This window comes from Bubalus kerabau, chromosome 15 (assembly GCF_029407905.1).
Source record: "Bubalus kerabau isolate K-KA32 ecotype Philippines breed swamp buffalo chromosome 15, PCC_UOA_SB_1v2, whole genome shotgun sequence".
NCBI lineage: Eukaryota > Metazoa > Chordata > Mammalia > Artiodactyla > Bovidae > Bubalus > Bubalus kerabau.
The window spans coordinates 82361699-82644715 of record NC_073638.1 but is presented as its reverse complement, the minus strand read 5'-3'; the positions used below and the strand labels follow the sequence as shown (position 1 = coordinate 82644715).

The following is a 283017-nucleotide window of genomic DNA, read 5'->3' as shown; positions in this document are numbered from 1 at the left end:
GCCATCTGCCACCCTCTCCTCTACCACAGCATCATGTCCAGCGTTGTGTGTCCAGCTGGTGGGGCTCACCTGTGCTGTGGGGGTATTCATCTCAGCAGTGCAGACAGGGAATGTCTTCAGCTTGCCCTACTGTGGTCCAAACGTCATTGACCATTACCTCTGTGACATCCCCCCTGTGCTCCAACTGGCCTGCTCAGACACCACTGTGGCCAGCGTCATCTTGCTCATCTTTTCCGCCTTGATCACTGTCCTCACAGTCTCAGTCATCTTGGTCTCTTATGCCTACATCCTGGTCACCATCTGTGGGATGAGGTCCCTGGAGGCCCAGCGCAAGGCCTTCTCCACCCGCGCCTCCCACCTCACTGCCCTCTGCCTTTTCTATGGGTCTGTGTTCCTTGTGTATGTGCAACCCAACCCAGAAAGTGTGTCAGCCTACAACAAGATCCTCTCTGTGTTCTACACCATCGTGATCCCCATGCTGAACCCGCCGGTCTACAGCCTAAGGAATAAAGATGTCAAGGCTGCTGTACTACTTAGGGTCCTTAACCTAAGCAGAAAGCGAATGTGTTAGAGAGGCCTCCAGAAGACCATAGCATAGAAGAGAAGCCTAGAGAACCCAGCCGGGACAAAAACCAAGAGCAGCAAGACGCAGCTAAGCCCCTGCCACAGGGTGGTCTGTGTAGGATGCCACATAAGGAGCTTCACCTCTGTGCATTCTCCAGGGCTGCGGCTGGCATTACTGCCCTGAGCTTTCAGCACCACTCAGCGCTGGACAGAGCTACCTGCTCTAGCCACCACACCACCCTCTACAGCACCCAACCGCATGTCATCTCCTGCTGATCCTAGACCTCTCATCACTTCCTCAAGGCTCAGATCCTAAGCAGGAGCATTCACCTGTCTGGCAGCATAGCTATTCTATATCTCTTTTTTGAAGGTTCTTAACATTTGTTTCTTAAAAGTTAATATGTGCATAATAGGAAAGCAAAAAGCACAGAAGCAAAACACAGTCGTTCATAATCACAAGCAGTTGACCATCTGACACGCCCTGCTAGGTGTCATCTGTGCATTTTCTCCACTAAGTACCACATTCACGTTATTAAGATCACGCGGTCCCGTATCGTGCTGTCATACACACCATGAATATTAACCGTCTCAAAGCCCCACAGCTCTAAGTATTCTGGTAACCAAGAATAATACACTACACCAACTCAATCTGGAAGGAAAAAAAAAATGCAATCCTGCCTTTCTTGGCCTATTCTATATCTCCTGATGTATTAACCACATTCAGCATAGATAGCACACAGATGCTCATCTCCTCCATCCGTACTTCTATCTTACAGGCCCCCGGGAGGTAGAAGGCGGAGCTAGACTCTATCTGCTTCCTGTTTTGAGAGTTCTCAAACATAGAAAGGTTCATTGAATGCCAAAGCGACCTTCCCCGTAAGGCTCTACAAGGTATGTTGCCCTTCTGAATAAACGCTACTGAAGAAATAATCCACGTGGTGTTCAACTACGGAAGGAAGAGAGTAGTCACTCGACATTGCAGCAGAGAAGGGAGGCCCCAGTACAGAAACCTCTAATTAGCCTTGGACTAAAACCTGCTCTAAAGCAGTAGTGAGCTATCGTTTCTATGTAAATGACCAATGAAGCAATATTACAGACCGAAAGACCATATAACTTTTTTCAATTAGAATACAGTTATGTAAAGTTTAAAAATAAAATAAAATTTTAAAAAATAAAAAAATTTTAAAAAAAATTTAAAAAAAAAAAGAGAAAAAGCCAAATTTTATTTTTAAAAAAAGTATCTGATGCATGGATTCTTATATGAGTCAATACGTACTGTTAATAAATAAAATTAAAATGATCTGTCTTTAAAAAAAAAAAAGAAAGAAACTATCTGTATGTTTTTAGATAAAACCCTTCTTTTATTGAAACAGACATCAGTCTTACTGATTTAAGAGAAGGAAAAAGAGGTGCAATTTACTGTGAAACCCAGATGTCAGCTGATGCTCCGTATCTTTGGAGGATTCAAATGAAATTAGCTTGAACCCCAGTCCAGTGTGGAGGTGTCCCCACACTCCTGAGAACATTCCTGGTGCCTTGGAAGCGGCAGGAAAGGGCTGTGAACGTGTGTTGTGCTTTGCCGGCTCACCTCAGTCCGAGTTCCTTAATCCACTGAATGATTTCAGTTTATGACTCATTCAGGGACAGGGGGAAAAGCATGGGATCAGGAATGTGGATGATATAAATGAGGAAATGGGGGAAAACAACCTCTGACCATTTTCGGTTCTGATAGGGAGGGGAAAAGGGCAAACTTAGGCAGGTTGCATCTCGGGCCACAGCACTGGGCTTCAGCCCTGTGAAGAAGCCGAAGACATTGCACCTCTCCCAGACAACGTTCACCTGTAAGTTCACAGATGCCAAAGTGGAATGTTTTCCTAAAAAGCTCGTTAATCCACAGGTGAACCTACTGATCAATGCCTAGTAATCATGTTGGAATCATCTCCTGGCTTTATGTACAGGCTTGAGATCATTTTTCTTAACATACTGTATAGGCTTCTCCAGAGAAGCAGAACCAACTGGATATATACAGAGACATAAAAATGGAGATTTATTATAAGAGTTGGCTCATGCAATTATGAAAGCTGAGATCCACAATCTGCCATCTGCAAGGTGGAGAAGTAGGAGAAGACAGTGCTGTAATTCAGTCTGAATCCAAAAGCCTAAAAGCCAAGGCCCACCGATGAAAGCCATGGTGGGAATCTGAAGGCTCAGGAACCAGGAAAAGCAATGTCTGAGAGCAGAACTTCCAGCTCCAACCAAAACAGCCGAGTCCCCCTTCTTGGCCCTTTTGATCTAATCAGGCCCTCAAATGACTGGCTGATGCCCACCCACGCTGGTGAGGGTCATATTCTTTACTCAGTCCCCAATTATAATGCTGATCTCTTCCAGAAACCCTTCACAGATGCCCAGAAACATTTTATGAGCTCTCGAGCATTCTTTCGCTTGGCCAAATTGACACATAAAATTAACCATCACATAAACTAAGAAGAGAGCAAGCTCCAGCCAGTCTCCTACCATCTCAGACTCAGGAGGTTGGGGGCTGCAATCGTTCCATGAAAATAAGCCATTCGCTTAACGAGAAAGCTTTCTTTGAATGATAATTTCCCTTTGAGCAAGGACGCACAGGGGACCAGGGAAGCGAGAGAGGGGTGCCAGCCCCTCCCCACTGCCCTGTAATCCCAGACTCTGCCTCCTAACTTCACCAGTTGCTGAGCGAAGGTTGCCTCAAAGCCCTAGGCAACCAGGTCACAGGCTAAGAAGTAAACAGGTTCCCCAGAAATTTGACTGGTGAGAATCGGAAGAAGCACGGGGGAAAGACAGGCAGAGGGCTGAGTGCAGGAGCAGCTGACAACACAGCAATGTCGGCCAGGGAGACCAGGCATCCAGCTCCTACAGTCCCAAACTCCTTGCCCTCTGCAAACACAGCCCAGCTCTCCCCTCTGCCTTCACCTAAGACCATCTGGACACGACACTGCAAAATCTGCTGGAAGACTGGAAATTCAGTCAAAGTGTTACCTCTCTCAAGAGCATTTGAATTGAATTTTTCTTTACACGTCTTCAGAGCACCCAGAGCCCACCAAGTACCTGAAGATCTAGAACTTTCCACTGGGTGGAAGTGAAGCTAAAGTTAGGGGCCGATCAAGCCATAAATGCTGAAATGAAGACCAGTTTGTGGTCCTGACCAGGTAGCCAAAGCACTGGGCTACAGTGGATCAAGGTCCCTGCCAACGGTCAGTGTTGAATGAGTGGTTACTGTTACCGATGACCGCTTCTGTCATCTGAGAAAAGTTGGCCTTCCAGGACCTCAGGTCTAGTCTATGCGGAACAAAGATGATCTCTAAAGTCTCTTGTTTACAGATGGAAAGGGGATAAATCACTTTGAATCTCCTAGACGTTCATCGTGTTCTCAAGAGTCTCAAATTCATTTAAACTAACTTCATGGGAAATATATGGGGAAACAGTGGAAACAGTGTCAGACTTTATTTTTTTGAGCTCCAAAATCACTGCAGATGGTGATTGCAGCCATGAAATTCAAAGACGCTTACTCCTTGGAAGGAAAGTTATGACCAACCTAGATAGCATATTCAAAAACAGAGACATAACTTTGCCAATAAAGGTCCGTCTAGTCAAGGCTATGGTTTTTCCAGTGGTCATGTATGGATGTGAGAGTTGGACTGTGAAGAAAGCTGAGTGCCAAAGAATGGATGCTTTTGAACTGTGGTGTTGGAGAAGACTCTTGAGAGTCCCTTGGACTGCAAGGAGATCCAACCAGTCCATCCTAAAGGAGATCAGTCCTGGGTGTTCATTGGAAGGACTGATGCTGAAGCAGAAACTCCAGTACTTTGGCCACCTCATGCGAAGAGTTGACTCATTGGAAAAGACTCTGATGCTAGGAGGGATTGGGAGCAGGAGGAGAAGGGGACAACAGAGGATGAGATGGCTGGATGGCATCACTGACTCAATGGACGTGAGTTTGAGTGAACTCCGGGAGTTGGTGATGGACAGGGAGGCCTGGTGTGCTTCGATTCATGGGGTCACAAAGAGTCGGACACGACTGACTGACTGAACTGAACTGAACTGAACTGACTGAACCCTGAAGGACTTCCTGGGCTTCTAGGTGACTCGGGACAAAGAATCCGACTGCCAATGCCAGAGATATGGGTTCGGTCCCTGGATCAGGAAGATCTCCTGAAGAAGGAAATGGAAACTCACTCCAGCATTCTTTTCTGGGAAATCCCAAGGACAGAGGAGCCTGGCGGGCTACAGTCCATGGGGTTGCAAAGAGTCGGACATGACTCAGACTAAACAGCAGCAGCAAAGGTCTTCGAGGGAGGAACACTGCAGTGAGATGGGGAGTCGGCCTGGCACTGGGGCCTTCAGTGGGAAACCCAACCTCTCCAGTGGCTGACAGCCTTCACTCACCGGGTGTGATGCTCTCAAGACACCACCCCAAGGGACAACCTGGGGCAAGATGGAAGGAGCCAAAATGAGGTAAATGAGGGACCTTCCCTTGAAGAAAGAATTCAGGACAGGCTGAGGGTATTTCCAGCTGGAGCTGCTCAGAGACTGCCAGCAACACAAGGAGAGCAGACGGTTAGATCCCCTCCGGAAGATTCATGGATCCCACTAGGGCGTGGCCATCCTGCCTTCTCCACAGGATACTGAACACTGGCCACACCCACACCCTGTTTCATCCCTTCCCTCTCTGGAACCTCAGAGAAACCGGCCAGTCCCAAGGAGCTGAGTTAGATGGAAAGCAAGCCTGACTCATTGGAGCCAACTCATTGGAAAAGAGCCCAATGATGGGAAATACCGAAGGCAAAGGAGAAGGCGGTGGCAGAGGATGAGATGTTTGGACAGTATCACTGACTCAATGGACCTGAATCTGAGCAAACTCCAGGACAGAGGAGCCTAGCAGGCTACAGCCCGTGAGGTCCCAAAGAGTCAGACGTGACTTAGCAACCAAACAGCAACACCAAAAGCCTGACTCACAGTCAGGGTGTGGATAAGCCCTATAAAGCTGAATTTGCTCCATGGAGGGGGACCGGTCAACCTCAGACCCCGTTCTTCTACTCTGAGATGCATGTTAAATATGATGTTTGATAATTTGAGAGACAGGTTTCAAGGCCAGCCCTCCAGAATCAGTATCACCCAGAAAGCCCTATGCCCCATAAACACTGCGTTTGAAGCAGGACCTCAGAGCTTGAACAGTGTGGCTTCCCTCGGGGGTTACTATTGAATGCAGCAGAGTGTGCTGTTCTACTCACAGCGTTTCAGAGCTCAAAACTGCCACTCTTTGTAAAAATGACCCAATCACGGAATTTACAAAGCCGTCGGTAAAACAAATGATGTGAGCAAGACCGGCAGGCTCTCAAGTCGTGCTCAAGGAAGACCAGAGACAGACTTGAGGGCTGGCTGGTGGGATAGGATCCTTCAGATTTCTCATCAGTCCCCTCCGACACCTCTGTCTTCATGCCTCTCTCCACCTTCTGACTCCCAGCACAGGAGCTGGGCTCAGACATTCGCCCCCAGGGTGGGAGGCCGCCCTGGCCGCTCCGTCCCCGGGTGCCCACGGCGGGACTCCTGGGGAAGCCAGAGCAGTCACTCAATGTGACCAGCGCAACCCACGGCTAAATCCAACTCAACATGAGCTCACGGTTGTGCATCTGCCCAAGATCAGTGGCTCCGGCTCATTGATCGCCCATCTGCCGTGGGGCTGACAGCCTCTCACAGATGTGACAAGGGCCAGAGCATCCCTCCAGAACGCAGTCGAGCTGGTCCGCACTCTTTCTCAGGCTCCAGAGGTGCCTGCATTTTACGGAGCCTGGAGATTCCTCCCTCTTATCCGAAGCTCAGGTGGGAGGGACCCTGCTAGTGCTTTTCCTCAAAGGCCCAATTTCTCAGCCGACAGTTCTGTAACCCAATATTTGCTTCACGGTAAGCTCTGCCATTTTCCCTTTACGTTTCTCCTGGGGACCCATCCTCTGCGCAACACGAAGCTCCGAACACAAGGCTGGGAAAGTAACAAAGCCGTGCAAATATTCCCTGACGTGGGGGGATTTTCTAACGTACTTGCATCGCACGTGTGTGTTGTGTCTGGGGCAAACCTGAGGAGAGAGCCAGGCCCACTGGCCACCCCACCAGCACAAGGACAGTGTTAGAGACAGCACTGGAGGGACTTCCCTGAAGGTCCAGGGGTTAAAAATCCGCCTTCCCATCCAGGGGACACAGGTTAGATCCCTGGTAGGGGGACTAAGATCCCACACGCCAAGGCAACTGAGCACCATCCAGCTGCTGCAGTGCCCACCCAGCACGGCCAAAGAGAAAAACTAAATGAAAAAACTGTGCTTAACTTGGGTGCGATCCTCCAAGAGACGGTGAAGGGTGGAAGCAGGGGCCCCTTTGGCCCCTCATCTCTGACCCCGTAGGACTGAAACGTTACCCAGAGCTTCACTTAAAATCCTGCCTTAATTACAGCGGACATTTATCAAACACCTTCTGTCTACGAGGCACTGTGTCTCCATTTCCTCACAAAATTCTACCAGCAACGTTCATGAGGCACAAACTCCGGATAGCCCCATTCTTAGGATAAGAGAACTGAGTCACAGAAGGGTAAAATAACTTGCCTGGGGTCACACATTGAAAAGCAGCAGAATCGAGATTGAAACAGATCCGGGAATGTCCAACCGCTACATTGTCTGCACTATTTAGGAACTATTTTGTGGACACATAAAGCGAAGAGTCTCCAAGGATGGAGACTGTTAGCTCCCTCCTTCTCTGAAAGTCCGGGCCCTCCTCCCATCAAGCCTGGGGTCAGGGGAGGTCTGCGTCCCATGGAATCTGCTCTAGTCTTATGACTAGGATTGCCAGATTTAGCAGATAAAAATACAGATGCCCACTTAAAATTGAATTTTGGATAAACAATGAAGAGTTTTTCAGATTAAGTGTATCTCAATATTGCATGAGACACAAGTCAAAACTGATTGCTTATCTGAAATTAAAGTTTAGCTGGGCACCAGGTGTGGAATGTTGTATTTTTTGGCGACACCATGAGGCAGGAAGGATCTTAGTTCCCTGACTGAGGATCAAACCCGTGCCACCTGCCTTGGAAGCGCAGAGTACTCCAGGGACGTCCCAGCAGCATGTTTTACTGACAGCTCCTCGCGTGCCTTGTTTGACCAATAACAAACCACAGGGGTGACCGTGGGCCAGTCCCAAGCCCCAAGAGGGCGGCTGGTTTCCAGCTCCTCGTCTCAGAAGCCCACCCTGCCGCCACCGTGCTGTGGGCCAGCCCAGCCAGCCTCAGGGAAGTGCCCCATGCGAAGCTCTGAGCCCCCGACACTGGGTCAGGCCGCGGCCTGGCAGGACAGCCCAGCTGCCAGCTTCGTGCCGCTGAGGCAGGGACCTCCATCTGTACCAGGAGAAGGGGAAGAGCGATGTGCCCCAAGCCTCTAACCCCAGAACTGTGAGAAAGAGCAGACCATCATGTTTGTAAGATACGACATGCTAGGGAGCTTTCTTATATAGCAAGAGATAACCAAAATAACCCTTAAGGGATCATCCTTGAATTATTCTGCCTTGAGTCCCCAGACACTGTGGTCCCCGGCAGTGGCTCCATCAGGCATGGTCCCTACGAGCCTGTGCCATCTGATCCAGTCTCACTCTGACTGTTCCTTAGGGAGGCGGTGTCTTCTTGAGGTTCAGAGGACGGACTTTGAAGACAGCCATACCCAGGACTGGATCCCAGCTCTGTCACACAAAGCTCTATGACCTTGGTCTCTTGGCCTGAAAAATGAGTCTGTCAATATTAACTACCTTGGGAGGTGGCCTGTGAGGATGAAAGGAGATTTAACATCTATAAAGCGCTCAGAACAGCACCAAGCCCTTAATTAGCATTAGGCACATATTAGCTGTTATTAGTCATCCTCACACTGAATAATTTCTCTGTGTTATTCTATAATTTTACCTTCCTTATTATTTCTATTCAGGGGAGAAAGTTTAATGAAGTCACAAAACACATTATAACAAAGGTGGCAGGGACCACCACCACAGAACCACAGCTCTCCACGAGAAGAGACTCCCGGCCTGGGAAACACTGACGGGTCCAGCCTGTCCAAGCCCCTCACTCTACCACGCCAGACTGTTTCCCGGGCCCAGCTGTCCCTGAGAAATCACAGGCGATCTAGACCTACCTAGACCAGGTCACTAGAGTGACCTAGTCACTCTCCCAAATTTCTGTCTTTCTCTTTCCCCCTGAACCAGACATGCTGAGACAGAAGACTGTAGATCTGGGAGAGCATACGATGACACAGAAGATACAGGGGTTATGGAATTAACATAGGACCGGCGTCCAAGTCTGGTTTTGCCACATACAATCCAGCATAATCTGTAAACAAGACAGTTGTGTAAAGATTAAATACATGGCAGAAAGCTTTGCAGATAGCGTGGTTTATCGTAGATGATGCCTGGAGACCAGTGTCCCCACTTCTTCTAGGATTATGCACTCTGGGCATTAAAAGGGCATGGGCTGCTGGCACCAAGAGGCGGTCGTGCAAGATGACCTCTTCCTTTCACCCTTCTGTGGGCCCAGAGTCGTTAATCAGCACGTCTGTGGCCTCTGGCTCTCTGCCCAACCCCAGCTCACCTGTGTCGACATTGCCAGGCTGAGACCGTCCTCTTCCTTTGCTTGCGTCATTATCACCATCATCCTAGTCACGTTCAGAAGGATGCATTCCCTGAAAGCCCAAAGCAAAACTCAAGTCTCAAGACAGTAGGTTAAACCCTCTAGCAGGACAGAGCCAGGACAAGTAACCAGAACCTGGAGAGCAGAGGAACCCTAACCAAGGATGAGCCAAGGGCCAAATACCAGGAGAAGAAGGATAAGATTTTTCAAAACCCAGGGCAAGTGAAGAAAGGCAGCATCGTGAGTGAAATCAGAGTCAGACATGAACTTAGACCAATAGGTACTGCCCTTGGGGTCAAGACGTAGGTCAGATTTCTTATTCTTAAGGCCTCTGGAAGTCAAAGCTAGCTTGTGAGGAGCCAGACTCAGAGTAAAGAGGTATTTCAGATCCCTCCAGACTCCTGCTTATGTACAAAACGTGTTTGGAGTTAAGCTTCTTTGAGGGATTCCCAAATGATAAAGAACTCACTTGCCAATTCAGGAGACACAAGAGATGCATGTCTGACCCCTGGGTGAGGAAGATCCCCTGGGGGAGGGCATGGCAACCCAGTCCAGTATTCTTGCCTGGAGGACCCCGTGGACGGAGGAGCCTGGTGGGTGACAGTCCGTGGGGTCACAAAGAGTCGGACACGACTGAAGAACTTAGCTCGCACGCGAGCAAGCCTCTTTGAAAGACCTGGCCTGTCATATTTTGGCACCCGACCTTGACCTATCCTCCACATCTCTCCTGCCCCCAATTAAAGGCAGTGGCCAAAGACAACACTTCAGAGGCTGCATGACGTGTACTCTGATTCAACACCAGTTTCCTCCCCAGCCCCTGTTTGTTCACGAGCTCTCCACTCCCAGGACAGCAGACAGATGTGAGCATATTTGTCCCTGGGACAGAGCTGAATGATTCCCATGAAGTTACATTCCTACACACTCCGCTCACCGTCGTTATCTGGCTATGTCTCTGGCTTCCCCAAATAAACCGCAGGCTCTCTGAAGAAGGAAGCAACGCTCATATTTCATCTCATGCACCACTGAACCTAGCACAGTGCAAGGTACTTAATGGGAGAATATTAATTAAGGTTTATGGATTCATATATATTTCACCTCTCCCTCTTTGGATCTGCAACTTGTAGACAGCAGAAGATAAAAAGACCAGTTGTTACTACTCTGTAGGGCTCAGGACTTTCATGAAACACTCCTGCTGCCTGAAGAAGGCATTTGCCCAATAATGAAATTAATAGCTAATATTTATTGAATGTATATTATGGTGCCAAGCATTCTGGGAGGCACCTGGAACACATTATTTCATTTAAGCCTCAAAACAATTCCATGAGTAAGCTAGACCTATTAATATATGAGAAAACCGAGAGTCCAAGAAATCTAAGGTCAAATATTGTTCATAAAGGCAGACCCAAGTTCAGCTGATTCCAAAGTCTATGCTCTACTGTTAGGCCTAAAATTCCTTGGGTTTTTGCAGAAAATTATACAAATTTACATTTCTACTGCTTCCAAAAATATATCCAAAGAGCTTCTCGCATATTTCCCTCAGGACCCAGCTTTTCTAATCATCCCATACAGTCTTGACTCCTACCAGGAGCTTTCAGTTCCTACAGCCCACCTGAAGAGCTGCTTGGAAGAGGAAAAAAAATGGGAAAGAAGGGGCAGGAAGAATGAGGCAAGGAAGGCCCTTGGTGCCACTGCTTTGACCCCATTCCTTTGCCATGAAAGAAAACTCGTCTCCTAAGTCATTTACCGCTCCACCATCATCCCCTTTCTGTGTTTCATCTTAATGTCAGCATAGAGTTTCTTTGTGAGTCATAGCAAACAATCTTTTTCTTCCAAGGCAAGTCCAGGCTGGTTTCAAGAATGGACAAGTAGTGATTCATCGATAGGATCAAAACCAGGGGCTTGGAAGCTCATACAACTCAATACCAGAAAAACAAAGAACCCAATCAAAACGTGGGCAGGAGACCTAAGCAGACAATTCTCCAAAGAAGACATACAGTTGGCTAATAAACACATGAAAAGATGCTCGATATTACTAGTTATTAGAGAAATGCAAATCGAAACCACAATGAGTTATCACCTCACACCGGTCAGAATGAAAGTGAAAGTGAAAGTCACTCAGTCATGTCTGACTTTTTGTGACCCCATGGGCTATGCAGGCCAGAATACTGGAGTGGGAAGCCTTTCCCTTCTCCAGGGGATCTTCCCAACCCAGGGATCAAATCCAGGTCTCCCGCATTGCAGGTGTATTCTTAACCATCTGAGCCACAAGAGAAACCCAAGAAAACTGGAGTAGGTAGCCTATCCCTTCTCCAGGGGATCTTCCAACCCAGTAATTGAACTGGGGTCTCCTGCATTGCAGGCGGATTCTTTACCAATTGAACTATCAGGGAAGCCCACCAATCAGAATGGCCATTTTCAAAAAGTCTACAAGCAATAAATGCTGGAGAGGGTGTGGAGGAAAGGGAATCCTCTGGCATTGTTGGTGCAAATGTAAACTGATACAGCCACTAAGGAAGGCAGTATGAAGATTCCTTAAAAAGCTGGGAAAGAACTACCATACGGTCCAACCATCCCACTACTGGCACATACCCTGAGAAAACTATAATTGAAAAAGACACATGTACCCCAGCATTCATTATAGCACTATTTACAGTAACTAGGACACAGACGCAACCTAGATGTCCATCAACAGATGGATGGATAAAGAAGTTGTGGTACATATATACAAAGGAATAGTACTCAGCCATAAAAATGGGTGCATTTCAGCCAGTTCTAAAGAGGTGGATGAACCTAGAGCCGACTACACAGAGTGAAGTCAGTCAGAAAGAGAAAAACACATACTGCGCATTCACACACATATATGGAATCTGGAAAGATGGAACTGATGAACCTATTTGCATGCAGACACGGAGAGCAGGCTTGTAGACACAGGTGGGGAGGAGACGGTGGGGTGCATGCAGAGAGGAGCATGGAAACATACACATCAAAAAATGCATTACAGCTAGCCAGTGGGAATGTGCTGTGTGCTGCAGGGAGTCCAAACCCAGCACTCTGTGACAACGTAGAGAGGTGGGATGGGAGGTGGGGGAGGTTCAAGAGGGAGGGGACATATGTATACCCATGGCTGACTTATGTTGACGTCTGGCAGAGACCAACACAATATTGTAAATCAATGATCCTTCAATTAAAAAAATTAAATTTTTTAAGTAAATAATTTTTTTTAACCCTCGTGCAAGGTAAGGAGCAGCGGCTGTGCTTTGCTGGAGCATCCGTGAAGAGATACTCCAGGTCCAAGGAAAGAGAAACCCAAGTAAGACGGTAGGTGTTGCAAGAGGGCATCAGAGGGCACACACACTGAAACCATACTCACAGAAAACTAGTCAATCTAATCACACTAGGACCACAGCCTTGTCTAACTCAATGAAACTAAGCCATGCCCGTGGGGCAACCCAAGACGGGCGGGTCATGGTGGAGAGGTCTGACAGAATGTGGTCCACTGGAGAAGGGAATGGCAAACCACTTCAGTATTCCTGCCTTGAGAACCCCATGAACAGTATGAAAAGGCAAAATGATAGGATACTGAAAGAGGAACTCCCCAGGTCAGTAGGTGACCAATATGCTACTGGAGAAGTAACTCCAGAAAGAATGAAGGGATGGAGCCAAAGCAAAAAGAATACCCAGCTGTGGAGGTGACTGGTGATAGAAGCAAGGTCCAATGCTGGAAGAGCAATATTGCATAGGATCCTGGAATGTCAGGTCCATGAATCAAGGCAAATTGGAAGTGCTCAAACAAGAGATGGCAAGAGTGAATGTTGACATTCTAGGAATCAGCGAACTAAAATGGACTGGAATGGGTGAATTTAATTCAGATGACCATTATATCTACTACTCAGGGCAGGAATCCCTTAGAAAAAATGGAGTAGCCATCATAGTCAACAAAAGAGTCCAAAATGCAGTACTTGGATGCAATCTCAAAAACGACAGAATGATTTCTGTTCATTTCCAAGGCAAACCATTCAATATCACAGTAATCCAAGTCTATGCCCCAACCAGTAATGCTGAAGAAGCTGAAGTTGAACGGTTCTATGAAGACCTACAAGACCTTTTAGAACTAACACCCAAAAAAGATGTCCTTTTCATTATAGGGGACTGGAATGCAAAAGTAGGAAGTCAAGGAACACCTGGAGTAACAGGCAAATTTGGCCTTGGAATACGGAATGAAGCAGGGCAAAGACTAACAGAGTTTTGCCAAGAAAATGCACTGGTCATAGCAAACACCCTCTTCCAACAACACAAGAGAAGGCTCTACACATGGACATCACCAGATGATCAACACCGAAATCAGATTGATTATATTCTTTGCAGCCAAAGATGGAGAAGCTCTATACAGTCAGCAAAAACAAGACCAGGAGCTGACTGTGGCTCAGACCATGAACTCCTTATTGCCAAATTCAGACTGAAATTTAAGAAAGTAGGGAAAACCACTAGACCATTCAGGTATGACCTAAATCAAATCCCTTATGATTATACAGTGGAAGTGAGAAATAGATTTAAGGGACTAGATCTGATAAATAGAGTACCTGATGATCTATGGACTGAGGTTCGTGACATTGTACAGGAGACAGGGATCAAGATCACCCCCATGGAAAAGAAATGCAAAAAAGCAAAATGGCTGTCTGGGGAGGCCTTACAAATAGCTGTGAAAAGAAGCAAAAAGCAAAGGAGAAAAGGAAAGATATAAGCATCTGAATGCAGAGTTCCAAAGAAGAGCAAGAGGAGATAAGAAAGCCTTCTTCAGCAATCAATGCAAAGAAATAGAGGAAAACAACAGAATGGGAAAGACTAGAGATCTCTTCAAGAAAATTAGAGATACCAAGGGAACATTTCATGCAAAGATGGGCTTGATAAAAGGACAGAAATGGTATGGACCTAACAGAAGCAGAAGAGATGGCAAGAATACACAGAAGAACTGTACAGAAAAGATCTTCACGACCCAGATAATCATGATGGTGTGATCACTGACCTAGAGCCAGACATCCTGGAATGTGAAGTCAAGTGGGCCTTAGAAAGCATCACTACGAACAAAGCTAGTGGAGGTGATGGAATTCCAGTTGAGCTATTTCAAATCCTGAAAGATGATGCTGTGAAAGTGCTGCACTCAATATGCCAGCAAATTTGGAAAACTCAGCAGTGGCCACAGGACTGGACAAGGTCAGTTTTCATTCCAATCCCAAAGAAAGGCAATGCCAAAGAATACTCAAACTACCGCACAATTGCACTCATCTCACACGCTAGTAAAGTAATGCTCAAAATTCTCCAAGCCAGGCTTCAGCAATTTGTGAACTGTGAACTTCCTGATGTTCAAGCTGGTTTTAGAAAAGGCAGAGGAACCAGAGATCAAATTGCCAACATCCGCTGGATCATGGAAAAAGCAAGAGAGTTCCAGAAAAACATCTACTTCTGCTTTCTTGACTATGCCAAAGCCTTTGACTGTGTGGATCACAATCAACTGCAGAAAATTCTGAAAGAGATGGAAATACCAGACCACCTGACCTGCCTCTTGAGAAACCTCTATGCAGGTCAGGAAGCAACAGTTAGAACTGGATATGGAACAACAGACTGGTTCCAAATAGGAAAAGGAGTACATCAAGGCTGTATATTGTCACCCTGTTTATTTAACTTATATGCAGAGTACATCATGCGAAACGCTGGGCTGGAAGAAGCACAAGCTGGAATCAAGATTGCCGGGAGAAATATCAATAACCTCAGATATGCAGATGACACCACCCTTATGGCAGAAAAAAAGCCTCTTGATGAAAGTGAAAGTGGAGAGTGAAAAAGTTGGCTTAAAGCTCAACATTCAGAAAACAAAGATCATGGCATCCGGTCCCAGCACTTCATGGGAAAGAGAAGAGGAAACAGTGGAAACAGTGTCAGACTTTATTTTGGGGGGCTCCAAAATCACTGCAGATGGTGACTGCAGCCATGAAATTAAAAGACGCTTACTCCTTGGAAGGAAAGTTATGACCAACCTAGATAGCATATTCAAAAGCAGAGACATTACTTTGCCAACAAAGTTTCATCTAGTCAAGGCTATGGTTTTTCCTGTGGTCATGTATGGATGTGAGAGTTGGAATGTGAAGAAGGCTGAGCACCGAAGAATTGATGCTTTTGAACTGTGGTGCTGGAGAAGACTCTTGAGAGTCCCTTGGACTGCAAGGAGATCCAACCAGTCCATTCTGAAGGAGATCAGCCCTGGGATTTCTTTGGAGGGAATGATGCTAAAGCTGAAACTCCAGTACTTTGGCCACCTCAAGCGAAGAGTTGACTCATTGGAAAAGACTCTGATGCTGGGAGGGATTGGGGGCAGGAGGAGAAGTGGGCGACAGAGGATGAGATGGCTGGATGGCATCACTGACTGGATGGACGTGAGTCTGAGTGAACTCCGGGAGTTGGTGATGGACAGGGAGGCCTGGCGTGCTGCGATTCATGGGGTTGCAAAGAGTCGGACACGACTGAGTGACTGAACTGAACTGAGAGAAGGAGTGACATTGCTTAAAGAAGCCAACTTGAGAATCTCTCCCCCAAGTAAGAGATGGTTTTATTTTCCCAGAACCTCAATAGCTCTAGTGTGAAAGTGAAAGTTGCTCAGTTGTGTTCGACACTTTGCATCCCCATGGACCATGCAAATCTGGGTAGCCTTTCCCTTCTCCAGGGGATCTTCCTAACCCAGGGACTGAACCCAGGTCTCCCGCATTGCAGACGGTTCTTTATCAGCTGAGCCACCAGGGAAGCCCTTGTGCAAAAGGAGGAATTAAAGAACATGATCCATGTAAGGTTGCTTCCAGTCCTGACATTCACATGAAATCTTAACCCTCTTGGCAGGAGCAATGAACCTATATCCTCATAAAACTGATGGAGCAAACTCCCTTATGTGTAATGTAACTCTGCTTGTCTTCCCAGTTATCAGATGGCCAAAACAGGAACCAAAATGGCCCCAAGTAACCCTGGGTAAAGAGCAGATTGTCAGTTGATAACCCTTTGAAAGACGACCAGAAAACCTGTTCCTCAACCAAAGTTAAGTTTATTAAACCTACTGTAGTAAGAGAGAATACAGAATCTTAGTAGTTCTCAATGTTGTTGTTGTTCAGCCACTAATTTGCGTCCAGCTCTTTGTGACCCACGGACTACAGTACACGGGCTCCCCTGTCCTTCACCATCTCCTGGAGTTTGCTCAGATACACATCCATTGAGTCAGTGATGCTATTTAATCATCTCACCCTCTGTCGTCCCCTTCTCCTCCTGCCCTAATTCTTCTCCAGCACTGTGGTCTTTTCCAAAGAGTCAGCTCTTGGCATCAGGTGGCCAGAGTATTGGAGCTTCAGCATCAGTCCTTCCAATGAATATTCAGTTTTTATTTCCTTTAGGTTTGATTGGTTTGATCTCCTTGCTGCCCAAGAGACACTCAAGAATCTTCTTCATCGCCATAATTTGAAAGCATCTTTCTTTGACACTCAGCCTTCTTTATGGTCCAACTCTCACATCCATACATGATTAGTGGGAAAACCATGACTTTGACTATATGGACCTTTGTCAGTAAAGTGATGTATCTGTTTTTTAATATGTTGTCTAGGTTTGTCATAACTTTCCTTCCAAGGAAGGTAATTTCATGGCTACGGTCACAGTCTGCAGTGACTTTGAAGCCCAAGAAAAGAAATTTTGTCACTCCTTCCACTTTTCTCCCTTCTATTTGCCATGAAGTTATGGAACCAGATGCCATGATCTTTGTTTTTTGAATGTTGAGTTTTAAGCCATTTTTTTCACTCTCTTCTTTCACCCTCATCAAGAGGCTCTTTAGTTCCTCTTCACTTTCTTTCCTTCTTTTTTTTTTCACCATTAGTAGTTCTCAAAAGGAGGAAAAGGGGGACAGAGGATGAGATGGTTGGAGGGCATCACCAACTCAAGGGATACAAGTCTGAGCAAGTTCCAGGAGATGGTGAAGGACAGGGAGGCCTGGCACGCTGCAGCACATGGGGTCACAAAGAGTCGGACACGACTTAGCAACTGAACAGCAATATTTAAAGAATTTGGAGGTCAGGCTTCAGGTGATTTAAGGTGGATTTTCCAAATCAGGGAGCAGATCAGGGCTGGAAAAAGTTTGTGACATAATAGTTTAGGATTGACAGATACAAGGGAGGAAGGACATGAAAACAAATCTTAATAAGTAAACTGCTGTTTGTTGAGAAAGCTGTTTATCCAAGAGAGTGATCTGTTGTCTTAACAAGAAAGATGTTTGCCTAGAGGTGCAAACTATTTGTTCAGAAAAATTGGCTGGCAGGAATTTCATAAAGCACACAGTGAAGTTATTTATTGGTTTATAATCATCTCTTCTGAGGTCTGAATTTCCAAGAACAATGAGCTCAGTTATATTGACATAGGAAGACGCAGACATCAGTCCCCATAGAGAGACTATATGAGTACAGTTGATCTCCAAGCTCAAGTTTCATTTATTTTTTTAAAGCTACCGTGAGATGCTATTCTGTTCCCATGGAAACAGAACTTCACCTCCCTTCTTCCCACCAGTGACATTAAGCCTGTGTTCTAATGCTCCCACCTCAGCCCACCAAGTGGGCAGAGATAGATAATAAAGAAACAGTTTCAGCTGTGGAAGAGCTCATATCACTTGTCAATCAGGCTTGAAAGAATGGGGTTGTACGGAACCTGCTACTAACAACTAGAACCTTCTCATATTTTAAAAGATGTACTGACAGAAATAAGTCACGGGGATGTACTGTACAGCATGATGTGTGTGTGTGTGTGTGTGTGTGTGAGTCGCTCAGTCGTGTCTGACTCTTCACGACCCCATGGACTGTAGCCCACCAGGCTCCTTTGTCCATGGGATTCTCCAGGCAAGACTACTGGAGTGGGCTGCCATTTCCTGCTCCAGCACAGCATGGTGACTGTAGTTAATAATATTGCATATCTGAAAGTTGCTAAGAGTAGATCTTAAAATTTCTCATCACTAGAAGGAAAAATTGTAACTGTGTATGGTGACAGATGTTAACTAGACTTACTGCGATGATCATTTCTCAGCATATGTAAATGTCAAGTCATTATATTGTATACGTAAAACTAACATAATGTTTTAGGTCAATTACATCGCAATGAAAAAGTGCTTTTAGGGGGCTTCCCTGGAGGCTCAGTGGTATATAATCCACCGGCCAACACAGGAGACATGGGTTCGATCCCTGGTCCAGGAAGATCCCACGTGCCACAGAGCAGCTAAGCCCGTGCACCACGCCTATCGAGCTCAGAGCCGTGTGGCAACTACTGAAGCCCGCAGGCCCAGAGACGGTGCTGCTCCACGACAGGGGAGGCGCTGCAGTGAGACGCCCTCAAACCACAGCTAGAGAGCAGCCACGCAGCCACGCAGCCCCGGCACAGCCAAAAACTAAAACAAATAAAACTATTTAGAAGTTACACACAAATGTAGGAGCAGAATTTGAAAACAGAAAACAAACAAAAGAACTGTTTTTAAATAAAAGCCAAAACAGTTTTTTAAAATTGCCTTAGGTCAATCGAGTAGATGCAGGCTCAGTAAGTGTGAATGAAAGGCTTCTTGGAGGAGACAGAGAGGAGAAGTCTGAGAAGCACGGACCATCTGAGACAGGATAGAGGAGATAGAAGCAGGGTCACGGCCAAGAGAGGGCTATGACCGTATGAACAGGAGGCTGCCATAGTAACAGGAAGTGAACGTGAAAGTCGCTCAGTCGTGTCCAGCTCTTTGCGACCCCGTGGACTATAGTCCGTGAGATTCTCCAGGCCAGAATACTGGAGTGGGTAGCCTTTGCCTTCTCCAGGGGATCTTCCCAACCCACGGATAGAACCCAGGTCTCCCACATTGCTGGCAGATTCTTTACCATATTAACCGACAAATGCCCAAATCGCGTTGGCTTACAACAGCAGAAACTGTATTTCTCACTCTTGTTCACATCTGTCATGAGTCAGTAGTGAGCCCACTACTTTTCACTCCAAGACTTGGGCTAACGTAAGAGAAATTCCTATGTCTGGACATGGCTGGTGTCACAGCAGAGGGAAGGAGGGGATGTGGAGGACACGGGTAGCTTCAGACGCATCTGTGCTCAGACAGGGCACAGAACACCTTCATTCACACTCCCAGGACCAAACCCAGTGATGTGACCAAGCATAATTGAAGCGAGGTAAGAGAATGGATATGAATTCTCACCTTTTTTGGGGACTATAGTCAATTAATAATGTTGTGATAGCTTTGAGTGGAGAGCAATGGGACTCAGCCATACATACACATGTATGAGAGTGGATAAAAATTGTATCCAGGGACTTTCCAGGTGGTCCAGTGGTTAGAAATCCACCTGCCAATGCAAAAGACATGGGTTCAATCCCCGGTCTGGGAGGATCCCACATGCTTTGGGGCAGCTAGGCCCTGTACCACAAATACTAAGCCCACACTTGAGAGCCCATGTTCCAGAGGCCATGCTCTTGTGCTGCAACAAAGACCCAGAGCACTCCCCTCCTCCCACTCAAGAATCTTTATCCAGGACTTCCCTGGTGGTCCAGTAGTTAAGACTCCACCATGATGACTGCAGCCATGAAATTCAAAGATGCTTACTCCTTGGAAGGAAAGTTATGACCAACCTAGACACCATATTAAAAAGCAGAGACATTACTTTGCCAACAAAGGTCCATCTAGTCAGGGCTATGGTTTTTCCAGTAGTCATGTATGGATGTGAGAGTTGGACTATAAAGAAAGCTGAGCACCGAACAATTGATGCTTTTGAGCTGTGGTGTTGGAGAAGACTCATGAGAGTCTCTTGGACTGCAAGGAGATCCAACAAGTCCATCCTAAAGGAAATCAACCCTGAATATTCATTGGAAGGACAGATGCTAAAGCTGAAACTCCAATACTCTGGCCACCTGATGTGAAGAACTGATTCATTGGAAAAGACCCTGATGCTGGGAAAGACTGAAGGCTGGAGGAGAAGGGGACAACAGAGGACGAGATGGTTGGATGGCATCACTGACTCAATGGACATGAATTTGGGTGGACTCCAGGAGTTGGTAATGGACAGGGAGGCTTGGCATGCTTCGGTACATGGGGTTGCAAAGAGTCGGACACAACTGAGCGACTGAACTGAACTGAACTGCAATGCAGAGTGCTCAGGTTCAACCCCTGGTCAGAGAACTAAGGTCTCACATGCCATGGGAAGAATTGTTTTCCAAGAGCTCCACGGAGGAGCCCTGATGCTTAGCATCATGACAGAATCCAACACAGCGAGGGAGACGGGGAGCTCCTGGGGAGAGGACCGGCAGCTCGAAGCGGGTTCCTGGGGAAGATGCATCAGACGCCTTGCGCAGGTGGGACTCAGCCCCGTTTCACTTCTGCTGGGGAAATTCAGCAGGTCTCTTCCACGCGAATCAACCTCCTCTTACCTGCAGGAGACATGGGCCATCCAGCCACTCATCTGCTGAGAGTCTCTCCCAGACCAGCAGTCTAGGGACTGAACCTCTCCTATCCAAACAAGTCATTTGCCTAACGAGGCCCTTGCTGTGTGCGGATATGTCCCCTGGGATTGTGGAAACCCAAGTTGCCAAGGCCCCCAAGGAATGAGCCAATGCCTTCCTTCCTGGCCTGTGAAAATCAGGCTCTCTACACCTTGTTCTCCCAAGACTTGGCTCTTCAGGGTCCACATCTAGGGGTGTCTGTCAAAGTTACTTATAACAGCAAAAACTTGCAGATACCTTATCGTCAACCCAGGGGGCCAGTTAAGTAAATGAGGATGCACACACACAGCAGAAAAAAGCAATGATTAAATACAATTATGTAGACTATTACTTATTGATTGATATGGGGAAGGGTCCACGGCACGAGTGAGAAAGTAAATGACACAATAGCTTAATCAGTATAATTCTGCTTGATTCTGCTTTGGGGAAACTATGGTCATGAGTGCATTAAGAAATTTATAAAGGAATACTCACCAACGCCCATTTCTTGTGGTGCCAGGGTTTTAGATGATGTTCTGCTTTCTACTTGGTTGTTTTCTGTGTTGCTTATATCTTTTTATGACTAGCATGTGTTATTTCTACAAAGACATTAGAGCTATTCTGTAGGTGGGAAGAATTATGTTTTGTTTTTCTTTTTTTGGTGGAGAGATGTATTTGGAATATTGTTAAGCAAATCAAGCAATTATGGTATAATCCCATTATTGTACTTTTATTTGTTGTTGTTGCTGTTCAGCTACCCAGTCACATCCCTGTCTTTGCTACCCAGGGACTGCAGCCCACCAGGCTCCGCCGTCCATGGGACTTCCCCGGGCAAGAACACTGCAGTGGGTCGCCGTGCCTTTCTCCAGGGGATCTTCCCAACCCAGCAACTGAACCCATATCTCCTGCTTGGCTGGTGGCTGATTCTTCACCACTGAGCCACCTGGGAAGCCCAGCTGTGTATTTATGGCAAATATAATACGCATGCTTTTTTCCCAGAGATGTTCTGAAGATCAGAGGAAACGACAGCTGGGGAAGCCACAGCTCGCAGTCAAAGAGTTCCCACGGTGATGTCATTGTTACTTTCCGTCACTTCCCCTGAGACCTGGGGACTATGTTGACTGTGCCCCTGTGTACATCTTGGCTCTCTGAGTCTCGGTAACCTGGGAAGAGAGGCTCACCGTGCTTGGACACTGTCAGTGAAGACCATCTGTCCTGGCATTTGATGGAGAATCCCTGCTCCTCAGCGGTTCCCAGACATCCCTCCCCAAGACCTCTCCAGCATCCCTCGGGGACCACCTGCAGTTTAGGTCTGCTCCTGATTCCCTCTGGCACGTTTCTGAACTCTGGAGCGGTCAGGATGAAAAAAAGTCAGATGAAACTTAAGACAAGAGTCTTCTCAGCAATAAGGAATCCCAAAGCTTTGTTACAACTCGTTGAGAATTTCTCTTGAGAAAGCTGGTCAGAGGGCATTAATGAAAAGGGGAGACGAACACCCCCAAGAGGTCTGCAAAAACCAGGCTCATGGACGGACGGTCTCCATTCAACCACAGGTAAGTGGGCTGAGAGATGGAATCCTAATTCCAGTGAGGTCTTGGCTTCCTTGATTCTCCCTTCTTCACGAACCTGCTCACACTATTCCAATCCGACCACCTGCCTGAACACTTGGGTGAATGGGAAGAAACTGGAGCTCAGAAACGGTGAGCAGTAAGGTTGAAATTAATTTCCTTAGGGTGGTACCCTGGGGTCTCTTGGCTTTTACAGCTCACACCCTAACCTCTTTCAGCTTCAACTACCAGCTTTACTTTGTACACCAGAGACCTTAGAGTTCGCCCTGACATGCTCTCCTCCTCACACGGCACTTCAGCAGTTCACCAATCCTGACAAGCTGACAGCTGAGCAGCTCTCGGATCCACTTCCCTCTACGTGTCTCTGCCACCCCCACTCTAGTCTAAGCGATGCATCCCTCCTAGGTGACTCCAATATCCCCCCAACAAATCTCCCCCATCTACGGACCCTCCTCCGATCACATCCCCACAACCGCATTTAGACTGATCTTATCAAAAAGCAAATACGGCCCTGCCACCTTCTTGGTTAAAGTTCCTTTATGGTGTGCGTTAGTCTCTCAGTCGTGTCCAACTCTTTGCGACCCCATGGACTGTAGCCCGCCAGGCTCCTCTGTTCATGGAATTCTCCAGGCAAGAGTACTGGAGTGGGTTGCCATTCCCTTCTCCATCTTTTATGGTATCCCACATCCCCCCCCAAAAAAAATTCTTAACATCATCTAGGGTACCAGACGATAGCAGTGTAGGCTCTAAACCTGATCATCTGCGTTCAAACCCCACTTCAGCCACTTACTAGCTGAGCCTTTGGGCAAGTCCCTAACTTCTCTGTCCCACAGTTTCCACATATGTAAAACAGAGACTTCAGCAGCGCATCTGATAAGGTTGTCGGGAGGATTAAATTACATGAATGGTGTTTAGAAGGGCGCTTGACACACAGAAAGCACTCATTAAGTGTTCCAAAACGCTGCCCGCCTGCCGGTCTCAGCTTGCACACCCTCCCTCTTTGCCCTCTGCCAGCGCTGGCCCCTTCCAGCTCCTCATCCTCGAGAGGCTTGCTCAGAGCTCAGGGGCTTTGCATGGGCTGTGCCCACTCTCCTCCCACAAAAAACTCTTCCTGCGGAAAATGCTCCTTGGTCTTCTTGAGTCCAAGTGTTAGGCTTATAGCGCTAAGTACCTCCATGCTGGAGTTACTGCTCCAGTTGCAATTGTCAGTAATTTGTGTGGCTATTTTACTAATGTTTGGCTCTCCCTCTAGTTCCACGAGAATGAGCACCGTGTCTGTGTTCCCTTACCACTGGATCCTCACTTCCCACCCTGTGCCCAGCACACGCACAACAGACACATTCTGAATGACCGAACATGTCCATCAACTCTGAAGCCTGCGTCTCCTGCAAAGAACTTCCTCCTGAGCTTCAGAATGGTAGACCACCCCCCTCCGCCCCCGCCCCGTCTCCTGGATCTGTGTACTGGGCTCTATCAAAAATGGATCTCACCGGTACTTCCCTTGTTGTCCAGTGACTAAGACTCTGCACTCCTAAATCAGGGGGCCTGGGTTTGATCCCCGGTCAGGGAACTAGATCCCACATGCCACAGCTAACATCAAATAAATAAATTTTTTTTTTTTTAATGGAACTCAACACACCCCTCCTCAAGCCTATTATTTGTTAGAGTGAATGATGCCGTTGTTCAGTCGAACCAGGACCCGGGATGTCATGCCTGACTCTCCTCCAGCCCACATATCCAATTAATGAGCTGCTGCTGCTGCTAAGTCACCTCAGTCATGTCCGACTCTCTTCGACCCCATAGACGGCAGCCCACCAGGTTCCTCCATCCCTGGGACTCTCCAGGCAAAAGAACACTGGAGTGGGTTGCCATTTCCTTCTCCAATACATGAAAGTGAAAAGTGAAAGTGAAGTTGCTCAGTCGTGTCCGACCCCCAGTGACCCCATGGACTGCAGCCTACCAGGCTCCTCCGTCCATGGGATTTTCCAGGCAAGAGTACTGGAGTGGGGTGCCATTGCCTTCTCCAAGCAAGGATAAATCCATCTCCTAAACCTTTCCCTAACCTTTCCTCTCTCTCTGGGAGCAAAGATCTCCCCTACCTTGATCTCCATTGTATCTCCAGTCCTAATAAGGGCATTACAGTATCTGTAAGTCAATAAGACAACATCATCTCAGCTAAGACCACTGTGACCAGTTGCCAAATGTAGCTCCCCGCCTCTTGTCTAATTTCCCTTAAATTCCTTTTAACAGCTTAGTCTGACCAGGTCGCTGTCTTGCTTAAATGCCTACAAATGCTCTCCATTTACAGGGCTCTCAAGGCCGGTCCTCCAGAAGCTGAACAACATTTCCTCATGGTTAAAAGTGACCAGTACTGGTGAGTAAATGTCTGCTTTTAAAAGCAAACCTGCGTACTGGTACATACTGCCTCGGCTTCCCTGGTGGCTCAGAGGGTAAAGCGTCCACGGGTAATGCGGGAGACCCAGGTTCGATCTCTGGGTCGGGAAGATCCCCTGGAGGAGGGCAGGGCAGTCCACTCCAGTATTCTTGGGGCTTCCCTGGTGGCTCAGATGGTAAAGCATCTGCCAACAGTGCGGGAGACCTGGGTTTGATCCCTGGGTCAGGAAATTCCCCTGGAGAAGGAAATGGCAACCCACTCCAGTACTCTTGCCTGGAAAGTTCCATAGATGGAGGAGCCTGGTGGGCTACAGAACATGGGGTCCCAAAGACTCGGACACAACTGAGCAACTTCACTTTTCACTTATTGAGCGTTAACCAAAAACAGCAATTCCTGTGCCCAAGTAATGAGCAGGGGGAGTCGGAGAGAGAATGGGGACCCATCCACGACCCTGGAAGGCGTCCATGGGAACCGGAGACCTGCAGAAACTCTCAGGGCCTCCCCCATCCTTCGATGACCTCCACGTTCACGAGCCACCCCTCTGCTGACCTTGAGAAGCCCGCTCTTTCCTTGATGTCAGGACACTTCAGTCTCCTTCACGCACTTACATCACCATGGCAGCCCCTCATGAGCATCTCACAGAGGGCTGGGGCTGGCTCTCTCATCCAGGAGTTCACCACTGTGAACCCTGGTCCTCCGAGGTCCAACCACACCCACTGTTTCCGCCACCTCACCCCTTAACCCTGTCGGTGTCCTGACCCAGCTCAGGGATTCCTTGAAGAGACAGGCCAGGCAAAGCACGCCTGCCAGTTCCCCTCGTTCTCTCCAAGGTCTTGAAGCATCACGACAGCTACCATTTCTCCTCTCTGCAAATTCTGAACCAGTTAAGAGAGAGAAGGTAGAAGCAAGGCAGACGGAGAGGAAAACACCAGCTGCAGGACTGAAAAAAAACCCTGGTGCTCCAGAACATGAGTCAGCCTTGTAAGTGGTCTTCTGAAAAATCGGACAACGACCTAGTTTTCAGATCTACATTACAGAGAAGCAGAGCAGAGCGAAACCTGTGCTTCTAGTAAAGCAAAGGAGAGAGCAAAGCAGAGCTAGACACGTCCAGTGCCTTATCCCAAACTCACTGATCACAAAAATTCCTCCTCTAGGAGAAGAGGGCGTCAGGACTGTTACACAATGGGTCCTCGCTTTAGGGAAGGCCACATCATAAGCGCAAAAGAAATATCCCCTTCTTCTTATCAGCAAGAGACTGAGTTGCCAGTAGATGCTGATAGCACATGGTCATATTAGTAGCTTTGATTTAGACACCACCTGATTTAGACTTCCCTGCCGTTCAAACAGTAAAGAATCTGCCTGTCATGCAGGAGACCTGGGTTCGATCCCTGGGTCAGGAAGATCCTCTGGAGAAGGGAAGGGCACCCCATTTCAGTATTCTTGCCTGGAAAATCCCACGGACAGAGAAGCCTGGAGGGCTACAGTCCATGGGTCGCAAAGAGTCGGACACGACTGAGCAACGCACACACACACAGACACCACCTATTTCTCGTTGTCCTGAGACGCTCTAAAGAGACGCTGTGTTGTTCCCCCTTTGCTCCCAGCCTCATCCAAACCATTCAGATCTAGGAAATGTAACAACCGGAAAGCCACAGGCACCAATCCAGAACCGACACTCCACTAATCGAGCAGATGTCAAGCCAAAGAGAGCAGACCCTGGCGGGACCCCACCCCAGGGTTTCCCCTCAGCACAGCGGGCAGCCATGCAATCTGAAAATCTAGATGGCAGGGTTCTCCAGACAGAAGTGATTGGGAGCGTGACTACAGCGGAGAGAGTCCCTCTGGGGAGGTAAGGAGGTGGGCATGAGAAGGCTGACCTGGGCTCACTGGGGACAGAATTCTGCCTTCAGAATCGTGCCCGGCCGCGGACCCCAGTGCTGCAGATCTGCATGTCCTGCTGCCTTCGGTTATTAATAGCTAACACACAGGAGTTTGCTCCTTGGTTACAGTCTTGTCAAACGGGAATTTTCGTATTTACTGTAGCTGCCCATTAGCCTGAAAAAATCTTTTTAGCTAGTCGTAAATAATAGAACAGGCTTGGCTCTGTTTCGTTTCATTTTCTCCCCTTGGAGTCTCTGCTCAGTTGTAAATGTAGATCAGAAACCCCAGGCTCCTGGCAATGGCTCAGGAGCCTCCATCAGGAGCCAGGAGGGTCCCCAGGTGGGAGTGGTAGTCTCCAAAGGCTGTTGTAACAAAGTCCCACAAAGTGTGCAGAGTCACACAAGAGAAATACGCTCCCTTGTAGTTCCAGAGGCTACATGTCCAACGTGAAGCTCCTAGCAGAACTGAGCTCCCTCGGAAGCTTCCTTGTCTCTTCCAACTTCTGGAAGCTCTAGGCATTCCAGGTTTGTGGCAGTCAGTTCAGTTGCTCAGTCGTGTCCGACTCTTTGTGACCCCATGAACTTCAGCATGCCAGGCCTCCCTGTCCATCACCAACTCCCGGAGTCCACCCAAACCCACGTCCGTTGAGTCAGTGATGCCATCCAACCATCTCATCCTCTGTCGTCCCCTTCTCCTCCTGCCCCCAATCTTTCCCATCATCAGGGTCTTTGGCCATGAGTCAGTTCTTCACATCATCGAATCTCTTTTTTGTGTGGCAGCATTACCCCGGTCTCTGTCTTCACATGGCCGCCTTCCCTGAGTTTGACCCTTCATAGGGCATTCTCCTCCCTGTGTCTCCCCGTTCTCTTCTTAATTTTGTTTATTTTGTGGGGGGAGCTGTGCTGGGTCTTCTTGTTTCGGTGGGCTCTCTCCAGCAGCGACACATGGGCTGAGTCACTCAGCAGCATGTGGGGTCCTCCCGGATCAGGGGACAAGCTCGTGTCCCCTGCGTTGGCAGGAGGACTCTTCTTCACCACTGAGCCACCAGGGGAGCCCCCACCTTCTGTTCTCATAAGGACCCCAGTCCTAGTGGACTGAAGGCCCGCCCTAATCGAATATGATCCAACTTGCTCACACCTGCAAAGACCCCCATCTCCAAATAAGGTCACATTCACAGGTACCGGGGTGAGGACGTCAGCAAATCTTCCTGACAGGTACGGCTCCACCTGTAACATGGGGACAAACCGCTGCTCTCCTGTGTCGCCCTGTGCTCTGGTGACATGAGGCCCAGTCTCCTGCGCCCCTGGCCTGAGGGCCCGCACCGTCGGCTCCTCTGCCCCAAAAGAAGCTACAGACTAGTCCTGTCATGCACGCCCCTCTGGGCCAACACACCAGGCCTCAACACTCACCTGTGATGCTGGTTCCCCACGGAACAGGAAGTTTGGGGATGAAAATGGATATAGTTATGCAATAGGCTCATGATAATTCATTTGACTGAGTTCTAATCCCACTTTTCTATGTCCCAGCTTTCTTACCTTGATCAAGTTGCTAATCTCACTAAATATAACTGGGCGTAATATTTTTACATCCTATATATTTTTTAATTTATTTTATTGAAGTATAGATGATTTATAATGTGCTGATTTAAACTACATAGCAAAGCGATTCAGACTCCATGCTCCCAAGTGCAGGGGGCTCTGGGTCGATGCCTGATCAGGGAACCCAGATCCTGCATGTCTCAGGGCACGGCCAAAAGAAATAAATGTGGTTTTTTTAAAAAATAATTTTAGAAAAAGAAAATGTCAGTTTTGTTTTTCTCTCCCATTTGTATTTTGGGTTTTTTTTTGTTTAGCTTACTTCCCAGTCACCCAGCCTCTGCCCCAGTATTCAGTACGGAGAGGATGTTCAGCTACTGCTTACTGCTTGACAAATAGGGTAAAACAGCAAAGTGCCCACACAGTACCTGACACGTAACAGACGCGCGGTACATCACAGCTCCTGTCAGAAGGCAGAAGAACGGGAGGAACCCTTCTCCCAAGAACAGAGCCGGGAGGATGCCTTACGCCCAAGGCCACAGCCACAAGTCACAGGGCTGCGTGCTTCTGTGGGGGGCTGGGGCTCCTCCCCTCCAGATCCGCAAGCCGCATCTGTGAGCCGTTTTCCAGCAGACAGCAATCTGGAAACCCCCAGCGGTCCTCCTCGGGAGGACTCTGCCCAGCTGTGTGAGGGCAACGGGAGCAGAGCAGAGTCTCGTTTATTCCTAGGTTTTAGTGAAACGGAGCAGGACCCCACGGTTCTTGCCCTACCCCCAGCCCCCTCAGGTCCTCTGCCTGTCTTTTGTGGAAGCACTTAATCAGTAAGCTTAATCAGAGAAGTGAGAAAGGCAGAAACAAAGAAAAACAGTCAAAGGAGACTAAATAATAACAATGTAGTCATTAAGCAAAGTCAAGGACTTTAGTTCTTTCTCAAGGGCTACAGATCATATTCTGAGCCATGTCCTGCGAGCTGTCTTATCAATACTGAAACACCAGGGGGAGAAGTTAACTGCACGATGACAGGACTGCACCCAGGACAGTTCCGAGAACTGGCCTCCGAGAAATGGGAACAAATGGACCTTGGAACTGACGGCTGTGCTCAGTGGCTTCAGTCGTGTCTGACTCCCTGCGACCCTGTGGACTGTCGCCCGCCAGGCTCCTCTGTCCATGGGACTCTTCAGGCACGAATACTGGAGTGAGTTGCTATTTCCTCCTCCAGGGGATCTTCCTGACCCAGGGATCGAACCGCGATCTCCTGCATGGGAGGCAGATTCTTTACCACTGAGCCACCTGGGAAGGCCAGAACTGAAGATTAACTGTACATCAAACAGACAAGGTCTGACGCTGGCCAGGCCCCCGATGACCGATCTGAAGATGACTGTCAGAGCTGACTGTGCTGTTTCTGCATGTAGCCCCCTCCTTCTGTCTGTAAAAGCTCTGACCCTCTGGTTGCCAGCAGGGGGAGAGTCAACCCTCAGACAGATGTCCACCACCCTCCCCTCCACCAGCTGCCAGCATCTGAAATAAAGCAAACTTTTCTTCCCATGAGCCCGGCCTGTTGATTGGCTTTTGAGCGACAAGCAGCCGGACCTCACCACACTCTTTTGGTAACACTAGCGCTACCTTTAGTTCTAAAGGATACAGCCAAAGCTGGCTCCAGAGCCCAAAGCCACCTCCAGAGCCCAAGTGTTTTCAGCTCTGGCAACCCCGTGGTCACTCTGAACCCTGGCTCTCTGCTGCCTTAAAGCTCCCCTTTAAAGCCTTTTAGATCATTTTAAGCATACACATTTCATGTTCCCCATCTAGACAGTAAATTCTCTGAAGGCAGGGAGTTTGCCTTTCAGAGCTGGGGTTTGGAATCAGGGCTCCATGAAATCTGGTGGGAAAGTTACAGAATCCGTTCAGTTCAGTTCAGTTGCTCAGTTGTGTCCGACTCTTTGAGACCCCATGGACTTCAGCACGCCAGGCCTCCCTGTCCATCACCAACTCCTGGAGTTTACTCAAACTCATGTTCATAAAGTTGGTGATGCCATCCAACCATCTCATCCTCTGTCATCCCCTTCTCCTCTTGCCCTCAATCTTTCCCAGCATCGGGGTCTTTTCCAATGAATCAGTTCTTCACATCAGGTGGTCAGAGTATTGGAGTTTCAGCTTCAGCATCAGTCCTTCCAGTGAATGTTCAGGACTGATCTCCTTTAGGATGGACTGGTTGGCTCTCGTCCAAGTTACAGAATGGACCTGTCCAAGCCCTCGCAGCACTGCTCCCAGCTGCAGACCCTGGAGAGCTCTAAGAAATCCAGAGGCAAATTCACAGGTTTCTTCTCTGTGAGAAAACCCTGCCTACTTCCGCCAGCTGCTTCTGGAGAAGGCAATGGCACCCCACTCCAATACTCTTGCCTGGAAAATCCCATGGACAGAGGAGCCTGGTAGGCTGCAGTCCATGGGGTCACTAAGTCGGACACGACTGAGCAACTTCACTTTCACTTGTCACTTTCATGCATTGGAGAAGGAAATGGCAACCCACTCCAATGTTCTTGCCTAGAGAATCCCAGGGACGGGGGAGCCTGCTGGGCTGCCATCTATGGGGTTGCACAGAGTCAGCCACGACTGAAGCGACTTAGCAGTAGCAGCAGCAGCTTCCGCCAGCTTCCTTCTCAGCCCCGCAACTCTGACAGCCAGCTACCTGTCCAAGCAGTCTGGTAGAGTCAGGTCTCACTGGGAGCTGCTGGTGAGTTCAGGGCAGCTGCAGAGGGAACTGGAAACAAGAAGGGAGGAAAAAAAAAAAAAAGACCAGCAAGGTAAGGGAAAGAGAGTGGCCACTGACCACCTCCCCCTGGATCAATCCCCTTCTAGCTCTCTTCCTCAGAGGGCTTATCTCTTGCAGGGAAAGGTCTCTACCTGAGGCCCGGGGCCTGTGAGTCACACCCGAGAAGGAGAGCTTCTTCTCTCTCCACCAGGATGAGTTCAGACAGGCTCGGAGTACAGGGGAAGGGCCATGAGTCACCGTCACCGAGGAGGAAGAAAGAGCCAGGGAGAGCAGCGTTGAAACATACACACTACCATCTGTAAAATAAACAGCCGGTGGGAATGTGCTGTATGAGGCAGGGAGCTCAACCCAGTGCTCTGCGGCTACCTGGAGGTATGGGGTGCAGACGGAGGTGGGAGCAGATTCAAGAGGGAGGGGACATATTATTCCTATGGCTGATTCATGTCAATGTATGGCAGAGACCAACACAGCATTGTAAGGCAATGACCCTCAGATTAAAAATAAATAAATTTTTCATAAAAAGAAAGAGCCAGGGAATGGGAGAGGGTCCGCAGCCTCTTTTCCTGTCCCTGGTCCTCGGGTATCCAAGGCCTTTCCGAGGCAGGTGAGGGTCTCACAACCTTCACATTATCAACACTCGGGGCTGGATGATTCTTTGGTGGGGGGCAGAGGGGCTTTCCCGTGTGTTGTAGAGCATTTCACAGTATCTCTGCCCTCTGCCTTAAGATGTTGGTAGCATCCCCATCTCACCAGGTGTGACAACAAAAGACATCTCCTTGCTGTTGCTGTTCAGTTCTACACTGTGTCTGACTCTCTTGCAACCCCATGGACTGTAGCCTGCCAGGCCCGTCTGTGCGTGGAGTTCTCTGGGCAAGAATCCTGGAGCGGGTTGTCATTTTCTTCTCCAGGAGATCTTCCTGATGCAGGGATTGAGCCTGCCTCTCCTGCATTGGCAAGCAGATTCTTTACCATCTGAGCCACCAGGGAAGCTAAAAGATGTCCCCAGATGTTTCAAAATGTCCCCCGGGGGTAGGAAGGAAGGCACCTGGTTGGGACCACTAGCCTTAGAGGACTTCCCTCCTCACCTTCCCTTCCTTCTACAGAAAGTGAGGCTGGGCCTCAGTCTTCCCTATCCCCTCCCTCGTAGCTGCTTCTTCTGAGCAATTCCTGAAGGTTATCTCCTTATCACATTTAAGGGCTTATGGCTGCTTCCTTCAGATTCATAGATGAGAAGGAGGAAGTGGTGATCATGGAGAAAAATCAAATTCTCAGAGTGTGGGGAGGAGAGGAAGAACCAAGAAGGGACTCAGGAGTTCAGATCCTATGGTAACCAAAAGTCCTGACGGACTGAGGCAGCATCGTCCAATAGAAACATCATGCAAGCCACAAACACAGGTCACACATGTTATTTACCTTTCCTGGTGGTTAGTCACATTTAAAAAAAAATTAAACGGGCAAAATTAATTTCAAAAATATATTTTACTTAACCCAATATGTCAATAGTCACTTCAACATGTAATCAATGTTTTAAAATTAGTAATGAGCTATGTTCTATTCTTTTTTCCCACAGGAAGTCTTCTACATCTGAAGTGTATCTTTCTCTTACATTTGAGTTTGGACCAGCCGTCTTTCAAGGGCTCAACAGCCACACTGGCTAGCGGCTTCCATACTAGCCATGGCAGGACCAGGTTTTCTTTCAGAGGTTGAGGTTCACCCCTGCCCCTCTCCCAGAACCAGAGAGCTTCCAGAGGCCACGATCTTAGCAACACAGTGAGGCAATCCAGTCTCCAAGTAGATGTTCGTAATTTAGAGAACAAGATACCCATTTTAAGGGGCCCCCGCCCCATCTAACGCAGCATCCGCTCCTGGGCACATGAACAAAGCAGCCTGCAGGTTGTCCGTTGGGTCCTTTTCCAAGAGTTGGACCTCAAACGTTCCACGCCACACCCCTCGAAAGGAAGAAAGTTGTAAATCCTCAGGGCGTACATTACCTTAACCCCACCCTGCACACGGACTTTCCCCCAGCCGTCAGCAAATTCCACCCGGCCTATACACACCCTGCTTCTCCGCAGAAGCTTGCTGTGCTCATTGCTTGCCCGACGCGAGACTGAAGACCCGAGAGGCCCGCAGACCCGGCCCTGTGTGCCATCATCCGTTCACCAGCCCTTCAGCCACGTCTGCTTGCTGCTAGACAGAGGTCGCGCTCAGTGGAGCGGAGAGCCTCAGTTCAGTTGATGAAGTCCCAAGCCTGAGGGACACATTCCTGGTTAAGGTACCAGACGTAGGATAGGGGCCCTTGTTGGAAACTTAAAACCACTTCCCAGGTGGCACTACTGGTAAAGAACACGCCTGCGAACGCAGCAGACAGAAGAGACCTGGGTGTGATCCCTGCCCACGCAGCAGACAGAAGAGACCTGGGTGTGATCCCTGGGTCCAGAAGACCCCCTGGAGGAGTGTATGGCAACCCACTCCAGTATTCTTGGCTGGAGAATCCCATGGACAGAGGAGCCTGGTGGGCTACAGTCCATAAGGTTGCAAAGAGTCAGACACCACTGAAGCAAATGAGCACACTCATTGAGTGGGACCCTCCCTCGCTTGTACCTGTTCTGCCAGGATACACCTCCTGAAATCTACTCATCACGGTTCAAAGGTCCTGCAGGGCCTTGGATGGAAAAAGATGGGAAAAGGGCTGAGGCTAAGACCAGCTAAGGGGGATGGCAGCTTCCAGTTCAAGATGGCGGAGTAGGACACACGTTCATCTCCTCCCGCCAGAGCAGTCGCTGAACAGTCATCAACAGGAGGACGCTGGAACCCACAGAAACAAAACAACAAAAAAAGACCAGCTCAGGAAAAGAAATTCCAAAAGTTTCCAAACATTTTTTCACTGGATATGTTCCAGATAATCATTCAGCAGATTTAAAGGTGTTTATTTTTTTTCTTCTTTCTAATCTTTGAACCCCTAGTACATGATCTCTGACATATAGTAAGATCTCAATTAATACATGGATGAAGGGACTTTCCTGGTGGTCCAGTGGTTAAGAATCTGCCTTCCAACGCAGGGAGCAAAGGTTCGATCACTGATGATCATTGTCCAGAAACTGAGATCCCACATGTCGTCAGGGAACTCAGCCCTCACACTGCAACTAAAGAGGAGCCCTTGTGCTTCAGCGAAGACCCAGCACGGCCGAAAAAAAAGGTATAAAAGTGTTGTACAAGGAGGCAAATTCAGCCCACATGCTGGGAGAGGAGGGAGGTCTCTGAGAGGTCTCCATGTCAGAAGCTAAGGAAGGAATGATCCATTACCTACAGTTCTCTAGCGTCCTGACCCTTCACACAGAGGCTTGGGTGGACAGCTGGATTTATGACTCCTGAAGTCAGTCAATGCATCCTGCCTGTGCCAAGTCTGCGGCCCAGACAACCCCACAACGTGTCTGATCATTCAAGCCCAGCCCCAACCCTGCTGCTGCTGCTGCTAAGTCGCTTCAGGTGTGTCCAACTCTGTGTGACCACGGCAACCCACCAGGCTCCCCCGTCCCTGGGATTCTCCAGGCAAGAACACTGGAGTGGGTTGCCATTTCCTTCTCCAATGCGGGAAAGTGGAAAGTGAAAGTGAAGTCGCTCCGTTGTGTCCAACTCTTAGCGACCCCATGGACTGCAGCCTACCAGGCTCCTCCGTCCATGGGATTTTCCAGGCAAGAGTACTGGAGTGGGATGCCATTGCTTTCTCCGAGCCCCAACCCTACAGACCCTAATCCAGCCCCTTCCGTTGGGGCCATGGTTCAAGTTCCACTCCCTTCCCCATGTTTAGGAGTTCTCTTCAGTTCTGGCTCTCAGGGATTTCCTTTCCAGATATTTGAGTTCAATCATATCTTTCAAATTATTTTATTAGGGCTTTTTTCCCCCTGCATTTCTGTGTTTGAAATAGAAAGGGGTTCCAGTCTCCTCTGTTAAAGTAACCACAATAGACCCAAAATGGACTCATGCTAAGCCCCATATCAACAAAGCAAAACATAACTAAATTTCTCTGCTCCCCCAGAAAAGGAAGCCCTGGGTCCACCCAATACTGCTTGCCTACTCAGCACAAGTCACCTGATCAGCATCCAAGACTTCACTTTTCTCCTTGTAAGGAAACAACCCTACTTTACCCAATCAGCAAGTGCCCAGTTTCGTTTTGTTTTTTAACTTTTTTAACCACATAGCACAAGAATTTTTATTCAATATGTTGTAATTAACTATGTTCAGTCGTTCAGTCGTGGCCAACTCTTTGCAACCCCAATAGGCAGACTGTAGCCTGTCAGTCTCTTCTGTCCAAGGGGTTCTCTAGGCAAGAATACTGGGGTGGGTCGCCATTTCCTTCTCCTGGAATAACTATAATGAAATGCAATCTGCAAAAAATCAAACAAAAACCAAATGCCCAGTTTAACTTCCTTGTTCCTACTCACAGTGGCCTGTAAAAATCTCTCGCATTGCACAGCTCTTCAGAGCTCTTCCCAGTCTGCTAGACTAGATGCTGTCACTGAATAAAAGTCTATCGGATCACTAAATTATCTGTGGAAAGTTTTCTTCTAATATAGCTAAGTCTCCCATACTGACTTCAAGTGTTGTAGTTTTTGTTGTTGTTCAATCGCTAAGTCCTGTCTGACTTTCTGTGGCCCCATGGACTGCAGCACGCCAGGCTCCTCTGTCCTCCACTATCTCCCGGAGTTTGCTCAAACTCATGTCCATTGAGTCGGTGATGCCATCCAACCACCTCATCCTCTGTCGCCCCCTCTCCTTTGCCTTTGATCTTTCCCAGCATCAGGGTCTTTTCTAGTGAGTCAGCGCTTCGCATCAGGTGGCCAAAGTACAGGAGCTTCAGCTTCAGCATCAGCCCTTCCAATGAATATTCAGGGTTGTGTTAGGCTTATGCAAATCTGACCGTCCAAATTCCCTGCTGAAAACCCTTCACTGATGCTCCACTTCCTTCAGAGTAGAGTCCAAAGAAGACATAGCGTGACTCGAAAGGCCCTGCGTGACATGACCTAGGTTGATGTCCTGGGTCGCCTCTCAAGCAACTCCATCCTCATGCCCTTCACGCTAACATCCCTGCAATATCTGCTGTGCCCCCCAAATCAGCCATGTCTCTTACACCTCCTCACTTCACATATGCTACGTATCCGCCTGGAAGATTCTTCCCACTCACCCAGACGTCTTTTCCCACAGTAAGCAATCCCTCATATTGACTCTGCGAGTTTGAGTCAAACCTCCACTTCCACATTTCTGCTCTCTTAGTCCACCCCAACTTGTCTCACTGTATGTTATAATTATCTATCCTCATGGGTTTTTTATTTTCTCAGGAAACACTTGCCCCACCCACCAGGTTAAGCTTCCAGCAATCACTGTGTTCTATTAATATAAGACTCTGCCCAGAGACAAATTTTCCAGGAGGGTGGCACACCAAGCCTGCAGGGCTCCTTACCTGCCAGGACTCTCCCAAGGCCCTGGGAAGGCCGTAGCTATGTGCTCACATCAGCAGATGTCTTTTTGTAAAGTTTTAGAAAGAAGGTATTTTTAGCCACAATTGGTTAAAACCACTGCCTCTTTCCACCTTGATTTCCCCCGCATCCCTGTACCCTTCTGCAGCTTTAGAGTGGCTGATGAATGTGAGACCCAGCTAAGGGGTGGTTGAGATAGGAATACACTCTGCTTGGGTTTATTGCATATATTCTTATGATTTCTAAATAGCCTGGCATTTAGTTCAGTTATTGGTAGTCATTCCAGGACTTCCCAGGTGGCTGTAGTGGTGAAGAACCCACCTGCCAATGCAGGAGACATAAGAGACACTGGTTTGATCCCTGGGTGGGGAAGATCCCATGAAGGACGGCATGGCAACAGACTCCAGTATTCTCGCCTGGAGAATCCCATGGACAGAGAAGTCTGGCAGCTACAGTCCATAGGGTCGAAAAGAGTTGGACACAACTGAAGCGACTTGACACACATTGGTATTCATCCCAGTGGAGAACAGCTTTCATATCACCCATTCTGCCAGCTCTCCCAGCATTAGGCATGACAGTGCAGAGTCAGAACTCAGATGACTGCACTCCTGTGGCCACAGCACTCAGATGCACACGGGCCTGAAATGCACAGAGAATGTACTCACAGATCAGATCAGCCACTCAGTCATGTCTGACTCTTTGCAACCCCATTAATCGCAGCACGCCAGGCCTCCCTGTCCATCACCAACTCCCAGAGTTCACCCAGACTCACGTCCATCGAGTCAGTGATGCCATCCAGCCATCTCATCCTCTGTCGTCCCCTTCTCCTCCTGCCCCCAATCCCTCCCAGCATCAGAATCTTTTCCAATGAGTCAACTCTTTGCATGAGGTGGCCAAAGTACTAGAGTTTCAGCTTTAGCATCATTGCTTCGAAAGAAATCCCAGGGCTCATCTCCTTCAGAATAGACTGGCTGTATCTCCTTGCAGTCCAAGGGACTCTCAAGAGTCTTCTCCAACACCACAGTTCAAAAGCATCCATTCTTCAGTGCTCAGCCTTCTTCACAGTCCAACTCTCACATCCATACATGACCACAGGAAAAACCATAGCGTTGACTAGACGAAACTTTGCTGGCAAAGTAATGTCTCTGCTTTTGAATACGCTATCTAGGTTGGTCATAACTTTCGTTCCAAGGGGTAAGCATCTTTTAATTTCATGGCTGCAGTCACCATCTGTAGTGATTTTGGAGCCCAGAAAAATAAAGTCTGACACTGTTTCCACTGTTTCCCCATCTATTTCCCATGAAGTGATGGGACCTGATGCCATGATCTTCGTTTTCTGAATGTTGAGCTTTAAGCCAACTTTTTCACTCTCCTCTTTCACTTTCATCAAGAGGCTTTTGAGTTCCTCTTCACTTTCTGCCATAAGGGTGGTGTCATCTGCCTATCTGAGGTTATTGATATTTCTCCCTGCAATCTTGATTCCAATGTGTGCTTCATTCAGCTTGGCATTTCTCATGATGTGCTCTGCATAGAAGTTAAATAAACTGGGTGACAAAATACAGCCTTGACGGACTCCTTTCCCAATTTGGAGCCAGTCCATTGTTCTATGTCTGGTTCTAACTGTTTTCCCTTTACTTCATTTTCCTTTTACTTCATTGCTTTTATTCATTTAAAATTATTTTTATCTAGCTATATAGTATGAATTGAAGCAGTATTTGAGTCAATACCTAATAAGTTTTATTAGTCTATTAAAAGAAGACACCAACTGAGAGACTAACTTTTTCTCCCATGGGAAGGTTATATATTTACTAATGACTAGTGTTTGCTGCTTCCAAATATGAAAAGTAGTTCATCAAGGCTGTATATTGTCACCCTGTTTATTTAACTTATATGCAGAGTACATCATGAGAAACGCTGGTCTGGGAGAAACACAAACTGGAATCAAGATTGCCGGGAGAAATATCAATAACCTCAGATATGCAGATGACACCACCCTTATGGCAGAAAGTGAAGAGGAACTCAAAAGCCTCTTGATGAAAGTGAGAGTGGAGAGTGAAAAAGTTGGCTTAAAGCTCAACATTCAGAAAACGAAGATCATGGCATCCGGTCCCACCACTTCCTGGGAAATAGATGGGGAAACAGTGGAAACAGTGTCAGACTTTATTTTTCTGGGCTCCAAAATCACTACAGATGGTGACTGCAGCCATGAAATTAAAAGACGCTTACTCCTTGGAAGGAAAGTTATGACCAACCTAGATAGCATATTCAAAAGCAGAGACATTACTTTGCCAGCAAAGTTTCGTCTAGTCAAGGCTATGGTTTTTCCTGTGGTCATGTATGGATGTGAGAGTTGGACTGTGAAGAAGGCTGAGCACTGAAGAATGAATGCTTTTGAACTGTGATGTTGGAGAAGACTCTTGAGAGTCCCGTGGACTGCAAGGAGATCCAACCAGTCCATTCTGAAGGAGATCAGCCCTGGGATTTCTTTCGAAGCAATGATGCTAAAGCTGAAACTCTAGTACTTTGGCCACCTCATGCGAAGAGCTGACTCATTGGAAAAGACTCTGATGTTGGGAGGGATTGGAGGCAGGAGGAGAAAGGGACGACAGAGGATGAGATGGCTGGATGGCATCACTGACTCGATGGACGTGAGTCTGGGTGAACTCCGGGAGTTGGTGATGGACAGGGATGTCTGGTGTGCTGTGATTCATGGGGTCACAAAGAGTCAGACACGACTGAGCAACTGAACTGAACTGATGCAATATTGCTCTTTACAGCATTGGACCTTGCTTCTATCACCAGTCACATCCACAGCTGGGTATTCTTTTTGCTTTGGCTCCATCCCTTCATTCTTTCTGGAGTTATTTCTCCCTGATCTCCAGTAGCATATTGGGCACCTACTGACCTGGGGAGTTCCTCTTTCAGTATCCTATCATTTTGCCTTTTCATACTGTTCATGGGGTTCTCAATCAAGAATACTGAAGTGGTTTGCCATTCCCTTCTCCAGTGGACCACATTCTGTCAGACCTCTCCACCGTGACCCGCCCATCTTGGGTTGCCCCACGGGCATGGATTAGTTTCATTGAGTTAGACAAGGCCGTGGTCCTAGTGTGATTAGATTGACTAGTTTCCTGTGAGTATGGTTTCAGTGTGTGTGCCCTCTGATGCCCTCTTGCAACATCTACCATCTTACTTGGGTTTCTCTTCCCTTGGGCGTGGGGTATCTCTTCACGGCTGCTCCAGCAAAGCGCAGCCGCTGTTCCTTACCTTGGACCAGGGGTATCTCCTCACCATTTGCTGCCATGCAAATAGGTTCATCAGGAAAGACTCAGATGGGAAAAAAAAAAAAAGATTTGACACCAAGATGTTTGGCTCAGATGGAAAAGAATCCGCCTACAAGCAGGAGACCCGGGTTTGATCCCTGGGTTGGGAAGGTCCCCTGGAGAAGGAAATGGCAACCCACTCCAGTATTCTTGCCTGGAGAATCCCATGGACGGAGGAGCCTGGCGGGCTACCGTCCATGGGATCACAAAGAGTCAGACACGACTGTGTGACTCTGCATAACCACGCCTCATCCTCACCTTTCCTCTAAAAAGGCTGGGTGGAAAGCTTTCAGTAATCTTGGGATTCTTAAGGCATGAGCCATCCACCTCTTTATATGGCCCTGTAATAAACGTTTCCCTGTTTCAAAAAAAAAAAAAAAAGTAGGGAACTTTGGACCCAGCCATGCATAAAGGAGAACTGCTGTGTGACAGTGAAGGCCGAGACGGGGAGAACCCTGGGGAGAAGGGTGGCCAGCCCACCAGCACTGGGGAAGCAAAAGCTCCTCTCACAGCCCCCAGAAGGGAACAACAAGCCAACGCCCAGGGCTCGGGCTTCTCTGACTTCTCCAAAACCATGAGACATACGCTTTTGCTGTTTCAGCCACCCGGTTTCTGGTACCCCTTACAGCAGCCCTGAAGCTAACGCAACGACCACGTCTCAGAAGTCACACATCATCGCTGCTTCCACTTTCCGTTCATTGGGAGTGAGTCACCCTAGGTCCAGCCCAGGCTCCAGGGGAGGGGGACTAAGCCTAACCTCTTGAAAGGAGGACTCTCAGGATTTGTGTACCTGCTTCAGAACCACCACCATTTCCATGGAATACCTCTGGAATCTAATAATAAATTCTTCTCTTTAGTTTAAGATGGCTTAGATTGGATTCTCTAGGCCTGCACTTAAATGTATATTTTTATTAATTTTTTTTGGGAATATAGTTGATTTACAATGTTGTTTCTGCTGTACAGCAAAGTGAATGAATTCTATATATGCGTGCATATGTATATATACACATGTGTGCATGCTAAGTCACTTCACTTGTGTCCAACTGCTTTCGACCCCATGGACTGTAGCCCACCAGACTCCTCTGGATTCCCCAGGAAAGAATACTGGAGTGGGCTGCCATGCCCTCCTCCAGGATATATATATATCCTGGATATATATATATATATCCTGGATATATATATATATATATCCACTCTTTTTTAAATTCTTTTCCCATATAGGTCATCACAGAGTACGGGGTAGAGTTCTCTGTGCTGTACAGCAGGACCTTATTAGCTATCTATTTTATATATAGCAGTGTGTGCATGCACTTAAATGTCTTTATTAAGTTCTTTATCTGTCACTCCTTTCTAATAAGTTCTTAAGGTTAAATTCTGTGACTCTGCCTCCCAGAAATATAATCTAGGGCTGAGAATATTTGTTCCAAAAATTGATTAATTGTGCTGAAATAACAACGTACCTCATTTGTGTAGCACTTAAGACTTCACATGGCACTTTCCCTGAAACCTGCGAGACAGCAAGCAACAGGAAGACTGTGAAGCTTCTAAAAGAATGAAAAGTTATGATTTCACTACTAAATACAAATTCAGTAGACAACTAATTGATACCTGGCTTTTTACCCTTACCTAAGAGTACATCATGAGAAACGCTGGACTAGAAGAAACACAAGCTGGAATCAGGACTGCCGGGAGAAATATCAATAACCTCAGATATGCAGATGACACCACCCTTATGGCAGAAAGTGAAGAAGAACTCAAAAGCCTCTTGATGAAAGTGAAAGTGGAGAGTCAAAAAGTTGGCTTAAAGCTCAACATTCAGAAAATGAAGATCATGGCATCCGGTCCCATCACTTCATGGGAAATAGATGGGGAAACAGTGGAAACAGTGTCAGACTTTATTTTTCTGGGCTCCAAAATCACTGCAGATGGTGATTGCAGCCATGAAATTAAAAGATGCTTACCCCTTGGAAGGAAAGTTATGACCAACCTAGATAGCATATTCAAAAGCAGAGACATTACTTTGCCAGCAAAGGTTTGTCTAGTCAAGGCTATGGTTTTTCCTGTGGTCATGTATGGATGTGAGAGTTGGACTGTGAAGAAGGCTGAGCACCGAAGAATGGATGCTTTTGAACTGTGGTGTTGGAGAAGACTCTTGAGAGTCCCTTGGACTGCAAGGAGATCCAACCAGTCCATTCTGAAGGAGATCAGTCCTGGGATTTCTTTGGAAGTAATGATGCTAAAGCTGAAACTCCAGTACTTTGGCCACTTCATGCGAAGAGTTGACTCATTGGCAAAGAGTCTGATGCTGGGAGGGATTGGGGGCAGGAGGATAAGGGGACGACAGAGGATGAGATGGCTGAATGGCATCACTGACTCGATGGACGTGAGTCTGGGTGAACTCCGGGAGTTGGTGATGGACAGGGAGGCCTGTCGTGCTGCGATTCATGGGCTCGCAAAGAGTCGGACACGACTGAGTGACTGATCTGATCTGATCTGAAGTATATAAAACTTTTTATGTAACTTCATACATTCATGTATTCCCCACATGTTTATGGTCTGCTCTGTATCTGAAGCTCGACTAAGTCTTGGAGGTAATGTGATAAGGAAGAAACTCCCTGTCCTCACGGAATATATAGTCTTGCATTAAAACCCTTGTCATGCTGTGTCCCAACCACCCCTGACTGGCTCCGCCTGCAACCGTCCACCTCTTCAGCTTGGGCCTCACTGACCATCCCTGTTTTCTGGGTTCTGGGTGGAATATTGAGGCCAAGAGCCCCTGTCTTCGAGAAGTGGCTGCTCTAGAGGGGGCCAGATGGTCCGAAAAACACACTTGTCTGAAGTTTAATTTTAATGTTCTGTGAATACTTTTTCCCCTTGAACGCTGCAGGGGATCTGAGCCAAAGACTGTGAGTGGGTGAAAAGGAAGAGAGAAATGAAACACTGAAAATGACAAACAAGGGGAGCAATGATACATTCTCACTTCAGAAATAACCAAGAAGAGATTGCAGGGTGGGGTTGATGTAGGTGTATGCAAATGATATGTAAATATGACATCCACGCCAGCTCAAATTGTTACAGTCCTTTTATTTTGCATAGTTGAATGTTGGTCCCTGGAAATGTTCTCCTGGGACTTATGGTGCAAAATTATTGACTGTTAACCTCACCCTCAGTAGCTATTTAATCAGGTGATTGAGTTGAAACACTTCTTCCCCATCTGGCCCTTAGCATCTCTTTTTGCACTACCGAGTTAGATGTGTAATCTTCGAGGTTTCTTCTGTGTTTATATATGGTCTCCAAACAGAGAGTCATCATTTTCTTTGCCCTAGTATTTCCAAAGAAACTACTCCAGGATCTTAACATTTCTTGAAAGGTCACATCGTGGTGAATAGGCAGAAGATAAAGGGAGGATAGGAAAAGAGAGCCGTGGGAGGAGCCAACCACAAAAGGAAGCATAAGAGAAGATACAAGCATAGAGATGACCCTGACAAAAAGGTTGTAGAAAATTTCCCCACAGCTTCCTAGGATCCACAGAAATGGGTCATCTGTTCCCTCCCAGCAGGAGCGTTGGCCATGATGCTAGGTACGTAGTGGGCTTCCCAGGTGGTTTAGTGCCAATGGAGGAGATGCAGGAGACACAGGTTCAATCCCTGGGTCATGAAGGTCCCCTGAAGAAGAGGATGAAAACCCACTCCAGTGTTCTTGCCCGGTGAATCCCATGGACAGAGGAGCCTGGGGGGCTGCAGTCCATGTGGTCACAAGAGTCGGACACGACTGAGCAACTTCACTTTTATAGCATATCCTCCGTCAGTGTTTGGAACAAAATATGTAAAACACAGAACATGCATACACCTTGCTCCCTGCCCTTCAAGGTGCCTAGAGTTTGGCTGAAGAGGCAATACTGCCACATGTTTAGTGATTTTCAAAATGAGCTTAAGGTAGTTTATAAACCAAGGGCTAAGTGCATGTCCATGGTGAAAATGCTGTAGGATTTCAGAAGAAAGGAATATGGCTTTCAGTTCAGGTGATCTAGGAGGGGGATTTTTCAGCTTATTTTTTATATAAATGTTAAAGATTACTTTCCATTTGTAGGTATTATAAAATATTGGCTATATTCCCCATGGAGGGGGATAATCTTAAATTGGACATTTAAATATAGGAAAGATACATCTTAATTGGAGAGGAAAGAAAGCTATCCTAAGCTTAAGGAACAAGAAGAAGACAAGCGAGCAGAGCGTCACATGCAACAGCTGAACGGATGGAGACCCAAGCACCCACGCTGAGAACCACGGGAGATGGAGCTGAAAGGTCAGCCAGAAGAACAGGCAGCTACAACCATGTTTTGGAAAAGCATCATCCTCAGCGTCTTCAGTCCTTGAGGTTGTAATCCAGCCACGTTAACAGCGGCGGCTCTTTGTGACTGGGGGAGAAAGTGCTTTGTAGTCATCAGCTCTCAAAGGCTCACTCTATCTACTTCCCACACACAGCACCACCCCAGAATGAAGCATGTCAGCACCAATGAGCTTTATTTGCAGGAAGGTTAGTGATCCGCTGGCTAGAAGAGAAGCAGTGAGGGGTGAGGGGTGGTGTGAGCGAGAAGGGGAGCTGGAGGTAGGAGGCTGGGGTGACAGACTGTGAGAAAGGGGGAGGGGAGGAGGGGTGCCTGAGAGGTGATCTTTAGGGAGCAGAGATAGGTTCAGACAAAACTCCTTGCCACGTGCTGTGTGCAGCTCGGGGTCATTTCAGCACCCTGTGACTGGACAGCGCTCCCTCCAGGCCACTAAGAAGCTGGATGCGGTATCTGGTTCCAGTTCTGCCTCAGATTCACCTTTCTGTCCTTCATTCCAATCATAATGTACCAGTCACAGCCATTCACCAATCTTCGGCCGGCTACTCTCATGATTTCTGACACCTCCCTGGAGATACCAGCTCTTACTATCCCAAGGAAAATCTAGTCCACTACGATGGAATCAGATGGGTTACCCTTTTTGTCTTTGTTTCCATTCAAACCAAACCATATTTGGAAATTAGTAAATCTAAATTGCCATCTCTAATCAATTAAGTTCTCACTAACCGAGGCATACTTTGTGCCAGGCACCAAACCAGTCTTCACACTTTATGTGCTGTATTGCATTTGGTTCTTTGACATTTCTTGCGAGCAAGAATCTTCAACCCTACTTAACAAATGAGGAACCTGGAAGTCAAAGACACAAGGTAATTTTTCCAAGGCTACACAATTAATACATATCAGAGCCAGGATTTAAGCCTGGTTTAAGTTATTTCCAAGGCCACATTAGTGTGGACCACAGAATTTTACGTGAAACAAAGGTAACAAACTTATCTTAATAGTGATATTTTTAATTTGCACATGTTATATTTGCACATTAGGAGTGCAATGTGGTGGTCCAGTGGTTAAGACTCTGTGCTTACACGGAGGAAGCCATGGATCCCCTGGTCGGGGAACTAAGATCCACAAGCTGCATGGCATGGCCAATAAAAAAAAAAAATGTTTTGCTTATGTTAATTTGATGAGTTCCTAGAGTCCTTTGTACAGTTCCTAACAGGTACCCATTCCTGCTTCCTTCAGATATCAACAAGGACTTATCTAAGACAAAGAAACCACATGCAGTTTTTTGTAAATGATAGATATTTAACTGACAGATATCAAATGAATTAAAAAATTAATTCCTACACACATGTAGGAATTTATAAAATTGGATAAATCCACATTTATAAAAATGGATTTGAATATGGAAAGAGAAAATACTCAAAGTGGGATAAGAGAAAGCTTTCATTTTTCCTTCATAGAGAAAACAGTTCAAATATAGACACAAAATCCATCCAGGTCACGGACGAATCCACGGATGCAGAACCACAGATACAGAAAGCTGACTGTAAAGTTACACTGGAATTTTCAGCTGTGCAGCAGCAGGCACCCCAAACCCCTGTGCTGCTCAAAAGTAAACCGTTCACTCATTTAATAATTCCATTTAATTCAGTATATTGTGTTTTTAAGCCCCTCCTAAGAACTAAGCCCTCTTCCCTTCAATCTCTTCCTCTAAATTTGCCATCCTCTGACATGAGCTTACTCTTCTTTGTATATTCACTTCCTGGGAGACAGTTGGTCATTCCTCTCCTCTGTTTACACTCTGTAGGTCTATAAAAGGGCTTCCCAGTTGGTGCTAGTGGTGAAGAACATGCCTGCCAATGCGGGAGACGTAAGAGACGTAGGTTTAATCCCCGGGAGGAAGACAGGGCAACCCACTCCAGTAGTCTTGGTGAGAGAATTCCATCGACAGAGGAGGCTGGTGGGCTGCAGTCCATGCCTCAGAGCACAAGGTCTGTAAGAAAACATCTGCTTGATTGATTCCATTTCAAAACAGAGAAGGAAGACAATTAGAGTTTATCCACATTTGGCAAACGTTGTCTCATGTGAATTTTCACCATCACCCTTTGGGGTAAGTACTTTATCCCTGTTTTGCAAAGGCAACTGACTCAAGGTTATACAACTTGTAAAAGTGATGAATCTAGGTTGTCTTAACCTATTTAATAATTGCAAAAGTCATGCTCTTTCTATCTCATTCTCTCCACACTAGCATGTAAATTGGTTCCTTTGGGCTCAGACAGTCTGGATAGTCCACACCACCCACACGCGCGCCTCCGTTTCTCTACGTGTACTTGTATAATTTACAGTCAACACGTGGTTATCAGCATCTGTGGGGAGAGAGCAATTATACCGACTTTCCAAACATAACTCATGTTTGTCTCAGGAACCCACAAGGTAATTTGTTTTTATAGCAGATTTCCCCCCAATCATGTTTTCCTCAAGCTAACACTAAGATAAATTTGAACTTTCTAAGTGCCCAGCAACGGCAGGATAAAAGCGGCTGAGCTGAGGAAGGCAAACCCCCAGTGGGGCTTGGGAAGCAGTGCCCATGGGGAGAGCTGGCCGCACCACCGTGCCTGCAGGCAGAGTGTCAGCCTACCAGGGCTGCCGTGAAAAACACCACGGAGTCAGGCGCTGAAACAACAGAAATGTACTTCCTCACGGTTTTGGAGGCTGGATGCCAAACCCAGGTGCCATCCGTCGGTTTCTGGGGAAGCCTCTCTCTTCCTGGCTTGTAGACAGCCACCTTCCTGCCACATCCTCACATGGCCTCTGCTGTGTCTGCAGACACACAGGGAGAGAAAGACAGGCTTGCGGCCTCTTCCTCTTCCTGCAAAAACACTATTCCTGGGAATTGCCTGGCTTTCCAGTGGTTAGGACTCTGCACTTCCACTGCAGGGAGAACAGGTTCGATCTCCGGTCAGGGAACTAAGATCCAGCATATTGCACAGAGTGGCCAAAAAATAACAAATAAATAAGAAACATCATTCCAATCAGATTAGGGTGCTATCCTTATGAATTCTTTTAACCTGGACCCTTGACTATCTCCCTAATGACACTATCTCCTTATAGAAGATTAAGGCTTTGGTATATGATTTGGCTGGGGGAGGCACACAACAGAGACCCTGAACTTGGAAATGAACACAAGTCAACAGAAGATGAAGAAGATAATGAAGGAAATGAGGATGAAGCAGAGGAGGAAACAAGCAGTAGCTGTACTTTACTGAGTGTCTGCTGTGCCCAAGGCAGGGCTTTCATAAGTAACGCTGTTTAATTCTTACGACAAGCATGGAAGTGAGATTCCATTACCCTTCCATTTCATTTTTTATTATTATTATTATAGTAAATTACACATAACAGTGAAAGAGGAGAGTGAAAAAGTTGGCTTGAAACTCAACATTCAGAAAACAAAGATCATGACATCTGGCCGCATCTCTTCATGGCACGTAGATGGGGAAACAGTGGAAACTGTGACAGATTTCATTTTGGGGGGCTCCAAAATCACTGCAGTTGGTGACTGCAGCCATGAAATTAAAAGCTACTTGCTCCTTGGAAGAAAAGTTATGACCAACCTAAACAGCATATTAAAAAGCAGAGACATTACTTTGCCAACAAAGGTCCATCTAGGAAAGGGGCTCAGCCTGACCTGACCTGCCCTAGACTCACTCTCCGTGGGGCTCAGCGTCACCGACTCGTCCTCCAGGGTTGGAGCCCAGGGCAGGTCCTCAGTGTCCAGCCAAGGTCCCCTGGGCCCTTCAGTAGAATAGCTGGGAAAACTGGCCTCCAGATTCCAGGGGCAAGACAACGTCCCTTCACCCAGAATTCAGAGTCCAGGGAAGAGGCTGGACGGCTCCCACCTCTCCTTCTGAGTCTCCCTGCAGCCAAGGTGGAACCACCAGCGCCAGCTCCTCAAGGAGACCCTAACTTCCTCTGCCTCAAGACCAGAGCAAGTGACCAGATTCTGCAGGGGATCATCCCTTCTGCCCTGAGACTGACACTACCGCAGTCCCAGAAGAGGATGTGGGCCCGGTGTGTTTCAGGGCCTCCTGGAGCTCTGAGCCTCCACAGCACCTGGGGTCATGAGGGGCAGAGCCAGCCTGGTAAACTGGCAGGAGCGGAGGCGGCCTCAGCTTCAGTCCTGAGGGCCGCTCCCTGTTCACCTGAGCTGGGTGCCTGCCATCAGCTCTGAGTCCAGAAACAGCTCTAGAGAGAACCCCAAAGACACGGGCTGGAGTGCAAGTGAGTCCTGGAATCCCCCACATGCCTGGTGGGGAGGATCCTGAGTTCCCACTGGCTCTGTGCCGGGTGGGAGCACTGCCCGCTGAGGTGGGTGATTGTCCATCGGAAGTCCTACTGAGTTCCCCCACCAGAGCTGGTTCAGAGAGCTGAGGTCGCCTGTTCTCTCCTCCTTCCTCTCCCCCAAATCTGGATGCACCCCACCCCCTACTCTGCCAGCCTGTAAGCATTTCCTGAGACCCCACTGCATTCAGGGATCCCCAGAAAGCTCGCCCAGCACCCCATGTTCAGAATGTAACTTGGGGTGAGGTGAAAGTTACCATGCATCGAGCGTCTACCCTGCCTCCAGACGTGTGCTGGGTCACTGACACAGGCTGCCTCGCTCCCTCACAGGACCTGAGGAGACTGAGGCTCCCCAACGCCAGGTCCCCCGGCTCTCCTCACGCGCTTTGGCCCCGTGAACGCTTGCTGAAGCGGTGAGCTCCCTCCCCAGGCTGTCACCTGTTCCCATCTCCTCCATTGAGCTCCACCTCCCTCAGTTTTCAGGGTCCAGCCCCATCGCCCCCGCCACTTTCTGAAGCCCTCACGGCCTCTCCAATGCTTCCTCCTGCCGAGTGGGCACCCCCAACTTCACTCCAGGGTCATGGGGTCAGTTTCTCCCTCAGCAGTATTTCAAGATCCTAAATGACCAAGGCCTGGCTTTATGCTATTTTAACAGTTGTTTAAATACTTTTGAACAAAGGGAATGGTTCAAATAGCTCTTGGTATCAGTCATTGTTCAAATATTTGCTGTTCACTTGATACAAAACTCAGAACAGCCTCTGCTTTCAGAAGTTACAGTGTGATGGGGGAAAAGGCAGCCTAGCAGGGGGAAGAAAACCATGGAAACATTGACCAAGCCCTGTTCAACAGTACTTAATGCATCTGTGTGAGTCAGGCTCACCGCAGATCACAGCAGCACACAGCAAGGGAGCTCTGCCCGGGGAGGGGAGGGCGGCTAGCAGGGCTGCGGGAGGGCTCTGCAGGCTTCATGGAGGACACCTGGAGGCTCTTCACTAACTGGGAGCTCGGGGTGCATCTCTGAGGCTGTCAGTCAAGGTCATCGTCAATGAGAATTATTGATAGAGGTGCCTCGGAAGGAATCAGGTGTTCATCTGGGACTTGGGACAGGAGTAGCCGATTAGTAGGGAGCATAGTCTGTCTGGACCGGGGAAGATGGTAAGACGTGGGGAGTTGGGGAAGAGCACCGGAAACCTCCTTTACTGGGAAGCAGGATGAAGTTCAGCCCAAGCACAGGGCTGGATGTGATGCTTTGTGGCGGGTGGGGTGGGCAGGGAATCAGGCTGTCCTCCTAGGAGAGAAAAAGGAAAATTCTACTTTTCTTTGTGGATCAGAGGCTCATGGACGTTTGGATCTGGACAAAAGTAAACCCCCAAAGTAAGAAAGTTAGAAAGGGAGGCGTGCATATGAAAAATACGTGGGGCATCAGGTGGAGAAACAGGAGTCCTGGGCAGGAAGCGGACTTCTCAGGTTAAACTTCAAGGCTCAATCATGCGATAGGATTCCGCCACACCGACAGGACCCTGACTTCCAGCGATGCATAGCATAACCTTTGCAATAAACAGAAGGTTGCTCTGTGAAGGGCACAGGGTGTTCCAGTGAATTCCTCACGTCCCAGAATCAGGAGACCAGCTGGGGGAGGAAAGAGAGGCCGAAGGGCAAGAGACAAGATTCCTGGAACTGATAGCCCTTCCCGTCTTCAGACCAGGGTGGTGTCCCTTTGGGGATAAGGGAAGACTTTCTGAAGAGCTCATGGGCCAAAAGCAACCAATTTCCAGAACCGCAATTCATGCTTTTATGAAAACAGCGTCCCTGAACACGCATCTGTAGTCAAGCCCTGTGCTGCTTTCTCACCTTCATTTGCACAGTTGCCCTTCTCCCACTTTTAAGAGGAGATATCCCGCCTACCAGTAGAAGGCATTTCACCAGTACACAGAACAGCCAGGATACCACAGGCAGAAAAATAATGTCATAAACAGCTGCTGAAAACGTAAATGGCTTTCATGACTTTATTTAAACAAACTGATTTTATAAAATGAATGAATATGTGCTAATGAATGACTATAAGCCTAGAAAAATATTTAACTCAGGTGGGAATCTTTCCGTAAAATGGAGAGAGGGTCTTTCAAAAGCAACAGCTGACTGCTGCTCCGCGACCCCCTAGAAGCTTGGGATGGGGTGGGGAGGAGGGGCAGGTTCAGGACGGAGGCAGCACGAGTGAACCTGTGCCTGACTCGTGTTGTACGGCAGAAACAACGACATGGCAGAGCAAGTGTCCCCCAGTTAAAAATAAATTTTAAAAAGCAAAATTAAGAATAATTTTTGATAACACATCACTGTGTGATTCTCGGCACTGAGAAGGAGCTCAGTGGATTAAATGACATCACCACAACAAGACTCCTTATGTCCCATTTATTCATTTATGTTAACGAGGTTTCACAGAAGTTGCCGCTTCACGTATAGCATGTCTGCCAGGGATTACCGCCGTGAGTGGACAAGGTACTTAAATAGGTCCTTGTGAGATGGTCAGACTCTCCTGAAGTTGTCTCCTGCAGCCAGCTATGGAGAATCCTTTTCCTAGACATGTCTGGGTGGTTCTTCGTGTGCTGTGGGGGGCCACACTGGCACCAAGATCTGCACCCAGGCAAGAAGTTCCGGGAAGAAGCCCTGAGTCGCAGTCAGGCTGTCAGCACCAGGCCTGACTTCAGGCATCTTTCATGCACAACCTTGATTTTGCTATCGAGGGATCAGAGGTCTAGAAACAGGAGAATCGCCGAAGCTATGAGAACCAACAGGCAGCAGAGCCAGACCCAGGAAGCAGGTCTCCGTGCGTCCTGTCCACGGCTTCTCCTTCCTCCCCCGTCCAGTCACCGCGGGCGGGACAAAGATGAGGCTGTGGCATGTTCTTCTGCCAGCTTCAATGCTTTTCCCTCCGTGTCCTCGATACAGGCCGCTAGGCTTGGATGAAGAGGTTGGTGACACACCCCTGGGCTTGGTTTGCAGAACTTTAGCCCAAACTCTCAACGAAGAAGGATTTGAGGAACAGAAGAGAGAAGAAAGTGTGGGGAAGAAAGAGAGGACCCTGGGCCTCTCCAGTCCTCCTAGGGAGAAACGTCCTGGAGGACTGTCCAGGAAGCCCCAGCACACCATGTACAGTCTGACTGGTCTCTGAGGTGACATTTAACTCAGTAGATTCTCAGAGGATGAAACAGTTATGGTATAGACGAGGGGGCACCCGGAGGATGCTTAAGAACCACATAGGATGAATAGTCATACGTGCCGTAACACGGGTGAGCCCTGCAAAGATGAAGTGAAAGCAGGCAGGCCCCAAAGACCACAGATTGTGTGAACCCTATGACATGCAACATCTAGAGTAGGCGAATTCATAGAGCCAGAAAGTGGATTAATCGTTGCCAAGGGCTGGGGGAAGAGGAAAACAAGAGGTGACTGGTAATAGTCAACAGACTTTTCTTTCTTTGGTGATGAAAGTGCTCTGCAATTAAACATTAGGGGTGGTTATGAAATGTTATAAATAGACAAACAACCACTGGTTTGTACGCCTTTAAATAGTGAACTTTATGATATGTGAATTACATCGTGATTTTAAAAGGTCAGAATGAGGACTTCCCTGGGGGTCCAGAGGTTAAGAATCTGCCTGCCAATGCAGGGGACACAGGTTCAGTCCCTGGTTCAGGAAGATTCCACATGCCACAGGGCACCTAAGCCCATACACCACAACCACAGAAGCCCAGTGCCTAGAGCCCAGTTCTGCAAGAAGTAAAGCCACTGCCCTAAGAAACCCACACACCTCAAGGAGAGAAGAGCCCCCAACTCATCACAGCCAGACAAAACCCAAGCACCGCAACGACGACCCAGCGCAGCCAAAATAAACACCAAATAACTTTTTAAAAAAGAATAGAATGAAATCATTTTCAAATAGAGTCATGAGCATTATTTATGGATATACGCACAACAGAGGCGGGGAGTGACCTCATATTTATTGATAACCTACTGTGTCCCACACATTCAAAGGTTTTAGATTTTATTTTCATTTCCACCAAAGAGCCACCTGAGAAGTAGACGTCTTTTCCCTACTTTAAAGATGAGAACAACAAGGCTCATGAATACAGCTTATCCAAAGAGACAGTACCAGTCAGCGGCATAGTCAGAACTAAGACAGGTCTGTCTGGCCGCAGCGCCCATGTCCTATCCACTGTGATGTGATATTTTCCATTATTTCTTTTTCTTAATATCTGTTCATTTGTGTGGCTGTGCCAGGTCTTCGGTGAGGAGTATCCGATCTTTAGTTGCAGCAGCACGCACTTAGGGGCAGCCGGAGGGATCTAGTTTCCAGACCAGGATCCGAAACCGGAACCCCTGCCGTGGAAACATGAAGCCTTAGCCACTGGCCCGCCAGGGAAGCCCCCCGTTTCTTCTTCTAAACGAAGACACTCACGTGACGTTCTCCCTCGATGCACTTTGCACGTGCATGGGTGGGCATGCTCAGTAATACTGTCTGAATGATGGTCGGTTGCCACCTCTGCAGATGACGCCTGGAGAACTAGCCCTGCCGCTGGAAACTACACCCCCGACACCCAGCTCATCTTTCGGGGGTTCTCCAATGACCCAGACCTCCAGAAGCTTCTCTCTGGAGGCTTGCTGCTCATCTATGTCATGACCGTGGTGGGCAACCTGGGGATGGTGGCGCTCATCCTCATGGACTCCCGCCTCCACAGTCCCGTGGACTTCTTTCTCAGCGTCCTCTCTTTCCTTGATATCTGCTACTCCTCTGTGGTCACACCCATGCTGCTGCTCGACTTTCTGGCCTCTGACAGGTCCATCCCCTTCAAGGGCTGCGTGGTCCAGATGACCTTCTTTGTGATGCACGCCACAGCTGAGAGCTTCCTGCTGGCTTCCATGGCCTGCGACCGCTGCACGGCCACCTGCCAACCTCTCCACTACAGCTCCATCATGACCAGGGGCCCCTGTCTCCAGCTGGTGGCTGCTTCCTCGCTTTCAGTGGCACTAATTCTGCTATTGAGACTGGGAATGTCTTTGCCCTGCCTTTCTGCAGGCCCAACCAGGTACTGCACTACTTCTGTGACATCCAACCCCTTCCCTCCCGGGCCTGAGCCAACACAGCCATGGCAGGAGTGGTCGGTCCTCTGTATCTTCTCTGCCCTGGCTACCTATGTACCTGCTGCCCTCATCCTCACCTCCTATGGCCTGGCCTTGGTGGCCATTGGGAGGATGCGCTCAGCAGCTGGGAAGGAGAACGCCCTCTGCACGTGTGCCTCCCACTTCCTGGCCATTGCCACCTTCCACAGCACCGTGATTTCACCTACGTCCAGCCTCATGGATCCATCGATGATACCAGTGGCCAGGTAGTGTCTGCTGCACCATCATAACCCCCGTGCTCACCCCCGTCATCTACAGCCTCCTCAACAAGGAGGTGAAGGAGGCCCTGCAGAGGAAGCTCCCGGTCAATATCTTTCCCTGCTGAGCCCTGCAAGGCTGTTGGAATGAAGAAAGCATCAGTCAGTTCAGTCGATCGGTCGTGTTCGACTATTTGCAACCTCATGGACTACAGCACACCAGGCCCCCCTGTCCATCACCAATTCCCGGAGTTTGCTCAAACTCATGCCCATTGAGTTGGTGATGCTATCCAACTATCTCATCCTGCGTCCCCTTTTCCTCCTGCCTTCAGTCTTTCCCAGCATCAGGGTCTTTTCTAATGAGTCAGTTCTTTGCCTCATGTGGCCAAAGGATTAGAGTTTCAGCTTCAGCATCAGTCCTTCCAATGAATATTCAAGACTGATTTCCTTTCGGATGGACTCATTGGATCTCCTTGCAGTCCAAGGGACTCTCAAGAGTTCAAAAGCATCAATAATTTGGTGCTTAGCTTTCTTTATAGTCCAACTCTCACATCCATACATGACTACTGGAAAAACCATAGCTTTGACTACATGGACCTTTGTTGACAAAGTAATGTCTCTGCTTTTTAATAAGCTGTCTAGGTTGGTCATAGCTTTTCTTCCAAGGAGCAAGCGTCTTTTAATTTCATGGCTGCAGTCACCATCTGCAGTGATTTTGGAGCCCCCCAAAAATAACTCTCTCTCTGTTTCCACTGTTTCCCCATCTATTTGCCATGAAGTGATGGGATCGGGAAGGCATAGCATCTTCCAAATCACATGAAGAATTGATCTGACCAAGAGCAGCCTGGTTTTGGAGGAGGTGGTGGAAGTAAGGGAGAAACACAAATACCATACTTGGTACAGAGCACTGCAGCTTTAAAGTAACTCGGTATCCATTCACATACTGAATCTTTGCCAGCATTTGTGAGGGAGCCCTGTGGAGATGACCTCATTTTACAAATGAAGGGTATGTGACTCAGTAAAAGTGAATTAACTTCCTGAAGCCACACAGCTGATGAGAGAGTGAAACTTCAGCATCAGGATGTCCTCATCAAAACCAGATATTTCAATTACAGCACGATCACAAGTCAAGTCTCTTATTGGAGGCCCCTCATGACTCCCAGGAAACCTCAGACCAGGGGCAGCACAGTCTTCTGGTTTTCCCCAGGTTTAGTGACGTGGGGGAGGCTCCAATGACTCATGCTTCCCTCCTGCTCCTAAAGGAAAGAGCACCAGGTCAGAAGTGTCCTTTACATCTTACTGCTGCTGCTTGATAAGCTGTCCCATTAAATAAACCTCAGGATCAAGAGAGAACTCTCCTCACACCCCTGCTCCTAGTCAGAAGTATGTATGTGTGAACGTGAGGGAGGAGATCTAAGCAGTTACAGCATTATATAAGAGACTGTGCCTTAGGATACTGACTCCAAAAAGTTATATTTGGCCTAAGCATCTTTAAATGTGCATGTATTATGGTGAGCATATGTGTTTTAGAGAATCACAGAAATGAAGATGCTGAACTTGACCTAATTTAAGGTTGAATGCTGGGCTGGATGGCATGTTCTTAAACTAATGCAAATTCTTAACCTAGAGAGAGTTGGCTTCATTCTGAGATGTTTGGATCATGCAAAGGATTTTTTTTCACGTCTATCTCAAGGATGTTACTCTAAATTTAGGAAATCTTACTATATAAATAGGCTTATCACAGGATCATCTTTGAAAACAAAAAATTAGAAGAAATCTAAATGTTCAAATGCTCCAATACTTTGACCACCTGATGCTGGGAAAGATTGAGGGCAGGAGGATAAGAGGGCAAAAGGGGATGACATGGTTGGGTGGCATCACTGAATCAATGGTCATGAATTTGAGAAAAATTGGGGAGATAATGAAGGACAGAGAAGCCCAGTGTGCAGCAGTCCATGGGGTCGCAAGGAGTCAGACACGACTTAGAGACTCAACAGTAACAACACCTTAAATTGACACAATGCGACAGGTCAAATTTATTTCAATTTGAAAAACAAAATTAGGATTCCAAGGTTCAAACATGTGCAAATCAGACAGTATGATAAATTAACTGAGATTTACCTCTCATCCAGCTTCAACAATTAACAATTTATAGCATCTCCACCATCAGCACTCCTCCCACTCACATTTTAACTTTTAATATAATCTGTTTTAATTATAATGTATTTTAACATAATTTTTAAAGTTGCAAGAATCATACAGGAAATCTATGTACCCTTTAGACTCACCAACTGTTTATATTTTGCACAATCACATATACATATTTGTACATATATACATACATGTACATAATACCTATATAAAATATTAATGTGTGCATGTGTGTGCTCAGTCATGTCCGACTCTGCAACCCCATGGACTGTAGCCTGCCAGGCTCCACTGTCCATGGAATTTTCCAGCCAAGAATCCTGGAGTCAGTTGCCATTTCCTACTCCACATAAAATATTAACGTATATAATTCATTCAAAACCTTTATCACTAAATACTTCAGTGAGAAGTTCCTAGGAATAGCCCATACAGTTATCAAAACTGGGACATTGTGCAGTGATACAGTACTGTTATCCAATCCACAGTTCATATTTTGATGTCAATTCTGTCCAAAATGTCCTTTATATTTTTCCCTATGCATACACTCAGATAATTTTAAAGAAAATCCCTATGTTTTATCATTTCCTGCTACTTCATCTTATGACTGCACGTGTCCTCTTTTTCACGTTGATGCCTAGACTTTGCTCCTGGTCTTCCCACTGGGAAATCCAGGCCTGACTCAGAGCTCTGCTGCCCCATCGCATCTCAGCCAGGAGTTCACAGGGCCAGATGCTCTGTACTTCTCTTCAGTTCAAACACTCATGATTCCAGAACCTCCACCACCCCTACTCCCGGAGCCTCAGCTGAGCCACCAAGGGACAGGCTCAGGGGAGCAGTGTCAGCTGACAAATAGAGAGGAGGCCCTCTCCCCACCACCCACAAAGCAGAGTCAGAGAGAGGAAAAGAGGGGGAAAGCCACACCTGGGAGATGATCCGAATGCATTTTTGCTCCTGGCTAACCATTCTCTTGTCTCCTCCTTACGCCCATTGGCATTTCCTGTGCTTAAATGCTAGCTTTGTTTCTGAAAATACAATTTTTTAAATTGCTAATATAAATAAACCACCCATTCTGTTAACAAGGCTCCCAGTGCCTCCTTAGATGAGCCCCTGGTGGCTGATGCCAGGAGAACTTCCCAGAGAGGGTCAGGCCCCAGGATGCCTGCCCCAGGGTGCCCACCCCCTCAGGGCTCCACCACGGCTGGGACACAGAACAGCAAGGAAAGGGGATCAGCCTGGCCTGACCTGCTCTAGACTCAACTCTCCGTGGGGCTCAGTGTCACCGACTCGTCCTCCAGGGTTGGAGCCCAGGGCAGGTCCTCAGTGTCCAGCCAAGGTTTCCTGGGCCCTTTGGTAGAATAGCTGGGAAAACTGGCCTGCAGTTTCCAACAAGCCCCCACAGGGGCAAGACAACAATCCCTTCACCCAGAATTCAGAGTCCAGGGAGGAGGCTGGATGGCTCCCACCTCTCCTTCTGAGTCTCCCTGCAGCCAAGGTGGAACCACGAGCGCCAGCTCCTCAAGGAGACCCTAACTTCCTCTGCCTCAAGACCAAACCAAGTGACCAAATTCTGCAGGGCATCATCCCTTCTGCCCTAGATTGACCCTCCTGGAGTTCCAGGAGAGGATGTGGGCCCGGTGTGTGTGGGCCCGGTGATAAACTGGCAGGAGCAGAGGCGGCCTCAGCTTCAGTCCTGAGGGCCGCTCCCTGTTCACCTGAGCCGGGTGCCTGCCATCAGCTCTGAGTCCAGAAACAGCTCTAGAGAGAACCCCAAAGACACGGGCTGGAGTGCAAGTGAGTCCTGGAATCCCCCACATGCCTGGTGGGGAGGATCCTGAGTTCCCACTGGAGCTGTGCCAGGTGGGGACACCGCCCGCTGAGGTGGGTGATTGTCTATCGGAAGTCCTACTGAGTTCCCCCACCAGAGTTGGTTCAGAGAGCTGAGGTCGCCTGTTCTCTCCTCCTTCCTCTCCCCCAAATCTGGATGCACCCCACCCCCTAATCTGCCAGCCTGTAAGCATTTCCTGAGACCCCACTGCCTTCAGGGGTCTGGGACCATTCCTTCCAGCCCCCGACTCACTACATGTTCATAATCTAACTTAGGGTGGGATGAAAGTTAATGTGTCAAAAAAAAAAAGAAAGTTAATGTGTCTACCCTGTTTCCGGAAGTGTGCTAAATATCCTGACACATATTGTCTTCCCGTCCAAATAGAAACTTAGAAAAGTGCGGCTCAGAGTCCCTCTTGGCAATGCACTTTGCCCAGTAAATGTTTACCGAGGAGGGTAACTCCCACTTCCAGGCTGTCGCACAGCCTCATCTCCTCCATCAACCCCAGGTTCAGCACTTTTCAATGTCCAGCCCTGTCCCTCCCCTTTCTGAATACCTTGCGGGTCACTTACAAGGATTCCTACTGCGGAGCGGTCACCAGGCAACCTCACTCCTGTGTCAGGAGAGTCAGTTTGTCTCTCAACAATATTTCAAGATCCTAAATGACCCAAGCCACGTTTGATGCTCTTTTGAAGAGTAGTTGTTTGAATACTATTGAACAACATCAATTGTTCAAATATGGGTAACAGTAATTGTTCAAATATTTGCTATTCACTTGATAAATACAAAACTTAGAGCAGCCTCTGCTCTCAGAAGCCACAGTGTGATAGAGGGCAAAAAAAAAACAAGTGAGGGTCGGGAGGAAGACTTGGAAACGTTGACCAAGCCCTGTTAATGGAGTCTAAGTACATCCGTGTGAGTCAACTTCAACCTCCAGCTTGCAACAGAACACAGAAAGGGAACGATCAGGGCGAGGGAGGCTGGTTCACAGGGCTGAGATGACGCCTCAGGCTCACGGAGGAAATCTGGAGAACCTCAGAACGCGTCTGCAAGGCTGTTAGTCAAGGTCATCATGACTGAGAGTTATTATAGAAGAGCCTCTGAAGGAGTCAAGTGCTCATCTCGGAGCTGGGATGGGCGTAGTAAGTTAGGAGGGAACCTAGCCTGTATGGGCAGGGGGATGATGATAAGAGGTGAGGAGCTGGGGAGGAGGACCAAGAAGTTTCATTTATTGGAAAGCAGGATCAAGGAACTCAGCCGAAACCTAATACTAGATGTGACCGTGTGCCTGTGTGTGAGGGTCCAGGGAATCCAGCTGTCATCCCAGGAGAGAAAAGGAAAACCATTAATATTCACTAGACTAGAGACTCATGGACATTTTCATTTGGGCAAAATTAAGGCCTTCAACCAAGAGAGTTAGAAAAGGGAGAGAGAATATGGAAAATACCTGGTATTTTTCAACTGGTAGAGAAACTGGGATACAAGGAAGGAAGCGTCAAAGCTGAGCCCTGGGACAGGCTTCTGCCTCCGGGACCCTGACTCTCAGTGCCTCGTATTATGACCTGTATGTGTAGACGCAGCACAGGAGAACCGCGACGTGACCTCAGATTTATTGTTTACTTCACTCCAGATATTCAGAGGACTTCACAATTCATTTTTTTTCATCAAGGCCACAGAGAAATCCTGAATAGATGTACCTTCTCTATTTCATAGGGGAGAAGAATCAGGCTCATGGATGCAGCTTATCCAAGCAGATACAGCCGGTCAGTGCCGTTATCAGAATCAAGACTCAGGTCTGGCTTCACAGCCCAGCACCTGTCCACTGTGGCAGGACACTTCCTGCTCTTCCCTTTTACGATATTTATCTACTTGTCTGACTGTGCTCTATCTTCGTTGCAGCCTCTGGGCTCTAGTACCCTGATCAGGATGCAAACCCACACCCCAGGCCTTGGAAACGTGAAGTCTTAGCCACTGGACCACCAGGGAAGTCCCTCCATTTCTTCTTGAAGCAGATTATACCCACTTGGTATTCTTCCTCACTGTACCTTGCACGGTGGGCACGCTCAGTAATACTGTCTGAGTGATGCTCGGTTGCCACCTCTGTAGATGATGCCTGGAGAACTAGCCCTGCCGCTGGAAACTACACCCCCGACACCCAGCTCATCTTTCGGGGGTTCTCCAATGACCCAGACCTCCAGAAGCTTCTCTCTGGAGGCTTGCTGCTCATCTATGCCATGACCGTGGTGGGCAACCTGAGGATGGTGGCGCTCATCCTCATGGACTCCTGCCTCCACAGTCCCGTGGACTTCTTTCTCAGCGTCCTCTCTTTCCTTGATATCTGCTACTCCTCTGTGGTCACACCCACACTGCTGCTCGACTTTCTGGCCTCTGACAGGTCCATCCCCTTCAAGGGCTGCGTGGTCCAGATGACCTTCTTGGTGATGCACGCCACAGCTGAGAGCTTCCTGCTGGCTTCCATGGCCTGCAACCGCTGCACGGCCACCTGCCGACCTCTCCACTACGGGTCCGTCATGACCAGGGGCCCCTGTCTCCAGCTGGTGGCTGCTTCCTCGCTTTCGGTGGAGCTATCGAGACTGGGAATGTCTTTGCCCTGCCTTTCTGCGGGCCCAACCAGGTACTGCACTACTTCTGTGACATCCAACCCCTTCCCTCCCGGGCCTGAGCCAACACAGCCATGGCAGGAGTGGTCGGTCCCCTATATCTTCTCTGCCCTGGCTACCTATCTACCTGCTGCCCTCATCCTCACCTCCTACGGCCTGGCCTTGGTGGCCATTGGGAGGATGTGTTGGGCAGCTGGGAAGAAGGAGGCCCTCTCCACGTGTGCCTCCCACTTCCTGGCCATTGCCACCTTCCACAGCACCGTGATTTCACCTACGTCCAGCCTCATGGATCCACCGATGATACCAGTGGCCAGGTAGTGTCTGCTACACCACCATAACCCCCGTGCTCACCCCCGTCATCTAGAGCCTCCGCAACAAGGAGGTGAAGGAGGCCCTGCAGAGGAAGCTCCCAGTCAATATCTTTCCCTGCTGAGCCCTGCAAGGCTGCTGGAATGAGGAAGGCATAGCATCTTCCAAATCACACGAAGAATTGATCTGACCAAGAGCAGCCTGACTTTGAAGGAGGTGGTAGAAGTAAGAGAGAAACACAAATACCATACTCGGTACAGAGCACTGCAGCTTTAAAGTAACTCAGTATCCATTCACATATTGAATCTTTGCCAGCATTTGTGAAGGAGCCCTGTGGAGATGATCTCATTTTACAAATGAAGGGTATGTGACTCAGTAAAAGTGAATTAACTTCCTGAAGCCACACAGCTGATGAGAGAGTGAAACTTCAGCATCAGGATGTCCACATCAAAACCAGATATTTCAATTACAGCACGATCACAAGTCAAGTCTCTTACTGGAGGCTCCTCATGACTCCCAGGAAACCTCAGACCAGGGGCAGCACAGTCTTCTGGTTTTCCCCAGGTTTAGTGACGTGGGGGAGGCTCCAGTGACTCATGCTTCCCTCCTGCTCCTAAAGGAAAGAGCACCAGGTCAGAAGTGTCCTTTACGTCTTACTGCTGCTGCATTTATAAGCTGTCCCATTAAATAGACCTCAGGATCAAGAGAGAACTCTCCTTACTTTCCTCATACATCTGTTTTCTAGCGGGAAGTCTATGTCTTAGAATTCTCAGGGGTCTGTGTGTGTGAGTGAGAGAGAGAGGGGGAGATCAATGCAATCATAGTATTATATAAGATGCTGTGCTTTAGGAGAGGGATTCAAATATATATATACATATATATATTTGACCTAAATATCTTTACATGTACCTGTAATATGGTGAGTGCATGTGTTCCAGAGAACACACAAACGAAGAAGCCGAACCTGACTCATTTCAAGGCTGAACAGTTGACTTGAAGCTGAGCTCTTAATCTAAGGCCAAGACTTCACCTGGCCTGTGTGAGCCTCACTCTAGATTTGGGGATCATCAGTAACCTTTTTTCACGTTTATTTTAAGGATGTAATTCTAAATATAGGAAATCTTACTATGCGTGCATGCTAAGATGCTTCAGTTACGTCTGACTCTTTGCAACCCTATGGACCACAGCCCACCAGGCTCCTCTGTCCTTGGGATTCTCCAGGCAATAATACTGGAGTGGGTCGCCATGCCTTCCTCCAGGGGATCTTCCCAACCCAGGAATTGAGGCAGCGTCTCTTACGTCTCCTGCCTTGGCAGGGGGGTTCTTTAGCACTAGCGCCGCCTGGGAAGCCCAAATCTTTCTATACACGTAGATTTATCACAGCATCCCTTTTCAAAGTCAGAAATGAGAAGAAACCTAAATGTTCAAATACTTCAGTCCTTTGGCCCCCAATGCAAAGAGCCGATTCCTTGGAAAAGACCCTGATGCTGGGAAAGATTGAGGGCGGGAGGAGAAGGGGACGACAGAGGATGAGATGGTTGGATGGCATCACCTACTCAATGGACATGGGTTTGAGCAAGCTCCAGGAAATAGTGAAGGACAGGGAGCCTGGCATGCTGCAGTCCTCGGGGTCAAGAACACAAAGAGTTGGACTTGTTAGCAACAACAGCAACAAACGTCCAAAGGAAGAAAGCGATTAAGAGATTTCCCCACCCCCGATGGATTACGATGTAGCCAGTAAGTGTTACGCTTCTGAGGATGGCATAATACACGGAAGTCAGCAGGTCAGAGTGTCTCCTGTGTGATCGTGACTCTGAGGTCAGAGCGTCGCCTGTGTGATGCTGACTCTGAGGTCAGAGCATCGCCTGTGTAATCGTGACTCTGAGGTCAGAGCATCGCCTGTGTGATGCTGACTCTGAGGTCAGAGCGTCGCCTGTGTGATCGTGACTCTGAGGTCAGAGCGTCGCCTGTGTGATCGTGACTCTGAGGTCAGAGCGTCTCCTGTGTGATCGTGACTCTGAGGTCAGAGCGTCTCCTGTGTGATGGTGACTCTGAGGTCAGAGCGTCTCCTGTGTGATCGTGACTCTGAGGTCAGAGCATCTCCTGTGTGATGGTGACTCTGAGGTCAGAGCATCTCCTGTGTAATCGTGACTCTGAGGTCAGAGCGTCTCCTGTGTAATCGTGACTCTGAGGTCAGAGCATCTCCTGTGTGATGCTGACTCTGAGGTCAGAGCATCGCCTGTGTGATGCTGACTATGAGATAAAAACCAGTAGAAAAACCTGGGAGGAGCACACACAAGTGTAAACGATGATCGTATTAGAGTCATAGCACGACGGGAAAATCTTTTTCTATCTTTCTCAAAAATTTCACAAAACTTACTTAATGAACATGTTCAATTTTGACATTTTATTCTAAAAATGACTCATTAAAAATTCCTTTCAGGCAAGCTAAGTATGAAGATTTCTTACTTTTGTCTCCCTCCAGAAAATAAATATTTACTAAATTCCTCCTATGTTCTACATTCCTTTAACTAATAAACCACGTTTTCAGTACAGGTCACCAACTAAGGTCAGGACTAGAACATTAGGCTGAAAAGACTTGTTAAAACTTAATTTAATTCACTCAGCTGTAAAAATATACAGGAGGTAATTAGGTACAACACAGCGTGGTAGGCCCTACCTAGATGAATAGTCAGAACATGTATTAGTCAGATAGTTTACACTGCAGTAACAAAGAAGCCCCACAAGGTAACTCAACACCACAAAGGCTTTTTCCTGCACTAAACTGGAGACAGACCAGGGACTCTCCAGGGCAACCTTTGTCCACCCATCAGTATTCGAGCCTCTTTCATTCGACAGCGCCATCATCTCAATCTCAAAGTGCCTGCCAAGATTTTAATACTGAGGGAAACAATCAAGAAGGTCATGAAGAGTGCTTTCAGTAACCTGGCCTGAGGTTGCTGCTGCTGCTAAGTCGCTTCAGTCGTGTCCAACTCTGTGCGACCCCACAGACGGCAGCCCACAAGGCTCCCCCGTCCCTGGGATTCTGGCCACATCAATTCAACCACTTAAGGCCTTAAGATAACTGCAAAAGAGACTGGGAAACACAACCTTCCTAGTCCAGACATAGGAAAACTAAATGAGATTTTATGAACACCTAGCTTTGCCTCTCACTGGCCAATTATGCAGTTGATTACACCATCATCCATACAGAGTTCTAAAACATCACCAGATTAAATCTGAAATACACTGCCGGCTAACTCATGCTTCTACACAACTGAGGTGGACTTACGGTGTGTGCTTAGTCGCTCACTTATGTCCAACTCTTTGTGACCCCATGGACTGTAGCCCACCAGGCTCCTCTGTCCATGGAGATTCTCCAGGGAAGAATACTGGAGTGGGTTGCCATGCCCTCCTCCAGGGGGACCTTCCCAACCCAGGGATCGAGCCCAGGTTTCCCACATTGCAGGAGGATTCATTACCTCTGAGCCACCAGGAAAACCCAAGGATACTAGAGTGGGTAGCCTCTCCCTTCTCCAGGGGATCTTCCTGACCCAGGAATCAAACCAGAGTCTCCTGCATTCCAGGCAGATTCTTTACCAGCTGAGCCACCAGGGAAGCCTGTTTCTTAGGGTGGAAATGTTTGAACATCCTTTGCCTGTGCTGAACTACGTCTGCTGAGTCTTTTTTGAATCACACTAAGTTCATGAGAGTAAAACTGACAAGCAGCAAAACTAACTCTGAGCCCAGCTAGCTGACTGTTGCCTGAATTTGGAGGTCATAGTCCTCTTGAACTCTAAAATTATAGCACAGGACATGTATACACTGCTGTTGCTTAGTCACTAAGTCACATCTGACTCTTCTGTGACCCCATGGACTGCAACCCACCAGGCTCCTCTGTCTGTGGGATTTTCCAGGCAAGAATACTGGAGTGGGTTGCCATTTCCTGCTCCAGGGGATGTTCCCACCCAGGGATCACACGTGCGCTTCCTGCATTGGCTGGCAGACTCTCCACCACTGAGCCACCTGGGAAGCACACGCTTCTCAGACAAGGCTGAAATGTGACAATATATATACAAAATTTAAATTTAACTAAAAATAAAATATTATCAGTGGGGCAAATTTCCTTAAAATTACATAATAAATACATACAAAAGGCCAAGAATACAACTGAATACCAATGAAGGCTTTAATGACTACTATTTTGTTCTGAGGCTTTTAAACATAATGAAGTCCAAGCCTTAGTTAATAGCCCTGTCCATTCTACTCTGAAGCACACATTACCATATGTAAAACAGATAGCTGTGGGAAGGTGCTGTGTAGCAGACAGAGCTCAGCTCAAGGTCTGTGATGACCTAGAGGGGAGGGATGGTGGAGGTGGAGGGGCTCAGGAAAGAGGGAGTATATGTATACCAAGAGCTATACTTTGCTGTTCATCAGAAAATAATACAACACTGTAAAGCAATTATACTTCAATTTAACAAAAAAAGAGAAAATACATTAGAAAAAATAAATGAAGACTCGGTGATAAAGGAAAATATATAAATAAAACAAAATTAAGGCACAATTCAGCAATATTTACTAAGAAGAACTTTATCTAAGTTTAAACCCTGTAATGTATCACCCAGGATTGGGTCCGTACAAACACCTGCATTCCTCAAGAGAGAATGAGAAACCACAAAAAAGAAAAGCATTTTGAAAACATGAAAGTCAGAAAACAAAAAGTACAAGTTAAGTGGGCATGTAATATGACTCTAGGGTACAATTTTAAAATAATAGACGATCAGTTGCTATTCACTTCAACAATACAAATGTTGAACAAATATTTATACTTTCAACCTGAGGAGTGGCAAAGTGGTGTCCCGTCTCATTCACCGTTGTAGCCTCAATGTCTGGTACACTGACTGGCACACTGTAGACACTTGACAAATTTTCTCCATCAACGAGTGGATGGGCCTCTACATGCTCGTTTTCCTTGGACCAGTGGCATCGTCATCACCTGCGAGCTTCTGAGAAATGGAGAATATGGGACCCCACCCCAGAACTACCAGATCCGAATCTGTGATGGTTCTCTGTAAACTGGACTGACCACGTTGGGGAACAATTTGGCATCAAATTAAAAAGTTGTCCCAGTCTTCCTGACCTGCATGGGAGACTCCAAGATGGCAGAGTAGAAGAACGTGTGCTTGTCGTCTCCTGCGAGAACTCCAAAATTACAGCTCGCTGCTGAACAACCGTCCACAGGAGAAGGTTGGATCCCACCAAAAAAAGATACCCCACATCCAAGGGCAAAGGAGAAGCCCCAGCAAGACAATGCTGCTGCTAAGTCACTTCAGTCGTGTCTGACTCTGTGCAACCCCATAGACGGCAGCCCACCACGCTCCCTCGTCCCTGGGATTCTCCAAGCAAGAGCACTGGAGTGGGTTGCTGTTTCCTTCTCCAATGCATGAAAGTGAAAAGTGAAAAGGAAGTCGCTCAGTCGTGTCCACCCTCAGCAACCCCATGGACTGCAGCCTTCCAGGCTCCTCCATCCATGGGATTTTCCAGGCAAGAGTAGGAGAGGCGAAATCGCGCTTAGAATCAAACCCCATACCCACCAGAGACCAAGCCAGAACTGTGTTTGAGCACCTCCTGTGGAGGTCCGGGCCAGCAGTGGCAGGGGCTTTGAGCAGCAGCTGCAGAGGCAGGGGCTCGGGTACAGCACGCCTGGGTGTGCCATGAGCCCTCTTGGGGCAGGTCACCATCAACCCCACCACAGAGCCGCCAGAACTTACACAGGACTGGGAAATAGCCTCTTGGAGGGCATATACAGAACCTTGAGTGCAATGAAACTATGAGCCATGCCATGTAGGGCCACCCAAGATGGACAGGTCGTGGTGGAGAGTTCTGACACAATGTGGTCCACTGGAGAAGGGAATGGCAAACCACTTCAGCATTCTTGCCTTGAGAACCCCATGAACGGTATGAAAAGGCAAAAAGATAGGAAACTGAAAGATGAACTCCTCAGGTCAGTAGGTGCCCAATATGCTACTGGAGATCAGTGGAGAAATAACTCCAGAAAGAATGAAGAGACAAAGACAAAGCAAAAACAACACCCAGTTGTGGATTTGACTGGTGATGGAAGTAAAGTCCAATGCTGTGAAGAGCAATAATACATAGGAACCTGGAATGTCAGGTCCATGAATCAAGGCAAATTGGAAGTGGTCAAACAGGAGATGGCAAGAGTGAATATCGACATTTTGAGAATCAGCGAACTAAAATGGACTGGAATGGGTGAATTTAACTCAGATGACTGTTATATCTACTACTGTGGGCAAGAATCCCTTAGAAGAAATGGAATAGCCATCATGGTCAGCCAAAGAGTCCGAAATGCAATACTTGGATGCAATCTCAAAAATGACAGAATGATCTCTATTCATTTCCAAGGCAAACCATTCAATATCACAGTAATCCAAGTCTATGCCCCAACCAGTAATGTTTAAGAAGTTGAAGTTGAACGGTTCTATGAAGACCTACAAGACCTTCTGGAACTAACAGTGAAAAAAGATGTCCTTTTCATTATAGGGGACTAGAATGCAAAAGTAAGAAGTCAAGAAACACCTGGAGTAAGATGCAAATTTGACCTTGGAGTACAGAATGAAGCAGGGCAAAGGCTAATACAGTCTGCCAAGAGAACGCACTGGTCATAGCAAACACCCTCTTCCAACAACACAAGACATGACTCTACACATGGACATCACCAGATGGTCAATACTGAGATCAGATTGATTATATTCTTTGCAGTCAAAGATGGAGAAGCTCTAACAGTCAGCAGAAACAAGACCGGGACCTAACTGTGGCTCAGATCATGAACTCCTTATTGCCAAATTCAGACTTAAATTAAAGAAACTAGGGGAAACCACTAGACCAGATATGACCTAAATCAAATCCCTTATGATTATACAGAGGAAGTAAGAAATAGATTCAAGGGATTAGATCTGATAGACAGAGTGCCGGATGAACTATGAACACAGGTTCATGACATTGTCCAGGAGGCAGGGATCAAGACCATCCCCAAGAAAAAGAAATGCAAAAAAAGCAAAATGGCTGCCTGAGGAGGCCTTAAAAATAGCTGTGAAAAAAAGAGAAGTGAAATGCAAAGAAGAAAAGGAAAGATAAACCCATTTGAATGCAGAGTTCCAAAGAATAGCAAAGAGAGATAAGAAAGCCTTCCTCAGTGATCAGTGCAACAAAATAGAGGAAACCAATAGAATGGGAAGGACTAGAGATCTCTTCAAGAAAATTAGAGATACCAAGGGAACATTTCATGCAAAGATGGACACAATAAAGGACAGAAATGGTATGGACCTAATAGAAGCAGAAGATGTTAAGAGGTAGAAAGAATACACAGAAGAATTATACAGAAAAGATCTTCATGACCCAGATAATCACGATGGTGTGATCACTCACCTAGAGCCAGACATCCTGGAATGTGAAGTCAAGTGAGCCTTAGGAAGCATCACTACAAACAGAGCTAGTAGAAGTGATGGAATTCCAGTTGAGCTATTTCAAATCCTGAAAGATGATGCTGTTAAAGTGCTGCACTCAATATGCCAGCAAATCTGGAAAACTCAGCAGTGGCCACAGGACTGGAAAAGGTCAGTTTTCATTCCATTCCCAAAGAAAGGCAATGCCAAAGAATGTTCAGACTAGCACACAATTGCACTCATCTCACACGCTGGTAAAGTAATGCTCAAAATTCTCCAAGCCAGGCTTCAACAGTACGTGAACTGTGAACTTCCAGATGTTCAAGCTGGATTTAGAAGAGGCAGAGGAACCAGAGATCAAATTGTCAACATTTGTTTGACCATCAAAAAAGCAAGAGAGTTCCAGACAAACATCTATTTCTGCTTTATTGACTATGCCAAAGCTTTTGACTGTGCGGATCACTACAAACTGTTGAAAATTTTAAAAGAAATGGGAATACCAGACCACATGACCTGCCTCCTAAGAAATCAGTATGCAGGTCAGGAAGCAACAGTTAGAACTGGACATGGAACAACAGAAAAGGAGTATGTCAAGGCTGTATATTGTCACCCTGCTTATTTAATTCATATGCAGAGTACATCATGAGAAATGCTGGGCTAGGTGAAGCACAAGCTGGAATCAAGATTGCTGGGAGAAATATGAATAACCTCAGATATGCAGATGACACCACCCTTATGGCAGAAAGTAAAGAAGAACTAAAGAGCCTTGTGATGAAAGTGAAAGAGGAGAGTGAAGAAGTTGGCTTAAAGCCCAACATTCAGAAAACTAAGATCATGGCATCTGGTCCCGTCACTTCATGGCAAATAGATGCGAAAACAATGGAAACAGTGAGAGACTATTTTCTTGGGCTCCAAAATCACTGCAGATGGTGATTGCAGCCATGAAATTAAAAGACGCTTACTCCTTGGAAGGAAAGTTATGACCAACCTAGACATCATATTAAAAAGCAGAGACATTATTTTGCCAATAAAGATCCATCTCGTCAAGGCTATGGTTTTTCCATAGTAGTCATGTAGGGATGTGAGAGTTGGGTTATAAAGAAAGCTGAGCGCCAAATTATTGATGCTTTTGAAGTATGATGTTGGAGAAGACTCTTAAGAGTCCCTTGGACTGCAAGGAGATCCAATCAATCTATCTTAAAGGAAGTCAGTCCTGAGTGTTCATTGGAAGGACTAATGCTGAAGCTGAAACCCAATCCTTTGGCCACCTGATGCGAAGAGCTGACTCTTTGGAAAAGACCCTGATGCTGGGAAAGATTGAGGGCAGGAGGAGAAGGGGACGACAGAGGATGACGTGGCTGGATGGCATCACCGACTTGATGGACATGAGTTTGTGTGAACTCCGGGCGTTGGTGATGGACAGGGAGGCCTGGCGTGCTGCGGTTCATGGGGTTGCAGAGTCAGAGACAACCGAGCGACTGAACTGAACTAAAAAGTTGAACATGTTCATACACTATGATTCAGCAGTTCTGTGAGTAGGCATATAATCAGGAGAAATTCTTGCACATTTTCATTATAAAACATGTACCAGAAATGCTTAAAGCAGCACTGCTTCTCAAAAAATGTGAAAGCAGCTCAAGCATCTGTCATCTGCGGGAAGGGGTGAGCAAAACAGCTTATTCATAACAGAAACCAAACAGCAGCAAAAATAAAGGGACTGCACATCAAGATAAACACGTCTCTAAAACATGAGCTTGAAGGAAATGAGGAAGTAGCAGAAGACTGCTCATATTATTATTGCATCATTGTAAAGTTTAAGGACAGGTAAGGGTAAGATGGTAACGATAACCCTGTATGTGAGACAGCAAAAGAGACACTGATGTATAGAACAGTCTTTTGGACTCTGTGGGAGAGGGAGAGGGTGGGATGATTTGGGAGAATGGCATTGAAATACATATAATATCATATATGAAATGAGTCGCCAGTCCAGGTTCGATGCATGATACTGGATGCTTGGGGCTGGTGCACTGGGACGACCCAGAGGGATGATATGGGGAGGGAGGAGGGAGGAGGGTTCAGGATGAGGAACACATGTATACCTGTGGCAGATTCATTTTGATATATGGCAAAACCAATACAATATTGTAAAGTTAAATAAAATAAAATTTTTTTAAAAAAAGAAAAGAAAAAAAAGAAACTAATAAATATTGTAACAATTACCTATAAGTCCTATTAAAGGAAATAAATGTGATTATATACTCATATTAAAAAAAAAGAAAAAGGGTTAAAAAAAAAAAAAAAAGAACAGATAAGGGTCTAGCAATTCCACTCCCAGGTGCAAATCTAAAAGAAACAAAAACACTGTTTTGAAAAGATACCTGTGTTCATTGTTCACGGCAGTGTTATTTACAGCTTCCAAGGCATGGGAGCAACCGCAGTGCCCATCAACAGATGAGCGGATAAAGAAGAAGGTGGCATGTGTGTGTGGTATGTGTGTATATATATATATATATGTTGCTCTTTTCTTCAGTCACTAAGTTATGTTTCAACTCTTTTGTGACCCCATGGACTGTGGCCCGCCAGGCTCCTCTGTCCTTCGGATTTCCCAGGCAAGAATATTGGATTGGGTTGACATTTCCCTCTCCAGGGGATCTTCCAAATCCAGGGATTGAACCTTCATGTCATGCCTTGGCAGAAGGATTCTTTATCACTGAGCCTATGTATAGGGCTTCCCTGGTGGTTATAGGGCTATAGCCTTACATATAATGCTTATATATAGATATGGCTTATTATATATATAGTGCCGGGAGCCGCAATATTGCATATTGAGTGCATATTGCATATTGAGTGCAGCACTTTCCACAGCATCATCTTTCAGGATCTGGAATAGCTCAACTGGAATTCTATCACTGCCGGGAGCCAGTGTGAGGAACTCCGCCCATGACAAAGGTCATGAGGAAGGAGGCTCGGCATACACAAAGGCGGTATCGAGCCTCAGGAGTCCCCCTGGAAATTCTCGAGCATCTACCCCCAAACCAGAGTCTGCCTACTTTCTGCTTTGTGCTTTCACCTACACCTCTGACTTTACGGGGGGCTGTCCCCCACTACCTCTCTCTGAAAAAAGAGTTAGCTTACAGCTCCAGTTAATAATTCCTGGGTGTGACAGTGTTTCAACCTACAAACTCCTTTGGAAATCCTCTAGCCTGCCTGAATAGGTTTTTCCGGCCACATGTGATTGTTCAGAGCCTCCCAACTGTGAGAGGCAAGAGATGTTCTAAACTGTCTAAACACAGATTCCTTTGAGTAGTTAAAAGATTGATTAGAAATTGTATTGGTGAAGGGTTTTTCACTTATTGAGCCAATGTTTGCTGCTAAGTCTCCATACTCCTTACCTACTGTGTCCTTGGCAGTGTATTGATTGATATAATGGGTGTATAGAAATGTAAAATGCAGCTTTGTCCAATGCTTTTTTGGAGGCTGGTGCCTGACTTTGGAATAATCACCTTTAGAGAAAAATAAGTTTCTTAAAATGTTAACAGGCCTCCGGGCCAGAAGATGATGTAATTCACCTGAACTTTTGCATATGATAAGTTTGAAAGCCTGGCTTCGATTAGGACCAGGAACTGCTGTCCTTGCATGACTCCACCCCTTCCCCCATTATCCTCTACGCACAACTTAAGGTATAAAAACTACTTTGGAAAATAAAGTGCAGGCCTTGTTCACTGAAACTTGGTCTCCCCATGTCGCTCTCTCTTTCAAATTCTGGCTGAGGCTCCATCTGGAGCGCGGAACCCACCATGCTTGCTAATTATGCCTGGGCTTCTAAGATCCGACCGGGGAGGCCTCAGTGTCTCCTCTCCTTCGGGAGAACGGAAGGACGCCTGCGGCCTACGTAAGTGGTGCAAACTTCTTGTCTTGAAGTTTTATTGGTCTCCCGCGTAAACCAAGCTACTCAGCCTCTTTTCTCCACTGAATTTTCCTACTGAGCTATCCTTATTTCAGCCGCTTTTCTCCACTGAATTTCCTCACTGAGCTATCCTTATTCTATTACTCTTTGTATCCTTAATTAAAGTGTAATTAAGCAGTTGTTTCCTGACCCTCGCCTATGCTGTCTCTCCTTCGAATACCCTGGATCAGCTGGGGCTGGACCCCGGCAATATAGGGCTTATAAATATATATAGTCTATATAGGGAAAAAGAAGGAAATTTTGCCACTTGCAGCTACATGTATGGCTTTGGAGAGTATTAGGCCAAGTGATAGGATTACCAGACCACCTGACCTGCCTTTTAAGACACCTATATTGAGATCAGGAAGCAACAGTTAGAACTGGACATGGTTCCAAATAGAACAGACTGGTTCCAGATAGGAAAAGGAGTACGTCAAGACTGTATATTGTCACCCTGCTTATTTAATTTACATGCAGAGTACATCATGAGAAACGCTGGGCTGGATGAAGTGCAAGCTGGAATCAAGATTGCCAGGAGAAATATCAATAACCTCAGATATGACATGCAGATGACACCACCCTTATGGCAGAAAGTGGAGAAGAACTAAAGAACCTCTTGATGAAAGTGAAAGAGGAGAGTGAAAAAGTTGGCTTAAAGCTCAACATTCAGAAAATGAAGATCACGGCATTTGGTCCCATCACTTCATGGCAAATAGATGGAGAAACAGTGGAAACAGTGGCTGATTTTATTTTTCTGGGCTCCAAAATCACTGCAGACGTTGATTGCAGCCATGAAATTAAAAGATGCTTGCTCCTTTGAAGAAAAGCAATAACCAACCTAGACAGCATATTAAAAAGCAGAGACATTACTTTGTCAACAAAGGTCCATGTAGTCAAAGCTATGTTTTTTCCAGTGGTCATGTATATATATGAAAGTTGGACTGTGAAGAAAGGTGAGTGCCAAAGAATTGATGCTTTTGAACTGTGGTGTTGGAGAAGACTCTTGAGAGTCCCTTGGACTGCGAGGAGATCCAACCAGTCCATCCTAAAGGAGATCAGTCCTGGGTGTTTATTGGAGGGACTGATGTTGAAGCTGAAACTCCAATACTCTGGCCACCTGATGTGAAGAGCTGACTCATTTGAAAAGACCCTGATGTTGGGAAAGATTGAGGGCAGGAGGAGAAGGGGACGACAGAGGATGAGATGGTTGGCATCACCAAAGAGTCGCAAAGAGTCAGACACGACTGAGCGACTGAACTGAACTGATGCTAAGTGAAATAAGTCAGACAGAGAAAGACAAATAGTGTATGATATCACTTTTATGTGGAATCTAAAAAATACAACAAACTACTGAATATAACAAAAACATAGCAGACTCACAGATACAGACAGAGAACAAGCTGGTGGTTACCACTGGGATAGGGCAGCGAGGGTTACCATGGGGGTAGGAGAGTGGATGGTACAAACTTCTGAGTGTGAAATACTCAAGGATGCATCGAACAACGTAAGGAACACAGCCAGTATTCTGTAATGACTGTTAACCCATTATAATATTTAGAACTGTATGCACTGATGGTAAAGCTATTTAAAATAAAGCAAGGAGTGATTGTTGGACAAGGAAATGGCAACCACTCCAGTGTTCTTGCCTGGAGAATCCCATGGACGGAGAAGCCTGGTAGGCTGCAGTCCATGGGGTTGCACAGAGTCAGACACGACTGAAGCAGCTTGGCAGCAGCAGCAGCAAGGAGTGATTACACAAAATTTGGGATAGTGCTTACCTCTTGTTGGGGTGAAAACGTGGGTGAAATTAGAGAGAGGAACACAGGAATATTCTTAGGTCACGACTTTCGATGTGTAATCTGTGGAACACCAGCATCTGTGTCCCCTGGGAGCTAGTTAGAAGCACAGAGTCTCAGGCTGTTCCCCAAATCTACCGAATCAGAATTTGTATTTTAACATGATCATCAGATGATTCACCAGCACATTAAAGATACTTGTAAGTTTCTATTTTAAGATAGATAGTGCATAAATACGTCTTTGTTTTAGCAATATTCTTTAAATGGTGTAGATTTGCATGGGCGGCTGTTGAGGCAGGGTTGGGGGGTACTGTTAAACTATGACTGCTCAGAATTGACAAAGAGACTCTTTTCCATCTAGCAGATAAGGAACTCAAAAGCGACTTGCACAATAATATGTAAGGTATTGGGATTGCAGGCAGCTTGGGATTGATCACAGTTCTGCCTCTTTCTAGCTGAATGATCTTAGGGATTTGTGCCTCAGATTTTTCATCTGTAAAATGAGAATAGTAATAAAAACTAATATTGGTATTAAGGCGCTAAACAGACTTAATACATGTATTAATGAAACACTTAAGACGCTGCTTGGCACACATAAATGCTCAATAATTACTACCTACTATTATTATCTATGGATTCATAGCTGCACTATAATAGAGCAATACAGATTTGCTCAGAAAAATTATCCAAAAGTTGGAAATACTGGAAAAAGGTGAGCAGCATGTCTTTTCAGGGTCATTCTAAGGCTTTCTCTAACTCCTTGGGCAGCCAAGGGTTTATTTAAGAAAATGAACCTGGTTTGATTGTTCACTATTGATTAAAGTTCCAGACTTAGTGAAGTTATGTATTACTCATAGAGTTTTGTCCAGTAGAAATGCAAACGGTGTCTTATAGAAAAAAATCACCCCAGAGTTTACATTTTACTGCCATATAGCACAAGAACCCTTGGATATCTAACCCAACAATCTTCTCAGAGAAGGCAATGGCACCCCACTCCAGTACTCTTGCATGGAAAATTCCATGGGCAGAGGAGCCTGGTAGGCTGCAGTCCATGGGGTCGCTAAGAGTTGGACACTACTGAGCGACTTCACTTTCACTTTTCACTTTCATGCATTGGAGAAGGAAATGGCAACCCACTCCAGTGTTCTTGCCTGGAGAATCCCAGGGATGGGGGAGCCTGGTGGGCTGCCGTCTATGGGGTCGCACAGAGTCGGACACGACTGAAGTGACTTAGCAGCAGCAACAGCCATATAGCACAAGAACCCTTGGATATCTAACTCAACAATCTTCTCTGCATTCTAAACTTTCTTCCATTAAGTTGATGGAGTTTCCTTTGTTAATTTTATCAAGTTTACTGCCTATAGTTATCCTTCAAATGCCCCTTGAATTAGCCTTACTAGCTTACTCTTTTCTTCCTTGATAAACTGCACAACCTCTTTGATGTGTTTCTCTTACATTTGTAGAAGTCACAGTTTTCAGGTTTTGAAAACTGGGTTTTCATAGACTAAAGGATACAAGCCAAGTCTATAATGGTTGTCTCTAAAGACAGAGAGGCTTGGAACTAGGATAGATCACATGGGGGTTTCAATGACCCTTAATGTATTATTTCTCTGATTAAAAAAAAGAGAGAGAGAGATCTCTGATATATGGCAGGAACCAACACATTATAAAGCAATTATCGTCCAGTTAAAAATTAAAAAAAAAATCTGAAGGGGCTTCCTTGGTGGCTCAGTGGTAAAGAATCCACCTGCCAACGCAGGAGACACAGGTCTGATCCCTGGTCCAGGAGGTTCCCGTGGGCCGTGGAGCAATTGAGCCTGTCCCCACAACGCCTGAGCCCGCTCGCGGGAGCCGGGAGCTGCACCTGCTGAAGTCCCTGTGCCTATGGCCAGTGCTCCCCAGAAGAGAAGCGGCCGCAGTAAGAAGCCCGCGTGCTGCAGGGGGGACTCGCGCCTGCTCGCTGTAGCGAGGGGAAGGCCCCAGCAGCAAGGAAGACCCAACAGTAAAGAAAGAAAGAAAATTACAAAACACATAAAATTTTTATGAAAAGATCTGAAGCACAGATAGCACAAACATCTACAGTTCCTAAGCAAAAATAGTGGACACACAGTATCATATTCGTCTCTGGGTGTTTTTAAGTTTCCCCAAAAGTGAAGCGGTAAAGTACCTAAGCAACTTTTAGGGCAAGATAGAAAGTACTATGCACTCATTAATCCCAAATTATTGATCCCACACCATTTAAGAGGATGGAGGCTTTGTCTAAAGATTGTACACTGGGGGCCCAGGAGACATGGGTTAAAGCTTTGAGTCCAAAACTAATTAGCTGCGTGACCTTGGGTAGGAAACTTCCTTTCTTTGAATATCAGTTTTGCTGTCTGTAAGATAAATACTGAAAAATTATTTTCTTTACTTCACCCTACTTATGAATTTTGAACTGTAAATGGAGTGAAAAGAATTGCAAGAAAGTTTTTTCTGTGGTGCTTCAGAGCTCTTTAAAATTAGTATTAATATGCACTCCCATGTTTATGGAAGCATCTCTCAGAATAGCCATATGTGGAGACAACCTGAATGTCCATCACCGGATGAATGGATACGGAACATGTGGTGTGAATATTCAACGGGATGTTCTCCAGCCGTGAGAAAGGCCATCGTTCCATTTGCAGCAACAGAGATGGACTCTGAGAGCAGGAAGCTAAGGGAGAGAAGTCAGACAGAGACACACAAGTACCACATGATACCACTTATATGAAGAATCTAAAAAACATCTGAACTCTAAAAACAGAGGAAAACAGTGGTTGCCAGGCACTGGGAAGTGAGACAGGTCTGATGCTGTTAGGGGTACAAACTTGCACCAAATAGTAAATCCTAGAGACCTAGTGCAGAAACAGTGAATACAGACAATATTTTTTATAGTCATCAAACTTTTTAAGAGACTCTGTGTGTGTTTGTCTAAGTCACTCAGTCATGTCCAGCTGTTTGCGACACTGTGGACTTAGCCCACCAGGCTCCCCTGTCCACAGGATTCTCCAGGCAAGAACACTGGAGTGGGCTGCCAAGCCCTTCCCCAGGGGATCTTCCTGACCCAGGGATAGAACCCAGGTCTCCTGCATTGCCAGGCAAATTCTTTACCGTCTGACCCACCAGGGAAGCCTAAGAGACTAGATCTTCATTAATCCAACCACTAAAAAGAAACAATAATTATATGACAATTCAGTTCAGTTCAGTTCAGTCGCTCAGTCGTGTCCGACTCTTTGCAACCCCATGAATTGCAGCATGCCAGGCCTCCCTGTCCATCACCAACTCCCGGAGTCCATCCAAACCCATGTCCATTGAGTCAGTGATGCCATCCAGCCATCTCATCCTCTGTTGTCCCCTTCTCCTCCTGCCCCCAATCCCTCCCAGCATCATGGTCTTTTCCAATGAGTCAACTCTTTACATGAGGTGGCCAAAGTAACTGGAATTTCAGCTTTAGCATCATTCCTTCCAAAGAACACCCAGGACTGATCTCCTTTAGGATGGACTGGTTGGATCTCCTTGCAGTCCAAGGGACTCTCAAGAGTCTTCTCCAACACCACAGTTCAAAAGCATCAATTCTTCGGAGCTCAGCTTGGTGCTAATTATCATTACAATGGCAACTATACATAAAAGTATCAAATTAGCATGTTAAACACCTTAAATTGGCACAAGAAATATGATATGTCAAGTGGATTTCAATTTGAAAAATAAAATTAGGATTCAAACATTCAAACATATACAAAGCAGATAGTACGATAAATTAATTCAGATTTACTTCTTATCCAACTTGAACAGTTAACAATTTTAGCATTTCTACCATCAGCCCTCCTCCCACTCAGATTTTAACTTTTAATATAACATTTTATAATTATAATGTATTTTAACATAACTTTCTAAGTTGTAAAAATGATACAGGCTTCCCTCCTAGCTCAGTCGGTAATGAATCTGCCTGCAATGCAGGAGACCCAGGTTCGATTCCTGGGTGGGAAAGATCCCCTGGAGAAGGAAATGGCAACCCACTCCAGTATTTTTGCCTGGGAAATCCCATGGACAGAGAAGCCTGGTGGTGCGCAAGAGTCAGACACGACTTAGAAACTAAACCACACCACATATACCCTTTAGCCTCACCAATTCTTTATTTTTGCCCCATTTATATACACATATGTACATAATAAACACATAAAATATTAATGCATGCATGTGTGTACTCAGCCGTGTCCAACTCTGCAATCCTCTGGACTGTAGCCTGCCAGGCTCCTCTGTCATGGGATTTTCCAGGTAAGAATACTGGAGTTGGTTGCCATTTCCTACTCCACATAAACTATTAATGTATATAACATTCAAAACCATTATCACTGGACACTTTAGTGAGCAGTTCCTAGGAAAACCCATAGATTTATCAAAACTGGGACACCTTGCAGTGATACAGTTTTGTCATCTAATCCACGGTTCATATTTAGACTTGTCAATTCTCTCCAAAATACATTCATTTTTCCCTATGGGTCCACCTGATAATCTTAAAGAAAATTCCAAAATCCCTAAGTGTATCTTTTCCTGGACTTTATTTTAATGACCATTTGTTTTGTTTAGTCACTCAACTGTGTCTGACTCTTTGAAACCCCAGGGACTGCAGCACGCCAGGCCTCCCTGTCCTTCACCACCTCCCAGAGTTTACCCAAACTCATGTCCATTGAGTCAGTGATGCCATGCAGCCATCTCCTCCTCTTTAATGACCATATGTGACCATTTCTTGATGTCGTTGCCTAGACTTTGCTTGTGCCCTAGCTCCTGGTCTTCCCACTGGGTAATCCAGGCCTGACTCAGAGCAGAATGGAACCATCGCATCTCAGTTGAGAGCCGCTGGGTCATGTGCCCTGTACTTCTCTTCAGCTCAAACACTCATGATTCCAGAACCTCCACCACCCCTACTCCAGGAGCCTCAGCTGAGCCACCAAGGGACAGGCTCAGGGGAGCAGTGTCAGCTGACAAATAGAGAGGAAGCCCTCTCCCCACCACCCACAAAGCAGAGTCAGAGAGAGGAAAAGAGGGGGAAAGCCACACCTGGGAGATGATCCAAGTGCATTTTTGCTCCTGGTTAACCATTCCCTTGGCTCCTTTTTTGCCCATTGGTATTTCCTCTGCTTAAATGTTAGCTTCACTTCTGAAAATATAATTTTTTAAATTGCTAATATAAATAAACCACCCATTCTGTTAACAAGGCTCCCAGCACCTCCTTGGATGATTCCCTGGTGGCTGATGCCAGGAGAGCTTCCCAGAGAGGGTCAGGCTCCAGGATGCCTGTCCCTGTGTTCCCAACCCGCTCAGGGCTCCACCACGGCTGGGACACAGGAACAGCAAGGAAAGGGGCTCAGCCCGGCCTGACCCGCCCTAGACTCACTCTCTGTGGAGCTCAGCGTCACCGACTCGTCCTCCAGGGTTGGAGCCCAGGGCAGGTCCTCAGTGTCCAGCCAAGGTCCCCTGGGCTCTTTAGTAGACTAGCTGGGAAAACTGGCCTCCAGATTCCAGCAAGCCCCCAAGGGGGCAAGACAACATCCCTTCACCCAGAATTCAGAGTCCAGGGAGGAGGCTGGATGGCTCCCACCTCTCCTTCTGAGTCTCCCTGTGGCCAAGGTGGAACCATAAGCATCAGCTCCTCAAGGAGACCCTAACTTCCTTTTCCTCAAGACCAAACTAAGTAACCAGATTCTGCAGGGCATCATCCCTTCTGCCCTAGATTGACCCTCCTGGAGTTCCAGGAGAGGATGTGGGCCCGGCGTGTTTCAGGGCCTCCCTGAGCTCTGAGCCTCCACAGCACCTGGGGTCATGAGGGGCAGAGCCAGCCTGGTAAACTGGCAGGAGTGGAGGTGGCCTCAGCTTCAGTCCTGAGGGGCCGCTCCCTGTTCACCTGAGCCGGGTGCCCTGCCATCAGCTCTGAGTCCAGAAACAGCTCTAGAGAGAACCCCAAAGACACGGGCTGGAGTGGACGTGAGTCTTGGAACCCCCCGCGTGCCTGGTGGGGAGGATCCTGAGTTCCCACTGGAGCTGTGCCAGGTGGGAGCACCGCCCGCTGAGGTGGGTGATTGTCCATCGGAAGTCCTACTGAGTTCCCCCACCAGAGCTGGTTCAGAGAGCTGAGGTCGCCTGTTCTCTCCTCCTTCCTCTCCCCCAAATCTGGATGCACCCCACCCCCTACTCTGCCAGCCTGTAAGCATTTCCTGAGACCCCACTGCCTTCAGGGGTCCCGCACCCTACGTGTTCCTAATCTAACCTGGGCGTGAAAGCTAACGTGACTTGCGGGTCGACCCTGTCTCCAGAAGCGTGCTAAGTGCATTGACACGCGTTCCGTCCCTATCGCACAGAATCCGAGGAGAACTGAGCAAGCTGAGGCTCAAGGAGGTTGAGTCGCTCTGCCAAGTCTCCTGACTCTTTCTTTGCACTTTTTGCCCGGTGGAAATGTTCTGTTTACCGCGGAGGCTAATTCCCACTCCAGGCTGTCACACACCCTCCTCTGCGCCGTTAAGCTGCCCCGTCGTCGCTGTTCAGGCCCCAGCCCCCCTCCCTCTCTGAAGCCCTCACTGTTCACTGCAAGGGCTCCTACCGCAGAGTGGGCACCACGCAATTCATCCCATGTCCCAGGAGCGAGTCTATGTCTCAACAATATTTCTAGGTCCTAACCCACCAAAGCCATGCTTTATGCTGTTTTGACAATTGTTGTTTAAATACTTTTGAACAACTGCAATTGTTCGAATATTTTTTGCATAACAGAGACTATTCAAGAATTTGCTCTTTGCTGGATACAAAACCGAAAATAGCCTCTGCCTGAGAAGTTCTAATGTAATAAAGAAACAAAACAACGCAGCTGGGGGTGGGTGGGGAAGGAAGACGCAGAAAGGTTGACCAAGCCCGGATAAGCGTGTCTGAATGCATCTGTGTGAGTCACAGTCAGCCTCCAGCTTGCAGCAGCGCACACAAGGGAGGGAATTCAGCTGGGTGAGGGGAGGCCCCTGGCAGGGCTGAGGCAGGACTTCGCAGGCGTCATGGAGGACATCCGCAGGCTCTTCGCTAGCTGGGAGCCTCGGGTCCATCTGCAAGGCTGTCAGTCAAGGTCATCGTCAGTGAAGATTATCATAGATGGGCCTCTGAAGGACTCAAGTGTTCCTCTGGGAGTCGGGCGGGAGGAGTAGGTGAGGAGGGAACCTAGTCTGTCTGGACAGGTGCCGGGAGCCGGCATATTGCATATTGAGTGCATATTGCATATTGAGTGCAGCACTTTCCACAGCATCATCTTTCAGGATCTGGAATAGCTCAACTGGAATTCTATCACTGCTGGGAGCCAGCGTGAGGAACTCCGCCTGTGGCAAAGGTCGTGAGGAAGGAGGCTCGGCATACGCAAAGGTGGGATCGAGCCTCAGGAGTCCCCCTGGAAATTCTCGAGCATCTACCCCCAAAACCAGAGTCTGCCTACTTTCTGCTTTGTGCTCTCACCTACACCTCTGACTTTACGGTGGTGGGGGGGGAGGGGGCTGTCCCCCACTACCTCTCTCTGAAAAAAGAGTTAACTTATAGCTCCAGTTAATAAAGTTCCTGGGTGTGATAGTGTTTCAATCTACAAACTCCTTTGGAAGTCCTCTAGCCTGCCTGAATAGGTTTTTCCGGCCACATGTGATTGCTCAGAGCCTCCTAACTGTGAGAGGCATGAGATGTTCTAAACTGTTTAAATACAGAGTCCTTTGAGCAGTTAAAAGATTGATTAGAAATTGTATTGGTGAAGGGATTTTCACTTGTTGGGCCAATGTTTGCTGCCAAGTTTCCATATCCCTTACCTGCTGTGTCCCTGGCAGTGTATTGATTAATATAATTGGTGTAAGTAGTAGCTTTAATGTTTGTAACGTTGGACCCTTGAGTTAATTCTTTTTCTTGTTACTGCCCACCACACCTTTGCCCTATAGGAATGCAACTTTATCTAATGCTTTTGGAAAGTGGTGCCTGACTTTAGAATAATCACCTTTAGAGAAAAATAAGTTTTTTAAAATGTTAACAGGCCTCCGGGCCAGAAGATGATGCAAATCACCTAAACTTTTGCATATGATAAGTTTGCAGGAAGAAAGCCTGGCTTACTGCATGACTCTACCCCTTCCCCCATTATCCTCTATGCATAACTTAAGGTATAAAAAGTACTTTGGAAAATAAAGTGTGGGCCTTGTTCACCGAAACTTGGTCTCCCCATGTCGTTCTTTCTCTCACCTTCTGGCTGAATTATTCAGCCTCTTTTCTCCACTGAATTTCCTCACTGAGCTATCCTTATTCTATTACTCTTTATATCCTTAATTAACTTTTAATTAAGCAGTTGTTTCCTGATCCTCACCGATGGCGTCCCCGCTTCAAACTCCCTGGATCCACCGGGGCTGGACCCCGGCAGACAGGGAAGATGGTAAGAAAGGGGGAGCGGGAGAGGAGGACCAGAGCCCTCACTTACTGGGAAGCAGGATGGAGGCACTCAGCCTAAACCCAGAGCTGAATGACTCTGTGTGAGTGTGTGTTTGTGTGAGTGTGTGTCAGTGTGTGTGAAAGTGTGTGTATGTGGGTGTGTGTGTGTGAGTGGATGTGTGTCTGAGTGTGTGTGTGTGTATGTGTGTGAAGGTGTGTGTGTATGAGTATTGTGAGAGTGTGTGTGTGAGTGTGTGTGGTGTGTGGTGGTGTGTGTGTGTGTGAGTGTGAGGTGTGTGAGTGTGTGCAAGTGTGTGTGTATGAGTGTGTATGAGTGTAAGAGTGTGTGGGTGTAAAAGTGTGTGTGTGTCTAAGTGTGTGAGTGTGTGTATGTGAGTGTGTGTGTGTGTGTGTGTGTGTGTGTAATCTGGCTGTCATCCTATGAGAGAAAAAGAAAAATATCAACATTCATTGTGGACCGGAGACTCATGGACATTTTCATTTTGGCAAAATCAAGCCCTAAACCAAGAAAGTTACAAAAGGAGGAGCGAATATGAAAATTACACTGGTCACCTCGGTGGGGAAACAGAAGTCCAGGGCAGGAAGCTAATTTTGCAGGTTACATTTCAAGGCTGAATCATATGAGAGGATTCCACCACACCAGCAGGACCCTGACTTTCAGCGCTGCATACTGTGACCTGTATTTAGAGGTACAGGCTCAAGAGAATGGGGATGACCTCACATTTACTGATGATTCACTATGTTCCTGGAGGAGGCAATGGCACCCGACTCCAGTCCTCTTGCCTGGAAAATCCCATGGGCAGAGGAGCCTGATAGGCTGCAGTCCATGGGGTCGCTAAGAGTCGGACACAACTGAGCGACTTCACTTTCCCTTTTCACTTTCATGCATTGGAGAAGGAAATGGCAACCCACTCCAGTGTTCTTGCCTGGAGAATCCCAGGGACGGGGGAGCCTGGTGGGCTGCCGTCTATGGGGTCGCACAGAGTCGGACATGACTGAAGCGACTTAGCAGCACTATGTTCCAGATTATGCAGAGGTGTTTACAATTTGGTTTTTTTCACCTAGGGCACAGAGCAACCCTAAATACATATATTTTCCCTCTTTCATAGTGACAAAAATCAGGCTCGTGGATTACGCTTGTCCAGGGAGACACAGCCAGTGCCTCAACCGCTGACACAAGCCGTGCCGTCGTCAGAGCTTAGACTCAGGTCTGTCTGGCTCCACAGCCCAGCGCCTGTCCACTGTGGCAGGACACTTCTCGTTTACTTTTTGAATACTTATTTGTCTGACTGTGCCAGGTCTTCGTTGCCACATGTGGGATCTAGTTCCCTGACCAGGATTCGAACCCAGGCCCCCTGCACTGGGAGCGCAGTGTCTTAGCCGCTGGACCACCAACGAAGGCCCCCATTACTTCCTTTCAAAGAAGACTTATACCTGCTTGGTGTTCTCCTGTATTGTACCTTGCACGGGTGGGCACGCTCAGTAATACTGTCTGAGTGATGATCAGTTGCCACCTTTGCAGATGATGCCTGGAGAACTAGCCCTGCTGCTGGAAACTACACCCCCGTCACCCAGGTCATCTTGCTGGGATTCTCCAATGACCCAGACCTCCAGAAGCTTCTCTCTGGAGGCTTGCTGCTCATCTATGTCATGACCGTGGTGGGAAACCTGGGGATGATGGCGCTCATCCTCATGGACTCCCGCCTCCACAGTCCCATGGACTTCTTTCTCAGCATCCTCTCTTTCCTTAATATCTGCTACTCCTCTGTGGTCACACCCAAGCTGCTGCTCGACTTTCTGGCCTCTGACAGGTCCATCCCCTTCAAGGGCTGTGTAGTCCAGATGACCTTCTTTGTGATGCATGCCACAGCTGAGAGCTTCCTGCTGGCTTCCATGGCCTGCGACCACTGCACGGCCACCTGCCGACTTTTCCACTACGGCTCCGTCATGACCAGTGGCACCTGTCTCCAGCTGGAGGCTGCTTCCTCGATTTTGGTGGAGCTAATTCTGCTATTGAGACTGGGAATGTCTTTGCCCTGCCTTTCTGCAGGCCCAACCAGGTACTGCACTACTTCTGTGACATCCAACCCCTTCCCTCCCGGGCCTGTGCCCACACAGCCATGGCAGGAGTGGTCCTCTATATCTTCTCTGCCCTGGCTACCTATCTACCTGCTGCCCTCATCCTCACCTCCTACGGCCTGGCCTTGGTGGCCATTGGGAGGATGTGCTCAGCAGCTGGGAAGAAGGAGGCCCTCTGCACGTGTGCCTCCCACTTCCTGGCCATTGCCACCTTCCACAGCGCCGTGATTTCACCTACGTCCAGCCTCATGGATACACCGATGATACCGGTGGCCAGGTAGTGTCTGCTGCACCATCATAACCCCCGTGCTCACCCCCGTCATCTAGAGCCTCCGCAACAAGGAGGTGAAGGAGGCCCTGCAGAGGAAGCTCCTGCTAAACCCTGCGAGGTTGTTTGTTGGCAAGACGAAGGCATAGCGTCTTCCCAATCAGACTGTGAACCGTCCCAGCCAGGAGCAGCCTGGTTTGGAAAGAGGGGGAGGAAGTAAGAAAAAAACAGCAATATCATAGTTTGTGATGGTCTTATTTTCCAATGAAGGATATTCATTCTGTAAAAACAAACTATGTAAAATCATACAGTTGGTGAGAGAGTGAGTATTCAAAATCAGAGCTTCCACACAAAAATCAAAGCTATTTCAATTATCCCACAGCCACAACGCTGTTTATTAGCAGCTCATCATAACTCCCAGGAAACATCACACCAGGGGCAACACAATTATTCTGGTTTTCCCACTGACTTAGTGACATGGGAGTAGGCTATAGGGGCTCAGTTCCTTCTTCCTGTTCCAAAAAGAAAGATGATCTGGATAGAAGGGTCCTTATTTCTCACTGCTGCTATGTTTTGATGAGCTGTCCCATTAAATAAAACCTCAGGCTCAAAACAGAACTTTCCCAATACATGTTTTTCTAGACAGACATTTGTACATCTTATAATTCTCCAGAGTGTATGTGTGTGTATGTGTGTGTGTGTGAGAGAGAGAAAGACATTTAGGCAGCTACGGCATGGTCTAAGATACGGTGCTTTAGGGGCTGATCCGAAAAAATTCTATTTTAGGAATTCCCTGGCTGTCCAGCAGTTAGCCCTGGATGCTCCCACCACAGGGGGCATGCCTTCCAACCCTAGTGAATTAAGATCCTGCAAGCTGCTCAAGGCAACTCCCCCCAAAAAAGCTGTCTATCTTGCCTGAATAATTTTAACTATACATGTAATATGAATATATATGTTTTAGAGAATCATACAAATGAAAAAGCGGAACCTGACCTAATTCAGGGTTGAATGCTGGACTAGAAGGCCTGCTTCTAAATTAACATAAAGTCTTCATCTGCACTAAGTCGGATTCACCCTGATAATCGGAATCGTTAAAAAGCCTTTTTTCAGATCTATCTTAGGGATGTTATTCTAAATTTGAAAGTCTTACTATACAAATAGGTTTATCACAACATCATTTTTTTAAAACAAAAAAAATTAGCAGAAATGTAAATCTTTAAAGAAGGAATACTATTTAAAGAATCACTCCCTGCATGGATTATGATCAGATCAGATGAGATCAGTCACTCAGTCGTGTCCGACTCTTTGTGACCCCATGAATCGCAGCATGCCAGGCCTCCCTGTCCATCACCAACTCCCGGAGTTCACCCAGACTCACGTCCATCAAGTCAGCGATGCCAACCAGCCATCTCATCCTCTGTCGTCCCCTTATCCTCCTGCCCCCAATCCCTCCCAGCATCAGAGTCTTTGCCAATGAGTCAACTCTTCGCATGAGGTGGCCAAACTACTGGAGTTTCAGCTTTAGCATCATTCCTTCCAAAGAAATCCCAGGGCTGATCTCCTTCAGAATGGAATGGTTGGATCTCCTTGCAGTCCAAGGGACTCTCAAGAGTCTTCTCCAACACCACAGTTCAAAAGCATCAATTCTTCGGTGCTCAGCCTTCTTCACAGTCCAACTCTCACATCCATACATGACGACAGGAAAAACCATAGCCTTGACTAGACGGACCTTTGTTGGCAAAGTAATGTCTCTGCTTTTGAATATGCTATCTAGGTTGGTCATAACTTTCCTTCCAAGGAGTAAGCATCTTTTAATTTCATGGCTGCAGTCACCATCTGCAGTGATTTTGGAGCCCAGAAAAATAAAGTCTGACACTGTTTCCACTGTTTCCCCATCTATTTCCCATGAAGTGCTGGGACCGGATGCCATGATCTTCGTTTTCTGAATGTTGAGCTTTAAGCCAACTTTTTCACTGTCCACTTTCACTTTCATCAAGAGGCTTTTGAGTTCCTCTTCACTTTCTGCCATAAGGGTGGTGCCATCTGCCTATCTGAGGTTATTGATATTTCTCCCGGCAATCTTGATTCCAGTTTGTGTTTCTTCCAGAACCCCTAAATGTTATGAAGACTACATAATCCAGGGAAAACAGCAGGTCAGAACATCTAGAGTGTGATAAAAATGAGTAACAAAAATCCTGGGAAAGTGTATATATAACAGAATCACTTTACTGTGGACCGGAAATTAATGACAGCACTGTAAATCAACTATACGTCCATCAACTAGACTTCAAATAAAATTTTTTTTTTAAGTTGTATAGAGTGCTTTAAATTACCTGGCCTGAGGTTGGATCATAGCACTTCAACCCACATGCCATTCACCTGAAACCCAATCACATGGCTTCAACATAACTGTAATGGAGACTGGGGAATATAGCCTTCTTTTTAATCCAGACATAGAAAAACTAAATGATATTTAATAGATACATAGCTTTGCCTCTGTCACTGGCCAGTTGGGCAGCTGATTACACCATCATCTGTATGAAGTTCTAAAACATCATCAGATTAACGTTGAAATAAACTGTTGGTTAACTCATGCTTCTAGGTAATTGAGGTGGACCACTTCTTTGGGTAGGAAAGTTTAAGTGTCCTTTGCCTGTGCTGAGCTACTTCTGTTGAGTATTTTTTGAATCACAGACTAAGTTCATGGTTTCCTACAAGCAGTAAAATTGCTAGTTGACAGCTGCCTGAGGTTGGAGGTCGCACTTCCCTTGAATTCTAAAACTAAATGATGGGGCTTCCCTGGTAGTCCAGTGGTTAAGCCTTCGCCTTGCAGCGCAAGGGACACGGTTCGATCCCTGGTGTGGGAAGATCCCACATGTGCGTGCGTGCTAAATCTCCTCAGTTGTGTCCAACTCTTTGTGACTCTATGGCCCACCAGGCCACCCTGTCCATGGGATTTTCCAGGCAAGAATACTGGAGTGGATTACCATGCCCTCCTCCAGGGGTTCTTCCCGATCCAGAAATCAAACCTGCGTCTCTTAAGTCTCTTGCGTTGGCGGGTGGGTTCTTTACCACTAGCACCACCTGGGAAGCCCTACATGCTGTGGAGCAACCCAGCCCGTGGGCCACAACTACTGAGCCCGCATTCTAGGGCCAGTGAGCCTCAACTACTGAAGCCCACTCCCCTAGAGCCTGTGCTTCAGTAATAAGACAAGCCAGCTCAATGAGTAGACCGAGCATTGAAGGAAGAAAAGCCCCCACTCAGAGCAACTAGAGAAAGCCCACATGTAGCGACGAAGACCCACCACAGCCAACAATAATAATAAAACAAATAAATATTTTTTTAAAAAACTCATTTTCTCAAAAAAAAATTTTTACTATAACTAATAAGGCACAATCTGGTAGTATTTACTAAGAGGGATCTTATCTAAGTTTAAACCCTGTAATATATCACCCAAGAGTGAAGTGAAATGGCTCAGTCAGGTCCGACTCTTGGCGACCCCATGGACTGTAGCCTACCAGGCTCCATCCATGGGATTTTCCAGGCAAGAGTACTGGAGTGGGCTGCCATTTCCTTCTCCAGGGGACGTGTCTCCCTCATTGCAGGCAGACGCTTTACCATCTGAGCCACCAGGGAGGCCCCACCCAAGACTGGGTACATGCAAACACCTATATTCCTCAAGGGAGAATAAGAAATCACAAAAAGGAAAGCGTTTTGAAAACACGAAAGTCAGGAAACAAAAAGTGCAAGATAGATGTGTATATAATATGTCTCTACTCCACTATACCGCTGCTGGACACATATTAATACTTTCAATCTGAAGAGTGGCAAATTAGTATCCTGTCCCGTTCCCTGTTCTCTCCTCAACATCCAGGACAATGCCTGATTGATTATAGCCAATTGTTAAAATATGCTCCATCAATGAGTGGATGGGCCTCTACCAGCTTGTTCCCCTTGGACCTGAGGCATGGTCACCCCCTGAAAGCTTTTGAGAAATGGAGAATCTGGGACCCCACCCAGACCTACCAAATCAGAATCTGCATTTTAACAAGACCCCCAGGTGACTGGGGTACACATTAAATTCTGAGAAGCACCGATACACGTGCCACAATCGAGTTCTAAACTCAAGAATAAACACGGTATGCAATGCTCCTCCCAGGGCTCACAGTTTACCTGGGAGCATACTCCCAGCGGAGCCAAAGCAGGACAAAACCAAGAAATGACAGAACTCTGTCCTCTTCCTTGACCCCTTCACCACCGTCTGTAACCCACATCAGTTGAGTTCAGTCGTGTCCGACTCTGCAACCCCATGGACTGCAGCACACCAGGCCTCCCTGTCCACCACCAACTCCCAGAGTTCACCCAAACTCACGTCCATTGAGCCGGTGATGCCATCCAACCATCTCATCCTTTGTCGTCCCCTTCTGCTCCTGCCCTCAATCTTTCTCAGCATCAGGCTCTTTTCAAATGAATCAGCTCTTCGAATCAGGTGGCCAAAGTATTGGAGTTTCAGCTTCAACATTAGTCCTTCCAATGAACACTCAGGACTGATTTCCTTCAGGATGGACTGCTTGGATCTCCTTGCAGTCCAAGGGACTCTCAAGAGTCTTCTCCAACACCACAGTTCAAAAGCATCAATTCTTCAGTGCTCAGCTTTCTTTATAGTCCAACTCTCACATCCATACATGACTACTGGAAAAACCATAGCCTTGACTAGACAGACCTTTGTTGGCAAAGTAATATCTCTGCTTTTTAATATGCTGTCTAGGTTGGTCACAACTTTCCTTCCAAGGAGTAAGTGTCTTTTAATTTCATGGCTGCAGTCACCATCTGCAATGATTTTGGAGCCCAAAAAAATAAAGTCAGCCACTGTTTCCACTGTTTCCCCATCTATTTTCCATGAAGTGATGGGACCGGATGCCATGATCTTAGTTTTCTGAATGTTGAGCTTTAAGCCAACTTTTTCACTCTCCTCTTTCACTTTCATCAAGATGTAAGTGAAGCCTACATCAGCGGTCCCTAATCTTTTTGTCTCCAGGAACCGACGTCATGGAAGATAATTTTTCCACGGACTGGGGTGGAAGGATTGTTGCAGGATGGTTCAAGTGCATTATATTTGTTGTGCACTTTATTTTTACTGGGGTTTCCTGATAGCTCAGTGGGTAAAGAATCCGCCTGCAATGCAGGAGACCCCAGTTCGATTCCTCTGTCAGGAAGACCCACTGGAGAAGGGATAGGCTACCCACTCCAGTATTCTCAGGCTTCCCTGGTGGCTCAGCTGGTAAAGAGTCCACCTGCATGTGGGAGACCTGGCTTCAATCCTTGGGTTGGGAAGATCCCCTGGAGAAGGGAAAGGCTATCTACTCCAGTATTTTGGCCTGGAGAATTCCATGGACTGTATAGTCTGTGGGGTCGCAGAGTCAGACATGACTGAGCCACTTTCACTCGTTTCTATTATCATTATATTAGCTTTGCCTCAGACCATCAGGCATTAGATCCTGAGGTGGGGGACCCCCGATCTACCGTAAAATGAGCATGAAGAGGAGATTCAGAGTGAACAAGGGCATCGTGTTGCCGGAGGGTGGGCTGATAGGACGGCAATATCACTACCGCTGTCTTAACCACGGTGGGAAGAGTTGCCATCGCGGGTTAACACTGTGTATGCCTGTGGCTTCCCTTCCATAGTGTCCTCCTGGCAAGTGGACAGTCGCAGCTCGGGGCTACCTTTCTGAGGCCCCCTTGCATACAGATGACGCCATGTGAGCAGGTCTCACCAAAGGAATGCGACTGGAGGAGACATGCCATCCCAAGGATGGATTTTAAGAACTCGGTGGGTGTTACGACTTCTTGGCTCTCTTTCCTCTGCTGACAGGTGGAACAGGGAACTTCTAAAGGGCATCGCAGAGACACAGGGAAGGAACCTGGTTTCCTAAGTCAGTGGAGAAATGCTGCCTTGTAACTGGCCACAAAAAATAAACTCTTATTTTGTTAAGTCACTGAAATTTAGGGGTTGTTAATTAAAGCTGTTAGAGTTTCCTTAACTAAAACAAGCAACTTCTGGGTATTTGGGACTTTTGACAAGCTGGTAAAGTCCTCTCCTTACACACAGGCAGCCTTTCTGGGTGCTTCCGTCATCTCTGTATTGATTCTAGCTTCCTACACCCCAGAAGAGTACTGGTCAAAGTGAAACCTAAAGTAAGCTAGGTCAATGTCATTTTGACAGCGGCAACTCTTTCCCTAGAAAGTACTGTATGTTGTGAGGTGAATGTTCTTGTCTTCCTCTTACCGCTGAAGGAAAGAGGATCTAAGTGAGGCAACTCTCCCAACGTCTCACAGCCTGTGAGAAGACATGCAGGATCTGGCTGGCCGATGAACATCCGAAAACCTCCCTAGGAATGAGGGAGAGAAAAATTAAAGTCCAAGATACAGCTCTGTACCCTCCAAAGTAGTGACATTAAAGAGCGGACAATCCCAGTGTCAGGGGTGGCTCTGTGCAAACTGGACTGACCACTGCTGAGAATTGTTCTGGCTGTTTGGTCACTAACTTGTGTGGATTCTTTGTGACCCCAGGGACCGCAGCATGCCAGGCTCCTCCGTCGTCCACGGTCTCCTAAGCCTGCTCAGACTCGCATCCACGGACTCGGTGATGCCATCCAGCCATGTCGTCCTCTGCCGCTCCCTTCCCCCCTGCCCTCAGTCTTTCCCAGCATCAGGGTCTTTTCCAGTGACCTGGCTTTTCGCATCAGGAGGCCCAAGTATTGGAGCTTCAGCATCAGTCCTTCCAATGAATATTCAGGGTTGATTTCCTTTAAGATGGACTGGTCTGAGCTCCTTGCTGTCCAAGGAAAATCGACCAGTGTTTCCGCGTCCCTGGAAGCAGGTCACTGCCCAAGTGCGAGTGAGAACTCTGGCAGCCGGGCATTCCCTCGTTACAGAGGTGGAGACAGGCGCACTGGCAGCTGAGAAGGGGGTCACCACGGAGCTACCGTTGGTGGCGACTCCTGAAGCCACTGCCGGAACTGGGATCGAACCGGGATCTTTAGATCTTCGGTCTAACACCCTCCCAGCTGAGCCATTCTACTTCTGAGAATAACTGGCAACAAATTAAGAAGTTGAACACATACATACTCTAGGATCCAGCCTGAGCTCTCGCACATTTGCATTACGAAGCATGTACCTGAAACGCTCAGGGCAGCACTGCTTCCCTCGGCAAGAAAGTCACAGCAGCACAAATGTCCGTCAACAGTAGGAGCGGATGAATAAAAGGAGCTTATTCACAACAGAAGCTAAACAGCAGCAAAAATAAATGAACTGCAGGTCCGTTTATATCAAAATAACATACCATTCATTACATACCATTCCGTATCAAAATGAGTGTCTCTAAAACATAAGGTTAAGTGAAATAAGAAAGTAACAGAAGAATGCATACAGTATTATTCCATTTATAGAGTTTGAAAACAGGAAATGACCCAGCAATTACTCCTGGCTATATGTATCCAAAAGAAATAAAAACACTAATTTGAAAAGATAGGCACACCCCAGTGTTCACAGCAGCATTATTTACAGTTCCCAAGACATGGAAGCAATCTAGGTACCCATCAACAGATGAACGGATAAAGAAGATGGGTGTGTGTGTGTGTGTGTACAGTGGAATACTACTTGGTTGCTAAAAAAAGAATGAATTTTTGCATTTGCAGCAACATGGATGGACTCGGAGGGGATTATGCTAAGTGAAATAAGTCAGACAAACACAAATACTGCATGATATAAAAAAATACAGCAGGCTTCCCTGGTGGCTCAGTGGTAAAGACTCTGCCGGCCAGTGTCGGAGACACGGGCTCAACCCCTGGGCCAGGAAGATCCCACCCGCCGCGGAGCAACTAAAACTGCGCTAGGACTACTGACCCCGTGCTCTGGCGCCGGAAGCCGCAACTGCGGAACCGCATGCGCAGAGTCCCGCAGCCCACGTGCCCAGAGCCACGCCCGGCAACAGCAGGAGCCGCCGCAATGAGAAGCCCACCCACCACAACCAGGGAGGAGCCCCCACTCGCCGAAGACCCAGTGAAGCCAAAATATAAAATAAATAAATAAAATTTAAAACACATTATTAATAAAAATATAGCAAATAGTGACTATTCCAGAAAAGTAGCAGGCTCATAGAGCTGGCGCTGGTGGTAAAGAACCTGCCTGCCAATGCAGGAGAACTAATAGACGCTGGTTTGGTCCCTGGGCTGGGAAGATCCCCTGGAGGAGGAAATGGCAACCCACTCCAGTACTCTTGCCTGGAAAACCCCATGGACAGAGAAGCCTGGCGGGCTACAGTCCACGTAGGTCACAAAGAGTCCAACACGACTAAAGTGACTTAGCACAGTGGTGACTTGCGGGGCTGGGGAGAGGGCCAGGAACACTGTAGGGGTGGGAGAGCGCGAGGGATAAGCACTGGCCGGAAGGCACGCTCGACGATGCGCTGTACGAGCCGAGGGCTACAGCCACCCTTTGTAACAACACGAAATGGAACATAACTCTTTAAACTTGCATTTAATCAGGCTTAAGAAAATTTAAAAAGAAAAGTAAAACTAAACAACGGTCATATTTAGAAATGTATTCACAGATGGTAAAGCTATTTAAAATAAAGCAAGAAGTGGTTACACAAAATTTGGGATTTCTCTGGTTGCGGAGAAAAGGGGGGTGAAATTAGGGAGAGGCTCACAGGAGCGTTCTCAGAGCAGGATGCCCAGCGTGTAATCTGTGGACCACCACCATCTCTGCCACGAGGGAGCTGGTTAGAAACACAGAACCCCGGGATCCTCCCAAACCTACTGAGTCAGCCTCTGCATTTTAACATGATCCCCGGGTGACTCATAACCACATTAAAGATGCTGGCAACGTATTTTTAAGGTAGACAGTGCATGTGCGTGCCTGCTAAATCACTTCAGTCGTGTCTGACTCCTTGCCCACTATGGACTGCATGCAGCCCGCCAGGCTCCTCTGTCCATGGGATTCTCCAGGGAAGAATACTGGGCTCCAGGGGATCTGCCTGACCCAGGGCTCAAACCCATGTCTCCTGCATCTCCTGCATTAGCAGGCAGATTCTTTACCGCAGAGCCACCTGGGAAGCCCCAAATAGGGCATACATGGGTGTTTAACAATGTTCTTCAAATGGGGTTGATTTTATACACTTTTGCAAGTATATTTTACAATTGAGAACATTTTTAAATGCATAGTTCAAATAGTTTTAAAATATTTTTCAGAATAAGCATAAAAACAAAGACCATGTATATATATAAGGGAAGACCACAAAGATGACAAAGAACTGAAACCAAACCCAGATAGTTATACTCAAAATCCAATGCTATATCCACCCTTCTATGCCTTTGCCCCAAGGCATTAAATGAACAGACTCCCAGGAATTGATCCTTTTCCAATTCTTCCTGCAACTGCATGGGCCAAAGGCCACAAGAAAAATAGAAAACTAATGGATGCTTTGGTGATTTGATCATTCTTACTTAGATATTCTGGGGTGACCTAGGAAAGTTATTTGCCTATTCAGGTAATCCCTGCCTCTCTTTGAAATATTTTCCTGAAAAATGTTTCAGAAAGTGGAATCCTAGAAATTTGAACTTTGTACTTAAATGTTTTATGTTTAGAAGGAAAGGAAAGAGAAAAGCAATACAATTCAGAATCCAAAAAAAAAAATTGTGAAGTCTCAAATATGATACAAACACTTAATTTGATTTTGCACCTGAATGAAACAGCAAATAATATGTACAATCTGATACCAGACAGTCTGGGATTGATCATAGTTCTGCCACTTTCTATCTGTATGATCTTAGGGATTTGTGCCTCAGTTTTTTCAACTATAAAATGAGAATAAAAATAGTACCTAATATTAGTATTGAGGAACTAAAACGCACTTAATACATGTAAAACCCTTAAGAGACTGCTTGGCATAGATAAATGGTCAACAAATAGTAGCTACTATCATCGAAGAATGGACGCGTTTGAACAGTGGTGTTGGAGAAGACTCTTGAGAGTCCCTTGGACTGCAAGGAGATCCAACCAGTCCATCCTAAAGGAGATCAGTCCTGGGTGTTCACTGGAAGGACTAATGTTGAAGCCGAAACTCCAATACTTTGGCCACCTCATGTGAAGAGCTGACTCATTTGAAAAGACCCTGATGCTGGGAAAGATTGAAGGCGGGAGGAGAAGGGGATGACAGAGGATGAGATGGATGGATGGCATCACCGACTCGATGGACATGAGTTTGAGTAAACTCCAGGAGTTAGTGATGGACAGGGAGGCCTGGTGTGCTGTGATTCATGGGGTCACAAAGAGTCGGACACGACTGAGCGACTGAACTGAACTGAACTGATCATCAATATTATTTATTAATTCATAACTGTATTAAAATGTAGAAATAAAGACTTGCTAAGAAAAACTGTCCAAAACTTGTAAATAATGGGAAAAAGTGAATAGCATGTCTTTTCAGGGTTATTCTGAGACATTGCCTAACTAGACCTCCTGAAGATTAATTTAGGAAAATAAATCTACTTCCATTCACTGTTTACTATTTATTAAAAGTTCCAGATTCAGTGAAGTTACTATAGATAGTAACTTACAGATTTTTGCCCCACAGAAATGCAAGTAATACCTGTGTTGCAGAAAAAAATAACCCCAACGTGCCTACGTCCTTATCCTCCAGCTTCAACTATGAACAATTTATAGCTTCACTACTATTACAACTTCTCCCACCCAGATTTTTTTTCACTCTTTCAATATAGTTTAATATTTTACATTTATAATGTATTTTAACACAATTTTTAAACTTGCAAGAATAATATAAGAACATTGTGTCCTTTGGAGTTACTGTTTCTAATTTGTTCCACTTATTTAATATAAAACGCTTTAAATATTCACATTTAATTTATTCAAAACCATTTGTCACTAAACACTTTAATGAGCAGTTCCCAAGAACAGACAGTAGAGTTATCAAAATTGGGACATTTTAGAGTGATACAGTACTGTTATCCAATTCACAGTTCATATTAAGATCTTGTCAATTATCTTCAAAATGTTGTTTACATTTTTCACCATGCACCGATCCAGATTATTTTAAAGAAAATCTCCATGTCCTGCTACTTTATTTTAATGACCATATATATTTTTTATTTCATGTTGATGCCTAGACTTTGCTCCTGGTCTTCCCACTGGGAAATCCAGGCCTGACTCAGAGCTCCGCTGCACCATCGCATCTCAGCCAAGAGTTCACAGGGCCAGATGCTCTGTACTTCTCTTCAGTTCAAACACTCATGATTCCAGAACCTCCACCACCCCTACTCCAGGAGCCTCAGCTGAGCCATCAAGGAACAGGCTCAGGGGAGCAGTGTCAGCTGACAAATAGAGAGGAGGCCTTCTCCCCACCACCCACAAAGCAGAGTCAGAGAGAGGAAAAGAGGGGGAAACCCACACCTGGGAGATGATCCAAGTGCATTTTTGCTCCTGGTTAACCATTCCCTTGGCTCCTCCTTACACCCATTGGCATTTCCTGTGCTTAAATGCTAGCTTTGTTTCTGAAAATACAATTTTTTAAATTGCTAATATAAATAAACCACCCATTCTGTTAACAAGGCTCCCAGTGCCTCCTTAGATGAGCCCCTGGTGGCTGATGCCAGGAGAGCTTCCCAGAGAGGGTCAGGCTCCAGGGTGCCCACCCACTCAGGGCTCCACCACGGCTGGGACACAGGAACAGCAAGGAAAGGGGCTCAGCCCGGCCTGACCCGCCCTAGACTCACTCTCTGTGGAGCTCAGCGTCACCGACTCGTCCTCCAGGGTTGGAGCCCAGGGCAGGTCCTCAGTGTCCAGCCAAGGTCCCCTGGGCTCTTTAGTAGACTAGCTGGGAAAACTGGCCTCCAGATTCCAGCAAGCCCCCAAGGGGGCAAGACAACATCCCTTCACCCAGAATTCAGAGTCCAGGGAGGAGGCTGGATGGCTCCCACCTCTCCTTCTGAGTCCCCCTGTGGCCAAGGTGGAACCATAAGCATCAGCTCCTCAAGGAGACCCTAACTTCCTTTTCCTCAAGACCAAACTAAGTAACCAGATTCTGCAGGGCATCATCCCTTCTGCCCTGAGACTGACCCTCCCGGAGTCCCAGGAGAGGATGTGGGCCCGGTGTGTTTCAGGGCCCCCCTGAGCTCTGAGCCTCCACAGCACCTGGGGTCATGAGGGGCAGAGCCAGCCTGGTAAACTGGCAGGAGCGGAGGAGGCCTCAGTTTCAGTCCTGAGGGCCGCTTCCTGTTCACCTGAGCCGGGTGCCCTGCCATCAGCTCTGAGTCCAGAAACAGCTCTAGAGAGAACCCCAAAGACACAGGCTGGAGTGGACGTGAGTCTTGGAACCCCCCGCGTGCCTGGTGGGGAGGATCCTGAGTTCCCACTGGAGCTGTGCCAGGTGGGGGCACCGCCCGCTGAGGTCGGTGATTGTCCATCAGAAGTCCTACTGAGTTCCCCCACCAGAGCTGGTTCAGAGAGCTGAGGTCGCCTGTTGTCTCCTCCTTCCTCTCCCCCAAATCTGGATGCAGCCCACCCCCTACTCTGCCAGCCTGTAAGCATTTCCTGAGACCCCACTGCATTCAGGGGTCCAACCCACTACATGTTGCTAATCTAACTTGGAGTGGCATGAAAGTTAATGTGTTACCCTGTGTCCAGAACCGTGCTAAGTATAGTGACGCATGCTGTCTTTCTACCTCATGGAAACTGAGGAAACTGAAGCTCAAACTGTCTTTGCCATGCATTTTTTGCCCAGTAAACGTTTATTGAGATTAATTCCCACTTCCAGGCTGTTGCACACCCTCATCTCTTCCACAAAGCTCCCCCTTCCTGATTTGTCAAGGTCCAGCCCCGCCCCTTCTCTTTCTGAAGCCCTCCTGGTCACTACAAAGGGTCTTTGCAGCCTCCTTCATTCCTGAGTCACAGGAGTCAGTTTGCTTTCAACATTATTTCAAGATCCTAAATGGTCAAAGTCACGCTTTATGCTATTCTGAAAAGTAATTGTTTAAATACTGCTGAACGACCTCAATTGTTCAAATATTCTTGCATAACTGTAACTGTTCAAATATTTGCTATTCTCTTGATACAAAACTTGGAACAGTCTCTGCTTTCAGAAGTTACAGTGTGATAGAGAAACAAAACAACCCAGGAGGGGGGAAAGAAAGTCTCGGAAACGTTGACCAAGCCCGGGTAAGGGAGTCTGAATGCATCTGTGTGAGTCACAGTCAGCCTCCAGCTTGCAGCAGCGCACACAAGGGAGGGAATTCAGCTGGGTGAGGGGAGGCCCCTGGCAGGGCTGAGGCAGGACTTCGCAGGCATCATGGAGGACATCTGGAGGCTCTTCGCTATCTGGGAGCCTCAGGTCCATCTGCAAGGCTGTCAGTCAAGGTCATCGTCAGTGAGGATTATCATAGATGGGCCTCTGAAGGACTCACGTGTTCCTCTGGGAGTCGGGCGGGAGGAGTAGGTGAGGAGGGAACCTAGTCTGTCTGGACCAAGGAAGATGGTAAGAAAGGGGGAGCGGAAGAGGAGGACCAGAGCCCTCACTTACTGGGAAGCAGGATGGAGGCGCTCGGCCTAAACCCAGAGCTGAATGACTCTGTGTGTGTGTGTGTCAGTGTGTGTAAGAGTGTGTGTGAGTGTGTGTGGGTGTGTGTGTGTATAAGAATGTGTGTGAGTGTGTGGGTGTGTGTGTCTGTGTGAGTGCATGTGTGTGTGAGTGTGAGTGTATGTGAGTCTGTGTATGAGTGTGAGAGAGTGTGTGTGTGAGGGTGCATGGGTGTGAGTGTGTGTGAGTATGTGAGTGTGGGTATGTGTGACTATGTGTGTGTATGTGTGTGTGTGTGTGTGTGTGTGTGTGTGAATGTATGAGTGTGTGAGTGTGTGTGAGAATGTGAGTGTGTCTGTGTCTGTGTGCATCAAAAGAATCTGGCTGTCATCTTATGAGAGAAAAAGAAAACCATTAATATTCATTCTGGACCAGAGACTCTTCATTTGTGCAAAATTAAGTCCTTCAACCAAGAAGTAGAAAGGGAAGAGTGAATATGAAAGCTGCCGAGGGCCCCTGGTAAAGACGCAGGGATGCGGGGCCGGAAGTGTCCAGGCTGAGCCGTGTGCCCGGATCCTGCCACGCCGCCAGGACCCGGCCTTTCAGTGCTGCGTCCTGTGACCTGCGTGTGTAGAAGCAGGCATGAGACAGCGGGGAAGGCACCTCACCTCTCCCGATGACTGACTGAGCTCCAGACAGTCAGAGCTTTTCCACTCATTCAGTTCATCCAGGCCACACAGCAGTCCTGAGGAGATATATGATCTCTATTTCGCAGGTAAGAAAAACAAGACTCAAAGACAGCTTATCCAAGGAGACACAGCCAGTGAGAGGCGAGCTGAAATGAAGACACGGGTCTGTCTGCCTTCACAGCTCATGTCCTGTCCACTAGAGCGTGACTCTCTCAGGCACCTTGTAGAAGAGGACTTACATGCGCCTGGCGTTCCTCCTCGTTGTACCTTGCACAGGCAGACATACTCAGCAAAAATATCTGTTAAAAAAAAAAAAGAAAAACTACCAAATGTAAAGTGAATGTATTACCTAAGTAGTCTAGGGATAGAAAACTAGTCTTTTCCCCCCAAAGGTAGTTATAATTCTCCTCATGAAACCAAACAGAAAATAAAGATTAATTATTTGTAAAGCCAGTAATTACATTGAGAGGAGGAAGAAGGAACAGCAATATTATTCTTATCAACACAAATTTAGTTCTGCTATATAATTTACATGCAGGATCCAACTGAATCCTTACAAGAAACCTCGTGAAACAGGTTAGAATAAATCACCTGTTCTACAGTTAGGGAAACTGAGTCTCAGAATGGTTAAGTGAGCTGCTCAAACTTATGGAAGTAGTAAGTGTCTGAGTGATGATCGGTTGCCACCTCTGCAGATGACACCTGGAGAACTAACCCTTGCCACTGGAAACTGCACCCCCGTCACCCAGCTCATCTTGCTGGGATTCTCCAATGACCCAGACCTCCAGAAGCTTCTCTCTGGAGGCTTGCTGTTCATCTATGTCATGACCGTGGTGGGAAACCTGGGGATGATGGCGCTCATCCTCAAGACTCCCGCCTCCACAGTCCCATGGACTTCTTTCTCAGCGTCCTCTCTTTCCTTGATATCTGCTACTCCTCTGTGGTCACCCCCACGCTGTTGCTCGACTTTCTGGCCTCTGACAGGTCCATCCCCTTCAAGGGCTGCGTGGTCCAGATGACCTTCTTGGTGATGCACGCCACAGCTGAGAGCTTCCTGCTGGCTTCCATGGCCTGCGACCGCTGCACGGCCACCTGCCGACCTCTCCACTACAGCTCCGTCATGACCAGGGGCCCCTGTCTCCAGCTGGTGGCTGCTTCCTCGCTTTCGGTGGAGCTAATTCTGCTATCGAGACTGGGAATGTCTTTGCCCTGCCTTTCTGCGGGCCCAACCAGGTACTGCACTACTTCTGTGACATCCAACCCCTTCCCTCCCCGGCCTGAGCCAACACAGCCATGGCAGGAGTGGTCCTCTATATCTTCTCTGCCCTGGCTACCTATCTACCTGCTGCCCTCATCCTCACCTCCTACGGCCTGGCCTTGGTGGCCATTGGGAGGATGCGCTCAGCAGCTGGGAAGAAGGAGGCCCTCTCCACGTGTGCCTCCCACTTCCTGGCCATTGCCACCTTCCACAGCACCGTGATTTCACCTACGTCCAGCCTCATGGATCCACCGATGATACCAGTGGCCAGTAGTGTCTGCTGCACCATCATAACCCCCGTGCTCACCCCCGTCATCTAGAGCCTCCGCAACAAGGAGGTGAAGGAGGCCCTGCAGAGGAAGCTCCTGCTAAACCCTGCGAGGTTGTTTGTTGGCAAGACGAAGGCATAGCGTCTTCCCAATCAGACTGTGAACCGTCCCAGCCAGGAGCAGCCTGGTTTGGAAGGAGGGGGAGGAAGTAAGAAAGAAACAGCAAATGCCATACTTTATACAGAATGTTGCTAAAGCAGCTTTGCATCCATTATCATATTCAGTCTTTGCCATTGCACAGTGGAGCAGCCATCCTAAGGATGATCTCACTTTACAGTTGAAGGAGATTTCACTCAGTGAACAGAAGTTAATAACCTGAAGCAATTCGTGACAGAGTAAGTATTGTATTTAGAATTATAAAGAATTACACTTAGCCTGGACATCTTTGAATATGCGTGTAGGGGCTTCTCTGGTAGTCCGGTGGCTAAGAGTCCGTGCTCTGCATGCAGGGGGCCTGGGTTTGATCCCTCTCTGGTAGTCCGGTGGCTAAGAGTCCATGCTCTCCATGCAGGGGGCCTGGGTTTGATCCCTGGTCAAGGAACTAGATCCCACATGCCAACTAAGACCTTGTTGTTCAGTCGCTCAGTCGTGTCCGACTCTGCGACCCCATGGACTGCAGCACGCCAGGCTTCCCTGTCCTTCACCATCTGTCCGAGTTTGCGCAAACTCATGTCCGTGGAATCAGTGATGCCATCCAACCACCTCATCCTCTAAGACCTAGCACAGTCAAATAAATAAAAATAAATATTTAAAATAAACCAATAAATGCACATGCTATATGGTGAGTATATGTGTTTTAGAGACTCACACAAATGAGGAACGTGACCTCGACAAACTTCGAGGCTGGACGCGGGACTGGAAGGCACACTCTTAAACTAAGGCAACGTTTTTTAATGCTTCCCTCTTGGCAATTTTTTGTTTGTCCTCCTGGGTCTTCGCTGCTGTGCGCAGGGCTCTCTCTGGTTGCAGAGCGCGGGGCTGCCCTGCTGCGGCGCAGAGGCTGCTCCCTGTGGCGGCGTCCCTTGTTGCGGAGCAGACGCTCAGGAGCCGCAGCTCACAGACTCCAGAGCGGGCTCGGCAGTTTGGCACACCAGCCCAGCTGTTTCATGGCTTGTGAAGTCCTCCCACACCAGGAATCGAACCTGTGTCCTTCCCATTAGCAGGCGGACTCCGGTCCACTGGACCACCAGGGACGTCGAGACAGAGTCTGAACCCGGACTGTGCTGGCCTCATGATGATTTTTGGATCATCAAAAGACTTTTTTCAGATCTATCTTAAGGATGTGATTCTAAATACAGACAATCTTACTATACAAAGAGGTTTATCACAGCATCATGTTTGAAAACAAAAACTTGGGAGAAATCTAAATATTCAAAGGAAAAAATGAAACCCCTAAATGTTATGTTGATGGAGACGACATAATAACATGGAAAACAGGAGGTCAGAACAGCGTGATTGCAACAATGTGATAAAAAGGAGTAGGAGAAACCCGGGAGGAACACACAGTGATTCAAATGATGGTAAATGATGGTCTTACTAGACTAGTGGCCTGTGAGGTTTTTCTATTTTTCTCAAAAATTTTACAAAACTTTTTTGATGAGCATGTTCAATTTTGATATTTTATTCTAAAAATGGATAATTTAAAAATCCTTTCCAGTAAACTAAGCGTGAAAATATTTTACTTTTTTGTGTCTCCTTCCAGAAAGTAAATATTTACTAAATTCTTCCTATGCATCACATTCCTTTAACTAATAAACCAAGTTTTTAGTACACACCTACAATTAAGGTCAGGACTAGAACATTATGGTAAAGAGACTTGATAAAAATTAACCTAATTCACTCACCTCTAAAAATACGTATGAGGTCATCAGGTCATCAGGGTGGTGGGACCATCCTAGGTTAATATCCAGAACATGCATTAGGTGGCTTTATACTACAGTGAGAGCCCCACAACGTCCAGCAGTTAACACCACAAAGGCTTTCACCCATGCTAAACTGGAGATGCGCCAGGTGACTCGCCAGGGCAGACTTTATCCATCCGTCAATATCTGGACCCCTTTCATCTGACAATGCCATCATCTCAAACTTGAAGAGCTCTCCAAGACTGTCAGGGGAAATAATCAAGAAGGTCATGGAGCGAGCTCTTAACTATCTGGCCTGAGGTTGGCTCACATCACCTCACCCTCTTACAGCTTTAACATAACTGCAGAAGAGACTGGGAAATACAGCCTTCTTAGTCCAGACACAGAAAAAGTAAATGAGATTTCATAAACACATAGCTTTGTCTCTGTCACTGGCCATTTGGGCAGTTGATTACACCATCTTCTGTACGGAGTTCTAAAACACCACCAGATTAAATCTGAAATAAGCCTCTGGTCAACTCCTGTGTGTGCGTGCTAAGTCGCCTCAGTCGTGTCTGACTCTTTGCGGCCTCGTGGACTGTAGCCCGCCAGGCTTCTCTGTCCCAGGGATTCTCCAGGCAAGAATACCAGAGGGGGTTGCCGCGCCCTTCTCCAGGTCAACTCATGCTCCTACATAACTGAGGTGAACCGTTTCCCGGGGTGGAAATGTTTGAACAGCCTTTGCCTGTGCTGAGCTTCCTCTGTCGGTTTTTGAACCACACACTCAGATCGTGCTGCCACGACAAGAGCAAAAGGAACTCTGAGAACTGCTAGTTCACAGCTGCCTCAAGTTGCAGGTCACAGTTCCCTGGAATTCTAAATCTGTTGCAATAGATTTCAAAATATAATATGTACACACACTATGATTCAGCAATTCAGTGAGCAGGCATACAATCAAGAGAAATTCTTGCAGATTCGCATTTTGAAATATATACCAGGAATGCTTAAAGCAACACTATTTCTCACAGCAAAAAAAATGTGAACGCAGCTGTAGGAACAGATGAATGAAACAGCGCATGTTCATACACCGAAAACTAAACAGCAGCAGAAAGAAAAGAAGGACAGGTTATTATCAAAAGAAATGTCTCTAAAACATGAGACTGAATGAAATGAGAAAGTAACAGAAGAATGCACACAGTGTTACTCCATTTATAGAGTTCAAAACTAGATAATGACCCAGCAATCATTCCTGGGTGTGTACATACACATATATGTAAATATATCTCTCCAAAAGAAACAAAAACACTAATTTGAAAATAGGCATACACCCCAATGCTCATAGCAGCATTATTTACAATTGCCAAGGTATGGAACAAACTAAATGCCCATCAACAGATAAAAATAGATAAGAATTTATTATATAAAAATACATCTTGTTTATATAAAAGTTTATCCATTTATCAGTGGATAAAAATGAGGTGGTACGGATACACACACACACACACACACACACACACACAATGGAATCACACTCAGCCATAACAGAAAAGAAAGTTTTGCCACTTGCAGCAAAACAGATGGCCTTGGAGGACATTATGCTAAGTGATATAAGTCAAACAGAGAAATACAAATAATGCATGATATCATTCATATGTGGAATCTAAAAACTACAACAGACTAGTGAATATAACAAAAACGTAGCAGGGAGCGGAGCGAGGGTCACTGTGGGGGTAGCAGAGTCGGGGGTGCAAGCTACTGGCTGTACAATAGACTAAGTGTGCATTGTCCGTGAGGAACCTAGCCAATATTCGGTAATAACTGTAAGTGGAAAGTAAGTTTTTAAAATTTTTTTTTAAATGGGCAAAATTAAACAATTATAATATTTAGAAATGTATTCATAGATGGTAAAGCTGTTTAAAGCAAGGAGTGATTACACAAAATTTGGGATAATGCTTACCTCTTATCGGGGAGAAAAAGAAGGTGAAATTGTTACCAAGTCCAAGCTGACTCTGCTCACCCCATGGACAGGCCAATAAATCCAAGAAACAGGTGTTGAGCCAAGGAATACGACTTTATTCGGTCATATTTGGCTGACTGAGAGGATGACAAATTACTGTCTCAAAATAACCATCTTACGGGGGGCCTGGATGCCAGATTCTTTTATAGAAGGGAGATGGGGAGGGTGCACGAGGAAATAAATAAAAAGGCCGTTAATCTTAGTCTTGTAACTGTCTTCCAGAAGGCATGCCTTCGGCACGGGATGTCTTCCTGTCCTCCTTTCTGCCCTCCACAGGTGCACAGGGGCCTGGACAAAGGCACTTCAGTCTCACAGTCTGGCAAAGGGGCAGGGTTCCCTAAGGCAGGCCATGATGTCTGATGATAACAACAAGAGCAGAAGAGCAAGTCGAAGAAACAGTTCTGACGTGGAGTCAGAATTGGCTCGTCCTGGCCACAGAATGAGGAAGAGGCTCGCAGGCGCGTCCTTAGGTCCTGCTACAGGAGACGTAAACTGGACCACCACCGTCTCCATCACCCGGGAGCTGCTGAGAAACACAGAACCTCCGGCTCGTCCCCAGACCCACGGATTCCGTATCTGCATTTTAACGCGGTCCTCAGGCAACTCTTAACCACATACCAGATACCTGCAAAGTTCTATTTTTAAGGTAGACAGTGCATGTGCTTGCGAGCTCAGTCGTGTTCGACTCTTTGTGACCCTGTGGACTGCAGCCAACCAGGCTCCTCTGTCTTTGGAATTTTCTAAGCAAGAATACTGGAGTGGGTTGCCATGCCCTCCTTCGAGGAATCTTCTCAACCCAGGGTACAAACCCGCGTCTCTCATGTCTCCTGCTACCACTGTGCCACCTGGGAAGCCCAGACAGTGCGTATACAGGTGTTTACTTTAGCAATATTCTTCAAACTGCAGGTTTCATATACTTTCACTTGTGTATTTTGCAATTAAGAACATTTTTTCAATATACAGTTTGAATAGTTTTTAAATATTCCTCAGAATAAATATAAAAACAAAGATCACATATAAAAAGAAGGAAGATGACAAACAACTGAAACCAAACTCAGATATTTAGACTCAAAATCCAGTGCTATTTCCATTCTTCCCTGCCTTTGCCCCAAGGCAGTCAATGAATGGACCCCCAGGAATTGATCAATTTCCACTTCTTCCTGCAACTGCATGGGGCAAAGGCCACAATGAAAATAGAAGACTATTGGAAGCTTTGGCGATTGATCATTCTTACCTAGATATTCAGGGGTGGGCTAGGAAACTATTTTCCTACTCAGATAATCCCTGCCTCTGGAAACTTTTTTTTTTTTTTCCTGAAAAATGTTCCCGAAATTGAAATGCCTGAAATTTGAATGTTGTATGTATATGTTTTGTCCATTTGGAAGGAAAGGAGGGAGAGAAGTGATACAATTGAGAGACCGAAAAAATATTATGAAGTCTCAAATATGATATAAACACTTAATTTATATCTGAAGGTTATACACTGTATATGGAGAAGGCAATGGCACCCCACTCCAGTACTCTTGCCTGGAAAATTCCATGGACAGAGGAGCCTGGTGGGCTGGAGTCCATGGAGTCGTGAAGAGTCGGACACGACTGAGCGACTTCACTTTCACTTTTCACTTCCATGCATTGGAGAAGGAAATGGCAACCCACTCCAGTGTTCTTGCCTGGAGAATCCAGGGACGGGGGAGCCTGGTGGGCTGCCGTCTATGGGGTCGCACAGAGTCGGACACGACTGAAGTGACTTAGCAGCAGCAGCAGCGGCGGCATACACTGTATATCTAAGTATTTAACTTATTAACAAGAGATTATACTTTAAATACTGATAACACATGTGCATACTCTCAGACGTGTCAGGCTCTTTGCAGCCCCATGGATTGTAGCCTGCCAGGCTCCTCTGTCCATGGAATTTTCCAGGTAAGAATACTGATAAACAAATTTTCTTTTTTTTTTTTTTCTCATGGCTTGCAGGATCTTAGTTCCTTGACCGGGGATGGAACCCAGGCTTACACAATGAAATCACCAGGTTTTAATTGCTGGACCACCAGGGAATTCTCTCAGATTTAATTTTCTCCTGGAACTTTGCAATTCACAAGTCCTGATGCATTTTGTTTATTTGAAATGGTATTTGAAAGGACAAAATCTAATTTTAATGTTGGATATAAAGATCTGCTGACAGTAATTAGGCAAATGATAGAGTAGGAAACTGTGGAACTATGAAAATGACTTTCCAATGCTCTTTTAAAATTTGTAAAGAGAAAATGTAACACTGATTGTCTTTCTCCCTTCATAAAGGAGACTGCAACCAGCTAAATCACAGTCTGCAGTTTGGTGGACTGTGAACTTCCCTCTGTTGAGGGTTAGCTGATGCTGATACTCAGCTTCTTAGGAATAGGTGCTTATCCAAACTGCTCCAAATTCACCTGTGTGAAGAGTTTGACTTTTTTTTCCTTGACAAGGTCTTTTGAGTTCCTCTTCCTGGAGTCAAAGTGTTGGTCTCTCAGACCTGTCTGACACTTTGTGATCCCATGATGGACTGTATCCCGCCAGGCTCCTCTGTCCATGGATTTTCCAAGCAACAATACTGGCGTGGGTAGCCATACTCCTCTCCAGGGGATCTTTCCAACCCAGGGATCGAACCTGGGTATGCATGGCAGGTGGACTCTTTATCATCTGAGCCACCAGGGAAGCCCTTTCTGAAATAGGAGATGGCAACCCACTCAGGTATTCTTCTTTGGAGAGTCCCCATGGACAGAGGAGCCTGGAGGGCTACAGTCCATGGGATCTCAAGGAATCGGACACGACTGAGCGACAGACACACACACACACTCTGCCAGATAGCAAAAGCATTCTCTTGGGCAATTCTGGGCAATCACAGTCAGTTTAAAAGTACCCTCCGACCCTTCCCTAACACCCAGCCATACACACACTCCTTCCTTTTCCAGAGTTGAGCGTACCAAGGAGTCAGGGTGGAATAGATAGAATCGTTGCCTGGTCCTCTGTCATGGTCTCTCCATGCTGGCCTTTCCCCTGACTTCCTCTTTCCGCCTGGTTTCCAGTTGCCAGACCATGACATCATGGTCCTGACTCCATATCCGAAGGCCTCTCTAGTCACTCAGCCTCTCCTGGTGCACTCTCAGAGGGGTTGGCCACACCTGATACACTCTCAGAGGGGTTGGCCACACTCACCCTCTCCCATGCCACGTGGGGTCTCTGTCCAGCCCTGCCATACACCACTTCTTTCCACTGCTCCTTGAAGTAATGGTTCCCTTACTTCCAGATGGCGGCTCTAGAGACTGGACCACAGGATTCCTTCTGGATTCAGTGGCCCAACCCCCTAAGCTCACTACAGTTCTTTCCTAACTTGCAAGCCTAGGGGATTTTTATCTGGAGAGAAAGAAAAGCTCTGGAAAAACCTGGTTCTGACCGAGCACCTATTCTTGTATGCCTGTGGTCAAGGCACAAGTGTATGCCCTGGGTCACTGAAGACTCTAGCTTTTGAAGTTCAAAAGCTCTTTATCACAAAAGTTTTATCTCTGCCCTGAGTTTCCAAAACATATTTTAAACCTCAAAGGCCAGGAATTGACTTTTTTGGTATTTGCTCTATGCGGCACTAACCTTACCCCAAGGTGTGGCTGCCAAGAGGTCTCTTTTGAAGAGGGAAAGATCATTGAGTTTGTTTGTTTGTTTGTTTGTTTAATTATTTTTTTAAAAATCAGTGTATCAAAATAAGATTCTACTATATTAAATTGTAAACATTCACACATTTTCTCCACCACTACACCTTATCTTTTAACCACAAACTTTGGAAATATATGTACAGCATTTTGTACATGTGTTTTAAATTTTGTTGTTCTCCTTTATAATTGAACACAGTTGTCAAACTTACTTAAATTCAATAAGCATCAAATTTACTTTTTTTGGCATATCCAATGGTATCTTTCTTTGTCTCAGTTGTAAAATCATTAACATCAGCATTTTACTTTTTCATTTTCCACTATACTTCTATAAATAAGGGTAAATATGCAATAAAATGTTCGACTAGTTACACAAACATTGCCATATTTAGATGGGAGCACTACTCAGATGAAACTATCGGCTGACAGAGAGCAGGACTCTGAGGGAGCATAAAATGGTTATTTGCCTACAGAAACAGAAAAGTCAAATTTGGTCTAAGAAGGGAGTTTAGAGGTGCGGCTATATATGAAAGGACCAGTTGTATAAAAGTTAATGATTCCCTGGATTTTGATTCACTCATTTTTTGTTCACCCTTACCTATCTTCACATGTCTAGGTGGAAGCAATGAAAACAATTCTACTTATAACAGTTTTGAAAGTGTGAAACCATTAGTCATTCTGTCGTGTCTGCCTCTTCTTGACCTCATGGACTGTAGCCCTCCAGGTGTCCCAGTCCATGGGATTCTCCAGGCCAGAGTACTGGAGTGGGTTGCCATTCACTTCTCCAGGGAATCTTCCCAAGCCAGGGATCGAACCTGGGTCTCCTGCCTTGCCGGACATTCTTCACCATCTGAGCCACCGGGGAAGCCCTGTAATGGCTTTATCAAAACGTAATTCCTGTATCCTACAATTCATCTAAGCACAAAAAATCCACACCTCTCCTCTTCCTTTGTCTCTCCTTTACTGTTACACTCACAAAATTTCTGATACCAGATGTTTGGGGTTTCCCCCACATACCAAGCAATTCTCTGTGATACCAGCTAGATGTTCTACAATTCACCAACCAAAGTCAGCCCAGACCCCACAGGTAAGGGCTCAGTCCCACAGGACTGCTCTCCACTTCAGACACCAAGCCAAGCAGTAGTCCCTAGGTTATCCACAACTTCAGTCTGACTCGCTTGCAAACTGGAGGTTTCCATGACTGCCCTCACCTCACCCTTGGACTCAATTATTTGCTGTAACAGCTCATAGAACTCAGGGAAACACTGACCTGCCTTTATCAGTTTGTCGTAAAATAAAAGGCATGAAGGGGACTTCCCTGGTGGTCCAGTGGTTGAGAATCCACCTTGCAGTTCAGGAGACACGGGGTTGATCCCTGGTCAGGGAACTAAGATCCCACATGCCGAGGAGTAACTTAGCCCACGAGCTGCCACTCCTGAGCCTGCGCACGGCAACTAGAATCCATGTGCCACCGAAAGACCCCACACAAAGCGACAAGGACGCTGCGGGCCACGACCTGTGCAGCCAAATAAACAAGTATTTTTAAAAGGTGTGATAAAGGACACAGATGAAGAGCCAAAGGAAGAGACACGTGAGGCAAGGCCCAGCAGGGACCTAAGTTCAGGATCTTCTGTCCTGGAGAGTTGGGGTGCGCCATCCTCCCAACATGCAGATGTGTTTACCGACCCAGAAGGTTCCAAACCCTAACCCTACTATTGAAACTTTTATGGAGGCTTCATCATGTAGGCATGATGAGTTATTCATTCCATTTCCTCTCCCCTCTCTGGAGGGTGGGCACTGGGGAATGGACAATTCTTTTCATGGCTGAATAATGTTCCAATGGATCTACACCATTTAATGTATCCATTCATCAGTTAATAGACATTTGGATTGTTTTCCCCTTTTAACTATGATGAATACTGCTGCTAGGAACATTCATGTACAGGTTCATGCACAAGTACAAACACATATTTTTAACTCTCTAGGAATAGAATCGCTGGGTCATACAGAAGCCCTAAGTTTAATCTGTTGAGGAGCTACCAGACTGTTTTCCAAAGTGTCTACGTCATTTTACATTCCATCAGAAGTGTCTGAGGACTCCAGTTTCCTCCCATTCTTACTAATACTTGTTCATATCCATCTTTTACCATTAAAAACATCCTCATGAATGTGAGTGGTATGTCTTGCTGTGGTTTTGATTTTCATTTTCTTGATGACCAAAAATGTCAAAAAATCTTTTTACATACTTATTGACCACTTGTATATCTTTTCTGGAGTCAATGTGTATTCAGATTGAATGCCCATTATTAATTGGGTTATTTTCATTATTGAGTTTATGTGTTCTTTATATATTCTAGATACAAAGTCCTTTAGCAGATAATATGATTTGCAAGTATTTCTTCCATTCAATAAAATGTCTTTTCATTCTTTTGAAAGTGTCCTTTGATTCCTAAAACTTTTTAACTTTGATGACGTCTAATTTACTTATTGATATGGGCTGATTTTTTTTGTCACCCCCAGCTCCTCCCAGAAAAATTCAGATGTTGAAGCCCTGATCCCTAATATGATAGTATTAGGTGATGGGGCCTTTAGGAGATAATTATATCTAGACGAGGTCGTGAAGGAAGGGCCCTCATGGTGAGAGCGATGTGCTCGTAAGATGAAACGCCAGAGCACTTGTTCTTTTCCCGTTTCCTCCTTCCTTCCTTGCTTTTTCTTTCTTTGGAGGACGTAGTGAGAAGGCAGCTAGCTGCAAGCCAGTAAGAAAACTTCCACCAGAACTTGACTGCGCTAGGACTCTGATCCCAGACGCCCAGCCTCCAGCTGGTGAGGAATACACTTCTCTTGCTGAAGCCACCCAGTCCATGGCATTTTGTTGTGGCACCCTAAGCGAAGAATTTATTTTTTGTTTGCTTGTTTCTCATGCTACCAGTCATATCTAAGAATCCATTGCCAAATCCAACGTCATGAAGATTTTTTTTTTAATATTTTTGGAATAGAGTTGATTTACAATGTGATGTTAGTTTCTGCTGTACAACAAAGTGAACTGGTTATGTATATACATATATATATATTCACTCTTTTTTAAGATTCCTTTCCCATATATGCCATTGCAGAGTATTGAGTGGCATTCTCTGTGCTATACAGAAGGTTCTCATTAATTATCTATTTCATATGTCAGTCAGTCAGTCAGTTCAGTCGCTCAGTCATGTCCGACTCTTTGCGACCCCATGAATTGCAGCACGCCAGGCCTCCCTGTCCATCACCAACTCCCGGAGTTCACTCAAACTCACGTCCATCAGTCAGTGATGCCATCCAGCCATCTCATCCTCTGTTGTCCCCTTCTCCTCCTGCCCCCAATCCCTCCCAGCATCAGAGTCTTTTCCAATGAGTCAACTCTTCACATCAGGTGGCCAAAGTACTGGAGTTTCAGCTTTAGCGTCAGTCCTTCCAAAGAACACCCAGGACTGATCTCCTTTAGAATGGACTGGTTGGATCTCCTTGCAGCCCATAGCAATGTGTATATGTCAATCCCAATCTCCCAATTATAGCCGTACCTCATTTATCCCCTGGTAACTATAAGTTTGCTTTCTACATCTATGACTCTACCTTTGTTTTGTAAATAAGTTCATTTTTACCCTTTTTTTTTAAGATTCCACATGTAAGTGATATCATGGTATTTGTCTTTCTGTGTCTGACTTACTCTACTCAGTAAGACAATCTCTAGGCCCATCCATGTCCCTGCAAATGGCATGATTTTATTCTTTTTTATGGCTCTGTAGTATTTCATTGTGTATATATGCCACATCTTCTTTATCCATTCCTCTGCTGATGGACATTTGGGTTGCTTTCATGTCCTGGTTATTGTAAATAGGGCTGCAATGAAAAATTGAGGGTACATGTATCTTTCCAAATTATGGTTTTCTCTGGATATCTGTCCAGGAGTGGGATTGCTAGGTCATATGGTAGTTCTATTTTCAGTGTTTGAAGGAAGCTCCATACTGTTCTCTGTAGTGGCTGGACCAATATTCACTCCCACCAACAGTGTAGGAGGGTTCCCTTTTCTCCACACCCTCTCCAGCATTTGTAAATGATTTATTTAGTTAATTTTTCGCAGCATGCAGGCTCTCCCCAGCTGTGGCAAGCAGGGGCTCCTCTTCAGTGGGGTGGCCGGGCTTCTCATTGCGGTGGCTTCTCTTGCTGTGGAGCATGGATTCCAGGCAGCCTGGCTCCCGTGGCTGCAGCCCACAGGCTCAGCAGCTGCGGCACTCAGGCTTAGCTGCCCCAGTGAATGCGGAACCTTCCCAGACCAGGGGTCAAACCTCTATGTCCTGCATTGGCAGGCAGATTCGCATTCACTGTATCACCAAGGAGGTCCTCTCCAGAATTTATTGATTGTAGATTTTTTGATGATGGCCGTTCTGACTAGTATGAGATGATATCTCATTGCACTTATAACTTGTGTTTCTCTAATAATTAGTGATGTTGAGCATCTTTTCTTTGCTTTTTGGCCATCTGTATGTCTTCTTTGGAAAAATGTCTATTTAGGTCTTCTGCCCATTTTCTGACTAGGTTGTTAGGGTTTGTTTTTTTTAAATACTGAGCTGCATGAGATGTTTGTATATTTTGGAAATTAATTCCTTGTCAGTTGCTTCATTGGCAAATATTTTCTCCCATTCTGAGGCTTGTCGGTCGTGAAGATTTACCTGCATGTTTTCTTCTAACAGTTTGTAGGTTTTAGCTCTTAGACTTGGATCTCTGATTCATTTTTGGTTTATTTTGTATATAGTATGAGCTAGAGATTCGACTTTGCTGTTTTGTATGTGGATATCCAATTGACTCAGCACCATGTAAGGAAGAGATTGTTCTCTATTAAATACTCTTGGCACTGATCAAAAATCAACTGGCCATAAATATATAGGTTTATTTTTGAACTCTCCATTCTATTTCATTGATCTATATGCCTATTCTTATGCCAGTCTCCACACTGTTTTGATTGCTGTAGCTTTGTACTAAGTTTTGAAATTAGTAAGTGCGAGTCTTTCAACTTTTTTTTTCTAGATTATTTTGGCTATTCTTGGTCCCTTGAATTTCCATATGAATTTTAGCTTCTCCATTCCTGCCAATAAGCCAGTTTGAATTATGATAAGGATTGAGTTAAATCTGTAGATTCTAATTGGAGAGTATTGTCATTTTAAAAATAGTAAAACTTCTTACCCATGAACAGGGTACATCTTTCAGTTAATGTAGATGTTTTATTTTGTTCAACAGTATGTTGCCATTTTCAGAGATTAAATTCTGGACTTCTTTGTTAAATTTATTCCTATGTATTTTATTCTTTTTTCACACGACCTTAATTTGTTTTCTTAACTGCATTTTTGGATTGGGCATTGCAAATGTATGTAAATACAATTGATTTCTAACAACTTTATTGAGATATTCATAAACCATACATCTCACTTATTTAAAGTGTGTGATTCAATGATAGAAGTAAATTGATTTTTGTATATCCTATATCTTATTAACTTACTGAATTCTTTCATTCTAACAGTTTTGGGTGGATTTCTTCAAAACACAGGATCATATTACCTATGAAGAGAGATGGTTTTATTTCCTTTTTTAAAAATCTGGATTCATTCTCCCCACCCCAACCCTCACCTCCATCAGCACTCCTCAGCCTCACTGCTAATATCACTGGAAAGAAACTCCAGTACCACAAAAGTTGTGAGAGCAGACATCCTTTTCTCTTTCCTTTCCTTTCCTTTCCTTTCATCTTCTCTTTCCTTCCTCTTTTCTAGGGGAAAATCATTTAATTTTTCATCAATAACTATTATGTTAGCCACGAGTTTTTCATTGAGGTCCTTTATTGGATTGGGGAAATTTCCTTCTATTCCTAATTTGTTGAATGTTTTTATAAAGAAAGTGTGTTGCATTTTTCTCAAATGTTTCTTTCTGCATCTATTGATGTATATTATGTCAGTAATAATGTCCCCTTATTCTTATTCTTAATTTCAGTCATTTCAGTCTTCTCTCCTTTTTTCGTCAGTTTTGCTAAGTTTATCAATTTTGTTGATCTTTCCAAGGAACCAACTTTTAGTTTGTGTATTTTTCTCTATCAGTTTTCTGTTCTCTATTTAATTTTCATTCTATATTTGTTTATTTTGCTTGCTTTAGCTTTTGCTCATCTTTTCCCCTTAAATGTCTTTAGGTGGAAGTTTAAGTTATTGATTTCAGATTATTCTTCTTTTATAGAATTGGTGTTGACACCTGTAAATTTCCCTCAAAGTACTGTTTTAGCTGTATCCCATAAACTTTATTATATTGTGCCTTCAATTTTTTTCATCTCATATTTTCTAATTTTTCTTGTGATTTCTCTTTGATTCATTGATTAAGGAGTATATTAATTCCACCTATCTGTTAATTTCCAAAATTCCTTTCAGTTCATGATGTATAATTTCGTTTCATTGTGGTTAGAGAACACTAACCAGTTTCAGTCTTTCCACGTCTGCTGATGCTCATCGTCTGGCCTGTCGTCTGTTCTGGAGAATGTTCCATGCGCACATGGGAATAATTTATATTCTGCTGCTGCTGAACACAGTGCTTTACAGACGTCTGTTAGGATACACTGGTTTCTATTGCTCAACTCTATTTCCCGTTAGTCTTCTGCCTACTTGTTCTATTACTGAAAGTGAGGTATTAAAGTCTCCAGTGATTATTGTCAAATTGTCCAGCTCTCACTTCGCTTTTGTCAGTTTTTGCTCCCTATATTCTGGGTCTCTGTTGTCAGAGAGATATATATATAGTAGTTGTTATGTCTTCTTGATGGATGGGCCCTTCTTTCATTGTAAAATGTCCGTCTTTATCGCTAGTTTTTTTTGTTTTGTGTTAAATCTATTGTCTGATATTATTATAGTCCCTCCAGATTTCTCTTGAGGTGCTGTTCATTTTCTTCATTTTTTTTTTTGTCCTATTCTTTGGATTTCACAATCCCTTTTGACCTATTTTCAAGTTCACTAATTCTTTCTTTATCCAGTTCAAATCCACTCTTGATCCTCTCCAGTGAGTTTTCTAGTTATTTTACTTAAAACTTCACTAATTCCATTAGATTCTTTCTATAATTTCTATTGAAATTCTGTAGATCTGTAGATAGTATGACATTATTATCATAGCCTCTTTCATTTCTTTAAGCATGGTTTCCTATGGTTCTTTGAATATACAAAACAATGACTACTTTGAAGTCTTTGTTAAGTCTGACATCTCTCCCTCTCACAGGCAGTTTCTGTTGCCTATTTTTTATCTTGTGTATGAGTCACACTTTGCTATTTCTTTAAAAGTTACCTAATTGCTGAAATCAGACACTCCACTCCACATAACATATTGCAGCAACTCCAGATACTACTCTCTTCCCTCTGTCTCTAAGGCTTGTTATTGCTGTTTGTCTGTTTTTATTATTAACTTTCATTGGCATATGTTGATTTACAGTGTTCTGTTAGCTTCTGCTGTACAGCAAAGTGAATCAGTTATACACATACATATATTCACTCTTTTTTAGATTCTTTTCCCACACAGGTCATCACAGAGTGTTGAACAGTCCCCTGTGTTACACAGTATGTTCTTATCAGTTACTGTCTTATGCGCAGTAGCGCGTATACGTCAGTCCCAGTCTCCCAGTTCATCCCTCACACCCCCCAGGTCTCTAACCTTTGTTCTCAGCGTGCTGTCTGTCAGCTGCAAGAGCCACAGGCGTGCAGCTCAATTCCTGTCAGTGGTTGGGTCAGCAGTTCAGTCTGTCAAGTAAATAAAAATGAAGCAAGTGTCTAAGACTTACTAATGCATATGGAATAATCCTGCTTTGAGACTCCAGGATATACACCTAAGCTAGCTTTGCATTCTCCAATGCATGCTAATAATCCAAGTCAATCACAGAGGATAAAAGCCGAACCATGACCCCATGAAACTCATCACAACTCCTTGCCATTTCCTTGACAAGATGTAAGCAGGAAGCTTAGAAGGACAACTCTGAATGGCTTTCATTCTAAGAGGTTAATGGAGATGATCAAGTAGTAATACCTCCTTGTTGCTCTCTGATTGAGGCAAGAACCCCTCCTTTTTCTCTGCCTTTGGAGTAGGCCCAGGTTTGCCAGAATATAGCAGAATGAGGATGAAAGTTGGAGAGAATACGCCCAGGGCTGTCATTATATTTTTTCTGGTAAGAATCACAAATGTTAACCGTGTTCCCTTTACATCACTGCAAGTGATCCAAGCAGAATCAAAATCCAACACAATATAATGTAAAGAGATTTCCCTGATCAATCAATTCCAATTTGGGAAATCTATATTACTGAGCATGTAATACATGTATACAAAGATAGGCAAAAAGATATTCAGTGAAGCATTATTTGAAAGGGAAATACTTGTCCATCAGCAAGAGAAAAATGTACATCAATACAAAAAAGATCAAATAAATTTGAAGTGAAAGTGAAGTCGCTCACTGACTCTTTGTGACCCCACGGACTGTAGCCTACTAGGCTCCTCTGTCCATGGGATTTTCCAGGCAAGAATACTGGAGTGGGTTACCATTTCCTTCTCCAGGAGATCTTCCCGACCCAGGGATCGAACCTGGGTCTCCCACATTGTAGGCAGACGCTTTACCGTCTGAGCCACCAGGGTACCATATGATAAAATACTGTGCATAGGGATTGATATGGGCAGATATATTGTAAATTATATTGTTAAGTTTCAAAGCAAGACACACAGAAGAAAGAGGTGAAGGAAGGACAAAGGGAGAAAGGAAGAAGAAAAGAAAAGAAAGCAGAAAAGAGGAAGGGAAGGCGGAATATGGAAGAAAGCTGTATGCAGAGGTGCCTTTCTTTAGGCCGCATAAACACATAGGAAAGTTTCTAGATGAAATACTTAACAATGGATTTTTTTATCCTGTGAAAAATTGAAATGGGTTTGAGGGTAGAGAGGAAAAAGGGAAGATTTTGATATTCTATTAGCTTCTGTGTTCTTTTAATTTTCTGCTCATTGAAAAGTAACTGAGTGCCCATCTTTGGTTCTGCTTTTACCCTCTGTGACTGGCCTCAATTCTTAGCATGCGTTGGAGGCACTAAGTGAATCTAAGTGCCATCTTCCCTTTACTGAGCCCATCTTTGGGTGAAATGTTCCCTTGGTGTCTCCAGTTTTCTTGAAGAGATCTCTAGTCTTTCTCATTCTATCGTTTTCCTCTATTTCTTTGCACTGTTCACTTAAGAAGGCTCTCATATCTCTCCCTGCATTCTCTGAAGCTCTGCATTCAGTTGAGTCTATCGCGCCCTTTCTCCTTTACCTTTCACTTCTCTTCCTTTCTCAGCTATTTGTAAGGTCTCCTCAGACAACCACTTTGTCTTCTTGCATTTCTTTTTCTTTTTGATGGTTTTAGTCAGTCACTGGAAGGACTGATGCTGAGGCTGAAACTCCAATACTTTAGCCACCTGATGCAAAGAGCTGACTCACTGGAAAAGACCCCGATGCTGGGAAAGATTGAAGGCAGGAGAAGGGGGCGACAGAGGATGAGATGGTTGGATGGCATCACCGACTCAATGGACATACTCTGAGTAAACTCCAGGAGATAGTAAAAGAACAGGGAAGCCTGGCATGCTGTAGCCCATGGGGTCACAAAGAGTCAGACGCAATTTAACAACTGAACAACAACAAGTATTGTCAGACGTCCGTGGTGGTCCAGGAGCTAGCACTCAAGGCTCCCAATGCAGAGGGCCAGAGTTCAATTCCTGGTTGGGGAGCTAGATGCTACATGCAACTACCGAAGATCCCACATGCCAACTAAGACCCAGTGCAGCCAAATAAATAAAATACTTAAAACAAACAAACAAAAAAAGTAACGAAATAGGAAATAAAGAACATTGGTATCACACAGAACTGAGTTGGAAATTCACTCCACCATTTACAGTGTGACCTGGGGTGAGTGGCCTCTCCGGTTCAGTTCTATCACGGTTACAGTAGAGACAATGGAGCAGCCGTCTGGGACACTGTATCATTAAATGAGATGAGGTATGAAGAGGTTTCTATCATAGTCTCTGGGAAAAGCTGGCACTCAAAAAAAATGTTCCCTTCTGGCTAGATCACTGTGTGCTGAACTGTTAAGAGCACCTTCTCGTATCACGGACACTAAAACACAAATGCTACTACTAATAACGAAACTTAATAGTTACTGAGCTCCCCTCAGGTGCCACTCTCCCGTGTGTTTCACAGGTATCCTCTCGTTTAGACCCCTATGAGATAGATAGCATTATTATCCCAATATTAAGGAGAAGGACAGAGACACAACTTATCACCAAGTTTTTTTTTTTTTCCTTTTGGCCATGGGATCTTAGTGACCCAACCAGGGGTTGAACCCAGGCCCAGAAGTGAGAGCCTAGAGTCCTATCCACTGGACCCACAGGGAATTCCCAAAGACCAAGTTTCTAAGACTCCAAAGTTATCATTCTTAACAACTATGCTTTGCTCATTGACATTTTAAAAGACTTTGATATATTAGTAAATTGATTTATCAATTCAAGCTGGATTTTGAAAAGGCAGAGGAACCAGAGATCAAATTGCCAACATCCACTGGATCATCGAAAAAGCAAGAGACTTCCAGAAAAACATCTACTTCTGCTTTATTGACTATGTCAAAGCCTTTGACTGTGTGGGTCACAACAAATTGTGGAAAATTCTTCAAGAGAAGCGAATACCAGACCACTTGACCTGCCTCTTGAGAAATGTGTTTGCAGGTCAAGAAGCAACAGTTAGAGCTGGACATGGAACAACAGACTGGTTCCAAATAGGGAAAGAAGTACCTCAAGGCTGTATATTGTCATCCTGCTTATTTAACTTATACGCAGAGCACATCATGAGAAACGCTGGGCTGGAAGAAGCACAAGCTGGAATCAAGATTGCTGGGAGAAATATCAATAACCTCAGATATGCAGATGACACCACGCTTATGGCAGAAAGTGAAGAAGAACTAAAGATCCTCTTAATGAAAGTGAAAGAGGAGAGTGAAAAAGTTGGCTTAAAGCTCAACATTCAGAAAACGAAGATCATGGCATCTAGTCCCATCACTTCATGGGAAATGGATGGGGAAACAGTGTCAGACTTTATTTTTCTGGGCTCCAAAATCACTGCAGATGGTGACTGCAGTCATGAAATTAAAAGACGCTTACTCCATGGAAGGAAAGTTATGACCAACCTAGATAGCATATTCAAAAGCAGAGACATTACGTTGTCAACAAAGATCCGTCTAGTCAAGGCTATGGTTTTTCCAGTGGTCATGTATGGATGTGAGAGCTGGACTGTGAAGAAAGCTGAGCGCCGAAGAATTGATGCTTTTGAACTGTGGTGTTGGAGAAGACTCTTGAGAGTTCCTTGGACTGCAAGGAGATCCAACCAGTCTATCCTAAAGGAGATCAGTCCTGGGTGTTCATTGGAAGGGCTGATGCTGAAGCTGAAACTCCAGTACTTTGGCCACCTCATGTGAAGAGTTGATTCATTGGAAAAGACCCTGATGCTGGGAGGGATTGGGGGCAGGAGGAGAAGGGGACGACAGAGGATGAGGTTGCTGGATGGCATCACCGACTCGATGGATGTGAATTTGGGTGAACTCCAGGAGTTGGTGATGGACAGGGAGGCCTGGCGTGCTGCGATTCATGGGGTCACAAAGAGTCGGACACGACTGAGCAATTGAACTAAACTGAGCCACAGGTAAGTGACTGGGAGGGGAAGATGAGACAGACAGTGAAGATAAATTGAGTCTCTAGAGCACACTTCCTCAAATTTTACCGCACTTAAGAATTAACCAGGGAGACTGCTTAAATTCTTGATTCCCAAGCTCTACCACCAAAAATTCTGATTAAATAGGGTAGAGCCTGATTTGGGGTAGAGCCAAAGAACACTGCATTTTTATCAAGCAATCCCATCACCACCACCCCCCAAAGGCTTCCCGAGGTGATGAGCACAGCTTTAAATATCTAGAGGCCACAGGGTGCGGCGAGATGGAGGTGACGGGGCTGTCGGCGTCCACAGTGAACATGTTCATCAGCAGCTCTCTCAACAGCTTTCGCTCCCAGAAGTGGTACAGTCGCAGCCTCACTGTAGCTGAGTTCAAGTGTAAACTACAGCTTGTTGTGGGCAGCCCTGCTTCTTGCATGGAGTTGGAGCTGTACGGACCTGACAACAAGGTCTACTGCAAGCTGGGTCAGGATGATGGGCTGCTGGGCTGCTACCCCGTAGACGACGGCTGTTGCATCCATGTCACTGACCACAGCGGTGCCCGCCTTGGGGAGTATGAGGACATGTCCAAGGTGGAGAAATACAAGATCTCACAAGAAGCCTATGAACAGAGGCAGGACTCAATCCGCTCCTGCCTGAAGCACAACAAGCTAGGTCGATTCAATGAAGAAGAGCGGGCCCAACAAGAGGCTGAAAACTCCCAGCACCTTATCGAGGAGGAGGCCCAGGCCAGCACCATCCCTGTGGGCAGCCGCTGTGAGGTGCAGGCACCTGGGCAGCCCCCTCGCAGGGGTGCCGTCATGTATGTAGGACTGACAGATTTCATACCTGGCTACTGGATTGGCGTCCGCTATGATGAACCACTAGGGAAAAATGATGGCAGCGTGAATGGGAAATGCTACTTTGAATGCCAGGCCAAGTACGACGCCTTCGTCAAGCCATCAGTCGTGACAGTGGGGGACTTTCCTGAAGAGGACTACAGTTTGGATGAGATGTAATGGCCAAGGAAGGGCAGCCCCCTGCTCCAGCTAACTCGCCTACTCATTGCCCTTCCCTGTATGTGCCCATGGACCTCTCCCCGTGAGCCTGTTTTTATTTTATTGACTACCCTCTCCATTGACTTTTGAGACACATGTATTAAATTTGCTGAAAACTTGGGGAAAAAATATATAGAAACTCTGAAATTATCGGCAAAACACTGTGTGTGTGTGTGTGCGCGTGCATGCACTTTTCTGGAGAAAGTTCATCGCTATCATCAGATTCTCGTGGAGTCATGCAATTCAAGATGGCTAGGACCTGTCTTGAGGAGCACAAAAAGAATTAGGGAAGCTTCACTCAGGCGTTAAGTCAGAGGGGCAAGGGCAACATTTAAAAAAAAAAAAAGAACAAAAACCGTCAAACTCTTAGAAACCCAACAAAACCAAGGACAAGCGAAGTCAAAGTCAGTGAGGTGGAGGAGACTGAGGATGAACTGAAATCATCTTCACCTGTGAATCTGGATGTTAGCAGCTTGCGTTTATTAGCCCCAGGACCGTGGTGGGTGGATGTGTGGCTTCGGGGGGTCAGGGGGACATCCGCTACAGGGGACAGTAACGGGAGGGAAGGTCAGTGCGTTTGCCTCAGCGGAGACCCCAAGGTTGTGGAGAGGGGGAAGAAAAGGTGGTTGCCTGCTGGGTTTTACAGTCTGCAGTTCGGCTGCTGCAAGAAGCTAGTCTCCCCGGAGCAGCAGGTGTTGGGGGCACACCTGAGGCAGCTCGGCCGTGAAGGGGCAGGAATGACGGAAGAGGCCGCCGTCCCCGACCCTCCGACACCATCCGTCACGGCGCACAGCAGGGCCAGCCAGAGGCTGTGAGGGGAGACTTCAGCAAGGAGGCCTCCTGGAGCCCTGCTGAGAGCGGGGTCGCAGAGGGAGCCGGAGTTCCAGCCCGCACTCGAGAAGATGCTCAGAGACACCGGCTCGGTTACAAGAGGGAGCATCGTTTCCACACCCTGTTCGTGGCCCTTGGCGGCCTGGGAAATGACTATCACAAGTTGTTATCATAAACGGTTTGGCTGCTGGGAATCTGGGGGAGAAGGGAAACACGTAGACGTGTGGCTGAGTCCCTTTGCTGTCCACTGAAACTATCGCAGCGTGGTTAATCGGTTATGCTCCAGTATAGAATAAAAAGTTTAAAAAAAAGTTTACCTCCTGGATCAAATCCTCATTAACTAAATTCCCCTGAAAACAAACTTCTCATTCCATTTGTGATATCACAGCAGTTTCATAGCTTATTTCCCTACTTCCAGTCTTTTGCACTAGAGCTCAAGGGATAGTCTTTAATTGTTCCCCTAATAGAGATTTTTTAAGCTTTAGAACCCTGTTTTTAAATGAAATTTATTAAATTGGAAGCCGCATTTAATAAAAGATAGAAGCAGAATGTTCTTATTAAAATGCATCGGTGACCGATGTCCCCTCTGTTGGGCACCACTCTGCCATGCCTATAGCTACTCTGCAGGTGACACCACAGAACCATAGGTGTCCCGGGTGGTTTGAAACCCACTGGCCCGCTTCCAGCAGCAAAAGTACTTATAACCCAAGCATTACAGCTGTGCCTCCAGCCCCCTTCCTAGTACCATTTCCTGATACCCTCTCTGCACCCCTGTGCTGCAAATACCTAGAAAAATTAGCTCCCAAATGGATTTTCACTATTTGTCAAAACTTCTGATTACAAGGAGTTTCAAACATACATAAAACCCCAATCAAATATTACAATAAACTTCCATCTACGCATAACCCAGTTTTAATGGTTATCAACTCACAGCCAATCTTGTTTTGTTTCTACCTCCCTATCATAGCAATTAAACAACATCCACTCTTACCCCACACGACTTGGAAGTAAATTTCCTCCTCACGTTCCCTTCACTAGAACTTCATGACATCGCTCGGTTTGACAAGGAATTAATTACAACCAACAATGCCAGTGTCACATCTAAAAAATAATCCCTTAGTAAAAATCAAGTATCTAGAGTTCAAATAACACTAGATTTGAACTAGTGTTCCAGTTTCCTCATAAAATGTTTTCATATCACGATCAAAATAAGTTTCATGCATTGTGATTGATGTGTTTTAATCTAGAGATTATTATCTTTCAGTCTACAGTATGCATGCTTCCATCTTTTTCCTTCTTGCAATTAACTTATTTAAAAAATTAGGTTGTTTTGTGATTTTTACCCTATTTTGCTAATTGCATCCCCATGGTGTAGTTTTAACATTTCCCACATCCTCTGTATTTCCTATAAAATAGTAATCAGATAAAGACGGAGAAGGCAATGGCACCCCACTCCAGTACTCTTGCCTGGAAAATCCCATGGATGGAGGAGCCTGGTAGGCTGCATTCCATGGAGTCGCCAAGAGTCAGACACCACTGAGCGACTTCACTTCCACTTTTCACTTTCATGCATTGGAGAAGGAAACGGTAACCCACTCCAGTGTTCTTGCCTGGAGAATCGCAGGGATGGGGGAGCCTGGTGGGCTGCCGTCTATGGGGTCGCAGAGTCGGACACGACTGAAGTGACTTAGCAGCAGCATGTAAAGAGGATTGATTTGACTTTGGTTCTGAAAAACCACTTTTAATGCTATCTGATTCTCCTTTTGTGACGTTAGCAACGGCTGATCCTCAATGCTCAAGATCTGTTTATTCAGGATTGCAAAAGGGCAATATCTCAATCACTCCGTTTGTTAGATGAAATGTTTTTATAAAATAAACTTCTCCTCACCTACGAAGATGCCCACACCTCAATACTTGTGCACGTTATTCTGTCAGCCGGCATGACACATCTCCTCCAACTGACGGAATGCTAGCTGTCCTTTCAGACCGACCTAAACATCGCCTCAGTGAAGGCTTGCCTCCCTGCCAGCAGAGTTCACCCTTCTTCTAATGCTGGAAACATATCATTATAACACTTATCTCACTGACTCACAGATTTAATGCCTCTATCCCTGGGACTCAAAACAGAAACAGCCTTTGGCCCTAGCATCTGAGTATTTATTGAACAAATATGTGCAGGGTTTCACTTTAGAAAAGTCATTATATAGGTGACATTATATAAAATGCAAGTTACATAGCAACTCGCCATGAGATAACCATCACTAGAATAGGGGGAGCCTGGTGGGCTGCCGTCTATGAGGTCGCACAGAGTCGGACACGACTGAAGCGACTTAGCAGCAGCAGCAGCAGAATAAGAGCAGAATTCAAGACACATTACAAGTAAAGGTGGAGTAGAGCTGAGATATCAAGTGTCCACCATCAAACTTTAACCTGACCGCGGGGAGACCTTGGGGCCTACCTTTTAAAAAATACAAAGAAGATATGGTGAGAATCAGGTTGAACCGGGTTTCTTCCTGGGAATTCCATCAGCAACAAGTCAGAAGCCAGCTAAATCTGAACCGTGGTGGTACATCAGTATTTAAAAATGGAAAGTAGGTCCTGAAAGAGGACAAGAAGAACTAGAGAATTCATTTCCTAGAATGCTGGTGATGAAACTAGAGAACTTTCTGGCTGGTGAGCAATTTTTTTTTTTTAAAGAAGCTGCATGGTTTCCTAAGGCAAAGAGTAATAACGAGCCTCAGAGAGTAGGCTTTGCCTTGATGTTTCATTTTTGGATTTATTTTTTCCTTCTGATCTTCTATGCTATTTATTTGAGTCTTGCTCTGGGGTTTGGAAACACGGAGGGTACAGACTCAATTTTCTTTTTTTTTTTTTTTTTTTTTTAATTTCATTTCATTTCAACTGTTCTTCCTTTGATGTAAAATTAAGGTTCCAAATCCTGAAGGACTCCAGGAGTCAGCAGTTCAGTCAGCAAGGTATAAAAATATTCTGTCCTGAACTTCTTGTCTTTAAATCAGGTTGACCAATCTACACACAAGACAGCAAATAATTTTTATTTAAATTTTAACTTTGCTTTGTTGGAGATTTCTTGGCCCTGATCTCCGCCCCTTCTTCCACGTCATTGGCTGTTCTTGTTCTGAACACACTCTGTCCCAGAACTGTCCTAGAGGAAGGCTCCTCACTGCCCCTGACCTGTATTATAGAGAAGACTCCTCACTGCCCCTGAACTGTATTATAGAGAAGACTCTTCACCTCCCCTGACCTGTATTATAGAGAATACTCCTCACCGCCCCTGAACTGTATTATAGAGAAAAAAGAGGAATGCTCTTCTCCCCTCCCTGTATCCCCTTACCTGGAAGCTGAGATTGTTCTATCAGAGGAAGGGCCAGATCTGAAACCCCATCTGCTTCTTGCCTTCTTCCTTCTCTACTTGTTTTGAGGTGAAAATCTCTATTTTTTTAGTGGTTATTCTAGCTAATACATGTTTCACAAAAGTCGTAGTTACTCATTACCCTCATTCTCCTCCTGAATATGAAAACATGGAAATTAGTTTCTGGTATCCCCAAGTTATGTTCTATTGTCCAGTACTTTAATCTTGTCCATATATCCCTTCCACAAACTATATATATATTTTTACAGTTAATGGTAACTTACCAACGTTATTCACCACTGTGTTCCTTTTGGCCTTTAATTTTCCACATAAGATCATTTTCCTCTGCCTCCTGAATCCTGTATTATTACCACCTGTGCAAACTCTGCTTTTGTCTGAAAACATTTCTAATTAGCCCTCTTAAAAAATAAAAAGTTTTAATAAGTGTCAGCTTCCATGATAACCATTCTTTTGTTAATAGGATGCAGTGTAAGAACTCCAGTGTTTTCCGGCATTCACTGTTGACGTTAGCAAGTCACCCAGCTGGGCTGCTTTCTAATGTCTATCTGCATTTTACCTCTAGCTGCTCAAGAGAGAATTTCACCTCAGTCTCTAGATATGAGTTGCTTTATATCTTGCTTGGAATTCACTGGGATTCCGTGCTTTTCATCAACCCTGAAAATGTACCAACGGTTACCTCCTTGGATATCACCTCGTCTCCTCCAGATACCACACTAGATCTTATTCTTGTCTGCTTCTCAACTTTGTCGCCGTTTCCCGTGCTTCCTTTCCGTCTCTTTGGACAGCGTTCTGTATAATTTCTTGAGATCTTCCAATTCAGTAGAACCCCAATTGCTCCAATCAACTTAATCTTCATTTTTATTTCAAATTTGTCACTTCTCCTGTAGAACGACTTTTTCCCAAAAACATCTGCTGGGTTGTCTTTTGTCATTTTTTACCGTCAGACTTTAGTTCATGAATCAAAAAGTTTTCTTTGGCCCCTTGTCCACTCATGGTGTCTTATTTCTTATGCATCTTATAATTTTTAAGCAGGGCCGTTCGTGTGTTTTGGGAGTTTATATACAGGATCTGAGGCCTTCAAGGGATTGCATCTGCTTCTGGAAATCACCTGAAGGCACAAGCAACTCTAAGAGAGTGGTGGGGGGTGAAGAGGGGGGGCGGTCCAGAAAAGAACCAGATATAGGTTTTGGACATAAAAGAAGCCATTTCAGGCCTAAGCCATTTGGTGACCCACGCCTGGCCACTATGCTTACCCGTGAACAGGCCACAATAATAAAGATCTAAAAGGAACAGACAAACAAATTGTTATTCTCAAGAGAAGTAACAATAACAAAAGTAATACATCCGTTGTAGAGACTTCCCAGTTCTAATAGCCTGAAGCTCTTTCTTGAGCTGTTTTTCAGAATTTAGCCCTCCTCCCCTTTCAGGGCACTCAGCTACCAGAGCAACTGGAACCCAAAGGATGATGAAGTTGACTTTAACTGGCTTCAATCAACTAAAGCTTGGACTCTGTCAATCCTAGCCCCAATCCTAGGAATCCTCATGCTCAAACTCCTTCATGAAGATGTACCCTTAGCTTAAAACTTCCCCAATTTTGCTGTTCAGAGAGACACTACTTTGGGAAAGATCTCTGGTGTTCTCCTCCCTTACTGGAAGAGTTTCCTTCTGATCTTTGACTTTGCTGTGTCTTTTGGCTGGGCTCCCACCAAGAGGCAAGACCAGTTTTAGGGTAATACCATCAAGGTTGAGACAAATTCAGTTCCTTGCTGCCTTCTATATCTTGTTCACCTTTACACTGAGGGTATCCGTTTTACCTGGAGTCAGCTTCTAGATGCACTTCCTGTTTCCCATACCCTCCACTGTTATTGTTCCCAGGTGGTTCTAGGGGTAAAGAGTCTGTCTGCCAATGCAGGAGTCAAAGGAGATGCATGAGACATGGGTCTGACCCCTGGATCGGGAAGATCCCCTGGAGTAGGAAATGGCAACCCACTCCAGGAGTCGCGCCTGGAAAATTTCATGGACAGAGTCTGGTGGTCTACAGTCCATAGTATCACAAAGAGTCAGACATGACTGACTGAGCACAATACAATATTTTGTCCATAGTAACTAAAATGGGTACTAAAACCTGCTGAGCTTGGCAAAAGCTAGCTCTAGTTGTCGCGTACTTCCTACAGTTTTCCCTGCATTTTGAAGATCTATGAATTTCTTACTTTTGTGCTTATTCAGCAATGTTTATAATTATTTTTTTTAACAAATACATTTTATCCAGCATCTTGTTTTTGCTGAAAGTCTTTCCAGAGTATCCAATCCACAATGCCAAAAAACAGAAGCCTGAATTAGTTATACACGAATTAGAAGTTATACACTTCTCCAGCTATACACGGAGAAGGCAATGGCACCCTACTCCAGTACTCTTGCCTGAAAAAATCCCATGGACGGAGGAGCCTGGTGGGCTGCAGTCCATGGGGTCGCTAAGAGTCGGACACGACTGAGCAACTTCACTTTCACTTTTCACTTTCATGCACTGGAGAAGGAAATGGCAACCCACTCCAGCGTTCTTGCCTGGAGAACCCCAGGGACGGGGGAGCCTCGTGGGCTGCCGTCTATGGGGTCGCACAGAGTCAGACACGACAGAAGCGACTTAGCAGCATCCACACTACATTCTCCTGACCCTTGAGTCTGAAAAGAGTGGGCTGTAAAAAGGCCCAGAGTGCCAAGTTTGCAAAACGTCAGTGCTAACTTTAAGATGGAGCAAAGGACTGAAATGAAGACCAGAGCAGTGGGGTGCCCAGCACATTACCACGAATCTCTCGTATTTCTGTCTCGAGCACAAATGCCTATGGCATTCAAACTACTGCCCATTAACACGAGAAATACCTGGGGAGAGACAGCAAGATAGTAACCCTTCTGTATCCTAAATAAAACTGGAAGCTGTCTTTTCAAACAGTAGATAGACACATATTCGGTGAGAAGCCTGGCATTGTGCCTCAGCTAAGGAGCTAGTTGCCACACGCTCACACTATTGGTGGCTCCTGCAACTCCACGGACACGCGCGAGGCTCTTGACTCAACCCACTCGTGGGTAGTGGGCCCTGATCGTTTCTAGAGACCAGGAGTCCAGTCTTTCACCGCCATCGCCTGGGTTAAATTCTCTGTGGAAGTAAGATTCTGCGAGTCACGTGGTGCAGCCAAAAACACTTTGCTCCTACAATGCTTTTTCTATTTTCTTTAGATAGGTTGTCCTTGGGAGTGATTTTCTTTGGATAGGTTGTCCTTGGGAGTGATTTAAATCTCCAGACACATCTCCCTGGTTTTGGCCAATGGGGCCACTTGCTCCCCAGTTGGGATACTCTATTTGTAGCCAAAAATGACACTTTTGTTAAAATTTGTTAGGGAATTCTCTACTGCTCTGGAGGGCCCCATATCAAGGGAGAAGTTCATCTCCCATCCACAGAGATGGCATGATTTTGCAAAAGATGTTTCTCCTACCTACATGCCTGTCACCGGTATCTTAAATTCTAGTCAATTCATCCCTTTGAGACAAACGTTTCCTCAATGAACTCTTTCTGTGTGGCTGTCACCACACCCACCATGAAACTAGTATTACCGCCAGTGGAGCTGAGCCCGTCATCCTGGCTTCTATCATAGTCTGAGGCTCAAATCTTAAGCAAGTCTTCAGATCAGTGTCTCAAGTTGCAATTAACTCACCACAGGTATTTGAATAACCTAGGTTACTTAAGATTTCAGGATTCCTGAGTCCCACCTATTGAAGCAATTTTTGGAAAAGCAGCATGGAAATCTGCATTTTTAACAAGCTTCCCAGGTAATTCCTGTGTACTTGCTCCAATCTGTAAGACTAGGTGTAGGTGGTCTACAACTATCTATGAAAATACCAAGATGAATCTTTACTATCCAGTACTTCAGAAATAAACAGTGAAAAATAATGGTCTAGAATAACTGGTTCTTAGCTCTTCCTGGCAGAGAAGGCAATGGCACCCCACTCCAGGACTCTTGCCCGGAAAATCCCAGGGACGGGGGAGCCTGGTGGGCTGCCGTCTATGGGGTCGCACAGAGTCGGACACGACTGAAGCGACTTAGCAGCAGCAGCAGCAGCAGCAGCAGCTCTTCCTGCGTGAGCTATTTCTAATTTGTAACAAACTGCATTAGTTCAGGAAGAAACCAGTGGCCAAGTGAGGTCACAGGTCTGAGCTCAGTCACAAAGTATGTCACAGTGAGACTCACTGCAGCTACTTCACAAACATGCTCACAAAAAAAGCATCACTGAGGCAGAAGAGTGCCTGGGCATAACCTATTACCACCTCTGCTGGGAGTGGGGAATAAAAACTCAGGCTGTAAAGATCAGGGAATAAGTTGGCAAATCTTGACAAAATACACAGGATTCCTAAAGCTCGTGTCGAGAGACACCAAGAGGCTTCAAAAGTGTTACTAAATCAGTACCAAGAAACAAGATATATGGACTCTGTAGATCCTTCTTTTTAACACCTTGTTTTAGTTAAGGGCGGAGGAATGTTTTAAAAAGAGCACATTGCTATCGATATGAGAAAGCGTCCATCCGTTTCATTCTCTCATCTAAACCTCATGTACACAACAATGCCTGATACCTGGAAGATGCTGAGGAAATATTTATTGAATGAGATAAAACAAATGGACCAATCCAGGGAGAGGAGAGTAACGTTTGTGTGTAGCTCAATGCCAGCGGATAATAAATATAACAGAAATGAAGGCTATTCACCAATAGCCAGCATTTTCTACATTTAAAAAAGACACTCAAGCAGGGCTACCAAATCTCTCTATAAAGCAAACTCTAAGAGCCTTCCGGCTCTACACTTCACCTTTCTAGAACTACAACTGCCGGACACAAATCAAGCTTTAAAAGGCATCAGCTACAATGCTAAGATGTCCTGGTCTTACTAGTCCAAGAAAGTTTTCATACCTTTGAGACCTAGTTCAACAAAATTGAGACGTGAGCATCACCAGCAAAAGCTATGCATCTTTAATCTAAAGACTGGGCATACAAGAAGCATTTTACATCAGTTCTCGTCTTAACAAGGTAACAAGGCCCCTTTCCAGAGGTCTTAATCCTTGGCCTCTACACTGTAGACAACCCCTGGTAATCTGAGCATTTGCTACCCACCCATGCTACTTGGTAGACATGGAGGAAGCGATGGGCCTGCCCCTTACCATCTTACTAAAGGATGGCAGACAGCCTGAGAAGCAACCTCATGGCCCAGTGAGCCTTTTAATTCTTCATTTCCATACTTATTAGGATGACAGCTGGAGTTGGTAGCTTCTAATCTTCTACTCATAAATATGTTCAAGAGGGTCATGTATTGCAGAGCTCTACTCGTTAGTTTTGACAGATGTCACAAAAGAATCCCAGTGACTAAGAAATTTATTAATTCTTTATACTTCAGTTTCCTATCTAAGTTAAGCAGTAAGCTTCCCATGCTCTACATTTGATTTTTAAGAATCTTCGGAGGAAAAGTGTTTCATATATAATTAAAAGAATGTTCCTTGTTAAGAGCTGGGATTGGGCTCAAAATAAATCCATGCTGGTACAATCCCCTTCTGGGTGCTCTGGAGAGAAAAAGGACACTGATATATAATGAAGTAATCGAGATGAAAAGGAGAGAAGAGATACAAGCTTAAAGTGAAGAAATGACACAGACCCCCCAAATACACACTTTAAAAACTTTATTTATATAAAAAACTCATTTGTTTTTAAAAGCATTAACAAGAGAGAAAGAAAAACAGAAAAGGTCTGGGGCAGAAGACACGCCCCTCAGTGTTCGGTGGGAAGGTGGGATTTTTGGTTCTCTGAAATTGAATGTTTAGTGTTTTAATAAATGAAAAGAAAATAACAGTTAAAGGTCCCCAAAAGCCTATGGCTGTTCTATTACCCACACCCCACCGACAAAAAGAGCACCAGGAAAAGAGCAGAAAAAGACGAGAAACCAAGAGTGGAGCCAGGGCTGGACGGGGCGGTCTCCCCTGTGCAGTACGCTTAGTCACAGACAGGAAGAGGCTCCTTTTTGCCAGAAAAGGAGTGGGAAGTAATGTGAGGAGGCAAAGGGGTAAATAAGGAACTTTAATGCATAGGAGAAGGGGAGGGGGGGTGGTGGGTTGTGCACTTTTCTCCTACCCCAAAGCCTCAATATATTAGGGAAGGGGGAGAGAGGAGAATAAAGATTTCCAGTTGCATTTGAACAGCGCTTTTAGATTGAGGGGAGGAGTAAAAAGTAAATAAGGGACAGGGTTTTTAAAAAAAAAAAAAAAAAAAAATCAACCGCATTGCAGCCGATTCCTCTAGCCCAACCTGCCAATATACACTAACAGGAGGAGGGAAGGGGCGGGGCAGGGCGGGGCGGGAGGCGGGGATGGACACGCCTTCCCTGTCACCCCTTCAGAGGTGACGGTGATCCTGGGCAACCAACCTCATCTGGAGACTCATCAGAACAGGACTTTTGCAAAACCCCAACATATACAGTTGAGCAAAAACCTTCTATGGCTAAAGTCAGAGGCTGTTCCAATTCCCAGTGGAGAGACGGAGGGTCTCTAGGTCCCTTCTCTTCTTTCTGCTATTTGGGGCCAACAGTAGGTCAAAAAGCAACAAAGTATAATTTGCAAAATCATGAGAAATGAAACTGCAGAGGCAAAGAAAGGCACATGGAAGGGAAGGAGGAGATGCACCCCAGGCCAAAGGCACAAAGACAAGGCAGAGCCAGGGGCGAACCCCACCTTTTCAGGGTAGAGGGGGCAGGAGTATGTACATCAAGTCCTTTAGTCAGCCAGCCAGTCCAGGGGGGACCGGGGGCAGGACGGGGCTGCAGGGGTGAGGATAGGAGACAGCAGGGCAGGGGGAGCCAGCTGGGAAGCTTCCTGCCAGTTTCGGACTAAGCGAATCATGTACATTCCTACTAGCTCCTCCCAGAGGCGCTTCTCCTCCCCGAAGACATCTTTCTGCTCCTTTGCACCCAAAAAAGTCTTCCTTGACACGTTCTCCTCTTTCTACAGCCTCTTGCAAACAGCCAGACCGAGTCAGCAGACATTACCACGGACTGGGAGAGGAGGGTTTGGGACAGCCTCAGCGGGGGCATACGCGGCAGCTGGGGTTGGCAGGAGGCTTGGGGAAGAGATGGGGGGTGCAGGTCCTTGGGTGGTCCCTCCCCGCAGAGGATCAGGGCAAGGTCTCTTATTCTCCGCTCTAGGAAACCTTCACTTACTCAAGGGCCCTTGCCAAGTGGGATGTGCCAATGTTGCCGGCCTTCTTTGCTTCAAAAATAGTCATTAGGAATAAAAGAAGAGCTCACACTTTCCATTCTCAAAAAAAAAAAAAAAAAAAGTCCCTTCCCCACCAGGAAAAGAAAAATCTTGATTAAGAATCATCAGTTTATCAGATTGCTGGACACGGCATGTATAGCATGTAACTTCCGGTTCTTTCCAAGGTTTCCAGTGAAGGTTCCCACTCTCTCCCTCCCTCCACCAAGGCCAAGAGTTCCAGGGAGAGCTGGCAAAAAGAGCTAATCTGCAGCAGTTTCTCAAAATATGTCTATAACTGAGTCAGGCTTCTCGGGAGTGACTGGAGGGGTCTGGAGGGGGGAAGAGGGACAATTAAGCTTCACTGGAAGCAGTTAGGGAGTTGATGGAAAGAAGGCAGCCACTTCAGGGCCATCAAGGCAGGAGGCAGCCTGGCAGTTGGCACAACAGTCCAGCGAAGAAAGGGAAAATCATCAGTCCATTTCACCACCAAAAAATAAAAGTACATATATTATAAGCCCGGATGTAGCGGAGAGAGTGGTGCTAAATCTTCTGCTGTAGGAAAAAAAGAGAAAGAAAGACATGTTAGTAAGGCTGGCAATAAGGAGAAGAACAAATCTGGAGGGAAGGAAGTGGCATAAATGGACAATCAGATCACCAGCGGCCTCTTAAGAGGTAACAATCACAGAAGCAGCGCCCCTAAACCCCACGTGGCCGAGAGCGATCGGATCCGCATGATTGGCAAACTGCTGGCACATAGAGGCCTCGTTCCTCGAGGACCATCTTGGGGGTGGCTAGGACATACCATGGGAGGGCAAGACATGGGCTCCCCCTCATCATCCAAAAACAATACATCCAACTCTTCCTCCAGAGATTCCTGCCCCTCGTCCTGCTGTGAACACATGCGATGTGTTAGTAGGAGAGCAAGGAAACAGGACCCTCACGAATGAGTGCAGACCCAGGGAAAACCCCCACATCTGTAAGGTCAAACAGGAGGAGGGAGCAGTAGTGAGGGAACGGCAAGATAGTCCAGAAAAGGCAGGAGGAGAAAGCGAGTGCTGTGAGGGAAGATCAGCTGGCGTTAGTCACACACGCAACACATCCACAACCTTGCTTCTCCCATCTCGACCACCACAGAATTAACAGTCCAAGAAATCTCAACATGAATCAAAAGTCCTAATTTTTCCTTAAAAAAAAAAAAAAAAAAAAAAAGCCTCAAGAAATGGATGCCATCTTCCACTATACCCTTTTTTCCTAATTCACAGAATACACAGGCTTCAAAACAGAAGTGGCCTCAGAGGGACAGCAGTACATAAAGAGGATTTACCATCAGGGGTGCTCCCTTCAGTGGCTCCATTTCGCCTAGATCTCCGGGTCGGTCCAGTGTTCTGTTGTGGTCCCCTCTTTCATTGAGTGTGGAATAGTTGTTATCTAGTTTAAAAAAAGAAAAGGAAAACTGTACACAGAGAGATGGTGTCCCCTCCAGAAGGGCATTACGGTCTGGCAGGCCTGGACATAAAAAACATACATCTCACTGGGAGGGCAATACATACCACGTGCGATAATAAAGCTAAACTGAAGAGATCTGTCTATGCAGAGAACTGGAGTGAGGAGAAGACAGTGAGGTGAGGCGAGCTGCAATAGTAAGGCAAGACCTAACCAAGGAGCCAGGACTGCAGCCAAGCCTTTGGGGAGAAGAGAACTTAGAGAGCAGTTGGGAAGGGCATTCCAACAGGAGACATCACAAGAGCAAAATAAAGAGAGTACGGAGTGAAGAGACAGGCCAGCAAGTAGACCAGGCGGGCTGCGGTACGGAGAGCAGGACAGCCAGCCGCGGCAGCAGGCCGTGAAGGGACACAAAGGAGCTTCTGTGGTAACGGCAGAGGCACAGAGTGGTTTCTTTTTAACCTCTGAGCATTTGGAAATGTGGCAAAAGGTAGATAGATCAGGTTTTACTAAATCTCTTCGAACCCCTCCAGTGAAACGTGCAGCCAGCGCTCTTGAGGACGGCAAACAGCGAGGCTGCTGGAGAGAAGTGCAGCACCGGACAGTCCTCCTCGTCCCAGTGACCTGCTCCTCCATATGCTTAGGCACGAATTAATCACCTACCTAACGATTTCGTATTTGATCCCATACTGCTCATCTGAATTTCTTCCCGATCAGGTTTCTTATCTATAGAGAGTCAGAAAGTTATCCAGGTCAAAAACCGACTCTTCAAACTTTACACTCATCATAAAATCGCTCTCAGTCTGTCTCTCCTTCCCCTCCCTCTCATCAAAGCTTTACTGAGCACCACCCCCAAGTGCCAAGCTCTAGATAAAAGAGCTCCCTCTCCTACAGACTCTAATATAAGAAACCATTCACTCTAAGCCAGGGGGCTTCAAACCATTAGGTCTCAAAGCACCTTATATTCTTAGAAATTACGAGGCTCCAAAGAGCACTCATGGGTGCAGGTTACTTGTATTAACGCTTATGGCACTAAGAAATTCTAAATATTCATTTCATTTAAAAATAACAATAAACCTATCCCATGTTAACATAAATCATACTTTTAATTTTTAAAAAAAGCATTATTTTACATTTTTGCACATCTTTGGAGTTGGCTTAAGAGAAGGTAGCTAGACTCCCATATTTGCCTTTGTAATTCAATCTGTTGGGAAGTTATTTAGGAGAAGGCAATGGCACCCCACTCCAGTACCCTTGCCTGGAAAATCCCATGGACGGAGGAGCCTGGTGGGCTGCAGTCCATGGGGTTGCTAAGAGTCGGACATGACTGAGCGACTTCACTTTCACTTTTCACTTTCATGCACTGGAGAAGGAAATGGCAACCCACTCCAGTGTTCTTGCCTGGAGAATCCCAGGGACGGGGGAGCCTGGTGGGCTGCCGTGTATGGGGTTGCACAGAGTCGGACACGACTGAAGCGACTTAGCAGCAGTAGCAGCAGGGATGTTATTTTGGATGAACTGTATGAAGAAAATCCAGCCTCACACAGATAAGAAGTTGAACAAGGGAGGAGCATTTAACGGTGATTTCAGGTGAAGGTGACCATTCTTTGTAGTGTACTAACACCCAACAGGCAGAGTTTTCCTTAAGGTCAGCACAATGTGGAATGTGAATCCAAACCAACGCTCTCTTCATCTTCTGTTCAATTAAAACCCATTTGTCTGTTTTGCACTTTGAATGGATCAATTAACCCTGTATGATTTTGAAAATCATGCATTGGTCACCTGGAAAATATACTGGTTCACAGTTATGCAGATCTTCTAAAGTTAACATATCTCATGATATATCAAAAAAAAAAAATCCCACTCACTAAAATCAATGAGTTTATCAAAAAGTACATTAAATATTGGGATTTTACCAGGCTCACAGTGGCAGATACAAGTCTTCCAAAATTAAAATTTTCACTTGAAAATTCAGGCAGCAAGTACTTGTCAGTTACTTTTTCCTAAACTGACAAGCTCTCTGCATTCATTTTCAAGAAAAAGTCTGTCATTTTTAAGTAAAAATGGTGTTTCCAAATAAAAAAAAAGGTGGCTTAGTTCACCTAGTAACTCAAACAAACAGCACAAGTGCTCCCCCTCAAGATAGCGGTCAGGCTCTGGTGCGCTGCGGCCCGTGTGAGCGCTCCCTACAGCAGACCGTTAAGGAGTCCTCAAGAGTAGAACCCATAAAACTAGTAACTGTTACAGTTCATCAAGTACATTCTTAAGTGAGACTGGCTTTTCTTCCTCCACCCTGCCCAAGCTGGCTCGTCTTGTAACAGCAGAAAGTAAGTGGCAACAAAGACTACAGCAGCTGGCTTGGTTTGGGGTCACTGCTCTGGTTTGTGCTCAGCCCCCAGCAACAGAGCAAGCACCCCCCATGCTTCTGTACCGTCAGGACAAATGTCAACAGATTTGATGATCCTCAGACCACATTTCAGCAAAACCCCAGTGTCATTAAGACAATAAGGATTATAAAAGACACAAGTGACAATCCCTTCACAAAACAAAATATATCATTTGTCTTTTGAAGAAAATGTGTTTGCTCACATGGCAGTGTTTAAAAGATACAGTCCAGAATAACAGAGTTATCTCTGGACAACGGAAATAAGTCGTTTTTGTTGTTGTCCCTTTCCTGGTTTGCCTGTACTTTCTAATTTTTCACAGTAAACATATACTACTTGGTATTATATGAAAATTTAAAAGGGAAGAATAATCCTTTTGCAATATTCAGATCTCCCTTAGACTGATGATAGGGTTACGTCCTGATAACCTAAGCAGAGAAACCAGAGCAGGGCTCACTATCGGCCATCTGAAGTCCACAGGCAGAGTCGGGGGTCACACGCAGCCTAACTGCCTGTCTTATCTTCTGATGCTCTCCTATTTTCTAAAGTTCCGTGCTATAATCCCGAGGTGAAGTATAACTCTCCTTCACCAAAAGACAAGCTTGTTCAGAAATAAATGCACATCTTATTCAGTTAGATGGCAGGCCCACTAGAGAACAGCAGAGGTGGAGTGAACAGAGAGGTGCGTCGCCCACCCTGTGTCCCCCTGCCCTGTGTCCCCCCGCCCTGTGCCCACCCTGTGCCCGCCCGCACCTGCTCTCTGGCTCCGGTCGATGAGCGGCAGCGTGCTGTCATCGTAGGGGTGGCTGCCCTGGCTCCGAGCAGCACTGTTCAGGCTCACCTGGGGGCAAGCGCGAAACGCAGTCACGGCACCGAGTACCGAATTCACCCATGCCCTACTCCTCAATGGGCCCAGACGTTTAGGGCCTTATCCCCAGACACAGTTCTTAACCAAAAGGTGACTCGCATGGCTTAAACAAACACATATATACTGAGACAAAGTAGGATGCGATGGCTTTGATCTGTGTTTCTGAACCAATTCCAAAGGTACCAAACGCTCACACTATCCAAAGGAAATCCAGTCTCAGAAAATGGCAAACTCCTTCAAAGGGCCACCGGTCAACACTGCCAGCAGCACTTACAGCGCACCACGAGACGTGCCAAGACCAGGGCTATTTCAGGCACCATTTGGGGGGAAAAGTAAATAAATGATTTCTTTACACACAGAGACGTGGGTCAAAAGTAGACTCAGTGTGACAGTGAAATAGAAGAAGCAAAGAAAGAAGCATTACCTGAAACCAAGGGGAAGAAAGGGGAAAGCCTCGGTCCCAACAGTCACTCTACCTGAAAGTCTGACTTCTTCCACCCTTCCTTTTCCAGTGGCTTCCGCAGCTCCTTATACCCCCAGATTGTCTGTAACACAAGCGCGGCTGCTCGAACTTCTTTTTCTGAGCGGTTCCTTTTAGGGAAATAAAACCAGATGGAATGTGGATGTAAGACCAGGAAAGAAGCTGAGAACATGTCCTCTCTAATACAATGTAACATAAGAATATAAGTCCCCAAATAGGCAAGACCAGGTTTTCACCAAGTCCAGTATTTCAACTCAAACAGTAACAAAAAAATATCTGACGGAAAAGTCTTATCAATTTATGGATCAACATTAAGATAGAAAAGAGAGCAATACCTCCTTCATTCTTTACAGGTGAAAAAGGGAAACAGCCCGCAGAATCGGCAGGGCAGAGTCCCTCCCCAGCGCCCTCTCCCACGCTCACGTGCCCCAGCTGTGACCGTTCAGTGTTACTCTCACCCTGATTTGTTGATCAAAACCAGCTTCTCAATACCCTGGGTCTCCCGGAGCTTTTTGGCAGCCTCCAAGTTCTCAGCGATAACTTCATTGATGGTGTTCAGAATAGAGACCACAGTGTCCTCAGAGAAATTCTGTGAAGAGCTCTGCTGCCCTCCCGGCAGATTCTTGACCAAGTTAGGAATGGCATGTTTACCTACAGCGGTAAGACGGGAGGCATGTACACAGGGAGAGCCAGCGTAGCCAGGCTCGAGGAGCCCAACGCTCACTGCACTGACCGTATCAAGGGCAGGGACCCCCAGGAGGATCAGCTTCATGCTCCTGTAGCAGCGTCACTTCAGAAGGGCAAAGCGCCGGACAGCCATGGAGGCGCTGTCCTTCCTGTCTGTCTCCTTATCCTCCCCTGCAGTCACGTTAAATCAATCTGGACACTTATGTCACATGTGCTACTCAGTCCCGGCAGACCTCTCGGTGAAAACGCTGCACTGAACGCTACACTAGTCTAAGGCAACAGTCACTGTGATGTGAAAAAACAAAACTGGGCTCTGCTTTATTAACTCTGGAGAAATTACTTAATGTGCCGACCCTCAGTTTTCTTGTTCTATTTAAAAAAAAAAGTACCTTTGTAAAACAGTGACATTTAAATGAGAACATACAGATATGCTTAACAATCCCTACAAACAAAGTGCATGCTCAACAAATAAGATATGATTTTTCAACTTTTAAAGAGTCATCACCTCTTCTCTTTCCAAGAACCGTTAGAATATAACCCTCTCTAATGCCCCAGATTCACAAACGATGGAGGACTAGGATTCTTCCTCAGCTGTTTCAACAAATAAACTCAGCACCTGCTGAATAGAAGGTGCGGTAGCAGATGCTGAGGTGGCGGCTGACAGCCAGCTCCTTACCAATCAACTCTTTGTTGCGCGCATCCACAGCCAGGTTTCTCAGGGCTCCGGATGCAGCTTTCACAACCCGCTCGTGTTCATTGGTCAGGAGGTCAGCAATGGCGGAAAGAGCTTTCTCTTGACGCAGAGCTGAGCGGATGTATCGACCATACTACAAGTGGCACGTGGAGAGAAGCAGAACAGATTACAAACGATAGCAAAAGAGGAAGCTAAGTCCTTCCATTCCCAAATGCATCTTGTACAAGGGTCTCACCGTCCAGCGCCCAGCACACAAGTTCTGGATGGCCCCAGCTGATGCTTCTAGGATGGCGGGATTCTTGCTCTCTTTGAGGAGTGAGATGTATATCCGAACCACCTCCGGCTGAAATAAAAGCTCATAGCCTGCACAAGAAAGGGCAAGAAAGCAGAGGGTGCTTAGCAGTGCCTACAGAGCAGGCTCTGGCTGACTACAGTCGAGTATTAGGGTTGACTCTGGGTTGATGCTCCTATACAAGCAGGCTCTCTAAAACACCTCCCCCCAACCCAAGAGCAAGGTCAGATTTGACTACATGCCTTCTCAAGAATAATTCGTCCATGGCAAAAGCAGGACATGTATCAACTCATATGCAATTCCTCTCTCTCCTTCCTAGTTTCTTTTCTAGCCACAGTTTACTCTGGCCATGCCCAGCTCTCAAGGGCTTCATTTACTCATCAACGGCACTGAAGAGTTAAAGATTTCTCATCTCAAATGATGGAGAAGGAAATGGTAACCCACTCCAGTGTTCTTGCCTAGAGAATCTCAGGGATGGCGGAGCCTGGTGGGCTGCCGTCTATGGGGTCGCACAGAGTCAGACACAACTGAAACGACTTAGCAGCAGCAGCAGCATCTCAAATGAATTATTTCTAACTTAAGTGAGTCATCCTGCTCACCCTAACTATGATTAAGCCAAAGGGTCTCTCATACATTTAATAACATCTAAATTTTAATATCCATGGAGAGCTGTGAATTTTGGACTCACCATATCAATGAACATAAAAAGTTCCTCGTCTAGACTACCATCAAGTCCTTACCCTCAAGTAATCTGAATAACTGCCATGACAAGAAGTCCTTTGAAAGTCACTGTTATAATATTTAAAATTTCCAAATACTTTAATCACCACTTCAAATTCCTTAAGTTGGGGGGACAGAACAGTGAACACACTGTATAGCCTAGTGGTAGGCTGCCGAACAGTCATCCGTGACGATGTTTATGAGAACCATGGAGCCTGAGAAGAATAAGATAACGTACCTCGAGCAGGACTGGTTCTTTTAGGGAAGTCCACTGTATCGTTTGTTGGATCCTCTGTGGGTTTTTTCCCTTTGGAAATTTAAAAAGAAAGTGGGGGGAGAAGGAAGTTTAAGAAAGGAAGAGTCCACTCAGTATATTCTTTATTCTTCAGTCAGAATGTTCCCATCAGAGATGCATCAAGAGGGGCATAAGACAAAACAACAAAGAAACCAAGACAGGATCCCCAAGAGCAGAACACGCGCAGCAGCCGGGTGAGCTAAGGACGGCCGCTACTGCTGCCGCTGTCCTCAGTGCCGGGAACAGGGGCTGCTGCCCAGAAACAGGTGCCGGGAGCCGCTCGCTCAGAAGAGCGCGACCGGGCTCAGCGGCCTTCCTCCAATGAATTTTCCTACATGCATCCACAGGGAAGGGTTAGGCAAGGAAATGCCAGGAACGCTAAAACCCAAACATGCAAATTAGAGGTAGGTAAGCCGCTTAAAAGATTCCACTCACCTCTGGAGAACCACTCATCTTCCAGTGCGTCACCCAAGGTGGAAAGGAGAGGAGAGAAATGAAGGAAGAAAAACGCAGGAGAGAGATGTCAACAGGATCACGGGAAAACAAGCAGGGAAGCACAGAGGAAAAGACAAACACAGGAAACAGAGGAGGAGGAGGGGGGAGAAGGCCCCGGGTCAGCTGGGCTCTCAGCCTTCACTGCCCAACTACTGATCCTGACTCCACCACCACCACCAGCACCAGCGTGAAGCCCACGGCACAGGGGACATCCCTGACTGGGCAGACTCCAGCACTGCCCAGCAAGCGTTCCACACACACAGCCAGAGACACCTTCCTCTCCCCGTCCTGCACGAACGAGCGGGAGAGCAGGAAGCAAGCCTCACCTTTGCCTTTCTTGGCCCCGAAGCAGCTGGCAGCGTGTGGCCCGGTACTGTTGGCGACGCTGGGAGGCGCCTCCTGGTAGCGCTCTGCTTGCGGGATCTCCCGGTGAACCTGGTAGGACAGGTTCCGAAGGAGGCAGACGCAGTTCTCGACAAGCTGGGGTCACAGAGAAAGGCCCAGTGAGAGGAGAGAACGACAGGGGGTCTTCCAGCACGCACAGGTTTCCATGATGACCCTCAAAAGCACAGCCCAATTCATTCTCTCTCATAATGCCTCTTAAGTGCCCCCAAGCTTCTCAGATTCTTTCAGCCTCAGGCTAATAAAGGTTTATGCTACCATTTGGTGTGCAACATAAAACTCGACGTCACACTGACTTTTTCCTAATTAGAAAAAAATGGAAGTATGGCTAAACAGCTTTAAAATATGTAGGCAGAGGACATTCCAAAGCAAACAGTTTTCCTCTAAGGTGAATACCCGCTTTAAGGAGGGGGCCGGTACAGGTATCTAACGTTATTTGAAAGCCTGAGATGATAGGTCTGTCTTACGGGTACCTGACCTACCTTGCTATCCGAATCTTTCTGTCCAATCTCAGCCTGGACAATGAAAATGAGAGCATCCACCAACCCATCGCACTCCCGAAGTTTCCGGCGCGCTTCACTCCTCTCCGAGCTGACATTCCTGAGGGGAAAGGGGAAGCTTCGAGATGCCTGAACTCCAGAAAGCCTCTCTTAGTACCCCTAGGCCCTGCAAGCTTCCTTACTGCCTTTCCACGGTCACAAACAAAGAGTATCTGTCAGGGGAGGCACTAGAGCTGACGGAAAGCAGACGTTCCTGCTTTCAGGACACTTATGACCAGGCCAGGGGTGGGCTGGAGGAGACCAACAGCAACAACGTCAGACAGAACAGACGCTGCTCGTGGGCAAGCGCAAATGACGAGTGGCGGCAGGGCACACAGGCGCATGTCCCGAAGAGAGATAACACACTGCACGCTTATAGGACACAAGACAAAGAACTCAGGAGAACGTTCTGGAATACAAACACCTGAGTCTGGCCTCAAAACAGAAACAAGCAGATGTGCCCTGCAGACAGGGAAGGACTCTTCCCCACTCTGTCCTTCCAGTATGCTGTACCCATTTGCTGCATTTATCGCAGTCTGACTTGAAATACAATTAAAGGCACAGACACACACAAGCCCAGGGCTAGACAATGGCCTTACACCATTGGTTTTGAACAAATTATATTAACAAAGTCAAAGAGGCACAGAAGTGAGGAAGATGTGTGGGAACCGCAAGTAAAGCCTACGGTACGCCAGCAGGTAGCGACGGGCAGAAGCACAGGACGGGGTCATGGACGCAACACAGACCGGAACGGAGTCTGAGTGACAGACTACGGGATTTAACGTGCTTCCAAAGCAGTTTCAGTCTTTAGAAGCCCAGTCTTCCCACGCTCCCAGCCCCTCTGTTACCTGAGGCAGCCGGCGGTATTGGTGAGCACGGACTCCCACTCGACGTGGCGTGGCTTACAGTCTTCGCTAGGTTCCCGCTCCCACCCCGAATGGGGAATGATCACTTCATCCGTCAAGGCGTGCAGCGCGTGGTCCACGATCTCCATTTTTATGGAATCATGGGATGAGAGATTCCACAGGGTTCCTGGCAGAGACCACTCATCAGACAGTTCTCCAGCACCAAGACAGTACGTCTGAAGAATGCCAAAGAGAAACCCCTTTCCCAGCACTTCTCAGTCTTCCCCAATGACCAAATACCTTGTAACGATATTCAAGCTTTAGTTTGTTGCTCATGACAACGTATTTTACATTATGGCTCAATACAAACATACACATCATGAAGTAAGTTTTCTAAAACAATAATTACTATAAGCAATACTTTCTGGGCCTGCTATACCCATCTGTTAATCTCACAACCACTGACATTTTGGGCCAGATAATTTTTGTTGTGGAGAGCTATCCCGCCCATCATTAAATGAGTAAATGTCAGGAGAAGGCAATGGCACCCCACTCCAGTACTCTTGCCTGGAAAATCCCATGGACGGAGGAGCCTGGTGGGCTGCAGTCCATGGGGTCGCTAGGAGTCAGACACAACTGAGCGACTTGACTTTCACTTCTCACTTTCGTGCATTGGAGAAGGAAATGGCACCCCACTCCAGTGTTCTTGCCTGGAGAATCCCGGGGACGGGGAGCCTGGTGGGCTGCCGTCTGTGGGGTCGCACAGAGTCGGACACGACTGAGGCGACTCAGCAGCAGCACAGCAGCAGCAGGCCTTCACGCATTAGAGACCAATGGCACCGTCCCAACTCCCAAACTCCCCAGGTTATGACAACCGAATACCTGCACACACTGCAAATGTCCTCTGGGGGCGAGATCACCCCCGACTGAGAACTAATCATCTGTGCTATTTCTTTTCCTTTCTTTCTCTTGGGCTGCTCACTGTGATCCACACAGGCTAGCGGAACACGCCCCAGTCACCTCAGACCGACTACTGGGCAGTGAGACAGGTCCGCTGTCACCAGCTCCTGTGAGTTTAAAACAGGAGCCAAGGATCTGGAATTTTAAGGGAAGTCTTCTGCGTTTAACACATTAGCAAACAGTGCCTTTAAAATCAGACTTCCCTGGTGGCTCAGACGGTACATACAGAATCTGCCTGCGGTATAGGAGACCCAAGTTCAATCCCTGGGTCAGGAAGATCACCTGGAGAAACGAATGGCAACCCACTCTGGCGTTTAAAATCTGGAAAACCTTGCACGATCTCTGACCCTAAACCTAGAGGCTCCCCCTCGGGCCTGGAACTCACCAGTAATCACTTCAGTGAGGTCCATGTCACGAGCCTTTCGGAGCAATCGCACGAGAGCAGGAACACCGTCACAGTTTTTTATAGCAATCTTGTTATCCTGGTCACGCCCAAAAGAGATATTCTTGAGAGCGCCACAGGCTCCAAGGTGCACCTCCTTTTTGGGGTGGTCTAACAATCCCACCAGCACTGGGATGCCCTTGAGCTTCCGGACGTCCGTCTTCACCTTGTCGTTGCGGTAGCACAAGTGCTGCAGGTAGGCAGCCGCGTTGGACTTGACGGCGTCCAGGCGGAACCCCAGCATGGCGATCACCTCGGGCAGCTCCGGCTGTCTCCAGTTGGGGGGCGGGGGTCCGCCCTTGCGCAGGCTGTCCAAGCTTGCCAGACTCCCTCGTTCGTGCTGGGCCAGAGGCGCCCAGTAGTACTGGTCTGATGGCACCTCCTCACCAATCATGTCTTCATAGCTCCTGAGGTGTCAGAAGGACCAAGAGAGGAAAAAGAATACACCGAGCTGTCATGCATGGTTCTTTGGAGAGCTCCCATTACCCCTCATCTTCAAGGAAGGAAGAACCCCAGCTCTAGTGTACTAGATCTCATCTCTCCTTTGCATAAAGAATATACTGATCGATTTTTCTTAATGAGATACGACAATAATTTTACAGGCATCTGCGATTAAAGCTATCATTTTTTTCTGTGACGTTTACTAGCAACAAACATTTGGACGGTTGATCACAAAAAAGAACCAAATCCTGACTGCTTAGTGCTTGAATGGTACCTGATACCTAATACGTTCTCCAGATAGAGACTGAAATAAACCTTCAGACAGCAGAGTTAATGAAACCAATGAACTTGGCAGCAGAGAACTAGGGAACAACGTTTGATACCAGCTCTCGTGAGGCATTTACACACAGGAAACACCTGATGGGATAAGACTCTTAAACACATTTCACCTGTAAGCCTGTCCTTACCCTATTTGGGGAGTTATTTTTTAAAGCGAGAAAGCGAGATTCTTACAGAGTCTCTCTTTTTTTGCGAGTAACAGCAGTAGAGGACACTGAGGACTTAGCTTTGGTACTGACGAGCTGTAAACTTGAACATGAGTTTGCACAGTTCATCCCAAGGTCATCTCTGCTACTCAACAAACGGGTTTGAGACAGGATTTCTAGTCTCCAATTTCTAAAGAGAACACTTCCACTTCTGCCAAAATACACTCTAATGGCCACCATCACATTTGGGATACCCAGCCACTGAGAAAAGAGCCAGAGCCAGAGCCACCGCAGGTGAAGAAGAATCTAACCCGGGACAGGCTTCCTACTCGGTGCTACCGACCACCACTAGAGGGTGAGTCTGTCACGCGGTTATTTACTCCTAACAGCCAGGAAGGAAGAGACCCATCATCTGCGAGCTCATCTCACTCAGTGGCTCCCGTAGGAGAGGGGAGAATCCATTGTGCAGAGCACTCCAAAGAAGCCTCTCGTTTACTCCACAAAACCACTGCCCCTGTCAGCAAACCCTCGAGGTTAGCCTGAGCAGAGGGCCAGCCTCAGAGCTGCCAACGTTACGCTCAAACACAGTTCAAATGGACAAAGCAGTCAGTCAAAAAAAAAAAAAAAAAAAAATCACTATTTTTTAATACCACTGAAACAAAATACACAGGTTATATAGCTAAGTGTTAAGAGTAGGTTGCTAAACAGCCTATCAAGTAAGATTCCATTTCAGAAGGGAAAAATAAGGTCAGAGTGTGTTTACATGTGTAAGGAAAAGAACACAAAAGAAAAGCATAACAATGTTAAGGGAAGTGCTTTATCAATGGATGGATTGATGGTTTTACTCTTATTATTATTTTAATATAAAGCAATTGCAAAACAATCACCATAACGATTTTGGTCACTTTTACAAGTGGGTCATGACATTCTTTCCTTTGTCTTACAAATAACAAAGCTGTGCCCAGAAGGATTAGATGACTCGCCTGCGGCCACATGGCTGATGGCAAAGGCGCAGCTAGACCCAGGCCTCGGGTTCGGAGCCTCCTCCCCTCCTCTCTCCGCCTCGCGGTCTTCACTTGCCCTTGCAGTGCTCTCCGAGGCCAGGAACAGGAAGCAGCAAATGTTCCTGGCTAGTCGAGCAGGTTTCTAAGTCCAGTACCACCCTGGGATAAACCCAAGAACCAAGCCCAAACCCTCTTTCTTTATGTCAACTGCCCCAACCAGGGACAAGCGAATGACCTGGCCACCAGCACTCACTCAACCCACTCAGTCCACTAATGAGGAAGGCAGGAGAAGCACGCCTGTCCCCAGGAGAAGGTGCCGCCACCCGAGGCCGCCTCCTTTGGTGATGGCTGTACCTGGTGTGCCCCCCAGCCCCACCCCGGGAATAAACCATGAGTCACATGGGAGCTGGATTTGCTGTCCAAAAGATTCCTGAAAGGTGAGTGACTCAGGCTTAGATAATGGGCCCTCTAGCCTGGGCCCAGCCCCGTCTGCTGTTAACCAAAGCTACCTAATATGAGTAAAATGAGCACCAAGGCATCTGCTTTAGAAAGTCATGACCTCACACAGAAATTCAGCAACAGCTGGTAGGATATTCTTACCATTAAGACATCCGTAAATCTTCTCCTATAATTCTTATTTCTCTTTGCTCAGAAAACACTGCTCTCTGATTTATTCTAAAACAAGGTTGTCAGCCCATGGGCCACATCAGCCCTGAAACTAAGAACGGTTTTCACATTTTTTGTGTGGTTTTTGCTCAGTCACTAAGTCATAGTCAACTCTTGTTGACCCCATGGACTGCAGCATGCCAGGGTCCCCTGTCCTCCACTATTTCCCAGAGTTTGCTCAAATTCATGCCCACTGAGTTGGTCGTGCTATCTAACCATATCATTTCATATTTTTAAAAGGTTGTAAAATGAACAATGACATACAACAAAAACAATATATTATTTGCAAAGCCTAAATCAGTTCAAAGGTTTAGGGCTTCCCTGATAGCTCAAGTGGTAAAGATTCTGCCTACAATGCAGAAGACCTGGGTTCAATCCCTAGGTCAGGAAGATCCCCTGGAGAAGCAAATGGCAACCCACTCCAGCATTCCTGCCTGGAGAATTCCATGGACAGAGGAGCCTGGCTTACAGTCCACGGAGTCCTCCCACAGGACTGAGCGACTAACACTTTCACTTTCAACTGTCTATCCGGCTCCTGAAAGCCTAAAATCCTTAACCTTGTTCTTAACACCAAACAAGAAGTGGAAGAAATTCACAAGAACAAGTATTCAATAGCTTCAGATCTCAGGTTCCAAACGGGGGCGTCAAATCTTAGGCAGAAAATAAACAAACTCTTGACACAGAACCAAAGGCCTCTCCTCAGGACACAGACCAATTATCTGTCACAGGTTGTTTTCTATAATTAGAATATATGATATTTATAATGAAAAGGAGACCAAAAAAGCCAAGTCAGTATTTAGTAAAATCAGAAGAGGGAGATGAGGATGGTCTCCTACAGACGCAGGCCGGGGAGGGGCCCACTGCCTCAGTTCCCCGCGAGGAAGCGCGGCCCCTTCCCTCCGCCCTCCTCCCTGCCCACCTGAGGCGCCGCCGCGGGTCCGAGGGCGTCCCCGTCCGCCGGCCCGTGCCGTAATCGGACATCATGCCGTAATCCACGTCATCGTAGCCCATGCTGCGCTGGTCGTCCTCCAGCCCGTAGGGCTCCGGATGAAAGCGGTGCAGATCCACACTGCTCCCGCCCACCCGGACCTGGGGCTGCGGCCCGTAGACGTCCTGCCGGCTGGGCGCCCGGTAGCCTTCCATGCTGGGCCTGTACCGCTCCTCGATGCGGGTCACCCGCGACAGGCTGCCGTAGTTGTCGCCGCTCCCGGGATACCCGTCCTCGTAGTGGCGGCTGTATCCGTCGGGCGGGTAGTGGAAGTTCCTGGGGAGGGTGGCCGTGCCTGCTTGCCCCACGTAGGGACCAGGGCCCCCGTTGCCGTTCTTGCGGAAGTCACGGCCCAGAGTCTGGATGTAGCTGTTCGACACCGACGAGGCGTCTACAGGCAGCCCGTCGGGCCCCATAGGGACTGGCTGCACCGTCCGTGTCGTCACCGTCTTCACCACTTTCTTGACCTTCGAGTAAGGAAACAGAAAAGGAACGTTAATGACGTGAACAAATTAAGCGTCAACTCTAGACCCCTCTAAGAAATAACCCGGTGTCCCCAGCTTGCGTTCCCTAGAAATGCCGAGCAGTCTCACCGCCTCCCCGCCGATCTTCCGGAAGTCTGCCGGGAACAACACCGCACTGGGAGCCACAGTGCCCCAAGGAAAGCTGCTGAGACTCTCTTCCTCGTTCCATCAGGTTCCTCATATCTCTTCTAGCTTCCCTGTCCAGCCCGGGAGCGCTTTCTCTACGCCTTCACTACAGATCACTGGCCCTTCTGCCACCCTAGTGAACTGCCTGGCCCTTCCCTCTCATAAAGGCCACAGGAAGACCTCCACCCTCACCCCAGACCTCACACAAGGCTCAGCTTACTGTGGTCTCTGTGCGCCGAGTGGTTCCGTCCTCCGAGGTCTCCACGGAGACCACAGACATGGCACCCTCAGGGTCCTCTTCCGTGTAGGTCTCCACAATCTGCCCCGGCTCCTGCATCCTGGGGACAGTGCTGTACAGAAGGTGGCTGTGATCCTACACGGCAGAGAGAAGGAAAGAGCCACCCCTAAGCCATATACACTAATGATCCATCCCAACGGGCAGCACAGTCTCCCTGAAGACAACACATCTTCTGTGGGCCCAGAATTTTTAGGAGTGACTGTTCCCACTTTCCCAACTTGTACAAGAGGGCAGAAGATATAAGTTCCCAGTCCCATTCACGTAACAAACAGGAACTGAGTTAACTACAGCTACATCAGCACCCCCCCAGTGGCAGAGACAGCAGATAGCGTCCCAGTTCTAGTCATCTAAGTGAGCATGAACTGTGTAAAAAGCAGCTGTATCTGTATCTGAGTGATCCTTCAAATAAACAAAGTTTACCCAATAAGAACCTTTAAGATGAACCAGAAAACCTCAGTAAGAGCCATCTTCTGAATGGCTCAATGCGATTTTTCAGACTTGCCTAAGGCTCAAGACCAGCTAGATTTCAGGTAGGGATTTCTGCAAAGTAGAACCACACCCACTCTAGAAAAGGGATGCAGTAATTGAAGGATCAAATACTAAATCAATGGCCAATGTACGTCCAAAATAAAACCATATATATACTTTGAAGCTCCACTTTTTTCATTTTTTTCCACTAAATGAAACTAATTAACGAAGAGTTTACAACGTGCCAGGTACTTTAGAAGACACCAATATGCTCTCAAGCTGGGAAAGTAAAAAAGATATGAACAAGCAACCCAGACCTTGAACCAAAAGAGGTACCTGGGGTCCGTTGAGGTTTAGATCTGAAAATTTCTGTCGCTCAAGGTCAGCATCGCCCACAAAGCGGCCGTTCTGAAACAGAGCCCACAAGAAGACAATTCACTTCGCGGCCTTCTTCTGCTCTATCAAACACAAATGAGGTTTTTTCCAAACAGGAAAAGGGCTTGCAAGAAGGCGTTTGTGGCCCAGAGTCCGTCTGTCAGTACAGATAAAAGAACCACAGCGTGCCTTAGACTCAGCACCTCAGACCCGCAACTGGGCCTGGAGCTCAGGCAGCCTGGGTCTCTGGAACGTAAGACGGTGAGGGCTCTGAGGGCAGAGGTGTCTGTGCGCTTTGGTCAGTTTTGTTCAGCGCCTCCCTAGCACCCTCAACAGTGCCTGCACATACTAGGCACTCAAAACTCTCTTCTGAATAAGGTAAGTTCCCTGTGAAATCTTTTTGGAAAGCCATAAGAACATAGGAAAGTTGGAAAAGCTAGGGTGGGGGGTTTCCAAAAGCCTTTACTGTTTCATGCATCTTCATGCCCTACAACCATGGGAAACACCCACACCAGGAGGCTTTCTACAGAAAGAAGCAAGAGATAATGAGTTTCTCTTTCCAAGCAGGAAGAAAATAAGCATCTCAGCCCCCTTCAAGCAAACAAATGTCTCAGTATCTTCATCACCAATTATAAGATCCACAGAACACATTCAAAAATGCCATTCTTAAATTGCCCCATCTGAAGCAGCAGGAAATAATCTAATGACCTTATATATGTAAAAACACATTTGACTACTCCCCTTCCAAAAGCCTACAGTGAGATCAGCCACCTTGGGAGACTCTTCCCCTACCCTACTCGCATTACGTAGGACGTGTAATGCTGTAGGGAAAGGAAGTTAAACATTATTTTCAGGAAGAAGGAAGGGTGTGGTTTCACTGTTGAGCAGAAGTTAAAAATAAAAGAGAGAGACTCCATGTACTAAATCCTGGAATTCCCCACCACCTCCAAGGCTGAGCGCTCCTGCTCTCCTTTGCAATATATACCCCTTCAACCCTCAGCCTCTATTCTTGTTCCTGTAAAGATCCTAGAAGCCCTGCAAACATGGCTTCCAAATTCCTGATCGTCCCCAATTGAAATTACATCCTCTCACTCAACAAGCTCCGTAGCCTGAGGAACCTTCTCCATTTCAAACATTAATAAGCAATCATGAGCATGAGCATTGCTCTTGATTCCCATCAGGATCTCTTAAGATGAAGTCTATCAGGCAATGCCTACTACACACACACATACACACGCACACAAACGCACACACATACACACACAGACAAAACCTCAGACAGATTACATCACAACAAAGTCAGACTACAGAAACCATAGGAAACACAAGATACTTCTCGTTTCGAACACCAACTCACTTGAGAGTCACATCCGAGTCAGCCAACCCAGAGACCACTGGCTCCTGCGGTCATCTGGCTTAAATAGCAGCATGATACTCCCTCTCCAACTCTAACCAAAAGAATTAACAATGACCCCCTTCTCCAAAAAAATGACTTGCACAGCCAACAAAAAGTGTGTGGAGCGGGAATACAGAATTTACCGACACTGCCACGCCTCTGAGCAAACTGTTCTGTGAGGGAGAATGAGAATGCAAGATGTCCAACTTCCCCAACCACGAAGCAGGCATTTAATATCCTGAATTTTTGATATGGAGGAAGAGGGAAACCAGGGGGGAAAAAAAGAAGTAACTTGAGCACAGCTTCAAATTATGATCTGCCACTACCAGAACAGCATCCCGACCCAGAAACCCCACTGCAGCCAACAGGAAGTCAGATGGATGCTTCGAGAGAGATGTCCACACAACTCAGCAGAGCAGCAATGTCCTGTCTTAATCAGTACCGAGCACCCTGCGAAGGCGATCACTAGGCAGGGGCACGGGATGCCCGCCGTGTGCAGAGCAGCCTCCCCGAGGGGTCCGTGTCCGCGGGCAGGCCTGGCGGATGGAGGGTTACCTGGTGCCGGCGGGTGAGCGTGCCGTTGGCCAGGAGCGGGCTGGCGTCCTGCGGGGAGACGCGGACGCGCTCCAGCTGCGCCGAGACGTGGCGCCGCTCCTCCTCCAGCGCCCGGGTCAGCTTCTCAAATTGCGCCTCCTGCTCCTTCACGGAGGCCAGGATGCTGGCGGGCGACTCCACCTCCGAGTCGTCCATGGAGGTGAGGGCAGGGCAAGAGAAGATGGCCCACTGAGGGAGGGGGGAAGGGAGGAGGCCCCTCACTGCTCACTGCCGGGGAGGCGAGAGAGGGGAGAGAAGGGCACAGGTCAGAGAGGACAGGCGCACGAGTCACCCCAGGGCCAGAGCTGCCCCGCGCGGTCTGCCTGCAGCGCAGAGGGAGAGCCGCCACCAAGCCTGGGGCCACCACCAGCACCTGCACAAGCAGGGTCCTCTGCCCGCTGCCCTCTGTAACAGCGCTTGGGACCGCCGCTGAAAGCGAAGGTGCGACCAGCCCTGTGCCCTGCAGGTCAGTAAGAGAGGACGGGGCTCAGGACTGCTCACACACAAGCTTCAAGTCAGGCTCCTTTTCTCAGCGAAGCTGCAACTCCGCACCACAGACAAGCGTTCAGGGTCCCGCGGGACAAGCCGCCTCTCGAGACAGAGGGGAGGACAGATCTTAGTTCACGTCTCCCAGATCCGAACACTGAAACTGCGGCGGTGGTGGCAAACACACTCAACCAACACGCGAGTTATAACACCATACGGAGCGGGAGAGGTGAGAATATTCCCACCACCAAAGGCAGGGAGTGAAACTGAGGCCCTCAAACTGAATTCGTATACAAAGGGCTTTTCTACTTTTCAAAACTGTACTACAACATTGAAGGCAGAATGTGTGCCTTGGCTAACGGACAAGAAAGCAGCAGAATAAAAAAGACTATGTGCGAAAAGGAGCCATTTTCAGTGACCTCCACATCTCTTTGTGGAGTAGGAAAAGGAGCCATCATATGAAACTATAATAAAGTTATCCCTTCTAGCAGTTCATAGACTAACCTTTAGTCGATAGCTGGGACTTCCTACATCCCTGTCATCCTGAAGAAAGCTCTAAATAGGCTTCATTTTTACATCTTTACTTATTCCAACTAAGGGCAAACATCCAAGCACCTAGCGAGGACTTGTGTGTAACTACCCCCACAGATGATAGTTACTCAGAACTGAAGAGTGCCCCATACCCTGTGACGTGAGCTACCGAGTTGGCTAGCAAGTGGACGGGCACAGCAGTTACACTGTTGGAGTCATTAGCGATTCTCGCTTACAAGTCGGCAGTGGGAGACTTTCTGGGGAGTCCCAGATGTACTATGTTGAAAGGTGGGTTTCAGAATAAACCCTCTATTTCCCACCCTCTCATCAACATCTCCAGAAAAAAAGCACTTAACAATTTTTTATTGTTAATAAACATATTTATATACACACCTGTTAAGAGAAGGTCGCAACTGATTGGTTTAACAGAAAACAGCCCAGGCTAGATCCAAAGTGTCATGGGAGAAGCATCCCAGCCACCACAGCAAGGAGGAAGCAGGAAGGAGAGAGCTGTAGGAATACGTGGAGGAAAAACAGGAGTGAGAGGAAAATAAAATATATCTAATGTATTAAAAAAAAAAAAAAAGAGCAAGGGCAGATATGGGCGGAAAAACAATCTAGGAATGGGGGTAATTTAAAACATGACCTAGAATTGCTTAATGTGACAGATGCCCTTTGGACTTTGCTGTTTTCAAATACACGGACCCTGAATGTAGTTTTCAATAAAACTGGATTCTGCAGTCATGTCAGAGTTTCTCTACCTGTACTTCTGCAGAGCACTAGGAGCAGGTTATAATATGGATAGAAATTCATTTACCCCCTGTTCCCAGCAACCAAATTGGGAAGAGAAAACTGCTTTTGGAACGCCCTTCCGCCTCCTCCCCACCCCTGAGGCAGAAACGTCCAGAGCCCAGTCCCAGCATGCCCACAAAGACGTTGGGAAACCAGTGCAATCGTCGTGCTGGGGAAGGCGTGTGGGGACTAGCCAGGCTCAGCCTTCGGCTTCAGTTCCCTTTCCCACGCTCCCCAGGGCCCTACCAAGCACAGACGCTCAGGCCCGTCTGCTTCAGCGTACACGCAGCGTTCAGCAAGCACGAGTATCCAGAGGAACTGACAAGCAGGCGCCCAACAAACTCCTTGGGCTTCCCTGGTGGCTCAGCTGGTAAAGAATCCGCCTGCAATCCGGGAGACCTGGGTTCGATCCCTGGGTTGGGAAGATGCCCTGGAGAAGGGAACGCCTACCCACTCCAATACTCTGGACTGGAGAAGTCCATGGACTGTATAGTCCATGGGGTCACGAAGGGTCGGACAGGCTGAGCAACTTTCACTTTTCAGACGCCTTAATTAATTCTCCATCACCCAGACTCCTCCCAGTGGACCAGGCCCTCAGTCCAGGAACGCAGTCCTCCGGCCTCTGGGTTCTGGGCTCCCACAGCCACTTACCAACCCCGTTCTTCCTCTAAGTTCAAAGGCCGCTGTCGCTTTCTCAATCCCCTACAGAGCAACAGGCCACTCAAAAGTCTTTTTTAAAAAATATTCCTCCCTTTCATTTTTATTACTGAATTTTAAATACTTGTGCTTACCCACTACATCAATGACCTACGAACCTTCCATACTGAAAGGACTCTGAGCTCGAGAGCTTCTCCCAGGTCGGTCTGAACTGTAGTTACTACTCGGGCAGTCTCCACCCTGTAATTTTCTTTGCTAATAAAAGACCAAACTACCACTACTATCGAGCATACAATGACAACATTCCCTGTTGCAAAGAGAAACTGTCAGTCTGCCATAAAATCGCCGCCTTTTGCCCCCATGACTTTAGGAAGGGTAAGGGGGCTCTACCCAGGGCTCCAACTTGCGAAGCAGGATCTGGAGACCCGGCCCTAATCTGGAGAAGGTGAAAACATGAAGAAAGAGAAGATCCGATTCCTAGGACTAAAAGCATGGGGGAGGCTTATCTGCCCAGAACAGGGCAGAAGCAGAGCTTTGCGGGACAGAACTGGGCTCAGAAGACACACCCCGTCCGCGGTCCGCCACTAGCTGACGACGGCAGCAAGGCCTGCCACGTTCTCGTCTCTAAGGTGCCAACACCGCCAGCCCAGCCTAGCCCAGAGCCGCAGCGAGGAGCAGCTGTGACGAGGCACATTATATAAATGTGAGGTATTAAGTTGTTTCAAGAGTTAGGTTTTATCTTCCAATTACATTACTTAATGATAATGCCTCAGCCTAAAACTATTTTGTGAACTAGTAGATGAAATTAACTGAGTCAAGGGCATACCTGGGTTCTAAGGAGTGGATGAGCTGGTTTTCCTACTCCAGAACTATTTACTAGGAGGTCCTGCCTAGACCAGTGTTTCTGGGACGTAGGGGGCTTCTCTTCAGCGCCTGGCAGCCATCACAGAATTACACATCTGCTATAATCAACTCTCAATTCCCTACTTGAGGCTTTAGCAGTTTATTAACAAGGAGAAAGGGAAGGTGAAAAGAACTAACAATCACTGAGTGTTTTAGATTTATTATCCTGGCAATCCTTCCAAGGACTACTAAGGAAGTTTTACTGCAAATGAGAAAAAGGCCTACAGGTGAAGAAATTACCCAAGGTCTCAGTTAATAGCAAATTTGAACTTAACTCCAATATAAAATGATAGTCCAACACCTCTCTCCTATAACTCGTAAGAGGTTTATTCCCAAATATCAAAAGAAAGGGGGAAAAGAAAAAGTTTCTACTTATCTTTAGGTTAACAGGTTACCCATAATGTCTCCATATAAGAAATAAGTGGGATTAAAAAAATAAATAAATGGAAGAAAAAGGAAAGCATATGTGGGGGAAGAGAATGAAGCAGTTAGGTAAGCTATAGAGGACAGTTTTCATTCCAATCCCAAAGAAAGGCAATGCCAAAGAATGCTCAAACTACCACACAACTGCACTCATCTCACACGCTAGTAAAGTAATGCTCAAAATTCTCCAAGCCAGGCTTCAGCAGTATGTGAACGGTGAACTTCCTGATGTTCAAGCAGGTTTTAGAAAAGGCAGAGGAACCAGAGATCAAATTGCCAACATCCGCTGGATCATGGAAAAAGAGAGTTCCAGAAAAACATCTATTTCTGTTTTATTGACTACGCCAAAGCCTTTGACTGTGTGGATCACAGCAAACTGTGGAAAATTCTGAAAGAGATGGGAATACCAGACCACCTGATCTGCCTCTTGAGAAATTTGTATGCAGGTGAGGAAGCAACAGTTAGAACTGGACATGGAACAACAGACTGGTTCCAAATAGGAAAAGGAGTATGTCAAGGCTGTATATTGTCACCCTGCTTATTTAACTTCTATGCAGAGTGCATCATGAGAAACGCTGGGCTGGAAGAAGCACAAGCTGGAATCAAGATTTCCGGGAGAAATATCAATAACCTCAGATATACAGATGACACCACCCTTATGGCAGAAAGTGAAGAGGAACTCAAAAGCCTCTTGATGAAAGTGAAAGTGGACAGTGAAAAAGTTGGCTTAAAGCTCAACATTCAGAAAACGAAGATCATGGCATCCGGTCCCAGCACTTCATGGGAAATAGATGGGGAAACAGTGGAAACAGTGTCAGACTTTATTTTTCTGGGCTCCAAAATCACTGCCGAAGGTGACTGCAGCCATGAAATTAAAAGACGCTTACTCCTTGGAAGGAAAGTTATGACCCACTTAGATAGCATATTCAAAAGCAGAGACATTACTTTGCCAACAAAGGTCTGTCTAGTCAAAGCTATTGTTTTTCCAGTGGTCATGTATGGATGTGAGAGTTGGACTGTGAAGAAAGCTGAGCCCCGAAGAATTGATGCTTTTGAACTGTGGTGTTGGAGAAGACTCTTGAGAGTCCCTTGGACTGCAAGGATCCAACCAGTCCATTCTGAAGGAGATCAGCCCTGGGATTTCTTTGGAAGGAATGATGCTAAAGCTGAAACTCCAGTACTTTGGCCACCTCATGTGAAGAGTTGACTCATTGGCAAAGACTCAGATGCTGGGAGGGATTGGGGGCAAGAGGAGAAGGGGATGACAGAGGATGAGATGGCTGGATGGCATCACTGACTCGATGGACGTGAGTCTGGGTGAACTCTGGGAGTTGGTTATGGACAGGGAGGCCTGGCGTGCTGCGCTTCATGGGGTCGCAAAAGAGTCGGACACGACTGAGCAACTGATCTGATCTGATATAGGACATCATCTCACAACTCTAACACCTGAGTCTCATGCCAAACATACACAGCATAAAAAACAAATTATCCTACAGACCAGAATCTGCAAACCATTAACTAATTTTGGCAGTTAAGAGTCATGAAAGCCTCAAGACTACAGGCCAACACCTTTACCGGTTTGCTACTTTTATTCTCAATGGATTACACTTGTCCTCACTAAAAACAGGTCACTGGGAATTGCCTGGTGGCCCAGTGCCAAGGCCCTGGGGCTTCACTCTCACAGCCCCACGTCAGTCCCTGGTCAGGGAACCAAGACCTGCAAGACATGCAGTCAACACCCCCCAAAAAAAGATCACTAAGGAATTCCCAGGGTGGGGGAGGGAAGCAAAGTGAACAGGTGAAACGTGCAATTCACCGATCACTAGACTTGCTGAGAATACCCTCTTTATTCTTAACAAGCCAAGACCTATAGACCCTGAATCGACAAGGTTCCCATATTCAAGTACAGACAACAGTAAATATCCAATCTCTTCTATAAGAATTCTAAACCAAAAAAAAATAAAAAGTTGAATTAAATCAGATACCCAGAAAGACCAAACAGTTCAACCATGTCAACCAGGTAACAGGGCAAAAAGTCACCTGCCTACAGCACAATCCCCACGATGATGTTCTACTGTAAACAGGCTGCAGAAACGGTTTGGAGTTAGAATTCTTAGAGGTTAAGAATATCAACTTTGTAATCACACTGACTGTGTTCAAATCTCAGCTCTGTTGCTTCTTAGCTATGTGACTTTGGGCAAATCTAATCCTCAGGTTTCTTTTCTGTAAAATGGAGAAACAGGGAGAAACAAGACACAAGGGACAGCTGCGAGGATGAAATGAGAGGCTCCATGGCAAGCACTCAGCAAACGCCCGACGCACAGAAAGCTACTGCTACCAACACCGCTGCAAGGAGGCCAGTCCTGAAGACTCACTGGGAGGACTGATGCTGAAGCTGAAACTCCAGTACTTTGGCCACCTCATGCAAAGAGGTGACTCACTGGAAAAGACCCTGATGCTGGGAGGGATTGGGGGCAGGAGGAGAAGGGGACGACAGAGGATGAGATGGCTGGATGGCATCACTGACTCGAGGGGCGTGAGTCTGAGTGAACTCCGGGAGTTGGTGATGGACACGACTAATACTACTACAAACAGCTAACATAAAGGACTAAGGTTTTGGAGGTGCTGGGTTTGGGAAGTGTTGGGTTTAGGGAGGTGTTGGTTGGGGAGGTGTTGGTTGGGGAGGTGTTGGTGGGGAGGTGTTGGTGGGGAGGTGCTGGTTTGGAGGTGTTGGTGGGGAGGTGTTGGTTGGGGAGGTGTTGGTGGGGAGGTGTTGGTGGGGAGGTGCTGGTTTGGAGGTGTTGGTGGGGAGGTGTTGGTTGGGGAGGTGCTGGTTTGGAGGTGTTGGTTGGGGAGGTGCTGGTTTGGAGGTGTTGGTGGGGAGGTGTTGGTTTGGAGGTGTTGGTTGGGGAGGTGCTGGTTTGGAGGTGTTGGTGGGGAGGTGTTGGTGGGGAGGTGTTGGTTTGGAGGTGCTGGTTTGGAGGTGCTGGTTTGGAGGTGCTGGTTTGGAGGTGTTGGTTTGGAGGTGCTGGTTTGGAGGTGTTGGTGGGGAGGTGCTGGTTTGGAGGTGTTGGTGGAGAGGTGCTGGTTTGGAGGTGTTGGTGGGGAGGTGCTGGTTTGGAGGTGTTGGTTTGGAGGTGCTGGTTTGGAGGTGCTGGTTTGGAGGTGTTGGTGGGGAGGTGCTGGTTTGGAGGTGTTGGTTTGGAGGTGCTGGTTTGGAGGTGTTGGTTTGGAGGTGTTGGTGGGGAGGTGCTGGTTTGGAGGTGTTGGTTGGGGAGGTGCTGGTTTGGAGGTGTTGGTGGGGAGGTGTTGGTTTGGAGGTGTTGGTTGGGGAGGTGCTGGTTTGGAGGTGTTGGTGGGGAGGTGTTGGTGGGGAGGTGTTGGTTTGGAGGTGCTGGTTTGGAGGTGCTGGTTTGGAGGTGCTGGTTTGGAGGTGTTGGTGGGGAGGTGCTGGTTTGGAGGTGTTGGTGGGGAGGTGCTGGTTTGGAGGTGTTGGTGGAGAGGTGCTGGTTTGGAGGTGTTGGTGGGGAGGTGCTGGTTTGGAGGTGTTGGTTTGGAGGTGCTGGTTTGGAGGTGCTGGTTTGGAAGGTGCTGGTTTGGAGGTGCTGGTTTGGAGGTGCTGGTTTGGAGGTGTTGGTGGGGAGGTGTTGGTGGGGAGGTGCTGGTTTGGAGGTGCTGGTTTGGAGGTGTTGGTTGGGGAGGTGCTGGTTTGGAGGTGCTGGTTTGGAGGTGCTGGTTTGGAGGTGCTGGTTTGGAGGTGCTGGTTTGGAGGTGTTGGTGGGGAGGTGCTGGTTTGGAGGTGCTGGTTTGGAGGTGTTGGTTGGGGAGGTGCTGGTTTGGAGGTGCTGGTTTGGAGGTGTTGGTTGGGGAGGTGCTGGTTTGGAGGTGCTGGTTTGGAGGTGCTGGTTTGGAGGTGCTGGTTTGGAGGTGCTGGTTTGGAGGTGCTGGTGGGGCATTTGAAGAGACCACTCGTCTCCGCAGGCTCCCCTTTGCCACTAGCTGTAGTTCCATAAGCTACAGGCTACACGAATCCTTCACACTCTTAAGGGTCGTGAAGTCACTCAGTCGTGTCCAACTCTTTGTGACCCCATGGACTGTAGCCCACCAGGCTCCTCCATCCATGGAATTTTCTAGGCAAGAGTACTGGAGTGGGTTGCCATTTCCTTCTCCAGAGGTCAAAAGACCTGGAGTTCAAGACCTGGCTTTGCCAGAAACAGACTGTGAGACCTTGGAGAAGTTTTAATAACCCCATGTAAGCTTTACTTTTTGTTGCTTTTCCGAGTTTAGCTTTATAAGATATGTAAAACTGTAGACAGGGTGACTCTGAGCCTCTCTCCCACCTCCACCCAATTCAGCGAAGTATATCCAAAGAGATGACCAAAATTAGGCACATAAATCTCTGTGGAAAGAGAAAGATTATTTGTCTTCAGATGGAAAACTCTTAAACCCCACAAAACAGTCTTTGGGCTCTGGAAGAAAGCAAGAAAAAAGAAATTTTATCTTCTGTAGCCAGGTTCAAAGGCAGCGCTGTTCCCTTCTATTTCTTCATTACAGAATCAAAGATAAAGTTACGTCCTCCCTCTAAACGCAATGATTAGCAAAAACTTCATCATCCTAGGGATTCCAAACTGCTTTTTTAAAAGGTACAGACTGAGCCATCTACTGAAGATCTCTACACCTCAATAAAACATAGCACCTGTAACACTACAGAACATAATCAGACCAAAAAGCATAGGCGTTCTAAACACGTAAAGGTATTTATTTGCCTTGACTGGCATTTGCCAAGTTCAAACCAAAATAGTCCAGTTCAACCACACAAAGAGAAAATCCACACTTAATTTTTAAATCAAAAGGAATATATTTTGTCGATCGTTTTCCAGGGCTTCTTATCACAGAGTGCTTATACCAAAGTCCAAAGTCTAAGCACCCCACCCACCACTTGAAGTTCCACCATCTGAACTGAGAACAATTCAAAGCTCAGTCAGAACAATTCTAGTATTTCTCCCTGCTGGATAGACTTGCTCCTACACTAACTCAAAGCCTGGACAAGATCTGCAATAAGACGGAAAGAGGACTATGTTCACTTCCCAACCTCCTGCCAACTGGGCACTTCTCAGAATTACGTGGCCTGCTTTATGACCGGCCCAGCTTCTCCACTTAAGAGCACCCAGAAGGCTGACCGAAGGAGTCTCTGCAAGGAAGGACTAGGTCTCACCGTGTCCACCACTGCGTGCATGCGAAGTCCCTTCAGTCCTATCTAACTCTTTGCGACCCCGTGGACTGTAGCCCGCCAGGCTCCTCTGGCCATGGGATTCTCCAGGCAAGAACACTGGAGTGGGCTGCCATTTCCTCCTCCGGGGAGCGTCTTCCTGACCCAGGGATGGAGCCGAGTCTCCTGCCCTGGCAAGCGGGGGCTTGTTACCACTAGCGCCACCTAAATCTAATGAATTAAGGGACTCTCTGGTAAATCATCCTCCTCTTAGAAAAGAGTGATCATGCTATCTCATTGGAGCTTCTGAGAAAAAAAACGGAAAACAAATACATGAAACTCTTGGGTGGTTTTTTTTTTTGTTTTTTTTTTTTTAAGAAATACTCCTTGTTAAAAGGCAGCTGAGCTAGCAATCCCTATAGGTCACTTAGGACACCTTAAATATTCTAGTTACCTGTTCCAGGATTTAAATGTTTTTTACTGTGACTTAAAAAAAACAAAACAAAACAAAAAACCTCCACCATCTTGACCTTAAATTCAGAAACCAGATGGAACATTCTTATTCCTCTTTTCCCCTCCCAAGTATCCTGGGAACCCCCCAAACCGTAATATACTAAAATGGCTAAATGCTAGGCTGGCTTTGAAGCAAAGTAAGGGTGCGGCTCTCATCTACAGAGGGGGCCCAGGACTGAAATGGTATGGAAGGAAACAAAACCTGCTTCTCTGGAGGGCGAGTGACACACAGGCAGGACTGGTCTAACAAGTCCTTCCGATCTCTCAGGCCAGGCTGCCTCCTCCTCCCCCACTAACCACGTGCCTCTCCAAGGCCTTCCACCAGGACAGAGAGCACTGAATTTTCTCTCAATCCTGAGTCTGAGACACACTGAGCTACTTACCTGTATCCCTGTTGCAACCCTGCCAGAGGCACCTCAGCCAGCCTTATAAGGAGAAAGCAGAGCTTCAGGGAGAGGCCGATAAGAAAACAAAGATAAGAAGGAGGGGCCAAAAAAAAAAAACAGAGGGAGGTGTCAGACTGGAGGAAGGGGAGAGGCCAAATGCCTTTCTCCATTCTACAAAAAGTGGGAGAACGAGAGGGAGGTCAGCATACAAAGGGAAATTAGGAAAAGTCTACTCAAAACGGAACTTCACTTCTGTCTCATAAAAGAGAAATCCTAAAATTAACTAGGATACCTTACACTCTTCACTACCACAGGCTAGGAACAAAAAAATCCACGGGAAAAAAGCTTAACCTTAAGGTTTACTAGAGGTCACCCAACTGTTTGAGTTCACATTGCTTTTTTAAAGTGGCAGCTTCTCACCGACCTGCCTAACTTTCTATCTCTGGTATTCCCACCGACTCTTTTTGCCCATTATTTGAAGATGACCTGGAAAAGCTGAAAGCATGTAACTGAATCACATCTACAGTCCAGCTTCCTCAGAAAGCCCTGAGCCCTAAAATGAGCAACAAGACACCGGTTCCATTAGGTTTAGGGTACGCCTCTTTTGACACAAGCAACAGAGAGACAAGTGTGAGTCTATGAAGACATCACGAGGTGTGAAGGTCCTATTTCAGCCACAGGGCAGATGGCTGAAGGAAATGTTTCGCTCTAAAAGAAGAAAATCTGACCTTATAGGGGACAGTATTTGTGAGTTATTAATTACTGACCTCTGCCTATAAAAACACACACACACTGCTCCCAACAACCTGAGGTAGCGTTGGCCCCTTCTGTAGACGAATAAACTTGCACATCAGAAGGATTCCTGCCCAAGGTCAACACAACTAGTGAGTGGCAGAAACTTGAAAGACTGAGTGAATATGAACTTTCTATGTTTCTTGGGGTTAAAAGTCATTCTAATTCAAATTCAGAAGGTGACCAAAAGTAACTTTTGGGTGGGGGGATGGAGGGGTGGTGACAGAGGATGAGGCGGAAGCATCTAGACCTTTGGGCACTACCTTCATTTTAAAGAGCAAGACCTTACTCAGTTCTGGAGAAGAATAGCCAGAATTGAAATACCTTAGATTTCTCATTTTAAAAGGAACAAGAACTCAGGAGAAAAGCTAAGAGAGACAAAAGAAGTATTACTTTGTATAAAATCACCTACTTTTACCCTGAAAGGCCTGCTATTGAAATCTGGCTACTCGCCACATTCTCTAAGCAGCGCGCAAGAAAGAAAATCTAATCACAAATATCCCTACTACCATTTTTAATGTGACACCTCACTAAACCAATAGCAGAGATTGGAGGTGGGATAGAAAACAGAAGGAACTAGAAGTAGGGAAGACTGTGCTAGCCAGCATCAGAACAGAGGGGAGGGATTGTTCTAGTGGTATGCCAGCAATCTGCCTCTAGGGCAGCTGTCCTCCAGGGTAATCAAAGGCCGCTTGTGTGCGTCCTCAGGGACGAGCCAGCTCCGCAAGAAGTTGAAGACTCAGCCACCCAATCCACAAGTTGAGAAGAGATGCCTGATTCACAGCTGGAATGGAGGGCAGGGAAAACACAAAACAAGGGGAGCTGGGAGTGGGAAGGGGTGGGGGCGCTACAGGTGCTGGTTCAGTCTAGACGGAGGGGGAATCCCTGACATCGACCAACCGCAGCCCACTGGAGCCAGGGAACTGCCAGCACCTCTCAATACTGAGAAACGGGGGCGCGGGCGGGCGCTTCCCTTGGTGGTCCAATGGTAAAGGCATCACGCTCCTGATGCAGGCAGCCCAGGTTCGAGCCCTGGTCAGGGGAAATGGATCCCCCATTCACTGGCACAGTGAAATGAATAAATACAAAGATAATTTTTTTTTAAGAAGTAGGTTTCTCCAGCTCCGTATGGACTAAGGCATCAATTGGAATTGCCCCTTTCTACGATGCATGAGACAGGGTGCTCGGGGCTGGTGCACTGGGATGACCCAGAGGGATGGGATGGGGAGGGAGGTGGGAGGGGGGTTCAGGATGGGGGACACATTGACTCATGTCAATGTATGGCAAAACCACTACAATATTGTAAAGTAATTAGCCTCCAATTAAGATAAATAAATTTATATTTTAAAAAAGGAATTGCCTGTTTCTATCCTTTTCAGACTCAACAGATCTGCAATATATACCGTGAATAACATAAAATAAACATCTACCTCCTTCTAATATTCCTTCCTTAATTAAATCCGAGAGATCTATAAATAGTAGCAGCACACATTAAAAAGTCAGCGAGATCCCAATATTAAGAGACGGTAGCCATTTACTTAACTCGAGTGCTGAACGCAAAAGGCCACAGTCACAACTTGCGCTCCCCGGCCCTTGGAGAAGCTCGCTGCCCCGAGACCCACTAGACACACAAAGGCTCTCTCTTCTCAGTAGAGCCCGGCAGCGGAGCGGCTCTCCAGGGACAAAGAGATTTCACAGGAGAACCACAAAGACATCGCCCCTCTCGGCTCCCCCACTCCCAGCTTCCCCACTTCCTGTCACAGTAGCACCAGACCACAGTCTCCCAGAAACAAACAAATACAAAGTGCTGGATTCTGGGCTGCAAGCCAACCGCATTCCAGGGCATCCTGTCTACCAATCGCCAGCCCGAGCTCCCACTCTGCCCCGCGCAGCTCCTTATCATGTTCAGGGAAAACAACCCTCCTCCCTGCCCCAAGCTACAGGGGACAAAGCTCGGGCCTTTCAGCATCGGCGGAAAGATCCTGTGTGAGGACCTAAGGGCTCAGAGGGGCTGGGGCGATTTTCAAGGCTCCTTCTTGGCTAGTTTCTTCACCTGGGGGACTGGGGATTTTAAAGCTGCTGCTGGTGTTATACTCAGCTCAGCTGTATGTGATAAATCCCACAGAAAGCTTCATTATGGCAACCTGATCACCAATCCGCATTCAGTCAAAAGAATACGCACGCCTGGGAAAACTACTTCGGACACATCTCTATCCTGCTCTCTATCACCCATTTCTACTGTTTAAAGTCTTTCAAACTCTTGGCCACAAGCTAAAGCTGCTTTCTAAAAGGCCCCACAGAGAACAAACAAAACACAGCAGACTCCACCCTGTGTAGAGGCGGAACAGGCACCAGCAGATGCCAGGAGCAAAGTTCTCTATTTCCCCAGGGAGAGAAGGGAGGTCTCCTAGGGGCTGCACAGTAGTTCTTGCAGCAAGAAAGGTCACCACTACGGACTCGGCTTCTCCTGCTCACTGCTGCCCCTGGGGTGGGTCAGGGGCTGTATGTAGGTTTGGCACCTCATCAGGAAGGAAAACCTCCCTCCCTATAAGAGCCCTCAGCTCATACCAAGAACGGGATAAATGATACATTTTTGTATTGTCTTATACAAGCCCATTGGGTGTTAGCCCTAAACTCCAGAAGCAAAGATGCAGAAAGAAGTCAAGCCCTATTAACCAGATTCTTGAAATCCAAAGTAACACCCTTTGCCCCCAGGGCTCAATTCCCCTTGCGTAAAGCACAGCACAAGGTTTAGGGCGCAGAGCTCTCAAACCAGGGGGATATTCCAGGCAATTAACGAGTGAGTAATACACAGTTATTTCTCATCTTCTCCCCTTCCTTTCTCCTTCTTGGCTCTGCTAGAAGCTCCTTATGCGGAAACCTGATTTGGATGGTACATGTTGATGCAAAAAGAGATAAGTCTAAAACAGCACAATTAGAATGAATTATTCCATATCTGGCTATGATATAACCAGATACAAGGAGGTGGGGCAGGTACAGACACAATAATCAAGTCATTCTAGGACTGGACAGAAAAAAGAATATTTAGCCACATTCACCCTGTATTTCAGACCAGACAGAGCCTTGCCACTGCAAGCTCTATCGCTGAGGCACACAGTTTAAAATCTCTACACAGCGCTGAATCAAACCAACTCAGGAATAACTTTAAACATTTGTATTAATTTAAAAGTTAGTATTCTTACCCAATTCTCCTTCCTTCATACTCCAGGCCAAATATATTCGTGGGAGATGGTTATACCAAAAGCAGATAAAACAGCACAGTAGGAGACTTTAAGATATCTTTTTTTTAAGATACTTAAAAAAACACACACCCCAGACAGAGAACCGGACACACCAGTATCAATGTTGCTGTTACTCCAAAGGGATACTCAGCAAGTTCTCTGCCTCAAATTGAGCAGGTGAGACAGAAAATGCATGCTGACTCAGAAATACAGTCACCCCACAATGTGAGGGAGGGAAGCAGACCAGTATAGCCAACTGATCGCAGTTCAGCACAACTTCACCGAAGGCCCCGCTTCTACTCCTGTCCTATCTCTGGCTGTTTGCAGACAGTCAGAAAACCCAACCAAAGAAACAACAAAGAAGTAAGGAGAAAGTCAATGGAAGGGAACAAGACTTAAGCTGAATACTAAACGGTTGGGAAAGTATGAATCTGTTTTGCTATGTAACTTCACACATACCCCTTTCTCTCCCCGTCAGCCCAAAGCTGAAAGAATTGGAAGGAGGTGAGGCAGAGGAAAGAATGTGATTGGGAAAAGGTTTTGCTACATTCCAACTAGCCAACATCCCACATAGCATTAAAAGTGCCCAAGGATCCAATCCCACTACTGAGAGTTGCTAGGACTCTGCTAACACACACCCAATTCCTCTACCACCCTCCCCCTAACACCCTGAAAAGAAGCATAATGGAGATAGCTTGATGAAGGCACCAGCTGTTTCCCCCACCCTCCCTCCCCCCAGCCCCAGAGACCACAGTTCAAACTCACATCAAACACTTAATACAATTGACTGGCCAGTAGGAAGGAGAAGCCAGAACTAAAATAGCAGGGAGAGTGCCAACTGGCCCCACTTAGAAGGAATGCTTTCTTGGCTCAATTTAAAAATACGAAACTTCTGTCATCCACTCCCCTCTGCCCATTTATGCTCTCCTTTCCACAACCTACCCCTCAGTATCAAATGGATTTCAGTTTCTTCCCTCCTTGATCTATTTTCAAATGTCAGGGAATACAGGGGAGGTATAAGGTTTAATGTAAAATAATGTCTTGGAGACTGGAAGGCTTCCTGGACTGCAACAGCAAACGCAGCACAAAGCTATTAGATAATCTCAAGTAGAAAGCAGTCCACACAGCATCCATCTCCGGGTTTTAAGAAGGGAACAAATGCTTCTGCTCTTCCACACTGATATGACCTGACCTCCCCAGGCACAATAGCCAGTTAAAGCCCTACTGTGACCAGCCCCTCCCCCAGCCATATTCTAAGCGGGCCAGCATTAGCCAAGGAGGAAGGGAAGGAAGCCCGCACTTCCTTTTCAGACAGGAAGTAACATTGGCCCTTCCTGCTGAGTTTTAAACAAATTGTCCAGCTGAGTTTCAATGCTAGCATCCTCTCCTGAAGTTGTTCCACAATTTCAAAATGGAGATGGGAAATGGAGATGTGGTCTAAGTCTCCCTTCCCCCTAAGAGGCAAGTCCTCCACCCCATACTAAGCGCTGGCAGAATCCCCAAATCCGACAGTGACATCAGTCATTTATTTCAAACAACACGGGATACAGAGTAGAAAGCTTCCAACTACCCACTGACACCATGAACTAGTCTCCTCTATTTCTCATACTAAGTCACCACCCATCTGAGAAATCATACAGATCTGTAGCTTAACTCAAAAGTTCCGATTTTGTTGTCCTCAAACCTGAGTGATCAGAATCACCTGGGAAGCTGTTTTTAGAAATATCTCCCAAATCTACATCCCCAGTCCTCACACCTTACTATATAGGTGCCTCAGAATTCATCTTTGTGAAAAGCTCTCAAAGCGGTTCTGACAGCTGCTGGGAACCACCATCCTGGCCTAACCCTGACAACCCTCTGCCCACCACATTCCTCTCCCAAAAAGGACACTGGTTATAAAATACATTATTCAGACCTGCTTTACTGTTCATCAGACAGCTCGTTATTCAGTTTGGATTAAAGTTTCTTTGAAAGTATGGAATTAAATATATAGATGGCCAGAATGATACAATACTAAATGCTACATTCCAGGCTCAGAACCTAAAAGGAAGAACTATCTCACTTCTTTGGAATCCTGAGTTGCTACAGTGGAGGATATCCCTATTTACACTGCAGATTGGAAAACCCAATTATTGTTTTAAATGACTCAGTTTAACTTTCCTCCAAGGAACAAAGAGCTATACCACATTTCCTAAAATTGGTTCCACATTCCATCCCAAAAGAAGTCCGAAGTCTTAAATCTAACATTCAAGACCCTAGATAATTTTAGCCCAGTTGACAATATAATAGAAACACCAGAAACTCTGGATTCACGTGTTACCGCTGACACTTATCCAAGTAAGTCACTTAACTTCTGCTTTGAATAGCAAGTGAATAGTAAGATGTTTTTAGAAGGAGCATAAAGAGGAGTATTTCCACAAGGAAGCATGTCACCAGAGACTTAGGAAAGAAGAATGGCATCAAAAGACTTACTTTCAAGACAACTATAAACATCTGTAAAGCAGTGATTTAAGCAACTCCAAAATTTGGAGAATCTGATTGCCGAGAGTATTTCCTGCAAGATGATACAGTTATCTGACCAAAGGAGAAGGGGACAGGAGGGAAAAAAAGTTTTCTGATTGAGGGCATCTCCCAAGGATATTAGGTAACAGAATGACAACTAGATAGGTATAATTAAAGGGAAGAATAGAGGGTAACCAGGTCAAGCTCTAGGGTTAAACCCCAAACTGAGAGAGAGACCCAGAAAGGGACAGAGACACTCTTTCACTGAAGGACAGACTAGCAAAACAAGAAATCTTGCAAGAGAAAGAAAGAATGGGTGATTCGAGACAGACTCCTCTGGGAATCACTATGCTTTTACTTTCCATTATGGGGGTGCCACAGAACATCGACCACTGCACAGCTAGTGCTTCTTCAATCCCACCAAAGCCAACCAGGCCAAGGGGTTCAGCCTATGTTTTAACACCATTACTGCTTAAACGTATCAATACATAAAAAGGGAAAACAGACATACAGTTAGTTATCAGGATTGATCACAGCCCCCGATGTGCAAGACAGTAATATGGATACGGTGACCTATAAAATGGACCCTCAAGCTATTTAATCTCAATGATTAGGGCTGTGAGGAAGCAGGAACTTTTGGTTCAATGAGCAAAACAAAAAGCAGCAAATAAGTGGGGTAGGCATAATATTTGGTCATAAGCCAAATCAACAAATGTACTAAAAAAAAAAAAAAAACTCAATGTACTCAAAAAGAAGGCTGTCACTTCTACTGTTCATAGAAATTTGACTCTGTAGATCAGTTGGTGGAGAAACAGATTTCTCTAGGGAATAAAAATTTGATCTCAGTTTCCACACACACACACAAGCTTGTTCTGCATTACTTTTATCATTCTCCAAGACAAGGGTCATCCACCTATGCAGATTCTGCTACTTTGCGATTTCGTGCTGACTATTCTGCAATGGGACAAAGATGGAGGCTGGGCCAGGTGTTGCCTCAGCTCCTTGTAAAGCACACACAAAACTCGCTCTCAGCTGTGGTCTTTGGGGTCTGCGGCGAGGAGACTGCCCTGCGCTGCGCAGTGCAGGAGCCCACACGGCCTCCCCTGACACAAGCACACTCACCGGCCTCTGAATGCGCTTGCCGCCCCATCTCTCTTGCCTGCTAGTAACAACCAGTCTGTCAGGGCCTTTGCACTTTGTACCCTTATCTGTGTGACTTCATTCCGATTTCTTTTTCCTTTTTTTTTTACAGCATTCTGTGTATTTTAATAGCCAAAAATTGCAAACAACGAAAATATCCATTAACAGGTGAACAGATAAACAAATGATGGTGGAATTCTACAACAGAATAGTTCTCAAAAATAAAATGGAAATCAACTACTGATAAATGTTGTAATATGGATGAACTCAAAATCATAATAAAAGAAGCCAGATTACACACAAAAAAGAACATGCTATGATTCTATTTAAATTTTGGAAAATGTGAACTAATCTATAGTGGCAGGAAGTAGATTAGTGGTTGTCTAGGAGCAAAGTGGGCAAGAAGTAAGGATTACAATGAAATAGGATGACACTTTCAGGAATGGTTGGTTGCTCACCATCTTAATTGATGTGATGCTTTCCTGTGCTCACGTGCTCTGTCGTCTCCGACTCTTTGCAGCCCTGTGGACTGTAGCCCACCAGGTTCCTCTACCTGTCGTATTTCCCAGGCAAGAATACTGGAGTGGGTTGCCATTTCCTACTCCAGAAGCTTTCCTGGGTATGTATATGTCAAAACTGCTCAGACTGTACACTTTAAATATGTGTAGTTTATTTCAGTCATATTTCAATGAAGTATTTAAATATGCTAATATAGTAATAATGTAGTGAGAGGACTAAGAAGAGTAAGTTTTTTTTCCTTCTCAAAGGAAGGACTGTGTGGAGCGCTGAAATTCAGAAGGACCTTAGATCAGTCAGTATTACTGGACGAGCTCGTCTGCAAGCTGTTACTGGTGGGGGTGGTGCTTTAGTCACTAAGTCGTATCTGACCTTTGTGACCCCATGGACTGTAGCCCACCAGGCTCCTCTGTCCATGGGATTCTCCAGGCAAGAATACTGGAGTGGACTGCCATTTCCTTCTCCACATTCCGATTTCTTTTAAGTCTCTTTCAAACATAATTTGTAAGTGAGGCCCCCCCAACTGCTCCGTATTAAACAAGCTCACTCCTGCCCTTGCACTTGCTGTTCACCACTCCACATATTTGGCTTTATTTTGTTCCTCAATAGTGCTATCATACTCTGACTTACTGTGTATTTACTTGCTCACTTAATGCCTATCTTCCTCCAGCTGGAATGTGAGCTCCGTGAGTCCCAGTGGGTGCACAGCAGGCTCTCGGATCTCTTTCAAATGAAGATGTTTAACTTTTTCAGTGAAAGCAAAAAATTAAACTTTGGAAAAGTAAATCAACATTATTTCATTTTTCTTTCTACAAATTTTTTTCTAATTGTGACGTTAGGCCCATCAATGGGGGTCTCAAGTAGTCTTACCTGCAGATTTGGCTGACCTTCAGCAGGGTAGACATTCAATGGCCAATTCTTCCCTGGTTTACAAAGCAGCCAACAGAGAACTAAACAGAAGAGAGGTTACAGAACTTCCCCCGTCCCAACAAAGAAACAGTGAAAAGAAATCAGATTGGCACCAATTTCTCCTTTAAAATAGATCCCTCTATTTTAAAAGTGTACTGAATATACACCAGCTACTTTATTTGAACGAGATTTCCTTCATTTGCAATGAAATGGAAACTGTAGGTGCTTTGATAAAAGTACTGAAAAGTTGACCTAGTTTCTATAACAATGCCTTATATCCTCAACCACCAGAATACATTTTGGGTTTTTCAAATATAAGCTCCCTAAAACAAATATCTTTACTCCACAAAGAGACCTCCCAATACACGACCGCATTCAGTGTTGAGCAACATGGGAAACACACACGAAACTGATAAATATCCCATAAGTGACTTACTTTTACTCCGGGAAAAGTAAGAATCTTCTGCTCTACTGAATAAAAAATGAGTAATTAATTAGTAAATGTGGGTGATATTTGAAAATGGGGGGAGACCTTAATCTGAATTAGAACTCAGTCTTCTTGAATCATAACAATTAATCCTAATATAGACCTAACTGAAATAATCAAATTCAGTATCCTAATACTCGAACCTTCACCACATGAGTACAATTTATTCTATTTTAAGAATTAGAAATTTCTTTCATACTAAGTGTTAGTGAGGCAAAGTGATGCCCGTGAAGACCACCAACCTAAGGGGAAAAAGATAGGGGAGGCAAAAAGGTAAAGGAGACACCAAATAAAAAGAGGAAAGCGAACGAAAAGGAGAAACAGGAGAATCAGTAGAGGGAAATGTGGGTTTAAAAAACCACAGAGGACTTCTCTGGTGCGCAGTGAGTAAGAATCTATCTGCCAACGCAGGGGACACAGGTCTGTCTGATCCCTGGTCCGGGAAGGTCTCACAGGCCGAGGGGCAACTAAGCCGCAACCACGGAGCCCATGGGCTCCACGGTCCCACAAGGGAAGCCGCATATTGAGAAGTCCACACACCGCAACTAGAGCAGCCCCCAGCTCGCTCTGTCGCAAGCAGAGAAGCCCACACACTGCAGCCAAGACCCAGCACAGTCAGAAATGAACCCCTGTGGGGTCAGGAGAAGTCACGATAGGGAGCTATAGAGAGCCAACAGAAACGAAGCGTAAAGACTTTCCAGAACACTAGTTTCATGGGTTATTTGGTATGAGGGAAGGAAAAACTTAGGCTAGAAGAAACCAAAAGCTTCCAGACAAGGCTGCAGTTAACACATATGTATTTCCCACAGGCCACAGTTTAGTTTTCCACATATAAGAGCAGACAGATCACTTTCACAGAAGCACACTTCTCACAGGAAGCACTGATGAACTCAAAATCTCTACGTGTCTCAGTTTTGCAAATGTCCCATAAATAAGGGTTGGAAATAGAAAATGATGTTTCCTTAACATTAAAAAGTGAGGTTTATTTCAAGAGAAGACAGTAAAAAAAAACCACCTTCATGGCTGTGCAATTGCTTCCTGTACATTCAAAACTAACGTTATCCTACAAAATCCTGGTTGGACAAGTGAGACATCAAGGGAAAGAAACTGGTCCGAAATTAAGAATAATAAACCCAAACAAAGCTTTTTCAATCCACTCTCTACCAAAATTAAAGGAAGTTTATCCTTGGATGCTTGAGTTCTGTCTCCTGTAGATACAAAAAGATGGGAGAAATTGTATTGCTGTTTTTTCCCCCTGAAGTATCCAAATCTCCTAAGAAATTTGCAGCTTTGGCTGCCACCAGCTTCTCTTCCCTCACTCACGCCTCAGTTTATTAAGAGCTATCCATTCCCACAGCACCCGTATTTTGGACAACCCTGCCTCCACAACTTAAACTTGCCTATCGCTAAAGGCACTTTTTGTCTATTTAAAAAAAAAGAAAGAAAAGCCTATTCATCCAGGATACCCATTTATTCCATAATAAAAGCATCTATATCCACCACAGAGTCTCAGGTCTTAAGACACCTTAAAGGAAACTTAGTGAGACAAATAATGTTTGAATTCATTCAAAGTATCCATTCTAATAAGAAAAACGAGGTGTTCCCAAGAGCCAGACAACAGCCTATGAATTTCGCATGTATTAAGTCACTTCATCATCACAACAATCCTATGCGATAGTTAATATCATTGTCCTCATTTCACATACAAGGAGATCGAGGCATAGAGCAATTAAACAATCTTCCCAGGGCTACTTAGCTAGTTAAGTGGTAGAAGATTTGAACACAGGTACCCGTCTATGGGGTCGCACAGAGTCAGACACGACTGAAGCGACTTAGCAGCAGCAGCAGCAGTCCAGCTCCAGCATCCACGCTCTTAGCATGCAGAGCTGCCCTGCTTCTATATTTGTGGCACATTTAGATTGGAAATTCCCAGTTTGGCAGCATATTGATCAAAAAATACAGAATAATAAAGCATTTATGGCAAAATTTTAACAACTGGTGTTAAGGTGAATGAAGGATATACAGGAGTTATTGTACTCCTCTTCCAATTTTTCTGAAAGTCTGAAATGTTTTCAAAATAAGTTTTATCATCCAAAATGGGTCATGTTTTGTGACCAAATTACCTGTAGGCCATCAGAGAAGACTTTGAGAAAAGAAAACTCTTGATCTTTATAATGTCCCCACTACATGCCTAATCTAAATGCCCACATCATTCCAATCAGGTTTAAGGACTCACTGGAGAGGAAAATGGCCTTAAAATGGAAAATACTGTCCCTGAACCAGAATAATAAATATTAAGTATTGAGAACAGGGTCCACATTTAATAATCAATAACATGCAATTCCAAGTAGAATGGGGGGTGGGGGGCGGTTACTTCCAAAAATACATTATACAATAAAACTAAATACAAATCAATCCATACCTTCATATCCCACTGGATAGTTGTAACTGAACAGTCGTTCTTCCCCGCCTTTAAAATCTCCCTGCCAGGAGATATCAATGCCCTCTATTACAAACCTTGGAGGCAGCTGCATTTAGGCAGAGCAATCCCTATTTCAGCGTCTCACAGCATTTAACCCCTTTTGCAAGGAAAGAGAACATGAAATCACATAGTAATGACCTATGGCTCACTCCTTTAGGCAAATTTCTCATTACTATTATTCCTAATTTCCCAGAAAATTAATTTGGGTTCTTAAACTCATAAACTTTCCAATACACTTTGTGAACAAAATCTCCTAGTTTCACAGTGAAAGCAGTGACAAAAAAATATATATATATAATGATGTCCAAACATACTTTCTTTGAAGCACTAATGTTCAAAATATCATTTCAAGCTTTTTATGTTTTTATTAACAAGTATAAAAACCATTTACTTCCAACACAGCTGAAAGCAATACTTCCCTGCTGCTGCCCTAATATGTTCTGGGTAACCAGTTCCTCCCCTCTAGAAAATGGTTACCTATAAGGTTTCAGTGGCTGAAGTTAACAGCTGCCTATAATATGAAATGAACTGACTAGGATTCTTAACTATTTACACTATTATTTGTACTGCTTGCCCAGAAAAGAAACAGGATTAAAGAAAAATTCAAATTTTAAACCTTCAATTCTTTCTAAAAACTGTATTTAAAAATGGAAGGTAGGTAATGTATAAAAAGTTAAAACTACAGACTAAATTTCAAAATCACATTGCAATTTTATTAATCTTTGTTGAATTTCTTCCCATCTCAACTTCCTTTCAGCCTTCCCCACAAAAGTCCCTCACTGATTCCCATCGTGCCTTATTTAACCAAGATTTACTGAGCACCTCAATATATCACCAGGGCTTCCCTGGTGGCTCAGATGGTAAAGCGTCTGCCTGGAATGCGGGAGACCCGGGTTCGATCCCTGGGTCGGGAAGATCCCCTGGAGAAGGAAATGGCAACCCACTCCAGTAATCTTGCCTAGAGAATCCCATGGAGGGAGAACCCTGATAGGCTACAGTCCATGGGGTCGCAGAGTAGGACATGACTGAGCGACTTCACTTCACTCAATACATCCCAGACACTAAGACAGGTGCTAAGGGGATACAGAGGTAAGACAGTATCTACACTCAAGCAGGTCAGTATAGGGGAAAAGACAAAAAAAAAAAAAAAAACAGACAATTGTAATACAGTATGATAAACATTATTTGAACTACCTGCTACAAACCTCTCCCTGCAAATTGGCAATTCATTCCAAACCCAAGTCAGAAAATTCTCTGGAAGAAATTTCACTGACAATCAAATAAAGTTTGAGGCATTTCCAGTAGGTTTAAGAATTACAGGACAGTAATGGTGTGCATATGGAAAGATCCCTGTAATAAAGTTGAGATAATATCCATTCTAACATATCTAGCTCCTTACAGCTTTATGGAAAATGGATTTTTTACATACACTACTCTCCCTCGGAGCATGCAGTAACTCTAAGCAAGCACTGACCTTCCTCAGGATGAAGCACTCCTGCCTCTTGCAAGGGCTCAGTTTAGTACTGGCTCTTGTTTCTATTCTCTCTGGAGAACGGCAGTGTTTTAGCGGTTAAATCCACTAACTTTATATAGTCAGAACAGGGTTTAATCCTGGCCTTGGTCACTTACAAGCACTGAAATTTTCAGCAAACCTCAGGTTCTCTGAGGCTCAAATTCCTTAAAAAACAAAAAAATAAACCAAAAAACAACAAACAGAAAGTTACTGTAGGAAATTAAGTAAATAGTTCAGGCAAAATGGTTAGCACTCGCTGAGTAAACAAGGTGGGGGCGGGAAAGGGAGGGCTGGCACTTAGGAACAGGGGCACCAGGTACCAAAGCAGAAAGCAGTGAATTACACCGAGCTAATCACTTTGGTATTCCAACTGAATAATGATCTATGCTTAATTTATTTTCATCCATCCTCTCTCACTCATCTCTAGAGATCATCTACCTCATAAACCCAAGGCTGAAATTGCAATTACTCAGAGCTTCTTTTTAAGATTTCCAACAGTCCCCATTTTTATCCTAGCTGAAAGAACGTGTTCTAACCCCTTTGACTTTCCATAAGTGAACCCTAAGAAAGGAATTAAGACTCTAGACACCCAAAGGAGGCCCCTACCTGGAACACAGACCATACCTTAGTCATATAACAAAGAAACCAACAGCACAGAGGAGTCAAACAAGGAAAGGAAAATCTGCAGAACTCATACTTACTTGTCATTTTCTACCCCCAAACCAAAATGAGGAGCAAAACAAAAAATAAAAGATTTACTTATTCACACTCTTCCTCTATTTCCTGGAAGAACTAGCAGAGGTGAGGTAAAAGATGAATCTTCCATCTTATCATTCAAAAGGCTCTAATAGCACACACCAGTCAAAACAATGCCTCAGTTCGTGGAAATAGTCCTGGACGCTTTACAACCAGGATGCTCACTGCAGTGATACAAAGCCCAGTGTTTAAAGCTGGACCCAAACCACCACCACTCAGCCACCCAGAACCTGTTTTCAAACTGCCTTTGTACTCGCTCAGACTCCCTCATCCCTCCCCCTAAAGGCTGAGTGGGAAACGGACACTCTGGCAGCAACACGACCAATTCTCCAAAGATCCACCAAGAAACCCCCCTAGGCTGCAGTCAAGGCTGAAGGGAGCATTCGAAAATTTGGAAATGATATAACTACAGCCCAGCAAAATATACACATTGTCCTTTCTCTTTCTTTTTAACTGCACTTGCTATAATTAGATGATCCAGACATTAAAATCTTACTGTAGCCCTTGCATAAATTAGATTAAAAGCGACAAAGTTCAGTTTCCTCTGAAGCTACAACCTCACAAGAATGAAATCATCTTTCAAGAAATAGTCTTGTCCTGGAAAAGAAATTCAAGAAAATGGTCTAGTCTAAAAAGAATTAAGGGGCGGGGTGGCGTGGGGTGGGGGGGTTCAAAACCAGAGGATTATTATAGATACATACCAGTTTAAATCTAATAGCAGCTTACATATTAAGGACCATCCTGCTACAATTAGAGCAATGTCTATTGCACTTATAATTTTGCAGATGATTCGCATTTTCAAAGGCAGAAGGAAGGGAACATCCAGTTTTCAGCTACCGAGGAGCCGGCTATATGCTTATCTAGTATTTTTGCAAGAATGTATGTGCAAAACAAAAACAAATCTTAAGATTAAACGTAAGATACGAAAGCACAGCCATGGGCCTTCAGGTCTTAAAAGATTTCTGATTTCACAGCAAGTTAACCAAATCAAAAATGCACCTCCAAAAAACAACTTTCAGATTTGTTTAAAAATAAAAATTCCCCCTGTTCTTTCGCAAACGCACCCTAAACACTAGAGTCTGTATTAAGTGTTTCAGCCTGACCTTTTTTAATCCCAGCCTCTTTCAGAGAGCACAAAGCTGAAAATGTCTCTTGTGTGCTACTTTACTCAGGTGAGCTAAAAGGCATGGCTAGAGGTTCCTTATCCCTTTAAGCACGGGCACCAGACATTATTGTACATGCAGACTGAACATACAATACCGCCACAAATCTTTGCCATCAAAGGTAGTTTTAGAAGGAAGGGGATGGCAATCATGTTACCAAGGATCTATCTGTTTTTTTTTACAAGGCAAAGCAGGGAGGCTAAGTCTAGAAGGTGAAAGAGGCTCCCACCCACCACACCTGAAAAAGTAAAAGAGGGATCCACCCAGGAACAGCAGGGCTGAAACTGATCTGGGCCGTTCAAACTTTCCAGGGGAAAAATATCACTATTTAAGCTGCAAAGCTCCCTGCAACTTTCCACTTTCACAAATTTAATGATAAAAGAGAGAAAAAAAACTTCTAAACATATGAAGAACCATCTGTATAACTAGCTTCCGACCCGGACAAATTCCTTTCCCAGCCCACACACAACATGCCAAAAAAACCCAACTTTTGGTTTGGGCTCTGAAAACAGAAGTTTGTTAACCTAACCTAGAAAAAAACACATACAATCAAAGACCACACCAAAATGTAAATTTATGGAACAGCTCTCACCCCTCTGAATCTATTCATCTCGCTATATCAGACCTAGAAGTTTGTTTCTGGGTCTTGAATATCTTCCTTTGCTTTAAATACGATAAAATACCAAAATTCCCCCAAATAAGCAGAAAGAAAAAATTAACAATTGTTTAAAAGTCACCCGTCAGCATAACAGACCGTCTCGTTTTCAAATTCCCTCGGTTACCATAAGACAAAAATTCAACTTGGCTTATCCTGCTTTACCCGTCTATACACATATTTTTTAAAAAGGCACACACCTCAAACGTGGACTTCGGAAAACCACTTCTTTAAGAGAGAAAACCAAGGCTCCGTCAATGTGCTGAGAAAGGCAAATCCAGCAAGGTAGTTGCTTTTTCGCCACCTCTTCCTCCTTTCAGGATCTTTCCTGCTCTTCTTTCTCTCTCTCCCCTTTTTTTTCGCTCAGATCCAACGCCTAAAATGGAAGTTGCACCCAGCCAAAGGCTAGGGAGCCTGGGTGGTGACAAGCCGATCTGGGCGCCCTGCCCCCTCGCTTTCCTAAGTGACGTCAGCCCCTGAGAACTTCCAATAGGAGCGAGGCATACATCAGGGAGCGGATGTTATCCAATGGGAAACTTTATTATAGGAAACAGGGGAAAAAAGCAAGAGGAGGAGAAAAAGAGACAGGGGCAAGTTTTATATATATATTTATATTTAAAGTGGAGACTATATAATCTCTAAGGAATTACTGCAGAGCTGGGAGGAGTCGGGGAAGGGGGCTGAAGGAACAAGGGCTTTCTAGAATGGCATGCCTAAGAACCACGGTTCTCTTTGATGGTGGAGTTCTTGCTCCCTCCTTCCTTTCCGGGTAGGGAAGAAAAAAAGCTGATTTTATTTGCCTGCTGTTATTTGGTTTGTTGCTTTCTACCCCAGAGCATTTCCCACAGGAAGATAGGAAGGGAAGGAGCAAGAAACACTAGAAATAGGGCTACAGTGTGTTGACTGGGGTAGTAGGGGATATCTGAGGTGAATTCTCAATTTTATTTTGGTTTAAATGCATTAGAGTTAATTAGAAAAACAAGTACTTCGACTTAACATTCTTAGTGTCTATACTTTCAACTGGGCTTCCCTGGTGGCTCAGCTGGTAAGGAATCCGGCTGTAATGCGGGAGACCTGGGTTTGATCCCTGGGTTGGGAAGATCCCCTGAAGAAGGGAAAGGCTACCCACTCCAGTATTCTGGCCTGGAGAATTCCATGGACTGTGTATCCATGGGGTCGCAAAGGGCTGGACACAGCTGAGCTACTTTCACACACACACATACTTTCAACTAGAAGGAAGCTGAATCCACTAGGCTGTTGAAGAAAATCAGTCTGCTCATTTGCCCCAAATCAAAATAACGTGGGCTTGAGGGGCGTAGTAAATGATATCCCATAAACAAGTGATATATTTGGAGACAACAGCACGTGCAAGGAAAAGAAACTCTCACATTAAGAAAATTCAATTCATTTGTGAAGTTTGGGCTTAAGAAGGTCTAGTTCATACATTCTCTTTACGCTTGACCTAAATAAAGGATTATAACAGGTATTCTTTTTCTCATTAAGAGTTATCTTTAATATGTTCTTAGACTATTAGGCCATGAAGGGCAGAGATTGAAAATTTTTTATGCTTACAAAGACTATTATATTATGGTCATTAACTATATGAAAATGATAATGATGAACTGAAAATTTTCTTTTTCTTTCTTACTGAAAAATCTAAAAATCTGAAGACTGCTACCAAATGAATCTTCATAAAGTTTTCATAATTTAAAATAGTGGTTAAGAGCATAGGTTCTGCAGTAAGGCTGACTGGCTTCAACAGTTTCTCCTAAGTATACCTAATCAAGTAAATAAATGTGCTGCATACTTTGCAGCTCTCCAGGTGGCTCAGTGGTAAAGAATCTGCCTGCCGACGCAAGAGACTCAGGAGAATGGGTTGAGGAAAATCTCCTGGAGAAGGAAATGGCACCCCACTCCAGTATTCTTGCCTGGAGAATCCCGTGGGCAGAGGAGCCTGGGGCGGGCTACAGTCCATGGGGTCACAAAGAGTTGGACACGACTGAGCAAGCAGCACACACATGCTACACACTGTGCAACCCTGGAAAAGTTATATAATTTCCCTGTGACTCAGTTTCTTAACTATAAATGGAGATAATAACTATATCTCTCTCATAGGACTGTTGAGAGAATTAAAATACATATAAAGTTCTTAAAATAATACATGGCATACAGTGTAAACTCAATAAGTTATGATTATCAATATCTACCCTGCCAAAAAATTTTCAATAGCTCACCATTGCCCCAAAATAGCAACCAATGATGAGGCATCCATCATGTAAGGGCACTTTGCACTCATTATCCCTAACTTCAAAAATACCACCATGGAGACAGTATTACTACCATTTTACAGATGAGAAAATCAAGGCTCAGCAAGGTTAAGAAACTTGCCTGAGTTCAACCAGCTAAGGAGTAAACCCTTATCAGTCTAACTCCAAACCCATGCTATTTCCATTACCTTACACTGTGGTCAGGATAAAGGCCAAGCTCCTCATCTGTTTTCAAGATCCATGTTTATTCATCCAATACATTAAAGTAACATTTATTCACCATAATCTGACCCTCCTTATCTATCTAAGCTGGAATTCCACTCCTCAGCATGCAAGTGCCCTTCCATTCAGGTTTATCTGATCATTATCCACCCCCTCGTATTTGGTCTACAGACTCATAGACCCTCTCATTTGGTCTAATGTGGCCAAAAAGAACTTCTCTCAGAAGTGCTGGAAGACCAAACAGACATCACAGCACCTGTCTGATGGGCTTTAAACAAACTAGAATGGGAAATGAATACATTTGACAAAGAAACAAACAGCCTTTAACTCTCATTGCTTAAGAATCTTTTCCAATTACCTTATCACATCGTTTACCTCTGCTGCTGCTGCTAAGTTGCTTCAGTCGTGTCGGACTCTGTGCGACCCCATAGACGGCAGCCCACTAGGCTTCCCCGTCCCTGGGATCCTCCAGGCAAGAACACTGGAGTGGGTTGCCATTTCCTTCTCCAATGCATGAAAGTGAAAAGTGAAAGTGAAGCTGCTTAGTCGTGCCAACTCTTCGCGACCCCATGGACTGCAGCCCACCACACTCCTCCGTCCATGGGATTTTTCTAGGCAAGAGTACTGGAGTGGGGTGCCATCGTCTTCTCCCTCTTTTACCTCTACTGTCCATCTATTCCTAGTCCTGTACAGCAAGTTTAAAAGCCAAAGATTATTGTCAAAGGAAAACAACACCAGAAATCAACCAGTTTGTTGATTCACTGGTTCCTAGATGAGAGCCATTATCTAGAATAAGCTATGATTTTCTAGAGATGGATTAGTCTCATTTTCTTCACACCATCACTAACAGATTGCAAATATTTTGACTTCCTTCCTTCATGCATGTGTGTCTGTGCGTTTTCCTGTCTCCCCCACAAGAAGATAAGCTCCATGAAGGCATTAAAAATTCTCTTTCTAGTGTATCCCCAGAGCTCAGCCTTGTATATCAAATTTAGCAACACATGAATAATGAAATGAAGTCTGTTGTCTTACTAGTTAAATAATCCTGGACAAGTCATTTAGCATTAATGAATTTGTAGATAACATTCAAAATAAAATTATATACAAATTTTTGAGGTTTGACAGAAAACAGCAAAATCCTGTAAAGCAATTATCCTTCAATAAAAAATAAATTTAAAAAATTATATACAAATTTAAACAGTTAACTCAGTGATGAAAAGTTGTTAAATTTATCTGAAACAGCCATCTTCAAATAAAGAATCATAAGGATTAACACTCACTGAGGGAAAACCTGTTTATACTCAGTGAATAGAAAATAAAATTAAAAGACGTGTTCCTTTTGGGTTATTTTGAACACCTACTGTAAGCCATGCGCCCTTCTAGAGGTCAAGGATAATGAGACAGACAAGTACCCTGCTCTCAGTAAGTTTACATTCTAGCTGGGTCAGGGGAAATTGCAGGTTAACAATTAAGATGTCAGATGGAACACTATGCAGAGATCAAACAGACTGATGAGAAGGACTTGTGGCTTGTTCTAGATTGGATGTCAGGGACAAACTCTCTGGACAAGTGACATTTAAGGGGAAACCTGAATGGTAAGAAGCAGCCAACCTTGAGAAAATATGAACAATGGTAACTACTAATGCCAAAGGGCTGAAATATACTGGATCCAGCAGAATATGGTAGAAATGAGGGAGGTATAGGTGGGAATCAGAGTATAAAGGCATCTATAGGTTAGAGAAAGGAGTTTTGATTTTATTCTAGGTGAAAGAAAGCCTGTGGAAATTTTAAACAGCAGAATGACATAATCCAATCAACATTTTGAAAAGGTCTGGCTGCTTATGTGACAAATGGATTAAAGTAGAGGGAAGAGTGAAAGCAGGAAATCCGTTTGAAAGTCAAGTTGCAGGGATATGGAGCTGACTGCAGAAGTAGCAGTAAAAATGGAGAGAAATCAGTGGCTGTGTTCAGAGAAAAAGGGCTGTTTTTATTGGAGCCTTTTCTCCCCCTTTCCTTTTTTCTTTCTGTTCTTCATTTTGTTTTTAATGCATGGAAGACTACATTCAGTACTCATTTTTACAACTCTCAAAGTTTAACTTCTCCACCCACAACCATCATCACATACACACAAAGAAAAGATATCATAAACTGAACTATGAAATAAAACTGTACTTAAAAAAGAAATGCTAAAATTATTATATAGGGCAGAGCATTGTGCTGTGATGACTTTACTTCTAAAACAGCCTAAAACTATAAATGCCAAAGAGAAGAAATTTTTAAAAATCCAACTCCAAAAAAAAACAAAAACAAAACACTGTCTACTCATACAAAGGAAAACAAAACATTTTTATTTCTTTCTCTGCTCTGATGGCAACACATTACCATCCTAAGTTTGCCATTTTTGAAGCCTTGGGTAGGATGGCCATATTTCATTCCCTTTATAAAGTCGACTAACGCAAGATTTAACTAAACTGTTGTTGCATTTCAAACAAACAAACAAACAAAAGAAGTGAGTCCTCTCTACCTCTTGAAAATTAGTCTAGTCCTGATAACAACATATTTCTGAGAGGATGCAGTATTTATATTTTCTTGACAAACGCCATAGATTCACCTACGGCGGCGCTGCACCTGAGGAGTCAAGGCTCCATTTCCACAGTAACAGACGCTGCAAACAAGTATTCCGTCTTTTTCCCTTGCTTGCTTTCGTGCGTGTGTGTATGCGTGTGTGTATGTGTGTGTGCTGGAGAAGGAAATGGCAACCCACTCCAGCGTTCTTGCCTGGAGAATCCCGGGGACGGCAGAGCCTGGTGGGCTGCCGTCTATGGGGTCGCACAGAGTCGGACACGACTGAAGCGCCTTAGCAGCAGCAGCAGCAGCACGTGTGTGTGCACGCGTGCGTGTGTGTGTGTGACGCACTGGCAGCATCTAAAAATCTGTCCTCCTTCTGCTAAGTTTTATGTCCTTTGACGAACTGCTACCTCTTCAAAGTCTGACAGCAACCCCAAATGTCGTTCTGTTCCCTGCTTCTTTCTCCATCTCAAGGGCAGGGAGCTCAAACTAGGGAAAATATTACCTGACTTGGCAATCCATGCCCCGCCCCATATTTCAACCACCTCAGATCCTTTTGAAAAGATGTAAGATAGCAATCAAGACACACTTGAGCGCCCAGTGCTATTCAGCCCTCTCCGCTTTGTCCCTGGACAGGTTCCCCGTGTCTCAGGTACCGTCCTTCCTGCCTCCGGCCGGGTGACTGCACCACACTTTGTCCCAGGTGGCATGGGATCTGGCCGGCTCCGTCCAGCGCAGGACGACACCGGGCAGCTACCTGAAGCCGGGACCCGGGTCCTAACACGCACGGGGCAGAGAACTGCTGTGCGGTTCCGACGCGGCTTGGCGTGCTCTCAAAATGTGTGATCTCTAGATCATTTAATTTTTGATCTCACCCCTGAAAACAGCTTGTTTCCGACCAGGAAGTGCGCTAAAGACCTCAAGACTCGAGATCCCTCCGGATGGAGAGTTCTGCCCCCCGCCTCGGGTCATCAGGTCTCCCAGATGTGGGTCTGGGGTGGAGTCTATGACAAACCTGAAATCAGGAGTAAGCCCAGGAACCTTGTTCCAGAACATTCCTGGCCTCAGGAGCCACCTAGTGTGAGAGACATGTGGGACCAGGTGCGACTGGCGCCATCCGTAAGCCTTCGCCTCCATTACGTCTGGGGCGCTCTTAGCAGGACCGAGGCCATTAGCAGCCTCCTCCACGGGAAGCCGGAGGTGTCCTCCCACCTCCTTGGAGCCTCTTTTCCATTTTCCTACAGAATCCCTCCCCGGCGGGCCCTTCCCCCTGTCTCTCACCTTGGGAGCCCTCTTGCCCCCAGCCCCCAAGTCCCTCGAGACTTAGCTTCCCGCCCAAAGCGCCCCTCGCCCTGTGATTGGCTGTCTGAGGGGCCTTGGCCAATGCGGGATGACGTATTCTCTCGGCGTCAACCCGCGAGGCTGGAGGAGGAGGAAGCACGTCGGATCCGAGACGTGAGTGCGTGTGGTGCGCGCGAGGTGTGTGGTGCTGGCTGCGTGGCCTCAGGCTTTCGCTGTCTGCGCCCCCCACCACCACCGCCCTGGTGCACGCGTGTGCCAGGGCCCGCGCCAGGACGAGGGCATTGTGGGGGCGGCTGCAAAGCCCGTGCGGCCGGAGGCGACAGTGAGGGCTAGCTTTGGATTCGGGCCTCCGGGACCCCCCACACTCCATTCCCAGAAACCTTCGCGCCGAGAGGTCTCTCTTCAAAGGAGTTGGGCCCGGGGCGCCCGGAGCTTGCGGAGCGCCCCGTTTTGCAGGGCCTTCCCTGAAGCCCTGCGTTCCCCGCTCCGCCAACCCCGATTCCTTTGGTTCTGGACAGGGAAGGAGACCTCGGGACTTTGTGCAGCTTTGCTAAGCCTCCCCGCTCCAGGCTGGAGTGTGGGAGGAAGCAAGGCAGGCTGGATCGAGGACCCAAGCACCGAGACGACCGCAGGAGCATCTCCTCCCCCAGAGCTATTCCAGGTTGGGTCTGGGGGCGAGGCCCAGTGCTGGTGGGTCGGGAAGTCTCCCCCAGGGCCTACGTTTGGGCCCTTGCAACCGCTGCCATCCTCCACTTCCGTGTCTCTGGCTGGGATGGAATTGAACCTACGGTTTCTTAATTTACCTTTTCCGCTCGTTTCTTTCCCGATAGTTTGACGTGAGCCGTTTGGAGCCCCAGTGCCACCTGACTGAAACCTGCATGCCGGGAAAGGAACGCCACCTGTGCAGCGTGTGGGGCTCTCGGTGCAGAAAACTGGAAAGGTAGTAAGCCGGAGTCCGAATCCCCAGCTTGTGTTGGGAAGGGATAGAATCGAGCATAATCATCCTTGCTTCACTGTTAGCCAGATAGTTAACCAGACTGACAAACCTAAAGGCTAAATTCTGTACCAATTTCCAGGCGGAAACAGGCTTCCTCTGGACAAGAACATATGAACCAAGGGTGGCAGTCTTGTTATTTCGGTTGGAGACCTCACCAAGCCCAGCAGCTTCTCTTCTTTGCTGTGCACCCTCTGCTGGTTAGTGTGATAGAGTGAGCTTGGAGAAAATAAGGCGTGTGTGACTTCTTAGAGATCATTTAATACTCAATAAGTGTTTTGTTAAGATGTGTTAAATGTGGGAAGTATACCCATGAAACTCAGAAATGTGGTGCTCAGGAAGAATATGAGTAGTCAGCACCATGGGAGTTGAGTCCCTGGTAATTTGAATGAGGAAGGTTTAAGGATAACAAAAATTCCATTTGTGTAGTGCTAGATCTGTGCCAGGCACTCACAGTGCTAAGCAGTTTGGTAGAAATTGACTCATTAAATCTCTCAAACAGCCTTATGAGGTTAGTACAGGACTGTTATACTTCTCATTTCCTAGCTAGATCAGAAAAGTAAGACTCAGAGAAGTTAGAGCATTTGCCTGAAATTATATAGCTCAGCTAATAAGTAACAGAGCTGAGATTCAAATCTAAGGCTATCAATGAGCTCCCACCTGTAACCACTAGGATATTCTTAAGATACACTTGGGGGCACAATCCCTGGATTTATGGTTCCTCAATTCATGCTTTTGTCTCTTACTTTCAAAATTCCTCTGTCATTTTAAACATAAAAAGAAAAAAATTAGGTATAACCATGCCTCTGAAAGGTGTTATTTCACCCACAGGAATCTGATCCACGAAAACCCAGAAAGGTTGTTAAGAGATCAACATGTGCTCTCCTGCCAGTCCCAAAATCCTGTACAGGAATCCCCGGTTCCTCCGGTTAGCTTTTCTGCAGCTTTATCACCAGCAAAAGAGTGGTGTGTTCTGTGATGTCCTTCTGCAGGCAGAAGGTAAGAGACTAGTAGGGACTCAATTAAAAACTCACGATAGACTAAGAGAAAATGATTTTAGGGCCAGGCAGTGAAGGACAAAACCAGGAAAGTGTGTAATGATTGCCTTTGAGTCCTTTTTGGTAAAGAGCTTTTTCTAGGACGGGTACATTTCTCAAAAGTGAAAGTGAGATTATACTCCTCTTAAAAAAAAAATGAACTAATTATAAAGCTCCGTAAGTGTAGAAATTCTATAAAATGTGGATAATACGGTAGTGGGATGATTGTGAAGATTGAGTTTGATATACGTGAAACACTTAGGTACTTTCAATGTTGTACTAAGCAGAATGTCAGTATTAATGGTCCTATTATGTACTTTTCTGCTTTCTTTTTTATTTCTCGTTTTGGGCTGCGCTAGGTCTTGATGGCTGCGCCGGCTTTTCTCTAGTGGCGCTGAGCGGGGACTCGTCACGCAGTGCGCAGGCTGCTCCTTGCAGTGGCTTCTCGTTGCGGCGCATGGGCTCTCGAGTGCGCGGGCTTCGGTAGACGGGGCCCTGGGCTCTAGAGCGCAGGCTTAATAGTAGGGCTTACTCGCTTCTCAGCATGTGGGATCTTCCCAGACCAGGGACTGAACCTGTGTCTCCTGCATTGGCTGGCAAGTTTTTTACCACTGAGCCACCAGGGAAGCCCTGTGTTCCTATTGTCTTGCCAAGCAAGTAACTTCGTCTCTTGGCAGCTCACTTTCTTCATTACCAACATTGTGTAACACTCGCCAGTTTACCAAGTACATACAGTATAGTTTAGTTTCTCATCTTGATTTTTACGACAGCCTTGTGATATAAAGAATGTTGTTGTATGGTTCCAGTTCTACAGATGTGCAAATTGAGACAGTGATTTAAGTGACTTGTCTGTTGGTTCTCTTAGTAAGAGTGGCGTTTCATTCCTTTATTCAAAGTAAACCAAAAAAGTATACTGTACTAGCATGGGCACATAGTATATATGGAGATAAAGCCCATCCTTGTAAGGAAACCATATAGGGGGAGATACTCCGGTAACCAGTGCATTCAGATAACGGGGCAGTGTAATAAATAATATTGGGGTAGATATAGGCTGATACAGGAGTGCAAAAGAGGCACCTACTTCACAGACCTGAGGAGGTTGGGAGATGGGGTTAGGGAGATTTTCTTGGAGGAAATAACCTCTTATATGAGTTGTGAAGAACAAATAGACGTAGGAAGAAGTGGGGAAGGATTTTCCCAGGCAGAGAAAACAGCATGTACCGAGATTTAGAGGTATGGGCCAGAGGTTTGCAAGTGGTTCATTATGGCTAGAGCACAGACTGTAAGAAGGGTATTGATCAGAGCTGTGGCTAAAGAAATTAGCAGGTCTGAAGTGTTATACCAAAGAAGATGCTCTTGTCCTCAGAACACTGGAATTATACTTGTAGATTTTAAAGAAGAAGGTCATAACTTGTTTAGAAATAGCACTCAGGCAATGAGGGGAATTATTAGATTGTTATTGAGTCCAGATAGGAGGCCGTTTTGGGATCCAGGAAAAAGAGAATTGTGGCCTGAACTAAGGCATTGAGAATAGAAAAGAAATATATGGTTTATGAGCTATTAAAGATAAGTATTAAAGAGGTATACGAATGTGAAAGTTGGACCATAAAGAAGGCAGAGTACTGAAGAATTGATGCTTTCAAATTGTGGTGCTGGAGAAGACTCTTGAGAGTCCCTTGGACATCAGGGAGATCAAACCAGTGAGTGCTAAAGGAGATAAACCCTGAATTCATTGGAAGGACTGATGCTGAAGCTGAAACTCCAATACTTTGGCCACCTGATGCAAAGAGCTGACTCATCGGAAAAGACCCTAATGCTGGGAAAGATTGAGGGCAGGAGGAGAAGGGAACGACAGAGGATGAGGTGGTTGGATGGCATCACTGACTCAATGGACATGAGTTTGAGCAAGCTCCAGGAGATAGTGAAGGACAGGGAAGCCTGATGTGCTGCAGTCCATGGGATTAAGAGAGTCAGACACAAATTAGCGACTGAACAACAGCAACAAAAAGAATTTACAAAATTTGCTGCAGTTAAGAACATAGGCTGAGGTAGCCTTGGGTTCAAATCTTGTCCCTGCTCCTTCAGTTCAGTTCAGTCGCTCAGTCATATCCGACTCTGCGACCCCATGAACCGTAGCACACCAGGCCTCCCTGTCCATCACCAACTCCCGGAGTTCACCCAAACTCATGTCCATTGAGTTGGTGATGCCATCCAACCATCTCATCCTCTGTTGTCCCTTTCTCCTCCTGACCTCAATTTTTGCCAGCCTCAGGGTCTCTTCAAATGAGTCAGCTCTTCACATCAGGTGGCCAAAGTATTGGAGTCTCAGCTTCAACATCAGTCCTTCTAATGAACACTCAGGACTGATCTCCTTTAGGGTGGACTGGTTGGATCTCCTTGCAGTCCAAGGGACTCTCAAGAGTCTTCTCCAACACCATAGTTCAAAAGACTCAAGCTTTCTTTGCAGTCCAACTCTCACATCCATACATGACTACTGGAAAAACCATAGCCTTGACTAGATGGACCTTTGTTGATAAAGTAATGTCTCTGCTTTTTAATATGCTCTCTAGGTTGGTCATAACTTTGCTTCCAAGGAGTAAACGTCCTTTAATTTCATGGCTGCAGTCACCATCTGCAGTGATTTTGGAGCCCAAAAAAGTAAAGTCAGGCACCATTTCCCCATCTATTTGCCATGAAGTGATGGGACTGTATGCTTAACTAACTAATTTTGCACATTACTAGACTATGCCGTCTATGGGGTCACACAGAGTCGGACACGACTGAAGTGACTTAGTAGTAGTAGTCTATGCCACGGTTTACTCATCTGTAATAACAACTACCTCACAAGGTTGCAGTGAAGATTAAAATTAATTCTGGTAAGAGCCTTAGGTGCCTGGCACATAGTAAGGACTCAAGAGTTATTAGTTTGTTTTTTTTTTTTTTTGAAGAAAACTTAATATTTGATTAGATGCAGTGAGTAAGAGAAAAGGAAGAATCAAATATGACTTCTAGTTTTCAGGCCTGGGCCATTGGATGAATGTGTTCTTATTTTGAAGTAAAAATCAGGAAGTTTTGGAGTGTGGGGAATGGTGAGTTTACTTTCTAGAAAGCTTGCATTGGAGGTACTTGTGGGACATCCATGTTGTCTTGCAGGCTGTGGAATGCTTAGTATTTCAGAAGAGGTATCTGGGCAGGGTTGGATCTGGGAATCATCAGCAAGCCTTTGCTAACGGAAGCCATGGGAAAGGGAAAAATTTCTCCGAAAGTACCCATAAAATGAGAAGGTGGCTCAGGACAGTGGATACCATGCAGTGGAGAGATTTCAGGAGAGAACTGAGCCCTGACTGAAAAGTGAAAGTCACTCAGTCGTGTCCGACTCTCTGCGACCCCATGGACTGTAGCCCACCAGGCTCCTCTGTTCATGGAATTCTCCAGGCAAGAATCCTGGAGTGAGTAGCCATGCCCTCCTCCAGGGCATGTTCCTGACCCAGGGATGGAACCTGGGTCTCCTGCGTTGCAGGCAGATTTCTTACTGTCTGAGCCACCAGAGAAGCAAGCTTCCCTGATTATCCTGATTATCCATATCCAAAGCTCATGATCTTTTGATTAGATCACAAGCAGCTTCTGTACAAATTTTTAAGCTCTTGGGTGAGTCAAAAACATTTATTCAGCAAATGTTTGATCCCCTACCTTGTGTCAAGTAGTGGGTATTCTTCAGTGAGTCAGACAGACACCGTTCCTGTCCTTGGAGCTTAGAAGTTTAGTGAAGGAGATGGACAATTCCAATGCAAATAGCTGAATGCTGTGATAGCTAGCTAACCCAGACGGGATGGCGGAGGAGGGGTGGGGAAGGCTTTCTGAAAGCCTAAAATAAACCTGTAAAGATAAAAACTGAGTTAGCTGGGTAATGGCAGAATGTTCCAGGTAGGCAGAAGAAACAAATTTCTCCTACTTGAACTTCCATGAGGGAAACAGAAGGGACAGCACATTCAGGTATAGTGTCTGTGTTTAACCCACGAGTGTGCCAGTAGGCCTGAGATAAATACTTGGGTTTCCCTCCAGGTGAGGCAGTCCCAGCCCATTGCTGCATCCTGTCAGCCTGCAGCCCCTTCTTCACAGAGCGCCTGGAGCGGGAGAAGCCAGCCCAGGGTCGGAAGGTGGTGCTTGAGCTCGGGGGCCTGAAGATCAGGACCCTGAGGAAGCTGGTGGACTTCCTGTACACCTCCGAGATGGAACTATCTGGGGAAGAAGCCCAGGACGTGCTTTCCGCAGCCCGCCAGCTCCGTGTGTCTGAGCTCGAATCCCTTCAGCTAGAGGGTGGGAAGCTGGTGAAGGTCCCTCAGGGTCGAAGGCTGAACAGGGAGTGCCTGCAGCCTCCCAGCCCCGCGCCAATCTCTGCCAGGGTGGTGGCTTCCAGCCGGCGGCCTCAAGCCCCCCTGCCTGTCACCCAGGCGCCCTGTCCTCTCAAGGCAGCGAGACTGAAGTCCTTGGGGACGGAGGAGGGGCCCCCAGAGAAGAACCACCAACAGAACCTGGAGAACTCATCTGGCACTCTCCTACTCAAGAGGAAGGCCAGGGCCTGCCCAGCTCCACAAGAATCAAGTGCTTCACCATCGAGCCACAGTCAGGCACCCAAAGAGAACAGGAGTGACCCTGCCCTCGGTCCTGTCGCACTCTCCCCACCCAGCTTGTACCCCTGCGTAGATGAGCGACTCCTGCCCAGAAAGATCAAGCTGAGCCGCTCAAAGCCATCTCCCGATGTCTGCACATCCAAGCCTGCCAGCCTCCTCAGTGGAGCCAGCTCAGTGCCCACAGCCCCTGGCCGGCGTCTGTGGCGGCAGAAGAGTACAAATAAAGAAGCACCAGAGGACAAGCAGAAAATGGGGCGAGCTAGTCCCCTCAGGAGCAGCCCAAGTGCATCGGGTCTTGGGAAGACGGCTGGGAACAAGAAGCGGAGCCCCGAAGCCAGGACCCCTCACCTGGACTCTGCAGAGGAGGGGCAGGTTGGGAGAGTGAAGCTTCGCAAGATAGTCAACGGGACCTGCTGGGAAGTCGTTCAGGAGCCTCCCCTCAGAATCTCTCAAGATAGTCCTCAAATCCCAGAACTCAAAGACTCAGGAGAGCCTCTGGGGACACAGCCATCCTCAGGTAAGGAGCAGGACCTGTCATCCGCGAGAACAAACCTGTGTGAGGACTCACCCATGTGCTCCGGGCTACAAGACGTTTTGCTCTCGGCCGGCCGCTCCCCACACCACCCGGTGGAGAAGTCCGAGTTTGGGTCCAGCCCAGAGCTGGTAGGGAAGGAACCTGGACTGGACATGGACTGCAGAGAGTCCTACACGTTCAACCCAGCCCTGCTTGGGCAGCCCTGCGAAGCTGAGGAGTACCGCATCACCGGTGCTGCCGCCACCAGCGAGCTGGAGGAGATCCTGGATTTCATGCTCTGCGGCTCCGACATGGAGCCGCCCATGGAGTCTCTGGAGAGTCCCCGGGCTGAGGGCTGCAGGACCCCGAGTTACCACCTGACAGAAACAGGCAAGACCTGGATGGAAGGGGAAGAATGGTGTTTGCCGGATGTGGAGCTCTGGCCCAGGGAGCTCACAGGACTGGAAAAGGAACCTCTTGGTGAGAACAAAGGGCCAGCTGAGCCCTTCAGCCCCCTAGTCCTGCCCTCTGAGAACAAAGAGCCAGCTGAGCCCTTCAGCCCCCTTGTCATACCCTCCGAGGTAAGTGAGGGGGAGGTGTTTTCAGTGGGAGGCTCTTGGACTCCAGAGCTGGAAATTAGCAGCTCCCAGCCACTGGAAGGTCAGAGAGACAAACTTCTCCAAATGGACTCCCTTCACCTTCCCCAAAAGTCCTATGGAGACCTCTCGCCTCCCTGTTCAAACTGGGTGGACACTGGCCTGGAAGTGTCCCTATCAATGGATGAGGTATTATACCCAGCTCCAGAGGCAGGCAAGGAGGGATCTGGCAACTCTGAGTGGGTGGGTCCACTTCCTGCCAGCCCTGAAGAGGAGATTGATGTAGACTCACTGTCAGAGGGGAGTCTACCCATGGGTATTCTCTCCGTGTGGCCTGACCCTTCCTCAGAGTCAGAAACAGAGGTAGATATACTAACGTAGTGGCAGAGCGGGGAGGGCGGGCCACAGGGACTGGGAGGGAGGGACACGCTGGCTAAGAGGAGGCCACCGACAGGCCAGCGTGCATCCCTGTGCTCTCAGCACCAGAGGCAGGCACGCCCGAAGCGCTCCTTCCCTCCCCAGGCTTTTGGAGCCAGGCAAAAGTCATTCCATTGGTAGAAGATTATGAACTCGAATCCCCTTCTTTTATAATCTTGTCTTCCAGTTAGTGACAAGTGAAACAATAAACTCTGTGGTCACCAACTCTAGTGAGTCATAGGTGACAGCCAAAGCCAGTCTCCCCGATCAGCAGGCATCTAATCCCTAGTACCTGGTATGTATGATTAGTCACTGCCGGCATGGGAAGTGTAGCCAAAAGCTCCACGGGGCTGGGAAGATGTCCTGCACCATCACTTCTGAGAAGTGAGGTGAGAAAAATAGTTCCTTTTATTTCCTTTTCCCCCATAGTTTTTACAAGTGTTTCTCATGCTCTAATAAGGACCATAGGAGACCCAAGTTAATTGGTGACCTCAGGCTATGAGGAACAGGAGGACCAATCCCATAAGACTGGCTTAGGGCACCCCTTCCCCTATTAATAAATTTACTTCAGGACTCAGGCTTTATGTAAACTCAAATCCTTTAATTTTTATTAAACCAAATCCAAGAACTTTTCAATGTCTTACTAGAGGACTGCCTCACAACTGAACCATCGTTTCCGGAGGGGAGGAAACCACAGCTTCAGGGACATGACTGAAGTTTGGCCATGTCCCGTCATAAATACTCCAACATCACCAGGGACAGAGGCTGTGAAAAGGAGAAAGGAAAAGAGTTAGAGAAGGGATCCAAGTAATCCTAGCCAGCCCTCCACCACTGGACACAGCTCAAGGGGTGTACACACACACCGCCCCCATCTCACTCAACATCAAGTGCCTGACAACATGCCAAAGCCCTGTCTGCAGCACTCGGACAAAGACAGGGTCGGGTTCTGTGCCCAGGAGTGCCGGCACCACCACGCAGGGCCGGCAGCACATGCTGCTAACACAAGAGGGCAGTAGGCATACCTGAAACTACACAGAGATTTGGCCAGGGAGAATCAACACACACAAATGAGGGCATCGGTGGGTTTACAGGAAAGGGAGCTGTTTTTTTAGAAAACAGAAAATCGGCCCATACTCCAAGGGACACAGTTCTCTGCATCCTTTAAGGACACAATTTGCATTCTCATAGTCATTTACATTACCAACGGCATTCCACGACTTAGCTCAGAGACACTGGAATGAAACATAAAGGTAGCAAAGGGCACACTGAAGAGGAAATTTTTTTAGGGGGGGTGGGGCGACTTTCAGTTTTCCACCAGGAAAAAGGGGAAGAGGTATTCCCACTAGAGGAAAGCCCGAGAGCAGAAGCGAGTCATGGAGAACCTACGTCCTGTGTGAAATCGGGGATTGGGGGTTTAACAGGAAGGGCTGCTTCGCCAGCAGCCGCACGAAGATCAGCCCGCTCCCCGCCATTCGCCATCTCGAACCTCAGCGAGACGCCTTCTGCCCCACCTCCCTACGAAAGGTACTTCTTCAGCTCCTCCAGCACCACGTGAGGCTCCGGAAACTTGAGTTTGCGTGGGGGCCCCTTCTTAAGACCCGTCCAGAGCTCCGCGCCTGGGAAGAAAGGCCACGTGAAGCGCAGCGGCTATGGAACCCTGCAGCCGTTCCCCGAAGCCACCGGGAGGCGGCGGTCTGGAGGCCCGCCGTGTCTGGCCCCCGCGCCCGGCCCGCACTCACTGCTGCCGTCGGCGCGCAGCAACGTCACCTCGAAGCTGCCCCTCCGCGGCCTGGCGGGGTTCACCTTCACCGTCAGCTCGGGGGCCTGCAGGCGCAGCGCCTGGCTCAGGGCCGCGGCGTTGCGCCCGTAGACTCGTCAGCTCGTGCTGTGGGGAGAGGCGCGAGGTCAGAGCCGGGCCCAGGCCTGCGGCGCCCGCGCCCCGCCGCGCCCCGGGCCGCTCACCAGTGCTCGATGACGACGCTCGGCCCCTCCACTCCCCCTTCCTGGCCGCCGGCCGGCTTCTCCCGCTTCTCGGCCGCAGCGGCCAGCGCCGCCTCGGCCTTCCGCTTCCTCCCGCGCGACGCCATGGCGCCTGGGGCCCGGTTGGGGACAGGGCACCGCCGCGGGCACAGGCCAGACCGGCTCCGAGCGCCGAACCGCAGCCCAGGAACTCAGCTCCCGATGCGAAACCTCTTAAGCTGCGGCAAGCGTGGCGCAGGGCGCACACGTGGTCTGGAGGCGGGGCCTCGGGCGAAGCCGCGCTGCGCGCAGAGGCGGGGAAGTACGGGGCGCCGCGCCCATCCACCTGGCTGGGGGCCGGGTCGCTGTGAAAACAAGTCTTCACGCAGGCGTTTCTGTAACCGCGGCGCCAGCTTGAACGGTGTCCATCAGGACTGCTTCCCAGAACTTCGCTCCTGGGACCCACGGATCAGTCCCAGACCAAGTGTACAGCTTAACTCTGGGGTTAAGTAAACTTTGTTACGGGTGCAAGATTTTGATTTGAAGCTTGGATTGTTTCCTAGTCTTTAAAGCCAAGCCAATATTATATCTCCAATTCATTTTGAGCTTCTTCCAAGTTAATTGCTTAGATCTAACGTCGGTAATCATTCAGGATCCTTCATTAATATGAATAAACGCTAAGTAAATTCACTGTAGTGTTTACATCATTGATTTTCAAGTGGGATTAGTAGGGTGTTGGTAGTACCAACACCATTTGAGGAACATGTTTAAATGCATGCAAAGGTCCTGAGGTTTTGACGAGCCTATCTATGTCTATTTTGAAAAGATGCCCAGGGATTTCTTAAGTCCTACTCATCCCTCATTTCCTCCCCCTTCTCTCTCTCATTAAGGTCTGTATTGTCATATCATAATCATCTAGTAGATTCTTCAGTTCTGTTGGATAGCTACTCTTCAAAAGGGCTTCCCAGGTGGTAAGTGGTAGAATCCACTTGCCAATGCAGGAAACATGGGTGTGCTCCTGGGTTGGGAAGATCCCCTGGAGAAAGGAAATGGCAACCCACCCCAGTATTCTTGCCAAGGAAATGCCATGGACGGAGGAGCCTGGCAGACTAGTCCATAGGATGACTGAGCGACTAAACACCAACAGAGGGAAGACCCAAACCTTCTGCAGCTGTCCACAGTGTGGGGACCTGTGTGCAGCATCTGATGAACTAATCAGGATGGCCTTTGAAATGAAGAACATGGCAGAGTCCTCTGCAATTGCCTGGCTTTTCTAATGCAGGAGCGACTAACACTTCCACTTGTAATGCATGAATCACAAATGTGAAATCAAAAGTAATTCTCAGTCTCTTTATTGTGCAAAACCATCAACTGGGTGTGGGGAGGATGCAGGAGGGTTAAATGAGCCATCGTCCAGGGCCCACCACACAAAGGAAGTCTCCAACTTCTATTCCCCTTCTTCCCAATCTTCATAAAATACGTAGATTATTCAGTAATCTTCAAAGAGAAAAGTCTGTGGTTGAAGGTTTTTCCTTGGGACTGGTCACAGGCTTACACGTTTTAAAGTACAGGCCAGACTAAGCCAGAAGGGCCTAAAGGAGTAAGATTCCTTGAGGGGAAAATCTCAGCACTAACTCTGCACCTTGGCCTGTTTGTTGGGGTTTAATCTAGGTTAAGTAGGCTGCGTGGCGCCACCGTGAGGAATAATGAGACCAGAGCCTGATGGAGACGTCGGGCAGCACACGGTGATTGACGCGCTGGCCCCGCTTGGACGGCAAGCCTTCTCCCTCCACCAGACAAGATCTTTCCCTCCCTCCAGTGAAACGGGGCCGCAACAGTGGGGGCCTTCCGAGAGGGTGCCTGTCATTGCCCTGGATGCCTCTTAAAAGTCAGAAGCGATACCCTCCCCATCTAGGCATAGCCAAACAGGGGAAACATAAATAAAAGGCCCGGGCCTCAGGCAAGGCTTGTGGTTACACAAGGGCAGGGCCCCTGAGGTGCCTGGGACTGACAGGAGAGGAAGCACTGGAGCAGGGGTCCTATTTGTCCTTCTTGCTCTCCTCATCTGGCACGGCAGCAGGCACCGCGGCCACAGGCTGCTCCTCGGGGATCTTATCTCCAGCCTTTGACAGCTTCTTGGCCCGCTGATAGAGCTCATTCAGGTTGAACTCTCGGATCACATTCTCCTGTGAAAAGGGACGCACGCATTAGGTTCAAGTTGGAAGGGAGAGTGGTGTCTGGGAAGAAGTACAGTTGACCGTTGAACAGGGGTGTGGTTGGGGCACCGACCCTTTTGCAGTCAAAAATCCACCTATAACTATAGTCAGCCTTCCGCAACCACAGTCCAGCTCCAGCCGACCACGCAGGTTGCACAGCACTGTAGTTTTTACTATTGAACAACATCCACACGAGCAGACCGACACAGTTCTGACTTGTTTGTGCAAAGGCCAATTGTATTTACACAGTCTAGGAAGGAGGAAGCAAAGGACAGGAATCTAACCCAGATCTCTTTTTTGGGGGTACCTGAAAAAGTCAATTAATATTCACCTATTATGTGCCAGTCACTGTGCCAAGAATTATAGCTACATTATTTAATGTAATCTGCAAAACAAAACCTGTAAGCAAATGTTACCCTCTCCAATTTACTGCCAAGGAAACAGACTGTAAGAGCCACCGAGACTGAGTCTTAACTAATAACCGTTCCTTACTGCTATAATGTCTGGCACGTGGTAGAATAATTTGCTGAGTGAATCCATGATTGAGACCTAATAAACAGTCCACACTCTCAAAGCTGGTGGGCAAGTAGCAGAACTAGGAATCAAACCCAGGGTGGGCTCCAAACTGATCTCCTGTTCTACACCCTCCTGCGAACCACCTGCCCGCTCACATACCTCCGAGAACGTCCAAGAGACAGCCCGGCCCTTCTTGTCGATCTGCGGCCGCCGCATGACCTCCTTCCCACCTTGGAACAGGATCAGGGTAGGCAGCTGCTTGGTGAGGGGTGACGTGCTCACTTTGTACCTGCAGGATCCAGAAGGTTCTCTGTAAGTGCACTGCGTGTATCGCCCCAGGGGACACCCTGCCCAGGCCCTCACATACCGTGTACTAACGTCAGTGTAGCGTCCAACGTCCACCTTCCCAAAATTCAGCCCCGTACAGTTGTACCTGGGAGGAATGTATTGTTTCACAAGATGAGAGAGAAGGAATCAATGAAACAGAGGCACAGATACCTGAGGGTGGGACGGGAGTGCCTTTGGTTGCAGTGTGCAAAAACCAAGGCCAAACCAACGAGAGGAAAGGGACAATTTCTACCGCCCCTCCCTCTGTCCCACTCACTTGAGCGAGAGGTCAGCATAGATAGGGGCAAATGACTGGCAGTCACTAGACCAGTTGGCGAAGAACTCCACGATCCAAGTTACCCTCTTGTCCCGCTCCAGCTCCTCCTGCCACACACAGGGAGGAAACGGTGAACTGAATTACACAGGCTCCTGGAAGATTCAGACTTTAGCACCTAATGTCTCATCTCGGCTTCCCCATACCTCTGTAGACCCCACAATGAACCACGGTGCCCTTGATTCTCCTCTGGAGCCCACAATGAACCAGTGCCCTTGACTTCCATTCTGAAGCACGGCTGTTCCTCTGAGTAGTGAGCGCAATGACAAAATCACCCCCAAGGCACCCAAGGAACAGGGAAGAAGAGTACTCACATCAATGGTTTTGTCACTGAAGTACTTGATGTACTCAGGGCCCATATACAGGGGGGGTTTGCATGTCATCAGGAACACTAAACACAGAAAAAGGGTGTCACAGGTGTTAGCTGCAAAGTGGCACTCGCCATCTACCTCTGTAAGGATTAAGTCACGTGCGCCCGCAGCTGCCGACCTTCAACACCCTCTGAAGGAGCTCAGGGTGCAGAGCAGAATCAAGGCACCCTGTGCTCAGGGAAAAACTGGCAGGACAGGTCTTCTGATAGTTAAATATTCTCAGGAGCCGATTTTATGAGCTCAATTCGTGTATCTCCTCACATCTAGAAAAGCACCAAGATCCTTTATGGTGACACTGGTTTCTCGTGACCGGCAGAAAGCTTCATGAGACTAGCACACACTTTCTATAAAAACATACGCTGACTGCATGTACTCCCCCCTTCGCCAAAATCAAATACACACTGTCCTTTCCTCCCACCTCTCTGAACCAGTTCCTCAGAGCTAACTGAGGTGCTGTCTCCCGGCCTGCAGGCCTCGTTTTCCCCAATTAAAACTTACCTTGCAGCTCTCATGTTGTGCATGTTAAGTCAGCACAGAAAACATATAAGGCCTTGAGTAGGGGATTTACTTTCAAACCAACCCCAAGATTCCAAGTACCAAAGAGTGCATTTTGTAGACATACACAGACACATTCCCTTCCTCTTAAAATACAATCTCTGTAGGTTCTCACCATCTGAGCCTCACAGTTAATTGGTTGTAAGCTATGGAAGACAGGTATGGAGAAACTGGTTTGGTGCTCGAATTTGGTTCCCATAACCAAGTCTTACAGTCTCCTTACCTATGCAGAGTGTGATGTAAAGCAGGCCCATACGGATATCCAGGCGGAAGAAAAGAATCGCATTGGCCACCTTACTGAACATGAAGATGTTGCCTACATGCTGTTCCACGGTGACTGAAACACAAAGATGTCAGAGGTCAGGCTGGGCTGCGTGCTCCCATGTTCTATTATTTGTCCCTCTCCTCGGAATACTTTGAAACGGGAGAGGGGGGAGAGGATAAAAGTCTAAGGTCAAATTCAGCCTTGGCAGAGAATGAGGGACAAGTTCACCAAGTTATGCCCCTCTCATAACATGAGGGGAAGACTCCGGAGGTCGTCGGTCTGAACCGCGGGAAACCACACTTACTGGACCTGCGGTTCTTCATCATCACGATGGCGCTGAGAAACATCAGGATCTCCACTTCTCTCTGGAACAGAATCAGAGCGTCAGGAATGGCATGAACGGAAACGATTTGGGTGACCAAGGGAGCCAAATATGTGATACAAACCAACAGAGAAAAAATGAACAAAGATCCTAACTGGGAATGCTAACAGTAGAGAAATAACAGGAGTCAGCTAAGGAGCGGTGTTGGCTTCCCAGGTGGCGCTAGTGGTAAAGAACTTACCTGCCAATGCAGGAGACACAAGAGGGGCGGGTTTAATCCTGGGTTGGGACAATCCCCTGGAGAAGGGCATGGCAACTCCGGTATTCTTGCCTGGAGAATGCCATGAACAGAGGAGCCTAGAGGGCTACAGTGCACGGGGTCACAAAGAGTCAGACACGACTGAAGTGACTTAGCACACACAAGGGGTAGTGGGGAAAACACCAGTCAGAAGATCCAGGCTCCAATTCTACCGCTACCACAAACTGCCTGTTGCCTTTCAGCAAAGCACTTAACCTGGGAGCACGGGCTTCCCTAACTGAGGATTAAAGAAGATAAGAAGTCTGAAACAGTTACATCAAGTATATGGTGTAAAACTATAAGATACTACAATCAACTCAGCATGACTCTGGTACAATAAAACTTTCCCAGGTAAACTTTCTCAATCATTCCCATCAGTACAACAGATGGTTATTCCATTTGTTTGGTTTTAAGATAAAACATTCCTCTCCACCTAATATTCATAATGATAATCCATGCACCTTGAATATAACCTGAGAGCTGAAGGAGGCCTTTCAAACCTCTCAAAGGGACTTTTCAGTACCACTAGTTTACTGTTCGTTCTCACCTTCTAGAAGGTAAGTTGGATGTGAGTTAAGTGAGACAGACAATAAAAATGACAAAGACACAAACTTCAAAGAGTAAAGACTGCAGTGAAGAGTAATAAGGACTTTGTGAGAGATTGCACACGGGGAGGGCCTTCTGTAGATTGGAGGGTTTGAGGCGTTCCATACCTTTCTGTTAGTCATACAGGATCCAAATCATTATTTCAGACAGAACCAATTAACTGTGATTTACGGCTGGCAATCAGGGACCTAGGTTTTTAGCCTCCATCTCCAACAAAAAGCAACTGACTGGATTTAGAAATGGACATTGAATGTGTGGGGCGGGAGGTGTAGGTAGGAAATATGACAGACCTTACTAAATATTCCACCTGAGTAGAAATTAGGAAGAGTTTTCAAGAATGAAACTGGCTTTAAAAGTGGCTTTTATAATTATGCAAAGATTTAAAAGAGAATTATGCCCAATCAGGAGACCAAAGACAGGACTAAAAGGAATATACTCTAAAGACAGAATGGGTCTGTGGTAAAGACCAGCCATGTATACTCCAAACCTTCCTTCCTTCTTCTCCTGGACATACTGCATCTAGGGAGAACTGTGTGACCAGCACTCCTAAACACACTGTGAGCAGAAGTGACGCGCCACTTCTGTGCCCAGGCAGTTAAGAAAGGGGATGCACATCCTTGCAGGACAGCTTTCTTTCTCCACCTGCTGGCATGGTGCTGGGATGATCTTAAGGCCATCAGTAGGAGACAGGACGAGACTGGGTTCCAGAACAACTGCATAAACAAGAGCTCCCTTGGTTGTTTGCTTTTTTATTCAGCGTTTCAAACTTTTTTTTAAAGCTAATTTTATCTTTACTTGTTTTTGGCTGTGCTGGGCCTTTGTTGCTAGGCAGGCTTTTCCCTCATGGGGGTGAGCAGGCTTCTCACTGGGGTGGCCCCCTCATTGCGGAGCACGGGTTCTAGGGCACGTGGGCTTCAGTAAAGCAGTGCGGCTCCCGGGCTCCAGAGCACAGGCTCAGTAGCTGCGCGCCAGCTGAGCTGCACCACACCAAGTGGAATCCTTCCTGGCTGGGCATCAAACCTGTGTCTCTTGCATTGACAGGTGGATTCCTTACCACTGAGTAACCAGCGTAGCCCTGTTTCAAACTTTTTATTAAGGAAATTCTCAAACACACACCAAATCAGAGAGGATACTAAAGGGTGGCAGAACACGCCACTCCCAAGTACGCCATTTTGGCATAAGGATTATTTTGAGTCTAAAGGCAACTGATGAGAAGTAAAATAAAGAAAAGCTCCATGCCCTTCCCTTACGTGTCTAAGAGTAGGACAAAAATTTACCTTCTTAACCAAGGACAAAACTAATCAGGGGAGATAACTTTAGATGCTATCAGCCTGGAGATAGCGCCAGAGGGATCTACCGCAGCAAACTCGCCTGTATCTACCACCAGTTTACCTTTCCAACCTTCAGCTCCTGCAAACCTAAACTCCTTCCTTCTTCATCCTGTCATTTCTCCACAAATCTATTGTTCTTTGTTGAAGATGCCATATAAGCTGGAATTCTAAGCCTCTTTGTTACTGATTTTTCCCTGGGTATCTCCCTTGTACACAAGTTACACATGTTAATAAATGTGTTTGTATTTTACTTGACTTCAATCTGTCTTTTATTACAGTAGTCTCAGGCAAGACCTCAGAAGGGCAAAGGGAAAATTATCTTCCGCCTCCTACAATACCTTAGTAAACCCCTAATACTCAGTTTCAATAGTAGTATTTTGCCAATATGGCAAAATATTTCATCTACGCTACCCATTTCTTTTGCTGGAGAAACTTAAAAGCAAATTTCAACTGTATCATTTCGACTATAAAGATTTCAGTACATATTGCTTACAGATAAGAACTTCTTTCTTAAACAAAAATACCATTATCATATCTAACAAAATTAATACCACTTCCTTGTTGTTATCTAATACTTGGCCCTTATTCAAATTCAAAGGTTGTGGGTGTATGTGCTTACTCACTCAGTCCTGTCTGACTCTTTGCAGCCCCATGTACTGAAGCCTGCCAGGCTCCTCTGTCCATGAGATTTCCCAGGCAAGAATACTGGAGTGGGTTGCCATTTCCTTCTGCAGAGGATCTTCCCAACCCAGGGATCGAACCCAAGTCTCTGCACTGGCAAGTAGATTCTTCACTGCTGAGCCACCAGGAAAGTCACATCCTTGCTAACACTACATACCTTAATACTGTAACTTCCAAATCACCAGGGTAAAGGAGTAAAACACAGATTTTCCAGGAAGACAAACAGTTATGAATACTATATAGTTAAAAAAAAAAAAAAAAAACAGAGTAAAAAGAAAACATAACACCTTCCAGTATTTTGCATATAATTAGGGAAGAGTATTCAGAGAAATTAATTGCATAAAAAGTCCCTTTTATAAAAATCTTTATTTCCATCCACTTATATGTTTGAGTCTTATTTTGGTTAAAGTGCAATAGATAAAAAATAGATCTTTTGAAGAAGATGGCTACATCTGAGCTAATTAATAACACTGGGAAAGGATAGAGTATGAAAAAGTGTGAAGAATAAAAAGTAAGGAAGCAGGTTCTGTTAAAGATCAAGACTCATTTGGGCCTTTGGGGAAAAAAGACAAAAACTCAGGTGACTGTCTTTCCTCAGTACATGTATGTGGCTATTCAGCAGAGGGCAGAGAGCTTCAACTTATTTTACACTTTTTTTTTTTCCCTTAAAACATGCAGAATCTTAGTTCCCTGGCCAGCGATGGAACCCAGGCCCCCTGCAAGTGAAGTACAGAGTCTTAACCCCTGGACCACCAGGGAAGCCCCTCAAGTTATTTTTCTGAGTGGTCCCTCCATTCCAGTTCAGGGAGGACTGCAAGAGGCTTGAGACAGATTTCTGTACTTTTTTTTTTTTTTTTTACAATTCCATTTCCATAGGCCTAACAATTTTATTTATTTTCACATCCGCAGCATGCGGCACAGAGCCCAGCGCACCGTCCGCCCTGTGAGACTGTTAACTTAATTTTAATAAATGGCTGTGTGCTGTTACCATGGCTGAAGCCTGGCTGCAAATCCTCGTCGCTCACTAGTTGTGTGACCTTGGACGAGTCTCCTAACCACGCCAAGATCCGTTTCTTCATCAATGAAACGAGAATACCAGAAATACTACTTGCCTTGTCCAACTCACCGGTTCCTCAACGGGCGTTACTAACGAGCAACACTGGAAGAGAGTGCGAGTGCCCAGTTTGGGGAGGACTGGTCGAGCATGCACTGGGCGGTGGGAAGGAGCCTGGACTCAAAAGGCAGAAGGCTTAGACTGCTGGGCGAGCTAACCGGCTGCTTTCCCACCCTAAACAAGGGGGGTTTAGGCTCGATAACAATCCACGCCCTACACTCTTAGTCGTCTGTCAAGTCCGCTAAGAGGCTCGGAACCTGAGGCGTTCTCAAAACGGCCAGCCTCGGGGCTCCCGGCTGCGACCACCAGGGCGGGGACAGGCAAGGTCGTGGGGTCCCGAGGAGGGGGTCGCTCACCCAGTCAAAGTCACACGGGTTGCCGTCTTCGCGTTGCGTGGGGAGACTTTCGCAGACAGGGGGCAGCTTCCTCACGAGTAGGAAGGCAGCAGAGAGCAGGGCTGACAAAAAGTAGTAAGGTCGGGCCAGCCATCGTGAAAGTCGCGGGACCGAATACACGAGAGCAATTAAAGGCGCTAGGACCGCCATCTTTCCGGCCCCCTGAGGCGCCGGCCGCTCTCTTCGGCTTCCGTAGGTCTGGTCCCGCCTCTCTCACCATTGAAGGTTTCCATTGGGCCAAGTGTCAGATGCCCCGCCTCTAGACCCGGAACTAGATCTCTGATTGGCCCCTACGTCAGGTAAGGAAGGTGAGAAAGGGACTAATAGGCTAACCTAACTGTCGCTTTTTCTACCTAAGTCATTTCATTGGTTAAGCGATTGCTGCGTTCGGAGGCCTCGGAAAATTTAATAAAGTTAAGGTGTATTTCCGGAACGTTCTCAGAAGGCGACGGAAGTCGTTGCCGGAAGAAGGTAGGCAGGGCCAGACGCAGTCCAATGGTAAACGGCTCCTGGAGGAAAAGGGCGGTACCCCGTGAAAAGATTAACCAATGAGAATCATTAACGCCAGACACTGGGACGGCGCCGGGGCGGAGGGGATGATGGAGAATTTCACGGCGCTGTTCGGGGCCCAGGCTGACCCGCCACCTCCCCCAGCGGCACTCGGCTTCGGACCCGGGAAGCCGCCCCCTCCGCCGCCGCCGCCTCCGGGCGGGGGGCCGGGTCCGGCCCCGCCCCCGACCGCCGCCTCGGCCCCTCCCGGGAGCGACAAGTCGGCGGCAGGCTGCGGCCCTTTCTACCTAATGAGGGAGCTGCCAGGTGAGTCCGAGGCGCGGCCGAAGCCGGCCAATCTGATCGCCGCGAGGTGGGGCTGGGCGTGGCTCCTAGACGCCAAGGGAGGTGAGGGGTGGCCCGGGCGGCGCGTTCGGAGATTTCGGAACTCCGTGTCGGAAAGGACTGCGAATTCACGGCCAAAGGCACCACAGGAATTCTCGGGATGGACTGGGAATGAGAAGAATGGGGCTCTGTGGCCACCTTTCACGCTCCGCCCTGCCTCTGACCCTGACGGTGGTTTTATGACTCCCTAAAAAGTACTCTCTGGTGGTTCAGACGGTAAAGAATTCGCCTGCAATGCGGGAGACCGGGGTTTGAGCCCTCAGGCGGGAAGGTCCCCTGGAGAAGGGAAAGGCTACCCACTCCAGTATCCCTGCTTGGAAAATTCCATGGACGGAAGAGCCTGGCGGGCTACAGTCGATGGGGTCCCAGAGAGTTGGACACGACTGAGCGGCTAACTCTGAAAAAGCACCCAGGCTTCGAGTTTGGAATTTGAGAGTCCTGATTTAACATCCTTGCAGACCTAGTTCCACATCTGCTTCCGACTTCCTGTTGGTTTGTTGCCTTCCTTTTTTCTCTGGGCCTGGGAACAAGTAAATAGAATTGGACCAGATTCTTTCATTCAAAAAATTATTTCGGTGAGCACCTATTCTGTGTACCAAGGGGTATTGTACACTGAAGATACAGCTGTGAACAAAGGCTGACAATGTCCTTGCCTGTTTGGGAGTTTACGTGCCCATGGAGGAGGCAAAAGATACAGGGTGAAATCACATAGCAGTTATGGCTGTAGGAAAAAAAAAATGTGATAAAGATTTAAGGGAGCGGAACTGAGAAGGCAATGGCACCCCACACCAGTACTCTTGCCTGGAAAATCCCATGGACGGAGGAGCCTGGAAGGCTGCAGTCCATGGGGTCTCTGAGGGTCAGACACGACTGAGCGACTTCACTTTGATTTTTCACTTTCATGCATTGGAGAAGGAAATGGCAATCCACTCCAGTGTTCTTGCCTGGAGAATCCCAGGGACGGGGGAGCCTGGGTGGGCTGCGGTCTATGGGGTCGCACAAAGTCAGACAGGACTGAAGTGACTTAGCAGCAGCAGCAGCAGCTGCTTTAACTAGAGTGATCAGAGAAGCTCTCTCTGAGTAGGTTACTTTAGAGTTAAAATGTAAGCGCAGAGAAAGAGCTAGCCATTCATGAGTGGGAGAAGGGATAACTGGATACAAAAAAAAAATTTGAAATCAACAGCCCCAATGTGAGAAAAATCTTGTAATGTTGGAGGAACAGAAGACCAGCTGGACTCCAGTAAAGTGAACAGAGGAGTGATAGGAGATAAAGTGAGAGTAGTAGGCAGAGGCCTGTATTACACATTTAGATTTTAACATAGTATTGACCAGAAACATGTCAATACATTTTTTAGAGAGTGAAACCATTAACATCACTGTGGGAAGTTGTTAACACTTAGAATTGATCAAGGATTCATTATACAACTTATCATTGACATTATCATTCGCATTTTGCTCTGTTAGGTTTGTATTCCAGCCTTGTGCACCTTATAAACACAAGTTTATTTTCAAAAAATTTTAAAAAGTGACACATCATTAAATTTTGAGTGAAGAAAATTTTTTCAGTGAATTTTATGCAGGTACTTTCTCTTATTGTCCAAGCAACATATTTACTAGTGTCTCAGAAGATGATAGTTGTTCCGAATATAGTTCTGATTCAGACGATGTGACTGTTAGACCAACAAAGAGACAAAAAACCTTAGTGATTGTTTTCTGATATGGAAAGTGCAAATGAAACTCATGGTGCTGGAGAAGACTTTACAGGTGTGTCAGCTGTAATTATTGAATGTAATAATGCAAAGGACTTCCCTGGTGGCTCAGACGGTAAAGCGTCTGTCTACAATGCGGGAGACCTGGGTTCAGTCTCTGGGTTGGGAAGATCCCCTGGAGAAGGAAATGGCAATCCACTCCAGTACTATTGCTTGGAAAATCCCATGGTCAGAGGAGCCTGGTAAGCTACAGTCCATGGGGTCGCAAAGTGGTGGTGAAATAGCTGAATTAATTATCGCTTTAGTTTCTGCAAAAATCCCCCTTTCAATAATGTTACTGCTTAGTGGTCCAGGAAAGAGATGGTTTGGACTAAGCGATAGCAATGGAGGAAAGAAGTAAATGGATGCAGGATAAATGTTAGAGGTAGAACTGACAGGAATGAAGGATTGAATATAGAAGTGGAGGAGAGAGGAGGAGGATTTCGAATTTTTGACCTGAATAACAGGGTTGATGGTAGTGCTGAGGTCAGGAAAGAACAAGTTTGAGGAGGTGGAAATCAAGTCATTTTAGACATGTTAGTCTTGGGGACGTCTTTCAGTTCATCCCACGTCCATAGCTTTGACTGTACGGACCTTTATCAGCAAAATGATGTCTCTGCTTTTTTAAAATGCTGTCTAGGTTTATCATAGCTTTCCATTCAAGAAGTAAAAATCTTTTAATTTCATGGCTGCAGTCACTATCTGCAGTGATTTTGGAGCCCAAGAAAATAAAGTCTGTCACTGCCTCCAGTTTTTCGCCTTCTATTTGCCATGAAGTGATGGGACCTGATGCCATGATCTTAGTTTTTTCAATGTTGAGTTTTAAGCCAACTTTTTCCACTCTCTTTCACCCTCATCAAGAGGCTCTGTAGTTCCTCTTCACTTTCTGCCATTAGAGTGGTGTCATCTATCTGAGGTTGTTGCTCTTTATCCCAGCAGTCTTGATTCCAGCTAGTGATGTTTCAGTAAGATGTTTATACGTTCAACCACGAATGTAAGTCGAAGGAATTTGAGCTTTTTCCTGAGGGAATGGGAAACCATTAAGATTTTTGAACTGAGTACAGCTTCTAAAGGTATCTGGAGAATAAAGGAACCATGAGTGAGGTGGGGAAGATTTGCAGTTTAAAAAAAAAAATCGAGGGAATCCCCTGACAGTCCGGTGGTCAGAGTGCCGTGCTTCTGCAAGGGGTTTGCTCCACGGTCAGGGAGCTACAATCCCATAAGCCTCCTGGTGCAGCCAAAAAAAAAAAAACAATCTGCAATGAATTAAGAGAATGTTGGAAATGGAAGATTAGTTTTCAGGAGTGGAATCAGGACTGAGGAGAGAGATTTATAAATCATCTTCATAGAACTGATGGGCAAAACAGAATATCGGATGGACTCTTTTAGGTTAAAGAATTTAGAAAAAGCACAGAGTGGGGAAACGGAAGGAGGCGGTGCTGATATGAGAAGCACCGGGCCCCTGAGCCTCCTGCCATTACGCGGCCCATTCTTCAGCGACAGCTGGCGCAGAAGACAGCACAACAGAATAGGGTAAGGCCTGTCAACAGGGAGGAAAAATACCATGTTCATTTAATGTTTATTGAGCACCAGTGACACATGAATGAACAAGGCATTTTTCTCAGCCCTCAGTGGGCTGATAGCTCAGAAGCTGAGTTTTCTCAAGTGAATGATTATAAACAAGTCACTTTTGTCATTTGTACCCCGAGTGTTCATCATAACTAGACTATGAAATTGTAGGGTAGATATTTCTACTCTCACCACTGGACCCTAGTTAAATTACTAAGAGGAGAGTGAAAAAGCTGGCTTGAAATGCAACATTCAAAAAAACGAAGATTGTGGTATCCAGTCCATCACTTCATGGCCAATAGAAGGGGAAAAAGTGGAAGCAGTGACAAATTTTATTTTCCTGAGCTCCAAAATCACTGCAGATGGTGACTGCAGCCATGAAATTAAAAGGCGCTAGCTTCTTGGAAGGACAGCTATGGCAAACCTAGGCAACGTACCCAAAAGCAGAGACACCACTTGCCGACAAAGGTCTGTCTAGTCTAGTCAAAGCTACGGTTTTTCCAGTACTCATGTATGGATGTGAGTTGGACGTAAAGAAGGCTGAGCACCAAAGAGTTGTGGTGTTGGAGAAGATTCTTGGGAGTCCCTTGGGCTGCAAGGAGATCAAACCAGTCAATCCTAAAGGAGATCAACCCTGAATATTCATTGGAAGGAGTGACGCGAAAGCTGAAGCTCCAATACTTTGGCCACCTGATGGAAAGAGCCAACTCATTGGAAAAGACCCTGATGCTGGGAAAGATTGAAGGGACAAGAGAAGAGGGCGGCAGAGGGTGAGATAGTTGGACAGCATCGCTGACTCGATGGACATGAGTCTGAGCAAACTCCAGGAGACATGAAGCACGGGGGAAGTCTGGCGTGCTGTGGTCCACAGGGTCTCAAAGAGTTGGACACGACTTAGTGACTGAACAGCAACAACAGCAATTCTTTGAGAAAAGTCAGCCATGAGATGTTTATACTGATGATGCCTTCCACTTACAGACTTTATACTTTTCAATATGTTTTCATTTGAACCTTGAAAAAACATTAAGTTTTTTTTTTAAACATTAAGTTTAACATTATGATAGCTTCCATAGATAAGCAGAAACAGGCATATAAAGGATTACAATTTTAGTTGCCCAACTTCTAATCAGACATTTCTTTCTTCTAGGCAGAGCTATCATATCTGGTATTATAGGAAGAATAAAGATGGTGGTAACAAAAGTTACCAGCAGTAGCTAGAAAAATCTGTTTTTCTCTGTAAAGGTGACTGGAGTTTCTTGCTAGTTTAAAAAAAGAAAGGAAGCAAGACACTCACCACTGGGTAATGCTATGCTACGCTATGCTAAGTCACTTCAGTTGTGTCCGACTCTGTGCGACCCCATAGACGGCAGCCCACCAGGCTCCCCCATCCCTGGGATTCTCCAGGCAAGAACACTGGAGTGGGTTGCCATTTCCTTCTCCAATGCATAAAAGTGAAAAGTGAAAGTGAAATCGCTCAGTCCTGTCCGACTCTTCGAGACCCCATGGATTGCAGCCCACCAGGCTCCTCCGTCCATGGGATTTTCCAAGCAAGAGCACTGTAATAGTTGGCCTTAAGCATGGTTGTAGCTGAGCTGTGAGGTTATATTATTCTAGTCACAGCCAGAAGTATTAACTTCTCATTAGCATATTGATGAAACACAGAGCAATGTTTAGCACAGACTATAAGCACTGTATGTTATTACTCTGGTTAGACTGTCTCCTTGATTGGGTTAAAGTGGTTTCCACCACTGCTCTATTTGGATTTTTGCTTATTTTTTCTCCTCATTCCAACCTACCATTCTATAGTGTAGTATTTTTAGTGTTTGTTATGTGTTATTATTTACTCTTGCTATTTCTTACTCAAAAATAACTTTTCTTTATTGGTAATTCTAACTTAAAGATTCCTTATTTAGGTTAAAATATAGTCTTTCACTTTCCCTTCTAGGTCAGTGAATTAAAAAAAAAAAATCTTTATTTTTGGAAAAGACCCTGATGCTGGGAAAGATTGAGGGCAGGAGGAGAAAAGGGCTACAGAGGATGAGATGGTTGGATGGCGTCACCAACTGAGTGGACATCAATTTGAGCAAACTCTGGGAGATAGTGAAGGACAGGGGTCGCAGAGTCAGACGTGACTGAGCGGCTACACAACAGCTCTTGGAACTGATTCTTCTCCTTTCTCTTCTCCCTGTATCCTCCAGGCAGCACGGAGCTGACAGGCAGCACTAACCTGATCACACACTACAACCTGGAGCATGCCTATAATAAATTCTGTGGGAAGAAAGTGAAGGAGAAACTGAGTAACTTCCTGCCCGACCTACCCGGGATGATTGATCTGCCTGGTTCCCATGACAACAGCAGCCTGCGCTCCCTCATTGAGAAGCCCCCTATCCTTGGGGGCTCTTTCAATCCCATCACAGGGACCATGCTGGCTGGCTTCCGCCTGCACACCGGCCCGGTGTGTGCCCTCCTGGGGAGGAAGGGGGCAGGGGGGAGGCCTGGTATGTGCCCTCCTGGGGAGGTGGGGGGCAGGGGGGAGGCCCGAAGGCTTCACGATGGAGGTCCTCCCGGCGTCTGTACCTAACAGTACTGCGCAGAGCAGGTGATGGGAGCAGAGCAGATGACGGGAAGGGGGGTTTCCGCCCTCTGGTCACTCAGCCCTTCCTTCGGCTCCTTCAGTTGCCGGAGCAGTGCCGCCTGATGCATATTCAGCCGCCTAAGAAGAAGAATAAGCAGAAGCACAAGCAGAGCCGCACCCAGGACCCCGTCCCCCCAGGTAAGAAGCGGTTGTCTTCCCAGCTGGAAAGCCAGATGCTCTGAATCTGGTTTGACCTTCCTCAGTTAAAAGCTCAGTTAAGTTCCTCATGAGCCCTGGACTCCCCACTTCTCCTTAGAGAAAAAGCTGACATAATGCAGCCCCCCGGGCAGGCGGAACTCGGGCCAGGGCTTCAGCGGAGCCTCTGAACGCGTCCTGGTCGTGAGGAGAGCAGTGCCCTGGACTAGGGGTTTTCCTCGCATCCCAGAGCTTTAGCGGTGCAGAATTTGGGGCCCGACCCGTGACGGGCACCTTGTATCCCCCCCAGAGACGCCGTCTGATTCAGATCACAAGAAGAAGAAAAAGAAAAAAGAAGAGGACCCTGAGCGGAAGAGGAAGAAGAAAGAGAAGAAGAAGAAGAAGGTGCGGTAGGAGCCCGTGGCGGCGGCCCTTGAGTCCCTGTCGGGCCCTCGATAGAGGTCCCTCCTCTTCCTCTGCCCTCCTTTCCTTCCAGAACCGACACAGCCCGGAGCACCCTGGGATGGGCAGCTCTCAGGCCAGCAGCAGCAGCAGCCTCCGCTAAGGGCCGGCGGACCCTGCCAGGAGGACTTCCCTGCTGGGCTGGAGGTGGCCCGGGTCAGCGCCGGGTGCAGGGACGGAAGCCGCTCAGCCGGAGGAGCCTACAGGGACAGGCTGGGCTCCCGGCAGCCTCCACCCGCCTTGCTTTCTCGCGGACACCTCTTCCCCTCCCAGGAAGCTTTCTGTTCACCTCTTGTGTGCAGTTTGTCTGATGTAGGACTTGGTCTGATTTGTTAGGATTTTTAATTCTCTTAAAATTGCATTTATCAAACTGGCTGAAGCGTGGCTGCCTGTCAGGAGGTAAGTGCCTTTCCGTGGGAGTCAGGGTGTAAGCCAAGGTGTGCTGAGGTCTGAGGGGGCTCGGACCTTGCGTGGGATGGTCTCCTCAGCAGGCGGGGCAGCCGCCCAAGACGGGGGAGCAGGGTCCAGAAGCGGAGTGCGCAGACGCCTTCCTGCCCCAGGCTCGTTACCGCCCTGCCTCTAAGGTTGCCAGCTAGTGCCTGGGTGACCTTCCTGCTTAAGGCCGGCTGTGTCCTAGGTCAGTTTCGTGTGGCGACTCGGTAGTCGATGGAGAAAGCACCCACGGTCAGAAGTGAATTTCAGCAAGGTTGCTTCTTGGTCAACCCTGTGGTTTTTTTTAAAAAAATAAATTTCTGGCAAGCAAAGGTAAATGATTCTCTTTGTAATAAGAACTACTTTTGATCTTTGTCACTCCTTAAGACAGTGAAATTATTTGGCTGATGTGAATGCCTATCTAAACTTCTAAGACAACAAAAAAAAAGGCAGCCTAAACTAGCGAGCTCCCAAATCTTTGACTACCTGATGCAAAGAGCCAACTCAGTGGAAAAGATGCTGATGCTAGGAAAGATTGAGGGCAAGAGAAGGGACTGGCAGAGGATGAGAGGGTTGGGTGGCGTCACTGACCCATGGATGTTACGTTGAGTGAACTTGGAGAGACAGTGGAGGACAGGGGAGCGTTGGCATGCTGCAGTTCAAGGGGCCGCAGAGTCCGATGCAACCAAGTGACTGAACAAGGTAAAATAAATCCCTTCAGTGTCTGCAGCAGGCCAGGCAAGCAGAAGCTACGAGAGCCCCAGCTGATGTCGTCTTGACCTAAGCCCAGCGTGACATGGCTGAAGTCCGCTGGGATGAGCCAGGGTTGATCCTAGAGTAGCAGATGGAAAACCACTCCTTCTGCTCATGTTACCCTAGGATTTCAGAGCGAGGGTTTACAGACTTCAGTTACAGACAGGAAAATAAAGGGTTCTGGCTGGCTTTTTGAGATGAGTGTCTAAGGGTGCCTTATTTAAATGAGGACACAGCCTTCTGCTTTCCACAGAAGAGACGGCCCGCGTGTCCCTGTGGTCTGCCTTTCACACGTGATCATCCACTGGCTCGCCTCTGGCTGCCTCCAAAAGGAGCTTTACCATCCAGAGAAAATTCTGTTAAGGGATTGTAGGCAAAAGTCAAGAGCTCTCTAAACTCTGAAATTACAAGTTTTGGTCGTTACAAGACTTTTTTTCTGAAACATCCAATTAAATCATTGAAATAAAAACAGGATCTCTTTTGTCTTAAGTGGTTCTCTTCACCACAGCCGTGCTTAAGGATGGGCCCGGACCAGAAACGCTTACAAGGTCGTCCTTGTAACTTCCCATCAGAGATCAGTCACCCTGCCTTAAGCGCACAAAACAAAGCAAGTCGGTGGGGCTGGTTAGATCAGGATTTCTTTTTATTCCTTGTTGGTTTAAAATGGCTAATCAGAATAAAAAATAAAAGGGCCTCTGTCTAGAGGCTGGGGTCGCCCCTATTTTTGAAGGTGAGAACCCAGGTGTCCCCTCTACCCAGCACCATACTGAGGTGGGCAGGGGGGACCCCCAAGGGACAGCTGGAGGGGCCTAGGCCTGCCGCTCCTTCTCTCCATCCCGTTTTTGGCATGTGATGAGAAATATTGCTTTTTGGATTCTTCTTTCCCGGCCTTGGGTTTAAAAATAACGTTAACCACGTGAACGGGGGAGGAGGGCTTTGAGGGGCCCGCTAAAGCAGCCCACTCTGCTCCCTCTCCCCCAAGAAGGGGGGGCTACCCCAGTATTGTTGCTGGAGCTCCGCCAAGCCCTTCTGACCACCCCACGACCACCAAAGGGCTGAGGCGCCCTCCTCCTCTGACAGACCCTGCCCTGCCTCTCCTCTCCCTGGGTGTCTCTCCTGAGCACCAGCACGGGGTGCTGTGTCCTTGGACGGGAGCTGGGACCAAGAGCGGGAGCCGTGGGGAAGAGGAAGACCTCAGGACGTCTCCCCTCTTCCAGCTGGTCTGAGGAACAGGAAGAGTAAGGGGCCCCACACACACCTCCCTCCCTCATCTGCCCATCCCAGGATAGATATATAATTTCTTTGATATTTATAATATATATATATATATATATGTACACACACACCTGGTAACGCAGAAGAGGAAAAAAATAGAATCCGTAACAATAATAAAAAAAATTATTTCTGGTTTAAAAATGATCTGGTTCCCTCCAGGGCGAGCAATTGCACAAATGTCCACTGAGTCTGGTCCAGGGGGTGGGGGAGGGGGGGTCTAGAAAGGTGAAGGGGGGTCGCCACCCCAGTCTCGGGGCCCCCACGCTCCGACCCCCCCAGCCCCCCGCATCTTATGAAACGCCCCTCTTCCTCTCGGAATCGGCGGTTCACACATGTCCGTGCCGGGGAGGGGCCCTTTGGTGCAGGTGCAGAGGCGGGGGCCGGGCTCACACCGAGATCTCGTAGGTGGTGCCCCCCACCCCCGACACCTTCTTGACGCCTCCCCTCGTGGGGCTGCTGAGAGGCGGCTGGCCGGGGCCGGGGGTGGCTGAGCCTATGCTCTTGGGCTGTCCGTTGGATTTGCTGTAGGCGGTCTTGAGCTGTACTTCATCTCTGAGAAGGAAAGGAGAGCGGGGTCAGCGTAGAACACGACACAGCAAAGGGATGCACTTTGAAACAGGTTGAGAGAAAATGCCATGCTCTCTATATGCCTCGCTGACCCAAACACCCCCTTTGATTTTATTGCCCCGTTGACAAGCTCTCCCCTAATTATTCCTCCTCCCCAGGAGCAGCCACACTGCTCACTTCCTCTCCGGCAAACAAACTGCTTTTTAGGGAGACGAAACTTAAGGGAAACGTCCTCTCCTCAGCCTTTCGAGAGGCAAGGCCCAGGGAGAAGACAAGAGGAACGGGAAGGCAGGGCTCTCCCCAGGCAGGCCGAGCCGGGTCTGTGCGCTTCGGGAACCCCGAGGCCGCCTGCAGGCAGCGTACTGGAGCCAGGCCGCGGACACTTACTTGGGCGTCAGTAATGGCTGCAGGGCCACTTCCTCCGTCTCCGGGACACCAGGGGGGGCCTTCTGGCTGCTGTAAGACACGGAGCGGCCCAGGTAGGGGGCGGGCAGGCCTGGTTCAGGGGAGGCGAGTCCCCGGCCCCTCAGCCCATCTGGCTTGCTGAACCGGGGGGCCACTGGGCGTGCCAGCGGCGTCTTGCCCAGGGGTGAGCGCTTGGAGTCGTCAGAGGAGGAGCTGGTGCGCGGCGCGTGGCCCGAGCCGGGCGTGCACTGGACGCCGGAGTCCCCCAGGCCCGGCTCCTCCTCGCGGCCGGGCGGCGGTGACTGGCGCAGCAGCTTCTCGCGTTCCTGCAGGGAGGCCACGATGTGGCGCGACAGGTTGTCGTAGCGGACGGGCGAGGGCTCACGGGGCGCCGGGCCACCGGGCGCCAGGCGGGGGTGCCGCTCGGCCTCCCGCTGCTGGGCCAGCCGGGCCGACAGGAAGGGAGATGTGTAGCCTAGAGGCGGCTCTGGCTCCGGGCCCGCCTGCACAGACTCGAAATCGGGGCTGTCGGAGGGCGTGAGCAGGCTGTCGTAAGACAGGCTCCCGTTTCGCGTCTGGTTGGCCAGGCTCTTGTAGGAGGTGGAGGTTGTGCCCTCGGAGCGGATGGACTGCAGTGGGCCCAGCTCGAAGCCCGTGCCCTGGGCAGACTTGAGGCTGGAGGAGCGCGAGCCACTGGACAGCGGGTCAAAGGGGAAGCCCTTGCCCAAGGTGGGCGATCGGAAGCTCTCGGGCTCCAGGCTTGGCTCCGAGCGGTAGCTGGGCTGGCGGCTGCTCTCTGCGATGGAGGGCGGCTCCTTCAGGCTGTCCCCGCGACTCAGCTGAGGGAGAAAGCAGAGCTGGCTCTAGCCGCCCTTCCCGCCAGACGCAAGGCCCCCGAGCCCAAGGAGTCGTCAAAATCAGTGTGTATCACGCACCAGCAACATGCTTCGAATTCACCTGCGTTCCCATGTTTAACCCCCAAGGCTCATCTCTGATTAGGAACAGCAGGGAGTAAGGCGCAGACAGGTTAAGGAGCGTCTGCGGCGGCGGAGCTGGCCTTTGAGCTCAGCTGAGGCTGTCCTCAGGGCCTCGTGGATGGGGCCACAGGGGCCCCTCTGGGGTGAAGGACACTCAGCAAGGAGACTCAGCACCACCAGCGCTGACAAGGAGCAATACGCTTTGCTTCTCTTCTCTCCCTTTCGGTGCTTCCTCCCCCTCGCCCGTCCCCGTTTTCCCAGAACCGGCGGCCTACATCCCAGCCCTACTTCCTTGCGAGCACGCGGTACCTTGGCGCTGGATGAGTGAGGCATGGCGGCCGACGCGCTGCTGCTGCTGTAGCCCGGCCGGTACTTGTACATGGTGGGTGTGGGGGGGCCGTCCTTGCCCAAGAGGCTGCTCTCTGCAGGAAAAGAGGCCCAGGGACATACACGAGTGTGCTGAAACCAAGACTGCAGACTCAGCCAGCCCAGAACCAGAGTGAGTGAGTGCACAGAGAGCTGGGCGTGCACCCTGGCGGCACACACACGCGGCAGCCCCACCACGGCCCAAGCTCCATGGGACCCCTCTCCCGCTGTCTGCAGAAGTGGTTCAAGCACCGCTTGCTGGGTTTTCTCAGTCACAGCGCAGCGGCCTCCCCCAGCCCTTGCCCGTGCCATCTCTGGAGTGATCTCACTCCTGCGGCCACACTCACCCTCATTAGTGGCCAAACTGAGGTGTGTTCGTAGCCCCGTGTAACGGCTCAGGTCTGGCTTAGGAGGTGGGGGCGGTTCCGCATCTGCTGACTGGCTTTCTGTTACCTCCAGGCTGCCTTTAGACTGGAGAAATGAGGCAGAAGGGAGCGTCAGGGCGACTCGAAGTACAAAACGGGGGGAAGGGGGGCAGGGGGCATCGTCATGTGCTTCTCAACTAGGAAAGGAGAAACCAGTCACTCTGGGGACGGTGCTGGAGAGAGAGGTTTTCCTCAACAAGGGTTTCATTCTGTCATTATTTCCACCAACTACTTGTTGAGCTCCCACCATCTGTAAGCTCTATGTTAAGTCCTAGAAAGACTTGCGAAGGAATGGACTCAATTTCTGTTAATGAACTTAAAATGCAATGGGAAAAGGAGTTACGTATTTAAGTAACTCCAAGACAAACCAGAAAGTTATAAATATGGTTAGAGAAATTTAAACACAGCAAGCTTCTACCTCTGCCGTGGTGGCAGCTCCCCAAGGTGCCCAGTGTTACCCCCTGCTCCCCTACCTTAGTCCTCCTCAGCTCCCCCTGGATGCCATTGTCCATGATCTTCACGGTTATCTGACCATCTGACACTTCGGGCCGAAGGAAGGGCGGTCTGATGACAATTGTCTTCTCTTTCTTTGGTCTCCCCAAATACCTGAGTGTTAAGAGCGAGAGGGCTTTTATTCAGTCATTTAAAAATATCTACTGGCTGCTTACCCTGTGGAAAGCACTTTTACAGATACAAGAAACAGTCCTAGCAGGCCAGGGTAAAGACCAGAATTAAACTGATTTCTCCGATTCTATGAAGTACAAGACCGACAGCAAGACCAGGCCTCTGGGCTGACACAACCAGCGCGAGGCACGCTGGAGGACGTCTCATTCTCGCCTCTCCAACGGGAGCACCATCTGAAGAATGCACCAGACTCACAGGGTCTGAAGGTCGGCACTTCAGCACTTCCCGTTCTAGGAGAACCCGCCCTAAAAGGCAGCCCCCCACGCCAGAGCCAACCCAAAGACGACGGACGTGTGTGACTGAGGGTGAGCACTGGAGCACGGGGCAAGTGTACCTGGGCGCTGGCGAGCTGCAGAGAACACGGCTGACGTTGTTACAGCAGCCATTGGTGAAGGGGTTCACGCCTCCCCGGAACTTACCCGTGACCTGGACAGAGGAGAAAAGACCAGGTCAGTCAGACAAGGGCACCGTGACCTCCAGAAGCCAACACACCATCGGCGACAACTTACTGTGCACCCACTACTGGGAGACATAAGAATGAGCAACGTACAATCCTACCATGAAGAAGCGCGTCTCTGTGGTGACTGCGAATGGGAAGTCTAGTCAGGGCCATCAGTTCAATTTCTAGGTCCACCTCACAGTAGCTACCTGACCCTAAACATCACTTTCTTTATGGAAAGTGGGGATCTCTACGTACGAGTAAGCGAGTACCATTAGCTACTACCACGTGCAGGGAAGTAACTACAAGCTTCCTGAGGGCTGGCCCAGGTCTTTACCGTTTCTACTGGCTCAGAGCCCAAAGCGTCCAGTACCAAGGACACATTCTGTAAATGCTTATTAACTAAGACATGGCCTGTTCCCATGCTTCATGAGGAATGTGGACACCTCATCACAAAAAGTATACGCCAATCCCTGGGCCGAGACACAGCCTGCTTTCCCATCACGGTCTCCCATCCCTGGGCTGAGACACAGCCTGCTTTCCCATCACGGTCTCCCATCCCTGGGCCGAGACACAGCCTGCTTTCCCATCACGGTCTCCCATCCCTAGGCCGAGACACAGCCTGCTTTCCCATCACGGTCTCCCATCCCTGGGCCGAGACACAGCCTGCTTTCCCATCACGGTCTCCCATCCCTGGGCCGAGACACAGCCTGCTTTCCCATCACGGTCTCCCATCCCTAGGCCGAGACACAGCCTGCTCTCCCATCACGGCTCCTCCTACCTGTTCATTGGTGGTGCGTCCCCTGGCCACCAGCACCACGTGGAACCCCGTGAGGCCAGCGACCGGGATGAAGAACAAGCCGGCTACACACATCACGGCCATCCTGAAGCCAGCGGTCAAGGAGAGCAGAGTCCCATGGTCTGGCCCGCCTCGGGCCCTTCTGTGGCCGCCATCCCTAGGACCCCCGCCGCCGCCACCCCCCGCCCCCAGCAGTCCGGCAACCCATAGGCCTCAAAGGATACGTGACGGCCGTGCGGACCCCGGAGAGCTCCTCCATGTGGTAGAGGACGTAGAGGAGGCCGAAGCCAAACACGCCCGTGATGTGGGCCGTCAGGGAGAGCAGGAAGAGGAAGAAGTAACGGTAGTTCCGGCGGCCGATACAGTTGTTCACCCAGGGGCAGTGGTGGTCGAACTCCTGTGGGCGGCAAGGCAGGCTGGGGCCACGGCAGACAGAACTAAACGCTGCTCTGAGCGATGTGTGGTCACATTTACCATTTAGTTGCAAAATATAAAAACAGGCCCCTGCAGTTTGTCTATCGCTGTGTAGGACTTCCCAGGTGGGAGAGAATAGTAAAGGACCCGCCGGCCAAGGCAGCAGGCATAGGAGACATACATTCCATTCCGGGGTCGGGAAAGTCCCCTGGAGAATGAAATGGCAACCCACTCCAGCGTTCTTGCCTGGAGCATCCCATGGACAGAGGAGCCTGGGAGGCTACAGTCCAAAGGGCTGCACAGAATTGGAACGACTGAAATGACTTAACACATCAATCTGTAACAAAAGACCCTCCAGAGGCTGATCAAAGGCCAAGGCCATCTCTCACAGTTTATCCTATGTGACCAAGGAACTCTGACAGGCACAAATGTCAGAGGCTTGCAAATCCATTAAGATTTTTCTTTAAAAAAAAAAAAAAAGAGGCTCAGAAAAAAAATCTAGTAGGCAACTGCTTATAGCCAAGTAAAAATGGACTGGGAAAAGGGTTAAAAATAAAAGACAAGGAGTGCAGAAAGACAGAAAGAGAAATATAATTGTATAATTTGTTTTGTGTGTTTTTAATTTGAAAATTGCACATTTCTTTTTAAATTTTTATCTGAGTATAGCCGCTCTACCGTGCTGTGTCAGCTCCTGCTGTACGGCAAAGCGCGTCAGCCGTGTGTAGCCGTGGACCCCTGCCCGCTGAGGTCGCCACAGGGCGCTGAGCTCCCTGCGCTGGATGGTGGGTTCTCATCAGTTACCTACTGTAGAAGGTGAGCGCAGCAGCACGACGGCGTGGGAGACAGCGCGAACACGCAGCCAGGACAAAGAACCGAGAAGCTGGGCCAGGGACGAAGGCCAGGCTCTGACCGGGGGTGGGAGAGCCTGTGCCTGCCCACCGGGGTCCCGCCCGCAACAGGCCGCGCACAGGCCGCCTCTCGCACGTATGTGGCTGCCAGCACTCTGGCAGAGCGAGAACAGCCCCAGGAGCCGCCCTGGGCCAGAGCCCACAGGACCCGCCCCGATTCCGCGGGCAGGCCGCTGATGGCCTGGGCGTCCCTCCGGCGCTCACCTCCACGCAGTTGTCGCAGACGCTGCAGTGGGAACAGCGGGGAGGCCGGTAGAAGCGGCAGGTGGCGCACCATTTCATGCGCACCTGGATGCCCTTGATCTCCACGGTTTTGTAAAGGGGCGCCCGGAAGTCGTCTTCTTTGTCTTCATCCTCTTCAGCTGTAGAGAGGAAACGTTCCTGAACACACGGCTGTGCCGCAACTGTGCTAGGCCTGGGGACGCGGTGACACCGCCTTCAAGGAATGCAGCCTAACGAGAGGGAGGCCAGGGGCCGGCAGCTCGACGCCGCGAGCTCAGCTCTACATACAACACCGCAGAAAGGAGGAAGTAATTTACTCTACACTGGGGAAAGCGGTTAAGAGGATGACTCAGGCGGCTCCGTTATGGATAGGCTGGGATTCTTGGTTTACATATTATGAATATATTTCAAAAGAAATAGATGACTTACATATCAAAGTACATATATAATGAGTCTGCATAACAGCTCAATATTTACAAGTACACGACTGAACTACAGCAATCCAAACGGGGGAGGAACGAACTAGCATGAGCCTTCTCTCCATGCACAGCCCCTTGTCAAAGGCCTTCCCCTGATTCCCCATACATGTCAGTACTGTTCTTGGTTCCAGACACTCTCTTTCCCTGAACGCGCTTTCAATTCTCAGCTATCAGAAACTTATACAGCAGAAAGCAATACAACACTGTGAATCAACTGTTACAATAAAAAACTCACCACCCCACTTCAAAACTGAAACATTATTTGCCTTCATCTACAGTAGGCAATTTTCATTAAATTATTAATTTAAAAAAAAATACCTGTGGGAAGGAAAAATTAAATAAGTGATGGTGTAGTAATTATTAAAGTTTTCAAATTTACTGACTAAGGGAAACGCTAACAATGTAACTAAGTGAAAAAGGACAAGGTAAATCACTGTACAAACTAAAGGATCCCATTTTGAAAACAAAAGTAGATACGCATGTGTGTGCTGCAGGTGTATGGATGTATCAACGTTACATGTGTAAGTCTTCAAAATGTTGACTGAAGGAAAATATACGACAATGTGATAGTAGTTACCCCTGGGCTGTGAAATTACAGGTGACATTTATCTATTTGATGGGCTTCCCTTGTGACTCAGCTGGTAAAGAATCCACCTGCAATGAGGGAGACCTGGGTTCGATCCCTGGGTCAGGAGGATCCCCTGGAGAAGGGAAAGGCTCCCCACTCCAGTGTTCTGGCCTGGAGAGTTCCGTGGAGTCAGACACGACGGAGCGACTTTCACCATCTATTTTATACTTTCTACATTATGAAGGTTCTACTTTTTTAAAGGAAAAAATTCAGACGCTACTTATTTTGAAATAACTGATTCTTCCACACCGTCGTCTATCAGAAGTGAGCTCTTTCTCTTCTTACAGTTCTACAGTTTTTTGATTACTCTTAAAAGTCACCAGTGTATGTATCTATGTAAATGTCTTCCCTATCTTCCCTTCTAGACAGAGCTATTTGAAAGCAAGGACCTTAAAAAAAAAAATTGCAAATGACCATAATCATCAGTAAATATTTGATAAAGGACCATTAAACACTTGGTACAGCAGCCTTCCTTGGTGTTAGGATCTCAAAGCACCTCCTGTTACGCTCGCCCTTGACACAGACGCCGCAGAGCACGGCGACACGGGCTTTGTGAGCGGTGAGTCTCAGACACGCCTCCCCGCGCTGCAGCTGCTGCCCAACCCCAGCCTCTCTCATGAGGCAACCGCAAGTGTGAGAGAAAGTCAGACGCCATCAGCAAAAACCGCCAGCAGCCACTTCTCCTTCTACCTCATTCCAGCCATGCTGGGCCTCACTCTCGCCTCCTGTTCTAGAAACAGTCCAGCTCTGTGAGCAGCACCCTTCCGCCAGGAGAGGGGGAACGCTCTTCCTCCCGGTCACTCTTCAATTACCCACTTCCCTCAACTTCAGTCTCTCTCTCTTCTCTGGCTCCACCTCCTCATACTGCTGCTGCTGCTGCTAAGTCGCTTCAGTCGTGTCCGACTCTGTGCGACCCCATAGACGGCAGCCCACCAGGCTCCCCCATCCCTGGGATTCTCCAGGCAAGGACACTGGAGTGGGTTGCCATTTCCTTCTCCACCTCCTCATGCTACCAGCATGCTAATGTCTTCTGTATCACAAAACAAACGAGACCCTTCCCTCTCACCGAAGACACTCCACCTTCTGCCTTCTCTGCTCTACTTCCTGAAAGAATAACCTTAATCCTCTCGGACGCTGCTCCCTCATGTCGCATTCCCTGGCTTCCGAACCACTGCAGTTTCGGTAACTTCACTGTCTTTCTCCCACATGCATAAACACACGATTAAAACTATTCTTGTTGGGAATTCCCTGGTGGTTCAGGGGCTTGGGTTCAATCCCTGGTCATGGAACTAAGATCCCCCAAGCTGCACAGCAGGACCAAAAAGTAAAGATTCCTGTGTGTGTGCTGTATCTTTTTGGCCATGCCATGAAGCTCTGCAATCTTGGTTTCCCAACCAGGGACCAACCCCGTGCCCCCTGCAGCGGACACACAGAGTCTTAACTACTGAACAACAGGGGTGTCTCAAGCAATTCTTAGTAAGATCACCAATTTCTTAGTTACTAAAACAACGGGCAACTTGGAGTTCCCACACTGCTCAACTTTACTTCTGGTAACACCAACCGTCAGCTGTGTCGTGAGCTCCCCTGGCTCCCACTTTGTGCATTTCTCCTCCTGCCTTCTCTTCTTGCCCAGCTCTCCTCAATGGCTCCTTCTCCTCCTCTGCTCATTATTAATCGAGGCTGGTCAGGCTGACACATGCTCCTTCCTAACCTCATTCTACTTTCTCTAGACAGCCTCACTCCCGCTGCTGGCAGATCTGCGCGGCTGAGGACTCTGCCACGAGCCTCACGCCTCAGATGCCATCAGGTAAAGCGCACCTGATGGTCCACTGGAGTGGAGTGCAGGCCGCTCAGTCGTGTCCCACTCTTTGCAATGCCATGGACTATATATACAGTCCATGGAATTCTCCAGGCCAGAATACTGGAGCGGGTAGCCTGTCCCTTCTCCAGGGGATCTTCCCGACCCAGCAATTGAACTGGGGTCTCCTGCATTGCAGGTGGATTCTTTACCAACTGAGCTATGAGGGAAGCCAGAACGATCCATTAAGTATCTCAACGTGTCTAAGATGCTCTGTCTTCCCTCCAAAACTGCTCAACGTTCCTGTAACTTGAATCTTAGTTCATAAAAACCAGCATCCAACCTATCTTTCAAGTTAGGAACGGTGGAACCACCCTAGACAATTCCTTTACCCTCTCACTCTCACCTAATAAGTGATCAGTCGTGAAAAATTCTCCTGGGTCTAAATCTGTAAATCCAGCTTTGAATTCAAGTTCATCTGGTTTGCATTATTGCAGTAGCCTCCCAAAAGGTATCTATTTGTTCTTACAAGAATTACTTTTGTGAAAGGAAATCTGATCCCATGACTCCTCCTATTCGAGGCCTCTTGCTGTCCAAAGCAAGAACTGCCATCTGTGTAACACACAGTCTTCCAGCCTTGGCTCTGGTTCACCTCTGCCCCCTGGCCTGACCCTGCACTGTCTTCCACCCACCACATTCTGTGTTTCCCGGTCACAGTTCAGTCATACGCTGCTTCCTCTGCCTAAGTGCCCTTCCCTCCCATCCTCCACGTGGTAAGATCTTCTCTCCCCACCTCCAGCAGCATTTCCCCAGTTTACCTGGGCAGGGTAAGTGCACCCTTTCCAAGGTCCCACAGAACCTTGTTCATGCTTCCGTTACAGGTTGTATCACAGTGTTACTCTCTGATTTAGATATTTATACTCTCTGATTTAGATATGTTACTCTCTGATTTATCTTAGATATTATCAAAGCTAGCAATAATGCCCAACCCATACGCCTGAAATAAATTTCTGCTGAATGAGTAACTGAAAACCAGAGTTGACCCAAAGTGGATCACAGGCCTAGAAGTTATAAAACCTTGATGTGCTTTTCACCATTAAACTACAGGAGTATCCCAAAATGCAAGACCCTGAAGGCCCCAGACCAATCGTGTACGTCAAAACTCATTTTTCTCAAAGGCAGTTCCGAGAGAGAAGAGGGAGCTCTTACCTCGAGGGAAGACCCCTGGGTCCATGAAGGTGGCCATGCTGAAATTGGCCAGCACAAAGAGAAACACCACCGCATTGTAGACGGGCACTGCAGGCGACACGGACAGGCTCAGCCCTGGACAGCTGCGCAGACAATAAACAGAATGAGGGGCTGCCTCGACACTCAGGACAGTGGCTGTATAAAAAAACATAGGTGTGTGCGCCCCACACCTATATACACATCTCATGTGGCTCACCTTCGCTGTCTCAAATTATCTTCACCCTCCCCAACAAGTGGGTCTAGTTTCCCAGGGAAATGCTCATTTTAGATCAAGGTACAAGACTTGTATGCCCTTGCACTGAAGTCTGTGTTCTTCAAATTCATTCCTAACCTGTGGATCGCCCACGTGTCATGGCCTCTGTCCTGACCTCCTCTTAACCAGGCCCAGGAGCAGGGACTAAGAATGTAACCGACACCAGCTGCAGTCCTGCTCTGGGACACCCCGAGGCCCCTGGACCCCAGCCATGCCCCACTGACCCACACGCTGGCCCAGAGCAGGGACCACCACCTGCCTCTCTGGCTCCAAATCACTCGCCACTGCTTAAAGTTTCTTCAGATGCATTATAGATACAAATATGTATCAGATACTTTGGAGAATTTTATTCAACTAGAGGCTAGTTATCAGGGTAAACAAAAGGAAACCACTCATAGATAAGGAAGGATACCAAGACCCTGAGATCAACAAATGAAGCAGAAGAGTGGAGGAGAAAAGAGAGAGAGAGAGAAGGTATCAGACCAAAGTGGCCCTAAATCCTGCAAGGAAAAGAAACGGGCCACATGCATCGAGTATTCCAAGTTCAAACCACGAGAAGGCTTTAGGGAACTTCTCTTTGACACCAAGAGTGAGCTGGGCCCTCAGCTTCTGTCAGGACAGAAGCCTCAGGAATGCAGCCCGCTCACCCTTTCCCCGAGGGTGGTTCCTGCAAGTGTCAGGAGAACAGCTGGTGAGCTGCCTGCGGGGTCCCTGGTATCAAACACCCTCTCTTCCGGCTCAGCTCAGAAGAACTTCCCACTACAAGACAGTGGCTGAACACCCTAATCTGCTCTGTGGCTGGGAACTTAATCTCCAGAATTAGGCCAGCATCTGTCCCTGTCCCCCTTCACCCAGAGCAGCCGGAAGGAGAGGAAGAGTTCGCTGAAGGAAAGGAAGAGGCACCAGCAGGACAAGACAGCAAATGACTCCGGAGACTTAATCGACGGCAGGCCTGGATTCTGCTGAGAGCAGATCTGTCTCCATCCGAACAACAAGCACAGCCCTGAGTGGTGATTCAGGATGTTCAAACGAACGGAGCTCCTCGGTGAGGAATAAACTAACAACGGGGCTTCCCTGGTGGCTCAGCAATACAGAGTCTGCCGCAGACGCAAGAGACGTGGGTTCCATCCCTGGCTGGCAACATCCCCTGGAGGACGACATGGCAAACCACTCCAGGATGCCTGCCCGGGGAATCCTGTGGACAGAGGGGCCTGGCGGGCTACAGCCCACGAGGCTGCAAAAGACTCGGATGCGACTGAGCAACTACACAACTCGACAGCAAGCTAACGATAAGAGGCCACGCTGGCGGTCACAGAGCCCCTCGCAAGCCTCCACCACCACCACGAACTCAAACTCCATTTACTGTCACAGAGCCCCTCCCAAGCCTCCACCACCACCCATTTACTCAAACTCCATTTAGCCAATCATTAAAAAAGACTGAAGCAAACATTCACGATGTGCCAGGGTGTCTTAGGTAGTAACTATCAGTTAACTCTGCCTCACTTGATGGGCCAGTACCTACTTGGGAGACAAAACCATGAAGCTAGAGCGAGGGCAGTGATTTCAAGGAAAAACAGACCTGCAGTAATGGCTCTAGTTTTATTCCGCCAAAGTCTCCTAGGGAGCCTCTTCCTCTGGGGGCTGATTCAAAAGAGTTGACCCCACACCTTGGCAGGGTTTGGGGTGGAACACAAGCAAGAAGGCAGAGTCTTCACACAGCCCCACCCAAAGCACGACCTCCTGGGCTCCTCGGGAGGGAGAGAAACTGAAAACCAGTCATCCAGGTCAGAGCCCCTCCCTGCTCCTTAGCTGTCACTTCAGCTTTCGCCCAGGGAAGAGGAGAAAGCGTGACTCACTTGACTCCTACAGCCTGGGAAGATAATTAGAAGGGAAAAAGGAATTTAATCCTTAGAACACTGAGGCCTCTGTGATTTAAAAGTCTTATTCCTAGAACTGGCTACTGTGGCCTCTGGAGCTTCGGAAACAGTGAGGGTCCTTCCGCCTCTGAGCGAAACTACGGTGGACACGGACACGCCAGCCCGACAGAGGTCAGTCTTTCTGAGCCCATTCTTTCCTCAGTGTCTGCATTTCCAAACAAAGCAAATCGCTCCATTCCTAGGACATCCTGCCAACCACCAGCCCCTGGATAATGAACCCCTCCCAGCTGAAGTGTATGACCCTAGAATCAAGTTCCCATCTCTGTTCCAAAATAAAAAATAAAAGTTCCAAAATAAAGCTGATCCCCAGTGTGGCAAATATCTAGAAAGGATGCAAATAACTCCACGGCATGGGCAAGCCTTGCTCCTAGATTCAAATCAAAGACTACTGCTTCCAACCTGAGCACTCCAAGTCAGGTACCTCCCACCAAGGAGAGGCCTTGCGAGCAGGGCCTGCTCCTGCCACACCCCACATCCTGCCTGGCTCCAGGAGGGGCTTGCCGTGGCTACAGTACTTTGCCAGATTCCTAGGTGACCCCCTCAAGTGGCCTGTCTCAATCTGCTGCCTTTGATGGGAGGAGGTGGGACCTGAGCTGAGGAGCTGTTGGGGCTCGTCCTCCGCCGAAGGCGGTAATCACAGAGCTCCGAGCGCAGGGAGTGGCGTCACTCAGAAGGCTGGCTGAGTCACGGGTGAGACTCCCAGACCTACACCACCCCAGGGAGAACAGGTTCTTGTGCCCGCCGCTCCAGCACTCCTATTTCCAACCAAATAAAACTGGAGCTGCTGCTGCTGCTAAGTCACTTCAGCCGTGTCTGACTCTGTGCGACCCCACAGACGGCAGCCCACCAGGCTCCCCTGTCCCTGGGATTCTCCAGGCAAGAACATTGGAGTGGGTTGCCATTGCCTTCTCCAAAATTGGGAGAATGGGTTTCAATACTCATAGTACTGAAAATCTGTTCCCCAGCCCTAACTCTTCCTAACATATATATATATATATATAAAATTAAATTCCTGGTGAAAACACTAAAGTAGGAGTCAAGAAGCTTTGGGTTTCAATCCTGTCTTCATCAATGCTTTGCTATTGTAGCCTTAGGTAATTTACAGGAAACTCTGCAAGCTTGTTACGTCAGCTACATCATACAGATATGAGAATGAAAGAGACAGGGTCTGAGAAGAGCTTACAATTCCTTTTAAACTAGCTGGCTTAGTATGAGGATTCACAAGATAGAAGCAGCAAACAAAAACACATTATTAACCATCTCCATCATCATCAATTATCATTCCAGCCCCACCTCCCTCCCTAACTGCACTTCCTCGGTCTGGGTATCAGATTCAAGAACACAACAGAGGTATTTGCTCCTAAGCACAGGTCTATGCATTCATGCCATGCCTAGCACCTACTCCAAGCGTATGCGGAGTGTTCCTTGGTGATGAGGCAAGCCTAGAAAGAACATCCCACTTCTTGCCCCGGGGGATCCTCAAGATTCCACGGAAAACAATCCCTTCCCTTCTAGGTGGGTAAATTTCTCAGCAAACACTGGATTTGTCCTGTCTTCTCCAGACTGTCAAGCAGCCGAGTACAAGATGCAGGATTTGGGCATGTATTCCTGGATGAGAAAACAACGTGGGAAGGAAAAGAACCACCACTGCTCAATTAACGCCCTACATCACGAGGCTGCTCCCACACTCAAATCAGGTGCCAGCACCTCTGCAGTCATGAGAAAGAAACCCAGAGGGAGTCACCGAGGTTGCCCAGCTCAGCGGGTGCGATGCTGGAGGGGCGAGATGCAGAGACGGGAAAGGCGGAAGCTCCTCCACGGCTAGGGCCTTGATAGGACTAGCATGGGTTTCTGGACAACCCTGACTTCCCTTCCTGCAGAGGATGACTCGCAGCCCAGACTTTACCCCCATGCCCGCCCCACTGGTTTTAGAAACAGACACCTCAGACGCTGGCTGACATTCCACCACAGCTCAAGGAGGCTTTGGAGGATGTGATTCAGGGACTTATTTCTAATGGTATTGCTAGGAGCCCTAAGGAGGTCTCAGGGTCCCCAGGAAAGCAAAGAGGAGATACCCAGGGTCTGGGGCTCTAGGCGCCAGCCTCTCTTGAACCAGAGCAGTCCTACCCTTATACTTTATATACTGGGTTCCACAGAAGAGCTCAGTGGGGGAAAAAAAAAAAGGTGGGGGGGGCATATTGCTTAAATAAACTCTCTAGGTCAACTTCCTCATTATACAGAGAAGACAGAGGCCCGCAACAGCTAACCAACTTTACCGGAACCAGCTTCCCCAAACAGGGCTTATTCCTCTCCCCTGGAATTGCCCGCTGCCCATCACAAAAGAAGACTCAGCAAAGCCAGGTGGGGTCCAGGCCGGTGACCTTAAATGCAGGGTCTATTACCTAACCGGGACCAGGAGGTTCCTTTAGCAGGCCCCCGACTTCCCAAACAGTGGAAAGAGTAAAGAACCACAGGGTCCCCGATAGCTCCTGCTTGGTTTCAGTGCTGGACAAAAGCTGTAAATGAGAGGTCACGGGGGAGACCTCAGCAGTTCCAGGCGAGCTCCTCTGGAGCAGAACATCACGTCTTGCTGACCACACCCAACTGCTAATTTCTGCTCAACGCTTTCCCTGCTTGACAAAGAAACACAGAGGGTGAACTGTGCCTAGTTCTCCACGAACTATACCTGCCAATCGAGAGGGCTCATCCTCCTCCTCCCAGGCCTGTAGGCCCCAGAGGAGCTCTCACCTGGGGCCTGCCCTGATGTGACAACAGCCAGCGGCAGCCTGGTGGGGGAGTGGGGTGGCGGCAGGGGCCGACTCGAGGCTCAGCAGGAGCTGGTTCCAGAAGAGCCTTCCTCCAGCCTATCTGAAAGCAGTCTTTTTTAGGCTGTATATGGTTTTAAACGGAGCACTGAACCTCAGAAGGGACGGGGCAGTTTGGGAGAAGAGTGCTACCTCGAGCCAGGCACCTGCTTGCACAGGCGCTGCGACGGTCAGATGCAGAGGAGGAGAAGAGCACTGCAGAGGCCACGAGCACCAGGGCGTGAGACAAACAGGGTGTCCATCACGTCCCCATGGAGCAGGCAGGGGCGAACCCGGAGCGCAAAGGCCAGCCAGACCCGTGTCCCGAGGAGACTGCCGGCGGAACTCGAGTGAAGTCTTAACGTGCTTCTCACTTCGGGTTAGAGGCAACAATGCAAGGAAGAGTCAAGCCTGTCCTCCAAAACCCTTTCTCCTGGAGCTGAGAGCACAGGGAGTAAGAAGGGCCCCTGACTTTTCTGGCACCAGGCAACAGGAAAGTAGGTTAAACAGTTTCAACTATCAGTTGAGAAAATGCCTATGTCAGGACAACTCTTTGTGGCAAAACTGGTAGAACCAGCCAAACACTTCAGTGGCTCCAGAGGAGCAAATTAAGACTGAAGATTCTGCTTGCCCCAACTCAGGAATGGATGGGTTGAAAGAGAAACCACAGAGCCAGTCCCCAATCTCTTCGCTTCCCAAAGGCTTTGCCTCTTAAAGGAAATGACTCCCCCCCATCAGGTGGGTGGAGGGTTAGGGTTAGTCTTGAACCTGCCCCCCTAGTGGCACCACAGCCGCGGCAAAGACACCGAGATCTCGGTAACCACCCTCGGTAAAAACGCCGACTCCTCGCAGTGGCTGTGACAGCAGAAACCAAACAAGCCCGACACCGAAGACTCTGCCCTCCTTTGTGGAAGGCGGGGTTGACCCGAGGGACTCCACAGGTGTGCTCAGGCCGAAGGGCCAGGCCCAAACAATCTGTGACCTGTCTGCTCTGCCAAGGGTGAGGTGGGAGGTGGGATGATGGTCATACCTTAGATAACAGGTTTATCCTTCCCTTGTTTAAAAACCAAACAGAAAAACACTGCATTTACTTTACTTCTGCATTATTACTCTTTTGGCCAAACAACCCAGTTTTGAGAATTCCTTTTGGCATCAGAAGCTCTATTTGGAGGGAGGTGGTTCCTTCCCTCCTATCACAGACTTAATTTCTGTTCTACTTTCTCCCCATAACACTAACTGCCCGCTTCAGTCATCCTTCAATGAGTCCAAACTGCTTTTATTCCCGATCACTCCAATTCATCTTCTTCTTGCCAGCCACCTCACACTGGCTCTAACCAGCACCCCACAATTAGGTCTGAGCCTGAATCACGGCAGAGTCAACGCCCCAGAAAACCTAGCATGCTCTGATTGTTTCAAGAGCTACAACTAGAACACTAACTCAATGACTCAACAGTTTAAGGCTCAGAAGCCTGGTGTATGTTAAATTATAAACAGGTAACAGCAAATATGCTTACCAGGTAGTCGACAGCTGAAGTAACAGGGAAAACAATGAAGACAAATCACTCAGATCCCCTCCAGTAACAAGCAGATGAACAAAGGCTGAATATCCTAAGTGGGAAGTCTTTCAACGCCAACTGCTTTTCCTAAAAGGACCATGGAATGGGAGAAATGCCTGCCATCCCCTTCAGCAGGAGCCGAGGTAAAGGAAGCCTTCTAGGACTCTCTTCTTGACCTGCTCTTTCCCAGTGGCCTTCACTTCTCCAGCTTCGACCCTAAGAAAACCAGGGCTTCCCCGGGGGCCGGGGGCCGAGGGCCGAGGGCCGAGGATTCAGTGCCCGCACCGTGGGGCCTGGGTTCGATCCCTGGCCAGGGAACCATCTTGCACATCACACAGCACAGTTAAAACCACACCCACACCACAACGGAAACCATCTGAGCAACACTGAAGGCCCAAACCGTCTCAACGGCAGACCTTCTAAATCAAGTCTGAGATTATCCAGGACTCTGAGTCCCCACAATCGCAAACCTGAGCTTCAGTGAACCTGGGGAAAAGCCACGACTACTTGACCAACCTTCCGCTGAGTCCAGTTCTCTCACAGAACTGACTGCTGAGGCTGCTTCATGCTCTCTGGTGATTCCCTCCCACCTCCTTTCTAGTTCAGAATCGTCTAATGATGAAAATGGGTAGGAAAAGAGGAAGACATCTGTGACTCCAGAGGAAGGGAGGCGGGGAAGGCAGAGGACCGAGCAGAGAGCCTTAACGCTTCTCACCACACCTCTGGGTTTCCCTTTACCTGTGTTAGACCTCAAACACTCCCAGTCACTCGGCGTTGCAAGTAAGGAGCCCAACTCAAGAGGAAACATACCCCCTCCCCTCCCCACCCCACACCACTGCTGGGAGGAAACTCACGTAAAGGCAAAGAAGAGGGTTGTGGCTCCCACTAAGAAGATGGCAGCTGCTGAGACGGGAACATACTTGCTGGGTTTGAACCTCTTTGCAGACTCTGCGGGCATGTTGGAGCTCTGCTGGGAGATCTGCCCTGCCGCATAGCACAGGCCCACACAGCGGTAGAACGGACCAGAACACGGGACAAGGGGAGGCCACGGAGAGCGGAGGACCGAGGAAACCAGGGACACAGAAAGCTTGGAACCACCACCCTTCCCCCTCCCAAATAAAACCAAAGGTCAAGAGATCTCCAAGGAAGGAAAGCACATGGGAGGGGGAAAGGTGACTCCAGATGATGAAGAACCACCTCCCCAGAACAAGGCAGAAGGAGCGATTAAGAAACACAAGCGGTACAGCTTAAAACCCGGAGACACACAGGAGACCGCACACATGCAAATGGCCGCAGGTAGAGAGCACGGGCGGCTGGGCAGGTCGGGGAACAGCGCATGGAGGGAGGCAGGTCCTCCGCAGGGAAGGAGGGCAGGAGGCGGGGGAGCACGGAACACCACTCGCGAGGAAAAGTCTTCCGAGGAGACACCACGACCACCTCACTCCCACCGGAGGGTGAGCGGCCCCCGAGACAGGTGCCCTGTGTTTCTATTTCAATCCAAGAAGGGACCTGGGGCCCCTTCCGGCTTTAAAGAGAACGGTCGTCACTGCAGTCCGTGTCCCTCAGGCGGTTTTCTCCACGCCACCACTCCCACACCTTGACTTCAGGGCTGGTCGTCTGGCAGTGGCAGTCGTGGTTTAATTTTATTTACTTTCTCTTGATGGCTAAAGCTAGGCAGCAGCTGTTACAAGGTTGAGTTGTAAATCCTTTTCTTTGAAGGGGGGAGGGAAAACAGAGCCGAGGGTATGCACGAGCGCAAGCTTGTCTGTCTTCAGTCTCTTCTCGTTACTCCCAAACCCTTCAAGGGCTCCGTTTCCTGCAGAGTTCATGCAAAACTGAAGGGAAACACAAAATTCCCGAAGCCATGTTCTTCCCAATAAGCAAAATAAAATGAAGAAAATCAATTCCACTTGATGATACGTTTGGAAGGTCACTGTGGATGAAAGCAAAATTCCCAAGAGGTCCCTGTTTCCAGGTCAGTCAGTGTCTCTGATCTTCTTTAATCTTGGGCTTTCTGGATACAAAGTTCAATAAGGTTATGGTGCCTCACCTGGAGAAAAACAAATACCTTGATCAGAGAAATTTTTTCACGGCATTTCTTAGGAACACTGAGGCTAAAACCCCATAAAGTATCCTATTAAAATGTGCCCTCTGAAAGAAGATGATTTTCTACTTCACTATGTGTATATGGGAAGGACTCTGAACTGGGAGGACAGTGGGCTCGAATTCTTCCCTCTTCCAAGTGCTCTTCATTTTGAAAAAAGAAAACCATGGCTTCACCTGGCCTAAGAGCATCAGAGAACTAGCTCTCGGCACAGAGAGGACCCGTCCCACCTGACACCAATGGCAGTAACAAATACCAAGAATATCAAAATCTGAAAACAAACAACAGCACAGCAGAGAAGGGCGGTCCTAGAAAAGAGACTTCCCTTTGAACAAAGAGAATATTTATTGCTACAATGAAAAAAGTAGGACAAAATTAGGACAGTCAGGCTCATTTCCTTTCTATGTCTCTCTCGTTCTTATCCTTCTATGATTTTAGTCACAACCTTAAGAGAGGCAAAAGCTGAATTTCTGGTCTTCTGAAATAACTCACGAAAGGACCTGGATGAGAAATGTCCCTGCACTGAAAGGTGAGATGCCCTCTAGGAGAAACTGAGGCAACCAGAGGGGCTGGTCTTTCTCTTCCCAAGTCAACAGTTTTCTGCTCCTATACTGGCCTAATAGGAAGTCAAGGGACCCCACCTTCCCTGATATGATTAAGAATAGCAATTATTTCTGTTGATGGTAGTAGCAAAATAACACTTTGCATTGTATGGGATGCTTTTCATCTAGTGATGTCAAAGCACTTAACTCACATTATCTGATGACACAGTTCCTTATCCCACTCCATAAAACTGAAGGTTAGAGAATGCCTGAAGCCGTCTACTAAGTAGTCAGGTTCAGAACTCACAGTTCACAGGCCCCCTCTGCCAAAGCAAACCTTTCCTACCTTTCTCATCTACTACACCACCTGTCCGCTGAAGACAACTTGGAATCTGCAGACCAAACATTTTACTTAAGGTTTTGTTTTTTTTTTTCCCATCCAAGAGGTATGGTATCTCCCTAATACCAAAGACAGAGATGAAAATATCAGAAGTTTTGAATAGTGAAATATGAATGTACCCTGGAATCGATCACTTCCTCCTTTCTATGGCATGGGAGACAAATCTTCCTTCAAGATGCGCTCGCGCGCTTTCTCACTCACACACATAAAATGTTGTTTTAGAGGGCCACACAGCATTATTAGAATAGATTGATTCCTACAGGAATCAAAGCCAAACTTTCTGAATTTAGGCCTCAGTAACTTTGTTAACAGCGAGGAGCAAATTCTTAGTTTGCAGACAGTACTATTAAACTTTTCCCTCAAAGCCTCAAAGAATGGAGAAGTTGGAAAATTGCACTGCTTATATTTTATCTAGGGTAGGATATCATTTAGATACCATATGTTATTTCAGATTATATTTTTCTGACAGGAAAAAAGTCATGTGGGCTAATATTGCCAAAGTAATTCAGAGTCATAAAAGGCCAGGCCATTTGGGGAGGACAGTACTGGGAAACAAAAGTGATCAGCCTAAGATATTTAGAGGATATATATTAGAAGTGACAAGACAAAACCTAAGGAGGCACTGGGTCTACTAAAGACACACCAGGTCAGAGCAGAAGGATGTTCTGTGAGTAACCGAGATGAGACTGCAGCGTGAGTGTGGTTCAGCAGAACCAGCAGTCTGGACCCACACTAGTATGACCAAGGTGGACAGGCACGTGTGTGACACCGCCAGGCAGAGGACTCTACGGAAGGCGACCACGTATACTGTGCTGTTTCAAGGCTTTAGGGAAGCTTTAACACAAGTACCTCCTTAAATGGGTGAATGGACAGGACAGCAAGACTGAGGGCACAAGTCCTGTTTGTTAAGATAAAGTCGTGTAACAGTATAATACTGCAAATCCGAATACAAAGTTATCAGTACGTGTGGAATAATCCACACGGCAAGATACCTGCTGAACAGCCAAAAAGGGGTTTAATATGGGTGTGATCTTTATAAACCGAGGTAGCAAGGTACATGGCAATACTAATCTTGTAAGTATTAGGTGGGTTTTAACGACTAGGTGATACTACTCTGAAGAGATTTAATATTGTACAAAGGGATCCTGGGATTAAAAAATAATAGGGGAGGCGAATATAAGGTCAACCTGGACAAGATGGCAATACCCAAGAAGCGAAAACGCCAAGGCAGAGACGCTGTCTAGAGGATAACGTATATCTGATCCCAAACATCCTTCCAGAACTTTTACTTCTCATTTCGACGTCTCCATTTGGCCAGGTCGGTAAACACTTTCAACCTTCCTGCCCCAAAGAATTCCTATAGGCAAAATAATGGCCAGCGCAGTGGAGCTCCCACTTGTGAAAAGTACAAAGTACTGGGAGCAGGGAGCTCCATGCTGGTGGGGGTAGGGATGGAAGCGGGCGGATGCGAGGGGACAGGTAACAGGATGAGGCTTGGGCCAAAACAAGGGTCGGTAGAGCGGGCAGAGGGACTCGAGCCGCAGGGAGAAAGCGGAGCCCAGTCCCCACCCCGGGGCCGGGGCGCCGAGGGTCGCCGTCCGGGGCAGGGTCGGCCCACACGGAGAGGACCGGGTCGGCGGCCGCAGGGGCCCGGGTCCCCTCACGACCCGGCCCTGAGGGAAGCCCCGGCCTCTGCCGGTCGCTCTTCTCCGGGGCCCGAGGGTCCGGCCGCGGCCGGAGGACCCGGCCCGGACACGGAGCGGGGACTCCCACCGCCTCCCCTCCTCGTTCCCCCTTCCCTAGAGGTCATGCTCCCCTCCCACCCCCGGACCCCGCACTTCCGCTTCCGCAGGGGCCAGCGGCCCCGGCACTCACCCGCGGCCAGCTCCGCGTCGCCGCCGCCGCCGCCGCCGCCTCCCGGCAGTGCCGTCCGGCCTCTGAGAGGCAGCGCGCGGCCCCCGCACGCTCCGCCCCCGCCCGGCGACGCTCGCCTTCCAGCCGGCGCGCGGCCGTTGCCCTCAGGGCCGGGTCGCCCGCCCTCTCCGCGCTCCCATTGGCTCCTGGCGCCGGGCGCGCGCGTTGCGTCTCGCGCGGGGCGCGTTTCTCTCATTCATGCGGCTCACGCCGCCGCGCCCGCCCCCGCGCGCGCTCCCATTCACCGTGCGGCCCCCACCCCCATGCCTCCCTAGGGCGTGCGCGCTCACCCCGGCGACCGCGGCGACCTCGCGGTCTGATTGGCTGCGGGAGCAGAGCGCCGCGCCACGCGAGAACACACGAGAGCGCGCGCGCGCAGGGCCGTCGGGCTCCGCCGGCGACTGCCCGGGGAGGGTGGGCGTACTGCTCGGGAGTCAGAAATGGGGGAATGGTCGGGCAAGTAGGTCCCCTTTTCCTGCGTCCCGCTTTCCGCCCCTCCCGTATAGACGCAGAAAGCCTCAGAAGCAAAATATAGTTATATGTGTCTTCTGAAAGTTCTCAATAACAAGACGCCACCCTCCCGTATTCCCCAAACCCCCCCACCTCAATAACTGTGGTACCAGCCAGACAGGCTTCTGAGGTAACCAATCACCCTCGGGCCCCGGCGTCTTCCTGTTTCAGCCCCTCCGTGCATTGGCCAACCCCCGGCCACCCCGCCCCTTTTTGATGGCGAAAACTTTATTTAAAACAATCGATGTCACCGTTCCCAGTCCGCGAGTTCCCCGGTACCAGCAGAGGTTCAGGATGATGGCAAGACCTGGGCTGTCGCTTGTGCCTGGAGGGTCTGCCGCGACTGGAAGACTCCGTTTAGAGGACGAGTTAGTTAGTGTTAGTCACTCAGTCCTGTCCGACTCTTTGTGACCCCCATGGACCCCTCCAGGCTCCCCTGTCCATGGGATTCTCCAGGCCAGAATACTGGAGTGGGCAGCCGTTCCCTTCCCCAGGGGATCTTCCCCTCCCAGGGATCGAACCCAGGACTCCCAAGGATTCTTTACCAGCTAAGCCACCAGGGAAACCCAAGAATACTGGAGTGGGTAGCCTATCCCTTCTCCAACGGCTCTTCTGACCCAGCAATCGAACCGGGGTCTCGTGCATTGCAGGCGGATTCTTCACCAGCTGAGCTACCAAAAAGGGCGAAGCTCCAGCCAAAGATCCGGGGAGAAGAGACAGGAGAGCGGGCAGCAGCCTTGGGGCCCCAGGGCCACCCGTGGGAGGGGACGCCGGGAGTGCGCGCGGAGGCAGCAGCGGTCCCTGGAGTAAGAGTTTCAGTTCAGTTCATTCACTCAGTCGTGTCCGACTCTTTGCGACCCCATGGACTGTAGCCCACTAGGCTCCTGTGTCCATGGAATTCTCCAGGCAAGAATACTGGAGTGAGTAAGCCCTTCCCTTCTCCAGGGGATCTTCCTGACCCAGGAATCAAACCGAGGTCTCCCACATTGCAGGCACATTCTTTACCATCTGAGCCACCAGAGATATGTGTATATGTATAACTCAATCACTTTGCTGTACACCTGAAACTCAGTTCAGTTCAGTTCAGTCTCTCAGTCATGTCAGACACTGCCCCCATGGATGGCAGCACGCCAGGCCTCCCTGTCCATCACCAACTCCCAGAGTCCACCCAAACCCATGTCCATTGAGTCGGTGATGCCATCCAACCATTTCATCCTCTGTTGTCCCCTTCTCCTCCTGCCCTCAATCTTTCCCAGCATCAGGGTCTTTTCCAATGAGTCAGTTCTTCACATCAGGTGGCCAAAGTATTGGAGTTTCAGCTTCAGCATCAGTCCTTCCAATGAACACCCAGGACTGATCTCCTTTAGGATGGACTGGTTGGGCCTTGCTTAATTGCCTTAGTGTTTCGCTGTAGCACAGGGGCTGGACGACCCCACGCCTAACCTTGGGCAGTCCGGAAATACAGGCCAAAGGAAGGAAAAGGTTCTCCAGAAGGTGCTGCCCATGGCAAGCTGCTGGCCAGTTCTGCCTAGATCTCAGCACCACGGTTTGCCCTAATTAGTCCTACACAGCTGTGAACCCAAGAGCAAGGCCCGGTGTTCTCTCCTGATTTAGCTCAAGGCCATTTTCTACTCTGGCTATTACATAATAGTCTTTCAAAAAAGTGTTCCACCAGCCAGTTCTCTGAAGCCAAGGTTTCTCACCTGTGAAGTGTGATTCTAAATCCTGCTGTCTGTCCTCGGCTTTGGTGTCACATGTTGCTGCTTTAACTGCTCTGATGTTTAGAAGCTGAGCAGCAAGGGAGAGGAGAAGGCCTGCCTTCTGTTTTCTGAGGTCTAGCCTAGTTCCTTTTCTGGCATGGCATGTGTCAACAGGCTGTAGTTCATTCTGGCTAAAGGCTTCATCTACCATTTCTTGCAGCACACTGGAGAGTTCTCTTAATGACTGTGTACTTTTTAAAAATGCAAAGTTTTTAAACTTTCTACCTTAGGATAGGTAAAGTTAAGGTGTTATTGGAGATAAAATATTTGTAGAGGCTTTCCTATTTGTAAAACAGCTTAATTTGTTTCCTTAGGGAAAGATAAAATTTCATTTATCTGTATTTTTTTGGGGTTTGTTGTCATTATTTTTTGGCTGCGTGGCACACCTTGCAGAATTCTGGTTCCCCAGTCAGGGACTGGGCCTGTGCCCCCTGCACTGGAAGTACGGGGTCTTGACCGCTGAACCGTCAGGGAAGTCCCTTTTCTTGGACTTTTAAGACTTCATTTCTCCAAGTTCACAAATTAGGCATTTTCCTTTTCCCACTTTCAACAGTCTAAGAGCCTATAAATTGTTTTGTCTCTTGGCTAGACAGTGCTAAATGGGAATGAGCATTGGACATTCCACTGACCAGCCACATATACTGAACTCCCCTAGGACACTGGATTACTGAATGCCAAGCTCTTAACTGGATGAGTACTGACAGTGGCATAAACTATCCCAGGGTTTAGAAAGAGATTCCATTTTATTTTCCAATTTTCCTTAGAATTGTGCAAGATATTTCCTGGAAAGGATGTTTAATAGAACACAAGATTTAAATTGATAGCCACTTCTGAAAAGTATTGCAAAATCTAGACTAAAACAATGAGATACCCAGACCACCAAACTTCACATAAATTACTTTGCTATGTATGTCAAGTAATACCTCATAGTTTCTCCTGGTGTAGTTTATCGGTATTTTCAAAGTATCTGTACTTTTTTATCCTCTCTCCCAAAGTTTCCTCAATCTCAGATCCAATCTAGATGCCCAAGTAAAAAATGTGGGTATCATTTTTGATATCCACAATCATATCACCTTTGATTCCACGTGCTTTTCCTTACCACTCCCATCAGTAAGTCCTATCAATTTTACCTCTGAAATCTCCGGAGGCAATCTACTCAACTCTCTCTGCTGCCCTCTTCTGAATCATTAATTCTCACGCTGACCCTACCTCAAAAGTCCAACTTGTGTTCTTGCTTCTTTTCTTGCCTCTATAATCCATTTTCTGCCCAGCAGTAATCTTTTCAATGTAAATTAAAACATGCCATTCCTGTGTTCAACCACCTGCAATGGTATGAATTTTTGTGCCCCGCCTCCCCGCAATTATGTTGAAATCCCCAATATTAGATGAAACCTTTGAAAGATGCTTAGATCATGAATGTAGACCTTCATGAATGGGATTAGTGCTTTTATAAACAAGGCTCCAGAGAGTTCCCTGCCCCTCTCACTCTGTGAGGACACAGTTGAAGCAGGTAATCTGCAACTTGGAAGAAAGCCCTTGGCAGAATGTGACTATGCTTGGTGCCTTGAATTTGGCCTTTCCAGCCTTCAGAAATCTGACCATTTTCAGATGTTTGTAAGTTACCCAGCCCGTGTTTTTGTTGTTGTTCAGTCCCTAAATCATGTCTGATTCTCACAATCCCATGGACTGCAGCACACCAGGCTCCTCTGTCCTTGACTATCTCCCAAGAGTATGCTCAATTTCATGTCCATTGAGTGAGTGGGTAGGTGATGGTATCTGACCATCTCATCCTCTGCCACCCTCTTCTTCCTTTTCCCTCAATGTTTTCCAGCATCAGGGTCTTTCCAATGAGTCAACTCTTCGCATCAGATGGTCAAAGTATTGGAGCTTCTTACCCCTCTCCCATCGTTTCCCACTCTTCTTGGATTACAAAAGCCCTACACTATCTGGTCTTTGCTGCCTCCCACCCCGGCCTGAGTTTTTCCCCTCTCCCCTTGATTTGCTATATCACTCCCACCATGCTGGCCTTTCCCTTCATCTAACACACTCAGCTTGCTCCTTTTAGGGTTTTACACTGCTTCCTCCACCGGGAAGATTCTGTCCCAATTGCACACAGCCATTCAGGTCTTAACTCAAAACGTGTGCTCAGAAGAGGCCTCTCCTGACCACCTGATTTAAAAAGCCTCCGGGCCGCTCCGCCTCCTATCACCCAATCTTAAGCCTCTCTGCACAGCACCTCACTTTTTATGTTTACTGTAAGCTCTGCAAGACTCTGTCCACCTCATTCCCCCATCTAGAAAGGTCCCTGTCACACAGTAGGTGCGTGATAAAAATTTGTGAAAAGAATCAATGGATAAGGTCATCATGATACTTATTCAATAATACAAGTCCAAACTAGGGAAACTAATTGTTTGCAAGAGATCAAAGAGATGGGCTGTCCCGGCTTATCACCTGGAAGCTCAAATGTATTTTTTGACTTGGGATCTGATTCCAATTAAACAGACAACAGGACAGAAAGCAGAGAGCTGTAGCTGAGAGAAAATGAGCTATCTCTGGATAATATCAAATCTGAAATCTCACCCCAAGTTTACCACCACCTGTTTAGTTCCTTATATTAAACCCATCACTGACAACAGATTTAGGATCTATTCACCCAAGTGCAGAGGAAAAGGAAACCATCATAAATATTCACCTGCTTAGCTCACAGGTGGGCTCTTGGCTTTCTTCCTCTCTAGGCATTCAGTAATACATCATTCCAATAATGTTTCTACAATGCTTAGGGGGAAAAAACCCAAGCTTTAAAAAATGATACCAACTCCTGTGCTATGGCAAAAATATTTATTAAAATAGTTTTTTCTTTTTTTCCAAGTATGAACTTTATTGGGAGGAGTCCTTTGAATTCACTCTTTGCGGACAAATGAGATAACAAGTAGTATATGCAGAAGATAAAATGGTAAAAAATGAGTCCACGTGGTAGCATAGTGAAAGAAAGGGGGCTTCTCTGATGGCACCTTCGGTGACCTAAGAAACCTTTGGTTCACAACTGGACGAGTTAGGTGACCACCACCTGTTTTTAAGAGGTAGAACGTCTGCTTTCTGGTAGTCCACCATTTACCCAGCAGCCTGGCCGCAAGAGGTGCTCATCCTTCAGCCCTTCTGCCCTTGGTGATGGCCGGAAGGCCTCCAGGCCCCAGGCAGCAAGGCTGCCTGCGGATCGCTACTTAAGATCCATGAACCGGATATCCATGATGAGAAGGAAGTTCTTGGGCAGCGGGCGGGGGGCCGGAGAGAGAACGGTGAACACCTGGTGCTCCAGGTCCACACTGGTCACCACGATGAAGCCCGCCACGCTGGTCTCGGAGAGGTTCTCCTCCGTGCCCTCCGCCGTGCTGACGCTCAGCAGGTGGTGCACCATATCTCGGCCGGGGGTGACAGGCACCAGCTTGAGCTGATTATCTTCCTGAGACATGCCCAGAGGCAGGCAAGAGTCTGGGATGGTGGGTGCCCCGACTTTGTAGATTTTCACATCTGAAAATTTGACGTTGAAGGCATGGGGATAGAAACAGCCCCGGAACCCATAGAAATACTCACGGATGCGCTCATCCCGGCATTCCCGCCGGAAGTCCTTAGAGCGCTCCACCACACCCCCCGACTTGGGGAGCAGCACCGTGCGGACGAAGTGAGGCAGGTCCCGTTTCAGTTCGTTATACAGCCGTTCTTGATCCAGAACCACAACGACATCCACCTCAAAGGCTGAGGCTGCATGGACCAGGGCCTGGTAACCAGAGCCCTTGACCCAGCCACAGGTGTTAATGACACAGCCGCTCACCGAGGCCCTGCGGTTCACTTCACACCTCTGGTTGAACACATCGGCTAAACGAGATGTAATCTGCAGAAGAAAGGGTCCACGTGAGGGAGAAAAGGCACAAAACGAACCCTCGGCCACACAATCCTTCCTTAGCCTAAGTGGTATCGGGTTCAAGAAAAAGGACATTCCTGATGGCAGTGGTTTTGACCACATAACATGGATTTAGTTTTCATTTTATGTTGTTTATTCTGTCTCTGGTATTTCATGTCCCAAGTTGAAATGTAAAAAATTACTTAAGAATGAAGTGAAGTCGTTCAGTCGTGTCTCGCTCTTTGCGACCCCATGGACTGCAGCCTGCCAGCTTCCTCCGTCCATGGGATTCTCCAGGCAAGAGTACTGGAGTGGGGTGCCATGCCCTCCACCAGGTGATCTTCCCAACCCAGGGACTGAACCCAGGTCTCCCTCATTGTAGGCAGACGCCTTACCGTCTGAGCCACCAGGGAAGAATAGGACCTACTTAAGAATAGGTCCCTAGAAATGTTTAACCATCTGAGGTTGAACTATTTTTGAAACTGTCTTTTCCAAAACCCATCACCCTGGAAGTGATGGCCACTGAGAGGAGGCAGAGTTTTACCTGGCAAACGCCGGCCCCCTCCCTCCAACCGCCTTGCCCTGGGCTCTGACCTTATTATAAAGCTTGATGTTGGTGCCAGGCGTGGTGGAGCCGAAGTGGTACACCAGCGGGGCCTGGATGGAGAACCCCTCCTCAACGTCCGCCGGCCGCTCAATGTACAGGGCCCCCATGGTGCCGGGGATGGACACAGAGCCCTGGCCCACATCCAGCTCCACGTACGTGGGCCTGCGGCCCAAACGCACCGCGTAGTTGAGCAGCAGACGGCACACGGTGGACTTGCCCACGTCCGTGGGGCCCACGACCATCACCCGGGGGCCTCGCTCCTCCTCCTTCTCTGCCTGCCTCCGCATCTGCTCCAAGGCCGTATGCGTGTTGAGATAAAGCAACATCGGGGTGTCCTTGGAGACGTAAGCCACCTCGGTGCGGCCACTGAGCTGCAGCGAACAGCCGTGCCAAGTGAAGACAGCCACCTTGGCGCCGGCATCAAAGGTGAACTTCTTGTTTCGGGTCAGCTCTGTGCCGAAGATTTCTGCCATGCCGGCCAGCAGCTCCAACTGAACTGACTGCGACGCCTCCACCTCAAAGCGAAGCTCTGTCTCCCGCTCCAGTTCAAATTTAGTTGTTGGCTTCTTGTCATCATTGGCCTCCTCTCCCATCTTTCCTGTGTGGCTGCTTTGTCTGGAACGCCAAAATCAGATCTAAACAGAAGTTAGGACTCGGTTCAAAATCCTCCAGAGGATGTTTCTCCTTACTTTGCTTTATTCTTCCCCCTTCTCTCTCATCACCACCTGTCCCACTATATATCTGATTACTGTCTATCCACCCTCACTAGAAGGTAAGGGTTGGGCATTTTGGTTTGGTGCTGTAACTCCAGTACCTAAAATAGAGCTTGACAACCAAAAGGCACCTCTGTAAAAACACCGAGTGAATGAATAACTCAGACGTCGGCTGAAAAAAAGATACCTACATACTGACAGACTCGATTACAGCACCTTTGTTGCTCCCTTCATCACTATCACTCTTTCGGGTACTCCAGATTTGAAAAAGCTACAGTTGCCCAGTCCCTAATCCTTGGGTCAACAAAAAAGGGAGTCAGCAATCTGGAGGCAGAGCAGAGAATACCGAGTTGGGACTCAGAAGCAAACAGCATCAAGGAAACCGTTCAGCAACACCAGCACTGTCTTTTTCACTTAGCTCCTCTAAACCTTTTCCTCTGCTGTCAACTGGAGGCGCTTACAGTTCCCCACACAAAGTGCTGTTCTGGGGATTAGCCGGGATGGTCGGAGGGAAAGAAAAAAATTAGTAAACTAGAAAGCGCCGAGGAACAGCAAAGAATTATCTCCGATCTAGATCGCAGTTCCAAGTCTAGCATTCGTCCCAGCCTCCCCAGGCACCGAAATCTGCGCAGGCTCTAAGGAGGCGGCGGCTGCGATCCTGAACTTACTCCCTCACCTGTACAGCCACGAGCTCAAACCTCTAAACCAAGAAGACAGGACCTAAGGCCAGAAGCAAGACGCGCTCACCGAGACCCACGCCGAAAACAAGCATTTCCGCACTTGCGCAGTGGGGAAGGCGCAGCCGCGCGGGGCCCCCTGGGAGATGTAGTTGTACCAGAGCTGTCGCTAGCGGTCGCGCTCTCGCCGCTGCTCGGCCCTCTGGGACTTGTAGTCAAGGAGGGTTTTTGACCGTGACGTCAAAGGTGGGCGGGGCGGCTGCCGTCATTGTTCGTCAAGCAGCTGGGGAGGGAAGCAGGAGGCGTGGTGGTTACGCCCCCGTGCGCGGCGGGGACCGGTAGGTGAGGGGACGGCGGCCGCTGAGGCGCCGTGGCTGCGGGCCCTCTCCCCGTCGCTCCCGCTCACCTGCGGCCCGAGAAGGGGAAGGGAGGCGGGCAGGGGAGGGGGCTCACCATGTAGGCCCCACAGCCGCCTGGAAGCGGGGCGCGGAGCCCTGTGTGGATACGAGGAGCCCTAGGGATAGGAAGAGGGCAGCCAAGCAGCTCATCAGAGACTAACTGGACAGCCATCCCCGTCCTGACACAGCGTTTGACCCCTGGAGAGCATTACAGAGCATTTTACTTAAATAAGAGAATAAAAAATAAATTTCTTCCAGTTACTCTGCAAGGCAGTCATTACCCAACAACCCCTCTCCTGTTAAGCGGGGAGCTTTGCTGGGGACTCTTTCCCTCCCCAAATCTCTGACGGTTATACAAGGGCAATCATTCACCCCACAAACAACAGGTTGGGCCACATCTATACGTTCAGACGGTAAAGCAGCTCTGCAAGGTGGGAGACCCGGGTTCGATCCCTTGGTCGGGAAGATCTCCTGGAGACTGGAAAGGCTACCCACTCTAGTATTCTGGCCTGGAGAATTTCATGGACAGAGGAGCCTGGAGGGCTACAGTCCATGGGGTCACAAGAGTTGGACACGAGTGAGCGACTTCACTTTCACTTTATACACTTCTGATGCGTTTGGACTTGGGAATATTCTTTGCCACTTGCTTGCTGTGTGACTTTGGGTAAATCACAGGCTTAGACCCAGGTGTTGTTTGGGTTTTTTTGACTGTATTATAGAGATAACAATTTATCTTCAAGTTGTTTTGAAGCATGAATAGGATAATGCATGCTGCTGCTTCTAAATTGCTTCAGTCGTGTCCGACTCGGTGCGACCCCATAGGTGGCAGCCCACCAGGCTCCCCCGTCCCTGGGATTCTCCAGGCAAGAATACTGGAGTGCGTTGCCATTTCCTTCTCCAAGGATAATGCATATAAAGCACTAAAGCCAATGCCTGTAACATAGAAAGCATCGGATGTGAGCTCTTAAGGCTTTATTATAGATTGAGGATGGGAGCTATAATGAAGCCATCTGTTTGTAGTTTACATTTTTCAAAGCCCTTTCAGGTGTCCTCTTTCACGGCCACCTGTAAAGTCAGCTTTATTAAATTTCAGGTGAGAGAGGAGACTAAGACAGGTGGAGGGATTTGCCCAAGCTAGTATTCAAACCCTGGAGAAGGCAATGGTACCCCACTCCAGTACTCTTGCCTGGAAAATCCCATGGATGGAGGAGCCTGGTGGGCTGCAGTCCATGGGGTTGCTAAGAGTCGGACACAACTGCATGACTTCACTTTCACTTTTCTCTTTCATGCATTGGAGAAGGAAATGGCAACCCACTCCAGTGTTCTTGCCTGGAGAATCCTAGGGACGGGGGAGCCTGGTGGGCTGCCGTCTATGGGGTCGCACAGAGTCGGACACAACTGAAGCAACTTAGCAGCAGTAGCAGCAGTATTCAAACCCAAGGTTTTGGAGTATGAGTTCAGTTATTACAATAGCGAATGCATAGTACTAGATGCCACATGGTGCTCTATGGGCTTTAAGGGTATAAATCCATTTAATCCTCACAAGAATCCTGTGAAGGACACGCTGTAACTGTCATCCGTTCGTTAGAGATGAATACTTTCTTCAGTCCAGCTCACATGGTTAATCCTGGTGGAAAAGCCTAGGAAGATTTTCTGGGTTGCCTTTTTCCAGCTGGCCCCACCTTAGCCTTCACTTTCTAAGAGTGCCATCCTCACTTCTCACGTTTCTTTCTTGGATGCGTGTCTGTGGTGTGCTGAGCCGCTTCAGTCCTGTCTGACTCTTTGCAACTCTATGGACGGTAGCCCGCCAGGCCCCTCTGTCCATGGAATTCTCCAGGCAAGAATACTGCAATAGGTTGCCATGCCCTCCTTCAGGGGATCTTCCCAACCCAGGGATCAAACCCACATCATGGTTCTTTACCACGAGCACCACCTGGGAAGCCCGTCTGTCTTGGATGGTTTGCTTTAATTATTTAATGCACTCACCGTGCAGGTATTAGTTCTCCCGTGAACTACCAGGTATCCTCTAATTGCTCACCATTCTGCAAAAATCCAGTTCTAGGGCTTCCCTTGTGGCTGGTAAAGAATCCGTCTGCAATGCAGGAGACCTGGGTTCAATCCCTGAGTTGAGAAGATCCCCTGGAGAAGGGAACGGCTACCTACTCCAGTATTCTGGCCTAGAAAATTCCATGGACTATACAGTCCATGGACTGCAATGAGTTGGACATGACTGAGCGACTTGCACACACACAGAAAAAGAATCCAGTTCTAGTCTTTCATTTGCAAAATCCTCTATGAGCTCATCCTCTCCTGTTCACACGCAGTCCACTTCCCAGATGTTTCTTTGCCTCCACATTCTCTCCCTTGAGGCAGTTTCTGCCAATTATCTAAAGTCATCATTCTTTTATCTGTTTCTTTCATTTTCCTTGGCCATGCCACGCAGTTCCCCAACCAGGAATAGAACCCATGCCCCCTGCCTTGGGAGTGTGCCGTTTTAACCACTGGACCGCCAGGTAAGTCCCAAGGTCATCTTAATTTGGATATTAAATAGCCATCTCAAGCTGAGTTTAGGGAGAAGAAACCCCTCCCCCTCCTTTAGAGCCTGCTCTCCGTTTTGCTTCTTAAACACAGAAAGGCTCAGGGTGCAACATTGAAAGCATCTGTGCTTGCCCACACTCTTTCCTCACGTTCAGTCTCTCACCGAGCACTCCTCTCCTCTCCACCCCACCCTCAGATAACACTGCCCTCACGTGCCTTTTTCATCCTCCTCTCCAGCTAAATTCGTGATCATCTTCCTGAGTTCATTTAATTTTTTGCTTCTACACTTTCAAACCTTGCCCTAAAAAACTACTCACTTTCCTTTTTCACACTTCCTTCTATTTTCCTCAACAAATTCTTCCTCCACTTACATTTCCTTCCTCATCTGCTGTCCAGATGAGAACATTTCCCTCTTCTTTCTTTACTCAGTGCTACCTGTCAATTCCAAACCTCTGGTAACATCACTCAAGATACCGACTTTGTGTTTTCAGAATCTACCTTAAACCGAAGGATATTCTCGGATGGTTTGCTTTAATTAATTCATTCACCGTGTTGTGTATTAGTTCTCCAGTGAACTACCAGGTATCCTGAAGAAATATTCAGAATTCCTTTCACTTTTTCATACCCAGTTAGCATTGCCTCCCATTAACCTCATTTCCCTACCTTAACTTTTCACTCCCCCCTTTACTTGTGAAAAAGTACTTTTTCTGAACGTTCACCTCGGTTAGAAATCTAGGTTTTTACCTTAGAGGGTATGTTCTGTGTCTACATACTTTAGCAACTTGCAGAGGGCAAAAGTTTATGAGAAATATTTTGGCTCACATGAAGTATAACTGGAAACTGACAGAAAAATAGTACGAAAGATGTTAAGTTCTTCATAAGACACAAATTTGGCCTGTGCCTCTTGAGCTATCAGAATTTAAGAGTAACTCCACGCGGGGTTGAGGGGTATTCAAGTTGAGAACACTGTTTTGAAATGCCAGTAACTACTGTTTACTAGCTGCCTATCAGGTGCCAAGCTTTTTTTTTTTTTTAGATGTTTACATATTATCTCACTTTACTTCACATGTCCCTGTGGTAAATATCAGCTTCATTTAGCAGAAGGAGAAAACAGGGGCACACAAGTTATCAGGAACTGGCCCAGTGGTTCCTGGTAAGTGTATTGGCAGAGCTGCGATTCCAACTCACGTCTCTTCCGAGACCAAAGCCAGACACTTGGACAACGTCTGAAGATGCAACTCAACTGCTGTTTTTTGAGCATCTTCTGTAGGCAAAGCTCTGCACTTGGCATTGCAGTCCTGGGATGCAGAGAGGAGTTTCCTTTTTCCCTCAAAGTTCAGAGCCCAGCAGAGAATCTTATGTAACATGGGTGTCTCCGTGCGTGAAGCACAGTTCATTTGGAAGTAGTCGATAAGAGGTTTGCCTGTCAGAGGTCATTTTTGGTCTGTGACTCCTTCGGGGGCCGGGGGCGGGGGGTGGGGGTGGGAGGTGTTGAACCGGAGGCTTTGAGGCTTGGAAGCGCCTGGTACAAGCTTGGGGGCGTCCCATGCCATCCGTGACCATTAAAATGGCTTGCTTTCCCCCACATCAGTATCAGAGCTGAAATGGGAAATGTAGCATCTTGACTGTGCGCACGGTGGGTCCTGACTGTGAATCCGGCTCTCAGCCTCTCGTCTTTGGTCCAGCCCCGCCACCCGTACCGCGGACTCCATCCTTGCCCAGCCCTATCCTCCCCCCAGCTTCTGGCGGTCTCCTTGGCCAAGGGGCCCTCCTCCCCAGCACCCCGGCTCCCCTCCCTGCCCGCCCCTGGCTCGCCCCCCGCCCCCCGGGCATCTCTGCCCCAGCCCCAGGCCCAGCCCTCGACGCCTGCCCGCTGCCTGCCTCCCAGCCCGCCTCCTGTGTCTCCCAGCCCCGCTCTGACGTGGGAGGTGAGGGGGGTGGGGGCCCGGATGACTCACAGTGTTATGATGCAGTCCCACAACACACAGCTACATTCACCCACAGACCGGGGTACCGGCGGGAGGCCGCCTCTGGCCGCCCCCCCCCCCCGCCCCCCGCAGCTGGGCCAGCTTGGCAGCCCGGGTCTGGAGCCCCTCACCACCACCCTCCCCGCCTCCCGCCCCTTCCCCACTGAAGGAGCGGAAGGAGCCGCGAAGAGAGCGCAGAGAGATTGAGAGAGAGAGGGGGAGATAGACGGAGATCTCTGGAGCCGGCCTCAAGGTGAGGGGGCAGCCCTTCTCCAAGCACACCTTTCCCCGTCTGTGCGTCTCCCCCTCGGGCTGCGCGTGGCTTTCCCCCCTCGCCAAAGCATTTTCCATCCACCCTTTGTCCTCCCTTCCCCCTCCCCGCCTCATCCCTCTGCGAGCTCTTCCCGGCAACTTTGGCCGCAGCCTCAGGCACCCCTGTTTGATCAAGCAGCCCTGTTTATATTGTTTGGCCGCTGGGGTGCAGACCCCCCCTCCCCTGCCACCAAGCACGCCCGGGAGCCTGCTGCACGGCTCATCATTGGGACCATACCGTACCGAGGATGCCAGGCCTTCGGGGGGGCTCGCGGCCTCCGAGCAGATGCGAGCATCCATTGTGAGCAGGTGTCCCCCTCCCTTTTTCCCTTTTCCTTTTTTTCCCCCCTAAGAGGCACGGGATTCGCACCTGGCTCCGCCAGCCTCCGCCTCTGCCGTCAGCGCCGCTTGCTCAGCAACCCCTCCCTCCCCCCCTCCCCCCGCCTCCCACGGTCCAGCCGCGGCTCATTCGGGGGGCCGTCCGCACCCCGGCGCGCTTCTGCCCCGGTCACCTGAGATGGGAAGAGAAGTGACCCCGACGCCCCCTGCCCCCGCCCCCCCCAGAGGGGCTCTCTGTGCAGCCTCCCCTGGGCGGGATGGAGAAGCAGGGAAAACAGGCGGGGTGAGGCTGGGGGGTCCTTGCCCCCTCCCCGGGCCCCGAGAAAGGGGGAGGGGGGGGCGCCAGGTGGAGCTTGCAGCCGGGAACTCATTGGCGGGCAAAGTTGAAGGCAGACGTGTCCAGCGGAGGCTGGCCGGTGTTCTGCTGGTGAGGACCCCAATGTCACCCTGAACTCAGCCCAGGGTGCTCTTCCTGAGTCCCACCAGGGGCCAAGGGCCTGAAACGGCCGATGCCCTCTGCCGGGAGGCTTTGCAGACAGCCGACCTGGCGGCCCCAGGCAATGCTGGAACAGCTGGGGTGCTGGTGGTCCCCGCGGAGGGCAGGACGGAGCCTGCGCACACCGGCTCCTCTGCCTACTGTTGCCAGGGCACCCGGCTGGCATCCCCGAAACAGACCGGCGCTAAGCCACACAGAGCCGGCCAGCAGGCCCCACCGAGGAGCGGGCCGAGGCTCCCTGGCTTATCAGGGCCGACAGAGGACACCTCCCGCCTTATCCCTGCCTCCAGCACCCGCGGCCACTGTGGGGCTGAAGCCTGCGAATCCTCCTCAAGATTCTTAATCAGAACCAGGCAATTCTTTTTATCTCGCGTCACCCAGAGTGCCTGCCCCTGGGAGAAGGGGGAAAGAAACATCCTGTACCTTGTGCCCCCAAACCACGGGGCTGTGACGCTGCCCATCATGAGACACCGCGCCCGCGCCGCAAACACGGCCCGGGACCGCCGGCCTCTCTGACACCGGCCCTACTTGCCATTGGCCCCCAGCGGTCAGACGCGCCCAAAGGGAAGATCATTTCTCTCCTATGCTGGGTGCTTCACTGAGAGCCAAGACAACAATCCTAGAGGGCAGTAGAGAGAGACAGACGAGCTCAGAAGCTGAGAAGATAAGCCCAGTGATGCTCCAGGGCCAGAATGAGCGGACCCAAGTGCAGGGCCGGGCAGCAGCCCCGTCCGAGGCCTTCGGTCCCAGCAGAGACGTCCATCAGGCTCTGGGCCCCAGCCCCCCGAGAGGACTGGAGTGTGCCTGTCTGCTTACCTGCCCGCGCTCCTTCCGTTTCTCATCACGCTCCTCCCACCCACACAAATTGTGTGCTGGGGCCAATTACCTTGCAAACCGAGGTCACGGGAAGGAAGGACCGGCATGCACCCCCAACTTTTTCAAGGCTTTGAGCCCCAGAGACACAGAGCCTACCAGCGCACGTGGGACGCATCCTCACAAAAGGATGGAAAAGCGAGGGAGGAAGGAACATTTGCCAGTGACGCGGCTCCCATGGCAGCGGGCCGCTCCCGGTGGAAAATGGTGGAGGCTGGCTCTGGCCCCAGGAGGGCGAGACACCGCCTCCCGGGCTGAGACCCCCCCTATCCGCTGCGGGGCCGGCCCGAGCAGACGGTCAGCCCGGGTGGCAGATGCAGTGTGAGCGCGCGCGCGGAGCAGGGCTGCTGCGGATGGGTAAAGCAGGAGTGGAAGTGATCGCAGGCGCCCCGGCTCTTCCGTGCCCCCGGCAGGGGCTCCCCCGGCTTTCCTGGTGACCCTGCCCTCCTTCCCAGGTGACCTCCATTTCTGCCTGGCTCACGTCTGGGGGGGCCCTGGCCCGGCAGCCCCCCCGCACCGCTCCCGTCCTGAAACACGGCTCTAGCCAACCTGCTCCGCTGCTTCACCTGCGACCGTCTGTGCGGGGGCTGCACGGCGCCCGCGCCCCCCGCCCGCCAGGGCATCGTCCTCCAGCCCGTCATGCCCAGCTGCGACCCTGGCCCGGCCCCCGCCTGCCTCCCCGCCAAGACCTTCCGCAGCTACCTGCCTCGCTGCCACCGCACCTACAGCTGCGTCCACTGCCGCGCACACCTGGCCAAACACGACGAGCTCATCTCCAAGGTAACGCCCTTCCATCACTCCCACCCCCACCCTCGCCCCCCGTATCAGGCTCCTCCAAACATCACCCGGGGATGACACCACGAAGCCTGGCCTCCCTCCTCCATGCCCCCGCGGGGGGTTCAGGGAGCGCGTGACCCCCGGGGTCAAGGGTTCCCCGCAGTCACCGCCCGCCCTGTGTCTCCGCAGTCCTTCCAGGGGAGCCATGGCCGAGCCTACCTGTTTAACTCCGTGTGAGTCTACCCCTCTCCCTTGTGCGTGTGTGCCGGTGTGGGTGAATAGCTTTCCTCTCTGGAGAGAGGGGCTGAGCCGCCCGAGGGGGGTGCCCTGCGCCCTCTGGGTTTGCCTCTCCTTTGGCGGAAGCCCGGTCTGTTGCTCTTTTGTGGGGAGCCCGGGAGAACTGGGGTGCCAGGCGCTAGACAGCAAGGGGTGGGGTGCTGGAGGCAGGGCTCTCAGCTGGGTGGGTTGCGCTCTCTCCAGAGGCTGGGCCTTCTGGGCTGTTTTTGGGGTGCGCTGACGGAGTGACACACCGCCCCGCCCCCCCCGCGTGCTGGGTCCTTCCCGTCTCCCAGGGTCAACGTGGGGTGCGGGCCAGCTGAACAGCGCCTCCTGCTCACGGGGCTGCACTCGGTAGCTGATATTTTCTGCGAGAGCTGCAAAACCACCCTGGGGTGGAAATATGTAAGTACTCGGGGGGAGGGCCACCCTCTGAAGGCCGGGAGTGGGGGGGGTCTCCGTGGCCCCCCAGGCCCCAGTGGCCACCCGTCAGGTGTCTGCCTGACCCAGAGGGAGGCGGGAGCTAGGAGTGGGGGGACCGGGTAGGGGGCGGGCTTACGCCGGCGGCGGTAGGCGGGTCCGTCGGCCCACATTGCCGGCCTCCCCCCGCCAGGAGCAGGCTTTTGAGACGAGCCAGAAGTACAAGGAGGGGAAGTACATCATTGAGATGTCGCACATGGTGAAGGACAACGGCTGGGACTGAGGGCTTCCGGCGGCCTCTGCCCTCCCGACGCATGCCCCACCCTCCCACACCTGCCCCCGCCCGGCCGCGCGTCCATACCAGCATGAGCACTGCCCCACCCCTGGGGGGGACCCTGCTCCCGCCGTCCCTCCCCCCGCCGCCACCCCATCACGCCCAGGCCCCCTTGGAATGGGGGTCTGCGGTACCCCAGGGGTGTTGAAGGTTCAGGCGTGGGCAGCAGTCAGGGAGAGGCAGAAACGGAGGGGAAAGGGGTGGCCGTGGGGACTTGTCGCCCCCAAGGTTCTGAAAACCGAGGGGCTGGCGGGGCAGAGGCGCAGGCTTAGAGGACCCTCGGGAGGAAGCCGTGTTTGCTCCACCTCTGCGAGCGAACAGAGGACCAACCTCGAGTCTTGGCACTGGGAGATCCTAGGCCACAGAATAGCAGGTGAGAAGAGGCTCGAGGTGGAGTGAAATGCTGACCTCAGACGCCGGGAGGTACCGGAGTCTCTTAAGGGTGACGTTTTCCACCCCCCATTTGCAGCAGCCGGGATTCGTGGGGTGGGGGGCGGGCGGAAGAAAAAAAAAGTCCGGAGTCCCAGGCCCTGGGAGATCATCAAAGCATCCCAGGGGTTTGCATTTTACTCCACTTGGCAGTTTACCTTGGCACTGAAGAGGCACTTTCGAGTATCTGACCTTTGCCATGGGGTGGGGTGGGGGGAGGTCCCCCCGGAACAGCCCCACCCCCGGCTGGCAGTCTCCAGAGCGAGCAGGGTTGGTGGGCGTCCTCCGGCCCGGCTACTGCTCCCTGGGACCTAGGCCCTCGGAGGGAAGGTGGGGGATCAGTGCCATGAGGCTAGGCGTCCTCGCGGCTGCCACCAGCGAACGAAACTTTTGTATGATATATAAAGTGTTCGGGTCTATTTTTAATAAAAAGGGGAAAGCAACATGTGAGGCACTGGGTCCTCTGACTTTTCTTGGCAGGTACCACAGATCGTCCCACGCACACCCCTGCCCCAGGCCTGACCCTCCTCCTCTGTTGTTTAGCAGCTAAGTCGACTCTTTTGTAATGCGGACTGCAGCCTGCCAGGCTCCCCCGTCCATGGGGTTCTCCAGGCAAGAATACTGGAGTGGGTTGCCATTTCCTTCTCCAGGGGATCTTCCGGAACCAGGGATCAAACCCAGGTCTCCTGCATTGCAGGCAGATTCTTTACCATCTGAGCCACCTGGGAAGGCCGCCCTTCTACCCCTAGGGGGCAGCAATTGCTCTGTCTATGGCAAGACACCAGGGGATGGAGATTCAGGTGAGGTTTTGCTTCTGAGATGGTTTGTTGTTGTTGAGTGAGATTCCAGCGGGAGCATCCTTAATAGCTTCTATCTTTTGGAGCCCTTGACAAGGAATCCACTTTTGCCAAGTTTGAAGAGATTCATTCCAGAACAAGAGCTTTCTTGGGTCCCATTGCCTTTCAGCCTGGTTCTGGAATCTTTTGGTCAGCTCATGGCTGCTCTTGAAGCTAAAAGGAAAATCGATCAGCCAAGGTGCTGCCCTGGCAGCGGTTACAAACTGGAACAAAATAGCTCAACGCTGCAGCGTCAATGCAACCACGTGACCCACGTGCGATTGTTGGCAGTGCTGTGAAATTCTTATTGTTGTGGGGTCACCAACAACTGCAGGGAGGGTTGGATGCACCATAAAAATCTTTTTTTTTTTTTGTAAGCTAGCTTGTTATTTCCACATTCATTCATTGGTACTGTAAATATTTGTAAGAGCACTTCTTCCTTGCCAGGCCTTGTTTAGCACTGGCAAAGCAGTGGAGAAGAAGGCAGTCATGGCCTGACTTCATGGAGCTTCCTGTCTAGTGGGAAGACGAACAAGATGCAGGCAATTCCAGTAGAAGGGGACAGGGGAGTGAGCGCAGGGCTTGTACTAGAGGGATCACCTAGAATTGAGGAAAGCAACCTTTGCAGAAGTGATGACTTTGAAAGCTGAGAGGCTGGGTGGGCAGAAAGGAAGAGTAAGGGGAGGGGGTAGTTCAGGCTGAGAGAACTGTGTCAGGTGGCTCAAGTTTAGTTAATTTGAAGAGAAATAAAAGTTTCTTTCCTAAACTGGAGCGCAGATACGAGTGGGTGAGAGGTGAGCCAGCCCAGGAAAGACAGGCTGGGGCCATGAAACACTCAAGGACTTCATCCCAAGGGCACTGAGTAAACACTGAACATTTCTTGTCCTTTAACAAGTGGACTCACATCACCAAATGGCCTGAAAAGAGGCTCAAGTAGGAATGCTAAGAATGAAAAAAAAAGAGACTTGAAGCTAACTGTAGTCTCAGATACTGTTGTCAACATCAGAATGAAGAGGCTATCTGGGCAGAAGAGCTCTGGAAGACACAGGTGCTAGAAGGCAAATCAAGCCCTGAAGGAATGATGTCCAGCACGCCCATCTGGGGGACCTCGGGTGCCCAGCACCCCCATCTGGGGGCCTTGGGGTCCACCCCAGCACCCCCATCTGGGAGGGCTCGGGGTCCGCCCCAGCACCCCCATCTAGGGGGCCTTGGGGTCTACCCCAGCACCCCCATCTGGGAGGGCTCAGGGTCTGTCCCAGCACCCCCATCTAGGGGGCCTCGGGTGCCCAGCACCCCCATCTGGGGGGCCTCGGGGTCCGCTCCAGCACCCCCATCTGGGAGGGCTCGGGGTCTGTCCCAGCACCCCCATCTAGGGGGCCTTGGGTGCCCAGAACCCCCACCTGGGAGGCCTTGGGGTCCATCCCAGCCTGCCTGGCGATGCCCAGAGCCTTCTCTCAGGTTCCAGCAAGGGACCCAGAAACCCTGTCCTTCTGAATCCCACTTCTTGCACTAAAGTTCAGGAAGGCTTGTCCTTGAATATTTCTGACCTTGAACATCAGGCACAAACTAGCTGCCTTCTTAAAGCTCCCCAAATCTGCCTCTCTCTCAATTTACTTATTAAGCCAACTAGGAACTGTGGGAAACAGGAAAGTAAATGGCACCCATGAGTCTCGGTTCTTTGTAATCTCTCCTGGAAGAATCATTCTGCGAGTTGGGTTCAAGGGATCCTATGTAATCTTTGCGATCAGGCCATGGGGCGGGACTGTCCAAACTCTGGATGCTCAGACAGGTGTCAAGTACCCTGTGACCAAGAGGGGTAGGTGGAGAGGAGGTCTCCTTTTTCTGCCTGAGAGCCAGGGAAGGAGCTGCAGGCACGGAATGCCAGGGGCGTACCAGCCCCTCCCCAGGGTGCAGTCCTTTCGGGTTAGCCTTTTTTCCTTGCCTGTGCACCCCCTTTTTCTAATGGAGGTCTACTCTGGACCCAACAGTGATTCAATCTTCTCCACCCACCCTCCAATCCCAAGCTGAGTCTGGGAACTTCTTGGCCAACCAGTCACTCCCTCCTTTCCTCCTTAAAGCATTGAACCTTTGGAAGATACTCATCTACAACCAGCAGGTGGCACCAAAAACTCTCTACCCCTCAGCTCGACACCCTTCCTCAACCCTCTCCAAGACTGGTAAACTGTGATTTAGGACAGGATTAGATCTAGGCTCTGAAACGTTAAGCACCATCAAACTCTGGCCGTGCTGCTTAAGCCTCTCCTGACTCAGTTTTTCCATCTGTAAAATGGGGATGTTACTTTTCGGTCCTGAGGACCCACCATGATGCACTTGGTGTCTGGCACACAGGCTGCAGACGGACGTGCTTCCGTAAGTGTGAGCTATTCGTCTGACTTACTCAGAGGGAGGCCTCCTGAGTTCCCACCAGGTGGCTGAGGGGTGCCCAGGCCGGAGAGGAGGGTCGATGCCTGGGAGGCAGCCGGCGCTGGGCAGCGCTGCGCGGCCAATGCCCTTTTAACATTGCACTGCTAGTGACAGGCGCAGACAGTAGCACAATGTGAAAAGAGCCCCGGCCCGCAGCAGAGGGGCGCGGCCCTGCTCCCAGGCCCCTGCTTCCCCAGCCCTTCCCCACCCTCAGCACAGCCCCCCTCCTTTCTCCAGGGTCCCTTCTGTTTCCTTCCACTCCTCCTCCTGTCTTCTTCCTCACCTCCTTCCTAACATGGAGACCATCTTTCCCCGGAGGTTTCAGGGCAGGGGGAACAGAGTGCCAGGAAGCAGCCTGGCATTCCGTCTTCACGGGAAAATGACTGGGAGACACCCCTGCCCCCAGATCCGGAGGTGAGGAGAAGCCGGGTTTACCTGGGTTTGTAGGTCTTGTCAGCTTCCCTCCAGAGAGGAGCTGGCTGCCCCAGACCACAGAGCTTCCTCCCGGCTCTAAAGCTCTCTCTCCTTTTTTACTTTAGATAAAGGGTAGGTCTAGGCCTTCACGGGACAGTCTCGGATGGGGCCGAACAGGCTGCACAGACAGACCCCCAGGTCTGCAGGCGGAAGCTGTGGGTGAAGTCCCACCTCTGCAGCTCCTCTCGGAGGCCTGCAAAATCCAATGAGTGGATTCAGCGTTGAACAAAATGGTGCGGTTCATTCCCTCGCCATTAGAGACAGGCTTTCCTTGGCAGTAGGGTCAGAATCTGTTTCCTGTTTATCCAGGGACTCCGGTTAGGGGGTTTTTCAAGCTCACCGGCATCTTCAGACGTCCCCATCCTATCAGGTCTAAGGGGCTTACACCCCCGACAAACAATCCTGAGACCGACCAAAGGTTCAGAGTCGGGCAGAGATCTGGGGCAGCAGGCTCCTGGCTAGAGCTGCGGCCCTCGGGGGCCGGGCTGTGGGGTAATTCCGGGGTGCACCCATCAGAAAGGCCCCTGGGGGATGCCCGGTGCCCTCCCCGCTGGGAGCTCTTCCTGGGGGGGAGGGGGGGTTCCCTCCCACTAGCTCGAAAAGCAGGAGAGCCTGTCCCCTGCCTTTCCATGCAGTCTGTTCCTGTAATCGGGGCCCGGGGCCCACAGTTCTAATGGACGGAGATCCAGGCTCCGCGAGGGTCGGTCACCAGCTTCTGCTGTTGGGTTGAGCAAAGCCGTCCCCGTGGGGAACCGGACGGTGTCAACAAGGGGCCGAGGGGCCAAGAGCACGGGCCAGCCAGCTTCCTGGAGGCCAGGGGGAGATGCCCCCCAGGGGGCCCAGATCGCACCCGGGGTGGGGGGCGGGGGCCGGACCCCGCGGCTCTCACGGCCCCCTCCGCCCAGAGCCGGGCGCCCCGGTCCGGCCGCCGGCGGGGCCCTCCCCAGCCCCGGGCCCGGGAGCCGCCCCCCCCGGCTCCTGGCAGAGGCGGGCGTGAAGGCCGAGGAGGAAACGGGGGAGGGGCGGCTCAAGTTCCCCGCGCCCCACTCCTCACCGGCCACCATCTTCCGGCCCTGGCCCCCCGGAGCAGCGGGGGATGGGGCCCAGCCCGCGGCAGGGAGAGAAAGGGCAGGTGGAGGGGCGGCGGGAGCGGCGGGGCAGGCCGGGCCCGCGGCCATGGCGACCAGAGGGGCAGCCCGGAGGGCTCCAGGAACGGGGCGCGGGGGACGGGGTGAGGGGGGCGTGCGCTCCTTCCACACCCAGCTCTGCGCCGCCCCCCCACCCCCACCGCCCCCGGGACACACACACCTGAGGCTGGACCACACACGGGCGCGAGCGCACACACTCCAGCCACACTTGCCGCACGGCTCAGCTTACTACACACTTACCCAGACGGCGTGCGTGGGGGGGAGCCCGCAGCTCGCGCTCCGAGCGCACCCCTCCAGGCCCGGCAACTCTTAAGGCAGGGGCGGGCCTCACTCCCGCGCGCAGCCCCCCGGCTCGTCCCACAACTTCTCCCGACGCACAACTCCGCGCTGGGTTCAGCCCTGCGGCCCCTGCATTCCCCCCTCAACGCCCCCGCCAAGTCCCCTGTGCCCCACAGCCCCTGCACACACACACACAGACACACACACACCCCCTGCGCGCGCGCACACACACCCCTGCGCGCGCACACACAGACACACACACACCCTGCGCGCGCGCGCGCACACACACACCCTGCACACAGACACACATACACGCACGCCCGGGCACACACAGATGGCCCAGCGGAGCCCCCCGCCCCGGCCCCACCACACCCCCACTGGAAAGGCGCAGGGAGCCATGCCAGCACGACACGCCTGCTGCTCCCCCGTCTCAGTTGCGGCGAAAGAAGAAACCAGAAGAGATGCCCGCGCGGAGGGGACGGCGGGGGCAGAGAAGACGGAGGAGGGGCCCGGCCCGCGCCCGGCCCTCGCCGAGAGGATGCGCCCCCCCTCCCCCGGTCCGCGGCGCTGGCCCTCGGGGCGCCCCGATACCTACATGCCGCGCCTCCTTCCGCTCCTCGGCCCGCCGCCTCCCTCTTCCCGGGCCCTTTCTCTGCCCTCCCCGCCCCGGCGCCCCCCGCCCCCCCCCCGGCGCCCCCCGCCCCCCGCCCGCCGCCCTCCCGGGCCGGGCTCGGGCCCCGCGGCGGCCGCGGCCGAGACGGGGGCCGGGGGCGCCGGGCGCCGCGCCCGCGCCGGGTCCCCCGCGCCCCCTTCTCCTTCCACACTCCCTGCCGTCCATCTTGAATACTTGGGATTCTTGAATGGAGTGAGCAGGATCCGCTGCCCCAGGCTCCCATTGGCTGCGGGTTCACCCTTTTGAAACGAGATCCTCCCGCCCATTGGCTGCCGGGCTCCCCTCTTAGCCCCCAACCCCCATCCCCCGCGCCCCCCCACGGCCAGCGAGGTCGGGGCGCTCCCAGGCGCCCCCTCCGCGGGCCTCCCCCCACACCCCACGGGCACCCCCCACCCCTGGAGGTCGGCCTCCCGGCTCGTTCCATCACGTCCCCCACCCGGCTGCAGGTGAGGGCGGACCGGGTTCCCGCCAAATGCGGCTCCCGAAGCCCGGCTCGCGGACGCCCCTGGTGCCGGACTCGGAGACCCTAGGAGACGAGAGGTGCGATTTCCTGCCCGCCTCCCGACGCCCCTTGAGCCGAAGTCCCTCTCCAACCGGGACCCTCCTGGCCTTTCAGCCTCAGCCCAGGCGATCAGAGCAGCGCTCCTGAACCAGCCAGCCCCCTGGGCTGGGCAGGAAGAGGGCAGCTCCGGAAAGATCTGGGCCCTTCTGAGCGGCTTCAGCCTGGTTGCCGCGGGGCAGGTCTGACCCTACCAGGAATGTGCAGCATCTGGAGCTCTGCTCCGTCACACACGTCCCCTGGGACCAGCCCGCCCAGCCCCGCCCGGCCCAATACTGGGCCCACTCGGAGCTGGGAGCCCAGACCGGCACGGAGGAACTAGGGAGTAAGAGCAGTGAGTCAGGCCTGGACGTGGGGGTCCCTTTATTCTGGGCCCGGATTTGCTGTAACATGCTTCTCGAGGTCACGGTCTCCTCTCTGGGCCTGTTTCCTGATTTACAAAAGTTTGATCTAGAACTTCCTATAGAAGTTTCTATGTGAGGATAGAAATGATCTGTACTGTACCATCCAATGTGATAGCCACTAGCCAAGTGCAGCTACTGACCCTTTGAAATTGGCTTCTGTGACAATTGTTCAGCCGCTCAGTCATGTCCCACTCTTCGTAACTCCATAGACTGCAGCACGCCAGCCTTCCCTGTCCATCACCAACCCCCAGAGCGTACTCAAACTCATGTCCATTGAGTGGGTAATGGCCATCCAACCATCTCATCCTCTGTCACCCCCTCCTCCTCCTTCCCTCAATCTTCCCCAGCATCAGGGTCTTTTCCAAGACTCTGACTGAGGAAATGGGGTTCTGATATTATCTAATTTTAATCACTTCTAATAGCCATATGTAACCAGTGACACCAGTTTGGACACTGCAGGTCCAGGATGCTGGTGTTCCTGCTGGTGAAGAGCATTCTAGGAATCTTGCTTGGCAGAAAGTCTTTTCTCCTTGTCCCTAGGTGCAAAGTCCTCCAGATCCAACGTGTGTTAGTGTCTAGAAAGTGAGGCTCAAATCCCTGCCCCCTTCGTCAGGAATGCTTTCCTTACCGCTGTCGGATTGTCAGTCTGCTCTGTGGGGCTGAAGTTACACATACCCACAGGACACAGAAGGTTAGCGGTAGTAGAGGATTTGCAAGTTTGCCCAACCTTCATGTTTTTCCAAGGATAAACACCAAAGTGTTGACCGGAGTTAGGGTGGGGGATGTCCTTGGCCCAAAACTTCCCTCGTAGCTCAGTGGGTAAAGAATCCGCTTCCAATGCAGGAGACCAGGGTTGGATCCTTGGGTTGGGAAGCGCCCCTGGAGAAGGAAATGGCAACCCACTCCAGTATTCTTGCCTGGGAAAATCCCATGGACGGAGGAGCCTGGCAGGCTACAGTCCACAGGGTTGAAAGACTTGGACACGACTGAGCGACTAAACCACCAGGGGCGCACAGCACTTAGTACATCTTTTCTGAGCTTTACAAGGCGTGTGGGATCTTACTTCCTGGACCAGGGATTGAACCCATGTCCCCTGCAGTGGAAGCATGGTGTCTTAATCGCTGGACCCGGAGGGACGTCCTCTTCAGAGTTTTTGTGAGCCTGCCACCCCCACCCCGCTGCTGCCACACACACCATTAAGTTCATTCAACAAATGCACTTCTCTGACCCAGGACATAGAGGACCTGGGGTGGAAATCCACCAAGACTGATACCGAGGGACAACCAGCTCCATGGGAGAGGCTGAGCTCCTGGGTCTGCTAGGGTGATGAGAACATGGGCAGCTCAGAGCACATGTCCTAAGCCAGGGTGGTTCAGAGACCCCAGTGTGCACCACCCCCAGCATGAGGAGCAGAAGCTGTGAGGCAGAAAACCAACTCTGGGTTTATCCTTGGGTTGACCAGGAGGCCGAATTAGCAAGCAGCTGTGGTTTCTGCAGGTGGAGTGGAAGGGTATGAGTGTCCTAGGTTCTGGTGGTTACAGGCAAAGACTGGTGCACACAGGGCCCTAACCCAGCAGAGAGAGGAGCCACAGGGGTTGGTAAAAGGGACTGGGCACCTGCCTGAACTTGTATGGTATTGGTCCAGTCCCTGCTCTTGGAGGACGTCTGCCTGGGCAATGCGCTGTGGGTAAGGGGAAGACCCAGAGCTGTCTGGGGAACGGCTTCTGTGCTCAACACTGCGTTATTACAGCTGAAAACTGCTAAAAGACTTCTCTGGTGACAGACGGGTAAGGAGTTCGGAGGCAAGGATGGCTCCCAGTGGGGAAGGGAATCTAAGAAGTCTTCCTGGAGGAAGGAGCATCTGACACTTGAAGATGAGAAAGGATTTAAAGGAAAAAAGATGAGGACTTCTCTCGTGGTCCAGGGGCTAAGACTCCACGCTCCCACCGCAGGGGGCTCAGGCTCGATCCCTGATCAGGAAACTAGAGCCCACGTGCCTAAGACTTTTCAGGCCACGACTAAAGATCTCGCGTGCTTCAACGAAGATCAAAGGTCCCGCCTGCCGCATCTAAGGCTGGCACGGCCTAATTAGTTATTAAATAGAAGACAAGAAGATGGGAGGAAGGAAGACCAGAAAACGGCAAGAAGAGGCAGCAACACAAAGGCTGGAAGATGGGGAAGCGGCAGTCTGTGCTTAGAATGGGTTGTAAATTCCGTGGGAACCCAGGAGGTAGGAAAGAGAATGGCCAGGATGGAAAGTCAGGCTGAGACAGGTGGTGGCGGCCTTGGACACTTCCCCCTGGGCCTGGCTCAGCTCCAGTGACATCATGTTTCTTTCTTTTTTTTTTTTTTGACATCATTTTTTCTTGAAGACGCCCTAACCCTTTTCCCTGCTGAACAGTGATGCTTCTCAACTGTTCATCAGGCTCCCAGCGCCTCCACCCTCAGCCTTCTGCAGCTTCTACCTTCGTCTGCAGGCCCCCATTTGCATTCCACAAACATCCTTCCCACGGCAGAATGGACTCTCCTCGGTCTGCCTCAGCTCTGTGTCCAGTCTCTGGATTCCCTGTGCCCAGGAATGAGCCTCACAAAGCTCCTTTCTCTCTCATGTCTGTGCTCAGCCCTCCAGGCTCCTCTGTCTGTGGAAATTCCAGGCAGGAATCCTGGAGTGGGCTGCCATGTCCTTTTTCACTTATCATATTTTAAACTCCATCCCATCTTGGGAGTTTAAAATGGAGGCCAGGGGACTTCCCTGGTGGTCCAGTGGTTAAGACTCCACCCCTCCACAGCAGGGGGCGCAGGTTCGATCCCTGGTCAAGGAACTAAGATCCCCCATGCTGGTCAGCTGAGGGTAGGGGTTAGGGGGGAAATGAGGGCCAGGAGCAGATAGACATGGTCTAACTTGTCATCAGTTCAGTCACTCAGTCGTGTCCGACTCTTTGCGACCCATGGACTGCAGCATGCCAGGCTTCCCTGACCATCACCAACTCCCAGAGTTTACTCAAACTCATGTCCGTCGAGTCGGTTATGCCATCTGACCATCTCATCCTGTGTCATCCCCTTCTCCTCCTGCCCTCAATCTTTCCCAGAATCAGGGTCTTTTCCAATGAGTCAGTTCTTGGTATCAGGTGGCCAGAGTATTAGAGTTTCAGCTTCAGCATCAGTCCTTCCAATGAATATTCAGGACTTATCTCCTTTAGGATGGACTGGTTGGATCTCCTTACAGTTCAAGGGACTCTCAAGTGTCTTCTACAACACCTCAGTTCAAAAGCATCAATTCCTCGGCGCTCGGCTTTCTTCGCAGTCCAGCTCTCACATCCGAACTTGTTATAGGAGTGTTAAAAAAGGCACTAGGAGCTATTTGGCTCCAGCCTCCGCCCCTACATTCTTTCCCCCTTGTCTGGGAGTTCCAGAATGCTCCTGGGCTCTGCAGAGGCCTCTCTTCCGCATCGTCTGTGTCCAGGGTCACTCAGGAGGTGACCCTCTGCCTTTCTCACTGATCTCCAGGGTCCCTCCAGATCTCTACTCGGGTATGTGTGTGTGTGAGAGCTCAGTAGTGCCCAGGAGATCAGTCGTGTCCAACTCCACCACCCCCTGGACTGTAGCCCCACAGGCTCCTCTGTCCATGGGATTCTCCAGGCAAGAATACTAGAGCGGGCTGTCACTTCCTCCTCCAGGGATCAAACCTGTGTCTCCTACATGTCTCCGGCATTGCAGGCGGATTCTTTGCTGCTGAGCCACCAGGGAACCTCGTGGAACTGGGTAACTGTGAGTCAGCAAGACCTTCTGCCCCAGTCCTCTGCCCCCTGGAAGGACCGAATCCGAAACACTGGAGACATGCTGCCTCTCTGATTGAACGTCAGTGGAGGGGACCGGGCTTCATGGCTCCACACTCACCGAGCCGACACAGGCCTTTCCATGAGGAGCTCTTTCCTTCTCCTCCTTCCACAATGAGCTGTTTTGTGTCTCCTCTCAACTGCTTCTGTGTCTGAGGGCTTCCTGTGTGGAAATCTCTGGAATCACTGCTGGGAGAATTCCTAGCCCTGAGGTGCTCCTAGTTGAGGGTTGAAAGGCAGACATACGAAGAGGGAGTCTGAGAGCCACAAGTGTCCAAAGAGGTGCGAGAACCTTCTCTCCGAGGCAAACCCACCTCCCCAAGGTCTTGATGCTGGTCTTCCTTCATCAGTCGCCCCGTTTACTAGCATCTCCGACCCCCTTCCAGAAGCCCAGAGCAAGGGTCAGCGAGTTAGAGCCCACAGACCGGGTCCTGTCCGCTGCCTGCTGCAGATTCTTTTGTTTGTTTGTTTGGGACGTTTGGGGTTTTGTTTGCTTTGGGATTTGTTCTTTGTTTTTGTGATTAAGGTTCACCGGGACGCAGCCCTTGCTCCCTGGGTTACACACCGCCTGTGACCGCCGTTGCGCTACAGTGGCTGGGTTGAGTGGTCGTCACCGCAGAGATCCCACAGCCAGGACAGCTGAGCCTGTTTCTTAGCCGGCTCGTTACAGCAAAGGCCTGTGGATGCTTAGGGCCCTGATGTGTCGGCTGTACCAGCGCTCAAGGAGGGCCACTGAAATTACCCTGAGATGGGGATGGAAAGACGTAGCAGAGGCGTTCGCCATCAGCCTACACTGAGGCTCAAATCGGGCCAAGTCGACCACTTCTCGCAGAGCCGGTTGGCTTTCCACATCTCTCCTTCACGTCCCACTCACTCGTAAACCCGTGCAGTCCAGCCCCTGCCCCTGCTTTCTGCTGAAACGGTTCCCACTAGGACCACCCCGACCCCCTGAAGCCTGGTCCGTCATCCTTTGCTCAGTCCCGCCACGCTCGAGCTCTCTTTAGCACCTGCCTCTCTTGACTACATCCATCTTGAAATTCTGGTGGCTTCCAGGAGACTAGACCAGCCTTGAGTTGCCTCTTCTCCCGCGATTCCTTCTCCGGTCCCTTCCCTTGGGTCTTCTTCCTTCCCCTCCTGCCTAAGCACACGCTCTGCGAGGATCTGCCCAGGGCCTCTGTCTTCCCTCGAGGTTTCTCGCTGCACAAAATCATCCCTTTGCCTGCTTTTAATATTAATACTCACGTTGGTGTGGGTGTCTTTCCAACATCTAACTTCTGACCTGACAGCCCAGATTTTCATCTTCCTGAAAAAAAAAATCCCCGGCAGTCCAGTGGTCAAGCCGTCACCACCCAATGCAGGGGATGTGGGTTCGATCCCCGGTCAGGAAGCCAAGATCCCGCAGCCTTGTGGCCAAAAAACCCCAAAGAGAAAACAGAAGCAAAACTGTAACGAATTCCAGAAAGGCTTATAAAAATGGTCCACATTAAAAAAAAAAAAAGGTGGTGGAGGGGGAAGCCCAGGTTTCTAACAGAATGCAGCAACTCCTCAGATGCTTGTCTCCTTGACCAGATAAGGCAAATTCGTTCAACGTGAAGGAGAGGTAACATGCTGACCCCTTCCCTGCCCTGCATGCGTCTGCCTATCCTCCCATCTCCGCGTTCATGGCTGCTCATCCTAAGAGATCCTGTCCTCGATGCATCCCTCCTCGGGGGTAGTCTCATCCATTCATGCAGTTTCAACAGCCACCTGTGCGTGAATCACTGCCCAGTCCATCTCTGGGTGTGTTCTCAGCTGCCTCCTGCATTCCCAGCGTATGAGGTAGGTGTCAGGTGTTTCTGCCTGCCCAGACTCCATCCTGAACGTGGTAACTGCCCCTTAGCTTTCCTTTGGGGAGACAACCGTCCCCTGCTTTCCCTCCGCGTGGGTCACCCAAGGCTGACCTCGTCTGCCCCTTCGGGGGGCAGTCCCAGAAACCAGGCGTATCAGTCATCTCTGGCTGTGTAACAAATTAGCCCCAAACTCAGGGGCTTAAGACAGCACACATTTATTTTCTCGCAGTTTCTGTAGGTCGGGAATCTGGACAGGCTTCGATTGGGTCCTCGGATCGTGGTCTCTCGTGAGACTTTAATCAAAGTGTCACCCAGCACTCGGGTCTCATCTGAAGGCTCAACGACGCTTTCAGGGTTGTGGGCAGGATTCAGTTCCTCAAGGGCTGTCGGACTGAGGGTCTCGGCTCTTTGGTGGAGATTGGCCACCCTCGGTTGCGGGCCACGTGGGTGTCCGCCCCGTGGAGGCTTGCATCAGCAAAGCCAGCGAGTCTGCTAGAGAGACGGAAGTCCAAGCCTTGGGTCACCGCACCCCAGAAGTGACAACAGCAGCGTGTTGCCTTATTTGGTGAGAACTAAGTTAGTCACGAGGAGACGGCGGCACAAAGGTGCCAGCTAGGACGCAGGCTCACTGGAGGGGCAACTTCCAGGCTGTCAGCCACAGAAGTGTTAGCCAATGAAACCACAATAATTGAGTCAAGGCTGGGTCTCTAATCAAAGTCAATCAGAATTAGACCTGAGATGTTTGCCAGGAGTGTGGAGAGAGTGCAGCTGCTGGCATTGTTCTGGAGGAGAGGGTAAGCTTGAAACTGCTGGAGGTCATAACCTCTGTCTTGTGGAGGAGAATCTGCCTAAACTGCAAATGGATTAAGGAACAAGATGAGGAGAGAGATACGCCTGATACAGCCACACCTGCAGCAGAACCTCGAGAGTCTTTGGTGATAGCAGCCCGGATGTTCCTTCTGCTTCCATCGGTTTCAGACGAATTCTGCCACCCACAGCCCGAGGATTCCTAGTGGATAAAATGTCTCAGAAATACCTGGATTCAGTTTGCCCAATTATCTTACCTTGGTCTCCCCAACAGAGCTGCTGCTTTTCCTAGGTCCTATTTTGCGGATGAAAGCATGACGCAGTTGCTTAGGGCGAAAACCTTGAAGCCATTTTTGCCCTTCCTCATCTGCTCTGGAGGTGAAATAGCCTGTGCAACATGGATTCTATAGAACCGGTAGGAGAGACTGTCTTCCTTCGCAAAGATGGAGGAGGCTCTACGGTGACCCAGAGAAAGGTAAGCTGAACAAATGAGCAGGTTTTCCTCCTAGTCGTTTGAATTCTACAGAATTTCTGGAGGTGAATCCCATGATTTAGAGGAGGAAAATAGTGTACCTGACTCTCATATCAAAACATACCACAGACAAAATGAAATTCTGACACTGCCTGGTGACCTTGGCGCTTGGCTGGTGTTGTGAAAATATTCCCTCTGACTCTAAGGCAAATCATAAGAAGTTGTGTCGTTGGAAAGTCACTCATACTTTCTTTGTCATCTTTCTCCTTGGAGTCCCAATCGTAATTCTGATCTTTCCTGTTCTTTCCCTGTGCCTCTTTCATCCAGAACTGCTCTGAATCCTGTGCGTTTAGATGCTATTCGCCTGTCAGCTTAATATCCACCCTGGGGTTTTGGATCATCCTCTGAAAAGCCTTCCTTCCAACCTCCCCTCCATCAAAGTATGAGTCCACAACACGGACCTCTGACCATTCATCTGCCCCGAACTGTGATGGCTTTCTAGTGCCCAGACCACATTTTCTAACCTTTATTGGGTTGTTGTTTTTTAGTCACTAAGTCGCACGACTTAGTGACTAAAAAACAACAACCCAATAAAGGTCGTCTCTTTGCGACCCCACGGACTGTAGCCCACCAGACTCCTCTGTCTATGGGATTCTCCAGGCAAGAATACTGGCATGGGTTCCCATTTCCTTCTCCAGGTGATCTTCCCAAACCAGGGATCAAACCAATGTCTCCTGCATTGGCAGGCAGATTCTTTATCTCTGAGCCACCAGGGAAGCCTTTATTGGGTTAAGGATCCTTTTTTAAAAAGCTGATGAAATCTATGGGTAAGGTAGATCTTTCTAGAAAAATCTATATTTTGTGTTTTGATGTACATTTCAAGATTATGAACCCTCCGAAGTCCATTTACTACATATTGCGCCCACCTTTCATCAATTCAGGTTAGCTTCATACAGAGAATACGTTCCGAACTTGTTAGCATGGCATTCAATGCCTTCCAGACTGAACCCTACCCGCCTTTCTAATTGCAGCTTCTGCCTCGTACAGTCCTGGTTGGTTTATGTCTGATTCCCCATCAAGCCCCGAGTCTCCCTGAGAGGAGAGAGTGCGCCTTTTAATTTTTCCTTGTTACATCTCCCCAGACAGAATGACAGTTTCCCAGGGGCAACAGTCAGAACACTTAGTACAAGATCAACTGTTAGTTCACTGCTAGATTTTTTAAAAATTATCTTATTATGGTCAGTATGCTTAATATTTAACATGAGATTTACCCTGTTAACAGATTTTAAAGTGTACAATGCAGTATTATTGACCACAGACACAGTGTTGTACCGCAGATCTCTAGAATTTATTCGTCTTTCCTAATTTAAGCTTTATGCTGGTTGATTAGTAATTTTCCATTTCTCTTTCCCTCCAGCCCTTGGCAATCACTGTTCCATTCTTTGATTCTGAGAGTCTGACTATTTTGGGAATGTCGTATAAGTGGAATCACACAGCATTTGTCTTTCTGCGATAGGTTTATTTTATTTAGCGTGATATCCTCAAGGTTCACCCACGTTTTCACTCATTGCAGAAGTCCCTTCTGGTTTTAAGGCTGAATTCTACTCCAGTGTGTGCCTTTACCACATTTTCTGTACCCATTCGTTGTCAATGGACATTTAAGTTGTTCCCACATCTTGACTATTATGAATAGTGTTGCAATGAGCAGCTAGATTTATTAATTTCTAGCAGCAAAAGGATTTTAGGGTGACATGCCAAGCCAGTATGATTCAATGTCATATGCCCCAAATCTGTATCTGCAGAGAGCTCTGATTTCAAAACTTTCCAGTTGTCGTGGACCCCACAGGGACAGGGACTGCTCAGACACTGTGCCATGATTTTGGTTTAGAAAATACAGGTTTCCACTGGGGAACTTTTTACTGCCTTGGCCAATACTAATATCAGGAATCGTTTTCGGCAGCTGGAGCCCTTTGGGACGCTGGAGAAACTTAAAGAACCGGCTCCACTGGTGGATTCTCAGGTGAGTTCATTGATTTCATATTGCAGCTCTCGGCTCCACCCCCATCCGCAGAGCAAGCCAGAACAAGACATAGGAATGTCTCCTCTGTTGCTCCAAAATGGGCTTTCTCAGGAGATCTCCTGAGAGTCTCGGGAAAGGTGCAATTTCCTCTTGCCCTCTTTGGCCCCATTTAAAAATTCCCTCCTCCACCCCCACCTCCCATGGGCGAGGGACATTTCGTATCACACGGTAGGAAGTAGAAAGAAGACAACGTGAGTCCATAACAGTCCAGGACCTCTGGGGACCAGGGCTCTGTCTGGTTTGACACTGTATTTCCAGGGCTACAGCAATGCCTGGCACATAGTGAGGCCTCAAATTATACTTGTTGAATGAATGAATGGGAAAACAGGAGAAGTCAGTGGTCTTGGCTTCTAATCTGTGTTTGTCTCCAGAACCTCTGTGCTTTCTCTGTGGGCACTTGGTGTCTTGTGATTTCATCCAACAGTCAGCCCTAGAGGATCTGGGTCCCGCTAGGCCTGTCAGGACCAATGAGATGACCTCAGACCTCTCACATATGCAGCAAACCCATCGTTGATAAGTCAGAGCCCTCCTTGTGTGCAGGGGCCTTACATGATGGTATCGGTGTGCTACGGTTGGGGTTATCAGTTAATATTAGTTTCTACCTCATGATCCATAATGGCCACTCAAGCTCCAGCCATCATGTTTTATTCCAGCCTATAGAGGGGAGAAACAAGGACTGAAGAAGGATGTGCTCCTCTTTTAAAGAGACTTTCCAGAGGGTGTCTATGATACTTCTTACATCCCACTGGCCGGAACGTAGTCACATGGTCCCAGCAGATTTCGAGGGAGGAGTTCTTTATATTTCAGGTGGCCGGGTAACCGACCAGCTAAATATCAAGGGTTCTATTACAAAGGAAGAAGTGGGGAGCATACTGCGGGGGACCGTTGGCATGGTTGAGGAGGTGGTTTGGCCTGGTAAGTCTGGCCTTGCAAAGCCAGAGGACTTTCTCTGCTCCCAGTCTCTGCTCTCATCTGTGCAGTGGTGGACTCCAGCCCAGTCCTGCGTGAGGGTGCAGGCGTCCACAGCGGTCAGAGAGCATGGCTGCTGGGAGGCAGATGGCCACAGGCTCAAATAGGCCTGCAGGCCTCTCTGTTCCTCCCTTTATGAAGTGAGGAAAACAGTACCCATCGTGTACGATTACGGTGAGTGCTTCACTCCTTGGAAATCCCTGGGACAGACTTGTGGCCCATGAATGGTGCTTTTTTGTTTGTTTGTTTGTTTTAAAGAATTGTGGTTAAAAAAGTATACAAGTCACCTTTGGGGCCATTTTTAGTGTATAGTACTACTATACTACTACTGCACGGTGTCGCGTAACAGATTTCTAGAACCTTCTCGTCTTGCAAAACTGGACCGCCCCAGCTATTAAAGATCAAGACCCCTGCCCCCTCTCCCTCCAGCCCATTCTTTTCTCTAAGAATTCGGCTCCGTTAGACCCCTCGTATCAGTAGACTTGGACGTTATTTGTCTTTTGTCCCTGGCTTATTTCAGCAGTGACCAGAGGCAAATAGTGTCCAAGTCTACCGATATGAGCATGACGTCCTCAAATTTCATCCATGTTGTAGCATATGGCAAAATTTTCTTTTTCTTTTTTAAACTGAATCACATTGCATTGTATGGATATACTTCATTTTCTGTAGCCACATATTCTTTGTCCAAATGGATGTTTAGATTGCTTCTGCCTCTCAGCTGTTGTGATTGATGCTGCAAGATTGGTGCTTCTTGGAATTTCCCTGATGGTTCAGTGGTTTGAGTTTCCATGCTTCCCATGCAGGGGGCATGGGTTCCATTCCTGGTCTGGGAATAAGATCCCACATGCCTCATGGTGCAGCCAAAAGCTAGACAAACAAATAGCTACAAAAGAGAATGGTGCTTCTTATCAGAGACTAGTTAGCATAAGAGACTAGTTCTCCCCTTTCTTTCAATACGTTTGGCGGGGAGCTTCATGGTTTGCTGGTTTTTTGTTTTCCGGGATGTAAATAATTGTTAGATGAAACATCTTAGGTGGAAACAAACAAGGTGGATGGATCTGGGAGTTCTGTAGATGCTGCATATCATTTAGAGGGACAGGGGACAGGGAAAGGGGACAGTTACAGAGCGCAGATTCTCTTTAGGTGCCCATTTGAATAGATGAGACATCTGCAGTGTCACGCTGTTGAATCCCAGAGTCACGAACATTCCAGGCTCCAGACGTTTCATTACAGGCAGGGTGCAGAACCATCACCCAGCTCCCACTGAAGCCAGCCCTCCACGAGTCCTCAATCCCGACCCCAGGGACACAGGCCTGGAGCAGCAGGGAGGAGGAAGGACCATGCAGTGCAAATGTGTGATTCCTTCCTTGAGAAATAACCTGTTAGGCAAAACCCTAGCTGATAATAACGACGAGAAGCGATGCCTTGGGTTTCCTACCTCCAGCGGTTTCCTCAGGAGACACAAAAGCTAAGAATAATGTCTCATTGTTTTAGGGAAAAAAGGATCTTTACCCAAATACGGACGTTGCCCACTTTGAAGCAAAAGCGTTTATAGGCCTAGATGGTGTCTGCGGTATTCCCAAGGAGCTTCCTAGTAGCTGGAGTGAAAAGGCAACCACTCATGAATATGCTGGTGTTGACTGGGAAGCGCAGAGGGCACTCCTGGGGGAGGGGAGGACGTGGCTCGCACTGGGCTCAGGAGTATGACAGCATCTGAATAAATGGACAAGGAGTTCCCTGGTGGCGTGGTCGATATGAGTCCACCTGCCAATGCCGGGGACACAGGTTCAATCCCCAGTCCAAGAGGATCCCACGTGCTGGGGAACAAACAAGCCCGTCCATCACAACTACAGAGCCTGTGCCCAGGCCTGTGCTCTGCAGCGAGAGAAGCCACCGCTGTGAGGAGCCCGTGAGAACACTGCCACTAGAGAGCAGCTCCTGCTCGCCACAGCAGAGACGGCCCGCACGCAGCAACGAAGACCCAGCGCAGCCAAAAGTGTAAAAAATAGAAACGGACAGGATTCAGAAAGGCGTCTCCCTTTTGTTTCGTTTCAGCCAATAGGTACCGAGTGCCCGCTTGGTAGGTTCCAGGCTCCCTGCTTGAAGCTGAGGCTAATGACAAAAAGACACGGTCCCTGCCCTCCAGAGGTTTTTCAAAATTATCTAGGCAAGGAGAGCAGCTTTTTCTTTTTTTTTTTTCAATATTCATTTCCTTTTTCTTTTTTTTTAAAAATTAATTTATTTATTTTAATTGGAGGCTAATTAATTTACAATATTGTAGTAGTTTTTGCCATACATTGACTTGAATCAGCTATGGGTGTACATGTATCCCACATTCTGAACCCCTCTCCCACCTCCCTCCCCATCCCATCCCTCAGGGTCATCCTGGTGCACCAGCCCTGAGTGCCCTGTCTCATGCATTGGACCTGGAGCAGCTTTTTCTAATGAGGACCACACTGCCCTGGTCCTCACGCTGTGAAGGGGCACAGAGTCATCTCCAGAGGACCCAGTCCCCACGAGGCAGGGCTGGATGAGCAGGGGTGGGGACCAGGGCTGACCAACCCACTGTGGCCGCAGGGCAGGAGCTGGCCTTGCCGGTGATCCTGGAGCCGGCTGTCAGGCACCTGTGTGTCTGGTGGCCCCAGACCCCCCCTCTCATCTCACCCTGTAACCAGGCATCTTCTGCTCGGCCCCTGACCCTTGGCCCTGGGGCTCCTGTTCGTGTCCACTGTGGATCTCCTTGAGACTCTGGCCCTGAGGCTGGTTTAGGAGAGAAGAGGAGGACGAAGTCCCCGTGGGGTTTCCAGGAGGAACTCCTCAGCTGTGAGCAAGCCCTTCACACCTGAGACCTGAGCTGGGGAGTCCTCAGCCCAGAGGTGGGGCAGGCTGGGAGACGCACCGGGATCCCAGGCAAACTGCAGAGTCTGGTTTGAACGCAATGGAGCCTTCCCAGCTGGGGTGACCTTGAGCAAATCATTTCGTCGAGGCTCCTTTTCTTCATCCGCGAAGCGGGCCAAACAGTACCAGGGATGACTGCAAAGTTTCAGGGAAATGCTGAAATGGAAGCCCGGTGTGGGGCAGGTGGGAAAATCCCCGCGTGAAGGGGGCTTAAGCAAGGGAGGGGAGTGGGGGATTCATGGGAGCCCCCTGGAGAGGAGAGGCGAGGAGGGCGTCAGCTGAGCCGGACCCTGCCCCTGACTCTGTGGAGCCGGTCTGCTTGGTCACCCAAGGAGAAACGGGGCGACGGGGGCGCGGGGCCGGGCGGCCAGGCTGTCACCGCAGGATGATGGATGAGCCTGTTTCAGGCTTGTAATTAACATAGAGCAGCTCTGAGATCCTTCCCCTGGAGGAGTGCTCCCCGGGTGAACACTCCAGGGAGTGCCTGGGAGGCCCTCCTCAAGGGCTTGGAGCTGAGGCGGGGTGTAGTTTGCAGGGAAATTCTGACACAGCCTTCCAGAAGTTTGTACGTGTGTGTGTGAATGCGAGTGAATGTGTATATTTGTGACCCAAACATTAGCGTTTTAAAAAAAATATTTAGTTATTTACTTGGCTGCTTTGGGCCCTAGTTGCAGCATGTGGGATCTGGTTCCCTGACTGGGGATCGGACCTGGGGCCCCCGCTTTGGGAGCGTGGAGTCAGCCACTGGACACCAGGGGCTTCCCTCGTAACAATGAGTGCGTGTACGTGTGTGCGCATGCGCACGTTTGCATGTACTCGCACATACCTGGGCTTCCCTGGCAGCTCAGCTGGTAAAAACACCGGCACTGCAGGAGATTCCGGTTCAATTCCTGGATCCGGAAGATCCGCTGGAGAAGGGATAGGCTACCCACTCCAGTATTCTGGACTGGAGAATTCCATGGACTGTATGGCCCATGGGGTCGCAAAGAGTCGGACATGACTGAGCGACTTTCATATCTATGGGCTTCCCAGGTGGTGCTGGTAATAAAGAACCCGCCTGCCAATGCAGAAGACGTAAGAGACGCAGGTTCGATCCCTGGGTGGGGAAGATCCCCTGGAGGAGGGCATGGCAACCCATTCCAGTACCCTTGCCTGGAGAATCCCATGGACAAGGGAGTCTTGCAGCCTGCAGTCCATGGGGTTGCAAAAAGTTGGACACGACTGAGCAACTTAGCATGCACAGCAGGCACACGTGTCTATATGAATGTACACGTGTGCTAGGTTGCTAATCAAGACACGGTTAAATATACAATGAGAGGAATATGTAAAATGTAGATTTTTGTCTGGGTCACTTAAAGCAGACTTGCAGTTTGAACAATTCACTTGGCAGGTAGGTAGCCTGGGTCCCCAGGGAGGAAATAATGATGTGTCCTTGCCCCATCCAGGGCAGGTCAGGATGGAAGAGGTGTCCCAATTTGCTTAAAAGCTTTTTTTCTGGGAGAAGGGAAATTGATATTTCCCCAACATTTCTTCTCAAGATTCAAGATGGTGGAGATCTCCCTGGTAGTCCATGGCAAAGACTCCGTGCTCCCAATGCAGGGGCCTGAGTTCGATCCTGGGTCAGGGAACTAGATCCCACGTGCCACAGCTAAGACCCTCTGCAGCCAAATACATATATTTTTTCAAAAGTCAAGATTGTGGAGAGATTTTGGTAATGGGTGAGTACAATTTCAAACAAGTCTTAGGACAGAGAATACGTAAGGTTGTTACAAAAAAAATTACCTTGAGAAAAATGGAATCTAGGTTACTAAGCACTGCGGTCTACTTCCAACTCTGCTATGAGCCAGTTTAGAGGCCTTGAGGGGCTGGATTAATTACTCTAAGGCTCCATTTTCCATTGGCAAAAAGAGGATAATAATGATATGAATTCTTGAGAGTCCCTCAGACTGCAAGGAGATCAAACCAATCGATCCTAAAGGAAGTCATCCCTGAATATTCATTGGAAATACTGATGCTGAAGCTGAAGCTCCAACACTGTGGCCACCTCATGCGAACAGCTGATCATTTGAAAAGACCCTGATGCTGGGAAAGATTGAGGGCAGATGGAGAGGGGATGGCAGAGGCTGAGATGGCTAGATAGTATCACTGACTCCATGGACATGAATTTGGGCAAATGCCAAGACCTAGTGAAGGACAGGGAAGCCCAGCGGGCTGCAGTCCATTGGGTGGCAAAGAGTCAGACACGACTGAGTGACTGAAGAACACGGTGGTGTGGGGCCATCATATTTTATTCAAATTCGAAAAGCAGCAAATCTTAAATTAAAAAAATCAAGGTTGCATGATTTCAGAATTGGTGTGCTGAGCGGTTTCCCGGCTGTTTACAGCTTTGGCCACCTGGCAGCGTCCTTCGAGTTGGCAAAGGAACTAACCTCCGTTACGTTTCCATCGTTAAGCAAACTGCTGCTTATGTGTATCGTAACCTCCGACAGTGACATTACTGACAAGCGTGCTGTTATTCCAATATTCAACATTATCATTAAAACATTTTCTGTGTCCTAGAATGACGTTATCTTAGAGTCATTAAGTGGCTGTGTTCGTGCCAAAAAACACTCTCCAAAATCAATAGCTTTGTAATGGAAGTTAGATATGATAAAAAAAAAAACACTATGAAAAAGCCCAAGTAACTGTCGTAACATGCCAAGAAGTTAATTTAGGAGTGCCTGCTCAGTGAAACACGAGATTTTTAGTGTTTAGTAAATGCAAAATAGCCGAAATACACAAGTGGTTGAAGATCCCTCTCCCTGTTGTAGTTTTTGTCGCTCGGTCACTAAGTCACGTCCGAGTGTTCACGACCCCACGGACTGCAGCACACCAGGCTCCTCTGTCCTCCACTCGCTCCGAGTTTGCTCAAATTCATGCCCACTGAGTCGATGATGCCATCCAGCCATCTCATCCTCTGTCGCCCCCTTCTCCTCCTGCCCTCACTCTTTTCCAGCAGCAGGGTCTTTTCTAATGAGTCAGCTCTTAGCATCAGATGGCCAAAGTATTGGCGCTTCAGTTTCAGCATCAGTCCTTCCAATGAATATTCAGGGTTGATTTTCTTTAGGTTTTTTTTTTTTTTTTGCACTTTATTTATTTTTTTAATTGAAGGATAAATGCTTTACAGAATTTTGTGGCATTCTGTCAATCATCAACATGAATCAGCCATAGGTACACCCATGTCTCCTCCCTCCTGAACCTCCCTCTCACCTCACTCACCATCCCAACCTTCTAGATTGTCACAGAGCCTGTGTTTGAGTTCCCTGAGTCTTACAGCAAATTCCCATTGGCCATCTATTTTACATATGGTATTGCAAATTTCCATGATACCCTCTGTATGCATCTCACCCTCCATTTCCTTTGGGATTGTCTGGTTTGATCTTGCTGTGCAAGAGTCTCTTACGAATCTCCTGCAGGACCACAGTTGGAAAGCGTCAGTTCTTTGCACTCAGCCTGCTTTATGGCCCAGCTCTCACAACTGTACACAAGTACTGGAAAAACCGTGGCTTGAAATACGGGCCTTTGTCAGCAAGGTGATTTCTCTGCTTTTTAATATGCTGTCTTTCATGATTATTCTTCTGGAAAATACAGTGTCAAATTATGTAAGTCAAATTATCCAGTGTCTTTGGTAACATATTTTTTTCATAAGGTGTGATCTCCTCTTAAAAGAAAGTATGCAACCCGTGAAAGTTTCTCAGTTTGGTAAATGCTCGGTGCCTGTTTCGGTGGGTTCACTGGTACTGTGGTTCTCGGTCGAGCCCTAAGGGTTTATGGAGACCAAGCAAACTCGCAAACAGCATGTGGCTCAGATCAGGAAGTCTTCTGGAATCCAGGCAGATCCTAAAGAACCACTGTTTTAAAATCAGTGGCTGAATGAGTATAAACTGTTAATTTTGGAGTCAAAGTGTAAATCCCCACATCGGCGGTTTAGGGCTTCCCTGGTGGCTCAGCTGGTAAATAATCCACCTGTAACGCGGGAGGCCTGGGTTCAAACCCTGGGTTGGGAAGATCCCCTGGAGAAGGGAACAGCTACACACCCCAGTATTCTGGCCTGGAGAATCCCATGGGCTGTATAGTCCACCGGGTGGAAAAGAGCTGGACAGGACTGAGCGACCTTCACTTTCACTTTTGGCTGCTTCAGAGTCTTGGAACAGGTACTTCCCTGGTCGAGTGGCTAAGCCTCCTTCCTCCCAGTGCAGGAAGTTTGAGTTCAGTCTCTGGTCAGGGAAGTAGATCCCACATGCTACAACTAAGACCTGGTGCAGCCAAATAAATAAATAAATATATAAAAGTATTTTTTAAAAAAATCTGGAAGAGATCATGTGTGCAAGAGGCTACAGAGGACCAAGTTTCAACAGTGACACCACGCAGCAGTAAGGACTCACTGCAGCGCAACTCGAACCACTTCAGGATTTTTTCTCAGAATCAGTTCAGTTCAGTTTAGGCGCTCAGTTGTGTCCGACTCTTTGAGACCCCATGGACTGCAGCATGCCAGGCCTCCCTGTCCATCACCACCTCCCGGAGCTTGCTCAAACTCATGTCCATCACGTCAGTACCATTCACCACACCCACCAGGAGAGGACTGGGTCCCTGGGGATGGGTAGCAGACCCCTGGAAATCTGCCTCTGCCAGGGTGGGACAGCGGGGCACGTCAAGAGGACGAGGGTCTCAGGTATATAAGTCTATGAGTGTGTGGCCTTCTGTCTTTCTCAAAAGTGACAGTAGCCAAATGGAGGATCTGGGGGTTAAGGATGCCAGTCACAGAGCTAGCCGAAAAGGAAGAGTGAATTATACACAAGTAATATGACACCTCATGTAAACCTAATAAATTGTTTCTAATATCATAATGATACAGACAAAAAGTTCTTGATGCCTTCAGGAAGATGTCAGAGTAGCAAGTTTCTGGGGCAATTCGCTAATACTTTCTGTACATACACGCTAAGTCCGTTGTGGTCGATTAGAACGGTGGTTACCATCATTCTTGCTTCCTTAAAGGCATGCCTTTAGCAAAAAGATTCTGCAGGTCTTTTCTTTAGAAGTGGACACGTTTGTTGAATTCCCTGGTGGTCCAGTGGTTGGGACTCTGAGTTTTCACTGCTCAGGGCCTGGGTTCAATCCCTGGTTAGGGAACTAAGATCACGCGAGTTGTGAGGCATGGCTGAAAAAAAAATGTGGACAGCTTTTCCTGACTCTTTGAACCTAAGCTGGACTGGTAACTTGGTTTGGCCAATAGAACGAGGCATCAGTGATGTGATGTTACTTCCTGGCTTCAGACTCGAGAGACTTTGCTTGTCTCCATTAATTTCTTAGACCCCTCCAACCTCCGTTTGAACAGGACCAGACTAGCCTCCTGGAAGAGGAGAGACCCACTGGAGCAGAGTCCATGAGCCGATTCGTTTCAGCCAAGGTCCCAGCCGTATGGAAGAGACTGTACAAGCCCAAAGCCAAACCTCATCAAACCCGCCAGCTAACCCCCCAGCTGACTGCAGCAGGCAGATAACCAAGGCCACCCTGACCTGCGGGGCCCTCATGGACTCACTTACTCACCAGCTAAGTAAATGTTAATCATATTAAACCAAACCCCCCAAACTGACACGTGCCCTCTTACAAGAAAATCCTCAGAACTGAGAATATTTAAATTCCCTTCAATCTCAGACTTTCTACTCTGTCTAGATGTAAAACAGTCTCTTCTTTCCCCCTACCTGGATGTGGTGATTCATTCATTCAATCATTCACTCAATAGTTTTGTTTCTTTTTTGTCTTTTTTTTAAGGGTAGAGCACTTTGATAGGCATGGTGGGGCACATGGTGTAGGACATAAACAGAGAGATCTGATTTATGGTCTCGTTTGGGCAACAAGGAGATAAGCCTGGCCAAGGAAGCCACCTGTTCAGGCAACCCTGAATCAGTTTACAGACGTGTGGTCTTAGGGCTTCCCAAATGACTCAGTGGCAAAGAAAGCACCTGCCAATATGGGAGATGTGGGTTCCATCCCTGGGTCGGGGAGATCCCCTGGAGGAGGGCACAGCAGTCCACTCCAGTCCTCTTGCCTGGAGAATGCCACGGACAGAGGAGCCTGGTGGGTTGCAGTTCATGGGGTTGCAAAGAGTTGGACATGATTTAGCCACTGAGCACACACAGTCTTTGGATAGTTGCTTAATCTTTCTGAGTTTCTGCTTCCTTATCTCACAAACAGAAGAAATACCCGACTCTCAGCGCGGTGGGGAGGATCACAAGCTCTGTAAAGCTCTGTGCCCATGGGTCAGGAGTACCTTCTCCTTCAGATTTGGGGTTGGGACTCAACACCGTATTCATCGCATCAGGGTCTCCCCAAAGAGGGGTGAATCTTCTGACATTTGGGAGGTGACTGCTTTCAACAGCTCCTCATGGAAGACTCAGTGCAAAGCCAGCCCCCTTGATGGAAATTTGGCATCTTCCCAGAAGGCCGAGGAAACGGGAAGAGAAGGGCCCGCAGAGATCGCTCTGTACACGGAGCGGGATGAGTGTCTCCCCGCACCCACCGCGCTGCCGGTCACGTCTGGATGACTCTTGGCTGTTAGCCTTGGTTGGAAGACTGAGCTGCAAGGAAGGCTCTGTCTGGGGACCTGGCCTCTGAGGTTTTGCCCCCAAAACAATCCACACGGGGAGCTGGGTCTGGAAGCACAGGCTGAGATGGGGAAGCAAGCAAAAGTGGATGAATAACAGGGAAGGGTTAAGCCATGAGCACCCGCCACGTCTTCCATTTCCCCCTCTCAGAACCCCCCGACAGAAACCAGAATACCTCTCAGAAACCAGAATGTGTGTGACCTAGAAGTAGCACATGGGAAGCTTGACCTCCCTGACGGGCCAGGGGCTAAGAGTCCGTGCTTCCCCTGCAGGGCGGGGGGCGTGGGTTCAATCCCTCGTCAGGGAATTAAGATCCCACACGCCACATGGTGCAGTTAAAACACAGGAAACTGGTACCTCCGATCCTGGCTTTCAGCCCTGAGCGTGGCACCCCAGCCCAGGACACGGAGAAGGAGACCAGCCTAACTCCATGGGGGAGGCAGGGTAAGTGGGAGAGGGCAAGGATGACCAGGCCTGCAGCTGAAGGGCTAAAGTCAGAAATTAATCGGCATGTTTAAACTGACAACACTGGAACAAGGAGAGGAGAAGAGGCCACAGGAGAGACGTGGTGGGCCGGGGGTGGGAATGGGAGGGATGGAGAAACATAAATAGAGACAGGAGACGGAGCCAAAACGATGGGATGAGAGGAAGCAGAACGGGAAAGAGGGAACGAGAAGGGCTCAGAGGTGGAGCATCCGTGAGTCTAGCGGTACAAGCTGGAAATGGGGACAACGTGTTGAGAGACATCTTTGGAGACTAAAAAAAGAGTGCTCTGTGTTAGAAGTCTATCTTCCTTTTCTGTCTCCCCCATCAAGGTGTAGATCTAAAGGGCCTTAGGTTCACGCCATCTTTGTCTCCTCTGCACTTAGCACAGTGCCCGACACATGCTGGGTGCTCAATAAATTGGTTGAGCAAAGGCACTATGAAGAAAAGCAGGATTCAGAGAGAGAAGGCGAGGGACAGAAGAGAGTGGATGAGAGCTCAGACTTCAGTCATAAGAATGTACTTTGCAATCCCAGGTCTGGCACCTAAACTGCAGGATTCTGGGCAAGACTTAGCCTCTTCAAGTTTAGAGTTTACCATATCAAGTTGTGAGGATTGATGTCTGCAACCTGCCTGCCAGTGCAGAAGACACAGGAGACGAGGGTTTGATCCCTGGGTTGGGAAGATCCCCTGGAGAAGGAAAAGGCAGCCCACTCCAGTGCTCTTGCCTGGGAAATTCCATGGGCAGAGGAGCCTGGCGGGCTACATCCACGGGGTCCCCACTAGGCATGCACGCATGCAGAGCTCTCAGCGGACGGCCTGTGTCAGTTCTCAACAACGTTAGCTACTGTTATTACTGTTGTTGTTGCAAACAAATGAACAAGATACAGGCTGTGATAAATAGATGGCATTGGAAGCGCTCAGTGAGTGGCTCCGCCCTTCCACTCTGTAGCGCTTTCCCACTCTGCTTCTAGGTCTGGCCATGTGCCTTGCTTTGGCGAACAGGACTGTGGTAGATTTGATGCAAGCCGAGCCACAGGGTGTGAAAAGGACTGCGTCTCTGACTCTTCACTTGGAAACTGTGCCACCGCAGGTGAGTGTTGCTGGAAGGATCCAGGAGACGGACGTGCAGAGGAGAGCCAAGGTGGTCCAGCCGAGGCCACTGTAGGTCAGTCACCCCCGGTCACCCCACCAACTCTTACAGACATATGAGCGAGCACAGGGAAGGTCTGCCTGGCCCAGCCCAGATCAGTGAGATCAGCCCTAACTCCCAGGCTTCTGTGAAATAATAAACAGTTGCTATTTAAAGCCATTAAGTTTGGAGTGACTTGTTACACCGCAGTAGCTAGCTGATACGGGGCCATGGAAGCCCGCGTCTTCTAAAACTGGAAGGCAAATGAGAGAGAAAGTCATGGTTTGCCAGGTTTTATTTGTGAAGTCTGCTGTATCTGTACCAGAGAAAGTGGCAAAAAGTGCTTTGGAGGGGTCACGGTAAGGGAGGAGGGAAGCCGGGCCCCTCACGGGACCCCAGGGGAGCCCTTCGTGTGGAGGGCAGGCCTGAGGTGGGAGGCGGGGACGGGCAAGTGCTGCAGCTAGGTGAGCTGAGGCCCCGGGGGCGGGCTCAGCCCTTGGGGTCGTACACCCGGCCCATGAAGACTGGGAACTTGTGCTGCTGGTCCCAGAGCAGGAAGAGGAAGGGCTGCTGCACTTCGAAGAGCAGCAAGTTGCGGGCCACGGAGACAACCGAGGCCGCAGTCGCCTCCACCCCGCTCTCCGTCAGCTCCAGGGTGGCCTGGTGCCGAATCCCAGACACCTGCACGTCCGGGTCCTCCGTCAGCCCGCACAGGTTGACGTCGTAGATGAAGTCAAAGTAATCTAGGGCGCAGACGGGGGAAGCGACACGTCAGAGGCCTGCATGACTGTCAACACGGGGACGCGGCCCACGGTCGGCAGTCGCTGTAAACGGGAAGCAACCTCTAAAAACTATAAAAAGTGAAATTTAAAAAAGTCATCTAAAGTACTTTTTAAATTAAAATATTACATTAAGAAACAAAACCAAAAAAGACCAGCACGGAAACCTCAACAGTTGGAGACATGGGTCCTGATTTCCTGGGCTGATCCCAAGTTCCAACCCTCTCTTTCTCCTCCTCTTCCTTGCTTATCGAATTGTAGTCACGCTACAATGTGCCTTCCAGTCCCGTGCGTGGGCTCCTTAATCCGTGGGCCCATCTTCACTCCAGTCACCACTTCCTCTCAAGTGATCAGAGGCCGGGCCCCAAGCCCCCCAAAACCCTGACAACTGATGCCGTGGCTTCCTCATCAACAAGGACCTTGGAAACGAGGTGACGAATCAGAAGGAGGATGTTCGTTCTCAAATGACATCACATACCAGGGCGTGAAACAAGATCAGGAAATGAGATCATCTATTAGGAGACCAAGTTTGATAAAAGAGAACGAAGGGATGTGTATGGCACGTGTGTGTGTTTAGTCGTTCAGACTATGTGACCCCATGGACTGTAGCCCTCCAGGCTCCTCTGTCCATGGGATTCTCTAGGCAAGAATCCTGGAGTGGGTTGCCATTTCTTCCTCCAGGGGATCTTCCTGACCCAGGGATCGAACCCGGGTCTCCTGCATCTCCTGCATTGGCAGGCAGATTCTTTACCACTGAGCCACTTGGGAAGCCCAACCTGAGATGATGGATGTGAAAAATACTCAAGAGAGTGTTGACCACATTTTACGGCCCATCCCCCACACACACAACCTCTTCCCCTCCGGGGGCCCGGGATCAATCCGGGGCTGCCAGGACTCACCCAGCATGTCCTGGTTGCTCTGCACTTTGATGCGAGGCATCGTCAGGTGAGTGGGATGGAACTTGGTCATCTCCAGCTTCTTTATGACAGCTTTGAAAACGGCGGGGCTGAGAGCCTGCTCCAGGTCTTGGAGATGGTGTTTCACGGTCTGGGGCACCAGGATCACAAAGCTGAGGTTGTGAGACAGCTGCAGGCGGCCCACCTGGACAGGAAGAGATGCACCTTATCAGTCTTCCTGCCCCGCTCTCTCCTGGCCCCTACCTTCTGGGACCCGAAGCTGGTCTCCAGTCTGTACTGTTTCAGGAAGGAGCCAGAACTAGGCTCGCAGGCTTTGCCACAAGATGGGGTGGCCAGGTAGGCAAACAGTGCTGGTCTGACCCTGTGCTGGTGAGATGCAGAGAAATGAGCTAGAGTTTCTGATTTCACAGGCTGAAGGTCACACCCGTACTCTGCCACTGATGAGCTGTGCGATCCAGGCAAGCAATGGGACCTCTGAGCCCAGTTCCTTTCACGTATGTCGTGCATAAAGTGTAGAAAGCACATGATGTACCATCAGAGTTATCAGGTCTGTCCTTTCAAAGACTTTTGATGGCTTTTCCCTGCCTATGAGGGTAGGTCTAAAGCTCCTGGTCTGGCATTCAGCATGGTATACAAGCTGATCCCAGCCTACCTTTGCAGTTTGCCAGTAGAAAGACTTACAACCGGTGGCCAGACGAAAGTAGGAGAGAAGTACAGGAACTACAAGCGCCATACACGAGTGTTCTCAACTCGGGACGCTTTGCCCCCGGTGGACGTTTGGTGACGCTTGGAGCTGGCAGAAACGGGCGCTCAGAGTGCTACTGGCATGTAGCGGGCAGAAGTCAGGGTTGCTCCTGAGTCCCGCAGGGCCGGGGACAGCGCCTCGTACGAGGAATCACTGCCCCAAAGTGTCAGGAGTGCCAAGACTGGGAACCCCGGACGGAGAGGACAGAAGACACTATCACCGAAATGGCATTAGGGTCGAGGCTGAGAGACGGACAAGAACAATCTAGAATGCAGAACTCCACTGGGCAATGAAGACGTTAACTGAAACCAATCAGTTGTTGGAAT

At 48.2% G+C, this 283017-nt stretch overlaps 10 protein-coding genes, 2 long non-coding RNA genes and 5 pseudogenes across 39 annotated transcripts in view; 10 read left to right on the top strand and 7 right to left on the bottom strand.

Moving 5' to 3' along the window:
- The window catches only part of LOC129628134 (olfactory receptor 1002-like), a 943-nt pseudogene extending 372 nt beyond the window's left edge, over window positions 1-571 (top strand).
- Window positions 572-52936: 52365 nt separating this feature from the next.
- LOC129627949 (olfactory receptor 146-like) lies at window positions 52937-53893 on the top strand (annotated as a pseudogene).
- Window positions 53894-58306: 4413 nt separating this feature from the next.
- On the top strand, window positions 58307-61351 carry LOC129628578 (olfactory receptor 5B3-like; annotated as a pseudogene).
- A 9940-nt stretch (window positions 61352-71291) lies between these two features.
- LOC129628577 (uncharacterized) lies at window positions 71292-77591 on the top strand. The gene is made up of 3 exons (XR_008702826.1): window positions 71292-72026; window positions 72558-72972; window positions 77454-77591. It is a non-coding gene; the product is annotated as an uncharacterized LOC129628577 (long non-coding RNA).
- Window positions 77592-83861: 6270 nt separating this feature from the next.
- On the top strand, window positions 83862-84835 carry LOC129627948 (olfactory receptor 5B21-like; annotated as a pseudogene).
- A 13129-nt stretch (window positions 84836-97964) lies between these two features.
- Window positions 97965-99326, bottom strand: LOC129628656 (uncharacterized). The gene is made up of 3 exons (XR_008702842.1): window positions 99188-99326; window positions 98947-99042; window positions 97965-98219 (listed from the first exon to the last, which is right to left on the bottom strand). It is a non-coding gene; the product is annotated as an uncharacterized LOC129628656 (long non-coding RNA).
- Window positions 99327-99662: 336 nt separating this feature from the next.
- Window positions 99663-100635, top strand: LOC129627947 (olfactory receptor 5B21-like; annotated as a pseudogene).
- A 19476-nt stretch (window positions 100636-120111) lies between these two features.
- Window positions 120112-121400, top strand: LOC129628575 (tubulin-folding cofactor B-like). The gene has a single exon (XM_055548034.1). The coding sequence runs from the start codon at window positions 120125-120127 to the stop codon at window positions 120857-120859; it is 735 nt and encodes a 244-aa protein (XP_055404009.1). The 5' UTR covers window positions 120112-120124; the 3' UTR covers window positions 120860-121400.
- Window positions 121401-130817: 9417 nt separating this feature from the next.
- CTNND1 (catenin delta 1) lies at window positions 130818-178683 on the bottom strand. 13 transcript variants are annotated; one of them, XM_055547197.1, is made up of 22 exons: window positions 177570-178674; window positions 170275-170354; window positions 152723-152839; window positions 151274-151540; window positions 149284-149355; window positions 148402-148554; window positions 147468-147998; window positions 143891-144359; window positions 142549-142732; window positions 141644-141761; window positions 141086-141239; window positions 140700-140717; window positions 140208-140276; window positions 139193-139320; window positions 138940-139090; window positions 138035-138227; window positions 137572-137686; window positions 136981-137068; window positions 134507-134569; window positions 133725-133828; window positions 133507-133583; window positions 133044-133286 (listed from the first exon to the last, which is right to left on the bottom strand). In XM_055547197.1, exons 4-22 carry the CDS (start codon window positions 151466-151468, stop codon window positions 133097-133099), a joined length of 3072 nt encoding a protein of 1023 aa, XP_055403172.1. In that variant the 5' UTR covers window positions 151469-151540; window positions 152723-152839; window positions 170275-170354; window positions 177570-178674; the 3' UTR covers window positions 133044-133096. The 13 variants fall into 13 exon arrangements, with proteins under 13 accessions (XP_055403177.1, XP_055403178.1, XP_055403180.1 ...); XM_055547202.1 differs by lacking the exons at window positions 133044-133286; window positions 170275-170354 and adding an exon at window positions 130818-132952 and having other exon boundaries at window positions 177570-178666; XM_055547203.1 differs by lacking the exons at window positions 133044-133286; window positions 170275-170354 and adding an exon at window positions 130818-132949 and having other exon boundaries at window positions 177570-178666.
- A 5106-nt stretch (window positions 178684-183789) lies between these two features.
- On the top strand, window positions 183790-192513 carry BTBD18 (BTB domain containing 18). Of its 4 annotated transcripts, none has more exons than XM_055547174.1 (6): window positions 183790-183881; window positions 184247-184389; window positions 184559-184668; window positions 184805-184922; window positions 185554-185721; window positions 189822-192513. In XM_055547174.1, the coding sequence occupies exons 5-6, from the start codon at window positions 185598-185600 to the stop codon at window positions 191879-191881; spliced, it is 2184 nt and encodes a 727-aa protein (XP_055403149.1). In that variant the 5' UTR covers window positions 183790-183881; window positions 184247-184389; window positions 184559-184668; window positions 184805-184922; window positions 185554-185597; the 3' UTR covers window positions 191882-192513. The 4 variants fall into 4 exon arrangements, with proteins under 4 accessions (XP_055403149.1, XP_055403151.1, XP_055403148.1 ...); XM_055547176.1 differs by lacking the exon at window positions 183790-183881 and having other exon boundaries at window positions 183888-184389; window positions 189822-191485; window positions 192347-192513; XM_055547173.1 differs by lacking the exon at window positions 183790-183881 and having other exon boundaries at window positions 183888-184389.
- Window positions 192514-192516: 3 nt separating this feature from the next.
- SELENOH (selenoprotein H) lies at window positions 192517-194178 on the bottom strand. Of its 2 annotated transcripts, none has more exons than XR_008702661.1 (4): window positions 193880-194178; window positions 193657-193802; window positions 193304-193533; window positions 192517-192682 (listed from the first exon to the last, which is right to left on the bottom strand). XR_008702661.1 is itself a non-coding variant. In XM_055547194.1 (4 exons), exons 1-3 carry the CDS (start codon window positions 194002-194004, stop codon window positions 193433-193435), a joined length of 372 nt encoding a protein of 123 aa, XP_055403169.1. In that variant the 5' UTR covers window positions 194005-194176; the 3' UTR covers window positions 192517-192682; window positions 193404-193432. The 2 variants fall into 2 exon arrangements, 1 of the variants encoding a protein (XP_055403169.1); XM_055547194.1 differs by having other exon boundaries at window positions 193404-193533; window positions 193880-194176.
- Window positions 194179-195200: 1022 nt separating this feature from the next.
- On the bottom strand, window positions 195201-203439 carry TMX2 (thioredoxin related transmembrane protein 2). The gene is made up of 8 exons (XM_055547187.1): window positions 203169-203439; window positions 198765-198825; window positions 198419-198532; window positions 197584-197660; window positions 197213-197319; window positions 196976-197041; window positions 196768-196897; window positions 195201-196062 (listed from the first exon to the last, which is right to left on the bottom strand). The coding sequence occupies exons 1-8, from the start codon at window positions 203355-203357 to the stop codon at window positions 195916-195918; spliced, it is 891 nt and encodes a 296-aa protein (XP_055403162.1). The 5' UTR covers window positions 203358-203439; the 3' UTR covers window positions 195201-195915.
- A 322-nt stretch (window positions 203440-203761) lies between these two features.
- MED19 (mediator complex subunit 19) lies at window positions 203762-211420 on the top strand. The gene is made up of 5 exons (XM_055547189.1): window positions 203762-204023; window positions 209617-209873; window positions 210095-210191; window positions 210499-210593; window positions 210685-211420. The coding sequence occupies exons 1-5, from the start codon at window positions 203804-203806 to the stop codon at window positions 210751-210753; spliced, it is 738 nt and encodes a 245-aa protein (XP_055403164.1). The 5' UTR covers window positions 203762-203803; the 3' UTR covers window positions 210754-211420.
- A 1035-nt stretch (window positions 211421-212455) lies between these two features.
- Window positions 212456-235692, bottom strand: ZDHHC5 (zinc finger DHHC-type palmitoyltransferase 5). Of its 5 annotated transcripts, none has more exons than XM_055547179.1 (12): window positions 235583-235692; window positions 230874-232069; window positions 223431-223552; window positions 219299-219456; window positions 217997-218169; window positions 217755-217857; window positions 216869-216960; window positions 216324-216456; window positions 215773-215896; window positions 215369-215481; window positions 214065-214921; window positions 212456-213662 (listed from the first exon to the last, which is right to left on the bottom strand). In XM_055547179.1, exons 2-12 carry the CDS (start codon window positions 230975-230977, stop codon window positions 213497-213499), a joined length of 2145 nt encoding a protein of 714 aa, XP_055403154.1. In that variant the 5' UTR covers window positions 230978-232069; window positions 235583-235692; the 3' UTR covers window positions 212456-213496. The 5 variants fall into 5 exon arrangements, with proteins under 5 accessions (XP_055403154.1, XP_055403155.1, XP_055403152.1 ...); XM_055547180.1 differs by lacking the exon at window positions 235583-235692 and adding an exon at window positions 235270-235492; XM_055547177.1 differs by lacking the exon at window positions 235583-235692 and adding an exon at window positions 234941-235111.
- Window positions 234262-252746, top strand: YPEL4 (yippee like 4). Of its 5 annotated transcripts, XM_055547192.1 has the most exons (7): window positions 234270-234383; window positions 245986-246055; window positions 246572-246662; window positions 250523-250847; window positions 251034-251077; window positions 251417-251525; window positions 251734-252746. In XM_055547192.1, the coding sequence occupies exons 4-7, from the start codon at window positions 250707-250709 to the stop codon at window positions 251821-251823; spliced, it is 384 nt and encodes a 127-aa protein (XP_055403167.1). In that variant the 5' UTR covers window positions 234270-234383; window positions 245986-246055; window positions 246572-246662; window positions 250523-250706; the 3' UTR covers window positions 251824-252746. The 5 variants fall into 5 exon arrangements, 4 of the variants coding, with proteins under 4 accessions (XP_055403167.1, XP_055403165.1, XP_055403166.1 ...); XM_055547190.1 differs by lacking the exons at window positions 234270-234383; window positions 245986-246055 and having other exon boundaries at window positions 246110-246662; XM_055547191.1 differs by lacking the exons at window positions 234270-234383; window positions 245986-246055; window positions 246572-246662 and adding an exon at window positions 248169-248300.
- Window positions 240100-243369, bottom strand: CLP1 (cleavage factor polyribonucleotide kinase subunit 1). Of its 4 annotated transcripts, none has more exons than XM_055547183.1 (3): window positions 243215-243369; window positions 241742-242389; window positions 240100-241138 (listed from the first exon to the last, which is right to left on the bottom strand). In XM_055547183.1, exons 2-3 carry the CDS (start codon window positions 242345-242347, stop codon window positions 240467-240469), a joined length of 1278 nt encoding a protein of 425 aa, XP_055403158.1. In that variant the 5' UTR covers window positions 242348-242389; window positions 243215-243369; the 3' UTR covers window positions 240100-240466. The 4 variants fall into 4 exon arrangements, with proteins under 4 accessions (XP_055403158.1, XP_055403160.1, XP_055403159.1 ...); XM_055547185.1 differs by having other exon boundaries at window positions 241742-242369; window positions 243215-243356; XM_055547184.1 differs by having other exon boundaries at window positions 243144-243282.
- A 27764-nt stretch (window positions 252747-280510) lies between the features above and the next one.
- Window positions 280511-283017, bottom strand: part of SERPING1 (serpin family G member 1) — a 13224-nt gene continuing 10717 nt past the window's right edge. The window contains exons 7-8 of the mRNA XM_055547172.1: window positions 281929-282130; window positions 280511-280993 (exon numbers count right to left, since the gene is read on the bottom strand). Coding sequence (XP_055403147.1) covers window positions 280740-280993; window positions 281929-282130 — 456 coding nt within the window. The 3' untranslated portion in view covers window positions 280511-280739. The remainder of the gene's footprint in view (window positions 280994-281928; window positions 282131-283017) is intronic.

Excerpts from the sequence above, each read along its gene's own strand:
- MED19 (XM_055547189.1), top strand. The coding sequence starts at position 203,804 with ATGATGGAGAATTTCACGGCGCTGTTCGGGGCCCAGGCTGACCCGCCA. Across the intron at positions 204,024-209,616 it reads CCTAATGAGGGAGCTGCCAG|GCAGCACGGAGCTGACAGGC; the intron begins GTGAGTCCGAGG and ends TGTATCCTCCAG. Across the intron at positions 210,192-210,498 it reads CCAGGACCCCGTCCCCCCAG|AGACGCCGTCTGATTCAGAT; the intron begins GTAAGAAGCGGT and ends TATCCCCCCCAG.
- CLP1 (XM_055547183.1), bottom strand. The coding sequence starts at position 242,347 with ATGGGAGAGGAGGCCAATGATGACAAGAAGCCAACAACTAAATTTGAA. Across the intron at positions 241,139-241,741 it reads ACATCAAGCTTTATAATAAG|ATTACATCTCGTTTAGCCGA; the intron begins GTCAGAGCCCAG and ends TTTCTTCTGCAG.
- YPEL4 (XM_055547192.1), top strand. The coding sequence starts at position 250,707 with ATGCCCAGCTGCGACCCTGGCCCGGCCCCCGCCTGCCTCCCCGCCAAG. Across the intron at positions 250,848-251,033 it reads ACGACGAGCTCATCTCCAAG|TCCTTCCAGGGGAGCCATGG; the intron begins GTAACGCCCTTC and ends GTGTCTCCGCAG. Across the intron at positions 251,078-251,416 it reads GCCTACCTGTTTAACTCCGT|GGTCAACGTGGGGTGCGGGC; the intron begins GTGAGTCTACCC and ends CCCGTCTCCCAG.
- TMX2 (XM_055547187.1), bottom strand. The coding sequence starts at position 203,357 with ATGGCGGTCCTAGCGCCTTTAATTGCTCTCGTGTATTCGGTCCCGCGA. Across the intron at positions 198,533-198,764 it reads GATGAAGAACCGCAGGTCCA|TCACCGTGGAACAGCATGTA; the intron begins GTAAGTGTGGTT and ends TTTGTGTTTCAG. Across the intron at positions 196,063-196,767 it reads TCTCTTGGACGTTCTCGGAG|GAGAATGTGATCCGAGAGTT; the intron begins GTATGTGAGCGG and ends CCCTTTTCACAG.
- ZDHHC5 (XM_055547179.1), bottom strand. The coding sequence starts at position 230,977 with ATGCCCGCAGAGTCTGCAAAGAGGTTCAAACCCAGCAAGTATGTTCCC. Across the intron at positions 215,897-216,323 it reads GGGAGCTGAGGAGGACTAAG|TCTAAAGGCAGCCTGGAGGT; the intron begins GTAGGGGAGCAG and ends TCATTTCTCCAG. Across the intron at positions 213,663-214,064 it reads CAGCCATTACTGACGCCCAA|AGATGAAGTACAGCTCAAGA; the intron begins GTAAGTGTCCGC and ends TTTCCTTCTCAG.
- LOC129628575 (XM_055548034.1), top strand. The coding sequence starts at position 120,125 with ATGGAGGTGACGGGGCTGTCGGCGTCCACAGTGAACATGTTCATCAGC.
- BTBD18 (XM_055547174.1), top strand. The coding sequence starts at position 185,598 with ATGTGCTCTCCTGCCAGTCCCAAAATCCTGTACAGGAATCCCCGGTTC. Across the intron at positions 185,722-189,821 it reads TGTCCTTCTGCAGGCAGAAG|GTGAGGCAGTCCCAGCCCAT; the intron begins GTAAGAGACTAG and ends GTTTCCCTCCAG.
- CTNND1 (XM_055547197.1), bottom strand. The coding sequence starts at position 151,468 with ATGGACGACTCGGAGGTGGAGTCGCCCGCCAGCATCCTGGCCTCCGTG. Across the intron at positions 138,228-138,939 it reads GCGCAACAAAGAGTTGATTG|GTAAACATGCCATTCCTAAC; the intron begins GTAAGGAGCTGG and ends TTACCGCTGTAG. Across the intron at positions 133,584-133,724 it reads TGAAGGGAGCACCCCTGATG|GAAAAATTAGGACTTTTGAT; the intron begins GTAAATCCTCTT and ends TTTTTTTTTAAG.